At 41.6% G+C, this 265,615-nt stretch overlaps 3 protein-coding genes and 2 long non-coding RNA genes across 5 annotated transcripts; 2 read left to right on the top strand and 3 right to left on the bottom strand.

Moving 5' to 3' along the window:
• Positions 1–12,062: 12,062 nt before the first annotated feature.
• On the bottom strand, positions 12,063–19,318 carry LOC115079698 (melatonin receptor type 1A-like). The gene is made up of 2 exons (XM_029583444.1): positions 19,135–19,318; positions 12,063–12,829 (listed from the first exon to the last, which is right to left on the bottom strand). The coding sequence occupies exons 1-2, from the start codon at positions 19,316–19,318 to the stop codon at positions 12,063–12,065; spliced, it is 951 nt and encodes a 316-aa protein (XP_029439304.1).
• A 4,928-nt stretch (positions 19,319–24,246) lies between these two features.
• Positions 24,247–155,220, bottom strand: FAT2 (FAT atypical cadherin 2). The gene is made up of 24 exons (XM_029583345.1): positions 155,040–155,220; positions 124,841–128,119; positions 115,606–115,920; positions 88,512–88,573; positions 87,435–87,746; positions 84,335–84,545; positions 79,757–79,896; positions 74,864–75,139; positions 73,796–74,006; positions 62,625–66,677; positions 61,606–61,802; positions 57,089–57,242; positions 55,442–55,675; positions 54,043–54,432; positions 53,654–53,868; positions 53,037–53,174; positions 48,677–48,820; positions 45,833–46,030; positions 44,115–44,919; positions 42,844–42,989; positions 37,973–38,414; positions 35,496–35,649; positions 31,167–31,753; positions 24,247–26,995 (listed from the first exon to the last, which is right to left on the bottom strand). The coding sequence occupies exons 2-24, from the start codon at positions 128,094–128,096 to the stop codon at positions 26,487–26,489; spliced, it is 13,149 nt and encodes a 4,382-aa protein (XP_029439205.1). The 5' UTR covers positions 128,097–128,119; positions 155,040–155,220; the 3' UTR covers positions 24,247–26,486.
• LOC115079635 lies at positions 146,153–186,493 on the top strand. The gene is made up of 6 exons (XR_003853348.1): positions 146,153–146,303; positions 150,680–151,048; positions 169,115–169,205; positions 176,256–176,386; positions 176,698–176,744; positions 184,585–186,493. It is a non-coding gene; the product is annotated as an uncharacterized LOC115079635 (long non-coding RNA).
• Positions 177,856–178,540, top strand: LOC115079636. The gene is made up of 3 exons (XR_003853349.1): positions 177,856–177,941; positions 178,267–178,328; positions 178,493–178,540. It is a non-coding gene; the product is annotated as an uncharacterized LOC115079636 (long non-coding RNA).
• Positions 186,494–207,987: 21,494 nt separating the features above from the next.
• Positions 207,988–234,920, bottom strand: SPARC (secreted protein acidic and cysteine rich). Its single transcript, XM_029583582.1, has 10 exons — positions 234,758–234,920; positions 219,328–219,397; positions 216,261–216,314; positions 214,827–214,911; positions 214,113–214,234; positions 213,744–213,864; positions 211,715–211,848; positions 210,938–211,086; positions 209,343–209,491; positions 207,988–208,740 (listed from the first exon to the last, which is right to left on the bottom strand). The coding sequence occupies exons 2-10, from the start codon at positions 219,382–219,384 to the stop codon at positions 208,712–208,714; spliced, it is 900 nt and encodes a 299-aa protein (XP_029439442.1). The 5' UTR covers positions 219,385–219,397; positions 234,758–234,920; the 3' UTR covers positions 207,988–208,711.
• Positions 234,921–265,615: the final 30,695 nt, after the last annotated feature.

A 265,615-nucleotide genomic window follows, 5' to 3' on the forward strand; every position in this document is an offset into this window, starting at 1 on the left:
AACATGGGAGTGGGAAGCCTGTGTGTGTATGCATGAGAGAGATCAGGTGACTGGTGTGTGTGTATGTGGGAGAGAAAGAAAGTGATTATGGGAATGAGAAGCCTGTGCATGTGGAGAGAACAAGCATGGGAGTGAGAGACTGGTGAGTGTATGTGAGAAAGAGAAAGTGATTATGAGAGTGAGAAGCCCATATATGTAAGTGGAACACGGGAGTGGGAAGCCTGTGTGTGTGTGTGTATGGCATGAGAGAAACTGTTCAGGAAGGTGACTGGTGTGTTTGTCAAAGACTGGGAGATGATTGGTGTGTGAGAGACAGAAACTGGTCATGGGGGCATGACTGGTATGGTGTGTGTGTGTGTGAGAGACATGGGCCCTAAGGAAGAGGACCATGAGTATAGAGCTTAGCCACTACTGCTGCTTCTGGTGTTTGCTACAGCCTGCATGGAAGAGGAGTAGGAAAGCTGCTGGAGGGGGTAAGTAAAGGTGGCTTTTTAAGTTTATTTTTCTTGATTGACTGCTATTTTAATTATTTAATATTATGTGATGTGTCTGCTTTTTTTGAAATATTTTATTGGTGTTTGGAGAATTTTTAATAGTTTTTATGAGTTTTTAATTGTTGGATGTTATTCTGTTCATAGTTGTTGTGAAACATTTATTCTGCTTATTAGTATAGTTTTACAATTATTTCTGTGTGGGGATCTATAGCTGCTTGCTAGTTCTGTTTTCCTAATAAGAGGTGTATTGGTTTTTAGGGCCTGATTTAATATTTGTAGTGTTGCCTTTTCATAGATAGGGTTGCTCCTGTTTGAGCGTATTCCATAATACAGGTGTAACTGTGTGTGGATTAGTTTATGTGCATTACTACAGATCCTGGGAGTATGTTAGGTCGGTTCTGTGTCTGTTACAGAGATATTTTACTAGCATGTAAGTGTTTTATCAGTCTTATTTGTTGCGTTTTCTCAAGAGGACATGCATTGGTGGTAAACTGCTGTCTTTTCATAAGTAGGGCTATTGGGCCTGAAAGTAGAAGGAGTTTGAGTTGCTGTTACTGAGATGACACCAGAACCAGAATATCTTTTTTGTAGAGTGAGTTGAACGGGGAATGTCATAATTCTGCTTTACATCCATTATTGTGGATCAGGGGGGTTCCCGTGGATGCAAACTGTACATTTACATCTAGCCCTGTGACGATCATGGGTCAGTGTGTCACGCATGTGAGAACCATCTGTCAGGTGTGTCCCGACAGAAAAAAGGTTGAGAACCACTGAGTTAGGGGATTGCTCTTCATGCATCCCCTGGTGCTCTTTGAGCCTCCCTAATCAAATATGTAATTATGTCATCCCTGAATGTGCTTTCCATATATATATATAATTTATCTACTTATTTATTTTTTATTTTTTAATAAGGTGATTCTTATGCTGCCATTTTTCAGTTAATACATATCAATGTAACATTTAAATAAGATCCCTCTTTCAAAATATTAGGTGAAGAAGGTACTAGGCTCTTTGAAAAGCACTTGCTTTTATAGTCTTTGTGCAGGCGTGACAGTAAACTTTTTTTTTCAGCTGCTTTTCCCCTCTGCTTAATGGGTGTTGGCCTGTCATACTGTTCTGGTCACTGGTGCATGCTTGATTTGGTGCTTAAGCCCAGTCGTGCCTTTGAATGGAGGATAAGAAGTGATGCCCCAGTAACCAAACCAGAACAGGAAGGAAAAGATCCTGGGAGCTGAGGGAGGACATCTTTGGAAGCTGTTGCTGAAGGAGAAGAATATTTTGTAATTGTTCCTTCCTATTTCTTTGAAAATACCCACTTTTACTTTAGAAGGGCGTTTTTTACACTGGAACGTTTAGGTTGGTTTTAAGTAATTTCACATAAGAGGAAACCAGAATCCCGTAGCATTAATGCTGCTGCATCTCATGTTTGTACATCTGAAGGAAAGAGCTGTACCTGTAGTCGAGGCGTGGCAGCCCTGTTGCGCGTCACTGCATCGCATTGAGACCATCGATAACGTAATGTACGCGTGCCTGCTCTGTGATTGCCTGCCCAGGTATGCGTGTTATGATACATTCTCGGCTTCCACGTAGTGAAAATGGCGTGAAAATCAAACTGTGTGTCCCTTCTCCCAGCACCATGAAACAGTGTTCAGTAGGCTATGGCTGCCTTTAAAGTAGAAAAATGGAAAAGATGGTAATTGATTATAGAGCAGCTGCTACACAGGGTCCCGAAGATATCATTACACAATGGCTTTTATGTGCCCAGAAACCCATGAATCTCACCTGTCAGTACAGGAAACCAGGCCACTTTATTAGTTTGCCTGCAGAATGTGGGATGCAGTGTCGCGCATCTGAGCATCATCTGTCAGGTGAGTCATGACGGAAAATAACCTTGAACCACTGTTTTATCTGACAAACTTATTTGTGAGCAGCTTTTGAGAGTTAAACTCCCATCATCATGTCAGTGCCAAATGTTTGTTGCCCTCTATTTATATTCCTGCCTCCAGTCTTCCATCAGTAATAAGAATAATTGGATTTTATATTTCATAGATCAATACCAGAAGCATAATGCAGGATGGGCCTGTTAAATAAAATAAAGGCGGATCCATTTCCTAAATTACAAAAAAACTGTAGGAAGGCACAGTTTGTGAGACCTTCCCTTTAAATGCTTCTTGGAAGGTTATTTTTAATGGGTTTTTTCGGGGGGAGGTAGGATGTGGACAAGCAAGGTAACTGCCTGGAGCCCCGTTAGTAAAACTGAGTGATGTCACTGAGGCAGCCTGGCAATGGATGGACCCACTCTTTAGCTTCTTCCTTGAGCCCCTGTGTGTCTGTCAGCCCTGTTGAGACATTCCTAACATCATGTTTTTTATAGGTATTGACTGTATATATGGTATTCGGTAAATATTGTCCAGTGTAGATATAATGAAAATGTTTGTGGCTTATATAATATGTATAGAAATGTGTATGGTGGAAGTATTGGTATGCAGGATGCTTACTCTTTTCTTATATAGATGGCATTCTTTCTCAGTTATTTTATTACAGGCTGATTAGTAACTGATCTGTTTTTTTACTTCATTAAAGGTTACTTGTGTTACTTCATTCTTTTGTTATAATTATCACTTGATTTTACTAATTTATCTATTAAAAAGGTGTTCTCTTTAACTGTTGCACTGCTCTGTTTATACGGCCTGGTAGAGTTGTGCAGTTGGCCATGGGCAGTCCGGTCGTGGTCTCCCAGAGGGGGCTGTTCTAGGTTTCCTGTGCTTGTTTATCTCTGCCAGGGCTTGAGGGACCTCACAGTTGCAAAACGACAATCCTTGAAGCACAAGTATAATACCTCTCACTAGATAGACACTGCCTCCTCATGTTTCTCTCTGGCTAGAGCAGGAGGTCCATATTCATATTAGTTTAATATCCCAAAGCAGCAGTTATTCATAAAATGAATTTTTAAAAAGGTTTTATAGCAATATATTTTTTAAAAAGCCAGATTTTAGATTATGTTGCCATTTGTCTGGCAGTGCAATGTAATGGTTAGAACAGTGTCTCCCAATTCAGTCTTGGAGATGCACCTAACCAGCTGGGTTTTCAGGATATCCATACTGAATATGCATGAGAGCTTTGCATACACTGAGTCTCCAATGTATGTAAATATATCTCATATATATTCATTACAGCTATTCTAAAAGCCAGACCAGTTTGGTGTGCATCCCAGACAGGGTTGGAAACCACCGCGTGTGAAGTGACGTGTAAACATGAACCAGGCGAACCAAATCCAACATCCTGTCCACTCCCTGTGCTGAAACTCAGACAGTAAGAGTTTGGGGGCAAATAATTGAGGGCTAAATTTCTCATGCAACACTGTGGTACTGTGTAAAAAGAATAATTATCAAAGCCAGCTGTCATTTTCATCGATGAGTTGGTTTACCACAGGTTCAGAATGAAGAGAATTGGGGCAGCGTTCTCTTTTCTAGTAAAAGTTCTGAAATGGAATTATGAAATTTGATTATTCTGATGACTTTCTGTATAGCTGTAACACTACATGTCTGCAACGTCCTAGAATTGATTGTAGCTGCGCCGCCATGGAGCGGGGACGTCTTTAAAGCTCTTTAGAATTGAGGCCCTAGAAAGAGATCAAAGATCCTTTTCATAATATCAACTGATAGGTCATGGCTCTGTAGTGTTGGTAGCCAGCATAAACTATCATAGTGTTGTTAAATCAACTTTTTTTTTTTTTCAAGGGCAGCCATCTGAAAAAAAAAAGCACAATGCAATTTTGTTATTTATTCAAAACATTTTTATTCCACCTTGTACATATGTAATTTGCCTAGTACAACATAAAACAGCAATTGAGACAGACAAACATAAATGGACAAAACAAACAACAATCATAAAAAAAAAAATCTGACTTGCAAAAGATGAGATAAAACCCAATCAACTCATGTGGGAAAAAGTATGAATAAAAAGGTATAAGCTTTCAACTTTTTCCTTAAAAAAAATCTGATTCAAGTTATACCATAACTGTGGACCAGCAAATGAAAATACTTGGGTCCAGGTTGCTTGAAATCAGCAGTGCTTGAGAACTAGAACAGCCAATGTAGTTCATGTTTTGGATGCAAAACACCACAAATGATATGGAAAATATGGTTTGCCATGAAAGCACTTGCTTTCCAGAGGCTGACAACTTCAGGTTTCCGTAATGCACTGTAGCTGAGGATGTCACTCTGCTATTGCACAGAGCAAAAGCACTTGTAACAGGAAAAGCTTTGTTGTAGTAATTTATACAGAAAAGGTTGCAGTCTTGGAAATGGATGGCGCTATTAAGAGAGGCAATGTTTTGCATGGCATGGATATACTGTGATACTGGAAGTAAGAGTTGCTATCTCAACCCAAATCAATTGAAGAGGCTGATCCAGTTCTGGTTTTTGATCCACTGCATGCCTGTAAGTGTAATTCTGATTTTTTTTGTGATAGTCAATGGGAAAAATCAGAACTACAAATCCAGGCATGACATTGGGCCAAACCAGACCTGCATCAGTCTGTTCGATAGGTTTGCTAAACAAAGCTCATGTCATTATGAGATGCTTATCCAGTGTTATTTTTCAATCTGATGCAGCCTGGTTCTGGTTGCCAATGAGGAGGCATTGGAATTGATGCTGGAAAACTGGAATTGATTTGAAAATTTGTATCCAAACTATTTTTGTGCCATTGCATCTGTTTAATTTTTATTTTCTTAATGAATAAAATGTTTTCAAGAAAACCAGAATTGGATCATCATAATCACAAGGCATTAGATTTAACAATGCATCAAATGTCTCAAGAGCTGTGACCTCCTCGGTGCTCTGGGGCATAACAGGATCACCGCCTGAAATGGGTCATTAGAGGACGGAAATGGAGGTTAGGAACTGCCTTCCTTCCCCCTTTCCCCCCAAAACGTCCATTCTAGATGCTATGCAAGGGTCGTGAAATTTTAAAAAGGAAATAGTAATTGTGCCTCCACTTGAAAGCGGAGTGATCGGGGGAGGAGATGTCCATTCCTTAGCAGAATGAATTGCAAGCTCGGAGGTCTCCTGGAACTTAGGGCTTCAAATTCCACAGGCAACCTCCAGCCTACCAAACCAACCATGGCCCTTCTCATAAAATCCAACCTTCACTGGTGTCAGGCCTGTGCCCGACTGAAAAAAAAACCAAACCTGACAATCCATGAGCAGGCAGGGAGAAAAGAGAAGAGGAGATGGCTGGGGAAGGTTTGATATGTTTTAGAATAGGCGTAATTCGTAATTATTCCAAACTGTTCCTTCATGTACTAATGTGCATCTTCTACATTTCTTCTGTCACTTAATTAAACTTGGCAAATGATGAGAAAGCGTTCACAATGTGGTAGAGATGCCAGCAAACACATAATTACAGCAGACCTGCCACTCTAATAAACATTCTGCAGTACCTTCATTTTAAATTGACTGCATTTGCTGCAGCCCTTTGATACTGGGATTTAAAAATGTTTAAAACCTTTTAGCCATTTTAAGATATGTGACACAGTCGTGTCCTTATCTATAAAAGAAATTCGGCAAAAATTTAAAATGATGCAGTTTTCCCCAAAATTAGCAGTAATCAAATTAAGAACACAAACAAATTCAGTTCTTGCCAAGATCAAACAATTCAGACGCAGCCTGAAACAGTACTAATTGTCAATCGGTAAGGCGAAGAGAATGAATGATGTCCGCTTAATTCTATAAGAGGGTTCATGTTATTTCGAGCCCTGTGTTGATGGGTATTTTTTTTGCTCCGAGTCTGCGCAATGTTCAGCCTTTTTCATGGGGTGGAAAGTACAGGCCAGGTTTGCTATAAATCAGATGGGAGAGTAGAATTTTTGAAATGCAAAACAGCTGCATCAAAGGCTTTTAAGGGCCACATATGGCTCTTTAGTCATAGGTTGCAGAACACTGAGCTATACATTTAATGGTGAATTTTAAAAGCCTGGTGCACGCCAAAATTAGGGGATGCATGAAGAAATCGGGCTCATACACATGGACCATATTTTAAAAAGCGCCCATATATGCATGTAACAGCCATCCCGCCCCAAAAAGGGGCGGGGCGTGGGTGTTTCAGGGCCTGGGCAAGAGATGTGCACGTAAATACTTAGGCGCCCTGGCACGTGCTGAGGTCTCCTGCTGTGTAACTTAACTTCTGCTATGGATGACTTGTAACTTACAAAATAAAAAGATTGAGCCATTTTTGAGGGGTTTAAAGAGTGTATGGTTTTAACCCCAGTATAGCAGACGTAAGAGCTATTTTAGAAATTTAGTAAAATGTTTATTATGGTAAATAAATGATTGCCAATCACAATATGAGTGTTTTGGGAAGGAGGAATGCATAAGATCCCTTCTTGCTTATGTAACAATCTTACAAGGTTTATATACATTTTTTTCTGGTTTCCTTTGCCAAGTATTGATCATTTCTAAATGTGTGACTCTGGCCTGGCTTCCTTTCCCTAGACCACATGTAACTCAACATCTATTCTCCTTCTTTCTCATTGTTCATCTCTTATCAATGTCTGCATTTTCCTTTGTAGTTGGTTTCCACGCAGATCACACATTTGCCTATGTGGCCCATTCTTATGTCCTTCACTTTCGGCCCACATCCTGCAACTGCATGTACTATCACATATTTGCACACAAGCTTAGTAGGACACAGTTCAGTAAGCAGTTTTATACATTGGTCTGGGGTAAGTGGGGGGAGTGTAGGCTATCAAATCATGAGGGTTTGGAACTTAACTGGGTGAAATGGTAGATGAACTGTTAAACTGGGAATGGCTTGGGCATGCAGCCCTTTTAAAATCGCCCAAAATTACATGGTAGAAGCGGGATTTGCATGTCCATGTGTGAGTCCATTTAAAATTAGGCATACATGTGCGCAGCCATGCTATTTATGTCAAAAACAATATTTCAAGCTACTGAATGGCAAGGAATGTGGGGTAGGGAAGAAGAATTATGGGCAGTCCTAAAAAAAAAAAAAAAGGATGGTGCATCCATTTTTACTGGCATGGTTTACAGGTCTCAGACTCAAATGGAAGAACTAGACAGAGATCTGGTAAGAAAGAAGGGAGAAGTTTTGATTGTTAGAGACTTTAATATGCCAGACATAGACTGGAAAATCCCTTCTGCGAAATCGACCAGAAGTAGAGAGAGAGTGGATGCCCTGCAAGCTCTCTTCAAACAAATGGTATTGGAAACCATGAGGGGAGGGAGTTATACTCGACCTAGTGCTCACTAATGCGGATAATGTCTCAAATGTCCGGGTAGGTGCCCACCTCAGCACCAGTGATCTTCAAACAGTATGAGTTGACTTTCAAGAATACAGACTTTGTCGAAATGGGGACGTACCTGGAGGTAGAACTAGAAGCTGGGAGAAAATGGGAGATGTGAAACAAAAGTGGACCAAACTAAAGGGAGCAATCATAAAAGCAACAAATCTATATGTTAGAAAAGTAAACAAAAGTAAGAGAAATAAGAAACCAATCTGGTTCTCAAAGGAGTCATATATTTTCAGGCAACGTATCTCCCAGGAGTAGTGAACACACAGGCAGACAAGCTCAGCAGAGTGTTTCATCCACACGAGTAGTCCTTCAATCAAAATATGGCAGACAGGCTCTTCGGTGAGTGGGGAGCACCTTCCATATACCTATTTGCAACCTAGTACAATGCAAAAGTGGAAACCTTCTGCTCTATCCTTCCCTTCCCAAACAGGATGCCCTTCTCTCATGGTCCGAGGGTCTTCTCTATGCTTTCCTGCCAATCCCACTCATAACCCACCCAGTTCAGAAGTGCATTCTCAACAAGGGGACATGATTCTTGTGGCCCCAACATGGCCAAGACAACCATAGTATGCATATCTGCACAATTATCAGCACGACCGCCCAGACCTCTAGATTATCAACTGACACTTCTGACGCAATAAAGGGGAAACCCATCTACACCTCCTTCTCTCATTTCTTCACCTCACCATTTGGAGATTGAGCACCAAGTCTTAGAACCCTTGGACCTCCGAACAGTGGTTCAGGATGTTCTGCTTTCATCTTGGAAGGCCTCCATTCATTGTAACTATTCCTTCAAATGGTCCCTTTACATACTTTGGTGCCAGGAACAATCTCTTAACCCATTTAATTGTTCCCTTAAACTCACACTCAATTACCTGTATCACTTGTCTCAGACAGGTCTCCAAACTTCCTTGGTTAGAGTCCATTTGAGTGCTATCGCAGCATATCATTATCCAGTGGCTGGGAACTCCATCACAATGCATTCCCTAATGTCTCACTTCATGAAAGGTCTTTAACACATTTGCCCACTGATACAAAAACCTCTGATTCCGTGGGATATGAACATAGTGTTAAATGCCCTCATGTCCAATCCGTTTGAGTCCCTGGCTATAGCTGAACTGAAGTTCCTTACTTGGAAGGTACTATTCCTAGTGGCAATTACATCCACCCAACAAATCAATGAACTGCAAGCATTGGTACATTTTCCACCTTATCTTCAGTTCTTCCATGAGAAAGTGCTATTGCGGCCTCACCCTAAGTTTATGCCAAAAGTGGTTGGCCTTCCATTTAAATGAATCTATTGCTCTCCCAATGTTCTTTCCAAAGCCCCATGCTTCACAAAGGGAAAAAAAACTTTGCATACATTGGATTGTAAACTAGCCCTGGCTTTTTACATAGCAAGAATGCAGGCTCACTGGAGATCTCAGCAACTATTCATCTTCTACAGTCCTAACAATCTAGGAGTGGCTGTTTCCAAAAGAACCATGCCAACTGGTTGACAAGCTACATCTGTTACTGCCACACCACATCTGCTACTCCTCTTCCTGGAAAAATGAAGGCACAACAAATAAGGACTTCGGCAACCTCATTGGCACACTTGAGGGACATTCTCATTGCAGACATCTGCAGAGCTGCAACATGGTCATCCATCCATATCTTCACAGCACGCTACTGTCTGGATAGAATTTCTGAATCTGACAGTTGGGAGAGCTGTCTTAGCTGGCATTCCAAGTGTGCAGAGCCTGCCACCTAGGTGATCAGGTTGCAAATTATAACTTTGGCATCACCATTCTCCATAAGTAGCAACCCTCAGCTTGGGACTCCCCAGTCAGCATGGCTCATTCACTCGCTTATCAACGGAAAGAAAGCAAGTTTGCTTATTGTAAACGGTGTTTGCTTACCGTAAACAGGTGTTTCCCTTGCAGACTCTATAAACTTGAGTAAGTATCATCCATTAATGACGACTGAGGTTCACACGGGAACTCCTGAGCATGAGCAGAGCAAAGCTCTGCTATTGGAGAAGATTCCGATCCTCGCCGCTGGAGGATGTCGCACCCATTCAGCATGGCTCATTCACTATCTATGGAAAACACCATTTACGGTAAGAAAGCTTGCTTATCCTTGGTCTTTTGATATGAAAATGACATTAATTTCCTTCTGCTGGCTATTTAATGGATTTTTCACGCAATGCTAGTATATTATTGGAAACGGTAAAATATTTTCATTGTTGCATGCTGATCTTGTAAATATACACATTTTGCATTATACGCCTGAAATGCTCATACAGACATAGATCCAATTGCAGAGAAAAAAGTAAATAATGACCAGGAGGATGGGGCCCCAGGTTGTGTTGCATATCAGAAGTAAAGACTTATTGTAGTTTGGATGGAAAGTCAATCTCTGTATCTCATGTGCAAGAGACAGAACAGAACCTCTGGAATATACATGTGTCATAATCTTACTTTGGAAAATAAGCCATACAGTTCAGTTCTAGAAGGAAGTAGCGCAATCAGAAGCAAGTTCTGGTTTCCAAGCTAAAATATAGGAACCAAAGAGTTTACATTTGTATAACAACATCTTGTTCATTTATTTCAAGTTCTATTGAGAACAACAGGCAGCAGAACTGTTCAGTTGCTTGAAAGCCATTTCTTCAAAGCCCAGTCTCATGCAGTAAGTGGTTTCTGCCAGTAGAGGGCATCTAGAGACCCCTGTTGGGAAGGTTCCAGTTCTTCAGGTTTGAGGAGAGGTAGAGAGAGTTGAAAGCTCTCTGGTGGAAGAAGAATGTGCAAAAGTTCTGAAGGTGGCTTCCACCACTAGGCATCCTATTTAAGGGTAGCTTTGAATATTCTGCAGCTCTGCAGTGGACCAGTCTCCTCCAACTCCTAGACTAGCAAGACATAGCAGCAGTGATTCAAACGTAGCTGGGGAAATACTAGGGCAGATTTTAAAACCTGCGCGCGAGGCCTACCCAGCGTGCACAAGTGTACGCGTGGCCTACCCAGTGCGCACAAATGTATGCCCGATTTTATAACATGCGCGCATATTATAAAATCCGGGGTCGGTGCACGCAAGGGGGTGCACACTAGTGCACCTTACACGGGCCGAGCCCTAGGGGAGCCCCAATGGCTTTCCGCGTACCCTCCGCCCCCCCCCCCCCACCTTCCCCCTTTCTAACCTGCCCCCCAGCCCTACCTAAATCCCAGCCCTACCTTTATTTTTATTTTATTTACGCCTGCCTCTGGTAGGCGTAACTTGCGCGATCCCCCGGCATGGCCGCTGTGCCGGAGGCCTCTGTCCAGCCCCTGCCCCTTTCACAAAGCCCCAGGACATATGCGCGTCACTGGGCCTATGCAAAATAGGCTCGGCGCGTGTAATCCTTTTAAAATCCGCCCCACTATGCCTATGGCTTTAGAGTCAGGAATAAAAAAATCCCTTCCCTGGGCTTCCTCCCTGCATCTTATCAGCTAAGGGGTGTGTATGGGGGGGAGGGGGTTGGGGAATAGAGGGATTGGGGCAAGGCCAGGGTGTGTTAAAAGAAAACCTAATGAATTTTTGTTTCTATTTTGTTTACAAAACAAAAGACAAAATGTTGCTGACATTTCCTGTTTTGTTTTAAACAAAAGCACATTCCTAGAAACTATTTGCAACCGTTTACCTTAAACTAAAAGCCAACTATCTAGGGTGTGTTGTATTGTCGATATCAACTGGAATTAAATCTTCCTCCATTAGTGGGCTCTTGAGTTTATTTTTCCATCCCCTAAATGGACAAAGACTCCTGCGTCCTTCTCATATTGAGTGAGTGATCTTTCTCTGAGAAGCATTTATTGTATCATTTTCTACCATACTATAAAAAAAAAAAATGTAAATGAAAGTATTTTCTTAGCTGGTGGCTCTATGATGATTCCTTCTTGATGGGACAGGGAAGTCTTTACCAGTGCATAAAATCACAGAGCACCAAGGGGATACTGTTTTAATCATGTCATACTCAGCTTTAGTGAAATGATAGCAGAAATTTCTACCTCATTTCTTGTTGCTGACAACTTTTCAAGGAAATGGACATGTTTTAATTGCAGTGGAATATGTTTCTGATGCATTAGAATCCACAGTAAAACCATTTCCTAAATGCCCTGGTTACAGACTTCACACTTCTTAAAAGCCGGACTGAAGATCTAACCTACATACGGAATGTGATTCTGGGAAAACCATTATTATAATCACTGTTCTGTCCCATCTTGACTCATTCCCAAAAGCCTTTAACCTAACTGAAAAATAATCAGAATGATTCTTTTATACTCCTTCCTGAAGTTATGGTTCAGCATACCATAAATCATAACATTTAGGCAGCTGTTGAAGTAGGCCATAAAATAGCTGGCAGTGAACAACCACTCTGGTATGGACACATTAAGAGCTGGGTTCACTGCCACAGCAAATCCAATGAAGTTCAAGGGTGCCCAACAAACTGCAAAAAGCACAAATACTACAAACGTGGTCAAAAAGTTCCGCAAATCATGGGACTTGATTTTGGGTTGGGCGTCTGGTTTGACCCTCTGCCTCACTTGAATGACCAGCATCCAGATCCTCAGATAGCAATAGGTCACGATAGTGATGGGCAAGAAAAAATGCACCATCACCACTGTAATGGTGTAGAGAGAGCTAACAGATTGGGCAAAAGTGCAGGAATACACCCGCGGGTCATATTGTAAAGATCCAACAAACAAATTGGGTGCGATAGCTAGTAAGGTCAAGAGCCAAACCAGTGCCACATAGCCCAAGGTGTTGGTGTTGGAGAAAAACCTTTCATATTTGAGGTTATGGCAGATGTAACAGTAGCGGTTAATGGCTATGCCGGTAATGTTAAAGATGGAGCCAATGACACTAAGGCCCATCAGGAAACCGCTGATCTGGCAATGGAGGTAACCCATTATCCAACCATCATGGAAAATAGCCATCAGGACCAGTGGATAGGGATAAAAAGCAACCAGTAAATCTGCAATTGCCAAACTCACCACAAAGGCATTACCTATGGAAAAGAAAACAAAAAAGATAGTTAGAATCAAAGTATTGCTGTATTAAAAACAACCAGCTCAACCAGTCTGCCCAGCTATTCCTACCCGCACTGGAAAGATATAGCCCTGCCACAGAGTGTGGCTGCTTATAAGATTTTGCCAAATTTAAAACATTGTTTGTCATCTTTCTCATTTCTACTCCACCATCCTGGGCAGAGTAGCATATCTAGTATCCCCTCGCTTTCCTTCTCATGTCTAACCACAAAGTTTGGTAATATTCTAAGTAGCTGTCAATACTAGTGTGACTATTGCCCAAACAGCCAACCTCCTACGTGCCCTATGGAGCCTGCGAGGCAGACCCTGCTACATGACTGCATTTCCGCTAGGACTTAAAAGTTGTTACTGTTCTTGCAGTCTGCTGGACAAACTCAGCTGCTGGTTTAGTTCTGTCATTTGCAGCCTAATATAAATAAGCTACCAATCCTAACATTGCTGTTGCATGAACATTCACGTTACCAGACGCCCTGTGCACAGCCTGCCAAACAGACCCACTGCTAGTTAATTCTAGCACAGACCACTATAGGAGATAGGATTTCTGTTAGGACTTCTAAAACATTTCACCTTACCCACTTTACCAATCATTTTAACAGCTCCAACATTTGTTGAATCATTTGAATAGGTCATGCTTCCACTATTTTTTTTTACCGAGGAGGGTGCCGAGGAGAAATGATTTAAGGATGATTATTCAGAGGAGATGAGCCAGGCAGATGTAATAGAACAAATCAATAAACAAGAGAAAAGATCACAGAATGGTATACATCCCAACGTTCTGAATTAAAAAATGAAATTGTAAACGTAGTAACGTACTACTAGTAATCTCTAACTTCTCACTCAAATCGGCTACGGTACCTAATGATTGGAGGGTGGCCAATGCAATACTCATGTTTAAAAAGGGCTCCAGGGATGATTCGGGAAACTACATGCCGGTGAGCCTGACTTTAGGTAGAAGCTATTCTGAAGAACAATGTTACTGGCCATCTGGATAGACACAGGCCAGTGGGTCAAAGCCAATATTGATTTAGTAAAGGGAAATCTTGCTTTGCAAATCTGTTCTTTGAATGGGTTAACAAACATGAAGCTATTGTTGATTATAGTATATCTGGATTTTCAGGTGGTGTTCCACAAAGTCCTTCATGAGAAACTCATCAGAAAATTAAAGTGTCATGGGAGAGGAGGCAATGACCTTTTGTGGATTAGAAACTTGCTAAGCGATAGGAGAGAGCGAAGGACTGAATGGTGATTTTTCTCAAGAGAAAAGTAAATAGTGGTGTATCCCATGAATCTGTACAGGAAATGATGCTTTTTAATACATTTTTAACAGGCCGATAAGAAAAATGCACGGGAGAGACGGCGAGTGCCCAGGCCACTCTCCTGGGCGTGCGATTCAGGAAGCAACAATATGCAAATTAGGGCCCACGGTAAAAAGGAGGCGCTAGGGACACTAGCGCATCCCTAGCGCCTCCTTTTTGACAGAAGCGGCGGCTGTCAGTGGGTTTGACAGCCGATGCTCAATTTTACTGGCGTCAGTTGTCGAACCCACTGACAGTCATGGGTTCAGAAAATGGACACCGGCAAAATTGAGCGTCCAACTTCCAGGCCACGGGCAGTTTTTTTTTCTTTTAGATTTTTTTTTTTTTTAATCTTTGGGGCCTCCTACTTAATATCACTATGATATTAAGTCGTAGGGTGTACAGAAAAACAGTTTTTTCTGCTTTTCTGTACACATTTCCAGTGCCAGCCGAAATTAAAATGTGCGGCTTGGCTGCACATTTTACTTTCCGTATCGAGCAGGACTGACTAATAAGCTCATCAACATGCATTTGCAAGGTCATGTGTTTCCCGCTCAAGCTATTACCCCTTACTGTATAAGGAGTAAAAATAGCGCATCGAAAACACGCGGCCAAATGGGGGATAACAGTGCGCTCTGCCTGAGTGCACTTTACAGTATCTGCCCGTAAATGATCTGGAAAAGGGAGTGAAAAGTGTAATGATCAGCTGACACAAAATTATTCAAAGTTGTTAAATCAGAGCTGATAGGATTTTGTGAGCCTTGAGGACTGGGCATCTAAATAGTAGATAAAATTTAATGTGACAAATGCAAATTGGATTACTTTTCCTTGTATGCATCAAAACTATAGGTACACGATGCTGGCTTCCATATTAGGTGTCACCACAGGAAAAGGATCTTAGAATCATTGTGGACTATACTTTGAAATAGTGAGTCCAGTGCACACTGGTAAAAAGAAAAGAATGTTAGATATTATTGGAAAAGGAATGGAAAATAAAAAGCTTCTGTATTGATCCATGGTGTGATTTTGTGTAGTATTTTGTGTAGTTCTGGTCAGCCCCATCTCAAATAAGATAGAGTGGAACTGGAAAAGATACAGAGAAGGGACAGTTCCCCTATGAGGAAACGCTAAAGATATTAGGGCTCTTCAGCCTGGAGAAGAGATGACAGATATCTTTAAAATCTTGAGTGGAATGGGTAAACAGGGAATGGTTATTTATCCTTTCAGAGAGTACTAGGACTAAGGGACACTCCATGAAGTTAATAGGTAGCACATTAAAAACAAATCAAAAAAATTATATTTTCACTCTGTGCATAAATGGTGGAATTTGTTGCCAGAGGATGTGGTAAAAGCACTTGGTGTAGCTAGGTTTGAAACTGGTTTAGGCAAGTTCCTGGATGAAAAGTCCATACTATGAGCCATTTAGACATGGGAAAGCCACTGGTTTTATGACCAAGAAGGACTTGACGCATTCTTTGGGATCCTGCTGGGTTCTTGTGATCTAGATTGACCACTGTCAGAGACAGGATTCTGGGCTTGATGGACCTTTGGCCTGACCCAGTATGGCATTTCTTATATTAAAGTTTGTGTTTTTTACTACTGTGAGAGCGCTCATCTGATGATATATGTCAGGGTTATTCATATGACGTTATGGTATTTTATCTTCCTGATCATTTGTTTTAAAAAGACATTTCTTTCCTACTATCATAACTTTACAAAGTAATCTTTTATAACTTGCTCAGTACAAATAGTAATCTACGGCTTACTGCTTTTGGAGTTGAAAATTAGGATGCAAACATTTGCATATAAGTATGCAGTTTACGTCAATTTGCAGTTATTTGGAAGAATACTGTGAAATCATTATAAAAGCAAACAGAATAGATCAGATAAAAGATAACACTAAAGGAGTCATGCACTGATGCTTCTTTCTGGTACTTATCGCTGTTTAACAGCAACCGAAGCATTAAGCCTCATGTAGATTTATTTCAGCAAAACATAACATGTGAGTGCTTATCCATGCTAAACTGTGTGACCTCAACCCAGGGATGGTGAACTGTGGTCCTCAGCTCCCACAAACAGATGTGGCTTTCAGGATTCCCACAATGAGCATTCGTGGAGCTATATTTGCGCTGCCATTTATCCAAGATAGATTGATTTGCATAGTCCGGCTATCCAGAAATCCAGACCTGTTGGCTGCGCTCGAGGACTAGAGTTCGCCATCACTGGTCCAGCCTCATTGGGAGGGCTGCTACTTTCTGATGTGTCTACCATTTCTGCGTACTGGAAAGTGTGTTAAAAGCTTAAGAAATGTGCAATGCTACATAAGGGGGAAACACATGACCTTGCTAATCTATAACAGTAAGGCAAGGTTGTTTTAATGATACCAGGCTATTATGCCTTAGTGTTCAAACTCATAGCATTTTCTCTCATTATAGTCCTAGATGGAGTGTCAGAGCCTCCTATATCATCAATAGTCAAACATAGAATTGATTTTGTAAGCGTAGCTGTGTTTTCCCCAGGCTGGTTTAAATCACAGTCACAGAAATTTCTGCTCTGTCCTACAGGCAGTAAAAAGTTAGACCTCGGATCCTAAGAGGGGGAGGGGAGCAGTGCAATAATTAAAAAAAAAAAAAATAATAATAATAAGTAACATAAGGCTGGCTGTTTCCCAGGAGCTTGTTTTATTTTGAAAGAGAATTAACAAGCAATAGGGTAATGAACCAGGCTGACACAAGGGGTCCATTGAGGCAAGCATCCTATCGCGGGCCGTGGCCAGTCTATGTCAGTGGTAGAACCCAGCAGATCCTAGAAGGAAAGTTCATTGCTAACTCCTAGAAGTGAAGATACCTAAATCTATCTGGATATTTTTTCATAGATCTGTCCTCTAGAAACATGTCCAGACCTTGTTTAAACTCACCTATGCTACTAAGCCTTCACCACATTCTCTGGAAGCAAATGCCATAGCCTAACTGCTCGCTGACATGAAAAAAATACTTTTTAAAATTTGATTTAAATCTGCTATTGGTTAGTTTCGTGGAATGTCTTCTAATCTTAGTATCACTTGATAGAGTAAAAAAAACCAAAAACCGTTTACTTTATTAACATGTTCTACACTACTCATGATTGTGTTAACCTGTATCCAGCCCTGGATTTGTCAAAAGGCACCCGTTATGCCCATGCCCAGGGCAGCAAAGATTTAGGGACAGCAGGCTGCCTAAGATTTGCTGCCTTCCAGCTCTGCTGAATCTAATTCAGCAGAGAACAGCCTTATAAACCTTTGGAAAGGAAAAAAATCTCCCCACCCCCCAGAAATAGAGGAAACAAATCTTTGTGCAAAAAAAGCATTGTGGGAGTTTCACCCGATTTCTAAATTTAGCACTTTCAAGGAAAAGTCCCATATACCTTTTGCAGATACATCTTCTTACCCAATTATTGCTGTAGATATTTTATGCCTTTCTGCTGCAAATGAAATCCTATCTCAGAGTTGTGCAAGCAGATAGACCTGCAGATTTAGTTTTACGTATTCCTGTCTGTTCTACTTTAACCCAAACTTAAATCTGTCCCTATGTCTTGAAAGCAGAAGGGGAGTACTGACAGGCCGCCCATCTCAAATAAAACGTGTTAAAAGCAAACCAATAAATGAGTTGGGTTACAAAGCTAGCAAATAGTTAGCCCACATGGGCACTGGCAGGCTAAGGTCCCAGATATCAACCGTACAAGACTTCACCTAGGCCTCTGGTTGCACTCTGAGAAACCTACAGCAATGGTAGGGAATTTGGGCAAAACCGTGTGACTATACTAATAACAATAATGTGAATTTTGCACATTATGGTTAGTTAGCCCTATGGTTTGGATTTGCAAAGCTGTGCAGTTTTGGATACAATAGTAATTGCAAGCTCTCTTGGGCAGGAAGTCCTTGTACCTGTATACAGTTTCTTGTAAAGTACCTTGATTTAGGGCACTGTATGTATATATGTTGATATAATCACACTGTGATTTCCTACCTAATGCTGTTAGGCAATTATTAACAGACTGTAATAATCTCCAAAACGCAGGTAGGACAGAAACTGAGCTTCACAAGCCCATTTCCCTGCCTCGTGAAGCAATATTTGAAAGGTTGGTGAAATACAGACTAAGAAATTACACAGGATGCACACGTGAAACTCAAAATTCAAAGATTTACAGCAGCTTATAGACACTTCATGACAACAAGCATGTATATTGATCTAGAGGCAGGGGTATATTTTCAAAGATGTAGGCACCTATTCTAGGTAGGGTAAAAATAGAGTTTACCTCCACAAATCAATCATAGCCATGAGTAAGCAGATTTTCAATAACCTAACCCTACATGCATACGTTCATAATGCACACAAACTTGTCTGCATTAAAAAAAAAAGGTGGTTAGGGATGGAGAGGGGTGTCTGTATGCAATGTGCATGCTTATCTTACAAAGTCAAAGGGTACATATATTGACAGCATGCTTCTTACACACCTAACTTTTCACACTCAATGTACACAAGTACCTTGTGCTGTATGGGCTTTCAGTTAAATATGTACCTGTGCAGTGAGGTGCCTTTCTGAAAAATGTACCCCCAAAATGTTTGGGGGGCATGAATAATATGGCTCACAAGCACTTACATTGCCAAACTTACAGAGTTGATCTTTTATTAATATAGGAGTTTGGTAGCTAGCTTCCTTTACTGAGCTTTTTCAAAAGAACCCATCAAGGCTTCAAGCAATTATAAGCATATACCTCAAAGTTCAATATAATATTTATGATGAGACTTTATAAGAACCAAAAAGTTCAACTTTGATAGCTTTTGAGGTGCATTATGTGTGAGACATTTAATAAGCAATAACCCAATGTCTGTTAAGACATTTTTGGTGCTCCTGCTTGGGCCATGAAGTCAGAAAGCTGTGAACAAATACTGGAAATGCAAGATAAAATGCCCTAAGCCGTTACCTATTACCTGCTTTCCTCAGTCTCTTGCTCTTGAACACAGACACAATGACCAGCAGGTTGCCCAAGATATCCACTACAATGGTGATGATGAGGATAGCAGCCAGTGTGCTGGTCACCCAAGTAGGATAGAGAGAAAAGTCATTTTCCAAGCCTGCAGAGATATTTTTTAAGTAGGAATGTTTTTCATCCATGTTAGTCTCATGTAATATTAATTAGCACAAATATTTTGAAGAAAAATTGGAAAGAGTTAAAGAATGCCCGTCAACTCAAAGCTGCTGAGAAGTTCACAATTCAGCATCCCGGAAAAGGACAAGCTTGTACTACATGGTCCCAACTGGTCAAAAACCAACTTTGGTGAAAACCTCTAGATTCCACACTTCCTTATCCAGTGCAGAATATTTAGGGCTCTCTTTTCACTTAGCAGATTTTACCTCTCTCCGTTCAGTGTCTTTGCTTTATCCGTCATTGTTTATTTTCTCTTAGTGGTCTCAAATTGGATTTCTAACCAGGATCTGTCTGTTTTAATTAACGTCTTTCCAGATTGTTTCATTCTTCGAGTCCGTAGAGGCTTGGATATTTCCTTTTTATTCCTCTTCACATGAAAATGCGAAAAAAGCTTTTCTTGTTCTTTTTTTTTTTTCTTCAGTGATTCTGACAGCGAAGCGATCTCGTAAGCCATAAAAAGTTCAGTCCTCTATGTGTCTACATTTCCAGGAAGATGACTTGTGCATTCCTTCAATGCAAAGTTATTTTGGTTTACTTAAGACCTTTCCAGTTTTCTCATTCTATCCACAGGTTGAATGGGTGCAGGGAGTCACAGAAATGGAGTTTCTTGACTGTAAAATTAAGTTCAAAGAAGACCCGCTGTAAGCTACTTTGCTTGAACTTCAATAATGTAAAGGATTGATCTGATGAAAATTTCATTTTACGCTCCCAGGGTTCTGTAGCCAGCAGCAGGAGCACAGCAGAGGGTCCAGACTAAACTTGCACTTTTCCATTCCCATGGTCTTCCCATCTCCGAAATCATTCATCTCATCTTGTTTCCTCCACCGCCCTCCTCTTCTGCTGCTGAGATCCTTGTTACAGTTCATCATTAGTCAGGAGAAATACTACAGCCAAGTTTTCACCAATCTCCCAGCCTGGGCTAAACTTTCCCTGCATGATTCTTAATCCCACAGATCTCCTGCAGCAGGATCTTGCCATACTGTTTTCTACCTTTTTGCTTCCCCTTCTGTTTTCAAGGTTAATTCAGGCTTCGGTCACAGATTAAAATGTTTATTTCTCCTTTTTTTTTTTTTTTTTTTTTTTAAATCTTAGATTTTAGGAAGCAAGCCTGGCTTCCAGTTTCTCTCTCGCTCTTGATTGCCCCCTCCTCTCTGTATTTATCTAAATGTGATTTTCCATGCTTTGGGACATGCTTTCACAGCATCAGTGTCATTACTAGGTCACTGGAATAGCGTCTGATGCTCGGCAGCTGCCTATGTTTTCATTTGTATTCTAACCTGCGGCAAATACAGTGCAAAGCTGTGCATTAACCCATTCCCTTCCAGAAGCTGGGCAATATTAAAATTATTCCATACCCATATTTCCCTAGCTCTGCACTCCCAAGAATGTTAGGGACTCTCCTTCCCCCTTCAGCTGCCTGCTCTCTTCAGATCTTTTGATACAAATGTTTAAAAATGAAACACTTAAAATATTATAAGGTCTCAAGAACAGTGAAATGTGTGTGTGGTGGGGGTTCATTGACTATAGAGATGTGAATCGTTTATTGTGTTCGTTGTGTTCTTCGTTTTTCGGCCGCCACAGGAAATGTCTATTTTTTGCGGTTTGGGTTTATGGCACCGAACAATAACTATTGGTTTGCTTTATTGCCATTTTGCAAACTGCTTAGTGTGATGACAGAAGCACATGCCAGTACATACCCATGGCAGAGAGCTGTTGTCCTTTGTGATGACAATGTGTTCTTCAGGGGATAAGGAAATGGCATGAGATTATGGTAAAAAACCACAGAGCCTCTGCAGTGGTGACTGGTGGATCCTTCCGGTTCTATTGGTGACATTTCCTATATCTCTCTTCAGAGTTGCAAATCTTTCCCAGCTCAGATTAAAATAACATTTAGCAACTTGTGACTCAAAATCAATAATCTCAAGAGGATTCAAGATGGTGCTCAAAAAGTAGCACCTGATTCCTGATCTCCTTAGGCAAAGTTACCTTTTGTTGTTTAGAAGGTACCCAGCAGAGATCTATTATAGCATTGGTAGTTTGCAGCTCAAGTCCAAGATCTTTCTTGAATGTCCCCCTTGTTGAAGAGCAGGGATTGGCTTCACGACTGGATACAGAGATGTCCCTCAGTCTTGAGGAATCTGTACTGCCCCCTTGCCCAGGAACGGTGATGCGTGCTAAGCTCATCAGCCTAGTGGCTATCTCACAATGTGAGATTTATGCCGTGCCTGCAGGAGGTACTAACTACTTCTATTTGGGACTTGGCTGTTTCCATCGATGTCTATTCTAATGTCAGGATACTACCCCTTCAGGAACATACTGATGATGTTTCAGTGACTGCGGAGCAGTGATGGGGTCCACCTCACAAAGAAGGAGCACAGCATCTTCCAACACAGACTGACAAACTTACTGAGGAGGGCTTTAAGATAGCCAGGAATGGGTGAGCAAAATCCTAAGGTAAGTAAAAGATTAAATACTTGTATAAAAACTGGAAAAAAAGGGTAACATCTGGAAAGATACCTACACCAACGCTCGCAGTATGGGAAATAAAGTCCCCAATCTAGAGGCAATTATGGAAGAAGCTGATTTGGATGGAATGGATATTATGGTTACGAGGTACATGAAAAACATGACTGAGATATAGTTATATTGGGCTACAATGTAGTAAAAAAGGACGGAGTAGGAAAGAAAGAAGGAAGCGGGATATAAAAAGAATATTAAAGCAACAGAGGTGCAGGGCTTATGAGGTAAGGAGGAGAATACTGTGGCTTAATCTGGAAAGAGGGAATGGTAGAGACCTCCATCACAGACAGAAGAAATGGATAGAAATTTAACGGAGGATATTCACAAAATTGCTATGAAAGGGCGGAGGTGTTATTTCTAGGGGATTCCAATCTGCTGGGTGTTGATTGGGACACCCTGGCTACAGTGTCTTCTAGAAGCAGGGAGATCCTGGTCATGGAACGCACAGGGAAGAGGGCGATACTGACCCTGCTGCTGACCAGTGGGGACAGTATCTCTGATGGTGTAATGGATGATCATCTGGGATTCAGTGATCTCTGGAGGGTGTGGTTCACAGAGTGCAGGAGATGAAGGTTCATTCAAAGGCGAGGGTCTTAAACTTCAGGAAATCTAACTTTGTTAAAGGGGGGGGGGGATACCTCTAGGAGTCATTAGCTGGATGGGAAGGTCCTAGGGAAAGTAGATCAGTGGACAAAACTAAATGAAGAAATAAGGGCCAACTGATCTTTCTAAAGAAGCAGCTGAAAAGGTAAAGGAGAAAAGGTTAGCGTTCATTAAGTTCAAGAGGTGACGTCTGGCAAAGGTAAAAGAAGCTGGGAAGGCAGTCAGCAATGCAACAATTCAAATGGAAGAAAAAATAGCAAATCTGTTAAAAAGAGGGGGGGGCAAGACGTTTCTTTTTTTTTTTTTTTACACGTGTTAGTCATAGGAGAAAGGGTAAAGGCATTGTGAGACTCTGAGGTGACGGGGAGAAACAAGCAAAATTACTTAAATACTGAATTTCTTCTGCATTCATCTGAAGTCAAAGCGTAGACAAATGTTTTTGTTTCATTTCCAACAAAAATAAGAAACGATTTTGTGAACCTTGCATTTTTGGGAAATAAAGTGCACTATTAACGTATAAGTGCACCCTATATGTAAATGGAATGCACTCTTTCCGAATAGTGTTCCCTAATTGCAAATAGGGCATAATATTTACTAATGGTGGATCCCCCAAACAAAAATAACCCTGAACATGAAAAACAAAAAAAAAAGAACCAAGACGAAAAGAAATTTGGGTTCCCATACCTAATATTTCTCTTTGGTGTTCATGGTACACAATGAATGTAATAAGATAACACAGTAAATGTGATTTTTTTTTTTGACCTGTAAAAGTACCTTCTAGGTACACCTGGCCAGAACCTACATCACTAAACATTTGTATGTATTTTTATGATTTAATGTAACCGAAACTTAATGGCACCGGTTAGAATGTTCTATAGTACGCTTACTCCAAACTTACTTATGTGCCTACATGTAAACCGTTGCGATGGTATATAACTTAGCGACGGCATAGAAAAGACTTTAAATAAATAAATAAAATAAATTAAATTAAATTAAATTAAATTAAATTGTGGAAGGGCCAGGAGCAGGATCACATAAAACTAACACAAGATTGGAAGCAAGGATGTCGTTAGCTCTGGGCCCATGGATCCCATGGTCGGACCCATGTGCCGGATTTATGCGCGCAGGGCTTTTAAAATCCGGCCCAGTGCGCGCACATGAACACCCGATTTTATAACTTGCGCAGGCGCACGCAAGTTATAAAATCAGAGGTCGGCGTGCGCAAAGGGGTGCACAGTTGTGCACCTTGCGCGTGCCGACCTGCGCTGCCTTCCCCGTTCCCTCCCTCTAACCTGACCTTCCCCCCCCCCCAAAATGTTTATCTTACCTTTTGCACCTGCCAGCAGCCCGCCGGCACACGATCCTCCCACAGAGCAGCAATGGCCGCTCTGTCAGAGGCCTCTGGACCGCCCTGTCCACACCCCGCCCCTTTTTGCAAGGCCGGGGCTTTACGTGCTTTGCCGGGCCTTTTTAAAATAGGCTCAGCACGCGTAACCCTTTTAAAATCCGGCCCTTATCTATTCATAATTTATTTTTTTTTTTTTTTTACAAAGTTATAATTAGTCTTATATTCATACAGTTATTATGTTATATTGTAAAGCTCTTTGCTGAATTAATGTTTGAATGTAAACCGAGGTGATGTTTCTTACGGACCCCGGTATATAAAAATCCTTAAATAAATAAATAAATTCATTCATTTATCTGTTTATATATATATATATGCCCATCCCTGTTTTAAAGTATGTAATGATAGAAAAAAGAGGCAAGGAACTGAGATAAAAATTCTTTATTGCTTACCAAAAATAAAAAATGGCTGAACTCTCATAGAGAAACAATACTTTCAAATGCTCAAGGAAAATGCATATTACCCATATTAAAAAAAAAAAAAGTCACAGCATCCACATGAAGGCAAGTGATGCAAAGGATGGCAGGTAGACCAATGCACCCCATCACGTGTACATGCACACGCACCAACCCACATACACAGATGAAGACCACCCGACTCATCCAGCCTGCCCATCCACATCTCCTGCTCAGCTATTTATAGCCCATGCCTTTCCCTCAGTGCCGATACTGTCCTTGTCTCCTGCAGGAGGCTGTTCCATGTATCTACTGCCCTTTCTGTATAGAAATATTTCCTAAGATTATTCCTAAGCCTCATCCTTGACCCTCCCCCCCCCCTTCCTTCCAAAGCCTCCTTGCTGTTGAATCATCATTCCTTGGGTGTATTTAAGTTTCTCTATTATATCTCCCCTTTCCTCCAGAGGATGCATGTTTAGTTGCTCACAAATTCAAGAGTGACACCACAGGACTGCATTGCACGCTGTACCGCAGGTGGATCTCTTCATTGTGATGTAGGTCGAGCTGGGAGTTAAGTGAGACAGGGTAGGTGCTGCAGACTTTTGCCTTGGCATTTTATCAACACAGTAATATTTATTATTTATAAAATAAAATATTGTCAATGTTCATGGCTGTGCAAGATAAACCACATCAGTACTTCAGCAGGTTTGCCTTGTATTGCCCCCAAGCTGGAACCCAAAGAGCTTATGTATCTTACTGAAACCCATGCAGTGCCCTCGCTGGTGGTGTACCTTGCCCAAACCAATGGTGCCCCTTTACGTATTTACAATAATTCTTGCAGTCTAACACACAAAACATTGGCTTTTCACTTTCTGAAGAACCATTGCAGGCTTTGCCTTTATCAGTGAGCCGAGCTGGTGCGATTTCAACTTGGCTGTCCCTTCTGAATATAATCCTGTGGACAAACACTATAAAAAATGGCAGTCTCCAGTCCACAGTGACAAATTTCTCCTCTCCACCCTCCCAGGAAATCCTGAGGCCCGCTCGCCCTCACAGCTGTCCATCGTTCCTTTAGTTTAATGTAACTGGTTAAAATATGCGCTAGTACTCAATACCCAAAGAGACTGACCCAGGAGGTCCCAAAAGCTCACATACTACATGTTGTTGTTAGGTTAAGCTTTGGCCCTTACTTGGCCAGTTAACAAAGCTGGGTTTAATTAAAGCATGCTGGTTCCGTTAGAGTAATTTTATACTGCTTGCATTCCAACAAGAAAGAAACTCAATCCATCATTTCACTCTTGCCCTCTATGTGATGCCTCCCATTTTGGGTGTCCATCCCACAATTTCAAGATCACATCTGATGGTGGCTGCAAGCCATGTCGAAAACTGCCATGCGATTCTGGGTTTTCTATTTCTAGCCTCATTAAAAACATGATTATGGACCCTGCGGGACAGTGCTGTGAGGATGCCGCACTTTTCCATTCACAGCCTGTAACCATTCAATTGGCACGGAGAGGGGCAAGCAGTTAACGGGTTTCTCCCTACTTGTCTGTCATAAAAAGTGTGGAATAGCTAATCAGATGTGCTTTACCAAAGGCTGGTAAAGTGATAGTCTGCATTTTCCGGCAACAAGACAGACCAAGTAGATAAGGACACATGAGTGCAGAATTTTGACCCTTTAAATGATGCATGATCTGCTCTGAAAATCTTCCACTTCTCCTTGGGTAACAAACCATTTCTGTGGTCTGGGTAGCAAGATGGCACATTAGAGTCTGAATTCCTAGACTAATCCTAAGTGTAATCCTTGTAATAATATAGTAAGGTTATAGCATGAACAGTATGAGAGGCGCAGATATTCAGCAAAAGGAGATCTTGCTTTAGTTCTGGAACCTTAGCAACATGAACGTTCCATGTCCCTTATTTTTCCGGTCCTCACGCTCCACTTTAAGGTTCTCCCAGCAGATTTCTACGTCTCGGTTGTAGAAACGCTTTGAAAGAACATGTTGCAGATACTCAAGGGACAGCCGAGACGAGCTTTACGATACAGCTGCCATTGTAGAAAACATCAGTGCTTTCCCATTGTGAATAGCTGGGAAGGGGATGCGTGGGCAAACAAAGTTACCCTCGGCTGAACGTTTACAACTTTTCCCCCCCCTCAGTACCTTGCCTTCACTGGCTAAGTTTCCACCACTCCCAAGTGCCATTTTCCATTTAAAACATCACTTCCTCGCTACTTCCATAATCACTTTCCACCAAATCAGAGCCCTCGGGGGTTGGAGGCGATAGTGGAAGAGTTCTGATGGCCGAGGTCACCATCTCGCCGTGCGCGTAGGAAGGGTGAGCCACACTGAGGCGCACGTTAACCCGTTTGTAGCTGGCATCAGGGTGGTAATGAGGGCCCTGACTCTCCAGGAGCTGGGAGGGGTAGTAACTGATGGCGGTGTACTCGTTCTGACAGTGAGAAGCCGGAGACTCCAGGGGACTGGAGGACATTAGGTCCTCCAGGCTCTGGTTACTGTAGTGAGGGGAGATGGGGGCTCGCTTGTTGCTGTGGTCCAAGGGGAAAGGGAATCCACCGTAAAGTACTACATCCGAGTCTCTGGGAGGAGGAGGGATGGGAGGAGGACGATCAGGGTTCTGCATAATCTCATAGCGAGGATAATCCTGTAGGGTTGATGGATGGTAGCCAGATGACCAGTAGGCAGTTTCTCCTGGGTATGCTGTAATCAAAGCAGAAATTAAAATGTTAGAATTATTACTGAGAAATATGTTATTACAATTATTTGATGTTTTTATAACTTCATCAAGAATTACAGATTTTATTTTTTTTTAAAAATGTATATTTTGCTACATACAACAAAACATCAACATTTAAGTAAAACATAACCATCACATAATACAATAATTACTAACCTACGTTTAAAAAATCAAACTTGTTAACTTTGTCTAAAATAAATTTAAAATGAATGCCTGTTTATACCATCTCTTCAACAAATGAGTTAGAGGTGATGCCTTTTTGTTGGACTAACTTAATTCATTTGTGACTTCTGAGAGTTATGCCCTCCTCATCAGGCCAGTACAAAACAAGCTAAGGAAGAGATTGTCCTAATGTACAAATAAACTGGAATCCAACCTTTAATTAACTTGAATTATATTTACACAACCTCTTCCATAGCTCAGTTTGTATTAACATGAGGGATGGAGAAGAGATCTCAAGAGTTAGGCAGAAAAGTCTTGTAAGTCCAATAAAAAGCATCACATAATATATTTTGTAGTTATTCATTTTAATGTGTATTATAGTTTTTTAAAGATCTATTTCTTCACAGCCTGTTCTGTTAATGTATTCATTCAGGCTGATTAAAAATAACAACGCATTTTGTTGTTTGGATATTTGGCATTTAAATAGTATTTGTGTTATCTATTATATTGATTTGCTGTCCATGCGTAAATTTCCATCTCCTCCTGTGCATAGGCTTTCGTTTATCTCTCTAAAAAAAATTAAGACTGCATTTGACCTACTAAGCCTTGCTTTTCCTTAGTGGTTAAAAATATCTGAGCAATGACCTTGAAGAATGACATAGCAGTCAGATCTAGCCAAGCTCTGAAGGTGAGCTAAAATGACTTCTTTTTATTGATGGGTTTGGTTTACAAAATACTAAGTGCAGGTTAATAACTCTTTGGTTTCATCTATTAAGTTTCTGCAACCTTATGGTCAGAGATTTGAAGAGGTTCAGTGGGGTAGAGCAGTTTTCGAAAGATTTTACTCTGATAACTAAGCAGTAAAATCAGGGGCTGAAAATTGCGCCCTGCCCTTTTTGTAGATAAAAATACTTGCACCAAAAAAGGGGCAAGGGCCAGTGTGAGAAGGGGTGGAGCCAGCAGAAAGCATGTGGGGGTTTCGTTTTGAATCACGGTGCCAAATTTGCAAAGCAGGTGCAAAGTCTGTAGATAGTAAAGTGCCTGTGGCAGCAACTGGCCTGCTTATTTCCAGAGAAAAACTATACAGGGAGCTTCCCTTTCAAAATACGCTTGCAGTCCTGCTGGTCCAGTGTAGCAGTGGCCTTCCAAACACAAGAGGAGGACAGTGGACTTTCAGGAGCCTATTTGCTCAGAAATGAAATAACTTAGTCTCAGGTCAGACCCAATGAATGCTCTATACCCCAAGCTCCTCCAAGGAGATATTTATCCATTTCTTATGTTAAATCATGTCTGCAAGCCTCTGCTCTGAAGTGGTTTGCTACCAGAATAGTACGGAAAGATGGAGGGAATATTGGCAGAACCATATGAGACCTTGACATGATGACGATTGCGGGTGAAAGAGGGGGGTGCTGTTCAAGGATTATGCCTGAAATTGCTTGGGTACTGCAGATTAGAAGTGCATGGGCAAAGGTCTGTGGGACGGTGAAAGAACTGCAAAGGTTGGGGTTTAAGAAGTTGATATTAGGGATGGGCCAGCCCCAACATTTTCGGTTTGCTTTGTTTCTTAGTTGTGGGGATTTTTTTTTTCATATTAGCTTCAGATCTTTTAATTTTTTATTTAGGTTTGTTTTGTTTTCAAACCAGGAAAAAAAAAACCAAAACATTAAATTAGAAAAGCCCTGAAACAAAAAATAACTAAAATAAAAAAACTGAACGACTAAAAATGAATAAATAAATAAATAAATTTAAATGGGCCTCCGGCAGACTCAGATGGGTAGTCCTGGGTCAGAAAACTGTCTGGGTTGGGACTGGCCCAGTTCTGCTGCTGAAATAATGAGACCGGCTGCTTGGAGTGACATCACAGGTGTCTTCCACCAGTGCAGTTGGCCAAATTTTGCTATCCATCCGTACATTTCCATTTGGAAAAAATCCAAAATGGCCTTGTTCATTCCATTTGTTAAAAAGGAATGCATGCCCCCAAGTTGATATTTAGCAAGCTGGTGAGAGAGGATAATTATTACCCGGATAGTCAGTGAAATGTAACTGGGTAAGTGCTCTGCTGAATAAACCCAGATGCAGTTATTCAGATAACTTTGGGACAGGCACTTTTCCAACCGGCCTTACCTTAGCTGGGCAGTGATGCCCCCAGAACCCCTCTCCTTAACGGGCTACATTTTTAGCCAGTTAATGGGTGGAAATCTTCATATGGCAGGTTTTGTCCGGGTAACTCAAAATGTTACCTGGAAAAAGCCTTTGAATGTTGGCCTCGAAGTGAATGGAGAGCCATGCGAAGTGCTCTGGGGTTTCAAAGGGGGTAAATTGCCAGAGTTGTCTGGCACCTGAAATAATGGCAGACACTGAAGTGCTGACTTTTTTTGAAACTACCACAGCCTCAGGATGATTTCATTGATGATTTTATCGTAACTGCTTGGGGTGTTAATGAGGCTTAGGGATACTTTGTTTTTACTTTAGCAAATGGAAAAATAAAAAAATCTAACTAAATATTAGGGATGGGCAAGTCAGTTGACTCTCTCAGACACCAGTCACTAGCAACTCTCTGTCATCTGAGGGAGCCTTTTAGGCCACCTCCATGGTGGGAATGGCTTGCCTCTGGGGTGAGTCACTCCTTTGGGAGTGACTGGGGTTTGGGACTCGCTGATATTTCTAGGCAATGGGATATTTTAGTGTACAAATTACAGTATTTTAGTGTATTTACTCTGCTGCTAATTGCTTTATTATGTATATTTTTATATTATGCTTTGTAGTTGTAGGCTGTGGTTTATATTTATCGTAATGAAATATGAAAGGAGTGATGTGTCCCCATTGGGGGATGGGGAGGGCTGCTTTTGGGATTGTTTTCATTATTTGGTATGTGTTAAAATACATCAGTGCGGCATCGGATATCTTAAAGGACGAAATCCCCTTTGGGTCCTCCTGTGGGAGAACAGCATGGTATATAAGCCTGCAGAAGGTCTGACAACCCGGTAGACTTTATCTATGTGCAAAGTGCCGTATGTCTGTCCAGTTTACTACTCAGTCATTAGTCTCAGAACACAGAGCCAGACTTGCAAACAAAAACCCATCTAGCTTCTTTCTGCTGTATCACCAATACTTAGAATCTCCTTCTCCTCTGATGATGATGACGACGATGGACAACACAATGGCAAGATTAGTTTTTGTGGGGGGGGGGGGGGCAATTTTTAAAAACGATGCGAAAGTGTTGCAAAGTCAAGGGGGAAAATACCCATGGCCTGTGCACCAATTTTCAAAAGAAAAAAGTAGGTGCGTACTTTCCCTTTGAAAATGTCTTAGGGGAAAAATTACCCAGGGAGATAATGTGCCTCTATTCCGTGGATACTTTTTCCCTGAAAAACAACATCTTGCAAAGCCCTGCGTGCTATTACTACCTCTGACCTAACCCCACGCTTCGGATCCCATCTACTTTTACTGTGGGTAAAAGTATACCAGTCGTTGATCCACGTGCAGGCTTTTATCCACATACAGGGGAAGCAATTCTCAAACAGCTTTTTCTTTTATAATCCAGGTAAATGGTAAAAAGCATTTTACCTGCGGACATCAAGGCTTTAAAAATTGCTCCTTCTGTTTAACAGGTAAAAATACATGCGCTGTTCAACTACGCGCATACTTGTACCCATAACGGTGGTTCTGAGGGCAGTGTACGGTGGAGAATTTAACAATACGTGAAGTTTTGATTATGTAAAACTATGCATGAATGTTTGTGCCGAAAAAATAAGCTGCAAAGAAAGCAGACACAAATTTCTGTGAGTACTTTTTCGTTGAGCAATTACAGTAAAAAAGTACACGCAGAGTTTGTTCGTAGGTGCCCAGTATCCAACATTAGCAAAAAAATCTTTTTTCTGTCTGGCAAACTGAGTAAATATAAGTTAAAAGGAATGAAGAATTTTTATGTTTATAGAATTGGGCGACATTGATTTATTAGAAGAAACTGACCGAATTCTTCACCCTCCCAGGTGTTCTTGATGATGGATTCATTGTCAGAGCTGGAGGGTGGTGCAGGCGGGAGGTTGGGGGCCACACTACACACTACTGTCACTCTCTGTTTCTGAGCCTTGCCTGAACCAAAGGTGATGAACTCCGGTCCATCCGGCTGTTTGTGGTGACTGGCCATGTCCAGATCATTCTGTGACCTCCCGCTTAAAATGTTCAGTTCAATGGGTGGCACGGCCGTCTGAGTGTCCACCCCAACGTTCTTAGACAATTCATTTTTGGCGACAACGTCAGGATCCTCCTTGGCAACAGGCTTGTGGGTCTTGATTTGGCGGCAGATGCGTTTGCGTAGTAAGACGAATACTGCCACTAATATAAGGATACCCACAATGCCGACTAAAATTTCTGCTATTTCTTGGGGTCCAGACACCAAGCTGGAGACTTTGTCGCCCGATGTTATCACTACTTCACAAAAATGACCCTTGTAACCTTCGGTGCAGTTACAGTACAAGGCATTGGTACCGGTCTTCATGCAGCGGCCAGCATTCAAGCAGGGTTTCTGCAGGCATCCCGTAGCATCTTCCTCACACCTGTAGAAGGAAGCAAGAGTCAATAAGTCCTAAAGAAGCTTCATAAATACAATGGAATCTTCTTGTGTATACACTTGGGAAAAAATATGCATAGATCCCATACTACATGTATTGAGAAAACATTTCATTATAACAAATGGAGAAACTGTCGGAAAGTAAAGATTTGATGTTAAGGCTTCATACATTTTCACCAGCCCACTATGAAGTTATGGACAGTGACCTAATTGTAGCTAAGGAAATCATTGATGCTGGAATCAGGATTTCTACTTATTGACTACTACTTGTAGTACAGCACCGTTTCTCAGCTAACTGTCATGGCTGCTCCAATCTAACTTAGATTTATTTCTCAAATTTAGTATAACTGCCCAGTAGTTGCTGCTGATATGGGAGTAAATAGCTTCTATTCAGGGTTGGCCCATGCAAGAGACATTCATTCATTCTTGTACACTAGAGCAAACAGGCGTTATCAATTAATATTATAAGAAGTATTAGATTATGTCATACAGTTTGAAGATTTGTTTGTTTTACACAAGTTGAGCAGACATTCAGGCCGATGAACTGTTGGTGCACGTTAAATGGGTGCTCACAATTGAGCACCCGCTCTCTTAACACGCGGGGATCCACCTCTCCCGGGCACCTGATTTAATAATTAAACTGACTGCCACAGTAAAAAAAAAAAAAAAAAGGAGGCGCTAGGGAAAATTTTGTGTCCCTAGCACCTCCTCGGCTCCAATCGGCCCACTGCACCCAGGAGAGGTGGCTGGCAGTGGATTAGGAAAATGGCGCTCAATTTTATGAGCATTCAATTCCCTAACCTGTGCACAGCCATGGGTTAGGAAAATGTTTGTCCATTATTTGAGTGTCCCTTTTCCTAACCTGACTGCTGGCCCACTTTAAAAAAAAAAAAAAATTTTTTTATAGGGTTCTCCTTTTTCAGTTCCTCCGACTTATTGCCATGATATTAAGTCTGAGGAACTACAGAAAAGCACTGGGGGTGATGGATGACCGTCCAATCGCATGTTGAGCTGTGCACTACGGCCAGCCCATGGTATTGCATCAGCCTGAGAAAATGATTTGCAATCAACTGGGGTTAAGCAACAGTTCTTTGACTTGATGGTACATGGGAGAGCAGCATTTTATCTAAGTTCTATAATATATGCTATCAATTAGATATTAGAGACCACTGTTCAGCACCTTTTATAAATATAATCAACAATTATTGGCAAAACAAAAGAAAATACTGTGGGTGATAGCCAAAAAAACCTTTAACACGGAAGATGTGAACCTAAAGTAAAAACCCAGTTATCCAGCATGCATGGAAAATGGGCTCTGCAAGTTAATGAAATACCCCAGTCATCTGAGAGGCTGCTTCTCCAGCTGGCAGCAGCCTGGGAACAGGAAGGGGAGGGAGTGAGGCCGGAGTTACTATTCTTCCTGAATCAACCTTCCCCCTTCCTCTAATTCCTGGATGAGATGCCCTGAGCCTTCCAGATTGCTACGTGTGGGATAATGGGGCTTTCACTGTACATCCAAAGTACAGAGAAGTAAACCATTTTTACAGCTGGTAGTAGCAAATTTCTCACTGTTTATTCCCTTCTTATTTATTTAGCAAGATGTGTTATTCCTCCTTTTCCTTTTGAAGTTAAAATGATCAGACATTTTGGAACTAACCAAAAAAAATAAAGGACTCAGAGACCTAGGTTTCCTATCAAATTATGAGCCATAATATTATATTTCTTGTTACTTTCTGATCACACATCAATCCCCAACGCATCCCCTTTCCCCCTATCGTTGGAATGACTTTCATGAGTCACTTATTGCAGTCACACTGTTATACAGAGTTTCTGGTAGTATTACTTTCTGCTCACTTTAAATTCTGACCTGAGGAAGAGAGGTTTAGTCAAGAAATGTAGTGTTAGTCTAATAAAAAGGTATCATCTTCTATATATATTTGTAGAGATCTCCTGGGTCTCCAGTAGATGTCCCTAGCTCAGGCTTTGAGTAGGACATGAGGATGGGAGCCTAAACCATTCCAAATCTGCACCTCCTCTAAGGATTGCTGAGGGGGGGGGGGGGGTCTCCTACCTGCTTAATTGCATTTTGGTTTAGTCTTGGTGTGGCTACCAATTTCAGGCCCCCACAGCTAGACAGCTGGGAGGAAGGGAAAGGCCGGTCCTTGGCCCAGTATCCAACCAGTCTGCCAGGGTTTGTCTCAGGTGTTGTGAGAAATGGATTTTGCAAGGGTGGATCCCTGGTCCTGCCTTTGGAAGAATTTTTCCCCCCTTCATGGAGAAAGTCAGGAAAAAAGAAGAAGATCTACGGCTCCCATCCTACAGAATGGAGGGGGTGGGGAAGCAGTGGAAGATTTTTGTGGGGGGTTAGAGAAGCTTTTTGTTACTTTTGTGTTAGGAGGAAGTTTTGCCACCCTTCTTGTCCAAGAGAGGGAGCAAGGATTTCATCTGTTGCTGCAGTTCGGGATTTTCTAACCGAAAGATCCAGTAAAAAAACCAGGGGAGAACAGGAGAAGCCCCAGTCCTGTACTGGGAACCTGGATTCCACCACCTGGAGGGAGAAGGTGTTCCTAATGCCTGCCACCCTGAAGGTCACTCGCTCAAAGGAGCAGGACTTGAGATCAAGTTTGCAACGGGAAGTTTAGAGTGCCAGATGATTGAAGATTTATGTTACAGTAAAGTTTGATTTGGAACATCCCACTTGAGTGTCCGGCGCATTTTGGGGCATCGACACAGAATACAGAAGGTTGCATTGGTTATTTACACTCAAGAAGGGAAGAAAGTGAGCATAATAAACATTCCCCCTGTATGCATTGGGCTCTGGAGGTTTATCCTCTCCCCACTCAAAAAAAGCCAAGCCTGGGGTGAAAGGACTAAGGATGTGCAGAGTCAAAAAAAAGTTGGTTTGGTTCATAGTCATTCATTAGGTTCATTTGAAACATTCAATGAGAGAATGCTCTATTGACTTCACTGTAAGGAAAACACAGGCCTCGTCATTTACTAACAGTATTTCTAACTTGCAGTCACAGAGGTAAATGCTACAGCCACCAAAAATGAGCATTCAGTTTTATAATATATCTTGAAAAATCACACCGTATTCACTCAGCAAAAATCTTATTTCATAAGGGGACCATCACAAACCCACGCTAAGGTTACTTAATAATGATTTTTCTCCTTCATAGCATAATTGGGACCGTTTTAAGCACTGATCTATTATGCTTATGTTCTATATACTCTTGTGCAATGTTTTATACATTTTTATCTTGCACATAAAAGTAAAATGCACGTGAAAACTTCCCTGTATCTTTTTAGGGAAAAGACCGATTTTCTTTGAAAAATGAGCATGCCCCCAAAGAAAATTGGTCTTCTCCCTACAAAAAAAATTAAAATGTTTGATTTTTTTTTCAACTATTGCACAGCAAAATAATAAATGAAACAAAAAGCAAACCGAAAAACATATAGATAAAACTTGTAAAAGAACTTAAAATGTTTTATTGAATTTCTTTTGCAGATTTTTGTAGGCATGATTTGCTCTTATAACCAAAACAACATTCCCATCTGCTGGAAAATCAAGGAAGTACAAGAGGGGCCTATTCATAGGATTTTGGTTGCAACAGGACCCCATTCCCACTCTCTCCGAGTATTCTAGCTTGGACTGGGGTACCAGGTCCTCCTCCTCTCTGTCCCTCCCTTCCCGACTGCCCCACCTGTCTTCCTCCCTCTCTTATTACCTTTCTCCCTGATACTGGAGTGGGCAGCTACAGGCGTAACCTTTGGGTGTGGAAACGCAGGTCCCTCCATGGAAGCAAGGCTGGGAGTCACATGGCTCGTCCCCGAGTTCACAATGCTGGCCTGCAAAGGAGGGGGGGCACATGCAGGTGTAACCTAGAGAGACAAGAGCGAGAGAGAGCACGAGAGCTTAATACAACACAGCAAGAAGCTTCGGTTACCCATAACGAAGGGACGCAGGCTCGCATACCCTAGAACCGGGAGCGTTGTTTCCAAAAAAAAAAAAAGGTAAACTGCAACTGAGATTGGGTTTTGAAATCTCCAAGAAATAGGTGCAGAATTTTTTTTTTTTTTTTACCTCCCTGAAAGCTTAAGGTGAACCACAACGGTTGGAGTTATCTTTTCTACGATACTGACCAATTGCAAGAATTTTTGAAGTGTTATTTCAAGCGATCCGTACAAACGCATGGCTAGGGATGCTGTGGAAGGTATGGGGGGTGGATGTTCCAGAACTGAGTCATCAAAACCTTTCTTGTCCACCACAATGGTTCCAGCTTTCATCAAGCTCATTTAGCTAAGTTATTGCTCCCTTAAATGAACATTTTGCTAACCCCCCTTCCCATATGGGATTACAGCCTATAAGTCACTATGGGTATAAATGATTTAGTCTCCAGATAGTTTGCATTCTTTTGATTGAGTTTAACAAGATTTGTCTATTATTACTTTTATCCTGCTTCCTCATTTTTTGGATGGGTCTGCTTTTTTTTTTTGTCCTATTTGATATCAGTAATATGAATAAACATATGTAAAGAGCTTCTTAGTATACAGGTTTACTGAATATTGTTATGTTATTTATGCATCCATTAATTTGCTTGCTATGTTTTGTGAATATTTTTTTCAAAGGTGTCAATGGGATTACAATTCCAACTGTATTTAATCAAAATTTGGAAAATTAACCATTAAAAACGGTAAAGCAAGCAAACCCAGGGCTCACATACCCTTAAATCTACAAATTATGCACCATGACTTTATAATTACTGAAGTAAACCCAAATGCTTTCACTACTGGTCTCAAGCAGTGCCCCCTGGCGCCTATGATTCTGCATTTAGGGAAACAGTGCATAATTTACAATCTGACAGAGAGTCAACAAACATGAAGCTTATTCAGCCATCTGAAGGACGCTACAGTGCTACGGAGCTGATTTAACAGGCTTCTGTCTCAGCCCTTGCAAATTATCTCTCTGCGTCATGTTCCAGCCTCTCCCTTCCAAGGCAGTTTGAGGAGAAAGAGAGGGGCAGGGTGAGGCTGAGGATGGAGCAGACACGACCCAAGCCACATGCACGTTCTCCTGTGCCCACTCTTCTTGCCTATGTCCCTGTCACCTGCCCTCCACCTCAATGGCATTTAGCATTCACCCCCTCCATGCTTCCAGCATTCACTTGCTCCTCAAATTTGTCCACAGCATGCAACTCTTTCCTCATCACTCCTCCAGAATTCACTCCCTCTTTATCACTCTCCCAGCATTGCTCCCTCCCTATGACTTAGCACACCCCAGCATTCACCTTCTCATCACTCCTATTCCTTTTCATGCTTCCTCCAGCTTTTTCCTGTTCCTCACCAAGCTCCAGCATGCATTTTTGTCATCTCCCTTTCCCAGCATTCACCTCCTCTCTCACCTTCCATTCCTCCTTTACCCCTCCCCTGTATTCATCGCTTCTTCATCACTCCTCCACCAGCATTCACCCTTTTTCAACATCATCCTACTCCAGTATTCAGCCTCTTGCCAGCCTTCTCAATGACCATTCACCTTCTCCTCTCTATTAGCATTCACCGCCTCCTCACCTCCCCACTAATTACTCACAGCTGGCCCAGTGACTTCCTCCTCTCTTCACCAGTAGTGAGCCTGGAGTTCAGTTCCTGAAGCAGAGAGTAGGTGTTGGGTGTCGGCTGCATTATCTTCCCCCTCCTATCCCCACAGCAACAGGCAGCACATGCGAAGACAGGGGGAAAGGCCGGAAGCAAATAGCAGAAGAACTGTCCAGTGCTCCCTTTATCATGACTGGGGAGGAAGAGGAGAGGTAGCAGAATTGGCAGCTTCCTCCCATCTTACATCCAGCTCTGCCCCTTTTGAACACAACTGGTGAGCAGCGAGAGGGGGCAGTTCAAAAATTGGCCACATAAAAATTTTCCAGGCCGGCTGAACACAGGCCAGTTGACATTTCTAGTTCTGCTGTGGTAACCTATATATACTTATCCCACTATACCACAGGAAGAGGAGGAAAATTCCAGCGTTGGAAGGTTTAGGGGGAGTAGTGGCCACTTAAAAGGGACAGGTGTTTGATGATTAAGTTTTGGTTACTTTAAGAGTTTGTTTTTATGGTATCATTATTCTTTTATAAATTTGCTTTTATATGCCTTTTTTATTTTATGGTATTGTACTGCTGTTTTATCTATCATTTGATTTAGGATATACACTTACCTCCTCCATGAAGCTCAACACAGAAGCCTCCATTTTGGCAGGGGTCACCCATACAGGCACCACCATGGGAACAGCACTGCTTTATGCCCACCTCCTCTATCGCTCCGCCAGCTTTCATCTCCCTGAGCTCTAGGACATCCTGCCCATTGATGCTGATATCATCCAGGCAGCCTCTGAATGCCTGTGATACCCTCTGAAGGTGATGATGGTGGACAAGACCTCCGATGGTCATCTCTTCTTTTGGATGAGGGAGTTCACAGGAAAGGGGCTGGGGCAGGGATATTCTTTCTCCTAAGCCATCAATACAAAGATGAAAGGAGGAACCCTTCACTTCCAGCAGGACTGAGTGCCATGCACCATCGTTCACAAAATGCTGGGAAGAATAGTTCCAATTGGTGCTGCCATTACATTTGGACCTGAAGTAGGGTGCTCCATTAACCAACTGCAAAAAAAGATAAATTAACCACAAATCACTTACATTCTCTTCAGAGAGACTGTGGGAAAAACAGATCTAAATTTACAGAAATCAATATTCTACATTTTTTGTCTGGCTAAGTCTCAGACTTAGCTGGACAAACCTAAGGTTTAAATAAAGTCCCAGCACGGGCCGGCCAAGGTTTAGCTGGATAAGTCATTATCTGGATTAAAAAAAAGGAGGTAGTACGGGTCCATTCTGAAATAGAGCTATGTTATCCGGTTGACTTAGTTGATATTCAGACTTATCCAGATAAGTTAGCTGTTTAACTCAAAGACAGTGCAGTCCTGGGGTGCATGTACCTGACAGTAGTTTTACCAGCTATATTCAGAATTCTTAAAGGTACAGTGGGCTAGCACCTGATCCCCTCCTAACCCTCTAAATTAAAAAAAGATGAGTCGTAGTAAACCCGAGGCCAGCCCCCCCCCCTTCCGTTCACTATATAACATACAAATTCATCGAGCCCCCTCTTACCCCTCCACACCCACTCGCAATCTCAACGGCACCCTCCCCAGCCTCCTCATAATTGCAGACCCCCTCCAAATCCCAATGAAAAGCATGGTACTTTTGTTCTCCTTCCCACACGTAGCATATGCAAACAACGTGTGATTGGTGAATCTATTTGTTATATCAAGGAGGGCGATGACCTTCAACTTTTTTTTAAATATTTTGTTGGAATTAATTTTTTAATCGTAAGATTCTATCAGATCTATATTCAGCAAGCCGGTGAGAGGATAAGTCTTCTGTCCAAGTTATCTGTGACCAGATAACTTGTCACAGATATTCAGCGGAACAAGTCTAAATTTAACCAGATATATTCTGAATATAGCCAAGTAGGTTTAAAAGTATCCAGGTAAGTTTAACCCTAGCCTGCTATTTTCCAAATATAGCTGAGACCCTTAAAACAAACAAAAAAAAACAAACAAACCCATTTCTAGGCATTCAGACTAGTGGGAGGGGGGATCAGTCACTAACACACAGTAAATATTTTGAGAACGTGAAGGAGTGAGGGATTAGATCTGAATGCCCAGGAAGTTTTTTTTGGTTGGTTTTTTTTTTTTAAGGGTCCCAGCTATATTTGGAAAATAGTAAGCTAGAGTTACTGCTTACTATTCTGAATATATCTGGTTAGATTTAAAGTTATCCAGTTAAAGTTAGACTTGTCCTGCTGAATATCTGTGACATTAGCCAGATGCCTTGTCCGCTCATCGGCTTTTGCTGAATTTAGATCTGACTGGAATTTTACGATTAAAACTTAATTCCCTAAGGGAATGGCGAGATCATGTGGCCAGTGTTGATTCCAGCCTTTTATTCCTCTGGAATTTCCATTGTAAAAGGAGGTCTGTCAAAAGTTAGTTTAGCTCATTCAGGAATCTCCAAGCTTTTGATCCATTTCTTCCAAAAATAAAACAACATGGTTAACATGTGTCAGATTCTGAAATGTTCAGTCAAGATACCATTGTGAAAATGCTCCCAGTTCAGGGGAGCACCTCCAGAATTAAGTAATAAGGGCATCTTGGCTTATTATCCAAACATCTGCATGCAACTGCTACCTGCTCCACAACTCTTTCTGATATTAAAAAGCTGTTATTTAATTGTGCCGAATTCCTGAGATCCCCTTTTCCTTTCCTTCCAAAGCCCTGACCCTCACTGTACAATCAGTAAGATGCATCAGAGGGAGGGGTATATAGTGCTTTCTTTTATGACTATCCCAAACTGATTGTACAGCTTGCGGGTGGAGAGACAGAGAGGAGGTATTTGTGAATTCTCCTCCTTCTTCCACAACCTGAATAGCAGAGAAATTTCTGGTGCATTGCTAAATCTGTTACAAACAGTTGTAAAGTTACCAGAGGTCACCCAGTTCAAAATCAATTGAGAGAGGGTTTTTCAGGTCAAAAGTTAAGTTTGCACAGCACTCTAGGGCAATGTAATCATGTTCTCAAAACATTGCATAAACCTTTAAAAGGAAAAAATAACACTGGCAAAATTCCACTTGTTCTACCCATAAACCAATGCGTAATTATTCACATAGCAGCACGAAGATGTTTAGATTGTTCTAGTACCTTACTGAAATATAAAATACAATCTGTGCTGTCATTAAAGGAATGTATCGAAGCACAAAATGACAGACGGGGAGAGGGTAGATCAGGAGGAGAGGACAGGTCATGTTGGTATGGCTGAGTGTGAGTGTGCACAGGTGATCGTGGGGGGAGGGGGAATGACAGGGAATGTGCACAAGACTTTAGCAATTCATAAGACGCCGAATGCTATAGCTCAGCATTCAAACGTCAGTGTTTGGGTTGGCACTGAAATCTTTAAACCTAGCAAGTGCTGTACTTCCACTATTCAGTTTCATTTCAGATTCCTTTCAATCGGGCCGATTCAGTAAAATTTGCGGGAGAAGCGGCGATTGCCTTTCAGCTACAGTACTGTGTGGTCAGAGAGCAGCCCCTATAATGTTTGGGAGATCAAAACAACTGTTGAAGGACAAATGACTAGTTCAGGTCCATTCAACTTGAGGAATATAGCAAAACAACAAAAACCCCCTCCCACCATACCCTTCTGGAGAATAGACAAATATATATTTGACATGACACAGAAGTGATTTTTTTTTTAAGTGTTATGTATTCCTTTAAATAGAACCATGTGGACTGGAGTTTTCTGATGAACGAGAACTTGAATGGAATTACTGAATACACACAGCTGCCATCTGTAAATAGCTGGATAATGTTTGGGATTAAAGTACTGAAAGGCAGGTTATGACGCCTCTATACTCTGCAGCGAAGCGTAAGTGCTTACTGGCACTTTGAAGGCTGATGGATTCTTCTCACTGTCACACTATCCTTGAGAATCAAATACCAAAGTTCAGAACATGTTACAAAAAGCTTGTTGAAGATAGAAAACCTGCAACATGTCTGCATGGGAGGGATAAGAGTCACAGTGAGTTGGTGCAAATGAAATCATTTTTCAAAACTTCCATGCCCCATCCAAATCAGCTGTGAGTTTCAGTGGGGCCCAATCTAACGAGAGCTCACACTGATTGGTTGATTATAAACTCTCAACTGAAGGAAAGAATAAAAAAAAGATAATTATTATGTTTTGTGTTATTTTCAAATTCCCTTTTCTAAATGTAATAGTCTTGTGAGTGGGCTTTGTCGACCAGAAGCCTTTGATTTATTTGTCAACCTCTTTGGCTTGGGACGCTATCTTTTTTTGTCCCGTCGGCAGTATAAAAGCAGATCTACTTGACGGCCTATTCAAGCTGGGGATCCATAGCGATCTGCTTTATTCTCTGTGCTTTTTAAACAGCCATCTCTAACCCTCTTGTCAGGTGATGTGAAATCTGGGTCTGCATTATAAGGTTTCTGCAGGTGATACACAACTGCAATTTCCTGTAACTGGTAATTTTATGGTAACTATTGGATCTATTTTACAACCATTTCAGGTCATTAGCTTATGGATGAAGGCTAAGAGATTGAGGTTGAACGTTGCTGAGGTGGTTTGGGTGAGTTGTGCGCCTCGTCCAGATAGTTGTGCTGCTTTAAGATTCGAAGGGATCCTCACTGATTTCTCAGTTTTCCCTAAAGACCCAGGTACAGGCAGTGTTAAAATCAGTTTTTTTTAAAGTTATGATTATTTTGTCAGCTCAGATATATTTTGGCAGTGGAGGATTTTGTATAACTGTTCATGCGCTTCTGTTTTCCTCTCTAGATTATAAGTCACTTCAAAATGTTGCGGCTCAGTTGATCTTGAGGGGGCTACAATGTGGAACTCTTACTTATAGCTTGTAGCTTCATTGACAATGTTACATTTAGGAAACGTTAAAGGCTGTATTGTTTCACGGAGCATTTCTAAAGGGTTCAATTATAACTGAGGGTTTTTTTATTATTATTATTTTATTTTTGTTAACTGAGGGGGTTTTATTAGTTTATTGGAGCACAACTGTAGATGTTTGAGTTGTATCTGTGATTATTGTTTGTCATAAACTAGTAAATGTGATTCTTGGGTGAAGTACTTCTGAGCTGAGCCAGCTCCATTAAGACATTGTTCCAGGACATGGCAACACATCTGGGTCATCTCAATGTCCAGGAATTCTTTTTCAGAATTCTAAAAGGTGAAACTGGGCCATCCCCATGACCCGGAAGACTTGCATTTGAGTTTCCATTCTGCAAGACCTGTTGAGGTTGGGTTGTACTACTATTGGCAGTGAAGCAGCCTTGAGGGATTGCCTTGTAAGAGAGGTCTCTCCAGGCCTCATGGGCAGTGAGGTTTCCTTGAACTGATTTTGATAGGCAGTCTAGACATTTTTCAAATAAATAAAACTGTCTGAGGTGTGCCGTCTATAAAATGAGGGGGGGGGGGGGGGAGGAAAGAAAGAAGCAAACTTAAAACCTACCTCTAGCATACCAGGTGTGGTCCCATTAACAAAGACAAGAACAGCGTGTGACTGGTGTGTTTTCAAGAGAAACCGTACCATCCAGTCTTTCACTCTTTCCTTGTGGTATCGCATAAAGCTTTGGCCGCTGAACTTTACAGCTGTACCTGAGGGAACATAAGAGAAATAATTGACTTCAAGGTGATATTGAATAACATGTGGGCACTATTATAAGAAAAATGAAGAAACTAGAGGTTGTGCAGTATGGCATTCCCAGAAGTCCTTGAGAAGGAATTTACATTAGACATTAACACAGTGACTTCTGCACATGTTAATTAAGGAAACTCTCCATGTTGTATTTCAGACTGTGTTTTGCTGGGATGGTTCCGGCAGGACCTTGCTAATACTAGAGTTTATATCAGGGGTGGCCAACTCCGGCCCTCCACAACAGGCCAGTTTTTCAGGATATCCACAATCAATATGCATAAGAAAAATGTGCATGCATTGTCTCTATTGTATGCAAATCTGTCTCATGCATAATCATTAGAGATATCCCAGAAACCAGACCTGTTTGTGGCTCTTGAGGACCAGAGTTGGCCACCCCTGCTTTATGGTATTAGAACAGGGACTGTCCCCTATAGGAAGTTATTACTTTGGTGTGGGGGGAATTCCCCACCACATCAAAGTCGTTACTCCAAGAAGGTCCCCTTTGACAAAATCAGCACCGATCAAAAGCTGGCCCATCGCTGCACAGCCACGCTCTTGTCCAGCACGCTTCTTCCTGGCATCGCCTTCAAAACTCGCAGACAAGCTGTGATAACCTCATGCAACTTGAGATTACTACAAACAGCCTGCAAATTCTGATAAAGATCATGGGTGCTGGCAGGAAGGGTTTCAAGTGCCATCATCTAGCAACAAATTCTCACTGTGAGCCCCAGAGACATCCAACATCTACGTTAATGAAAATGCATTATTACATTTTCCGTGTACTAATTAGCAATGTTCCCTTTCAATTTAACCTTTATAGTGCTGACACTTGTCCTTGATCATCAGAACATGTTTTGAAACATTCAAGCTTGCTACTGACAGCTGCAATGGAATGGTCTTATTATTGTAGGAGCACGCCACTGCATGAAGCTGTCTACTCTATACATGCAGAATTAGATACATGAACTGTGCAATCAATCAACTATAATATTTTAGAAGCAATGTTGCAGAATGTTTTGTTGGTCATGCGATTTGATTGCCTGATATGGAACTAGATGCTTTATAATAATTATAGGATTTCTTACCATTGCAAGAACACTCTTGCTCCAGGCTATGCTGTGGTGTGATAACACTGAGCCTTGCCGTACTATAGGTGGACAATATATTTGGATCCAGTTGAACACTCTCCTTGCAAATGCGTTTGGCACAATTTGGTCCATGACAAGGCAGGTGAATTGTCTTTTTAAGCTGTAATCCAACTGATTGCTCCAACTCATGGGCTGATGCAGAAACCTTATCTGCTATGAGGTGTGGCTGAAATGGACCATGGGACTCTCCCACAACTAGGAGTAGATCCACAGAATTAGAGGCCTCTACACACTGCAGGCTGGCCATGTGGATCTGCTGGCGGTTTATGCTCAGGATGTTTCCCAAAAACCTTTGCAAGTTTCGCCAGTGATCACCAATAAACTCCTCAGGGGAAACATGGCTGAAACGCAGCACCAGTGCTCGCTCCAGTGCCTCCTGACTGAAGCACCACACATGGACTTGGACACTCATGAAAATGGTGAATGTGTGGTCACTTATAGAGACATTCAGAGAGTAGTGACCACAAGGGAGCCCCTTGCTAGCAATAATCTTGCCATCCAGGTTGCTGACAGAGAAAGGTGTTTCTTCCTGTTGCTCTGAAACTAAGTTGTACAGCAGGCTGTCATGCGGGTCTCGATCTGTGGCATGGATTTTTCCCAGGACGCCACCTCGGAATACTTTCTCATTGGTGGTGATGAAGATGTCCAAGGGGAGGGCAGACGGAGGGTACTGGCTTCTTTCGATGACGTGTACGTTCACAAACGCAAATGAGGAAAGAGGGGGGACGCCACTGTCTGAAACCTAAGCAAGAGATGAAAAAGGTCACACGCATTTCACCATGGATTCAGCAGAGCAGACTGACCTTATTAGGTTTAGATTAGACTGGAAAGCTTTGCCTCTAGCGAACCCAGACTTGACAGCTGTGTCTGGGCTGCTTCTCGCTGATTATAACAGAGAAATTCTTTAAAAAGTAAGGCAAGGATCCATTCTATCAGGGCTTCCCAAACCTGTCTTGGGGACTCTACAGCCAGCTGGGTTTTCAGGATGTTCACAATGAATATGCATGAGATACATTTGCATACACAGAGTATTGGATAGCTGTTCAGTCCCCAGGACAGGTTTGGGAAGCCCTGCATTATATTGTAGGGCACAACATTTTAAGAATACATTTGAGAAACTAATTTTGCATCGCTTGACATTCTTGATTCACTGATTTGGCAATTATTGTCTACAATATAGAAAATTGCTTTATAATTATTTCATTCAATTCAAACTTATTACTAAGTTTAAATACATTGTGACATATATTCTCATTAATTTGAGATGAGAAGTTATTTGTCTTACAACCTATCCAAAACATAGGCATTAAAACTGGCACGAAATATTTATCATCTTGCACTCATTTGGGAAATGAAGAAAATTGTTTGGGGGGGTCTTTTGGTGAGGAGGACCTTATTGGTGGGGGGACATATGTGTCGTTTGTGGATCTTCAGTGAGTGAGTGTGTTGGGAGGATGCAGCACAATTCAGAAAGATCTTGAGGAGTACGTTTCCCTCAAGCGACTGCCATCGGCAGCTTCAGAAGAATGGAGGGCATGGCCATTCTCCAATGTTAACACATATAATACCTGGCCTGAGACATTTGTTAGGTTTTCAACTTCATTGGGCATCTGCAACATCGCACTCCTCCACTAAAACCAAGATGGGTGTCATACCTGGACCTGGAGTAAGTACCGATCCTTTGCTTTTCTATTCAGAACAGAAGATGTCTCCAGTAACCCATTATGGTCAACCTGAAAAGTTTTCTCATCATTTCCTGTTGTAATCCGGAACAGGTATGGTGGTCCATTCTCTGGAGAGTCCCTGTCTGTCATAACCAGCTCCAAGATGCTTGTACCAACAGGAGTATCTTCCTGATGGATTAAGGAAACAAAAAAGAAAACAGAGGGCTAGGAGAATTATACAGCGCAAATGTGACAGAAGTTTGACTGTATCGATACAGAGATAGATAAATCACTTGTTTGATTTGCATTTAGGACTTGCCTGTCCTCAAAGGTCCAAGGTGAGAATGCATAACCTAAAACACGTTCCCAAAGTATAACACAATGCCAGATACATAAAATATATAAACCTAATCACCCAGGACACCATCCAGGTAAGAAAGAAATCAACAAGCATTAACCGAGCAAACATAACCAAATAAAAAACTTATATAAGCCCATCCAAGACAATCATAACCCAAATCCAACCTAATCTAAAACAATCTGATCAGCAACACTATTTAAACACTGCGGTAATCAGTTAGAAGACAGTAATCAACAGCAAAGTTTTAACACATTCCTTAATTGTCAGATAATCTTTCAGGAGTAAACTCTGTAAGTAGAGAATTCCATAAAGTGACCAGCATATGAAACTGCTTTTTCCTATGTAACCACATATTTAATTTCACTAGCTCAGTTTCCCAACCCTCTCTAAATCAGTTGGGTTTTCAGGATTGCCACAATGAATATGAACATAAGAACATAAGATTTGCCATATTGGGTCAAACCAAGGGCCCATCAAGCCCAGTATCCTGTTTCTAACTGTGGCCAATCCAGGTCACAAGTACCTGGCAGGATCCCAAGAGGTAGGTAGATTCCAAGCTGCTTATACCAGGGATAAGCAGTAGATTTCTGCAACTACACCTTAATAATGGTTTATAGACTTTGCCTCCAGGAACTTGTCCAAAACATTTTTTAAACACAGCTACACTAAACTTTCACCACATCCTCTGGCAATGAATTCCAGAGTTTAATTATGCATTGAGTAAAAAATATTTTATTATTAGTTTTAAATGTGTTACTTAGTAACTTCATTGTGTGTCCCCTAACCTTTGTGCTTTTTGAAAGAGTAAACTGATTAACATTTACTCGTTCCACTCCACTCTTTATTTTATAGACCTCTATCATATTTCACCTCAGCTGTCTCTTCTCTAGTCTTTACTCATAGAAGAATCATTCCATCCCCTTTAGCATTTTGGTTGCCCTTCTCTGTACCTTTTCTAATTCTGCTATTTCTTTTTTGAGATGTGAACAGAAATGCACACAGTACTCAAGATGAGGTTGCACCATGAAGCGATGCACAAGCATTATGATATTCTCTGTTTTATTCTCCATTCTTTTCCTAATAATCCCTAGCATTCTGTTTGCTTTCTTGGCAGCCGCTGCTGCACACTGAGCAGAAGATTTCAACATATTATCAACGATGATGCTTAGATCCTTGTCATATGCATGAAATAGATGTGCATACATTGCAGACCCAGGATATGCAAATCTATCTCATGCATATTCATTATGGCAATCCTTAAAACCTAACTGGTTAAGTGTGCCTCCAGGACAGGATTGGGAATCAGTGCTCTAGCTGACAGTAGCATCAAAAGAGCCTCCAGCAGACTGCAATGATCTCAAAGATATATAAGGAGAGAACTGATCGCACAGGTACTGTGGACCTGTATCATTGACTGATCTAAAAATCAGAGTCAGAATTTTAAACTGACATTGAAAACTGATAGGCAAGCAATGCAGGCTACATATTGCTGATGTAATGTGATCATGAAAGTGTCAATTCAAAAGCTCTGAATTGATTCTAATCTCTCGACAGTGCTTTCTTTGGTAAGCCTTGCTAGAATGTGTTACAATCAGTGGCAGGCATTTATTTACACCATAACTATTTACTAAAAGGGCAATTTTCATACTCCCATAGAGCTTAAAGTGCCATGGCACCAGAAGCTCATGTTCAAAGGAAAACATGCAGCTGGCACGTACGGAAATGCCCCCGCAATTTGCACCTGCAAGGGACAGTGCACAGTGCACAGAGATCTGAACATGATCTGCCACGCCTACGTCCTACTCCCGCAACCTGCCCCTACTCCTTCTTTATGGGGTTAAAAGTAACCTGTGCTGCAGACCAGCTCGCAGACTTCTGCTCACACTGTGGGAAGGAAGGAGGGCAATATTCAAAATGCATTTTTTGCATGAGTAAATGTGCATTTTCCCACAAAAAGCTCTGATGATTGTCCCCTCAGAGATCAGGATGTCACAGATATGGGATTGGGATGTCTATGAATGTTTTCAGCAAAAAATAGACAGGAAACAATGTGGGAAGTGTGGCAGTAAAATATTTAAGTTTTGGCATAAATTCTTTGTTTTATATATATGGTATATCTATATATGTATTATGCACACACAAAAAGTATGTGTGTATTTATATATCTTTATCTATCTACATATATATATATATATAATAACCATGGGCTAGCTATAGCTCTGGTTCTTGGTAACATTTTTATGAGGAGAATTTAGTCAGATTTGCATGTTCTGCATAATCAGTTCCCAGCTCTCATAACTAATCAGACTACACACACACCCCATTTCATCAGGCACTGGAGGACGTAACACACGCCACTTTACAAAAGTTTTGTTCTACCATATGGAACAACCGAACCATCAGAAATGACCGAGGGTATCAGAAGAGCATGTTGTCGAGGGGGGGGGGGGGGGGGGGGAAGAGATTTCACATACCTGAATCACAAGGCTGTAGTTGAGATGGAAGAATGTTGGAGGATTATCATTGACGTCTGACACTTGAATGTTCACTGCTCCATCACTAAACAGCACAGGATAGCCGTTGTCTTCAGCTCGGACTTTCAGAGAATAACGGGAGATCTAAAATATTTACAAATAATATCAGATGCCAATACTGGGTCTTTAACCAACTGACAGCAGACAGCAAGGCTTTTCATCTCAAAGAGAACAGTCCTCTCCAAAATTTCCCCCATTGTAGTGCGCAGGGCACACCCAACCTACCCCAGTCCACATCTGGAGAACTTTAAGGGCTGCCTAGTGCTGCTGTTTCTGGGAACAGAAGGGCACCTTAGGATCCCCCCTTGTGCATACAGCAGGTCACTGATTGTGACAAATGCGCTAAAAGGATTTCCCCATGGGGAAGGGAATGTTTCAGTCAAACCAGTTTTATCCAGATAAATAGATATTTGCTAAAGATGTGTACAGCACTAAAAGATTTATCTGTCTGGGACCAATCCAAGGATAGATATTTACCCGGGTAACATGGCTTGGCTGAAACATTTTCCTCATCAAATATGACTCAAAGTACACGAGGTTTACGTAGCGCGTGCACCTTTGACATGAAAAGGAAGCGTTCCTGCGAGTGTGTTTAGGTTGGGGAGGAATACTGCATTCGTATATTCCATTTTAAAATGTACGTGTGCTCATCCTCCGTCACCCACACAAAATGACAGGTACAAAGTGCACGGACTCTTTCAATGTGCACTCTTCGCCCTTGCCTATTTTCAAAGAGAAAATCTAAAATCTATGTAAAGGAGGTGAGGTGAATCCAGCTGTGTAATTTCCAGCTATGTTGACGGGTTGAAAATTGCTTTCCTGCCCCCACGTGTGTCTATGGGGGGGGGGGGGGGAAATGCTCACTACACAGGCCTTAAACAGGATATTCCTGAGTCTGGATCACTTGTTCCCGGGCTAGGCTAATGCAATGTTACAAACTCCTCTTTATTTAATTGTCATTCTAGGTTGGCTTTTCTTGTGTGTGTCCGGGTATGAACCATATACCATCAAAGCTTGATTTCATAATAAACTTATGTTGCTGGCTCAGCAAAATGAAAAACAATGGGACTGATAAAGTGAGGAATGCTGTCATTAGCACAGGTTTCTGAACCCTGGTATGTAACAGGGTTTTTTGGGTTTTTTTGGCCTGGAAAATAAAATGCAGGATAAACCTACTCTAGGAATAGCGAGCTTGCATGCAAATCCCATGTTAATGAGCCCCTAGGGGCACAGCCATCGAGGTCTTCTGAGAACCCCAGGCGGGAGCACCCGGACCGATGAAATGCCTGAAAAGCGGAATTTGAATCAAATAAAAATAAGATGCCCGTTCTCAAATCTACCTCAGCGATCTAAAATGGGAGAAGACGACCCGTTTCGTAAGTCCATGGCTTCTCTGTCCCCGTGAAATCGGAAGAGCCAATCGCCTGCTTCTCTGCGCTGCCTTGCAGCATCGCAACCACAGCCAAATAAAAAGTTTGTTCTCGGAGGCTTTTTATGAGAAAGCTGTCAGGCATGACATCATAGGATGGTATATAAAATGTCTAAATGAATAAATAAATCTTAAAGCTCCTCTGACCATTATGCCCCTTTTTACTCTGATTTTAGTGTACATTTTGGTTTAGTGTGGGGTTTGTTTTTTTTTAACTCATGGTCCATTTGCATGTTGTTAGCTTATTGCATCCCATGGTAATGCACTTTTACTTCATAAGTAAATGAAAACCTACACGCACAGATTTTAGCACCTGGTTATATCAGCCCCAGCACGGTGATTCTCTTCCACTTAGAATCAATATTCCTGCTTGTTTGTATAGATCATCGCTTTTATTGCATGACCCCTCTCTATTTTCCTAGGTTAATTAAATTGAATAGAAAAGGTCTAGACGTTTATCAGCCCAGTATACTCAATGTAGTTCCAAAAATCCAGGCTTTCTTCGGTCAAGATTTAAAAAATGGTTTTTGGAAAACACACAGTGTTGAATTGGGAGCTGCTGTGCTCTTCACTGGATCATCCACTGTGAGGCACTGCAGCTTACACTTCTAACGAGTACTGTTTAATTTGGCTTGAAGATACCTTTTGTTCCTTTTTTTTTTTTTTTTTTTTAAACAGCTAGGGTCTTGATTTTGTTAGTTCTCCTTTGGGAGGCCATTTTTGGTTTTCATCGAGTTCATACACTCTTCTGGCACTAAGCAAAAATGCGTGTGAAAATGAAAAGACGCGCTGAAGCCAAGCGGGTTCAGTTTGTTGTGGTCGTGTACAGCAGATGTCCTGAGGGCAGAAGTGCAGTGATGCAGGGAGGAATTTTTTATTTTTTTTTTTTAAACCAGTGGAACAAACTGAATTCAGTTCCCCAGTGCCTTCCTGCAGGTCACTGGAACCAAATCTTTTGCTCATCTGTAGCTAAGTCGCAGAAGACTGAACTCGATGGTCTGGATTCGTCTCTCAGCCAAACTAACTGCAGTATGCACACAGGCTTAACAGGCTGGCACCACAGGCAAATACGGGATTAACGCATCTATTTATTCTACGCAACTGAAACATAAAACCGGATAAGCATTCCAAAGAGGCTTTTTTTTTTTTTTTGCCACAGCACTGTACATTGGTGATAAGTATTCAGGTAGGTAAGTCCTTTCTCAAAAAAAAAAAGCTTACAATCTAAGATGGTACCTTTGATACTGGTGCACTGGCATGAAGGTACACGCGTATGACGGCTTGCACCAAAAGATGCGGCCATTTTATAACGAACGTGCATACGGTATAAAATAGGATGTACGTGCGTACATGTGAACACAATTTTATATGGACGCATGCATGTATGCGAAAAATGACGCCTCTACCGCGTAAGTGGGGGAATTTTATAAGGGATGTATGCCGACGCCATAGGGAGTTTTTCCAGTTTGCCCAGTTAAGGGATAGGACATCCCAACCCCCCCTAGTCGCCTTTCCCCCTGTTATCCACAACCCTTAAAACCCCGCTACCTAGCCTAGATTTTTTTTTTATTACTTACACACCAACCAGTAAAGAAGTTACGCATCAGGGTATCCCGGGCTTGGCGTGTGCCGGCCAAACATACTCGTGTATCTCCTGGTTTTGGTGCATGCTGAGCTTTTAAAATTCATCCCTGAGTGCATATAAACCCTAATGCGCATTTCACGTCATCCAAGAAGAAAAAAATATATCCTTCTCTCCTTTAGTTGAGCAAAAGCCAATTTATGCAATGCTGCTTAATGGTATGTGAAGCAGACAGCAAAGCGTATGGGAATAACTGCCACATGCTATAGTGACCACTCCATTTTCATAAAATGATGAGTTCTGATAACCATATTGGCCTGCAGAAAAATGGCACTTTGCAGGCCTTGAGACTGCTGCTACTACTAAACGTTTATATAGGCCTACGAGGCGTACCTTTCATTGGACCAATTTAAGAATAATTCAAAGATGTACTATAGCAGTTTTTGAGGTCACAGGAAAATCCTTCTTCAGAGCCACATCTGAAGATATCTCAAATGTTGAAACATTTGTAAAGTTAAAGATACCCTCCAACTTAGCATTCACCAACGTTGGCCAAGTTGAAATGCTTTCCTCCCTCACGGGCAAATAAAAGCTAAAACAGATCAACCTTTTTGATAAAAGCTACTTCCTCTATGGTTTGGTATGCGGTGATTGCCTCCTTGTGGGGCTTCAGTACCCCAAGTGAGCCTATCAGACAAACGTATATTCCCACTGCAGATCTCTGCTGGACCAATGGACAGAATACTGTAATGTTCATCTAGAGGCAGTTAATGCTATACACCATAGGAAGAAATTTAGCTTGGCTTCTAATACAGTCAGCCTAGTTGCCATGCCTATTGAGTGATAAGTTATACCATCAAACCAATGGATTAAAGGCTTACAAACTATAGGGGCTATCATACCCCATGGGGAATTTGCAGTTCATGGGACCCCTGAGTTTCCCTTTGAAACTTCTGGACTGGCAGGGACTGTGAGTACTTTTGTACACATGGACTTTGTGCCTGCTATAAACATACACAATAAAGCAGTGCGGGGATTTCCAAATGAAATCCCTTTGTGTATTTTACATCCCCCTGCTCTTAGCCCCACCCTTTTTTATACTGCAGCAAAATGTATGTGTGCTGTTACATTTGGATGCTGTGGTGGTGGGGGGGAAGAGGGCAAGATTCAGTCCAGGGAGTTTACCTAGGTATCTCCGTAATTATCTGTGCAAATTCCTTTGACTATTACCCTCCCTATGACCATAACACACGATGCTGAGAACCAGCTCTATCAGACAAGTGGCTCACCTCCTCCCTGTCCAGGTGTTTGGCTACACGAACCTCACCACGATTGGGGTGGACAGAAAAGTGGCCACCGGGATCCCCTCCTATTAAGGAGTACGTGATCTGGTTGTTCATTGGTCCATCTTTGTCATCAGCAAGCACCTGCAGAAAAAGCAGCTGTGATGAACCAAGGCAGTATGTCCAAAAGTTAAGGGATGTTACTTTAAGTTTTGTTCTTAAAATTCTACTTTAGCAATTGTTTTCACAATGAATAATGCACACTACCTATAGGAATATGGCTTGCTGTTAAACAGAAGATGCATGTTTAGATTTTCTTTCATGAAGTACTGAAATATGTTCTCACAATAAAATAGTTTATCATTCAGAACAGCTGTCACCTGTATGATATGTGCACCATATACTGATAGTCAGACTTTAGGTTCCAGATTATTACAGGTTAATTCTCATCGTCAATCAGATTACTTGGTCTTACATTTTATTGAGTAGTGAACTATCAGAATTCAGGGTAGCACTTTAAGAACAGCTGAGTTCTACTTATACGAGTATTTCTCATGTTCAGTGCATCATTTATTTTATCTTTGGGCTCAATCAGAACTAGACCCTGCTTTGCTATGTCTTACCGTAAGGATGATGTCTCCAACCGCCACATCCTCACTGACGTCTATGTTGTAGTATTCTTGGGAAAATCTTGGCTCATGGTCATTGATATCAGTGATATTGACCACCACCATGATGACATCACTGAGAGAAGCAGCACTTCCTCTTGTGCCCTCTACTGAGAGGTAATATTCATGGCACACATCAAAATCCAAACTTCCATTTACATACAAAATACCTGGATGTGGGCATATAAAGGAATCAGAAATACAGCACACTTTAAAGTATTCCATTAAAACCTTTTTGTATGCTATCCATAAGCCATGACTTTTTAAGAGTCGAGCTTTGCTGAGTTGTGAATTCAGAACCCAGCAGTCCGTGACACATTTATAACAAACTGCATAATTTTTACCTGTTCTCCCATTGAGTTGGAACTTTCTGTGCTCATTTCCATTCACAATTTCATATTTTATCTCCACATTTTCAGCATTCTCTCTTGTCAATTCAGCCAAATTTAGGACCTCTGTACCAACAGCTTCACCTTCCATTACTGTGACGACATATTCGGTGCTCCAGAACACTGGCAGGTAGTCATTCAGGTCTACCACCGAGATGGTAATGGTGGCAAGAGCAGACAACTGGTGCAGGATGCCGCGATCAGTGGCACAGACAGTCAATTCAATTACCGAGTGTTTTGCTTCTTGGAGGGATTTCTCCAAATGGATTACCCCGGTGGTTTCCTCAATGGAAAACTGCCCATTAGCAGAGTCTGTGAGAAAATATGCAACCTCTGCATTGTACCCTGGAAGATAACACAACACGTGTACAATGAAACCTCTCTCTGATATCCTAGTCTTCTGTAGTCACCACCGAGACACATCCATGTTTTTAGTTGTCACTGAGGGAATTTAAAATGATTATACGTGCATGCTTGCCATCATAATTTATTAATATTATATATATATATATATGAATTTATTTAAGGTGCAAAAGCAAACATGCTTCTTGATGTGATTCTGCTGCTATGTGAAGAACCAGCACTGTAATTAAAGAAACAGAAACTACAATTATTTTCCATTACTCTTCCATCTCCCCATGCTAACACATATCTTACTGTTTGGAAAATAGCATTGTCACACGTTTCAAGGCAAAAATGTTGGCTTCAGAAACTGTATTTTTCAAAAGTCACACTGATGCCTTTGAGTGAGCTCAAATTATACCTGGAGCTCTATATCATTTCCTTGCTATTATTATGATGCAGATAGAACCCTTAGAGCTATATGGATGTACAACAAAAACAGACGTAACAGAAGTTTAATAATCTAATTCTGGATAACAGAATCTTTGGAAGGAACATCCTTCTTATGCTATTTTTACTCAGGCATAACACTTTTGTTGCTAATTGTTGCTGGACAAGCAGTTAGCAGCCTTCCAATATCCAACTGTGTACCTAATTCATTATTCCGTGATTTTGTTACTTGTAGCCCTTGTACCCTCAGTGGTCTCCGCCGTCCCGTCCCTCCTCAGATAGCCCTGCCTGGAAAGCACAGAAACCCCTTCTATGCCTCAGACTGGAGGAGCTTCTGCTCTGTGACACACCCTCAACATTGCTGGTCGACTGGTAGGAGCCAACAGTAGTGGAAGGCATCTTCCCGTCTTTCCCAAAACTGAGTGCACCACTCATGCAGCAGGCCCTGGACTAACCCAGATGCTGCATTTTATCGTCATAGTTTGAAAACTGATTTTCCATATCAAGTAAGAAAACACATGAATTACAGTCCTGAACGTGAAGATGATCCAACCAAACTTACCTTCATCTGGATCCTTTGCGAACACTACTGCAATGGGTGTCTTCACTTTAGTGTTATGAAAGACAGCCACTGTGTAATGAGCCATGGAAAATCTTGGAGCATTATCATTCACATCTTCAATAGCTAGGGTTACATCTGCCTGGCAGGACCGACCACCTCCATCTGTTGCTTTGGCGAGGAGATGGTACGCAGCTTTCTGCTCCCTGTCTAGAGGTAGAAGGGTGGTCAGCTCTCCTACAGGAAAGTAATAGTGACAGTGAGGTTACTTCAGTCAACAGAAAAGAACAGAGCAGAACTTTATTTTTACTACCTTATGCAGTTTTCAAAAGTGCTACATTTTAAAAGAGTTAATTGTCCACAACTCTGAATATAATTCAGCTATGGAGTGGATAGACAAATTGTATTTAACAGGAAGGTCTCAGATTATTTTCTATTAAGTAGCACATAAAAGGGATTTCCTTGTTTCTGAAGCTCAGGCTTGCAGCAGACTTGGTTTTGAGTCTCCTGTCCACCATTTTGTCTTTTGGCCCTGATCAGTCCCTGGTAGGGAGGAAAGTGGCAGCTGCCACTGGGCTGTTCCCTTCCTATCCTAAAGAGAGATGCCAAAAGATCATCTTGGAGGAGATATCCTGCTATGCTTAGAACCTCCAAGAGTTCCTGGGTTTAAACAAAGAAAAATGGTGTCTGTGGGAGTAGTAGCATGGGGAAGACAAAAAAATATCTTTTTTTTCCTCAATATTTGCTAGGCATTTCCTGCATTTGCTGTTCTATTTTTATTTTCTCTTCAATTATGCTTGATTCAATTTCAGGTAGAACTGTTAAGTTCTAGGGCAGGGTTTTCCCAAACTTTTGGCTAGTGTGATCCCATTTTAGCATTTGAAAATTCACATGAACTTAGAGAATGACCAAATTAGCAGGGGTGCAGTCCCCCTCCAAAAATCACTTCACACTCATCCTCCATGTACTCTAAATGATCCCCTCTCTCAATCTCCACTTGTTCAGTTTGTCCTCTCTCTCTCAGTCTCCATTCCCTTTAGAGGATCTCATCTCAAACTTCTCCTTTATCAGAACCCCCTCTCCTTCCTTCTGCCCCACTAGCTGATGCCCCCTTACATCACCCTCTCATCCTCAGGTCTTTCTTGTAACCCCCAACTAATCCTGTCATACCCTCCCCCTCTCTCAACTCTAGCCTTATTGCCTCCTCTCCAACCCTATCACATCTCCCAACTGATACTGATACTATGTGTACAGAACTTAATAATGAGTTATTTCATTACCAATACTTATGAGGAATTACACTAGTAAATACAATAGTTAAGCTTCATATATTTGTGGCTAATGTGAGGAACGATGACAGTGCTTATACTGTGGAAAGAAGCTCTGCTCATCCTCTCGTGACATGAGCATTGTTCATGACATATACAACAATGCCAACTTGAATATGAGTTTATTTTAAAATCATTTTTCTTTATAATGCAAGAAGATATACAACAGAAATTGAGGGTGTTTCTTGTTCATTCAAGGAGTCACGCAGGACAAACTGGCTGCATTCCTGCTTCAATGATCTCCAGCCATGATAAGGAAAAGACATTAAGTCAATGACACAAAAAAAAAAGCAACCTGCTTTATGGGAGATCTTGATCTTACCTGTATGGGGGTCTAGTCGGAACTCACTGGCTCCGGGGCCATGGACCGTGTATGTTATCTGAGCATTGCTGCCAACATCAGGGTCCTGGGCTGATATTCTCAAAATAAATAACCCGGGCAAGGCATCTTCAGGAATCTTTCCAACATAGAGCATCTGATAAGAAGAATATATATCTTATCTGTCATTTCAGCCACTGGTCCATAACAAAAGAATGAATACACCTGGTTCCAGCCACAGCTGGAGCGTGACTGTTTACGAAATGATTTATGATTCTTTGCCATAAAAGAAGAGATAAAAGGGGACCTATTTTAGTCATAGTTGAAAAGTAACAAAAAACAATTCATTATTTCTGTCTCCTTTCACCTTCTTTTTCCACTGCATTGCTCATTCTTTTTTTGTTTTGTGTTAATGGAAATTGTTTTGCCCCAGCAAGTGAGATGTCATTGGCAATGGGCTAAGTTGAGCACAGAATAATGTGCGCAGGGGTTAATCAAGCTTCCCCATATAACTGTCAGTTCATAGTGCTCCTCAATATTCCAGCATGGAGAACTCAACCCTGTTTGGTTCAAACATATTTTTACCTCATGAAAGCACTCATCCAGCACCACAGGAAAAGGGCACCACTTATTTTTCTACTACTGTCTTAACTCTCCCTTCGTCCATCACCTCTGGTGATGTTCAAACCCAGTGCCTGTAACACCATGACTTCCAGGTCTATCAGGGCACTAGGTCTATCGGGGCACCTAATTATGGGATTAATTAATCCCATACTGCTTGTGTTGTAAGGTTTTAGTAATTTATGGAGGTGCTTTATATCAGGATCCCATCTATCTGTAAAATATTATTCACTGTTAGGTCTCAGATTCTATTCAACACTGGGGGAAAAAAACCCAGGATAAGTCTGAATGTTTCTGTTACATTTCAAGGATCTCATAATCGGCAATGATAGGCAAGGCAATGAAGAAGAAGTCAGCTTTGGGGTAAAGAATTATACATTTAAGGGTACATTTTCATAGGCTTAGTCAACACCTACATGGGTAAAAACAAGGATTGCATGGTCAGGATGGCTGAATTCCCCTTTCAGCTTCCGTAGCACAGGCATGCTTTCAACTGCATTAAAAATGGGGCATTCCAGGGGGTGTGATTTGGTCAGGGGACAAAAAAACATATGCGTGTGCGTGGGTTGCTAATGTGCATACTTTGTTCCCTAATTCGAGAAGATGTACAGCAAGTGCAACTTTTCGATCACCTAAAAAGTCAGCCTTCGAACGCAAACTTGAGTTTGAAGATCAGGGTGATTTGTGTGGGTTGCAAAGTATGCACCTACTTGGTTTGTTGGGCAACTTGTTGAAGATTTTAACCATTGATATTTTAGTTTGCTGAAGTATAAGAACTCTTTAAATAAGAAAAGTAGAATCTAAAATCGATTAAGTAAGGCAGCTATCTAACAGACCACTGTCCAAGTTTTAGGAGTTTTTAAAAATGTGCTTTGAATTATTTTTTATATTCTGTGACTTCCAATTAATTTTTCGATGCAGATTACACAGGAACATTCATAAAAATTAAAACAAACAAAAACATACACAATCACATCTTCGATCACATTACACAACATATTACACATAAAAGAGCAGCAACTGATATTACAATAAAATTAGCCTAGTTCCCAAATTATTTATACACTTGCATAAAAAGGAAAGCTTTTAGCTTTTTTTTTTTCTAAAACTCAGATAATCAGCCTCTTCTATAATAGAATTGTATAATGAGTTCAAACTCATTAGACCTACAAATGAAAGAGCTCTTGACTGAGATTTTCCTGCAGCTTAAAACCAGAAAGAGCAAGAACAAGAATGTAGTAGCCATGGCAAGTTGCGCAAAGCTAATATCTCTGGGAGACAATGTGAACTTTCAAGATTATAGACAATCATGGATAATAGTAAACAATTTGAATTGCATCTGTTGTTGAATCAGTAACCAAAGCCTTCACCTCCCAGTTGGCTGTCAAACATGGAATTTAGTAATTATTGTGGACTCGCTTTAGCACTCTGTCCACACATTAAATCTGTGGTTAAAATCTCCTTTTTTTTTTTTAAGTTGTGCCTTTTACACAACCTGAAACCGTTTCTCAACAATTATGATCTTCAAAATATTTGTTCAAGCATTAGCAATCTCTTCTATCAATTATTGTAATGCCCTATTATCTGGGACTTCCTCAAACCATCATCAGGGCACTTAAGCTAGTCTGAAATGCAGCTGCCCACACTGCAACTAGGGTTTTTCATTGAACATATTACATTAATACTATTTAGACTTCATTGGTTTCCAATGTTGTGGAGGGTCAAGTTCAAAATTTAAATATTGATCTATAAAACAATCAGTGGCCTAGCACCATGATGCCTTAATTCTGTCTTTAAAATCTACCATCCTTCTCACCCATTATGATCTTCATTTCGCAGCCTACTAGATGTACTCTCTTTTAAGCTCATCAGATTGGTTGAACCCTGAAAGCATATTTTTGGCATTGCTGGCCTACCTCTTTGGAACGTACTTCCAGAGAAGCTCAATTCTGAAATGTCTCTAATTCGTTTCAGGAAATTGCTCAAGGCCCATTTGTAATTACTTTTAATGATTAACCTTAGGCTGCCTACTTCTCACTGGAGGGTTTTGCAAGTGGTATGGATGGCTCACCATTGTATCTTTCATACAGGCCCTTGGAATTATTAACCTCAAGGCTTTGTTACAATATGAAGCAAGACTGCTCGTAGATTGTGAGCAATATTATATCATGATGGTCTGTCGTGCCACTTCTAAGTTTCTGCAGTCTGTTTCTTATGGGTTGTCATGATTTAATAGGGGTTTTTTTTGTGTGTTTTATCATTTATTTGGGGTCTTTTTTGTATGTGTGATTGTTTCATGAAAATAATATTGTTCCCCACCTAAAACTGGTGATAGTGTGGGATACAAGTTTTTCTAAATCAATCAATCTTTAAATATTGCTGTAATGTCATCTCTAATACCAGCACAAGTAAATCAATCTGGCAGCTGCATTCTGTGCTGTTTGTAAAGCCCGAAGCTAGGTTTTGGGCAACCCAAAATACTGGAGGTAATTTTCAAAGACTTATGTTCAGAAAACTTAGCATTAATGTACGTAAGTAGCCTGTAGTCACGTAATCACTATTTTATAAAAGTTGAAAGTGCATGTGTGCTATATGCTTTGTGTGCACAAATTTGCATGTAAAAAATGGGTGGTCTAGAGGCATTCTTGGGCAGGGTCAATAGTTATGTGCGTAGGTTGCTATTTTAAAAGACACATATGCATGTATATTTAGAAATTTGCATAATTTTACACCTGATAATTATCTTGCATAATTGATATCAGACTTGTTTATTGTTTACTATTGGCTGGGTAAGCAGTCTGAGTGAACGAGGTGGGGGGGGGGGGGAGTTTAGGTTGAAGAGCCAGGAGGGACTCGACCTGGAGAAGAGGTGGGTGAACTGTGGAGTAACTGGTAAACTGGTTAATTTCAGTTATGTGTGCATGTTTTAAAACATGCCAGCTTACCTGTCTAAATTGGGTTTTATGCAAGTAAGTCCTACTTTATTTTCGCAAGTAAAATATATGCAGGTATCTTTTTAAAACAGGTAGGAAAGGTTTGGGTGTTCAATGCATTGAAATACTTTTAATAGGTGTTCAATGCATTGAAATACTTTTAATACTCGTATGTATGCCTAAGCATACATACAAGTATGTTCCAGGGTAAAGATATGCATATTTTATGACACATACATTTATGATATGTGCGGGTTATAAAATACTATCGTGGAACTACCCATGTTCATATATGTGAGTATACGCTGCCGCGCATAGTTGTTTGACAGTTATCTTCTGTGTGAATTGCAATAGTCTAATTTCGATAAGGCTAGTGATTTGTATAACTGAACTAAAATCACCACTAGATATATAGTACTTTAAAGGTCTATATAAACATAACATAAAAGAACGCAGCTCTGGCTACAGTCCTTATAATGGGATCTAAAATTTAATTTAGAGACAAGCATTACACCCAAATTCCTAGCTTCAGCAACAGGTAAGTGCACTCCATCTGCAACAAAATGAGTCAAGTTAGGTGGTGGTAATGATCTAGGCCCAAAACACTACAGCCTAATGCTTATTTAAGATCAAACTTTTTGCTGTCACTGATTGTTTTGCCTCTCTTGGACTTCAGGTAAGCAATTCCCCCGAAGGACTACCATTTGCATCACAGGGAACCAAAAAAACAAACAAACCCCAAACTGTATATCATCAGTAAATACACAAAGACTGGAGGTACAATTAAATAGTAATGATGTCACAGCAGACCCTTGAGGGATGCTATAGTCCAGCAGTCTCCAAGTGGAGGTTTCTTCCCCTAGACAGACAAACATGTTGCTATCAAATAGTATTTTAAACCCAAAACAAATCCCATCACACCATCCTTTTTTTCCCTTAACCTCCAGATCAGTGAAGACCATTTACCTGTTGGCACTGTGGACTGTTATCATTGATGTCAAGGACAACAATCTCAATATCAGTGGCTGCCTGAAACTTTCCATTGGATGCTGTTACTTTAAGGTGGTATTTCTCGATGTCCTCCCTGTCCAGTGTCTTCTTGGAAGAAATTATCCATTCTTCTCCAATCTGATTAATACTAAACTGCCCTAAAGAGTCTCCCTCTATAAACAAATAGAAAACATAGTTAGGGACTGTGACGGGTATGAGGAAATACGATGGGTACTCCTACTTTATGTTACCTTTTAAAAATGCAACTTTTTAACTTTTGAGTCTACATGCAGGGCCTTTCTTCTGGTTAGACCATGCCAGAAGAGGGGCCTGCTACAGAAGTCAGCGTCAATGTACTGAAACATAGACGGTAAAGTAATAAGTACCACAAACTTTTGTCACCATAGTATTGTTGAAAAGTGAACTAATTTATCACACTTGAATGGGAAAAGGCCTAGAAGAGTATATTTGATGATGGTGGTTCTAATTTTGCATCTAGTTTTCACCTGTTTAATGACTTCAGCAAAATAATCAGGTGATGACCTGATAAATAAACTTTCAGATCCATTGCTAGCAAAATCTTTTGTCATATTTTTTTAAGTAACCAGGCCTATTGTTTATAAAGGTAATGTCTATAATATACATTGCCAACTACTTAAAAGGGTAGAACAGGTGCAGACAACCCTGCAGGAAAACTATGGAAAGTATTATTGTTTTCAACAAAGTTGAGTGTGGGTGAATGTGACTTCTGAGGTATCAATATTGTACTATATTGGTAGATGTTTCATGTGATATATTGCAATAGTGTATGTCCTGATAAATGGAAAACATAGCTGGTCACATGTACATAGCATTGTGTGTGTTACTTGTAAGTAGGCTGATAAAATACAGGTGATGGTTGAAGTTAATTAAATAAAAGTCTAAAATTAGTGCATCAACACACTACTTTGTTTACATTTGATAATTCAAGAGCAATTTTTTTAAATCAAACTTACCAGTAATATAACATGTAGCTCTTCTGTTTTGCTCTGAGATATCAGCATCTGTAGTCCTGAGCATGATAATGGATTCCCCTGGGTGGCTGTTTTCGGTAACTGAACCTTTGTAAAGTTCTGAGGTGAATTGTGGAGGGTTATCATTTTCATCAATAATTGTCACTTCTACCAATGTTTGGGAGGTCAGCTGGACCTTTCTTCCATGGTCTGTAGCCACCACATAAAACCTATAGGTTTCTAGAGTCTCACTATCAAGTTCTTTTAATGTTGTGATCCACCCAGTTTCCTTGTCAATGGTGAAGAGCCCTAGAATGGCAGGTTCAGTTTCTAGGCTGTAGGTTACTTGTCCATCACTCCCAGTGTCTTGGTCATTGGCAGTAACCTGAATAACTGTAGTTCCAGTTGGCATATTCTCCATAAGGAAAGCTTTGTAAGGATTTGCCTCAAAAATGGGTTGGTTATCATTGACGTCTTTCACTTGGATACTCACTGAACCTAAAGAAATCAGTTCAGTCTCTGAGTGAGAGCATTTAGCTAAGACATCAATTTGATACCATTTGGTTTTCTCATGATCTACAATTTTCGCAACCTTCAGAGCTCCTGTTTGCTTATCCACTGTGAAGACTCCATCTTTATTGCTCTCAGCTCTGGTTCCCTCAACTAGACTGTATACGACAGGTTCCTCTGCAACAGCTTTGATCAGTCCTACTTCAGACCCCACTGGGAGGTCTTCAAATACTGAAAAAGTATACAAGGGGTCTGAAAATTTTGGCAATGGCATTTCTTTTGCTACTACCTGAATATGCACAGGGATTGAGGAATTCCAGTGAGGAGGCCCACTATTCTGGGCTTTGACATGAAAGGTAAACACTTTATTTTCTAATCCAACAAGACTTCCCTTGATAGTGACTACTCCAGTAGAAGGGCTGACTTCAATAAGCTCTTCCGAGATGCTGTCAGCTGAATAAAGAGAGTAAGCCACATCTGCATTTACTCCTTCATCAGCATCATAGGCCAATAGCTGAATAATGGGAGACCCTTTACTGATATTAGATGGAATGGATAATGTATACTCAGTTGATTTAAATTGAGGTGGGTTGTCATTCTCATCAGTAAGGATGATCTTTATGGTGCAGAAAGCAACTTTCCCACCTCCATCCCTTGCCATTACTTTAATATCAATCACCCTTTCTGTTGAGTTCTCCCGATCTAACTTTTGCAAGGTAGCAACATGACCTGCATTGTCTATGGAAAATGTTTCAGATGCCAACTTGTTTATGACTGTGTAATTAATTGTACCATATGGACCATCATCTGGATCAACAGCTAAAACTTCCATCACTTTGGTCCCCAACTCAGCATTTTCAGCCAGTTCTACTTCATACATGTTCTGTTGAAAAACTGGGCTGTATTTATTTGCATATGTGATGTTTATGTAAACAGGCACATCTGTCCTATAAACACCATCTGAAACAGAGACTCTGAGATTGTATGAAGGATGTAAATTGTTCCTACATAGTTTGGATATTGAGATGATTCCAGATGTATCATCGATGTTAAAATGTCTGTGGTTATTACCAGATAGTATCAAGTATCTCAGCTTGGCAATGTCCCCACTATCTGAATCTAGAGCCTGTACTTTGATTACAATATAGCCACAGGTAGCCAGTTCACTCACATTGGCTTCATATTGGGGCTGCCTAAACTTAGGGGGGTTGTCGTTAATGTCTGAAAGATTAACAGTTACTAGTGCTTCACTAGCCAGAGGCTGAAGTCCATTATCCACAGCTCTTATTTTGACAATGAACTGTTCCCTTTTTTCATAATCCAGTTCCTGTGCAGTCAATATTTCCCCTGTGCTTGAATCAATCTGAAAAAACTTGGAACTATTTTCTGAACCATTATCCAAGATGCTGTATGAAATTATTTTGTTACGTCCAGAATCTTCATCAGAAGCAAAGACTTGAACCACAGGAGTGTGGGATGGTAAACCCTCTAGAACAACTGCGGTATAAACTAACTGGGAAAATACTGGAGGATTATCATTAATATCTTCCACCTTCACTTCAACTACAGCATCTGAGAAAGACCCCAATGCTGTGTCTGTGGCTCTAACAGTAAGTCTATGTTTTGCTTTGGATTCATAATCCAGCTGACCAATAACGCTAAGTACACCAGTCTTAAAGTCAATGTTGAACACTTTCAGTGACTCTTCTTCTACAAGGTTATAAATCACACGTAATCCTTGGGGACTACGAGCCTGAATGTGAAGAATGGATGTGTAGGCAGGAATATTTTCAGGTAACTTAACTGTGTAATACAGACTTTGGAATACAGGATTAGATTTATTTCTCACAATGATTAATACTTGCTCTTCAGTGCGCAATGGAGGTTCACCACCATCTTGAGCTATAATTTTCAGAATGTATTTGTTTAAAGTCTCATAATCAAATGGTTTTTTGACTGAGATGTCTCCCAAATAGGAGTCAATCCAAAAATATTTGTAGTCCTCTGCAAATGAGAAAGTTACAGCACCATAATTTCCAGTATCCCTGTCAGTGGCCGTCACTTGAAAAATGACATCACCTGGTTCTGCATCTTCCCGGACTGATGCATAATATGGCAAATTCTCAAATTCTGGCGAATTGTCATTGACATCTTCCACATGTATCTTGATTTTACTTTGAGCTATCCTTTGTGGATTCCTATTGTCCTTTACTTCAACAGCAATCTCATATAAATCTTGCTTTTCACGGTCAAATTCCACACCCCTAGTCTGTAGCACTCCAGAAGATGAGATAATCCTGAACTTTTCATCGTCATTCAGAACTGAATAGGACAGTGGCTCATTAAGTTGATACCCTAAGACTCCAAGGACAATTAAAGTCTTAATATCTGTAGAATTCTCTGTCACTGTTGCTGTATACAAGGCATGGTCAAATCTTAACATCATTTCCTGTGCTTCCATGACATTGATTTTAACTAATGTAGTGCTCTTGTATAAGCCATCAGATGCTCTGATCGTAAGCTCATGGTATGTTCTCAAAAGGGTAGCATTAAACAGTGAGATAAGACCAGTGAGTGGATGGATGAAAAAGGCACCATCAAGATTACCCTCTACAATGCTATATGTCACTTCAGAAGAATCAGCATCTTTTGCTTGCACTGTAATAACCTTCATACTTTGAGTAGGTAGCCAGATTGTAACCTCATAAGTATCTTGCAAGAATACTGGAGGAGAATCGTTAACATCTTTCACATAAATGGTGATCTTGGCAGGCTTGGATGCAAACAAACTTGGTGTCCCACTATCACGGACATGTACGCTGAAATGGAAAACAGGGGATAATTCATAATCAAGTTCAGCAGCAGCGGTCAGAGTCCCCATGCCGGAGTCTAGTTTAAAATACTTAGGCACCTCTGGTTCCAAAATTTCATAGACCAGCAAAGCATTAGAATCCTTATCCACATCTACAGCTTGTATGACTAATGGTGAATTGTTTTCATCCACCACCATGTCTTTTATCCTAGCAGACTCACTGATGAGTCCAACATAGGCAGATTTAACAAACGTTGGTGCATTGTCATTCTCATCAATAACATAAACAAACACTGTTACATCTGCTGATGTCCCCAGCATATTGGTAGCACGAACTTTCAGCTGGTAAGCTGAGATCTTCTCAAAATCTAAGTTCTTCTGGGTGGAAATAAGACCAGAAAAAGAGTTAATGGCAAATGCTGTATCTTGGTTTCCTTCTTTAATTTCATAGATGACAGCTGATGAGCTTGTTGCTGAAATCAGGGTAACAAATGAGCCAACAATACTAGATTCACTGATCTCTGCAAAGTATTCCACAGCTGAAAATTTGGGCGATCCACTTTCAGAAAGTTTAACTTTAACATGGGCAGAAGTGGAGTCTCTGAGCTGAGGGAATCCCTGGTCTGTTGCACTCACTGTAAGAGTGAAGTATTCCTGCTTAGTGTGTTCTAGTTTTTTCTCCAGTATTATGACACCAGAAAGCAGATCAATACTAAAGAAATCCTCGCCATTTCCTGCAAAGAAAACACAAGAAGATAAAGGGAATTAACTAAACCTAGCAGATATTCCACTGTATCTCATAGGTTTTTAAATATTAACATGCTATGTTTATACTTCTCAAACCTCTTCGTTTAATCAATGCGTGTGTATATACTTCATTACAGTGGATAAAGAATTTAGAAAATAATCCACTTAAAAATTGATGCCTGTACAGATCTATCTATTACGGGTGATGACTAATCCAGGTAACCTAAAATCAACTTTGTGCATTCCTTACTCAATTCTGCCATCCCACATAGTTCCCTAGATAACACCAAGGATTTGTTGTAAGTGGGTGAATCACTATTTTTTTTTTTTTTAGCTCCAATGAATCACATTCAGAAAAGATCCCGGAGTGCTGGAAGGGCTGTGTGTGGAATCCCATAGACCAGCTAAGTCTGCTCTCCTAGGTTTGCATGGTTTTACAGCAGTGGGTCTCAACCCAGCTCTCAGCAGCCCTGTAAGACAGTCTGAGGCCCAGACTCAGCTGACGGCCACCAGCTAAAGGTCTGGGGGATTACATTGCCCAGTGAACTTTATCTGGATATTCAGCCTGAATCCACATCCAGTCTAACGTTATCCAGATAAAGTTTACTCAGACAGAGTTGCTCATGTAACTGTCTGGTCACTGCTGAATATCAGCACTGCCAGGACAAAAGTAAAACTGCCCCCAGGAACACTCCCAGGCTGCCTCTTTTTGTCTGGGCAAATTTTACACCTTGTGACAATGTTTTATTATATTACTATTAATTCTAAAATGTTTATTTGGCACAGTTTATATTAGGCCCTGAGGAGAGCGTATTAGCTTTTTATTGTAACTGTAGATCGCACTGATTTACAATTGTAAGACATTGCAATTAAGAAAATAAACAGCAATGATTTTTCATGGTCAACAATTTGCCCGTACAAAATATTGACAGAGTGGGGAGGGAGGGATTTAACACACTAGGGTTAGCCTGGATAACACCAAAACGTACTTGGCTTTTCAGTCTCTTTATAACAAGTATGCATAAAATGTATTTACGTGCACTGAGTTTGAGACCCAGGTTGAGGCATGCAAATATATCTTATGCATCTTCATTATAGATAGTCTGAAAACTCAGGTTGTCTAGGGTGCTCCTGAGAATCAGGTTGAGCACTACTGGCTTACAATAATAACCAGTCTCAATAACCCAATGAAAAACGGAATGGAAGGATTTCCCTCATCCATGCAGAGTCAAGGTTGGGACTTGCTCAGAGTTTTTACGAAGTTCTGTAATTTCCAGGGGCCCCTGCTGGGTTGTGGGTGAACAGAGTTGGACATAGAGAAGACTTGAATAGCCCCGCTCTCAGGCAGCTTTATTATGTGATCCCTCAAAAAAATAAAAATAAAAATAGGATTTTCAATAGTAGCTCAAAACAACCAAACGAATACAGTATAACTTCAACAGGTTACAAAGAATGATTTAAAAGCATCAGTGATTCCCAAAACGATTTCAGAAAGAGCAAAGTTAGCTTCCCCTTCAATTTCTCCCTCTCCAGCTTCATACCTCCCTCAGGTTGTTGCCTATTCAGACGACTAACCATAGGAGCCAGGTAGTTAGAAACAGCCTACGAGCTGAAAAACCTGGACTGGACTCAGAATTAAGTTGTTTTTATCAGTCTTCTGTATCTATAAAATGTTGGATTGGATGACAGGTCACAGTAGCAGTCTCCTTACTCCCATTACAGAAGAGTTGCTCTTAAGACTGATAGTTCTATACTGAAATTAGTAGTGACCTAAATTCCTTTAAATAATTGTATTCCTTTCCTTGCCATGGGTTATTAATTTTAAATAACTGAAGGGACTTCAAACACTGGAAAACCATTGAAAACTAGAGGCAACCTTCCAGCCATCCCAACGGATACTCTGCCAAAAGGAAATTATCACACTGGGTGGGAAATGGGCAGCATTTTGATTTTTTTAATTATCTTTAAACACAGATTTTCCATTGCACACACACCTGATGCACAGCAGCAGAATTAAAAATCCATATTGATATTCAGTTACTAAACACTAGCACTTGCTAAAATTCTAGTATGTATACTAAAACGCTGCTTAGCACGCGATGCACAAAATGTTTTGTGCATGTCCAATACAATGCCTCCGTTATAGTCAGCACACAAAAACAGCAGGCATGCTCACCCGTAAAGCGTAGTGTGTGCACATACCACGTCTCAAAATCCCCCATGCTATCCAGCCCAAAGTCAGCATGGGGGATTTCATGCTTCCCCCACACACCCAACGTAAGCAGTAAGGACCCTAGATGGCCCCAAATACCCGTCCAATCCTCTTCCCTGGACACAAGATAAAAAGAGGGCCATGATCAGCCCAAACTCATGCCCCACCAGACACGAGATCAGGGGGACCTTAGCAGCCCCAAATCCTTCCCCTCCCTCAGACACAAGATGACTTGGCCCCTTTCACCAATGCCCTTTGGATGAGGACCTCAAAAGGTTTGGGGCAAGAGTGAGCACACCTAGGCCTCTAAATGAAACGGGTGATAAAAGTGTTATTATTGCCTCAAAAGATTGTACTTTTTAATGTTCTTTTTCATGTAAAATTGATATAAAAGCATAATTTGTGTGTCTAAAGAATGTGGGAGTCTGGGGGTGAGGGGCGGGGGGTGTTATGTGCAAGGCTGTAAGGTTTGCCTAGGGTACCTCATACCCTTCCCTATCCATGGGCTCTGAGGTGGGGGTATCAGTTTTTTAAATTATAGATTGCAGGACGGAGCTGGGCTTTATTTGATGGGCCCGGGACAGACACTGAATGAATTGGGGAGGGGGGGGAATAGCTCAGTAATTTTTCATACAGGGCAGCAATAAAGCTAGCACTGGCCTTGTGGATAAGCTCTTGAAGGAGAAGTCCATTAACTGCTATTAATCAAGTTGACTTAGGGAACAATCACTGCTTATTACTGGCGTTAGTAGCATGGGATCTGTTTAATGTTTAGGTACTCGCCAGGTACTTGTAACCTGGATTGGCCACTGTTGGAAACAAGATACTGGGCTTGATGGACCCTCGGTCTGACCTTGTATGGCAACTTCTTATGTTATTAAAATATATATATATTGCTGGGAAATTCCTCTCTACCTCTAGAATTCAGCATTTTCCTAAAATCAGAAGTACATGATGGTTGAAAGAGTAAAATTAATCAAAATACTTTGGGGCCGATGTAATAAAGTGCCTAGCGCACAGCTTAATGAGTAGTTGGACAGGCGACCATAACCCCTGATGCAATAATGGGATCAGCACATCCAATCAAAGGCGTAGCTAATAGCGCTCATGACATGTAAATGCCATGTAGGCGAGGCCATTAGCTACTACCCCCCCACAATGCAAAAAACTGCTGTATGCCCAAGGCGCTCTTTTTAACCTGTCAAATTTTACGCCTGCCCCGGAGCAGACATGAAGTCTGGCCACACGTCAAGGGGTCCACTTAAAAACAAAAAATACTTTTCTGAGGTTCCTCCCACCTAGTGTCATCGCGATACAAGTCGGAGGAACCACAGAAGGTGGCATCCTGAAAAAAATAAAAGGGCTTGATGGAAAATATAAAATTTCTGGGCATATAATAAACACGCACATAATTCACGCTCCAGGCCATGTATAGTGTGCCGGTACATTCGCTGCCATGGGATAAAATGGACGCTCGTAAATTGGTAACCCGGACTCAGCCACAACTCCTGGGTGCCGATGCCAGGGACACACTAGGGATGCACAATTTATCCCTAAGGCATCCAATTTAGCGCGATCTGCTGCTACCTAGCTGGATAAGTTGGAAAATATCCAGGTAACTGCCACTACTTATCCGATGAGACGGGATCTAAGGAAACTGGAGGAGTGGTCGAAGATATGGCAGCTGAGATTCAATGCCAAGAAGTGCAAAGTCATGCATATGGGGAGTGGAAACCCGAATGAACTGTATTCGATGGGGGGGGAAAGGCTGATGTGCACGGAGCAGGAGAGGGACCTTGGGGTGATAGTGTCAAATGATATGAAGTCTGTGAAACAATGCGACAAGGCTATAGCAAAAGCCAGAAGAATGCTGGGCTGCATAGAGAGAGGAATATCGAGTAAGAAAAGGGAAGTGATTATTCCCTTGTACAGGTCCTTGGTGAGGCCTCACCTGGAGTACTGTGTTCAGTTCTGGAGACCGTATCTACAAAAAGACAAAGACAAGATGGAAGCGGTACAGAGAAGGGCGACCAGGAAGGTGGAGGATCTTCATCGGATGACGTACGAGGAGAGATTGAAGAATCTAAATATGTACACCCTGGAGGAAAGGAGGAGCAGAGGCGATATGATACAGACTTTCAGATACTTGAAAGGTTTTAATGATCCAAAGATAACGACAAACCTTTTCCGTAGGAAAAAAATCAGCAGAACCAGGGGTCACGATTTGAAGCTCCAGGGAGGAAGATTCAGAACCAATGTTAGGAAGTATTTCTTCACGGAAAGGGTGGTGGATGCCTGGAATGCCCTTCCGGAGGATGTGGTGAAGACCAGAACTGTGAAGGACTTCAAAGGGGCGTGGGATAAACACTGTGGATCCATAAAGTCAAGAGGCCGCCAATGAAGAGTGGGTGACTCGCCAGAATGATGGCTAATGCCTGGAGACAATACCCTTATTCAATAAACGTACACATGCTTACTGTGACTCCAACATCATTCTAGCTTCAACAGCAAGAGGAAATGTGGAATAAAGGATCTGCACTCACAAAGGGGGGAGTAGCTGGCTTGTTACGGCGGTTACTACCCCAAACCAAATAAGCCTGTTACTTCAATTTCTATGCAAATACAGCATAGTTCTCTGCTTCAACGGCAGGGGAGAAGAAAAAACTGATACTACACACATCCAGCAGAGCTCTCTGCTTCAACGGCAGGGGAGAAGAAAAAAGGGTTCGCACTCACAAAACGGGGAGTAGCTGGCTTGTTACGGCGGTTACTACCCCAAACCAAATGTGCCTGATACTTCACTTTCGATGCATATCCAGCATGGCTCTCTGCTTCAACAGCATGGGAGAAGAATAAACTGATACTTCAAGCATATCCAGCATAGCTCCCTGATTCAACAGCAGGGGAGAAGAAAAACAACCAATAAGGGCTGTATAACATAGTCTGGGTAAAACAAATAAGCATGGGTGTAGCTTGCTTATTGCGGCGGTTACTACCCCTACTACCCCTAACTTATCAGCTAGATATTCACTTGGATGCAGCTCCATCACTGCTTTCTACATTAATGGTGGGGGTGGAAGGGAAATAGAACCAAGAGCTAAGAGAAACAGATAAGTATGAGAGAAAAAAGTGTGTGAAGCTTGCTGGGCAGACTGGATGGGCCATTTGGTCTTCTTCTGCCGTCATTTCTATGTTTCTATGATTAAGTTCAAATTTGTCTGTCTAAGTAGCTGGAAAGGCACTTTTTAAGCGCATAAGTTAGAAATTAGCCAGATAAGTGTGTGCAACTCATATACCCGCGTATTTGTACTTCCAGGTTTACAAGGATATGTGCGTAGATTTTTATTGACACTTTAACCCCCCCCCCCCCCCCCCCCCCCGCGTAAGTTGGCTTTTACACGAATAAATCAGGGTATTTTATAACATGCATGCGGCAATGAAATAAACCAGTTTTCCCATAGTCTCCCAGTTCACCCAGTCCCTCTGCAGCTCATGAAGACCCTCCTGGCTTTTCAGCCTGAAGTCCCCGTCCCCCCCGCCATTGCTCCCAGACTCCTTCCAGTCATTTGTTTTTTAACTTTTAAGATGTTTACGACCTCTTATATTGAGCAAAAGTAAATAAACACATCATTTTGGCAGGTTTTAAAATAGCAACTTATGTGGGTAAATGTGGCCCCCACCCCGAATGCAAAGTTACCTGTGGACCCTGACTTATACATGGAAACTGGAGTTTTGAAAATAGCATGTATTCACGTGTGTGCTATTTTATGCACGCAGGTGCTAATTTTTGTGTGTGCAGCAACATTAGAAAATTCACCTTTTGGTTTTCAGATTTCTATTTGTGATATTTTGGTTGTGCTTCCAAGTGAGGACTTAATGCATTGTCCTTCGCCTTAGACCTAAAGCAAAACAAAGCTATTTTCAGAAGTTCTTTTTTTTTTTTTTTTTTTTACACTAGCGTCCGTCACCATCCCACACCTTATTGCGCACCATGAATCAACATGATGATCGTCTGCCTCCCCGCCACAAAGGCCGAGTCCATTTAGTCTACGTGCCAAGGTGCATTATTCTGCCTATATGCAATATTACCTGAAGTGGTGCTGGACTGGGCTCTGTGAGCAATTTGTTTTTTAAATCCAAATTATTGATCACATTCTTAAAAACATGCAAACACAGCATGCGAGGTGGCATGCTGGGAAAGACCAATAGCCCACTGAGCCCAGCATCATATATCTGATAGTGGCCTATATGGTTCACACCTGGAAGAATCCAGCAGATCCTAATAGGAAAGTTCATTCTCTATTGCTCACTCCCAAAAGTATGAAGGGGAGCATCCCTAGACATTGAGAAGCATTTATTGTGAATTAATAACTGGATTTTCAAAAAAAAACTGGAATACAAGAATTTTTTGTTTCTGAATAGGGCAGGACCTTCCCAAACCTATCCTGGTGAGCCCTCAGCTAGTCAGGTTATCCATAATGAATAACAAGAGATAAATCTGCATGCACAGTATATCTGCACCCAGTATCTGCAAACTTATATCATGCATATGCATTGTGGATGTACTGAGGGGTAAGATCACCGGGAGAGGTTTGGGCAGCCCTGGAATAAGGCCATTGTTGAGATATCAAGGCAAAAAGATTCCATCTTAATGACTGTTAAATAAAACATTTACTTCTTCTATCCAGTCAAGTAGAGGAGTAGCCTAGTGGTTAGAGCAGTGGGCTCTAAACCAGAGAGACCTTGTGACCTTGGCAAAGTCACTTTACCCTCCATTGCCTCAGGTACAAACTTAAATTGTGAATCTGTGTTGAAAAGTGTTTATTTTTTCCTCTCTCTACCATCAGCTTCCTTACACAGGATAAGTCTCTCATGGCATCTCCTGCCTCTTACCAGCAGAAAGGGCGTAACGGATGTCAGCATTGGTCCCTTGGTCCCTGTCTAGCGCTCTGACTTGTAGGACTTCGCTGCCCACGGCTGCTGAGCTGAGGACCTCCCCTTCATAGCGTGGTCTGGTGAACTGAGGTGGGCTATCATTGCAGTCTTTCACGTTGATCACAACCCTCACAAAGTTTCGTTTAATGGGCACTTCCTGGTCTCGCACCTGGGGGCAAACAAGAAGATTAACAGGAAATTACATTTCAGACCCCTGAGTGCACATAGTTTTAGAAAAAGTCAAAAGAGGTAGGTGACCAAGCCCATCTTGTCTGGAGTGCTTCTGTCCCTTGCACTGCTTAGAGGGATTAAGGAAAACTGCAGCTCACTTCAACCTTACAAAGATGCATGCTTGATGGGTCTCCCATGACACTAAGTCAGAGGGAAGTTTAATATTTTCTTTCGGGCACTCTTTCATTAACTGTATACGTTAGTTATTTGCATCACTTACTTTCTTTTAAGCTATTTTCTTTCCTTATTTTTTTATTTTTTTATTTTAGGTAAAGCTGTTCAGTGACTTTGCTTCCTTCCGTAATTTCTTCGTCTAGTGTGAATTATTGACTCTGAAGGTAAAGCACAAGGTGCTTATTATTATTTAGGATTGTCCTGAGGCATTCAATTGCACCTCCAGTCACGAGAGAGGAGGTATTACAACTTGTTTTATAGGCCCATGGAGAGATGAGCGCTGACGTTTGTCTCACCCCTTACAGACGAAGAAGCCCAAGTCCTTCACTTCGGAGAACAATGCTCTTGGTGAGAGGCAGTATTCTTGCCGGTATTTTATACACTGGTGTGTTTCAGAAAGGTGCTAAGGAAATAGAAGCAGTGCCAGATTTAGGGATAGACAACATAGGCACCAAGTTCCCCATAAACTGGGACTCACCCTGCTGCTCTCTTATTTCCAGGGGGGAGAAACTTCCCATCCCCAGTCCTCTGCCTATGGGCACCATATCCCTAAATCTGGCCATGAATATAAATATAGGTCTTAAAATTTAGCCCCACCGGCCTCTGGCACAGAAAGCTCACCATCACTGTTAAAGTATGAAGTGGCATGGCTTCGTAATCCAGCGTTTCCGTCGTAGCAAGAGTCCCCCTGTTCGGGTCCATGTGGAAGAGGCTCGTGCTTCTGGGATCCGTGCTGCTTTGAATGGTGTAAATCAGCCCGTTCTCACTGTCATTGTCTGTTGCGCTGACCTGGACTATTTCTGTTTCGGGAACAGTGTCCTCGGGGACTGTCACTTCGTAGAGCTTTTCTAGGAACTGAGGGCGATGCTGGTTTACGTTGATGACATGGATGTAGGCCTGAAAAAGAATGTAAACCACAGTCCATTCTTACAGTCAATCTTCCATCTTCTACCCAGATTCAATTTTTCATGAAAAGTTTTCAAAAATATATTTTTAATTTTAACAACTCTTATAATGCATTGTTACCGTGCTTTTAATTAATGTTAATGTTTGCTGCTCAAGAGGTTTGAGATTGCCAATTTGTCACATTTTCCAAAACAATTAATATATTAAAAAAAAACCATACAGCACAGTATGGTGGATTCCTTCCAACCTCAAAATTCCCGTTTAGTTATCGCTGATCTGCGAGATGCTTCCTATTCCGACCCCTAGCTAGGTCCTTTTTTTTTTTTTTTTTATAGTGATGCCACCGTCTGCTTACTTATGCAAAAAGTAACGTACAATGCACCACGATACTTCGCAACAAGTCATTCGACAAGGCTCAGCATCCATCAGTAAGCACTGGAATTCTTGTCAAAGCAAACTGATAATGGGAATCCAGGGAAGGGAACTGGAATGCTGCCCACATTGCCAGCTCTGCCTTTTCGTTTCCTTTCTGGAAGTGAGCCAGTGGGGTATTATAATAATAGTGCATTCATCCCTGTGCCTAATTACTAGAATGAATATTTCAGAATGGCATCTGTAGGAATAACCACCAGTGAGTTCCTGATGGATGATTAATATTACAGTGACTACATGGAGAAAAGGTAATCATTATCAAAGGGCTGCAAATGGGGCCACCTGGTTGGCCTATGATTGTTTAACCGCCGTATCACTAATTACAGGAGAATGCATGAGGACTGACATCATCATCTTTATTTACATATAAAACTATTGGGTGACCTGAAATACTGCTGACTATACCAACTCAGCAGTATCCCAAACTCTTCTAAGAGAAATCTCCCCCACCAAAGAGCGTTGTCTGTTGTGTCTATAATAAGCAGTGTAAAGTGTGACAAAACCTTAGTCATTATTGTGCTGTGCTTTGAACATCCTTTACATGTTATACATTTCTTAAATAATCAAAAAACAAAGAAGCAGAACACCTCTCTAATGTAATCAAAAACTGACAAAGAGAGGGAAAAGGATCAAAGTCCAATCAATGAATCTCAAGCCCAATTAATGGCAAATGACAATATCATAAAAAATCTTTGCTTTGGAATTTCAATCTGCAGCCTCTCGCCTCGCAATGGGCCGCAAGCTTCAATCAGCTTACAAAGCAGAATGTAATATTTAATCATTTATTGTCATTTTGCAACAAAATTAGTGGTAAGAAAGTAATTTGTTTGAATAAAGTTAAAAACTGGGATGAGCAAAATGACAATAAATGATTAAATATTACATTCTGCTTTGTAAGCTGATTGAAGCTTGCGGCCCATTGCGAGGCGAGAGGCTGCAGATTGAAATTCCAAAGCAAAGATTTTTTATGATATTGTCATTTGCCATTAATTGGGCTTGAGATTCATTGATTGGACTTTGATCCTTTTCCCTCTCTTTGTCAGTTTTGGATACATTTCTTAAATACATAAGGAGGGTAATTTTTCTCACAACTCGTGCCTGGTTAAAGTCTGCATGGTAGAAAGAGTAAATGTAAAAATCTGAAGTATGCCCCTAAATGGTTTCCCCACCCCCAACTCCTCTCTCCAGTGTGCATAAAAGTGTTTGTGAAATTGCTTCTGCATGCGCTTTTATGCACACCCCCCCGGGCTATTTTCAAAAGCCCATTTATGTGCATAAATTCAGCAGGGTCGGTGCTACCTGTTTTGCTGCCCTGTGCAAAAAACACTTTTACTGTTCACCACCAAACCTTCGCGGATTCTAAGGGCGTCAGCCATGGGCTTCTCTTTTTTTCTGCCTAACAATAACTTTGTGTGTCTGAACATCGTTTGCATGTGCGGTGAGTTAGAGTAAGGTGAGCAGATCTCAGATGGGCAAATTGGGACACTTGTTCCCTGTAGTGCCAACAGTGGCCCAAGTAGTTCATTTGCAGGCTAAAAATAGTTATCTGGTGTACCGTCCTGTGGAAGATTGCAGTAATATACCACTAAATTATTTCAACCCCAATACAAAGCCTCAGGGCTGACGGGTATGTCCTACATACAAGAGAATTATGCGCCAGAAAAATTCAGCTCAGCCAAAACTTCTAGCTGTTATTAACATGAAAAAAAATAAATTATTCAAGAATAAGTAACCTAAAAAAAATTACGTAAATTCTGCGTGGAAGAATTTGAACTGGGTCCCAGGATATTTTACACAAGGTCCAATACAAAGGTGCCCTAGGTGAACCTTACAGTCTTGTGCCCTTACCATCCTCTCTCACAGCCCTCTCCCCACACAAATAAAAATTGTGCATTTATAACAGATTTTACATGAAAAAGGATATTCCAAAGTACAGTCTTCTAAGGTAAAACTATCACTTAAAATATGCTGAGGTGCCAAGCAGCAAAAAAGGCACTTGGAGCTCATATAGAATTAGGCCTAATGTAATGTGTGTTGGATGTGAGCGTGGTCCTCGGAAAATGATGAGTAAACAATTACAATGTAGTAAACCTCCCATGCCAAAACAGCATTTACTGCCAACATCAAACAGTAATAATCCTACAAATGAGAAAGTAACATTGCAAATGTTACACCAGGCCTTTAAAACACCAATACACCTATTAGGAAAACAGAACAAGCCAGGCTGCTATAGATCCCTACACAGAAAATACATTCTAGCAAAATACTTCACCTTGGTCATACATGCAGAACACACACAGACCCTCACCAAATACGGATAAGGAGACCATAAAGTATAATTAGAAACATGCAAACAAAACTGAAGTGGAAACTGCAAGAAGCCAGACTCCATATGCAATGCAACAATGGAAAAACAGATACATCATCTTTCCTCATAAAACATCAAACTATAAAATCAAGGAATAGAAAACATCAATCACAATAGTAAAGCTATTCCAATAAAAAGAAGATATATTTCAAAACTGCTAATAGAAAATCCAATAATTAAAAACTCATAAAAATTTTTAAAAATTTCCCAAATAACAATAAAATATCTTAAAACAGCAGACACATCAAATAACACCCAATAATTAAAACTAAAAAGGATTTTAAAATTCCCTGGTCACTTTACCTGAGAATTCTTGATTTCTAGTCACCCTGAGATTGGGGGTGTGCAAATTTTCTCCTCTCTCCTATATACACAGATTCTCTAAAATACATGTTGATTCTTACACACACATGCTCCCTCTCTCTCTCTCATTCACTTTCTCATCCCTGCACACATTCCCACACTCCCTCTCTCCCTGTTCTTACCATCGCTCTCCATATCGACCCTGAGCAGGTTTAATTTCTGCTGGTAGCTTTTGCTGTCTTCCTCTTTGATTATTATAATACCCATACTTAATCCAACACCCAGGACTTCTCCAATGTCTTACCACCAAGCCACCATTAACAATGAGAAAATTGTCCAAAGCGCCTGGATACCTACATATATATGTAACATGGAGATTTATTTTGCACTCATTTTTCTTCCATTTTATTAAATTTCAAAACCACTCAGTTTTGCTTCATGGTTCACATGACCAAAGAATGTTTGTAAAACCTTTACCACAAGGAAAAAAGTACTTCTCCATGCTCCTGCAACATGCACTAGCAGGCACTTCGACATGATTAAATGCTTTTTTCCACGTTAGAACAGGGAGGGTAAGGAGGGTTCTTTCCAATAACAGTGCTCTTTCGAGCTGCAGAATCCAGGAAGCAAAAAGGGATCAAGATAACTCATGAAAACATGCATTTTGTAGAACTAGAAGCCTATTAAGACATGCAGGGTCTGTTAAGTAAAAATGATAGGTGCCTCCTATTCACATTCCCATGCCAAAATAAACTGGTCATGTTTCAAAAGTTATTTTGCAGAATATTTGGAATTTGGTGGTATCATATAATTCCACAGAGATGCATAAGAACAGATGAATTGTTTCGCAGAAAGCAGGAAACTGCAGATTTTTAATAAAAACATCTGGGACTGAGGGCTGGAGGTGCAGAAGAACTGGGCGTGAGTCTCCTGCCTGACAGTGCCAGCTGGGGTTACTCTATTTATGTATTTAAAATCTTTTCTATACTGCCGCTAAGTTAAATACCATCGCAACGGTTTACATGTTGCGATGGTGTTTAACATGGAGCCAACAAGCTTGATCCCAGAAGGAGCCAACACAGAGCCAACAAGCTTGATCCCAGAAGGAAGGAAGGATGACTGCTACTGCCATGGCAGCCCCTGCTAACATCAGATTGACATGGAAGAATTATTTTGTAGGCGAGATATATCTCTAGTTCTTGGGGCTGACAAAGATTACTAGTGCTACTCAGGTATGGTGGCCGAGTTGGAGGGTCTGTAAATTAAGGGAAAGGCAGAAACAAATTATACGACGTATCTTCCAAATGTGGAATGCATTACAAGTAATTTTCAAGAAAACAAGAAAAAAAAAGAATCATCATCACTACAATATTCTCTCTGCCCCTTATCTCTGAAATAAAAAGTACCAAACCCCAGCTTGGATCGCAGTTCTCCTTTCTTTCTTCTTCTTATAGCGCTTGACAATTTTCATAAGTAGGTTTCCTTTTAGAAAGGTAAGTGTGTACCTGGGTTGTGATGGTATTGGATCCATCTGTGACCTGTATAGTCAGGTTGTAGTTTGGTCTCTTACTTGCATCTAGGGCTCTGGCAATAACCATCCCGCCGGAACTCTTGTCAATATCGAAATCCAGGTCATCATCACCGCCTAGGGATAGAAATTTAAACAAGCTGTTATCGGAGACAGAACAAATGCTGTCTCTATCCTATACTGCAGCAAAAATGATTATTTCAGGAACTCAAATGCTAAGCCGCCTTGCTTTAAATTTTGGATTGAAACCGAGAAATGAAGAATCTGAAACTATACTTTGATTGTTCAAGATATTAGGCAAGTTGGGAGATGTTTTTTTCCTTTAAGAGTTACACTCAAACTGCAGGAAGCTCTAGTAATAGGATTAATTTCCAAAGGTACAAGTTGTAAGGGGGCTGAACTTTAACTTGTAGGATGTGCATTCATTTAGAATGAATATATGAGATACAATGAATGAGACAAAATGTATGACCTTGTGGCAAAATAGCGCTAGCCGCATTAGAGGCAAGCGCCAAAGTTACATCACCTTCCGGGTGGATAGTGCCATTTTTAAATTACCTAGGACTGGAGCAGGAGCAAGAGGGCTTTAACTCCAGCCCCTAAGGACTTCCAGGACCATGAGGAGGAGGTGACTGGGGGCTCGAGAGGGAGCTTCCTGGTCCTGGCAGTTTTTAATGGGGGCGAGTGGGGGAGGGGGGGAAGAGGTCTGGGGAGGCCTCGGCTGGTCCTGGGTGCCGGGATGGGATAGATTTGTAGTGGAAGTAGGAGACAGAGGGGCCCAGCTGAGCAGGCCTAGACCCAGGTTAAATTGTGGAAGGGTGAGAAGCAAGTTTTTTTTGTTTTTAAATGTTTCGTTTATTTTTGTACTTTTTCTTCTTGCAGCTTAATGTTTCTTTTTCAGTTCAGCAAATGAACCAAACAAACAAAAACAAAATTAAACAAATTTAAAAACATCTTCCTCCCTCCCACAATGAAATGTTTGGTTCATTTCGGGGTCCAGTGCAAGGGTGGCTGGCATCCTTCTAGGTATCCCTGGGAAAGGGGAAATCTGTCCACTGTGTGTGGAGTGCCCGAATAAACACACTGGAGTCACTGGATGAGGGTCGAAACTTAATCTTCAAAAATAACTTCTTCTTCTGGTCTCCAAAAGGAAACACCACCAGAGTTGTCCCTTTGTGATGGGTCACTACCTTGAGGGCAGGTCTTACCTATCCCTGAGTATCCCGAACGCAGGGCTCCCCCTTCCCTGAATCCAGGAAAGGCCCAGGTGTCCAGCAAGGCTCCTACCACTTAAAAGTCCAAACGCCAAAATATTCCCAGGACAGCCGCTCTGCACCTTGGGAGAAGGAGAACAGCAGCAGAGCCCTCGACCTGTACCAAGGAGACCCAGGCAGGATGGAGCCCAGCCCCAGGTAGCCCAAAATTACAACGGAGGAAAAAATCTACAACCTTCCTCCTGAACTGCAAACGTAGCCCCCAGAGCCCTTGGCGGAGCTCTGCTATAAAACCTCTGACTGGGACGTCCATTCCAGCACCCTCAAGGGGAGGGGCTTCAATGAATGCATCCTCCCTTAATGATTTCTTTGCCAGGGCTTACTGGCAACCTGATAGGGTGTCTGGGTTACAATAAATTAAAAAAATACTCTTCTGTGGAACATAGGTCTTCCAAAAATGATTGGAAAATGATCTTCTTACAGGTAAGGATTTTTTTTTTTTTTTAATCAAGTAACTAAATATTTGACCTCCATATCTTAGTCTATGGAAGCGTCTTTACATAGTGGGTTTTTTTTTTTCACATTTACCACTCATTTGGGTTTATCATTTAAACATCAGCCATTAAAATAGGTAAAGGAAATCTGTCCCCTATTAGTATAACTTTTTGAAAGTACACGTACAGTAGAAACGAATTATACTCTCCTACTACCAATTAAATCCGATACTAAAAAAACCTTTTTTTTTATTATTATTATTATTATTTAAACTGCTCCTCTTAGCAACACCAAGTCTGGGGCAGTGTCACACACACCTCAGACAGAATGAATTCCGATTGATTCATGCAGTGTCTGATGCCCTTTGTGACATCACGGACAGTATGGACCAATCTGATTCCACGAGTAGAAGGCGACGGGTGTCCCTCCCATCTATGTGGCTGATCTCATCAGTTCAGTGCAACTGAAGGGAAGTACAGAGCAAGGTTTTTTGCTCGTGCTCCTGTGAAACCCTACAAAGCACGCAGCATTATATTAAAGTCCTAAAGTTGATTCTTTGCAAACATAATATCACTGGCAGGCCTCCTTTTAGCGATAATTATATTTACAGGATTATTAGATGGCAAAGCAAAAGCTAACATTGAAAAGCTACAAAAATGCAGGGAAAATATTTTTGGCAGCCAAAAATGCTCCCAAGCAATGGTAATGTAAGATAAATATTTCCTTGGCAGGCCACAGCATCCATGAAAATGACTGGCTCTGCATTCCTCTTATTTGCCTTTATTTGTTTTTCATTATTCTTGCGACGTTGCCCTAGAGTTATAAAAGTATACACAAATGGATGGCTGTGCCTGCTAAAAATTTCCAAAAAGCAAACAAGGGATAGAGCTGTGTCTTTTCTTTTCTCTGTCTAAGCTTGGCACCTCACTGGACTAAGAGTCAAGTCAGTGAAAGGCATGCTGGTAACTGTAGTCCTGCTTTCCCTGATGTAGTCAGTATATCAGATGGAATCTGGAAAAAGCACAGCGAGGTAGTTATTTGTTAATTGCTACAACAGTGGACTGTGATAGCCAGAAGTGCCAGGAATATTTTTCACTTGCCTGTCTGGAAAAACTGGCTCATGACATGACAGAACTCAACAGCATGGCATTTTACTTATGCTACCAGCACACTGGACGTCAAACTCTGATAATCCTGCATGGGGGGGGGGGGGGGGGAACTCACTGAACATGAGGGGAGAAATGAGACAAAAGGAACTATCACTGGTGGAGCCAATCTCTTGGGCTGAAAAGGAAACCAGCCCAGGTATGTCCCCACCAGAGAAATCACAGTGATAGCTGATACATGGGAAAAGAAAGGAAGAACAGGGGAAGGTGGGGAAGAGAATGAAGGAGACACCTTGTTTTCCCATTCCTCATCCAGTTCCTCCTCCCCTTGCTCAGAAACCTCCTGCAAAATGCGTTCCATCAACCATTTCTGAAATGCTGGGCATGTGAAGTACTTTGAAATTTTGTTTGATGTCAGTACCAAATGTCAGACTACGTTATTGCTCAGAATACCGTTATTCCTACAGAATGGAGTGTCGCCAAAATGGTTCCTTGCTAGTGACCTCAGTATCTTCAATAACATTGGTATATGAGGTGAGAGAGAGAGTAGGAGTGGAGAAGGGTGTCTGACACACCGTGAGAAGAGGTGTCTTATCTGCTGTCTTTGACAAAACTCATGAGCCCACTTGGCAATGGGATCTTTCTTTGGGTCTGGGTTCTCTCGAGAACGTTTTCTCCTGTCCTGAGAAGGTGGCTGATAGATCCAATGGTGGGTTTCCCAGATCCTAAGGATGAGGGAGATTTGTCTGGGTGTGCAAGAGTGGAGTCCTGAGAGATCCTAAAGACCCAAAAGGAGAGGTCTCTGAGAAGAAGGGATTTAAGCTCGCACTACTTAACCTTCTTACGAGAGAATTTTTCAGTGCTTGGAGAAAGTGGACTTTCTCTGTGGCGAGTCTGCCTGCCTTGAAGGAAGAAAGCTCTCCCAGTGTTGCTGCCTAAAGCAAAGCATCAGCTTAGGATTTTCTGAAGCGTCTACAGGAAGTCCAGTGCGCCCGACCACAATGGAGTCTGCATCCAGTTTGCAGGTAACATGAGGGAAGTGTCCAGTGAGGGTCCCTTGTGAGGAGCACCTTCAGCCAGGGAGTGCAGGCTTCATTGAATCTGTGAAGTTTTTTTCTGGAACTTTATAACCTGTTGGGTTTTCAACAGTGTAATATTTGTGATTTTTCATCTTTAATCAAGTCTATAGTAAAAGTATTATTTCTGAACAAGCGCTGGCAGTATGCTTGTGCAGTGCGCAAAAAAAAGAAAGAAAACCCTCTAAAGAAAGCCTAAGACCTTGAAAGACTTGGCTTTGTCTCCCTGTTCAGGAAGGAAGCCAGGAGCACAGGTCACAATGGTTAGCCCCCGAGACCTTAACAGGACAGGGACTAGGGACTACATATAGAATTGTATACCACACATCTTTGTAAACAAATTTCTCCATATTTTTCATGCATAATATCCATTAAAGAGGTTGGCCCCTTGCCCCCTCTTCTGTATATAGTATTTATTCTATTTTATTTCACTTTATATATTTATTGCTCCGTTCACCCCTTCTTTATTTTCCTACTCCAAGTTAAGGCTTCCTTGTTATAATGTAACTGTATGCTCCGTATCTCTTGTTGATTGGTTAATTTTATATTCTGCTTAGTTCATTGTAAACCGAGTTGATTTGATTTGTATCAAGAAAGTCAGTATATAAAAGCCTCAATAAATAAATAAATAAATATATTTTTATTATTAAAATAGATGACTTACCGGTGATATCAAACCAAAGCTGACCGCTGCTCATCTCCGTGCTAATCACGCCAACCATGTGATTCACAGGGTCCGTTTCCATGACTGTAAAATTAAAATGGGGCTCATCCAAAGCTAGAGGTTCACCGGAGGGGGCCGGCTTGGGAATCCACTGGATGTGGAGCCGCACAATGGAGGACTGCGGGGGGCTTCCGCTGTCTGTGGCCCTGATCTGCAATGAAAATCATCATCATATCAGACTTTTCCCTACCAAAGGCGAAAATGGTACTGGCAACATTTAATGGCAGCTCTAAATAAATAAACAAACAAACAAACCAGTCTCAGAATTGTGACAACTGTACCAGGGTTAATACAGCTGTACACGATGGCCTACCGTTGGCTCAAGGAACTCATGAAACAAACATTTATTTATTTATTTATTTATTTATTTATTTAACATTTTTATATATCGCAATTCATGTAGCAAAGTTACATATCATTTTGGTTTACATTACAACAATAACAAGCATATAAGAATGCAATTACATTAAAACAGGGGAGTTAACTAGGATAAGAGTGAACAGGGTAAAAACCATAACTTATAAAATCATAGATATGTTGTGAGTCTTTTGAGCGATTGGCTATAGCTCTGGGTGAGAAATTAGGTTAATAAGAATTATGGGCTATGGATCCCATATTTTGGTCACGCCTCTCCAGACATTCTGATGATCCCTTCTGAGCTACACTCTTGCATTTGGTTGAGAATTTACCCATTCAAGCCTGCATTTCCTGAACTTCTGCATGTAGTGATCATCTTTCCCTCAGTTTTGCTCGTTCGCAGTTTCCTTATCTTCTCCTTTCACAAATTCCATATCATTTAGGGCCCTATTTACTATGGTTTTTTCTCCTCTTAAACACAAAATGGAAGAATTCCTTTTAGTAAACAGGTCCTTAGTTTGTAAAATATTGTTTTGTAAGAGACCCTGGTTTAGGGTGGCATATGAATTCCTAAATAAAAATGTATAAGAATCTGGGGGAGGAGGCATTCTCAGCGATTATAGTTGTAATTCTTTTGTCATGATATGAAAATTAATTGCAAAAGAAAAAATAATATCATAAAATTCTAACTCGTAACTACAGTCCATTTTGAACTTGCTACCGGTAGATCTCAAAGTTATAGATCAGGCGTAGGAAGCTCTGGTTCTTGAGTGCCACAACCAGATCTGATTTTCAGGATATCCATAATGAATATGCATTTGATATATATATAGACAGAGATAGATAGATATTTATCATGCATATTCATTGTGGATATCTTGAAAACTAAACCTGCCTGCTGAACCTGAACACGGGAGTTGCCCATCCCTGGTCTAGATAATGATCCTCCTATTTTGCCCTTAAGGTAGTATTCCCCAATTATCACGGTTATTAAGTAAGTTGGTGTCTGTTCTTAAACTTATCTTTGTGATAAATCAAGGGTGGGGGGGGGGGAAGGTAGTACTGGAAACTGTTTACTGAGTAGAGCCATTTTGTGACAGCTTAGCTGCAAAGTAAATGCATACAAAAATGTGTATGTACCTTGCATCTAGAAAGTCTCCAAGTATGCCAACAATATCAATCTGGTTTCAGAATGCTTGGGATATAAATCCAGTATGGAGAATTGATGTGCATTTGTTTGAGATGAAAGTATAAAACATGACAATAGGGCACACTATTATCATTATTTTTTATGTAATTGTATCTCATGTTGAGAATGGAAGAGTGGTTGTGGATCTCTTTTATTTATTTATTTTTAAAGAACATGTCTCCCTTACCAATGTGAAATTAAAATTTTATTTCTTTTTGTTTTAATTGCAATATATTATGTGTTTTGATGAATCATTTATTTGCCTATCTTGCGGCAAGTTAATTGCTGGAGATACATTTTAATGTTTGTTCTTTTCATGGGACTGATTGTTAAAATAAGATCTTTCATGATGCTTTGCAATCATTGTATCACTCTAAACTTTCAGCGAAATAAGAGTCATTATCAAGTACAGTAAACAGCTACAGTTTCCATAAAATATTACAGGAACATGCAGTATTGTGTTAGCCATGTCAAACATTCTATATGTTTACTTAAGAATTAACTGTATCAGAAATATAATGACATCTGGTGCATAACCTCCTTTGCAGAAATTTTACATCAGCACAACAAAATTCTCTGCTGGGTGGACCTCTCAACTCTTAGGCTAATTGTAAGTGCAGAGGAGTCAGAAGGGATCATAGGAATGATTAATTTCTTATTCCATGACCTTTTAATGCACCCAAAGTTAGGGCAAAAAGAAAGGTGGTACTGGCACTAACATTTAATATGCATAATTATTAAATAAGATCGCATAGTATAACATGTTCTATTCACTTTAATGCCAAAAAAAAAACAAACCAGGTCATCATGACTATTGTTCTTTCTACTAAATACCCAGGCAATTAAACATAGATGCTTTTGCCCTGTTCTAATAGCAGAGGGGTATCCACATTTTATAATTTATCTTAGATATTACTCTTTTTGCCCTTGAAGCCTTTGACGCTATCAAAATCTTTAGTTTAGAGCAGGGCTTCCCAAACCTTTCCTGGGGACCCCACTACCAGTCAGGGTTTCAGGATATCCACAATGAATATGCATGAGATAAATAAATATGCATACTGTGAGGTCCCCAGGACAGGCCCAGGAAGCCCATCCTATAATCCAGTTTTCCATTTAAATTCTTCTCTCTCTTTCGTTCTTTGTCTGCTTTTTTGCTCTGTTTATCCCTTTCATCTTTAACAGCTTCTCTGCAGAAATCTGTACTTTTCTTTCGCCATACATTATCATCTTATTTCTCTTTCACCCCCTTCTTGTCCCTCTCATATTCCTGGGCCGCCATACACATATAAACACCTACTTCTTTCCTCATCTCCTCATTCTATAATCATATCTAAAACGATGCCAGTAGCATGTGGGAATGGGGGTTGGTTGGTTGCTCCTTTCAGCAGTTTATATGGTTTTACATTTCTGGATTATTTACACATAGCTGGCAATTGTTTCTGTCTTTTTCTATTTTCTTTCATCCCTTCTTCCTTTTTGTTCACTATTACTCACGGTCAGTATGTTGTACTCCCCAGCAGGAAAGGCGCTCCTGGAGGACACAACTCCAGTGGTAGGATGGATGATGAATAAATCCTCAGGATTGTCTTGAATACTATAGGTGACCTGCGAGTTCTGCCACTCGTCCCCATCCATGGCAACCAGCCTGTAGATGGGCCTGAGGTCCATGGAGTCGTTATACTCTGGGAGGCTGACCATGTAGCGTTTGTGGGGGAAAGTTGGTTCATTGTCATTAACATCCAAGACAGAAATTATGACTCTGGAGCTGGACTGCAGGGATGGGTTTCCATTGTCTGAAACAGCAACCTGCAGACAAGAATAGGTGAGTCAAGTAATAGAGCAAGATAACAACCTATTAAAGTAGGCCTAGGACCTCAGTTAGAGATGGACATTCAAAATCACGAGATTATATTACTGTGGTAAACTGGTGCACTATTTTAATGTATTAAAATTTGACTTTTTCTTCCATAGAAGGAAAGGTCCTTTGACCAGACCTCAGTCAAGGAGCCACAAGTCAAATGATATATGCTATAATCTTCTGCACCACCAGGGTGCTGTCTTTTTAAAGTGGCAAATGGATATTTTTAAGTATTTGGAAGAAATATATATATATATTTTTTTTAATTCAAGAGAATGACATGTCAGCTGCACTAACAGAAGAGCAAAGCCCAGGCCTGCTGCTGATGTAGTGTAACTGCCAAAAAATGTCAAAGTCCTAACTTCAACCACAAGGACAAAAAAAAAAAAAATAGAAAAAAGTCAGATTTTGATAAAAAAAAAATTGTAGCCTCAAGTTTTAACCACAATAATTATGCATTGGCATTGTGGTTAGAATGGGTTTATTCTAGTTTTCCAAATCTATAATACAAGTTTTTTTGAGTAGTGATACACTTTCCAACTATTTGGCTTGCAGCACTGAGGATGACACAATACAGAACATTTAATTACTGTTCCCAGTGAGTACGGATGGTGTACGTGAGGGAAGCTACTGCTGTGTCCCAACTTGCAGTGTTCCTCAGCTATTCATAAACAGTATGCAAGTCAGTAATATAATTACCCCTCCTTACCCACCTCTAGGATATGCTCCGCTTTGAATTCACGGTCCAGCTGTTGAGAGGTAGTGGAGATCAAACCTGCCATGGAAGAGAACAGCCTATTAATGACACCCCAGGAATTCAGAAATAGGGGTCCCCAGGTTTCTTTTAGAGGGAGACACGATGCAAGGGGGAACTACTACAAGCAGAATTTGTTATCCAAAATGTAGATATTTTCTACTTTCAAAAGCTTGAGGATTTAAAAAGGGTGGAAGAAATGGATCTCTAAAAGCATTACTTTTATGAGATTTTGAAGCTCATGAAATAACTTTAATGTATAATTTAAGGTTCTCTTGACCATGCTAAAAACAGCATATTAGGCAGGAAGGCCTTAACATGAACATTAAAGCAGTTTGTAAAAATATTAGCATAAACATACTAAGGAACTGAATGTCTACCAATTTCATACCATATTACATGATAATTATCTAGTTAATTTCTATCGCTCCTACTCCTACTTCACTTATTCCTAGCTACTCTAGCTCCCAAGTTTTAATACCCCTGTTTTATTGTAACTTTGATTGTTTCGACCTTTCTTATTTATAGTTACTTGGTTTTTCCCTTGTTTCATGTAAACCGGCCTGATATGAATCCCATTCATGAAGGCCGGTATAGAAATATTTTAAATAAATAAATAAATAAAATGAGTGTCTCCTCAAATGTAAATGAAGAAATATCACATGCAAATAAGGGCTTACTGTACCCATGATACATAACATGGTATGATCTCTCTCTCTCTTCACATTATTTACTGAGCTCTCGCTATAGCCCAAGACTTTAACACAATTTCTGTTTGCTACCATGCAAAGTACTGACAGGGCTCTGCGCTAGCACTGCGGCTTAAAGAAGAAAAGAGCATGCACAAGAAATGACAACGGTAAACCGATTCTTGAAGCTAAATGTATCTTACATGCTGCTCTTTACAAACAAAAAAGACAGATAGCACCACACAAGGAGGATAAGTAAAACATGCATGAGCACTTCCATATATGTAGCTCTATGGATGTGCGCATACATGCACAAGTATTTTATATTGTGCACACGAATGTGTATACTCTACATAAAATGTGTAAATCTACCCAACAACATTTGCGGCATATATTTTAAACATAGCTGGATAAGTTTTGAAAAATCTAAAAAAATTTACTTATCCAGCTAAGTAGCGCTGTTTAAGACTTATCGGGCTAAGTAAGATAGCTGGGTAAGTAAAAATGTATCCAGATAAGTGTGCATATCTGCTATGCACACATATTTGTGCTTCTAATTTTAATCATTTATACAAGAAAATTTAACATGTATTTTTCTTAGCACTTGTCGGCTTTTTTGTGTGTAAATTATCAAATTTTATAACATGCACGCATGAAGGAAATTCAGTTTTACCAATTAGTCCACAGTTTGTCCATCCTATCACTAGGTCATAATAATTTTGGTTTGGGTGCAGAGTTATTTTCTGTCATCTTTGAGGCCCTTGAAGACTGTGTGGTCTAGCCATTCCAGTGCCTATACTGCAGGGTGGTTATAGGAGGAGAAGGGTTTTATATACCAGTGCCCTTCAGAGTCAGAATGGTCAGATTCCTCTCCTCTGTATTCCCTTGTTCATCCTGCTTTCTCATTCCAACCACATCACACCATTCTTTGAAGATCCTTACTGACACAGAAGATAGAGGATTATAAACACACATTCACGTCAGTTTTCTGCTCTCTTGGAATTCTCTCTCCTTTTACCTCCTCTTTTGGTGTCTGGTAGCTTTTCTTCTTCTCACAGCACTGACAAACAATCCCCAATATGCAAGGCTTACTTCTATAGCCTCTGGAAACAAGCTCGTTAAATGGCATGTTAAATCTTTACCATCTTTCACACTAAACTTTTTTTTTTAATGTGAGTTTATTGCATAGGCTCCTTTGCAGAGCACTAAATATAGTGCTGATGTTTCATGCATACCCCAGAGCCACTGAAAAACTTTAGATCAGGGTTGTAACAAGGGTTGGATGGGAGAGGCAGCTGCTCAGGATGCAAAGCCCCTGAGGGGCAGAGCAATGCCTGAAATGCAAGAATGAATGAGAAGCCAAGAGTGCCCCTCTCTTCCTGGTATCTGGGTTGGGAGCGAAAAGAGGAAAATGGCACTGGAGATCAGAGCAGAGAGAGAAAGGAGCAAAGATCACAACTGGATAGGGATGTGAATCGTTTTTCGACGATTAAAATTATCGTCCGATAATTTTAATATCATCTTAAACCGTTATGGAACACAATACAATAGAGATTCTAACGATTTATCGTTATAAATCGTTAGAATCGTGAGCCGGCACACTAAAACCCCCTAAAACCCACCCCCAACCCTTTAAATTAAATCTCCCACCCTCCCGAACCCCCCCCCAAATGACTTAAATAACCTGGGTGTCCAGCGGCGGTCCGGAACGGCGGCGGTCCGGAACGGGCTCCTGCTATTGAATCTTGTTGTCTTCAGCCGGCACCATTTTCCAAAATGGCGCCGAAAAATGGCGGCGGCCATAGAACAACACGATTCTACTGCAGGAGGTCCTTCCGGACCCCCGCTGGACTTTTGGCAAGTCTTGTGGGGGTCAGGAGGCCCCCCCCCAAGCTGGCCAAAAGTTCCTGGAGGTCCAGCGGGGGTCAGGGAGCGATTTCCCACCGCGAATCGTTTTCCGTACGGAAAATGGCGCCGGCAGGAGATCGACTGCAGGAGGTCGTTCAGCGAGGCGCCGGAACCCTCGCTGAACGACCTCCTGCAGTCGATCTCCTGCCGGCGCCATTTTCCGTACGGAAAACGATTCGCGGCGGGAAATCGCTCCCTGACCCCTGCTGGACCTCCAGGAACTTTTGGCCAGCTTGGGGGGGGCCTCCTGACCCCCACAAGACTTGCCAAAAGTCCAGCGGGGGTCCGGAAGGACCTCCTGCCGTGGAATCGTGTTGTTCTATGGCCGCCGCCATTTTTCGGCGCCATTTTGGAAAATGGCGCCGGCTGAAGACAACAAGATTCAATAGCAGGAGCCCGTTCCGGACCGCTGCCGTTCCGGACCGCCGCTGGACACCCAGGTTATTTAAGTCATTTGGGGGGGGGGTTCGGGAGGGTGGGAGATTTAATTTAAAGGGTCGGGGGTGGGTTTTAGGGGGTTTTAGTGTGCCGGCTCACGATTTTACGATTTTTCACAATATTTTACCCCCCCAAACGGCAACAATACGATTCCCTCCCCCTCCCAGCCGAAATCGATCGTTAAGACGATCGAGGACACGATTCACATCTCTACAACTGGAGCAGTGTGTGTGTTAGAGGAAATACAATTTCCTGCTCCAGGCACTAAAATGCCTAGTTACAGCTCTGCAATAGATGAACCCCCTACCCCCCCCCCCCCCCAATACAGAAATGTATAGAATGCAAACAAAACACATTTCTGGGCTTCAAGCATTCTGTTTTTTTAATTTGAAATAAACCAGATTGCATCAGTATCTTATAAAAACTCTTGTCATGACTTTAAGAGTTGATTTCATAAACAAGGACACTGGATCAGTAATCTCTCTGTAACTCGTGGGTGGAGAAACGATGCATTGGTTTGTTACAAGAATGACAGTGGTTACAGCAGAGTTAGATGGCTAAAACAGATAACGCACAAAAATACTTGGTTGGGTGGTGTGGGGAGCAGATGAGATTCTAGTTTTGTTTTTTAAGATTGCTTATTAAAGGGAAGGGGGTATAGATTACAGATATAGAAATATTCCTAGGGTGAAATCAAACCAGGCAAAATGTTGTCTTATAGAAAATATCTACATCCGCAACAATTATTCACCCTGGAACTTAATGGATTTTATTTTATTTTTTTAATGAAGCAGTTGGAAGGTGAATTTCACTGCAGAACATTTGCAGAGTCCTGCAGACCAGGCAAACTTTTATTTTTTCTTTACAGCCCATACTGGAATGTATCCCTTGAAGGTAGAACCCCCTGGGCTGTGGCAGAGGCTGAGGAAAAGCCAGCTGCAGCTCCAGATAAGGATGCTTCCATGGGGGAGGGCAGCAAAGCTGTAAGACCCAAGGGGATCAAGCACACGATCTCTCCCAAAATACCATTGGGCGCAGCTGGGTGGATTTCCCAAACCAGAGGAACGTTTTCTGAGCATAAAAGCAAACATTGGACAGTACAAAAATAGAAAACCATGTGCAGCTGGTTGCATGGTTCCCCAGCACAAATAAAGCTGGCTTTCCCACGCAGAGCCCTCTTCCCACCCCCGCCCCCCTCAGAAACAGAAGAATCCTCCTTGTGGGTGAAAACTGCAGCAAAGACAAAGTTCTGTCCCAGACGCCCGTGAACTCTCACCTTCCTAAGCACTGCTCTCTAAACCCAAATTCCTACCCCCCCCCCCAATGAGCAGAGGGGGTGCGCCAGCTTCCTCCCCGGAGCCCCCTTTCTCCGGACTGCCTTGAACATTGGATGCATCATGCACAGAATTGTTCAGTTCCTTCTTTTTTTTTAGCCCAGTTATGCCGTTTGCATCTAGATAGTGCGATGCCCTGTGGGAAAGAGCTTCACAGGCCACCCAAACATTGCTTGACTAAGTGTTTCCACCTATCAAATGCTGGAGTGCTCTCCTACAAGAGTAAAGAGTACAGTTTGCAGGTACACAGCAAAAACATGAGTGCTGGAAAGTGGAAGGACAGGACACGGTCTTGCTTGCTAATAGAGACATGTGTAGGGCAGGAGGGCACTGGATCGAGTATGGGATCTTCTTGCCCATCTACCCAGAATGGTAGGAAACCACAGAGGAAGAAAACAACATTTGACTTGGAGGACAATATCCCTCAAGCAGTCTTTGTTTCTATGGCTGGCAACCGGGATATACCCCTGCACTGTGAATGAGAACAACAGGGCAGAGTGGATGGGGGGGGGGGGGGTGTCAATTGGTCTTTTGTTTTTGCTGTCATCTATTTATGTTACTGAGGCAGAGAGCAATTCAGACTGGGTAAGAACGGGGGTAAGATACAAACCGAAAAACCTAAAAAACAAACAACTCCCAGTTTGCCACCATGCTAACTTACAGCAGAGAGAGTGACTCGTGAATGAGCCATGGTGAAATGTGACCCTAATGTTTGTAAGCAAGCTGTCTGAAGTTTCTGAATATGATTTACTAAGACCAGTTTCATGGACTGGAATCTGCAGCTCCAAATTGCAATAGGACTGAATTTTTTTAATGTTCGGTGTCCACTTTCTTTTGCTATACTTGGAACTGTGGACTTGGAACTGCTGTCATTAGTTACCACTGTCTGAGCCTGGGCAAGATGGAATTTTGGTCTGACCCAGTTTGCCAGTTCTTGTTAGCCAGTATGCAGAGTACCTACTAAATACCTTCTAAAGCTTAAAACAAATAAAGAAGAAGAAATCTTTAGTGCAATAAAATATAAAATAGAACAGAGAGGTACTCTAATATATAACCTCTTAATCTCTTCATTGAAAATGCATTTTATATATTAAACTGAAACCTGCTTGCTACAAGAATGATTGAAGTATGTAGTCACTATGCTAATTCACTTGGATATCTAGAAATAAAGAAAAACAAACATGTTATAGGCGATACCTTTTTATGGGACTAACTTGACCTGATAATCAGGCCAATACAGAACGCTGTGCTCAGCTGAGCGCACCGTCAGCCCCGTCTGGACGTGCGTTTTCGACACGCTATTATTACCCCTTATACAGTAAGGTGTAATAATAGCACGAGGAAAACGCGTGTCCAACCCCCCAAAAATGAATAGCGCCCGCAACATGCAAATGCATGTTGATGAGCCTATTAGTTATTCCTGCGCCATACAGAAAGTAAAATGTGCAGCCAAATCGCACATTTTATTCTCAGAAATTAATGCCTGCCCAAAGGTAGGCGTTAATTTCGACCGGCACCAGGAAAGTGTACAGAAAAGGAGAAAAAACTGCTTTTCTGTACACCCTCTGACTTAATATCATGGTGATATTAAGTCAGAGGCCCCATAAAAAAAAAAAAAAAAAAATCAGCCCGCGGGTTGGAAGACGGACGCTCAATTTTGCCTGCATCCATTTTCCAAACCCATGGCTGTCAGCGGGTTCGACAACCGACGCCAGTAAAATTAAGCGTCGGCTGTCAAACCCGCTGACAGCCTCCTTATTACCGCGGGCCCTCATTAGCATAGAGAATTGCGCACCCAGGAGAGTGGGCGCTTCCTCAGAGCGCCAGCTCTCCCGCGCATTTTACTGTATCGCCCCGTTTGGGAGTATGACTCTCAAAAGCTGGTTAAAATTTCATTAAATTGGTCCAATTAAAATGGCATGATCCAGAACAGGGATGGCGAACTCAAGTGCCAAAAACAGGCTAGGTTTTCAGAATATCCACAATGAATATACAAGATATTGATTTGCATACAATGGAGGCAATGCATGCAAATCTCTCTCATTCATATTCATTGTGGATATCCTTAAAATCTGGCCTGTTTGTGGCACTCGAGGTCTGGATAGTTCTCCATCCTCTGATCTAGAACTTGGATGTTGACCCTTTTTGCACAATAATGGAATCATCTTCCACAAATACCTGTGAAAGATTACACTGCACTGCACTTTAATGTAAAATACAACTGAAACTGTCCTTTCAAATGCAGAAAACCAATAAAACAATATATGTCCTTTGTACCTTGGCCCTAGCATTTTATTCAGGATGTCCAATCTTTTCCCATTCATTTTCAGCTTCTGTGATAAATAATGTTCTACTAAAATCTCTTTCTAAATCAAGGAGAGGAGATCCCAGTTTTATGTCATTATGGATAGAGCTCCTAGCTATGCTGATACCTTTAACGGTGTTCTGCTTGTCTAATCACATTGAAGCACGGTCTCTAGGGATGTGCTGTCATTTTTAAAGGACAGGGAAAATCGCAACATTTTTGTTTCTTTCTTGTTGTTTCCCATTTGTAACATGCACACACACTCAAAACAAATCTGTTTTTCACAAGGGGGCCTTAGTGCTACTCCAACACTCTTTCAAAATTAAGCCTGTGTATTCGTGGAAGTATCTGTTAAGCACTGGCCAGGTCCACCTGCACCTGTGTACATGCCCCACACACTGTCCCACCCCACTGACCGAGCTGCCACTTGCTTCTGAGCAAGACCCCCAGTTGCAAGCTATCCCCCCTGGTGGTTTCTAGGGACACTGAGTCCCCACACAACCAAAGGCTCACACAGTTTCTAGAAATGCACCTAGGGACGAAACTCAAAAAAATGCTGGGATCATCAATGAGTAAAGTCTTAACAGAGTTAACAAACTAAAGAATTTATTAACAAATAGCAAGAACAGTGAATAGAAAAAAGATGTAATTTGCAAACAGCAACCAGAAAAATAAGGATTCATATAGTTAACTAGGCAATTTTCTATATACTTAGCCAGTGCCTGGGGAATTTCAGAACAAGCTGTCCTCATATGGGTGTGTAGAGCTGGGACACAGCCTTGGCACAAATCTGGTTCCTCTGCACTCCCAGCCAAGACTGAGATTACTTTTTTTTTAACAATATTTATTAAGTCAATGGATTTTACAAATGCAAACAATATCACAAAACAGTCATATCATGGAATACAACATCTGCTTAAACATCACAAAATCAATGCTGCACAAAAAGAGTATCAGAGTATCAACATTTTTCTTTAATAGTAAAACAAAAAATTCCCGCGCCATCCATACACACATCCATACTAACACATCCACAACACACACAAAAAAAATAGACCACAGTAGTTACCACCGCAGCAAATCAGTAGGGCCAATACTTGAGTGTCTCATAGAACAAGTAGGGCCTTACTCCTAAGAGCATAGTACCCCTTTCTAGAAGAAAAGGACCATAACGCGGTTATGTCTTTCTTCCAAAGCATTTCCAGTTGCACATATTGACGCATGGAGGCTGTCCATTGGGTAAGCAATGGGGGTTTCTTCTGAGCTCCAACAGAACAATATAGATTTTTTGGCCAGAAGGAAATCTGCTGCGATGAAGGTTTTTGCGCCTGAAGGCAAAGCAGGTTGGCAACTCTGAAGGGGATACTGTATAACCAATGAAAGTCCAAGGCACTGGTTTCTTCGCCAATAGCAAGATAGAATGTTGCAACATTATGCCGTATTGTGAAACTGGGGAAATATGATTGCCGGGCCTCATTTTGGGTTACTGGCTAGTTAACCTGTTTTGACCTAACTGCCAGGAACCGCAGAGTGCAGCAGGAATTAGGCTGCTACCTGTCTGTCAATCCAAGGACTGCAAGGGAAAGGAGGTCTTGCTAGAGAAACGAAGAGGAAAAATTTAAGAAATCTCATAAAGCACAAAGATCCCCATTTCACCACAGTTTCGTTTCTGCCATTTAACATGCTAAAAATTTAGAAATGAAACAGAAAAAAAAAAAATAGAAAACAAAATGAAAGTATTTCCCATATACTCTTCTGTCTCTGCTGGAGTTCCAGGACTAGAATAAAGTAAGAACATAAGAGACCCTATCCTGGGACGCACATATTCCAGGGTTACTCCAAAGCTCTCAGTGCAGACTTCACTATGCACATCATTGGTTTATTCTACTGCTCTTCTTTAGAGGGCAGTTTTTAAAGGGACTTCTGCAGGCAAAGTAGGACTTTGCTCACAGAAATGGCCCTTAAGAAAAAAAAAAGAAAAAAAAACCTGTGTGACCGATACGTGTATAAAATTACACGCTTACACACCGTATTTGCGGAATTTTATGCGTACTGGCAAGAGGCATTCCAGGGGATGAAGTTGGTGTAGGATATGTACATACTTTTTGATTTGAAAAAGTTGTGTGTGTCAGTTAACCTGCACAAGTTACAACCTCCGAAGAACGGGTATTGCTTTGTACGACTTAATCTGTGTGCACAGCGGGCTGATTACCCACAAATTTTCAAAGCAAGCTTATTTATCTAAGTTCGCAGAGAAAATTTGGGGTAAAGTGTGTGCCTAAAGAGTATGCGCAGAATTTACCTGAATGCTCACACTTATAAAAAAACAAAAACCAACAACCACCCTTAAAGGACTATCATTATGCAGTACAGTTCTAATCTACCTTTGTACCCAAATAATCTGGAAACCAAAAAACGTTTTTTCCCCTTTTTAACAGGAAAATGAATTGAATCCCACCACCAATGATTTAAAACTGCACTGAAATTGCTTATCTACGGAAGATTAATGAGAAACAGCAGTTCATTATTGTATGTTACTATCTTTGGTCTGAAATCCCTAGACATCAGTCACATTAGTATATTGGTAGTGGTTAATTGGGTGCTATCCAAAGGGTTTTTAGATGCAAAATGCCCTGGTGCTTTTGAAGATTTAATCTGGCTCAAAAGAGAATTGTAGAGTTGAAGGTAAATAAGATCTGCTGCTAGGAGCCCCCAGATGCTGTTCATGGCCTTTCATCTCTTGGTTTATGGCCCCATGGAAAGGTTTGTAGATGACAGGAAGCATTTCTTTTGCCTTGGATGCCCCCTACCCTTGTCCCCCAGTGGTATTCTGCTATCTGAAGCGTGTTGGAGTTTTGGTCTTCTCAGTCCTTTAATGTTTACCTTCACCAGTTTTTTCCCTTCTATTGCCCTCATGCAATCTTCTGACTCTTATGCAAACAGATCATGTCTTAGGGCTTGATTCACTCAGAGGAAGAATCTAAGCTGGGTAAGTATGGCTGAAGGTAACCTGGTAAGTTTACCTAATTATCTTTAGCTGGATATTGAGTTGGACTTACCCGGCTAAAAGTACGACTCAATATCTGGCTAAATGACTGAAGAAAATGTGTGCATTCAGATTTACAGTAGTCCTACTTTTTACATGGCTGACTTACTACCGACATATAGCTGGGCAGAGCTGAATACTGTGCCATTCAGCTAAAAACCCATGCGCCCCCCTTTTTTTTTTTTTAAACCATTTAAGTGGGCAGTGATTTTAGCTGCACAAATTTAGCGAGTTAAAGGGAGGGGGGATTTTTAAATAAGTAAGATTTCCCGGCTACAGCCCAGTTTTAGCTGGGTAAAACTTAAAAAATATATATATATATATTGATCCCTAATTTCTTTTTCCCCCCAGAATGAAAGAAAAGCCTCGGAGAGTCAGGCCCTTAATGCACAAAGGGTGCCACAAGCACATATAGCCCCACATCAAACTCCAGTGCCCAAACTCAACATGCAAGCCTCACTTACTGCTCATTTCCAGGCAAAAAAAATAAAGTTAGCGGTATGTTTAATACTAAGCCCAGTACATATGAAACCCAGGACATATACAAACGACAATATACAAATTTCACTCCTTGCTCACAGTCCAAAAGATACACATACATACACCAAACCAGACTAAACAAAAACACGCACACACAAGCTAGCAACCTCATTGTTTGTTCTGAACCAAGAGCACACGGTACGTTCAGTGGAGGGGCAGAAGCGGAAAGAACTGACAGCTGCTGTCCCTGAAAGCTTTCACGGAAATTTCAAAGCACCACCTCTCCCCAGACCCAAAACTGAAACGCATCTCTTCCAGAAAGTAGAACCTCTGACCCATTGTCACGAGAAGAGAATTTAGTGCCCATCCCTGCCCTCATCGTCAAAAGGATGGCAACAAGAACTCTGCTTCCATATGCCATTTTTTTTGCCTGCCACCTATGCCCCTCTCAGAGACGTGCTCTGTGCCATCCGTACCCACTAGCCACGGCCCTGCTGACTGAATGGTCACCGCATGGAACAGCGCCTCATTTGTGTATTTATCCGTGTGTGTTACAGCCGTATGCGCCCGAGACCCTCGAAAATGTTCAAACATCCGGAATTGTTGCTGTGGTTCTCACAGTCTCAAAGAACCCAGGCGGTTTAGTACTTGCTGTATTGTAGAAATTGTTTATGGAGTACAAGAGCAATTACTGTACTTCAGGAACCACAAAAGTACTGTAACTGCTGATTTTCACGCTTGACATCACTGGCAGGTGTGTTCCCTTTAGTATAATAACCAGTTCTTGCACTCAAAGTGATGAATTAATCCGATTGGCTGATTCTTTCATTATAATCTGCAAGGGTATGTAACTGCAGTATAGGTTTTGATGAGTTCCTTAGTCTCTCTCATACTTTACAATCTCCCGTGAGCAGGTCACACCTGATGTCCTGCTAGTACAGAGATGAAAGAGATGAGTGATTCAGAAGGCAGGAGGTAGCATTTTGCATGATACTGCGGTAGGGAGTTAATTTTACTGCTAAGTTACTCTTCGAGTGATGCCAATTAGCTTTTGCAGATCATGATTTAACTGATTTTGTACTGGGTAGAACTAAAATCTGTGCATACATATAAAGTTCGCTCTAAAGCACGAGACTGGGAAAAGCCATAAAAAGCTTGTATATTTCCTGTTATTCTAGTCTTACATTTTAACCTATAGCAGAGATCAGCCATGAGCTGGAGCACTGCCAAGTCACTCCAAGGCAGCTGAGCTTCTCTCTTTATGACAAAGCTTATGTATTTGTCAGAAGGAAAAAGCAATGAATTCTGTGCAACTAAATACTAGAGAAGCATTTAGGGTGCCTGGTGCATGCATTAACTTCAGTATGTGAGGAGTTGCCTCTATTGCCACCTATGACAAACTGCACTTATTACCACTTCTCACCAGGGGAGGCAACCTCCAGTCCCCTTGTGGACACCAATTGGCTTGGGTTTTCAGGATAACCCTAATGAGAATGCATGAGATAGATTTGCATGCTTACTGATTCACATATATGCAAATCTATCTCATGCATATTCTTGAAAATCCAAGCAGACGGGTGTCCACACGAATTGAAGGTTGCCTGTCCTTGCTTGTTGCAGTTTTCACACTTGAGGTGAGGGCTGGACAGAAGTATGTGGGATATAATCCTCCATCATATATTACATGCGCACAGGAAGGACCGCTGTGGTTTCACTACTCAAAATTCTGCTGCAAATACTATTTGGATGGCATTGACAGGACCAGCCTCATCTATGTGCACACAAGACTACAGGATCTAACTTTGATCTCAAAAGCTTTTCAGAGGCATAGTGGAAAGGTGAACACTCCTTGGCAGATGGAATGCACACAGCTCCTTCCCAGGCATACGGCAAACAGGTCTGAAACAGAACATTTGCTAATAGCAGAGGGAGCAAACCATTCCACCTGAGGCAACACAGAATAACTTCAATTATTGTCAAAGAGAGGCAAATCATGTTTGAACAAGAACAGCACAATCAACCTCACATTGTTCGCTGGAGGAAAATAAACCTTTCTTTGTGGTTGGAGAGCTGGGTAGTGGGTACTTGGGTAATAGTGAGCTGCACATGCAGAGACTCAGGGAGAAAGAAAGCTCCGAAGAGTCACAAATAGAAGTACTCAAAGGTAGAATTTGGTTCATGACTTCCTGCTCACTCTAAGCATGTTTAAATTGGCAAAAAGTTAGCTGGGTTCTAAGGTTACCAGAAAGTTTATACCAATAACATATAGGAGCCTGTTCATTAAAACTCGTGCTAAGATTTTTTTGCATGCAAATCCTAGAACACAACATGAACGGTAAAATTTTACTTAATATGCAATACATATCTTTAATGCACATGCTATTAGAAAATAACCTTTATAGTGCAAGAATACTATTAATGTGTATGCTAACCCATAAAATGGTAGTTTCTAGGCATTAATAGTGTCTGTGAACTAAACAGTGTTAGGTCATGTTAAACTGAGCTGCCACAATCTTCTTTTCCTCATGGCTCAGCCTGCAAACCTGTGTAAAGGTGCCTAGAGGGTTGACCCAGCGGCCAATTGGTAGCGCTGGGCTTCCACTCCCCAGGTACGATTCCTGGCTCAGGGATTCCACTCCCCTGGGTCAACCAGAGCTTGGGATGCTGCAGAGGCTGCATTATCAGATTCTGGGGAGTGGGGGGGGGGGAATGGGACCACCATGTGCTCCCTCCACACACCCCCCCCCCCCAAAGTTACTCCCATCCTTTCTATGTCAACCTCTCGATCCATCCCATGAAGGAGAGCCATCTCAGATGGCCATTAACCAGAGGTGGAAAAGATGGAGAAGGGCATCCAAACTTGTGAGCATCTCCCTCCTAATTTCCCCATTCAGTGCATTCTGACAGGGACTTTTGGTCCAATTTCTACTGCAACACCTGTTCTGCTGACTGTTTGTATCCTCTAAAACCATGCAGACCTTAGACCAATATTCAGTGCCACTTAACTGGATAAGTTTGGATTTATCTGGCTAAGTGGTACCATTTCAATATTCGGCCATGTTCAGTAGCCATCACATATCTGATTAATTTTTTATCCAGCTAACATTTATCTGGATAAGTAGTGAGTGGCATAGGGCAATTCAGGGTGGAGCTACTTATTCAGTTAACTTAGACAGATATGTGTCGACATTCAACCATATCCAGGTAAGGCCTAGATTCATCATTTTGCTATAATTTTTGTATGAATACTTTGGATAGCACCTGCAATAACAAAACAGGCATTTTTCATGTTTTCCAATGTGTGTGTGTGTGTGAGTGTGTGTGTGAGTGTGAGAGAGAACGAGAACATGAGAGACTCTTTATAAGATTCTCATATTAGTCAACTATTTATACCACTATAGGAGGGTCGTCTAGTAACTCACAGTGAGGTTTTGGTGGTGGTCTAGGGTTTGGAGAACAGTTTTACATGCACAATCAGACATACATACACCACAGTACACATCAGTATCAGGATAGTTCCCATGTTTTCTATGACCCCCCCCCCCCCCCCAGCAACTGACAATTTTTGAGTCAAAAAACTGCTATTTTTGGATCCTCCGGAACATCTCAGTTCTCAATTTTCCATAACTAGCCCTCTATTATGTAGTAGTGCTGCTTAAATAATGATCTATTTTTCCTTTACATTATATTATATTATTTCCTTGGATTGTGTACTGGGTCCCCTATTATTTGAGGACTTAGATTGGAAACTGAATGATTGTATTGTAGTAATTATGGATTATTTTTTTTCCCTTTTTGTATACTTGTGCTCTCAATTTCCTTTTTTTTTCCCTTCAAGATTTGTGTCTTGAACTTATTTTTGTAAATGCATAAATAAATAAAAAAAACAACATTCAGAGGACTTTTAAAAACCTATTTAAGCTGGCATACATGTGACATTTTAATTTTCTATATCTAATTCTTTTTAGCGCCTGTTTGTTCATTTTAACTATTTAATGCATTATGCTGTTAATTTTTATTTTGTATGTTTAGTTTTTGATTTTATTATGTATGTTTTATTGTATATTGCTTAGACCTATTGTAGAGTTAAGCAATTATCAAATATTAATACATTTAATGTATATATAAGGGCCTTGAAAAGACCTTTTTCCCATTTGTGCAGAACACCAGGATGTCATGAGACCTTGCCAGGTCTGTAACCCTCCCCCATGAGCTCCTGTGCCCAAGAGCTGACCAGAATGGGGTTTACACATGCACACTAAAAGAGTTAACAGCTGGTCCAAGGCAGGGGTTAAATTGTAGACATTAGCAAATGAGTGCAGGGAGAAAAGCAGAAGGGAGAATTGGTGAAAGCAGAGTAGAAAGCACAAATAGGAGGTGGAGAAAGAAAGAAAAAAAGCCAAAGGGGACAGAAAAAGAAAGGAAGAGAAAGTGATAAAGTATCCACTGCGGAAGGAAAGATAGAGAAGGAAGAAGAGCTACAAGAGAAACAAAGGAAAAAGGGAGAAAGAATACCTGAGAAAGAAAACAAAGAAAGGAAGAGAGATAAGGACAGAGCATGAATTAAAAAAAAAAAAAACCCAAACAAACAAGCCAGAGACAGCAAAAGATGGAAACTATTTTAGTTAAGAAGAAAGTAGTTCCCTGGAGTAGGAGGAGGAGGGGTGGAGGAAACCCACCCCCTCCCCTAATCTCAGAGTGAGCAGAACTGGGAAGTTCAGAGGTATGTCTATATACAGGGTACGCGGCGCTTACCCGCTAACATTCTTAGGGGAACTCTTTAGAATGCACACCACAGCCCAATGAGAATATTTTCAAAGGAGTTCCATGCAGGAAAATAGCCTATAAGTATGTAGGTAGCATGCATTCATGTACATGCTATTTTATAACCATCAAAGGTCCGCATGTATTTTCAGTTTAATGCGCACATTTTATCAGCACAAAAAAGGGTGTCTAGGAATGTTCCGGAGCAAGAAATATGCACTCTAGCTTACAAGAGATATATGCATATCAATTATCAAACTTATTTGTATCATTTTACACTCCCGATTGGCTAGCACAAGTGAAAATCAGACTTGTCTACAATTTTTGGGTGGGAGGCCTGAAAGAACTGGTGGCAGTTCAGGGTGAAGTGCTAGAGGGTTTAGGTGAACTGGAGATGACCAGGGTGAAATGGTGGAGGTATTGGGAAAACCGGTGATTTCCAGTTTGCGTGTAAGTATTTTCAAAACGGTATATGCGCATACTTTATATATTACCTACCTCCATGTATAAATCAAGGTTATTACACATTATATGTTGTTTTGCACCTAAAATATGTGCATGTTTGTAAAGTAAAGTAGCGAAAGTAAGTGCTTTCTTTGCATGGGAAACATTTGCATGGGAAACATTTGTGTGTACTGAAACACAGGCCTGCACTTTCAGAAGAGAACTGAGCAGCTCTACATGTCCACCTTCATGTGCAAATGCAATACCTTGGCACCTCTTGTTTTAATATGTAGATTTTAACTATTGTACTATTTTTATTTTTATTGAATTTTTACTGTATTTATTCCTTTCTAATTGTTTATTGAATTTTATCATGTAAACTGTAAAGATAGAATTTTGTATTCTGTAATACAGTATATAAAAGTTGCATAAATAATAAATAAAATAATAAAAAAAATATTCTATATGAATATGACAATCTATTCTGAATATGCGTTTACTTTTGAATTTCTCTGCAATAATAGGAGAAAAAGGCCATATTTTTTTTTTTAATAAAGGGATTTCCAAAAATAGTTTCAACTTTCAAGAAAAGAAACAGAATAGTCTTCCTCTTATAATCCATGTGACAAATCTCTTTCTGTTTTATGTTCTACATTATCATTCCTCGTGTTCTCTAGGGTCACTGCAGTATTAATGCATTACTATTTCAGTGTGCCCTAATTATGCAAATCAACACTGGCAAAACTAGTGCTATAGAATTAACTGATTGGAAGCTGTATCTGCTGACCATGCTCTGTTTTCTTCTGGAATTTAATCACAAAGGGAAAAAAAAAAACTTTGTCGACTTCATTATTTAAAAAAAAAAAAAAAAAAAAAATCATTTTTCTTCTAGATCCCCATTTCATTACTCTGAGGGTGATGAAATCATTATAATAGTGACACCCAAACCTGATCTCATATTATAAAAGTAGATTTTTTTAATAGTGTGTTTCTTCTATGTCTGATGCCGCAGACAAGAGCAGGAATATGATATTTGGTTTAGAAAGTCAAAGGATCCAGGTGAAGGAACAAACTTTCGACGACGACCAGAGGCATGTTCTGGGAGTGTACAGATTACATTCAGGGAGAATAAAACCTGGCCTGTCACATTAAGCAGAAGGGAGGGGCAAAATTTCAAACAGAAGATCAGAGAATCCTTGCTAAATAATGGGACTCCATAACTTTAGGGAAGAAATATAAACTTCTCAAATTCAAGCAGTATCTGCCAGTGACAAATTATCTGTTATAGCCAATTAAAGATCTGCTCAGTGCATATTAATGACTATGACACTTCCACCGAAAACACTGAAGCTAAAGACCTTTTGCCAATATTTTTGTAGTGTAGCTCAATGCTCGAGCTGGCCTGTAAAAGCTATATTCATTTAAGTCAGATGGATGATTAAGTACAAAAAAAAAGTAGGGATATGCATTAGTTTTAACAAATATGCAAAATGCAATGAATAAGGAAAATTTGTTTCATTCGGGCCCCCTGAAGGAAACAAACCTCCTACAATCTATTCTCATGTTCAAGTTTCCTGCTTCCTATCTTTTTCCCAGTTCAATTTTTGTCAGTCTCTCTTTGTTTCTTTACAATTAATTTTTACTTAATAACAGTTGCAAAATCAGAATGAAAGCAGTAAGTGCCTTTGGGTTTTATTCATCATAAGAATTAACATTAGGCCTGTGATAATCTGCAGATTAGTTTCATTGAATGAAAGTCACTCTGCAATAATACCAATCTAAATATCTGGTTTAGTGAAAAAGCCGGAAGAAAAGCAAGTGGGGTCTTATCTACTCAAAGAGAGGAAAAAAACTCTGTTCCCTCATTGTATCACAGGCCTCACCTAAAAAGAGCATAAGACCACACCTAACTAGCATGACTATAATTACAGAGGTGCAGATGACACATTGGTACTGAGTATATCTCTGAAAGGGTGCAGATCTGATGGTCAGAGATAGTTCACAGTAACAGAAATCTTAACACCCCCTTGGCAAAAGAAAAAAACAAAACACTTTAGATAGAGCAAAGAATATTATCACATATGAAAGAATCTTACAAACACCTTGACCATCTGTTGCCTTCCTTCCCCGTTCCCCTTTTCTCCTCCTGTTCCATACCTAGATGTAGATGAGATACTGATTGTCCCCAAAAGTTTTATCAATGCACAAATGCACACCCCTAGTTCCTAATGCTCACACAAATCCTTCTCATGAGTGTCTTGCATTGCCAGTCTTCTATAAACAGATCCCCTCCCATATTCTTCAGTTTCATGCACACTATCTTCCTTTCTGGTCCAGGTATAGGGAAGGTGGAGAAGAAAGATGCCGATCTGGAGATCTGTGGATGGCAACCTGCCTGAGAGTAGGCACTTTGAGAGTGCTCGGGCAGTGTTTAGAAGTATTAAGAGATCATAACAATTTGTGACTGCGTCAGAGAAATAAACAGGCATTTGGATTGTGTTTTGGAAGTTGCAAGGAGATTATAGCAAACTGCTCCTTTGACTCTGAGAGTAAAACAGTCATAATTGTGGGTTTTTGGGGGTTTTTTTATTTTTTGAATATAATTCCAAGAACAATTGTGTTGAGAAAATTGTTTAAAGCAGAAAGACCCAGAAGAACAACAGAAAATAAACTTTACAAGATAACACAAAATACTCTCCTCACACAAAAGTCTACTAGTGGGAAGATAGAGACATCAGCTTAAACCGAAATTAACAGCAAATTTTTAAAAAAAGACAGAACATGAATCCTAGCAACCATGATGTCATTCCTAATTAAGGAGAAGAAAGAATAAAAAGAGTGATTATTATTAAGGATGTATAGTTATTTTATTTATATTCCACCTTTCCTTTCAATCAAATAAGGAATTTGAACCAACTATGCTTATCTTCAGTTTGTTTCATTTCAAATGAAAGAAATCCCTGCAGGCCCTGAAAAAAAAATTGGGGGGTCTATTCATTTCATCAAATAATTCATGCTATTTGCACAGTGCGCACTACTTGCCAAAAATGAGTACAATAAACAAACCCACCCACAAAATGAAACTTTATAGGATCTGTCAGGTACTTGCAAACTGGATTGGCCACTGTTGGAGACAGGATGCTGGGCTTGGCATGGCATTTTAATTCAGGCCAAAAAACGAAAATGTAACCTACCAAACTGAAAATTTTTGACGTGCACATCACTGGTTATTAAGCCTCTCGATCTAAAATGTCAATGTATGGAGAAACCGGTGTGGATCCTTAGACTGGCTTGTCACTACAGAAATAAAATCATACATATTTCAAATTATGATATTTATCATCACACTGACATGGAAATTTCAAGAAAAATAAAGCTCCAATTTGCAGCAATCTAAGATGAGGCAATACAAATTGCTGCCTTTCCTTTTGAATGGCTTTAGCCATATCTGGAAAAACTCTTGATCTTCAAATTCTCAAATAAATCTACCCTGTGCTTAAAAAATAGCCTCAGAATCCAGTCTAGCTGGCTCCAACACAAATTTCACAATTAGGCATTGAAGAGAACTGGATTTCTCCTGAACTATCCCAAAAATGGTTCGGGCTATTAGATGAAATCTGAGAGAGTTCAAGTTTATCTTCACACTTGTACTCTTTCTTAGGCAGAAGCAGATCGAAGGCCCTAGAAACTGGAGGCATAGCTTCAGTTGTAATCTTCAAAATTTCCAACAAATATTTTTGGAACATCTCACTGGCAGAAATTTTTATCTGATTTAGGTAATTTATCAAGGGCAAGTTCTTATGCTAGAGAATATTTTCTTAATTTTCCAGATTATTATGGAGATAAGTATTATTAACCAGAAAAAGTCCTTCTGGATGAAAGTTTTTCACTTTGGCTTCTAAAATATCCAAACAGCCCAACTTCATTGGCCGACACCTTGAATGTGAGATAATAACTGGGTTGTCATCTGAGCAATATTGACCAGAAAGACTTGACCAACCTTTCAATAGCAAACCAGATTGCTTCTAAAGAAAATTCCTTTGGTTTGGTTAAGGAAAACTTCAAATGATCTGGCTCTGCCATATCTGTGCTTCCTGACCCAAACTGAGTCCGCATCCACTTTCCTGCTTCAACATTATTCTTCACCAGGACAAGAGTTAAGATCCCCGCAGCCTGCTAGACTCAACAATCACTGCTCCAGTAGAAACTCCATCTGGGCCTGCAGATAACCACTGCTGCAACTCATGGTCTGATGCTCCCACAGCTGGATCCACTGGTGCCCTCCTATCTTCTAGGATCAAGGAATCATCCATGGCCTGAGAAATCTGTGACTCTCCTGACCCCGTTTCAACTTCCAGAGGCTTCGCTCTGGAGGTCTGAGACATTCTTCTTCCCTGGTACATAAACTGGTCTTTCAGATCAGAAGCAGGAACGGACCCAGAATCTGCAGGAATAACCTTGGTTTTGCCCACTCTTTTCACTATTGGTAAAGACATGAAATAACAAGAAATAAAAATTCCAAGAGTATTCCGGGACCTACACTAGAACATGCATCTGATGAAGTGGACTCTGCCCTCAAAAGCTCAAGGCTCAATAAACTGGTTAGTCTATAAGGTGCCATTCACCTCTTGTCATTTAGACTAGGACGTGTCCGCCATTTTGTTTCACTCTATTAGACTGTTTGATAGTGTAGAGGAACCATAGCAAATTTTGCCTGTTCCTGTGAGAGTAAATAGACATTTGAGTGGTGTTTAAAGGCAAAAAGGGACCAAAGCAAACTCTGTCTGTCCTGTGGAACTAAATGGATACCTGAACCACAGTTGTGCCTGTGAAAATCTACAGACATCCAAATTGGCATGAAGTGGCTTCAGGGAATCGCGCCTGGCATCTAAGAGAACCTAAATTGTGTTAGGCCATGCACAGACCTAATTGTTTGCTTCTGACAAAACCATGTGAGTTCACAGTCTGATCTTGCCAGAAAAACTCAGCTCAGCAGGAGAATCAAGTCGAGAACTGAGGATATTCATCACAGTTTGCTAAAGTCGTAGAATTGCTTTTGTGATTCCAGAATATGGTATCTATAATCCACAGCATTACCATAGAAACACTGTACTATAGTATATCAAATCCAAGCATTAGCAAAGAAATTCCACCCATAATTTACTAAATCTATAGCATTAGCTTAGGAATACCACCTATAATTAACTAAATCTTTATGCATTACTGTATGATTGCGACACTATATTGTTCCAAATCCTTCTTATTATCACAAGTACAACACACTGGCCTATGATTTATTTATTCCTTAGCATGACCATAGGAATACTTCAGTGCTAAAAGTTATAATTATTACCACTGAAATATCACACTACTGATCCAAAATCTATAGGATTATCATAGGCAGGGCTGGTTCAAGGGTATTAGACACCCTGTATGAACCTTCAGCTTTGTGATACTCCCTCCCATTAACTTTCAGGCCCATAGGCCTCACCCACCTGCCTCCCGAGATTGTTTAGTTTAATTATCAATCATTAGAAGTTGCTTTGTTCATTCTTATGAAGAGTGACAGTCTAATGATCTTGAAAGGGAATGACGATTACATGAGATAGTCCCCGAAGAAGCATTCTATGTGAAACATCAGCTATGTTGGACTTGGGCTTGATTTTTGAAGTAAAGACTATGTTTACACACACATTTTGTTTTTTTAATATACATTCACCCAAAAAAAAACTCTGAAAAAAACAGGTCTTGTTTTGTCATAAGCTGGATGATCGAATCGACCGGGTGGCCCATGCACTGGTGGGCACAATGACAAACAGGCTTGCCACCACTTCATGTTACAATTTGTTTTTGAAATTCTGGTTTTTTGATTCCCTCCTTTTTTGATGTGATTCATCATTCTGGGTTTCAACAGCTCTTCTTGGTTGTTTCCTCTTGAAAACTGCCTGTCCTAAAAGCAGACCCAGTTTAAAGAGAAAGTATGATCATACTTTCCCCTTTGAGAATTGGCACAAAATCTGTAGGTAAAAGTACCTGTGGATTTAGCAACAAAATAAAATTATAGATAGATAGATGTAGACAGATATAGATACACACACACACACAGCACTGTTGTTGGGGGTGGGAAATAAACACTGAAAACCAACTGCCAGCAACAGAAAATTACTTAATCTTTTATTAAAAGATATCTCATAATAGGCGCAGTACTGCTTAGCAGACAATGCAGAGTAAACCCCTAGCTCAGTTCTTCTGCACACATCACCACCTCTAAACTTGCACACCAGTGGGATAGTTTGTTTGAATAACAACATTCTCCAACTGGTTGGCATTATATATGTTAATTAGACTGGATTCTTGTAAGTTATATTTTTTCTTGTAAACTGAGCCCAGAAAACAGAAACAAAAAACTTAATGCTGACCTTTAACATTCTGGTCAACCTTTAACATACTTTTTAGCATTTCAAAAGCCTTGACTATTTCTACAAGGCTGATCAGTGACTTCTCATTGTGCTGTAATTATTTATTTCTTCATGTCTACTGAACTAATCTGGCTTCATAGACAACCTTCTCAGAGTAAGCTTACACTATCTTTCCTGGAAAAAAAATGTGCCAGTACTCACGTGCAGTATGTATTTATTTATTTATTTATTTATAAGGGGCCCACAAGGTAAATCAAGCAAGTAGAGCAAAAAAGGTGCTGGTACTCAGTATTAGCAAGTACCGCCTGAAAAAAAAATCTGAATATATGTATCTGTGTATATATACAGTATGTATTATTGTATGTATATATACACAAACATACACACATATACATACATAATATAAATGTGTTTCAGAAATCATGTCACGGTGTATGCTGAATGTGTCCTCTGTGATTTTTTAAGTTAGACTGCAAAAATAAATAAAAAAAGAAGAAATACATAAAATATAAAAATTAAAAGAAATGCATACCTCATTAGCTGAAGATAATCACTGAAATGATTAGCTTTCTAAGCTGAACTAGAATATCTCCCCTTACTACTCACCATACAAACAAATTTCAAATTATGCTTGTTACTTTAGTAACAGTAATACACACTAGGAATGTTGTGATGAAATACAACCCTGCAAAAAAAGTCAAACAAACTACATAGCAAACCTGCCACACCAAAACAGCACGGACTCCCAGAACTCATTCCTACCTATGAAAAAGGCAGCAATTTTACACCAGGCCCTGGAATAGCCTTAGTGTTCTTCCCAGCAGGCAAAAGGAGTAGTGTAGTGGTTAAAGCAATGGGCTGAGAACCAGGGAAACCACTTCTCCCACTGACATTCCTTGTGGCCTTGAGTTAGTTGCTTTATCTCGTTGCCTCAGGTACCCACGTAGATTGCAAGCTCTTTGGGACAGGGACTTGTACATTAAATTCTAAACATGCTGTAAGCTACCTTGAGCTTTATTTGTAAAGGTAGGCTAAAAAAAATCCAAATTTATTATTAGCAATATACCTTCTATTGGAAAAACAGAATAAGCTGGAGTACACAGAAACTGCACATCAGCAGAATACGTCATGCTGGTCTAACAGAACACAGAATAATCCTCACTTAAGGGACCACAAATTATAAACCAAAATATGCAGACAAAACTGTTGTCCACTCCAACCTCAGCTTTCTCCAGGGGTGATTTTCTTAAGAAATAAAAAAGTATTAGGGTGGAGCCAGTGGAATCCTCCACCTTCTACTTTTTTTCTCCAATGAGAAGTTCAAAAAGATTCTAGGTTGGTGACCTGGCATGACCGGGCAGAAAATTACCACTGACCTTCTCCCCTCCTGTTCCCTGCAGGACAGGGGGAAGGGGGAAACAGAAGAGAAGGGGATGGATTAGGGAGAGAGCGGCACTTCTTTGATTTGCTCTGCTCACTTTATCCTCACCGCCTCCCCTTCCTGTTCCCTAGGAGGGGAGGGGCTGAAGTGGCTCTTTCTTGCTATGCTCTGTTTGCTCCAGACTCACCCGGTCCTCCTCCGTGGCTCCTTGTACTCCGCCTGGAAGGACAGGGTCTGCATCAGGAAGCAGAGGGCTACTCTCTGCTGCCTAAGATTCAGGGCACCGTCCAACAGAGTCATCAGGGCAGAGCTGTGCGTGCTCATGCACAGCCAAGAAGCCCTTGGTGCCGCCACCCTAAAATGCAATGCTCTAGGCCAGTGGTTCTCAATCAGTCCCTTAGGACACACCTAGGCAGTCGGGATGTCAGGATGTCCAGAGGAAAAAGAAGATGGAGATCTACTTTATGGGATCTACCGGGTAACTTGCAATCCAGACTGGCCAATGTCAAAGACAGGATTGCTGGCTTTGATAGACCTTGGTCTGATCCAGCACAGCACATTTTTTTTATGTTCATATGCCAAGAATCCAACCGGTTGGGTGTGTCCCGAGGACAGGATGGAGAACCAATGCTCTCTAGGCAATCACCTGAGTCTGCCAGAGGGAAGAGCTGGCTCCAAGTAAAGGCACAGGACACTAAAGGAGACCCGACTTGTCATAGAAATACCACAAGATAATGTGCCAGAGCCTCAGCAATCGCGGAGTAGAGGCGAATATGTCAATTCCACAGCGTTAATACAGGAACAGCACATTATGGGAACAATTTTCTAATCGTCCTCATAGTTGAAAACTACACTCTGGCGGTGCTTTTAACGTACGCATGTTGCGCACGTTTTCAAAAGGGAAAAACTACCTGTGTTGTTTTTCTTTGAAAGTTTACAAGTGCCCGTGAATCTGTCCACCTGTCTGCGCCGGCAGCAGAGGGGAAGCAAAACAGTGCGCGTACAGTTCAGAATCAAGGGCAGGCGATGTATGTACGAAAGCTGAATGCCCCCTGACCTACGCGCAGCCACGGCAACGCCTCTTTTTCTCCGTTGCTGAAAGCGCATGCGCTGTGGGACCTGCATGCACTTTGAATGGTATTTGAGGAAGGAAATTTTCCGTCAGGCCATTTTTATCTGGGCCTAAACCGGTTGAAATGGGGAAAAGGCCTTTGAAGTTTGCCCTCCCCAGATAGCAGTACAATCCTTCCTGCTGCAGGAATATCATATTGTGGGATCCCAAATTCCTAGCATAAGGAAGGTATAGCAGACCTCAATGTCCCAAATTCCATAGTAATGCAGGGTCCCTGGAATATTACACTGTAATGCACTAAATACTTAGCTTTATACCAGAGAAAAAGCATAAAATACTCGAGAACTAACTGAAAGCATAAACTTGAGCTCCTGCAAAAAAATATGACGTTACTAGATCATGTGTCCAGACTCGTTCCCTACCATTGACAAAAGGTTTACATCACCATGCAAATCACCCCAATGTTGCAGGGCCCTCTTCTTCCTGTACAAAGCTCTGCCCTAAAAATAAACATCCTCTTCCCCCCCCCCCCCCACCCCTCGCCCCCATCCCAGTGCATTTGAATAGATTCGGCAGGAGTGCAGTTTCTGTTTAGACTTGCCAGAGATGGGGGAACCGATGCCCAGCAAAACAAAATCAATTTATGCCAGGAGAGCACACCGGGGCACCTGGGTCTGCACAGAAGTTTCTTCTAAATTAACATCTGGCACTGCGCCGAAAAACCTTGTCAGATCTTGTCTTTGAATCAGTATGCAAAATGCCTTCCTCTATTGACTTTTGTCTCAATAGTCTCTCATATATATATATATATATATATATATACACACACACACACACATACACACAAAGACACACACATACCTACACACATATTCCCTCTTTTCCCATTTCTCTTCTCTCTCTTGGCTCTGCTGTATTTTGCATTCCTCCTCCTCCTCTAAATTACCACATTCTCTTCCAGTCATTTCTCTCTCATCTTTTGCCCGTCATTCATCTTTTCTTCACTCTCTCCTCTATTCCTTTTCCTGGTTCAGAGTATCATTTTCTCTTCTTGCCCCCTCATCCCCTTGCTCCCTAAACTCATCGCACACAGAGAGGATCACTGACTGACCCCAGGCTACGTGTGGTTACTGAGGGGGAAGCAGCCACACAAATTCAGAATAAAACAAGAGAGCACATTTACAGTCCTTGATTTTCAGCAAGAACAGAGTACCAGCTTGTCTGTCCTATTTAGCTTTATTTATTGCAGTCTTTTGCTGAATGAAGCCTATATTTAAAATAAAAAGGGTTGTAAGCAGGCTCAAAAAAAAGCTTTTTAAATAGAAATTCTCAACCTACCGCATAGAGAGCAGAGTAACATTTTATTCTGATCACACAGAAATGCCATACTTCTCCTGGTCCTACAGAGCACATAATGGGTAGTACGATGCATGCTAAGTACTGTTCTGGACCCATATTTATTTTAGTTGTACAGATTTAAGAGTCTATGCTAAAAGGTTAACACCTGGTCTAAGGCAGATATTACATTTTAAGCCTTAGCGAGCACACGCTAAATAGTGATGAAAGAGCATACCAAGTTATTTCCAAAAGCCCGCCAAGTCCTAATATGTATCTGGCATTTGCAAATATACAAATGGAAATAAATTAATGTCTTTCTGGGACTGGTTTAGTGTATATGCTAGGCCCTTGGTGCATAGCATACCATATTGCATGCATGCTAAGTTTTAGTGAGAAGGCTCCATGCTGTTCAATAGCTGATTGCAATGTAGTTATGCTGCAATTGATCAGTATTTATTATGTAGTATACAGTAGCCTTTCCTTCTTTCTCATTCTTCTGTTCTCAGATTCCTTCTCTTTTTCTTTTACACTAACTAGTTAGTGTTGTATTTTGTATAATGACTTTTACAACATGGAGTATTTGGTTTGGTTACTGAAAAAGGTGTGGGCAACCTGTTCGATGACTTGATTAATGGAGGCAGTTCATCCATTTAGGTCTCATCCATACTGCCAGGAGGAGTCTCATAACTGATTTGGCTAAACCTTTTCATTGCATAGGCATTAAAATGTAAAAGCTAGTAAATGAACTACTGTGTTGCCACTTCCATCTTCTCCACATATTAGACATTCTGGCTGGGTCAGCCCCTTCCCAGTTCCATCTGCTAAGCATCCCAACACAGACAGCAGTAGGGCTTGCCTGCTTGGGTTAACAAGTTAGACTCATTACTGGCGAGTTGGCGAGTCTTGGGGGAAGGGGAAAGTAGATTTTTTTTTTGGCACTTATCTCAGGCCAGAAATACTTCTCCCTAAACTGAAACAATGAGTAGTAAGTAGGCAAGCAGATGCTAGAGTTGGCTCTACCCTTCCCTCCAAAACCTCTACATGCTGTAAACATTCCCTCCACAGTGCTTTCAGCTCCAGCTGGTCCAAGGTTTAAGTATGGCGCCAAGTTCAGACTATAAACCAAGATTTCCTGCACAAGTATCATCAGGCTCCACACACTTGTACCAGCTTAATATTAACTCACTTGAATTATATTTTTTAGTTGAAAATAGGCAAGCCAGTAATCATAGCTCTCGACTAGAACAAGTAATTTCCAGAGAATTGGGTTTCTGTGTGATAACATTTCAGCCTCTCCACTTAATTTCTAATTCAACATTATCCATCTATCGTCCAACACCACTTTATAATAAAATGGTCCCTTTTTGTGCTCTTAGCAGTTGAGCATTTGAAGACAAGCTGGAATTCAGATTTCAAGGAAATAAAATATTTTTACCTGTATCCAGATTTATGGCAAAGAATCCCAGTGCATTCCCAGTCAAGATATGGAAGGTTAATTTTCCATTGGAGCTTGTATCTGCATCCCAGGCTTCCAGCTGAAGGACAGAGATTTTCGGAGGAGAATTCTCAGCAATGGAAGCATAGAAGATGGGCTGCGACAGTTGAGGTGTATTGTCATTGATATCCGTGACTTCAATATAAACCTCAGTGACAGAAAAGAGGGGATCTGACCCCAAATCTGTGCCATACACAGTCAGCCAGTAGTGGGACACTGCTTCGCGGTCCAAGGGAGCCGTGGTCCTTATGATGCCTGTAAGTCATGGAAAGTTTCATATTTTAAATCACTTTTGGACCACTTAACATTCCGCGCTATTTATGCAATATATTCACTTTGGCAAAGTCTTACGGCCGTCAAATCAATTATCAAATAACTTGCTTGGTTTCACTATGTGAGGCTGTGGGATTCTTTTTTTTTTTTGTAATATTTGTTTTTTGTAATAAATTAAAATATTATAAAGAATTTATAACAGGGGTGGCTAACTCCGGTCCTCAAGAGCCACAAACAGGCCTGGTTTTCAGGATATCCACAATGAATATGCATGAGATAGATTTGCATACAGTGGTAGTAGTGCAACAGAAAGCTCAACTCTTTTTACTGCTTCAGTTACCACAGTTGATATTTTGAGACAATGATTGTCCGGCGATCTGATGACATCAAGAAGAAAGAGAATAAATCTTGAGCTCTGCATTCCATTGTATTAAATATTTCTAAGTATTTGTTTTGCCAGTGTTAGAATGGTGAGTTTGCAAAAGTCACTTGATCTGAGAAGCTGAGAGTAAATGTTCCTGGAAAACTAATCATTCACTCCAGTCACATTTTTTAAAAATATATAAATTATCCCCACTATAAGAAAATTCTTCAAAATAAGAGCCAATTAGTGATTAAGAATAACATTCAATTAAATGCTGATTTTAATGATTAACTAATTCTAGTCCTATTGCTGGTTATCACTAACAAACATTTGTCACCTAGTAATCAAATTTAAAACCATAGATTTAATAGACACTTAATAAATACATTTTAAAAACCAATCACATTTAACAACCTTTAAATTGAAACATGCCTACACCTTTTTAGCAACTCAACAAAGTTGCAGTGAGAAGCCCAGCAGCAAGATGGGGGCATATCTAATGTTTTGCACAGAGTGTCATATGTATAATTATCTACCTGTTGGTAAGAAGTTGTATATGTGCATCTGGTGCAAAGACAACCTGGCTTTCAGAGAATGAGTCCAATTTCTGAAGGACAGAGTGCCAGACTTGAAGGATCTGAGACCAACAGAAGTATACAGAAGAGACCTTGAGGGATATAGCTGAGCAGTCCCAACTTCAGTCTAGAAGCCCTTGTGCTACTTTGGAGAAGCAGGGTCACGGTATGGCAGGAAATGATCCTGTCCTCCAGATGATGCACTGAGGATGTCTCCAGGGGTCCATGCCCAGGAAGGAAGGGTTAGATTTTTGCACTGAGTGATTAGGACAGTAGATATCTGGGTGGTTGGGAGGCATGAGGATCACTTGGCAACTAGCCTGCCTGGTGTGACACTAGTAGACCTCACATACCATCTAGATAAGATTTTAGAGAGTGCTGGAAGGAGCCAGCTGTCATGGTACATGTGGGTTCCAATGACATACGAAGGTGCAGAAGGGAGGTTCTGAAGGCTAAATGCAGGCTCTCAGTAGGAAATTAAAATCCAAAACCTCCAGGATTGTATTCTAAGAAATGCTCCCCATTCCATGTGCAGGACCCTAAAGGCAGACTGAGCTCCAGAGTCTCAATGCGTAGAAGAGATGATGGTGCAAGGAAGAGAATATTAGATTTGTTAGGACCTGATAAACATTCTGGGGAAGGAGAAGTCTATTCTGATGGGAGGGTTCCACCTTAACCAGAGTGGAACCAGGCCGCTGGTGCTAACTTTTAAAAAGGAGATAGAGCAGCTTTTAAACTGGGGGAAAGCCAACAGCCACTCAGCATTGCATGATTTTAAGGGAAGTATTTTCAAAGGATACTGGCAAACCAAGCTAGAATATCCAGATAGAGAGGTGGCTGTAAAAGCTGAAAAAGCTCCATTGCATTTAAATATAGACTAGAGCATGCAGAAATAATGACTTCAAACTGCCCGTATCACATTAATAAACAGGTTGTGGGTACATATGAAAATATAAATACAAATAAAACACACTTTGCTGTATATGAATGCTAGAAGTCTGAAAAAAACTGGAGTGTTAAATTGTATGGTGCTAAAGGAAGATGTAGTCATAATAATCATCTCAGAGACCTGGTGGAAGGAGGATAACCAATGGGGCACTGTGATGTAAGGGTACAAATTATTAGGATGTGCATTCATTTTCAAAATTAAACAATAGGAAAAAACCCACAAAATTTTACGTTTTTCTTCTACTGCTTTTAGTGCTCACTTTCGGAATAGTGTGCACAATTTAATGTGCACTATTTTGAAAATAGTACACACTATTTCTTAAACCTAAACAAACTGAAACAAATTGGGGAATAATCCTAAACATGGAAATTTGCCTCAAACACAAACACCATAAAATGTTTTGGCCTGTACACTGCTACAAAGTATATTAGCATGACAGGGCAGATACAATTGGTGGAAGGGCGGCACTATATGTTAAGCATGGCATAGAGTCAAGTAGGATAAGAGTTTTGCAGGAATCCTTATAGAAAGAAATCAAGTGTAAAAGGGAAGAATATAATTATGGGGGGATATGTTACTGCCTACCTGGTCAGGATGAGGAAACAGATTATCAAAGGGCTAACAGAGATTAGATTGGCTAGTAAAATGGACTTCAATTATTCAAGTATTGATGGGGTAAGTGTTGTATCAGGACAGGCAGGGGAGGTAAAGCTCCTGGATGCCATCAATGGCTGCTTCGTACAGCAGCTTGTTATAGAATCAACGAGAGGGGAAGTATATTAGATCTAGTTCTCAGTGGAACGGAGGTCCAGGTGCAACAGATAAAGGTAGTGGATCTGTTTGGCAACAGTGATCAGAATGTAATAAAATCTGACAAAGTTGCTTGAGGGAGAGTACTAAAAAAAAACTAATGCAGTAGCATATAACTATAAAAAAAGGGAGCCTATGATAGAATAAGGAAATTTGTTATTAAAAAAATAAATAAATAAAAGAAGCAATTCACAAGGTTAAAAACTTGCAGGAAGCATGGAAACTGTTTAAAATTACCCATCCTTGAGGCCCAGACAAAATGTATTCCATGCATTAAAAAAGGCTGAAGGAAAACCAAATGATTGCTGAGGTGGTTTAATAGTGAGATGAAAGAGGCAATTAAAGCCAAAAGAGCATTATTCGAAAAAATGGAAAGGAGCCCCAAATGAAGAGAATAGGGAAGAGCAAAAGCACTGTAAGTTAGATGTAAAAGGTTGTTAAAATAGCAGCAGATTGTGAGGAACTGCAGAAGAAGCTTGAGAGACCAAGAGACTGGGCATTTAATGGTAGATTCTGTTTAAGGTGTCCAAATGCAAAGGAATGAACGTAGGGAAAAATAATCCCAGCTACAGGTACGCAATTGTGGGGTCTGTGTTAGGAGTCACCACCCAGGAAAAAGACCTCAGGGTACTTCTGGACAATCCCAGTCAATGTGCGCTGGCAGTCAGGAAGGTAAATAGGATGTTCGGAATTATTTTGGAAGGAACAGACAACAAAACTGAGAATACCAGAATGCTTTTGTAAAGATGCATAATGCAACTACACCTTGAGTACTGGTCACCCCCATCTCAAGGAAGACATAACGGACATAGAAAAAGTACAGAGGATGGTAGCAAAAATGATAAAGGGGATAGAAAAGCTCCCTTATGGAGAAAAGCTAAACAGATTCGCTTGGAAAAGAGATGACAGAGGGGACGTGATTGAGATTTATGAAATCATGAGTGGGGTGGAACAGGTAAATAGGGATCAGTTATTTACTCTTTCAAATACCACTAGGACTAGGGAACATTCCATGAAACTAGCATCTCGGTGCACAATCAAGTTATAGAATTTGCTGCCAGAGGATTGGTCAAAGCAACTAACACAGTGGGGGTTCAAAAGAAGACTCGACAAGTTCCTTAAGAAAAAGTCCATAAATAGTTATTAGCCAGGCAGACTTGGGAAAGCCAAGTGATACAAGAAACGTATCAAGTATTGGGGATGGGCCAGGTACCTGTGACCCAGACTGACCATTATGGAGTTGGGATGCTGGACTCAATGGACCTTGGTCTCATCCAGTATGGCAGTATGGTTTTTATTCTTAATTATTAATTTATATAAACACTGTCCATACATGATGCAAAGAAATTATCTCACCTCTTGTACTCTGAGGAGGCCCCACAATAAATCATCCCCTCCCCCACATAAAACTAAAGCCTACCCACCTAGCTTTAATCATCAGAGGAACAACTGTAGCACTATCAAGGTTAGAGAATGGTAAGGTGAAGCAGACACCTAAGTTTGTACCAATTGCCAAGCCTTCAAATCTATTGGCATGGCTTAAAATGTTGAATTAGCTCAAGTTTGAAACTTGTATCTGTGTGTGTTACCACGCGTTCAATTTAAACAGCATTTATTTTTCTGTCATAACCAAGGGAAACACACAAGTTCATGCCTTATTTAAGAACACCCAAAACACTGTCAATTTAGTTTTGGAGCAATTTAACTGACAGGAAGGGAATAGAATATTTTTAGTAATCATCATAACACGTAATTTCAGCAGCCCTCTACATATATCACATATAATACATGGACCAGAAATTGATTTTAAGCTTTTCCCTGTGTGGATAATTTTCCTTTCATTCCTGCATCACTAGAAGTGGATAATCTCTAACAGGAATAACTCGCCTGTGGCAGAAAAGGCAGCATTTGATTTTTACTTAGATTATCAGCGAGTTCTCTTTTCTGCTATCTTTGCAATGGTGGAAGCAACTGACTATGCATATGCACCATGAAATATTAGGGGTGTGCAAAAAAAATAAATATTCAATTTGGTTTGGACTTTCAGTTTGGTTTCCTGTTTTGTCCAGATCCGAAGCTCATTTCCCTGAAAGTCAATGGGGGAAGTGATGAATCCCATTTTTGACTCTAACTTTGGGGTTTCCCATTCAGGTTTTATGAAACTTGCTGGCAAGTATCAGCAGCAGAAACCACAGCAGCCCATAACATCCTGTGTGACACGAACATTCCATGACATCAAAAGAGGGGCAAAGGGCAAACCCAGCAGCATGAAGAGACCAAGCCATTGTGAGGGGGTCAAAGCTGCACAAATAGTGCCATGAAGATCCCAAGAACCAAAAGAGGAACAAAACAGCACAAACAGTGCAATGAACACCTCACAGCATCAAAAGAGGAGCAAGGGTTACCAACTGTGGCATGATCACCCCAAGGCATAGAGTGAGGGGGCATGATGTCAAGCACAGTAGCATGAAGACCCAAAGGCATACAGAGAGGTTAGCGGGTTTTAGTGTTACAATCAATGTAAACCCTAGCAGCTAGCATATAGGCAGTTACTTTTGCTACAAACAGAGCATAGTGCACTGCTGATGCTTGCTGACTATACTAACCGAGTGCAAGAGTCAGTCACACCAAAGAATTAGTACTGTGTCACAGATTATTTTTTTTACAGAGAAAGTAGGCTGGCCCCTGTCATGTCAGTCAGTGGCTACTCTGCACATGCTACAGGAGAAAATCCCTCTCTCCCTCCCCCTCCCCCTCTCTCTCTCTCTCTCTATATATATATATATATATATATAAATAAAGATACACATTGTTTGCTGTAGAAAAGAAATGCAGTCTTACCTGCTGATATACAATTACTCTGTAACCCTCTGACAGAGAGATTATAGTTTCCCCAGTTGCTAGCAGCACAGCTAGGACACAATGACAGTGACTGTAAAAGCAGATCTTGCTTTCTTCTCTAAATATAAAGCTTGTTTCTAATCTTTTAACTCTGGAACTTTGAAGCAAGGAGCTTCATAATTCTGCCTCCTCTCTCAGAGATCCAACAGAGGAATGACTGAGAACAAACTGGTCACTGGCTGCTCAATGTGCTCTGTTTCACTTTCACCTAAAAATGACATCATGACATGCATCTCATTGGTCCTGTGCCTTTCTTATTCCATCCCCAACCAACTCCGCTGTATCTGGCTTTGCTTCCCAAGGAAGATTCTAATGGAACCAAACCAAATAATTGCAAAGGATTTGGATTTTTTTCAGCGACTTAGCCCATTAGGTTTGGAATTGAGCCAAAAATTGACTCATTTGGATCAAATGTCACATTTGGATAATTGAATGCACATCCCCATTAAATAATATTGAAGGGCGAGTTAGGTTCAACTTTGCAATTAAAAATATAAAATAATTGTATTTATTTATTTATTTCAGGCTTTTCTTTACCGACATTCGTCAGGGACATCATGCCGGTTTACATTGAACAAGGGGGAACAACATGGAGAAATCAGTTACAAAAAACAGGGAGAAGCATAAAGGTGAATTTTAAAAAGGATGCGTGCACTGAAATTGCACTGAAATTGGGAGATGTGCCCGCATGTAGGACATGTGCGCGTCCACCCTATTTTAAAAGGCACCTATATGCATGCACACCTTCTGATATGCAAAGATCTCACATGTAACAAAAAAAGGAGTGTGGTTTGGGTGGGGCATGGGCATACTGGGGCATTGGCAGAAGATGTGCACATAAGAACCTATGCAACTGGGTGCGTGCCCAGGTCCACTGCCACATAACTTTACTTCTTCTATGGAGGAGAGGTGAAAGTTTAAAAGAAAAAGAAAAACCCAAGCATCTCCGAGAGGTTTAAGGGGTTGGGGTGCAAGTTAAAGAACCAGGAGAATTTGGAGGACCTAGTTCAATACTAAACGAACTGGTGAAACTGGTCATGGCGTGGACATGCACCTGTTATTAAATTACCCCACTTGCGTGGCACATACCCGGATATACGCGGCTGTGTGCATCCACTTGCAAAACTGGGCACACACGTATGCGTGCCTGGGCTATTTTATAGCATACATGTGTATGTGCACGCATGTATTAAAATTACCGTGTCCCTGGGCTCGCACAGACGCACATGTGTACATGTGTGCCTACACGCCCATTTGAAAGATACCGTCATACTGTAAATATATGACATTGCATATATAATACTCTCTCTCTGCATATAAAGGCAATAATGCGCAAAAGAATGTGTGGCAAAGGATTGTAGGGTCAAGGCCCGAGTGCTTTCAACTGGTGAAGCTTGCCAAAAAATTACAGCACCACATGGACTGTATTAATTGTAGGCTTATAAAATATCCTAGGATAAAAAATGTAGCTTTTTTTTTTTGTGATCCTTTTTCTACCATATGTTCATCTATTGCATTTGAGATTTCATCAAGGCTTGTGCACATTGTGATGTCATTAGACATAATTAAAGCTGTCCTGCCATTGATTAATATCTTATTTATGCTGCTCTGTTTGACAATGGATTTAAGTGAATGTGACTTATCAAACAGCATTATGTAACTAATGCTGGATTGAATTTAATGTATATATCTATATCTATGTAAAGGAAAAAAAATAATCAGCTGTGATTGATCTGATAAAAAAAAAAAAAGCCTGTGGCAGAGGAGAGGCACCATAAAGCCATCATGACTCTCTTAGCTTGGATTCAATTCACCATGGGACTGGAACATTACATTACATGCTAACAGATATTAGCAAGCTGATATTAACAGCTGATTCAAGAAGCTAATGAGATGCAGAGTGTGCACATAACCAGTCAAAGTGCAAGGGCCCGTTAGCAAGGGAGAGGTCACTTGTGATACCTCAAACACAAGAGAAGACGACTTCCCCAGCCCTAAACCTCCCATTATAACTATCCCCTCAATGCAGCAGAAGGTCCCCCTCGGCCTCTGATAACCTATTACTGAATATAACAGAAGTCTCGGTCTCTGATCTTCTCCTTCTGGGAACCCTTCAGTCTTCTAAATTCCCAACTTAGTCTTCATCAGCAGAAGGGAATGCTTGCATCTCCTGTGGAATATCTAATGGCACTGCATCACTGATGCCATTTTGTATTTCTCAGCAGTGCAAGCAGGAAGTATAGGCATTTCATCTTGCTGATGAAGGCTTGCAGGGTTCGGGCCATGGGATGAGTTGGGAGTCAAGAGGGGTAGGAAACGAAATTGAAGGTTGGGGAACTTTTGTACTATTAGGATGATGGGTGGGAGAGAAGACACTGGAATCGAGAGAGTTTTGTTTGGGTTGGGGGGGGGGGGGCAGTAGGAATAAAATATGAGGTCAGGAATCTAAAGCCCTGTATTAAACGTTAGCTGGCTGGCTGTGCTGGCATCTTGGAGCAGGTGCTAAATTTACCAGGGCCCCAATAGCCTTTATAAATTTAGCAAATTCTGATGACTAGGGTGGTAACAATGAACTCATTATCAACCCATTTCAGTATTTTGCATGTACCTGAATACTAATTTTTCATGCTTGCACATATTCTCATTTCAGCACAGGTTTTCATCCATGCTAAATTGTTTGTGACTATTCTGCTATTTAGCATGCATGCTAAAAGCCTTTAGCATACACAATGGATCAGCCTCTACATCAATAAAATTATTAGGGAAGTTTCTTTAAATGTCATTGGTACAATATATAATAATTATTTGCTACAACAGAGTTGCGTTTTCTAATACAGAGTGCATGTAAATTAATAGCTATTTTGACAAGAAAAGATATGGATTAGTCAAGTCCATTTACAATATACATACTATATAGAATCACCAAATTGTGGACTCAGAATTAATCATTTACTCTGCATTCTCCTATCCATCCATACACATTCTATATTCAAATCAATTTTATGTACTTATATATGCTAGAGATGAGCAAAGTAGTCATCAAATGTGGTTGTAAATCATGAACTTTAATATGTGTATGCAGCAGTGGGAAGGTTTTATTAGATCATGATCACTAACCATAACAGTACAAATTAATCAGAAAAAAAGTGGTAAATTCTGTGGGATTTCTATTTTTTACCATGATTTCTTAAGTATGAATTTTTGAACAGGGCAGCCTGGAGGTGCATGCCCATGATCAGATTATCTCTCTGATCTATGATATTTACAAAAATGCACATGCTCAGCAAATCAAGCTTTAATTACCTGTATCTTCTTCAATACTGAAGACTGTAAGACCAGTGCCATCCCGGATGGAATATATAATTTCTCCGTCTTTTCCCTTGTCATCATCCTGAGCAGTCACCATTATCACAGATGTTCCAACAGGCAAGTTTTCTTGGACCCAACCTCTGAAGACAAAGGAGGGAAAGTACGGTGGGTGCAAGTTCTCATTGACGTCAAGAACATCAACTTCCACATAACACATTGAAGATCGAGAGAAGGGATGTCCACCATCACTGGCTATCACAGTTAGATTGTAAAAGCTCTTCTTCTCAAAATCCAGTTCTCTTTCCAATGTAAGAGCTCCTGTGAACTTTTCCATACTAAATATTCCTCGTTCATCACTACTAAGGCTGTAAGTGATCTCTCCTCTAGGTCCAGAATCAGCATCAATAGCTTCCATAAAGAACAAAATAGTCCCCAGAGGTACATCCTCAGGCACTTTCACTTTTCCAAGCTCTGGTATGCAGTGAGGGGTGTTGTCATTTATGTCTTCTAAAACCAAAATCAGGTCAGTAACTGAAAAAAGCTGGTGACCCACTTTAGGCTGGTCCCTGGCTTCTACTTTAAGCATGTACTGAGGCCAAGATTCTCTATCTAGAAAACCAGTTACTGTTATCTGTCCTGTAATTTCATCAATGACAAATTTGTCTGTGGGAGTTAGAAGAGAGTATTTTATTCTCCCATTGTCTTCTATGTCAGCATCTTCAGCTTTCAACTGAATTATACTACTGCCTATATTGGCATCTTCTGGTATAGTCATCTGATATTCACCTGGTAGGAATCTAGGTGCATTATCATTGGCATCTAGTATGTTCACTGCCAGCAACTTCCAAGATGACATCTGAGGAGTACCAAGATCATACACTGTAATGTTAAGAATGTAGAAGCTTGTTGTTTCACGATCTAAGGGTGACAAGACTTTGAGAAGACCCATTTCTGTGTCAATAGTAAAGCAACTGTCCTCATTCTTATCAGAAATCACATAGACCAGTTTGCCATTAAATCCAGTATCAGGATCAATGGCTACAAGGTGAACAATAGTAGAGTTGACAGCAATGTCTTCCATGACATCAATTGATCCGGGAAACCTGTTATCAAACTGAGGTGCATGACTGTTTATTAGATGAATGTTCAAAGAAGTATCTTCCTCTTGAGTTTGGTCTTCAGACTGAGATAGAACTGAGTCAATGATAGTTTCAGTCAGCTTCTTTAACACTCCAGTTTCCTCACACTCCACAGAGATTGGAATGCCAGGGATTGTTATAGTAATGTTAATGGTTGTAGGCAAAGCATAATTTTCTCTGTCTGTTGCAGTTATTTTTAAAGAGTAGAAGGAAGGTATAACATTTGAAAGATATTGGAAAGATTCTTTGAGGGAAATAATTCCAAATATGGGATCTACTTCAAACTTTTGCAGTTCATTGCCAGATAAAATCTCATATTTAATGTGATTGAGTTCATCTATATCAACTGCAGACATGGTAACAACTCGTTCCCCTATAGGTAGGTCTCTTGGAATGCTTACATTACAGTTTACTTTCTCAAATACTGGTATGTTGTCATTTAGATTGTTTAGGATGAGAGAGACATAGACTTCAGTCTCACGCCGAAAAGGAGAACCCCAGTCTGATGCCCAAACACGCAAATTGTACAATCTTCGTGTTAATTCATAGTCCAATAACTTAGAAGTTGAGATGATACCTGAAAATGTATCTATAGTGAACGGAACTGATTTCTGATTAGACAGTGCATATGTTACAAATCCATTTTCTTCTTGGTCAGCATCTGTAGCACTTACCTGTAAAACACTAGTTCCAATTGGGACATTTTCATTAAAGGTACTATGATATGAGGTTTGTCTGAAACTTGGAGCATGGTTGTTGCAATCAATTATATCAATGGAAACTATAGTAGAAACCTGAATTGTAGTGGTTGTAACTTCCAGTTCAAAGTGGAACTGACCTTGGATATCTATAAATCTGCTGGTAGTTATCAGTCCAGTGTGATGGTTGATTTTAAATATTGTGCTATCGGGAGTGGGTTTTAAGAGATATTTCAGATTTGGAAAGCTTGGAGTAACCTTAACCATAACAACTTGACTACCAGGTGGAGCACATTCACTGAGGTGGACTCTATATATAGCCTTTGGAAATCTTGCTGAAACATATCTTGGAGGGATATGAATTATTTTTATTTGTGAATAGAGAGGTGGAATACTATTATCTTTGGCTTGTAGACTAAGATTGAAACCAAGTGGATAATCCAACCAGTTGATCCTTTTAGTTGACATGACCATAAACTCATCACTTATTATATAGGATTTCACAACCTTGAAAAAGTTGTTAGGATCTCCAGATATGATGTCTAAAGACTGTACTCCAATTTTGGAGGTATCCACAATCAAGGTAGCACAGAGGAAATTCTCAGCTGAGTCACATGTTGTCACTTGTACTTTGTAAATGTCTGGTGGCTTTCTGATAATTGGTTCTACCTGAACCACAAAACTGGCCAAGTTTCCAAAGCCATTGCCTTCAGAAATCTTCTTCATTCTGTCTACAGCAAGAACCTGAAGCTCATGGTTGTTTCTCTGGGTGGCATTTAATTTTCCAGTTAAGATCACAGCTCCAGTAGTAGGATGGACAGCAAACAAAGTATTCCTGGGATTGAAGGTGTAATAAAACATAGCATTCTGACCCAAGTCAGCATCAGTGGCACTTACTCTGCCAATGGTCGTCTTTACAGATGTATCATCTTTGACAGAAATCCTATATGAAGGAGGGGAAAAGAGAGGCTTCAAGTCATTTCGATCTAAAATATGAATTGTCACTTTGGTAAATGCTTCATAATTAAATGTTTTCTCTGATGCTTGAATAGTTAGCATGTAATTGTCTTTTACTTCTCTGTTTAACAAGGCTGTGTTACCACTTTTAGTTCTTATCCTTAAGAAGCAGAAATTTCCAACCACCTGCTCCTCAGTTTTAAAGAAGCCCATGCTGTCCCCCATTGTTATTCGGTACTTAATGGCCCAATGTGGTTCTTTCATGTAGATACCCATTTTGATGCGACTCTCCACATAAGTCTTTGGGGCAGAGTTCTCGTAGACTGTAGCATTGTAAAGATTATGGGTAAAGTGCAAGGATAATGTTTTGCCTTTCTCTTGGTCCCCTTTACAAACCATGTAGTGCATCAGGTAAATTAAGAAGCCAATGATTCGCTTCCTTGAAATGGGTTTCATGATGAGGACTTCTCTTTTTTGTCCTGATTAAAGATAAAAAGAGAGTTATCAGTAAGGCAAAATAAATATGGAAAAGTAATAGAAAGAGATTGCTGAGAGCTAAGAAATATTTACTGGACACTAATCTACTTTCCCAATCTCCATATGCCACGTCCTGTATCCTCCAACCTAACATAGGCCCCCCACTACAACACACAAACATAAAGCACAAAGAAATGTGCAGGACAGGGAGTGGAGTAGGCTTTGGGATATGAATTCAAAGATATCAGAGCTGGGAATTAAAATATCTCAACAAAACCTTATGGTCAGACTGCTAAGCACATGGACATTTTATGTATATAAGATATAGATACACACACATACAAACATCCAGTATACGACCCCAGATTCTTTTTAAACAGTGCAGTGTAGAAGGTACTTCATGTGATATTTTATATATTTATTTGGATTTGATTAGGTTGAATAGCTGCACTAACCCCTCTCAACATCTGCTTGACATTCTGCCATGCAAAGGCTGCTTAAGAAATTTTTTGTTTCAGTTCTTTTTCTTTTTTGAGGGGGGGGGGGAGGTTAATTCAGGTTTCGATTCATTTGTGGGAACTGAAATAAAAATGAAATTAAAAACAAAACAGAATAAATAAACCACCATAGAGCCTCTCCTTCCATTCTGAGGGCTGATGCTCTAAAATAGAAATGGAAGGTTTTAAAGTAGCTTTACTGGCTAAAATCCTTATTTTGCAGCAACATTACATTTCTTCCAGTGTTGCGGGATTTGGTTGGTTTTACTAAGCCGCCAGTAATTTTTTGACATTTTAACTTATTTCCAGCAACATTAAATGTTTTGCAGAGCCATAACCTGTGGCATTAGTGAACACTGTATGTTTTGAGAGAAACACTGCAATGAAGATGACATGACTTATACAGCACAGATATTTTTTATAGTATAAAGACAGGATTAGAATACTTAATGCAGACAAGGAATAGGAAGAATGGGGTTTAGAGAGAGAAAGCTATTCTTTCTTTACCTTCAAGTACTTTTATAACCATCAAAATGCAGAACTAGAATTTAAGCACCCAACAGATAAATGGATTTAAAACACTTTTGTTACTTGATATGACACTTTGTCTTGAATGCCATATGGATGTACAAGTAGAAATATTGGAAAAAAAAAAAAAAGAACTACATTTTATGTTGCAGATTCAGCAATTAATGAACTGTGTTTAGTAAATACCTAAATAAATGTCTACTTGTCAGACTACCTCATGCGTTTGGTGGGACTGTCCCAAATTCAGCAAACTTGTCTTACCATCCCTCATAGTCATAAAAATTCCCCAGTTTGAGAGTTCAGGTAAAACAGGAAACACGAGTGATCTTCAAATATGCATGTTTTCTGCGATTTATCACAGATGGTTTAGAAAACAAAAAAAAAATCACAGTTTACTAAGAATATTTCCTCTGGATGCAAAGTAACAAGAAGTTCCATGTAGAAATAATGGTGCCTGCTTCCCAGGGCATGCGTGCACACGCACATGTCAGCGCATAAAGGTGCTGCCAAAAATCTACTCCGTATGGATCCCCTTGAATCCCCTGACACGTACTGCAAATCTGGTGTAGATGGGACACTAAACACAAAAGTTATTGGGGATGTGTATCTGTGTGTGTGAGTGGGGGTGGGAGAGACACACACACACACAAATTCATAAACTTTCTTCCCCTTTGGAAAAGTAAGCTCAAAGAAAGTTTTAGGGAACAGGGTCTACCAGTGCCTCTGTCTGCACTCTGTGCTATACATTTTCAGCCTTTGTGCTTTGTAAAGATGTTAAGCTGTGTCTTTTTTTTTTGACATTTTAAATATTAATAGCTTCTTGCTATTTTTAGTTATCTGTAAACCGAGATGATGTTCCCAACGTATTTCGGTATATATAATGCTTTAAATAAATAAATAAATAAATAAATAAATGTTTAACAAAAAGGGTTGCCAACAATTCCATGTTACGAGGGCTTGGCTAGTTCTGGTTTGACATCATGGCATGCATATGCAGCTCACAAATATTCACTGTGGATAGCTTGAAAACCCATCCGACTTGTGGCACTCGAGGACTTGGAGTTGTCTACCCTGGCCTAAATATTGGGTCACCTGACAGCTCAAGCTCATCCAGAAATAATCATAAAATTAGTTCTATGTCAAAGTGGAACCCCCAGATCTACTGCTCTGAAAGTTAGAAGGGCGACTGCAGCAAGTCAGCAGCAATAACTTTAATTTAAAGGCTTTTAATAAAAAGAAAAGCTATTTAAAAGGTGCATGATCACCTTTAAATCTAACAGAATTCAAATATTAAAATTGTAGGGCCAGATTTAAGCTTCAGGCTGAAGTAGAGCAGACAAAAATTCAATAATTTTTTTTTCCCCCATAGACACAGAATTGAAAGAAGTCCTTTTTGAACAAGGCCAAAGTTTTGGGCAAAATCAAATGGCTCCAGGTCATTAGGAACAAACAGTCTGATCCAGTCCTGGTTTTGCCCCGTTGCATGTATGGCAACGTAATCCTGCCTTTCTTAAAGAAATCAGAACTAAAACGTCATGCATGCAATAAAGGAAAAACATCCTGGGTCAACCTGTTGGGACTGATCAGGGTGAGGTGGCAACCCTAAGCACAGGGCATCTAAAAATATAATGCTAAATTCAAGTCACATGAAATCCCTAAAATTGTAAGGAATTGAAGGCATAATTATTTTGAAAGAATCCCACTTAATACTGGCACAAAGAATTGTACAAAAATGTGCAGCACATAAATATTAAAACAAAGCAGGGAGATGTTTTACATGGCACATTGCAAATGGTAATTTTGTGGAACTTTGGCAAGGTTTCCGAGGGTATTTTTTAGAAAACGTTTGTGTGTGTGTGTGTGTGTGTGGGAGGGGGGGGGGAGGGGTTCTAAAATTCTCATCTACCTTTAACTTCTATCAGGACTTTAACCTCTACTCACATTGTACATACCTTCTGGTATGTTCCTTTATGATCTGGGAAGAAAAGGACATGTGCTTAGCGGGGCCGAGGAGCTTGGTATAAATCTGTTTCCCTTTGCAACCTGTGCTAACCAATGCAAGTACCTGGAAGCTTGCATGCACTGTTCTTTTCTTGTTGCTCCTGCACTAATATGTATGTTCCAGAACAAAGAAATCCAGCTCTTATGGGGTTAATCCTCTTCTGAGCTGATGAGGCAACATAGACCACTATGAGCATGCTCCGATTCTGAAGGACCCTGCTGACTCTGTTATCCAATGGGAGCTTGCCTACTGTTTCAGCACCAATAAGATCTTTCCTTCCTGGACCTGTCTCGTGGCTGGCAGGCAGGCAGAGGAGAGGCCTGTGGGAAACAGGAGGAAGCTGTTCCTGCAGGAGGAGCAGGGATTGTTGTGTGTAAAAAACATAAGAGAAATGGTTAAGCCAAGAAAAGCGGAGAGAATAAAAGAGAGGGTGGGCAGGGGAGCAGGCTTTGAGAGACAGTTTGCAGCCGGTGCTGGGGGAGAAAAATTCCCCTATACCCTCTTTGGAGGGAGAGCTGCCGTATCCAGGAAGCAGAGAGTTTGTGCGCCAGCTGAGCTTTTCTTAATCTTTGTGCGCAGAAAGGGAAACTCTTCCAGCTGATCAAGGCCTAGTCTAACGAGGGGATCTTCCCCCCAGATGTCCTCTGCTACGCATCTAAGTGCTGCAAATATAATTCTGCTCACTTCATGGCTATCATGATAATTAGTCTACATGGCCCCCACTGCTGTGCATAACATTTTTCTGGGAAGTTTTCCATTTTTGAGGACTAAAATTTTTGTTTTTGGCAAGGCAATCTTTTATTCCCTTTGGGTAATGGTTGGCAGATCTTGTTCTTTTGATGTAGCAAGTGTTTTTGAGGGTTGTGTTTTGTGTGTGTGTGTGTGTGTGTGAGAGAGAGAGAGAGTGTAAAAAGGTACCAACTTTGGTTGCTGTTTAAGTAAAAATAAAGTAAAGATTTTAACCGGGTTATTGTGTCGGTGAGTTGCATGCAGCTTGGTCTCGTGTGAGGAAGTTGTGAACAGGGACCCAAGAAGAGTCTTTGCCTTGTGAAGTCTGGAGGTCAGCTGGGTGTGGATGGGCATAGTCTTCCCCGTTTTCAGGTAAACAAACCTACACTTCTCTCCCCAGCCAGATTCGTAAGGGTGGAAAGGGGTCAATTCTTTCTTCTAGGGCACCAGTGACATAATTATTCAGGGTGTGCGGGTATATGGGGGGGGGGCGGGGGTTGGGTTACATAGGAGTGGTGGCCTGCACAGGGAGAGTTGTGGGTCACATTTGAGAATTTTTTTGTACCTCACTGTCACCCTCTGTGAGTGCAAACTCTATATAATTGGTACAGAGGTGAGAAGGTGAACTTTGCTATTATTATTTATTACTTGGATTTGTATCCTGCCTTTGTGAATACGGGTTACAACATATTAGAAAATTGAAACTTTAGCATACAATCATGTATAGGTTCACATTACAAGGGAGTAAACAATTTGAAATATGGCTAATGTCTTTCCCAGTCACGATGTCTGCACATTAAGTTAGAAAAGACCACTGATTTGAGCACCGTAAAGGTAACTGGGTGGCTGTTTGTCATGGGAATGAGTGGCCCTTCTGTGGACATGAGGGACTTGCCTGAGGAAACAGTGCCTGCTGCTGGGGCCCCTCCCTGGAAAATTCTAGTCCAGGAAAAGCCCCGATCACTAGGTGGCAGCCCTTTAATGGTAGAGCTTATTGATTTCTTGCAATGAAAGGGAAGACACTCAGAGGTATAAAGGGGGTGTTAACCACTGCGGGGGCAGTCTCTCCAGCTATGGCATTACTCATCCCTAACCGTGGAGAAGGTGGTGGAGACAACATGGAAGTATCTTGTGCAAGAGTCTCAAGACATTCTCAAGAAATATCTTGGTTCCAGCAGGTGAAGAGGACTATGAGACCTGGATGGAGCAAGCTACTAAGATGTTTCCGAGATGAGACTGTGTCTTGCTGGAGAAACAAAGAAGTCTGGGAGAGTGCCCGATAGGCCCCGCTTCGGAAATCTTTGGAGCCCTGAAAGTTGAAAACCCCCAAGCCACTCCTGAAGAGTGCCTCGAAGCACTAGAGAGCACTTTTGGTACCTCTATGTATGGACTCGATTTATACTTCCACTTTAGAAACAGAAGTCAGGAAGAAGGCGAGAAGCTTTCTGATTTCCTGAGATAGTTACAGCCTCTTCTAAGAAAGGTAATCCAGAAAGGAGGAAGACTTGTACCATCTGCAAAGGACTCTCTGCTAAGGTGCCCCTGACTGACAGTCTCATAACACATTTGGGGCTCTGAAAAAAGACAAAACGCCCAGGATTTCTTCAACTATTAAGGGCGATCTGGGATAAAGAGGAATAGGAGGCTTCAAATCAAGCTTTGGTGGGCATATCGAGTATCTGGTTGATCTTCCAAGACAAACCCCTCTCCAGTCCACTGAAGTAAAGTGTTTAACTGCCTTGACAGAAGAGTTACAGGAAGCTACATTGAGAACACTGCTCAGTACCACTCCACCCTGAGCTATGCAGCAGGTATCTGCCCCTGCACCAGAAAACATTTCTGAGGTGGGGAGAACTTTGGTTGCTGAACTGAGCCAGGAAATTGCTTCCTTGAAGATGTCTATTGTCTGACAAGAGACAAGGAAATCCAAGGAGTCTAAGACGTTTAAAAGGAACAGAGTGAACCTTACTACTTGCTGTCCTAGCAGTTCTGTTACAGATGTGGAGAGGAGAGTCAGCCTTCCTTTCACTGGACAACTACAGAGGAGATGCTAAAAGTTGATCCAGGTGTCACAAAGCTACAGAGAAATTTCCGAGGGACCCAATGAACATGACATAAAACTAAAGAGAAGAGGAGACTGTTCACCTTTTATGTAGGTAAAAGTATGCGTGTATGCCAACGACGTGCGTTCTTTTACATGCATATTTTTGTATGCGTTCCCGGGGCACTGTTAGGATGGGGGAGGCAACCTCACACATCGCTTTGAATATTCAAAACCGTGTATGTGTTTTTTGCTTAATAAAAGTACCCACACAAAAAGCAACGGAAAATTTGTGTGGATACTTTTGAGAGGGCAATAATGAAAGCAAAATTACTCATGAAATTTTGCTTTCATCATTGCAGCAAATCCCGCAGGTAAAAAGTACTTGTAAAGTTTGCCAGAAAAAACAAGGGTCGTTTGATTATTGCCTTCTTAGTGCTAATATGCTTTGGAATATTCCACAAAAACATGTAAACATTCAGTATGTTTTTGAGCTTGGCCGCTTGTGCAGTTTTAGAAAAAAAGAGTATCTTTTGATCAAAACATCAATTCCCAGAAAGGGACATGAATGCAAGGAAAAAACAAAAGATGTGCATTAGATGTGCACTGTGGAGATTTTACTCAAGAACTAAATCTACCCCTTAAGATTTTTCAGGTAGGGGTTAAAAGTTACTCCCCTCAATTTGGCTCTCTCAGATTTTTATTTATTTATTTTTTTGACCTGATAGTAAGTAATTTATTGAACCAGGCCTGGCAAGCAAGACCGTAGGGAAATAATCTTGGTACTCTTGAGCTGGAAAGTTAGTCGCATACTTAACAGCCCTAAATGAAGCTGTAATAGAGCTGAAGATGTCAGGTCACGTGTAGGAACATGTTCATAGGTGTCTCCTCTTTTTTTTTTGCCAGTTCATTTCTTCGCTTAGAGAGAGGAGAAGAGGCACGTTTTTGTTGACCCAGGGCTCAGGAAGGACTTCCTTTGTCTTGTAGATAAGACTCTTATCAGGAGACAGAAGAAATTAGATGGAAAAACAAGAGAGGGACCTCTGTCTGTTTTACACATAAGTGATTCAATCTGATAACTCAGTTACAGACTGATAACCCTACCTGGAGCCAAGTATATTGCAGTCAGCAGCTATAAAAACTTTCCTCATCCTGCTCTGTAACAATAATTTAACCTTAACCTGTAGCATTTCCTACTGCTCTGCTTAGGCCCTCATCCAACTCTAGCAGTGCATCTTGGTTTTGATGCGGCCATTAGTCCCTTTGCAATTCTACTCTGCTACTAAATATTTATAATAGTGCTTACAAGGTGTATACAGCACAGACAATCCCTGCTCTGTGTTGCTTAAAATGTAGTCAACATATAGACTTGAAGGACAGATGGACATTGAGGACAGATCTACTTTAGTTGCCAGGGCTCTTTGCCTTCTAAAGGAAAGAATAGTCAGGGGGATGTGTGCGAGTCCAGGGAGTGGATGCACGTAGGACCATTTCCTTCTGCTAGCTGAGGTGCGTTGTATGCAAAAATGGCTCCAATAGCTGGAGTGTAGTCAGCATTTTCTCTCACTGTAGTATTGTGCCATTCAGGTGCTTCTCCTCTACACTGTGTTGCAATGTATAATGGTTTCCTATTGTGAACAGTTTGTCTCCAGTAATTAAAATAAAGTCACATGCACATTTTGCTTGGGTGTTCAAACAGATTGAAACTTAGATTCACAGAAGACTACCTTGCAGATTGAAAAAGGAGAGGATGGTGTTAACTTTTCATGCTTTATCTGCCAAGGTACATGTCTGATCAACCATTTGAGTTTACCCTGCCCTGCATAAAAACCAAAGATATATGCTGAATTCACCTGCAAGTACAGCATATTTAGACAACCATACCCTGCCAGCACCAGACTCTGCCTTGACAAGCTTGTGCCAAGAGTATATCTTCCTTCAAATATTGTAATGTATTTTACCCCATGACCCTAGCTGACAAGACCAGACCGGTTATGAATGCAGATCTCAGATTTTGTCCCTTGTGTAGGTGTGAATGCTTATTAGAAACAAAAGTACCTGATTTTCTGGGGCCTATATGTTTAGCAAAGCTTGAGTTTCCTTGGGAAGCAAATTTGCAGAAATCTTTTTTTCCTTGGATATAAGGGGATCTGGCATATCTAAAAATGTAGTATAATGGTTATGAATTATTTGTTGATAAACTATTACATACCTTTCTAATTGACTAATGAGGGTGATTTTGTACTTTTAAGACATATTTTTGAGGAACTTAATTTTGATTGTGGTGATGCTATTTAAATCTATGAAGGAAAGAATATGAGGTAAAGTGTGGTTACTATTAAAATGAGGGTGTCACCTTTTAAATGATGTTATCGGGTAAGTCTGCCACTGGGCTGCTATTTTCTGTAATTTAGAAAATCCCTACTGCTGTTGGAACAGATGGGGGTTCCAAAATCCTGTTCTTCCAATATTTATTTAGATTTATATTCCACTTTTTCAGTGCTTCAAAGCAGATTACATTCAGGTACTGCAGATATTTCCCTATTCCCAGAAGGCTTACACTCTAAGTTCATACCTGAGGCAATGGAGGGTAAAGTGACTTGCTCAAGTGGGACTTGAACCCTGCTCTCCTGGTTCATAGCCCACTGCTCTAACCACTAGGCTCCAAAGGAGTTCAAAAGCCATTCATGGACAAGGGCTTTCCTCAAGGCTCTGTACTAGCACCCTAGTGATTCAATATATATATTTGTGACCTGTAATAAAATACTTCTTAGTACTATCACCCAAATGAACAAACCACATTAGATGTTTCTAAAACCAAGACAATGCTCACATGATACAGAGTTATTCAAAATTAGACTATCAATACATGATTTTACAAGAATGCCATAATCTCATCATAATTGACCCTTGTGTGCCAAGTTTGCTAGCATTTTTTTTCATGTTTTTCTCTTCTACTTTCTCTTCATTTATACATAAATTTAAGAACAGATCTTTCAAAAGACTTGCAATGGTGTCTTCATCTGCTCAATTACGGTGGTCTAAGATGGGCTGAACTTAATGCTTTTTGATGGCCAAAAATGTCTGAATGTCCAGTAATACTCTCAATCCAAAGCATTATCAGCCTGTCTTAGACCATCATGAATGAGCAGTTGGAGACACCATTGCAAGTCTTTCAAAAGATGTGATTTTAAAGACATGTATAAATGAAGAGAAAGTAGAAGATTAGTTTATATGCACCCATAGCTTAATAGTGAGACTACATGTTCTTTTAAATTTTCTCAACAAATAGTACACACTACTTGCTTATAGCATGTACTATTTACCGAAATGAAAATTCACAAAAATCTGGGGAATTTTCATTGGGACCGTGCATTCGTTTCAGGTAAAACAAACTGTAATGAACAAATACACATCCTTATCTGGCATGTCAGCAAGAGGATGTGAATAGGGACCATGGTGGTTCACCAAAGAAATAGGAGGAAAAAGAGCAAAAAGAGCAGTTAGAAAATATCAGACATAGGAGGAGGAGGAAAGGCAAAATTACCAGGAGAAACAAAGGGCAACAGTAATGGCAGTTAGATTGTTAAAGGCTCAAACAGAGGAGTATGTTGGGAGTATGTCCTGGGAGCCTACCAACCAGTTGGGTTTTCAGGATATCTACAATGAATATGCATGAGAGAAAATTTGCATGTTATGGAAGCAGTGCATGCAAATTTTCTCTCATGCATATTCATTGTGAATATCCTGAAAACCCAACTGGCTGGTGGGCCCCCAGGACAGGGTTGGGGACCACTATGTTGTACAATGAAGAAAGGTAAGGGATACCATTTTCTTTAGATTTATAAGTGAACGAGAGGAAGTCTAAAAAGAGAATAGTAAAAACTGCAGCCACTAGATTTAAAACATGGATTTATGCATGTAAAGTTTGACCTCACCCCACAACACCCTGGACACACCCCAACTCTGCTTTTTTTTTTTTTAGACTCATGCATATGCATATATGCACGTAATTTGCAGCTTTTAAAATATGTGCTGCTCCCACGCAGTCCACATACTCACATATGTAGGCCTTGTAACATGAGCAATGCTTTTAAAATTCACCCCACAAGAAGGAAGAGGTGAGGGACCAAACACAAGACAAAGATGTAAAAGACTGCAGATTGAAAACATTACCATTTTCTGAAGAGGCATGGGCACAAGTGAGAAACAAGACCATGGACCTAATGGGGTACATCCCAGAATACGGAGGTAGCTAAAGGAAGTGCCATCATCCCTTACAGCTATGTACAACAAGAGAGGTTCCAAGAGACTGGGGGAAGAACAGATGTAGGATTGGTAACAAAGAAGAAATAGAAAAGTAGTTTGACATCATTTGTCCACATAGTGATTTGGGTGGACAGAGATTAGCTGGGGGAGGAAAAAGGTGAATTTTTTTAACAAGTTAAATTTATCCAGTTAAAAGCCAATTTTAACCACATAAGTTATTCGAATACTGACCCCCTAGTGAAACTAGATGCCAAACTTTAGGCACTTATACCTAGCCAGTTCTCAAAGGGACTGATTTAGGTAACTAATTCCCAAAGTTAGGCACCTAAACCCTTTGAATATTGACCCCATTATCTCATCGCAAGTTACTGGTGAGATCCTACCTTGAATACTATGGCAATTCTGAAGATCACATCTACCAAAGAATATCAATAAAGTGAAGGCAATTCAAGTGAGGTCCACTATAATGGTGTAAGGCCTGCCCTATATGTAGGGTGACCATATAGGTCCATGTCAAGGGGAATAAGCTGCACCAATCCTGATTTTATCCAATTACATACATGCAGATGTAGTCCTGATTTCTCTACTGAGTTATCAAAGGAAAGCAGGCCTCTTTCCCCTACATGCAGTGGAGTAAAACTTGGACTGATTCATCTTGTACTCCCTTGACATAGAGGTAGGTGGACATAGTACTCTCTAGAAGATCAGGGAAAAGGGGAGATATAATGCAAATGATTAATTATCCTGCAGGCTTCAATAAGGTCCCAGAAAGTAAATTTTTACATAGAAAGATAAGAACTTAATTACAAAGTGTTACCATCTGAAAATAAGAAGTGCATTTCTTCAAAAGAAATGCAAGAAAATATATTTTCACTGAGAAATAGGTGGGTACCTGGAACAGACTTGCAGTGAAGGTAACTGGAGTTAAGAGTGGCACAATTAAAGTATGAATCGGACAGATATAAAGAGATCTAATAGGAAGAGGGAGAAGACAACATCAGAAAAGAGTTGTGACAGCACAGTAGAAAAGCACAAATGGGCAGAGGGGGTGGACAAAAATGTCCTTCCTTAACTGCTGATATCTTCTATATTTCGGTGTTTGTAGTGACAAGGGGAGGGAAAAAGATCACGAACTGGCCCACATAGTAGGCATGCCAAAATGAGTAGATTGCGTGGACCAGGTGATCTTTATCTGTTGACATATTTTGTTTCCGCGAGTCTTCTGAAGATTAAATCAAGGCAATAAGAAGTGAAAGATCTCAGGGTTCTGTTCTTCTACATCTGATTTCCTCAGGGCATTGGGCATAGCACAAATAGGTGCTCATCTAATATTAGCTGTAAAGCTGACTCTCTCCGAATAATGTTTGTGTCACACTGCTGTGGGAAATCAGTGCATGAAGCTTACGTGACTCGGAAGAGCAGGCCAGACTGCTTTTTCTACTCTACTAATGCTGGGTGGGACTGGGAATAAGGCTGTTTCCTGGAATGGACTCCGTATTCTATGTCAGAGAAATCATACAAAGAAAGTTGTTGTTCCTAGAGGATTTTAAGGAGAATACCTTTCCAAACAACAAGCAACTGAAATGAAGGTTTATAGCTAGAGTACAGGCCAAGCGCAGCTTGAATCGAAATGAGTCTAATGCAATGTGAAGTAAGCACCATAGAGTTTGTTTAGGAGCAACTAACAGCATCACTTCAAGCTCTGGAGTTTAAGCATTAGTATAATAAAAGAAAACAACGGAGCATGCAAGCTCAGAGCCCGATTTACTAAGCTTTTTTTTTCTTTCCCATAGATACATTGGGGGTAATTTTTATTACTGCCTGCTTCAGTGGAAAATTGGTGGGAAAGTTTTTGCACTGGTTTTCAAAGCGAGAGTATGTGTACGTTTTCAGTGTGAAAATCATTGTAAGAAAGCTACCTACACACATTTACACCTGCTAAGTCTTGCAAGTAGTTTTTGCGAGAAGACTTACACCTCTACTTTGGAAAATTCAAAGGTGTGTACGCACACAAGTGCAGACCCCTCCCCAGCCCTGCCCTGGGAATGTGAGTAGAGTTCAGTGTGTAGTGGCTCTTTGCACATAAGGCTACCTGCACACTGAGTACAGCACTGCTTTATCCGCATCAAAGGCTGTGTGAAAGACCCTTATAATGGGAGAAAAGCCTTAGTAATTCAGGCCCCTACGAGAAATGGTTTAGATTATTAATATGTAGACTGAAAGGTTGTGATACCTGCTTATTGGTCATGAGAGTTCACCCACTCAATTTAAATAAATCCAATTATTCTAAATATTAGGGATGTGCATTTTCTTTTTAAAACAAATTGTAACTTGAAGAAAAGCAGACATTTTTATTCTGATTTTTTTTTTTACCCTGAAACAAATGCAGTGCCTCCCAAGAATTCCAAAACTTTGAGAGTGCATTCATTTGAGGGGGAAAAAATAGTGCGTACTATTTTCTGAAACAAATAAGAATGAAAAAAATGAATGTAAAAAAAGTCCACAAATTGAAAAAACGATCCAAAAACAAAATAAAAAACCCCAAACAAATGAAAAACATTTCCCTGCACATCTGCAAAACTGATCTAAAAGAAACACCTTTTACTGGACCAATGTAAGAATAACCCAAGTATGTTACAGAGAAGGGATGGCCAACTCTGGTTCGAGAGCCACAAACAGGCCAGGTTTTCAGGCTATCCGTGATGAATGTGCATGAGACAGATGCGCATTCACTGCCTCCATCATATGCCAATCCGTCTCATGCATATTCATGGTGGATAGCCTGAAAACCTGGCCTGTTTGTGGCTCTCGAGGACTGGAGTTGGCCACTCCTGCCGTAGTGCATCAGCTTCTAACACTTCCTGGGTCCCTTCTTCAGATGAAACTCAGCTCTATATTATGTATTACGTTAAGGCAATAAAGAAAATCTGACTGAACTACTAAAACAGCTTATTAGAAAGCATCAAAACAATACTAGCAGAAGTGTATGAGTCCAAATCTGATACCTATACAACTGCTGTTTAATCTCATCAAACAAAAGCTCACAATACATCAGCTTACAATTACAATAAGAGCACCCATCCGTACAGAGCAGAAATCAATGTCCCTGTGGTCCCCAGGCTCCAGATCAGTGAAACATGAGACCGTCTTTTTGTACACATCAACTGCTTCCTTAAAAAAAACAACAAAAAAAAAAAATATCTCTCTGTTCATCTTTCCATTTTATTCCTAACCTCAAAGACATGACCACTTCCACTGGCTCCATATCTCCCAGATGGGAGATCACAGAAGTCTCCAAATTTACAAGATCTAAAGTTCCAGAATGTACCTAACGTTGCTTGTCAGGGTGTCCATGAATGAAACTAGGAAGGCTGAAGGGTTTCATAGCCCCTCAGCATTCACAGGCGAGAACATCAATCAAGTTTTTCCAGGTCTCAGACTGACTCAGGACTACATGTTAACCAATCCAGCTGCTTTTCAATCAAGTAAAGAACAACACTGTTGGCTCAAAACTACAATGCTCCACATTGGTTCTCTTCTGATTTTTTAAATTGTCCCTGAAGCCATTCAGATATTTATAATTCTGCGTACGCCAGGATCCCTTGGGAAAATAGATGTAAAATAAGTTAGGACCAGTGGTGATTTTCTGCCGGGTTAAGGTGGGTCACAAGTTGCGGGCCAGCGTTTCCTGGCTGCTGATCTTGGGCATTGCAAGATAAAAGGGTAGGAAGTACAGAGATGGGGGAGGCTGGCGGAGCTCATCCTGCCAGCCACCAAAGAAGTGTGGAGGCCCCTCACTACATGGGAAGATAGGTTGGGCTAGGTGGCGAGGAGGAGAAACAAGGTCTGTGGGGAAGTAGGAAGGATGCGGGAGGCAGAGAGAAGATTGGCACAGATACCACTCCCCCATACCTGGCACCTATTGGTTTTGTTTTAGAAAATCTCCCCTGGAGAGGACCAACCTAGCCCTAAGGGAAAAGAAGTTATAAGGCTGAAGAACATCTTACCTTCAGTTTGCCGACCTAGTTTCAGTCCATAGAAGTTTACATCTACAAAATCTATAATGCTGTTGTAGTAAACTACAGAGTAATTACAAATTTTTCTGTGTTCAATTTAATGCAAGTAAAATGTTTCAAATGCACATATGAAGATAACTAAAGCCCTGAAAAGCAGGTATAAAATGATTAACAACAGTGGAAGATCACTCAACACTACTTTGCTAGTGCAATATAGTTGTACCTACTTGGGGATGGATTGCCTACATGGGTGTCCAGTTTCCAACACAGATTTTAATTAGTAACAATGATAACAACTTTTATCCTGGAGACATTGATCTGCTAAGAACTGGTCCGAGGCTACCAATTCATTTCATGCAATGTAAATCTTCAAACAGCAATCGGACTGTAAGCTTTTTAAAAGAGGTTTGAGAATCAATGTGATGATGATCTGCAAATTCCTCAGACTGGATCACTGAATCTCTTTGGGAAAAGAACAACCTATTGCTAGTAAATTTTGCTGCAGATGCATGGAAATTTGAAGTGGATCTAAGCAAAATCTAGTACAGAGGATCATATATAATCAGATCACCCTAAAAGACAAAATTTTTCCGCATCGGATCTGTGGATTTTTAATGCTTTCCAACATATGTAAAAAAGGATTAATGTCTGCCCATCCATCTCTCTATAAATAAAAGGAGATGGAAAGTCACCAAATTTGGCACACCTGAAGAATATGGAACATCTCAAGTAAAACTGAAAACTACATATATCAGGATAGTATTTTCAGAAGACAAGCCTCCAAAAAAAAAAAAGTCCAATTGGTTTCTATGGAAAACTGTTAGAAAACTATTTGAACTGTACAATGTTTACCAGTTCTCATCCTACCAAGACTTTTCCACAGAACACCACAAGCAGAGAGAATCAGGGAAAAAGTCACCAGGAAAGAATGGCACAAAAAAGCATTTGCAAAACACATATCCTCCTCACACCCCCTTACAATCCTCACATGCACTTACCATACACATGAATACACAACTCCACCCCAACACATACCCATCACCCCACACATCTCTCCCCCATAAACACCTCTCTACAGATATCCACACACATTGCATACATTCCTATACCCCCAACACATGCACACATCTCTTTCTCTCTCTCTCTCACACACACACACACACACACACATTCCCAGCACATCCACCCTATACCCCCTCATAGACAGGGAAAATAAATGATGCAGCTTCTCATTCCCCCCCCCCCCACACACACACACACCCCAGATTTATGCAATAACTACATACCCTCCCAACTACACACACAGCCATACCTCCAAAAAAGGTCAAACCTACACACCCAATCCTGCCACACATTACCTTCTCATAGAGCCTCCTTATAAACAAACCTACCCAAAACACCCACACATACTCCCCTACACAGACACACACCCCTATACCTCAGGCATGCCCATGCACACAATCCCTTCACCCACATTCAACTTATATAAACCCCACCCACACACTCCCTCAGAACCACATCCACTATCTACAAACAGAGCCATACCCGAAACACATCCACCCCACAGCCCCTTTACACACACACACACACACACAATCCCTCCACAAACCCCTCTCACCCACACAACCTCCTATCCAAAAACCACACCTCATCCATCCATCCCTTCACCCCACTCACCCTATGTCCCCCTCGTATACCCACAACGTCCATTTCCTTCACCACTGAAGTGTTGAATCTGCATGCTTTCCCTATTTGTTTAAAGTAACAAGGCTGAAGTAACCTTTTCTGAATGTAACTTCTGAAAGTTCACAAAATCATAATGTGGAATTTTTACCCAGAAGCTGCTCAGTATAACAGTCAGATACAGAAGTGCAATGTGCACGTTTTTGCTCAAATAACTTTCCTGTGGATTGCTTCCTCTTTCTTAAGTCGCCAGAGGTTAAATCCTTAGGCAAAGTGTAACGCTGGTCCCAACTTATCAGTACCTAAACTATACCTGAAAATGACTTAACATCTGTCCATAGAGAATGATAGTCTGTCCGTTCAGGCAGTAAAGTGAGAATTGGAGACTTGCACCTTTAAGTCTTGATGATGTCAGCAATGACATTTGCCAGGTACAAAGAGTGATACGTGCAGTGAGCGAGGACCCATTTGGTCTGTGTTTTTTTGTTCTCAGCTTGAAGTTGAGCTGTTTGCTCATGGAGGGACTAGCTTCTTCTTGGAAGGGTCCCTGGAAGGAATGATGAGGAAACCGAAGAAGGAACAGCTTGCCATCATTTATCTCAACTGTAAGGACTGAGTGAGTGATTTGTGCTGTTGCTGAGTACTGGATTTTACCATGAATGAGTTCTGGGTATTTTACAAGGATTTTTGCTATTGTCTGTCTTTCTGAACTTTTACTGGAAGCCTGTGGATTGTGGAAGACATCCTATGTTTTGTTTTGTTGCATAAATTTGACAAGATTGGAACTACCAGTCCTAGTTATTCAAGGATTTGGATTCACCTGAGATGGAAGTTGCCAATGAATTGTTACTGCTCAGAAGAAGCCATTCACTTAGGGCCTGATCCTGAAAAGCATTTACACACTTTAAAATGTGTTTTACACATGTAATTGCAGTTTCCCTGTGTAAGTGGGCTTTTGAAAATTGCTACAATATAGGCCATTGAATTGTCCATAGGATTCATCTACGCACATGCACTTTGCTGAAGTAAATGGACTTTTCAACATTGCTGCGATAGTATGTTACATTTACAAGTGTAACTCCTTTGAAAATTACCTCCTAGGGAATATTTGTTCCACCCAGAGGGGAAGTGTGTCCAGTAAATAAATTCATTTTGGAATGCCCTGAGCACGGCCCACTATGCCATCTGTTTCACTATATTTCAAGAACTCTAGTGACCAACAACATGTTTGCACTCCCAGCCACTGTCTATGTTTGAGAGCCTAAACTGGAGCTACAAAAGGATGCATATTTCATAACTACGCAAGCAAATTCACTTCTAGGATTTTTTAGGCATGTTATTCACCTGAAACTTAAGTCAATCTAGCTCTTTGCCTGCTCAGCCCCCACATCTCTCTGGAATATGCATGGGTTTCTTATTTCCATTTCTTCAATTTATGCATTCAAGACCGATCTGCAAGCCACCTTTTCTCTTGCCGCTCATGAATGGTTTGATTCAATTTGAGTCACTTGAAAGGGTGGACTAGCTAGCTGCCTTGTTTCCTACATCAAACCTGTTAAAAAGATTGTTTTAAGAGTCTGTTCTACCATCCCTGCCCTCCCCTCAGTTGCAACTCAGCAGAGATTCTTGGGACAAAGCTGTTCCTCAGCAGATCTCACAGACAGACCTGTAGGCACACGCCTGCTGCTTTGTTGAGTGTTTAAGGGGAAAAAAAAAATCAAACTCCTGCCTGCTCAGATTACAAATGACAAAACAAAACCTGTTTTTTATTGCAATTATTCAGTGGAGGGGTTAGGAGTAAAAAAAAAGACAGGAGGCAGTGAAGCAAGCAGGAGTGCACCCAAAATTAATCCACCGCATGAGCAAAGCTCTTTATTCAACAGAAAGGACAGAGCTGTACAACAGGCACATGACCCATGGCTTCCTGCTTTATTCCCATACCATTAAAACTACTCAACTGAACAACCTGAAGCAATACAGCTGCTGAATTTTAAAAAATGATGCAAAGTCCTCGATGACTGAGTTTCATTACTCTAAAAAAACAAAAAAACAAACAAACCAAAAACTTTAGAGCTTTGTATTAGCATATCCTTATTCTGGTGAAAGGGCAGCTTGCTGTTAATGGAGCCTGGGGGTGGCAGCTTTGTTTCCTGTCAAGCGTTGGAGACTAAAAATTTGAGCTGGAAAATCTGTTTCGGTTGTGCCTCCCTGCCGGCTCTTGCCTATTAAGCCGGTTTCTAAGACTTTTTTTCTCTCAGTTTGAATTTCAGGAACACCAGAAAGTCTGTCCCAGTGCAATCGTAGCACCGCAGCTTAGGGCTGTGCTCACCATGCTGTGCAGGTTACTCTAGTGCCCTACTTCCGTGCATAGCACAGTCATAGCACTGCTGTTTTTGGCTGAATCACCACTGGACATGAAAGGTGAGTCAGTGCGAAGTGATACTATACAGGAGAAACAAGTCTTTCTCCTCCCTTCCTTGCAAGGGATGCTATAGAAAGGTTATGGTTGGGTCTTCTTCACATGTGTGGCTAAAGCAGCAAGATTTCCTTTATTCAGATGCAGTAGCAGCGGCTGAAAAATACTGGCATTGCTTGCTTAGGCTCCAGTATTCTGCAGTGCCAGTCAGCCACAAACCAGCAGATATACCATTTATTTTCCAAAATTTTGAGAACCAGTTGTTTGTGTTCACTGGAAGTGAGTAGTTAATTCCATTACCGGTGTACTTTGATAATAGGCTTCCATTGTTCTGCTCAGTTCCCTGTTACAAGCATCTCCCAATTCCTCTGCCAATGTACCTTAGGCCTGACTTACAGCATCTCATCAGAGAATCCTAACGGGTAACAGAAGAGGACTGGAAAGCTCATCTGCATATCCTATGCAGCAGCCCCTGGGAGAGGACTCCAGAGGTCACCACGATGGAATTCAGGCTCCACAGTCCCAGCTTCCAGGGAACCCGCACCCCTTGCGACAGGAGAGGACCAGAAGGCTCATCTGTTTATCCTACCCAGCAGCCCCTGGGAGAGGACTCCAGAGGTCACCACGATGGAATTCAGGCTTCACAGTCCCAGCTTCCAAAGGCCCTGGATCTCTTGCAGCAGAAGAAGACTGGAAGGCTCATCTGTATGTCCTACCTTACAGAGATAGGGCCCCAAAACACCATCAGTACCTAGGACAGGCAAAATCCTGTATCCATCAAGGGCTGTAGATCAATTTGTTGTTCTCTACAATATACATTTTCCTTTTCTGAATATTATACCTATATGTTAACAACTTGGAGGCTTCCAGAGGCCCCACACCCCTTGCAGTAGAAGAGACCGGGAAGGCTCATCTGCATATCCTACCCTCACAACTCCAGGTTTTATTCAGAAGGAACTTAATTCAAAACAAAAGTCAATAAGGTGAGTGCCCAGGTAGATATAAGTAGACTAATTGTAGTATTTTGAAGGTCATAGAGACACAAATATAAAATAAACCAATAGACTAAACGTGCTTTAGATTAGCTTTATATCTCTACCTCCTTACAAATGTAAACTGTAGGACAAATCAACAAAATTAAGATGCAGATAGCAATCCAGCAATGAGGGGGAGGCTTTCCAGTCTTTTGCACTGAGTGGCACATGTATATCTCCCAGCTGGTGAGAGGTTGTATGTGTGCACTAGGCACAAAGAGCTCCTGGTTCTCAGAGAATGAATCTGATATCTGGCAGACCTGGAAGAGCCAAAGGAGGCCTTCAGGGACATAGTAGAGAAGTCCCACCTCCAATCTGATAGCCCTATGTGCTTTGGAGAAGAAAGGTCACCCGGAAGGAGAGCATCGCCTGGGTGAGGCAGGAAGCAATCCTGTAACTAGGATCTGCCCTCAAGGTGATGTTGTATCCTCTCACACTGAATTTAAAAAGAAGCTTGCTGTGAAAGCAAAAAACACATAATAAAAGCATTTTCAGGTACATTCAAAGAAAAAAGCCTGTAAGGGAGTTAACTGGACCATTAGATGATCAATGAGTAAAAGGGGCTTTTGGAATGGCAAAGCCATAGCAGATAGACTAAATTAATTCTTTGCTTGAGTCTTCACTGAGGAAGATAAGAGATACCCATGCCAGAAATAATTTTCAAAGGTCAAGATTCTGCATAACTGAAACAAATCTCAGTAAACCTGGAATATGTACTAGGGCAAATTGACAAACTAAAGAGTAGCAAATCACCTGGACCAGATGGTTTATATCCCAAAGTGCTGAAAGAACTGAGAAATGACATTGCAGACCTGCTATTAGTAATTTGAAAACTTACATTAAAATATTCTGTGGTACCTGAAGGCTGGAGGGTTGCCCACGTAGTGACAATTTTAAAAAAGGGATCAAGGGGTTATCCAGGAGACTACAGACCAGTGAGTCTGACATCTGTACAAAGCAAAATGGTAGAAACTATCATTAAAGAACAAAATTGCTAAACATATAGAGATAGGCATAGTTTAATGAGACAAATCCAACATGGATTTAGAAAATGGAAGTTTTGCTTCACCAGAATGCTACGTTGTTTTGAGAGAATAAACAAACATGTGGATAAAGCTGAACCAGTTGATACAGTGTATCTGGATTTCCAGAAAGCATTTGACAAAGTCCCTCATGAGAGGCTTTTTAGGAAATGTAAAAGTAATGGGATAAGGGGTAGGGTCCTACTGTGGATTGAGAACTGTTTAAAAAATAGAAAACAGAGAGTATGGCTAAATGAAAAATATTCCCCATGGAGATAGGTGAATAATGGAGTGCCCCTGGGATCTGTTCTGGGACCATTGCTTTTTAATATATTTATTAACGATTTGGAAATGGGAACAATGAGTGAGGTAATCAAATATGACAATGACACAAAATTATTCAAAATTGTTAAATCACAAGAGGATTGTGAGAAATTGAAGAGGACCTTGACTAGGCATGTAAATGACAAATGAAGTTTAATGTGGACAAGTGCAAAGTGTTGCCCTTAGGGCAGAGTAACCCGTAACCCAAATTATAGCTACTTAATGCAAAGACCACATTAGGAGTCACCGTTCAGGAAAAGGATCTAGGCTTCATCGTAGATATGTTGAAATTTTCTGTTCGGTGTGCAGCAGCATCCAGGAAAGCAAATAAAATGCTAAGAATTATTAGGAAGGAATGGAGAATATCATAATGTCTCTGTATCACTTCATGGTGTGACCTCACCTTGAATACTGTGTACAGTTCTGGTCACATCTCAAAAAAGATATAGCAGAATTAGAAAAGGTACAGAGAAGGGTGACCAAAATGATAAAGAGGATGGAACAATTCCCCTATGAAGAAACTCTAAAGAGGTTAGGACTCTTCAGCCTGGAGAAGAGGTGGCTGAGGGGAGATATGAAAGAGGTCTATAAAATAATGAATGGAATGGAATGAGTAAACATTAATCAGTTGTTTACTCTTTTGAAAACTACATGAGACCAGGGGTCACACAATGATGTTACTAGGTGAAAACTAATAAGAGAAAATATGTTTTACTCAACATATAATTAAGCTCTGGAATTCATTGCCAGAGCATGTGGTGAAAGCTATTAGTGTAGCGGTGTTTAAAAAAAAGATTTGGACATGTTTCTTGAGGAAAAGACCATAAACATTAAGGTGGACTTAGAGAAATCCACTGATTATCTCTGGGATAAGCAGCTTGGAATTTATCTACCCTTTGGGATCCTGCCAGGTACTTGTGACCTGGATGGGCCACTATTGGAAACAGGATCCTGGGCTTGATGGACCTTTGGTCAGACCCAGTATGGCAAGTCTAATGTTCTTATTGTCAGTGCGTTTCAGTCCTGCCCCTCCATATCCCATCACCATTCCATGAAGAAGGTGAAATGAAAATCCTGTGTTCTCCTTAACTCTGGTTGGCAGTTGCTCCTTCATTTTTGGAATTATATAGTAACATAGGTAGAAAAAGACCAAATAGTCCATCTAGTCTGCCCATCAAGTTTCTTAAGGTAGTAACTGCCGCTCTGTGCAAGTTACCTCTAAGCCTTATGTTAATGGTAGTAGTATTAACAACTGAAATCAAGCAACTGTCAAACAAATAACAAAAATTACTGCTAGCAACATTTTTACAAGGTGAGTAGCCTCCTTGATGATTCATACAATGCTGCTTGAATGTGCTTTGCTTTCGGAGTTGGCCATGGAAGCAGTCCTGTGCTTTTTTCTTAATGCCTGTGTATCAATACACTGAAGCGTAAAAGTCAGGGCCCAGTGTTGGCCATCATCTAAATCCAATTTCCATTTTCCCCCCTCATTGTCAAAGTAGAGAGCAATGCTACCATGTAGCAGGAGCAATTTCTGCACTTCCAGACTTGCAGAAAAGCTAGGGCCTTGCTCAGCCAGTTCAATACCCCAGATACCTCGATATTGCACATGCAAGAATCTGATGAAACTAAGTATGTCTCTGTGCTATGTGATGAGCATCTATCTACTTTGTATATCAAATATTTATTTCACTCTCTCTACATTGTGACTAAGACTAATCCTTTCCATGTAATTGTCATCTATGTATCATTTATCTTTACTGGTTAGTGTAAACATATTTATATGATCTCTCATCCATAATTACCTCACATCCACAGTATCTCTTATCTATAGCTCTGAATATAGAAAAAGAGACACTTCCTAAAATGGATAGCTATCCATTTCCGATAAAAATAAAAAAAAACAAAACGTGGAGTCAAGAAAAAAATAAATAGGAATCTGTGTCTCTATTGCTGTAGCTTTCTCTTTTCAAAATTTTTTTTTGTTTTGTTTTCAAACAGGCAAATTCTTGCCGCCAATGATTCCAGGGGTTTAAGGAAAAAACAGAAGCCGGTCATGAATGGTGAAAGATTTTTTTGCGGCAGGAGACGTGAAAGGACAGAGCACCGTTCTGTGAAGAAGCCTCCACTTACATTTTTGTCACCATTTGCCTTGTGTACAGCCAAAGCAATAATAATTTTCATTAAAAATATTTATCCACGGGGATGATACTGTTGACTACACTAAGAACTGGAACGAGCACACACGCAGAGAACAAAAGCCACCTTGCAAGAATGCCATTTCCCCCCCCCCCCCCAAAGAACTGGCATGAAGAGTCCTGTTCCTTGTGAACTGGAGCCCGCAGATGCTGCTGGATTTTATTATTAGAGGTGAGGACATGAATATTTACACAAAAGCTTATATACCCCTTAGGTGTTTCTCCAACTGGTATTTCTCTTTCCAGCATGCACAGTTTGTAACGTTAGCTCCAGAAGCCAGGATCTTGTTCAGATTTCCATGGGGGTAAGTATTTGCACTGGGTGGGGGCTACATTTCAGGAGGGCCTGACTTTATCAGATACGCTCAATGGAGACAACTCAGCAAATTAGTGTAAGTCTGAAGCCTGTGTTGTGGCTTGTTGTGCAACTGCGGAACATGAACTTGCCTGGTGTCAGATTTAACGTTTCAGGTAAAAAAAGAAAAGGGTTAAACACTGTGCGCAAGGCACTTTTCCTGCAGTTCATGAACTGGCACAGCTTTAGCCTAAGGATTTGATTTCCCGCCACCGCAAGAAGGTGGGAAAAAAAATATCATGCAAGAAAAAAAAAACGAGTGTAAAGGGATTTGGGGGCCGCCCAAAAGCATTAACTTAAAAAAAATTGGGCAAAGGTTCTGCTGCCTTAAAAAAAAAAAAAAAAAAAAAAAAAGAGCGCACTCCAGGCTATCCTCCCAATTCCTTTCCCCTCCCCTAATCAAACCCACTTACCATGCTGATGTTCTTCACGGGGCAGGAGACATTTACATGGAAAAAATGCAAAATGGCACCAGCCTTGGTCCTCTGATGCCATTTTTAATCACCGTTACCCCTCCAGTCATCCCCTCGTGAGAAACTTCAATGTGGTAAGAGGGTTTGAGAGGGAGGGCCCGGGAGTGGATGCCTTTTTGGGGGAACAGGACCAACACCATAGCTCTCTCTAAGCTGAGCCTGTGAGCAATTGCCCATCCATTTCAGAGCATCGCTCACAGGTTTTACGTGGCTGCTCACAGACATTTTTCTTTGTGCTATATTCAGAAAGGCAATGCTAATACTGGCATTCAAAAAAATTGTTGGTTTCAAAAAATTGTTGCTCACATGAAAAAAAAAAACAATCTGCATACATCCAGTTACTCCTTGGAGGGAGCATTGATCAACACTTGTTTTATTCTGAGTTTTTGAAGGGTTTGTTTTTTTTTTTGGTTGACTTTAAATAAGAAATGGAACAAATAAAAAACAAGCAACACGAAACAGAAACAAAGACAAAAAAAAAAAGATATCTGTGCTGCATCCCTACAAGAAATGAAATCCTTGGGCCAAAATTGCATTATCATTAACTTGTGCTTGCAAACTAACTTACAGAATTTTTATACTTTTATTGCACTCTAGTGGGACCTGACACTTAAATCTGTCCCAAGATCTATGGATCTTCAGGTATAGAAAGGGCAGCATGAGTCACCAGCTTGGTCCTGGAGAACAGTGCACTGTGAGGGTCTCAAAATTTTGCGCAATAGGAAGTGTGCATAGAAAAGAAAGTAGTTTCAGGCTGATAGATCATTTCATTTTGGACATGTTATTTTATAGTTCTGTTTTACCACTGTTTTCTTTGGTACATTTTAGCATACTATGTTTTTACCATGTGCATATATGCAGGCCGATACTGTAAAGTGCGCTCAGCTGTTTAACCTGGGTTGGACGCGCGTTTTGGACGTGTATCCACAACCCCTTATACAATAAGGGGTATAGCACATTTATTTATTTATTTAGAACTTTTCTATACCGACTTTCCAGTAACAGAATTACTGATCAATTCGGTTTACAATTTGAACAATAACAACAGTGACAAGTAAATGTCTTACAAGGAACAGGAAGAAAATAACTTGGAAATAAATATGTGGGTTGATTACATAAAAAGTACTATATACAAATAGTACTATATACAAATATATACAAAGCCTAAATGTGGGTAGAGGCACTAAACAATGGCGTTGGACTGTCAAGAGGGTGGGTATTGGGATTTGGACATCCATAACGCACATCCAAACCCCCCTGAAACTAATAGTACTCATCCCATGCAAATGCATATTGATGAGGCTATTAGTCATTCACCCCAAAAACAGTAAAAAAAAAAAAAAAAAAAAGAGGGCACCCAATCTGCACATTTTACACTCAGAAACTAACACCTGCCCATGGGCAGACTATTTCTGAGCAGCCTGAAAAAAAGTGTACAGAAAAGCAGAAAATACTGCTTTTCTGTACATCCTCCGACTTAATATCGTGGCGATATTAAGTCGGAGGAACCAAAGGTTAAAAATAAAATTTAGAAAAGTGCATCGGCGGGTCAGGTTAGGAAAACGGATGCTTGTAAAATTGAGCGTCCGTTTTCCTAACCTGCTGACAGTCATCTCTCCTGAGCCAAGGAGGTGCCAGGGGCGCGCAGTTGTCCTTAGCGCATCTTTTAGCGTGACTCCCTCATTTGCATGCTGTTATGCGTGCCCAGGAGAGGGGGCTGTGCACACATTTCAAGAGCAGCGCAAAAAAACGGATGCGCTTTTTTAGCGTGTCCACATTGTATCGGCCTGTTAATGCTTACAGCCTGTATACATTTGTTTTTGGTTTTTTTTACAACAGTCATCCTTTTACTACTTGTTGCAAACAGCATGTGCATTAATATATATTAATTTTAGCACCATTTCGAATGGGAAACAACAGAAAACACTATAACAAATATTGGTGCTTTCCTGCCATTTTAAAATGCCAGCACATCCCTTTCTGGATCATTCTTACATGGATCCAAATTCAGACAGATGTACTCCAGGTCTTCTGAAGGACTCACTGTGCTCTCTCTTTTTTAATTACAGTTCTAATCTCCTACTGTTTGGGTTTACTGAAATTTATTCTGTACTGCAGCATGAGCATATGATTACTTGGCTTCCAATTTGAAAGCTGTAAATAGATATTGAACAATGCACGAGGGCCTACAGATAGAAAAAATACAAAGCCATCCTGGAGAAAAAAAATGGGCCATGAAACATGGGATGAGAGTGAGGTTTCAAATGGCTATCCCATTCTTACAAATGTCTACTCCAGAAAGTGTTCCTCCTAGGAGGATACTGCAGTTAAGTTAGCCGTGGCATTTGCAATAACCATGCACCAGATACTAAACTGTAAAAGTAAAACCGAGATTACACAAAGTACAGTACCGCAGAGCACACTGAAAAATCACATTCACAATACGCAGCATCCAAACTGCACAAAATGTGCTGCACACAACACACAAGGTCCTGAATGCCATATTTAGTATCCAGCTGCTACACACTGCAAAGCATTGCGAGGGCACACATTGCGTAACACACCATACTCTTTCACATCAACTCTGCACGCGGTACGAAATATTTATATTTTATATTGTCCTATCAAGCAGGCTTTAAAATATGCACCATCATTATGGACTAATATATCTAATATTCTGCAAGTACTCTTCCAAGAGCTACTCTTTCAAATGTTACTAAACATCCTCCCATCCATAGCAGTAGTTGAGGGGAGATTTGACATTTATTGGCATTTTCACACTATTGACAGTAATTTGCCAGGATGCATATTTTTTTTTTAGGTAATGCTTGCTGGAAAACAATATATTTCCTAATTAAATTAAATCGGGACTTTAAAGTCCTGAGCAGTGGTTGGGAAGGGACAGAAAAAAAAAAAAAGAGGGGAACAGGGAGTAAGCCAGAGGCTTTACTATGTCAAGGTGTAATGTGCCCAGTTCCTGCTGGATTTCATCAGTTGGTGGGGTGGAGCTGGCCAAGAGAAACGCCTGACCACTGCCGAGATTCACAAGACCTGCTGCTTGCAAAAGGAAAACCCCTGAACAAACTGACATGGGACTGAGACAGGAGGGAGAATCAAATATAGCAAACCCTCCAGTGACGTTCCCTTAGCCTCCTATCCCACATATACCCAGCAGAACTTGTCCCAGATTTCCCAGCCAAGCAGTTTCTTACTGCTATGCTTTATCTTGCGAAGATAAAACGCGTTTATTTTAATAGGAAGGAGCAGTTTTGCTGCCTGTCAATCCCTCTCCTCCTCGCCCCCCCCAAATCCTTCAGCAAGGGCGCCGAGGTTACCTCTCTGGCCGGGAGCAGCCCCTCTCAGCCCGAGGCTTTACTCTCTGTCTGGAGGGCTTCTCTTCGGGTCTGGCCTGAGCTCCATAGCCGCTGAGGAGGTCACCCCGGGAGAGTCCTCCGGCCCGAGGACCTAGGCTGGGCGCCCGGCAGCTCAGGTGGAAGGCACCGGTGAGAAAGTTGCAGGGAGGAAGGGGGGGCGTGGCCTGCCCTTCTCTGCAGGACTGGAATCAAAGGGGAGGGAAGGAGAGAATCTGGGCCGCAGCCAAAACCACAAAGCCCTATAATAATTACCCCGGTTTACGAATCTGATTATTCAGCACTCCATAACTTCAACAATGAAAAAAAAAAAACCAACCAACCTATAGAAAATGTATGCACAGGTAAACTTGAAAAAATAGGGGATTTTTTTTTTTTTAACTTTTAGTTACCTTGGACACTCAGGTAAATTTTTTAAAGTGCTACATGTAACCCCTGCCTTACGTACATAAAGTATGGATTGTTCTCTCCAATTTTGGGGCCGTTCTTTATTTTCGACCTTGAAATTATTTTCCTGAAAATTGTACTTGGTTGCATTGGGAACAATTTGGAATAGGTTAAGCGTCACAATAGGGAAGAGAAACAGAAAATGTGAAAGAAGAAGGAAGAGGGAAAAGCAAAACCAGGCAGAAGATTCTGTTGGTCACAGGGGTCTCCTGATAGGCCCTGCGCTGTGGATCCGTAGCCGATCTCTTCTCAAGGGGGCCGATGCAAGAAAGGTGTGCAGAAAACAGGCGTTCAGTGTTGAGCTATCAAGGCGGTTGGGAAAATAGATGCTCAATATATGAGCGTCCATTTTCTCCTGCTACCGGCTTATATACGCACAAGATTCATGGCCTGGACCATGTAGCTTGCGTATGTATTGGACGTCCAAATTTTTTTTTTTTTTCAAAAAATTTATTTTTTTAAATAAATACTGCTTTATTTGGTTCCTCCTGCTTAGTATCGCGTCGATACTATTAGGAGGAATCTCAGAAAGCAGGATTTTTCTTTTTTTTTTTTTCAGTGCGCCCTAGAGTGTGGCGCACCTTTAGGCCAGCCCCGGGCTGGCGTAAAATTTTCCGCATTGCAAGGGCGCATTGGCTGCACTGAAAATGTATTAGCTCACAGGGGTTAGCTAACAGCCTCATCTACATGGATTTCCATCTGATGAGTGCTATAAGCTGCGTGGATCTGGATGCGCTAATCCCCATATCGGATCAGGGGTTATGGACGTGCATCCAAAGTGCGTGGCCGATCACATGTTAAGCCATGCGCAGTGGCTAGTGCACAGTATTGAATCAGCCCCAAGGTGTGTAAAGAGCTGCAAACACCTTGTAGTGCGATTATAAATGTTCATTAGTAGTAGCAAGCAATGGGTATTAATAGCTCAATACCCATTATTCAAGGGAACACAGGCTGTCAATGCACGAATAATATACTCAACACAGCAACATGTGTTCCAGAAGAAGATTTTACTGAAAAGAAACTTTAATGATTTGACAGACACAATAAACTGCAATGGGGATGAACCCAAACACGGCATTGCTTAATCCACGGCACCACTCAGGATCATATGTTAGTGTAGCTCCCCGTCGACAGGAGCTCACAGGATGGGCAAGGCCAGCTCTAGGCTAACAAATGCCCTATGTGAAAACTGAAATTGGGGTCCCCTTCCATGATCCACATTGGCTTCACTTGCACCACCATCGCAGCCTCTTACAAGATTTCTCCCTTTGCTTTTTCCCCTCCAACGACAATGATGAACTTAGTTTTTTGCCACCACCGGGCACTGTTGGTGTCATTAAACTACCCCCCCCCCCCCCTCAACTTCAAGAAAGTTGGTCAACACCAATGAAGCTAGGGGGTCCATACAGAATGGGACAGAGCAATATAATTCCTGGACCTCCAGTTCTGTAAATATGTCCACAGAAACACCCCTAATAACAGGTATAGAGCAGAAATAAGAGGTTTCCCTTGTAACTCAAATTACCACCCAAAAAAATTAATTCTGGTGTCACCTCAGTAACAGCAACACAAATACCCTTCACTACCAGGCACTTTAAGTAGAAGAAGAAACGCCTACAAAAATTACTCAGGACGCGTATAGTAAACCTGCCACATGATAAGAGCATGACTTCCAGGACTCAAACTGCAACAATCCTACCTATGAAAAGATAGCACTGCAAATATTATACCAATCACTGCCTACTGGGAAAACAAAACAAGCTGAACTGCTACAGATCCCTTCACAGATGCTACACGTTAGCAGAATACTTCACCTTGGTCATGCAAGCAGAATACAGAGAAACCTTTACCAAATATAAAACAATAAATTAGAAATAGAAATATGCAGAGAAAAATTAGAAACCCCCAAGAAACTAGACTGCACGAAACACAACACTGAAGAAAAAGAAACAAAATTTCATTTTCTCCTGTACTTTGCAGAATACAAAGATGTAAGATAATCATTTACAGAGCTGACATATTCAATCATTAAACTGAAAGTAAAATGCTTTTCTTCCACCTTTTTTGCATGGAGGAAGTGGTGAAGACCAAAACTGTGAAGGATTTCAAACGGGCGTGGGATAAACACTGTGGGTCGATAAAGTCTAGAGGATGTGAATGAAGCGAAGAGGCATGGGGGTGGCTTGTGGGAATGACAGCTACTACCTGGAGATTAATACCCTTATTCAATAAACATACACACGGTTAATGTGACTCCAACATTGCTCTATGCTTCAACGGCAAGAGGAAATGTGGAAAAAAGGATTTGCATTCACAAAAAAGTGGGGGAGTAGCTTGCTTGTTGTGGCGGTTACTACCCCAAACCAAATAAGCCTGATACTTCACTTTCAATGCATATCCAGCATAGCTCTCTGCTTCAATGACAGGGGGGAATGAAGAAAAGAGAATTTATATTCAGATAACAACCAGCACGGACTGAATTACATAGTCTGGGTAAACAAATAAGCATGGGTGTAGCTTGCTTGTTACAGCGGTTACTACCCCGAATCAATTAAGCCTGATACTGCACTTGGAATACATATCCAGCACAGCTCACTGCTTCAGTGGCAGGGGGAATGAAGAAACGAGGATTTATATTCAGACAACAACCAACAAGGACTGAATTGCTGGGTAAACAAACAAGTGTGGGAGTAGCTTGCTTATTGCAGCGGTTACTACTCCTAACCAATTAAGCTAGATACTTCACTTAGATGCAGCTCCAGCACTGGTAACTAGAACCAAAAGGTTACTAATAAGGGCCAAGAGTAATAGAGAAGTATGAGAAAAAAACGTGTGAAAATTTGCTGGGCAGACTGGATGGGCCATTTGGGCTTCTTCTGCTGTCATTTCTATACAGGTCCTGGTCTCTTTTTTCCACTTCCCTTTTGTGAATCTTCTAACTCCTTTTCGGAGTCTTTTCCATTTTCCATTTCATCTCTCTTACTCCCCTAAATCTGTCTCTGACATTGATCTTTCCCTTTGATCTCATTTTTCTCTATTTTTCGTTTGCTTCTCTATCCGCTCATAGCTAGATTTCATCCCTCCTTCTCCCTGTCTCCAACCTTCCACCTTCTACTTCTTCCCATCGCAACCCTTCACCTCCCTAATTCTACATTTCTCCCTCTCAGCACTCCATCTCTGTTGCGTCCGTCGGTCTCAGATGGCTTCGACCATTGTGCCTCACCTTTCTCTCTGCTCTCCTCGCTAGCCTTGGGAAGATGGCCACCGCCACGTCTGCATGCCGCTCTCTCCGGCGTCCCCGGAACGGCAATGGCAAAGCCTTAAGCCATGTTTCTCCTGTGGGCCTCCTAGGGTGCGCGCGTGCACGCCACCCACGTCTTTATCCACGTCATGGCGGGAACCTCGGGAGCGTCCCCCTCCAGGTTCGTCACGCCATGCTAGCTAATCGAGTTAGCAAGGATCGTGAATGGATGGAAAGCCTCCGGTCTGAGCTACTCTGCCGCTTCCTTGCTGCTGCTGGAAGCTCTCTCTGCCCTTCGGGGTATTTCTCTAACCTGGATACCCACTCCTCAGGGGCCCTTTGCTTTCTTTCAGGTGCCTATCTGGGATCAGGTACTCGCTCCTAGAGGGCCTGCTCTCCCTGGCTCGGTGCCTGTATTCAACTACTTCTGCCTGCTGGGATCTCCACCTATACAGCTACCAACTATCTAACATTGTCAGTCTGTCTCATCTACAGCTCTGCTGCATTGGGAACCTACATCCGGAACTCCCTATACTATCTGTGAGACGGGTCTCCTCTGCCGAGGGTCCCTGGACTGCTACCTATGGATCATCTCACTACTGCCACCTCTGGTGGTATCTCTCAGCTGACTAATAAAAGACAAATCTCTGTGTTTGCCTGTCTTGAGTCTAGCCTAGCACTGTGGTTCCTCACGGGGCTCCCCCCCGTGGGAGTGGCTATCACCACAGTACCCAAGAATCCACTCAAACACCTCAAAACCATAAGAACATAAGAACATAAGAAATTGCCATGCTGGGTCAGACCAAGGGTCCATCAAGCCCAGCATCCTGTTTCCAACAGAGGCCAAACCAGGCCACAAGAACCTGGCAAGTACCCAAACACCTAGAAGATCCTGCTCATCCTATCAGTCTCCAGCTATTTGGCTCCCTAGTCCTTATCTCCAATAGCTGTGTCCTTTCTGGTTCTCTCAACCTCTCCCCTTCCCCTAGACACTACCACAAAATCATCTCTATGATGATTGCCTCTTTGTAATAGGCTTTTGTAATTGTCTCCACAGGCCGCACCACCTAAAGCTGGCCCTAATCATGGACCATTGCTACACTCATGATTCTGGGTTCTTCCACCTCGGGGGTGGGGAGAAATAGTCTTTCAGGGCCCCTAGAGTTTCCTGGAGCTACTCTGCAAACAGAATATTAAAAATAACAAACCAGCACTGTAAAAAAAATAAAATCCTATACAGGTGAACTTGATTACAGGAAACAAAAAATCACAGTAGGTACATTTCTGTACAGTACAATGCAGAAAATAAAGTGCTTTAGGAGATCCAGTCTCAGTCAATAGCAATTCTGCACATCCCTGGCAGTAGGTCCTATGGCATGGAGATCCCCTCCCTGCGTACTTTCCTTGATACCTGCCCTTCTGGATGCAGCTTCAACATGCCACCTGCCATGGGGTATTGTACCATGGTCGGCTGCATCTTGTACCTCATAGTCCTGGGTCCAGCGCTGTGACCTGTGACCTCTGAGGCCTCTCAGCATTGCTCCCATTGTCCTACTCCTCTTCCTCCATCCTGTTGCTCTGAGTATGGACCTGTGAAACCTACTCACCGGTTTCATAGGTCCAACTGCCTGGATTTCCTGTGCTGCGGGCTGATGACATCACTGCTAATATAACAGGAAGTTCACTCCTCTGGGTAGATGCCTGAGCAACGGGTTCTGTTCCTTCGTTCCTCTCTGTCTGGCTGCTCCTGATTCTGACTTCCGCTTGAGACCTGGCCTGGCCCCTGCCCTTGCTTCCATCCGCTGCCTACCCCGATCCTCATTTGACTCCTGCTTTTGAATGGACTTTGCCAGCCTCGACCTTGCCTGCCTGTCCACATCTGTACCATGCTTTGGCCCTGTCTGTCAGCAGTCCCAGGGTCACACTCTTCCAAGCCCATGACAGCAGCTCTCTTAAATCCTAGAGGCACAACGCAGATGAGTCTCTGACTTAAGCTTTCCTCAGACAGCAACTTTTGGGACCTTCCCTCTGTTAGACAGTTGTCTTTCTAACTCTCACAATGAATAATCCTCTTTTTCCAGCCTTTGACGAAATCCCACTCAGACAGAGCGAGCTTAACCCCTTTTCTTAGAGAGCGTTCTGTACCTACTGTGATTTTTGGTTTCCTTTCTACATTGGGAGACCCCCAAACACATGGCCATACAGCAAAATAGCGATAGCCAAGCCCTGAAACCGGCGTCATGATGATGTCACTGTGGCGGAGGTGCCATGGTTGGCTGGTGCCATTTGACAAGGACAACCGAGAGGCAGGAGGCAAGAGGACATCATTCCCGCACCTTGTACTGCACAGAACCCCATGGACGGCGAAAGTAGGGGCTGGGAGGGAGGCTCAGAGGGACCCAGGGAAGGCACTGTTTCATTTTTTTTGTTTGTTTTAGTGGGGTTTTTAAAAAATGTTTATTTTGGTTTGGTATAGGAATCAAACCAAAATAAACATTAAATGACACAAAACCTGGAAAATAAACCCTCAAAAAACAAACAAAATCAAAACAACAACAACAACAACAAAAAAGAAACACAATTTGTGGGGCTGCACATCCTTTCTAGAGCATATGAAAGTGATTTCATTGCTCTGGGTGAGAGGGTAAACCTTATAGGTGGACAGGTGATAGTCTCCTCAAAGGTACAGGCCCTGGCAGGGAAGCTCGTATTCTGGAAATGAATGAATGGCTGCATAGATGCTGTCAATGAAATGCTGTTCAGCTTCCTGGGCCATGGGATGATATTTCAAAGATCGCTGAGCAGAGATGGAGTCCACTTATTGAGGAAAAGGCACAGAGTCTTCCAACACAGACCGGTAAACCTATGGAGAAAGGGTTTAAACAAGCCTTGCTGGGGATGGATGAACAAAGCATTGAAGTAAGTAAAAGTACTCTTTAAACACATGTAGAGAAATGGGATAAAAGGATAACATCTGGAAAGCTCTGTACACTACTGCTCCCAGTATGGGAAATAAAGTTCCATATCTAGAAGCAGTCGTGGAAGAGGCTGACTTGGATGTAGTGACTGCCACAGAGACATGATGCATGGAAAACCATGACTGGGTATAGTTATTCCAGGCTACGGGAAGGACGGGGTAGGAACAACGGAAGAAGGAGTGGCGCTTTATATAAAAAATTCTATTAATGCAACAAAATTGCAGGATTTATGAGGTAAAGAGGAGGAGGAAATGTAGGTTAATCTGAAAAGAGGGAATGGAACATCTATTCATACTGGCGTGATGTACACGCCTCCATTACAGGCAGAAGTAAAGGACAGATGTATGACGGAGGAGATTCACAAATTGGCTATGAAAGGGGAGGTGCTATTGCGAGGGGGATTTCAATCTGCCAGATGTTGATCAGGAGATCCTGGCTACAGTCTCATCCAGAACAGGGGTTCTCGACCCATTCCTCGGGACACACCTAGCTAGTCACTGTCAGGTTTTCAGGAGATCCAAAATGGGTTCAGCCCTATCGGCCCCATTATTCAATGTTTATATAGCCCCGATCTGCAAGACTTTTGCTGGTCTCAACATTGATTATCATTTATTATATACAGTTCTATCTGCCAGTTAAAAATTCCGTTAAGGATACCCTTGGAAATATTTCATGTTTGAATGGTGCTATAATGTCTGGCTTGCAGATAATAAGCTGTCATTGAATATATGTAAAACAAAGATTTTATATTTAGCAAGATATCCTTCTGACTCTGTTCCAAAGAATATCTCTGTAGATGGTCCCGTTATTCCGACTGTTGAGCAAGCAAGAAACCTTGGGGTAAGCATAGTTCTTTATCATTGCATCCCCAAATTAATCAGGTTGTTCAGCATTCTGTAAGCTCCATATGATTCGGAGGCTGCACCCTTACCTTGCTAAATTTGATTTTAAAACTGTAGTATAGTCACTTGTTTTATCCCCAGAGTCAGCTGGAGCTAGCGTTGCTGCACAGGCAGTGTTCACAGCCCCTGGGGTAGAGAGGGAGTCGGTCATCGACAATGGAAATACCTGATGGCCCCAATATATGTATGGCTTTTGGCCTCAGGTCTGCTGCAGCCATGATCTGACTAGGAAGAGGTAAGTCTATTAAAATAGGGTAAAAAAAAAGTCTGTGGGTAGGCTCGAATGAAGGCTCATGGCACCAGGTACCCAGCATTGATTCTGATGAAATTGGAAGGAGAGGCAAGGAACTATCAAGTAAAAAAAAAAAGATATTAGAATTATCTCAGCTCATTATAAAAATAATTCCTATACTAATCCCCCAGTTTAACTCATCGCTGGATTAGCACAAAGAGTAAAGTAAAATAAACAATCAATTAAATGAGTTAATGATGTGAGTTTTTTGGCTAAAGGAGAGAAATGCTTTTGTTCTAGCACTGAGCTGCTGCTCTCCCTCCAGCAGGAAAGAAGGCAAATGGAGATGTTGAAATACCACTTAAACCAAATAATTTTGGAATACCGGTTCTTTAGCTTGCTTCTTTCTATCAGTTCTCAAAGGGCAAAGCTGCTGCCTTGCTAGTGCTAACATCAGTGTGCAAAGAATTGGATCCCCTAATAGCTTCCATCACTCACTGCCCTGGATCATGTTCCTGCCATCATTTGTAATTAAAAAAAATAAAAATAAATCCAAGAATGGTCATGATTATGGATTTTTTTTATCGTAAACGGCTTAGAAAAGTTGATAAGTGGTCTACAAATTTAAAAAATAAATACATAAATGAGTTTCCAGCCAATGTAAGCTACACACCTGCACCCTGCTGTTTCGGCCCTTCTAGATCTGCTGCCTGACCCTACCTCATCCAGCTACCACCACTGTGCCATTAGGCAGAGGTAGGCAGCTGTAGTATTGGTCTAGATCAGGGGTGGGCAGTTCCGGTCCTCGAGGGCCACAAACCAGTCTGGCTTTCAGGATATCCCTAATGAATATGCATGAGAGAGATTTGCATGCACTCTGCCTCAGTTGTATGCAAATCTATGCCATGCATATTCATTAGGATATCCTAAAACCTCGACGGGTTTGTGGCCCTCGAGGACTGGAATTGCCCACCCCTGGTCCAGATCATGGGTGAAATGAATGCTGCTACTCCCCTCCACCTTGGCCAGCTGTGCGTGCATCCATGCACAGCACTGAGTGTACAGGATGGGGATCGCCTGCCTACTAAATATTGTCCTGGAAGCAAGTTTCAGGCCGATGCAATATAGTGCGCTCAGTTGGGCGCACAGCTTTACAGGTGCTTGGGCGCACGTTATATGGATGCGTGTCCAAAATGCACATCCAAACCAGCCTGAAGCTAATAGCACTTAACATATGCAAATTCATGTTGATGAGGCTATTAGCTGTTACCCCAGATGTAAAAAAGAAATGTGTGCCCGATGCTCACATTTTTACTCTCAAAAATGAACGCCTGAATCGGAGCAGGTGTTCATTCTTGAGGAGCCCCAAAGGTTTATAGAGAAGCAGAAAATACAGCTTTTTTTTCTGTAGTTCCCCCAGCTTAACATTGTGGGGATATTAAATCGGAGGAATCAAAAAATGAAAACTGTAAAAAAAAAAAAAAAGTGTCCCTGGCGGTCAGGTTAGGAAACCGGACGCTCAATTAACGAGCGTCCGTTTTCCTACTCCGTGACTGTGCACAGGTTAGGAAAATGTTCACTTGTAAAATGAAGCTCCCGTTTTCCTAACCCGCTGACAGCCACCTCTCTTGGGTATCCCATGCATTAGAAAAGGTGGAAAGAAGTCTAAATGACTTCCAGCATGGCTGAAAGGAGAGGTGAGAGAGGCTATAATATCTAAAAGAACATCTTTCAAGAAATGGAAGAGGCATCCAAACTGGCAGGCCGATACAGAAAAACCCGCGGGAGAGCCGGCGAGCGCCCGCTCTCCCGACGCGCACCCAGGCCACTCTCCTGGGCGCGCGATTCAGTAAAAAAAAAATAAAAATGTAAATAAGGGCCTGCGGTAAAAGGAGGCGCTAGGGATACTATGGGAAATCAGTATCAGAAAAATTGTGCTCTTTGTAGAATAATCCACAGGCTCTTGCCTGCAATGGGCTTCCACCAGTATCATATACCAGAGCACCCAATTGGGCGTCCGTCTTCCAACCCGCGGGCCGCGGGCAGAGTTTAAATTCTTTTTTTTTTTACTTTTGGGGCCTCCGACTTAATATCGCCATGATATTAAGTCGGAGGGTGTACAGAAAAACAGCTTTTTCTGCTTTTCTGTACACTTCCCTGGTGCCGGCCGAAATTAACGCCTACCTTTGGCAGGCGTTAATTTCTGAAAGTAAAATGTGTGGCTTGGCTGCACATTTTACTTTCTGGATCGCGCAGGAATGACTTTTCCTGCCGCGGTCCCTTTAAATTCACAACAGATGCGCGTGCGCCTAAGGGACAATAGGGAGAGCTGGAGTCAGCGGCATTCAGGCCGCGAAGATCAGGCAGCAGCAGCGGCCCTGCCACAGGAAGCATGGAGGCAGCAGCGTCCGGTCATGCTGAAGCAGGCTGGCAAGGAGGTATCTCGGTGCCGCATGGGAATGGCACAGCATGGCTCGGCGGTAATGGCTGTGTCCGAGGAGGTGAGTGAGCTGCTCGCGGGGTAAGGATTAAAGCCTGTGCCTTTTGTGCTTTGGATCATTCTAAATCTCATTCGGGATGGGGGACTCACTTTTACAGAATAAAATAAATGAGATGAGATGGAACAAGGAATGAAACATGCTGGATCTCTATAGGCTCTATAGGTATATGTCATGATAGCCTCTGAGGAAGCATGAATGAAATATCAGAGGCATGTGATCCCAAAGGTATCAGTCGCTTCTTACAGTTATGTATTACAACAATTCATAGCTTTAAATGTAGTCTTTCAATAAACTGCAGCTTTCTTCCCTTCTCCATTGGATTTAGAGTTATTTCTCTTATACCTGATAATGAGTCCCTAGAGACAGAGTAAGGGGAGTGAGTTAAAACAGCAACCACAAGTAACTCAAGAGTTTCTGTAGTGTGTCTGAGATGTTTTCATCCAATAAGAAATAAAAAAATATTAGGAGCAAATAGGACAGAGGCTTAGGAATCAGACCCAAAGAGAAAACCATCGAGGAAACACTACTACAGTTTGAAGAATGTAATTAATATTGCTACTAATTAGATTTATATAGCCTTTCTCCCTCCTCCAGCATCCCATTCTGCTCCAGTCTGATGAAAAATCAGATCTACTTCCATAAAACAAAACTAAAATAAAATCCTAGTTGAAGCTACATTTCTTTTGAACCATTGTGCTTAGATTTTTTGGGAAAGATAAGTAATGTGTGTTCCTCACCAGAGCTCCCTGCCAGGTGAGAAGAAACCGCTGTGGAACATAACAGCCTAACCTCAAAAGGGCAGTAATGTATAACCAGCTGTGACATGCCACGGCCCCTCAGGTTCATCCAGGTGATTAGGACATGAATGAATCCTTTCTGTCAAGTGAGGGTGATTTTAATTTCCTAAAGACACCAGCAGAAACCACAAAACTGTGAAAAGCAACAGACTTAAAATAGATGATCTCATTCATCATCCAAAGCAAACAGGGTGCTAGTGTTCCAGGCTGGCAGGGAATGTGCCAGCCTTACAGAATGGGTGGAGGAGAGGAAGAATTTAAGAAGCCTCAGACTGAAATCTGTGTAATTTGACTGCACCTGTGGATTTATTGGGCCTTGCTTGCCAAATCTTCCGTCTTTCTAATTTTAGTTTAATACTGATTGATTGATTGATTTAAAATTAATGTTGTAGTTGTTTGCAATAGGATCAAAATAAGTAAAGGTTTCAGGAACTGAGTTATTATTAACCAAACTTAATCTGATGGTTAAAAATCAGGCTAGGGATTTGCCTCTGCAAAAAAAAAAAAAAAATAGACAGCTAGATTCAATTGAACAGATGGTCTTCCCATCCAAAAAACTTGGCCATGCTCTGCTTGAAATTAATGTATAGGCTGGAGAGCAGTGTTTCCTGTCTCATTCTGTATGCCCTTCCTTTAGATATTTGTCATGTTTTCTTGCTTGTGATTTTTATGTTTGAGCATGAGTTCCCTGCAACACGTGGTAAAAGCAAATGCCCTATTTTAACAGGGCATTTCTTATCCCGAGTCTGTCCGAAAATATCCTTCATAATTCTTTTAAGTTTATGTTACATGCCATAAGGTCATGGGCTAAGTTCATGAGCCGTAATGGTGTCAACAAACAAGATAGATGCCAAATGTCCTTTGTGAATATTTATTGAAGTGGAGACGTAAAAATGCCCATTACGGCTTTCATAGATCGCCTCCCTTCTTGTTTTCTAAGTTCATGAGCGCCACAGACTGAGTCCATCGGCTGACAAAGAGGAGAACGAACTTATAATAGCCGCTATGATTTGTCATTACGATCATAATTAAGCTGTAACCAGGAGGATAAAAAAACAGTGGTGATGTTATGACTATTGGAATGAACATGCCTCACTAATCAGTAGCCAGAGATTTGCACATAAATGTCGCAGTATCTGAATACAATGGAACAGACTTTAGGCAAATTCCAGGTAGCAGAAAGTTCTGGATGCAAATGAGCAAGGAAGACATTGACAACATATTCCTATGTTGATTTGTTACTTGGATTCTCAAGTATAAAAATGGGTTTTTAGGAAAAGAACAAACTGAAGCTTTTTACTGTGCAGTGAAAATAACCAAAAAGCAATGTACAACTGGTTTATTTCCTACATACTGAAATGGGCATCAGGCTATAGTAGGGGATGGTGTTCATTCAAAGCAGAGAGAAGTGATAAAGCAAGCACCCTATCCTGCAAGCTTCTGCCTAGTCTAATTCCTCTTATGGTTTTGTAATATTTCACCACTAGGAAAAAATAATCCCTGTAATAACTGATGTAGTCAATATTGGTGAACCTCAGAGCTCCCAGCAGCTGTTGCTACATGGAAGGATTTAAAATGACACCCAGTCCTGGAAGGTGGAGCTACCCACTAACACTTTTATGTTTGTAAAATTCTGACGAAGAACAGACTTCCTAAATACCTAAAGATTAAGGAATGATTATAATTATTTTCAGGTATCAGTCATAGCTTTCGATCCAAACAATTCTAACAATATTTGAACCGGAGGCATCATAGGTCATGACACCTTGCTTAAAAGACCAACCAAAGCCATTTGGTATGCACGAACGTTTGAGAACTTGCAGGAGACACATCTGAAAGAGAGACTTGTGTGGCCTCAAAAGCTCATGTATTTCAACTTTACAAGACCTTTAAAAACTGTCACAACTTACTAAGACACGTTCCAACAATGATATTCCTTGGACTAACTGTCAAATAAATATTTAGCTTTCATCACGGGGGAGGAGGTTTTAGTGGCGTCCCAGAGCTGCCATACTCTGGTAAAAAAAAAAAAAATGGTTCTGCAGATGATATTGATATCGTTAAAAACAATTGTATCTGAAGTTATTTGGCGCCCACATTGTAAAGGTTAAAACATCTGGACAGGAAGTGAGCCTTGCTTTGCATTATAGCAGGGGTGCTCATCAACCCCCCCCCCCCCCCCGCCCCTAGCTAGTTGGGGTTTCAGGATAGCTCTAATGAATATGCATGAGATGCACTGTATTTGCATACAATGTCTGCAATCAATGCAAATATAGCTCACAATTATTAATTTGATTGACCACCATTCATTAAGTACACTGTCATGCATATTTGTTAGGGATATCCTGAAATCCCACCTGGTGTCGGGATCAATGGGCCTTGAACTGGCTGGCACTCCTAAAAATCAGAGGCTGGGAAGCTACAGGAGGCAGAGCAAAGGCCAACAGATACTTACCCTCTAGTTGCCAGGTAGTTAGACATGCCCTTGGAAGGCCCCATTGGTTCAGCATAGGGTGTGTTTTGATTGGTGATAGTATACAAGGAGAGCAACAGACCCACCTTTGCTGGTACAACATATGTCCTCTGCGGGGATACAGGATCTCTGGATCCTCGGATTGTCTGGCCTTGTCCCTGTTCTGCATCCAGCTCTGCAGTTCCGTTCCAGTGCCCCTGCTCCACACCCTACTCCTGAGTCCCCGATCCTAAGCCTATTCCAGTGCACTAAGATGCCTCCCAAGTTGGGCCTAGCCTCCATCTTCATGTGGCCATTCAGCTTCATTAGGGGCAGTATAGGAGCATTCTGGAGTGGGTTTCGGAAGTACGTGCATGAGTTGCTGTTTTGTTAGCGGTATACGTGCATTCATTACCGAACTTGTCTGTACGCTTTTACACCTGCTAATTGAGTAGGGGAAGTGAAATTGCATTTGCCTTTTGTCTGCAGTTTTTGGCTGGGAGGTCTGGCTGATGTGCTGGAGGGTCTGGGTGAACTGGTGGAGGTGCTGGTGAACTGGTGCTTGTAAGTACATGCGCATGTAAGTATTTTCAGAAGTGGAGTGTGCACAGTCCCTTTTAAGTACATGCCTCCATGTGTAGCACGTGCACACGTTATAATTACTATGCTCGTAAAATATATGCATGTAATTTTATAAAACTAGAGAAAGAAGGCATTTTCCTGTATTACAAGTATACGCATAGTACAACATATGCAATTATTTTCAGGGCAGAAATATGTGGGATTTTACAAACTGCGGCTTCCGCCACACCGTTTTTAAAATAGCAGCATAAATCTCTGTGCGTCCACTTATGCAAACCGTTGGAAGCTGGCCTCTTTATTCGCAATATTTTGGCAACATGAAACTGACTGCAAAAGTTGTCATGGATTCCTGGAGCTTGGTGCTCAAGCTTGAGTCACAGTGACTAAATGTTATAAATGGACTGAGAGGTAAACTCTGCTTCCTGCCCACATCGTCCTGTAGACTCATGAGAAGAACTGTTATGCTCCTAGGCTACAAGCTGTAAGCCAAATGGTAAGGGGGAATCAGGGTGATGCGGGATCCATGGAGGCACTGCTGTTCAGGATTTTCTACGCATCGTCTGCTGCAGAAACCTTTCGGTAGACGGGGATAGGTTAGCTTCTCCCTGTTTTGACTTCAGTGCAGGGCCTGCGGGTTTCGGTTTGCACTCATGGCTTTTAATTGCCCTGGGTTTCCTGCAAAATTTAATGTAGAACCCTAGAGTATTATGGCAGATAAGGACCGTGAGTTTTGTCTCGACTGCACAAATGAATTCCTGGTGGATTGTCATCAGGGGTATGCACAGACTTTTTTTTTTTTTTTCCATTTTCTTCAATTTAAAATGACAAAAGAAACAGCAAATAAAATTTAAAAAAAATATATAAAAATGAAAGTAAAAAAAAAATTGGCCCCATCCAAAAAAGAAAAAAAAAGCAATCCCAGGACCCTCTTCCCCCTCCCAATTATCCATCCCTCAGACCTTCTTATGATGTTGAGGATCTTCACGGTGAAGGAACGATCCCTGCTTGTCAGTGCCAGTGCTATGATTAAAACTCCTGCCAGTGGGCTGAGGCTGGCACTGTTTTTAATTGCATTCATACAAATTGGTATCAGCCTAGCCCTGGGCCTGGCCGGCACCATTTTGTAAGGCAAAATTAACAATGACTCCGACAGACCAAGACCAGCACCACGGTTCATTTTTCCATACAAAATGGCACTGCCCGGGCCCAGGCTTGCACCCCCCTTTTTTTTTTTTTTTAATGGAAGACATTTAAAAATGGTGCTGACCTCAGTCCAGTCTGCCAGCAGGGTTTTTAATTGCACTGTGGTGGGGCAGGAGCGGCTGGAGGTCACGCCTGTCATGTGAAGAGCATCAACTCAATATGAGGATTTGGTGGGGGGGGGGGGCGGGAATTGAGAGGAGGGCTTGGGATTTTTATTTTTTTTTAAATGACAGGAATGGAAATGAACAAAATGTAATTTTTTTTTTTCACTTTAAAAACGATTTGGAACCAAAGGGGAAATTTCATTAAAGTTTTTCATTTTGTTTCAAATAAATGCATATTGCTATAGATTCCAGTTCATCTCTACTTTTCTTCTCATTGCATCACAAGGAGGGATCCTCTGTGCTTATCCCAGGCTTCCTTGAATTCCATCATTGATGATTTTCTAATGAAAAGGTATCAGGCTGTGGCCAGGGGGTGGTCTCTGCCTTCCACTCCAGCTGCAGTGGGGAAAAGGTTCAAAAAAAGGTTTAATGCTGGTGACCTGGCAGAAAATTAGCTCTGAACTCCATTAATGTCTTTGCCTCTGCCGCACTGGGAGGTTCTCCCACGCACCCACAACTCTGCTGCCTGCACCACCGCAGCCCAGTGAATCATGCAGCTAGGCTGTGGTTCTTCTGTGGTGCAAATGACCTGCCACCTAGAGCTCCGACCTTACCCCCTGCTCGAGAAGGGCCAAGCCCTCCGGAATGGCACAACCTCATTCTGAAGGTCCGAGAGAGAGAAGGGGAAATCAGGGTGGGGGTGGTCGGAGAGGGCTTAGGGGGGGTCGGATGTTCCTTTGAGGCTTGTGTGGTAGGATCTGATGGGAATGGAAGGGGTTGTGTGATGCTACTTGGGAGGGGTACTTAATACTACTCAGGGGGATGCAGTGCATGTTGCTGCTTGGGATGAGGGTATCTGATGCTGCTTGGGGGAGGGGGTGGGCTGCGGTTGTCAAGTGAGGAGCAGCTTGTGATCTATGAGGTCCAGAGGAAAGGAAATCCCTTGTGCTAATTGGTCCTTTTATTTTGGGCCAGTTTTCAAGGGAGATTTGGGTTGCTTTGCAATTTTGGTCCTTAGCATGCACAGTAAATTAAACCAATTAAGCCTGATACATCACTTGAATGCATACACACCGTTGCTCTCTGCTTCTACAGCAGGGGGTAATGTGAAAAAGAGGATTAGCATTCAGACAACAACCAAGGACTAAACTTCATAATCTGGGTAAACAAATAAGTGTGGGGGTAGCTTGCTTATTACGGCGTTACTACCCTAAACCAATTAAGCCTGATACATCACTTTGAATACATATACAGTGCTGCTCTCTGCTTCAACTGCAGGGGGAAAAAAGTAGAAAACAGGATTTACATTCAGGCAACAACCAACAAGGACTGAACTTCACAATCTGGGTAAACAATCGTGGGGGAAGCTGCTTATTACAGCAGTTATACCCTAAACCAATTAAGCCTGATACATCACTTTGAAAGCATATACAGCATTGCTATCTGCTTCAACGGTAGGGAGAAGTGAGGAAAACAGAATTTGCATTCAGACATCATCGAACAAGGCATCGATCTGTGCAGTCTGGGTGAACAAGCATCGGGGTAGCTTGCTTGATGTGGTGGTTACAACCCTTAACCATAAGCCTTATGCTCACCTTTGATGCAATTCCAACATTACTCTCTGCATCAATGACAGGAGATGGCAGGAAATTTGAATCAGTTACCAACAAGAGCCCTGAAGTTGGTGGTTGGTGAAACAGAAAAGTATGGGAAAATAAGAGTCAAAGCTTGCTGGGCAAACTAGATGGGCCGATTGGTCTTTTTCTGCCATCATTTCTACGTTTCTATGTAAAAATGTAACATCTGATTGAAAAAAGTATTACAATTTAGGCTTTCCTGAGTGCTCATTAAATAGGTAAAGAAGAGTACACCATGCTATTTACAACGCACATATTAAAACCTCATTTGCATGTGAAGTTCCTTCATTTATATACATGAAGATGCTAATTAATAATACCTACATTATCTAAATTCAACCCGCATTGAACTGTCCGAAAAAGTGGAATACAAACTAAATCAATCAATAAATAAAAATACAAAATAGAAATAGATATAATGTCTTCTAAGGTTTTTACCATGCATGCTAACATTAAGTGCATAGGCTCCTGAGTCTCCGAATGTTCCATGCATTTTCTTTCAGTGGCATGTACGGAACATAACTTTCAGAATAGCATTAGAATGCAATTAATAACAGGCATCCACTTTTCCAAAGCAATAATGCTCATTTTTATCTTAGAAGACAAATCACACTCATTTTATTGCTTTTCATCCTAGATTTGCCTTCATGTCTTGCTCATAGGCAATTGGAAAGGAAACCTCAAATTTAACCCGGAATTCTAGAAAAGCAGTGAATTTAACGATGTTCCTTAATTTTCCAGTCTGCTTTGTCTGTCACTGCTTTCCATGCTCTCTTTTGACTTTTGACTTCTTTGCTTTGTCCATCTTATTCTGGAGCTCAGAGAGGTTGTTGGCACAATCTTTTTATTTTTTTTTTTTCTATTCCATACCACTTCGTCTCGGGATTCTTACTTACCTGCCGGAATAACCTTGCAGTGACCTTTCCTGGAGCTATGTCCCTACATGAAAGAGATTTGTGGAGGACAGATTAATCATAGTAAACTTGTTCCCACAGTTCTGTCATTTAATGCTGCTGCTGCGGCGGCTCTCGTTAACATAACTCTTGCTTCTCTCTGTACCCACCGGGCTATGAATCACACAGGAGTGGCCGCATTGTATGTTTGTAGATGCAACTGTTTCTCTTTCACCCAAAACCTCCTGAGACGTTGCTGAATATTTATTTTTCATCTGATGTGTTAAAATTGAGTTGATGCACTTCCTGCTTCTAATGCCAGAATTCTCAGTGAAATATGAAACATACATTTTATATTGCTGGTAGATTAATGGAAGCCATGCTAGACTGAGAATAACCAGTGTTAAGCTGACTGTTACCTGTGGATCCAGGGGGCTCAGCAAAGTGGTTTTGTTAATATTTTGCATGTGTACTCATTTTTGTATTATTTATGAACATTTGATATTCTGCCATTTCCAGATCTTGAAAAGCCAAAAGGGCTTCTTAGTGTCATTTTTAAAAAGTTCTGAGAGACACGCACTGCCATGCGGAAGGTCATTGGTCCGATCCCTGAGCTGGGTCTCCTGCAGGTCCACAGCCTTCCTTGTGGCCTGCTCCAGAGCTTGTCCCAGGGGCCTCCTTTGATTCCTTCCTTCCCCCCTTCCCTGAAAGCAACTGGGGCCAGGAGACACCCTGACCCCACTTACCCCTCTTGTGGGATCAACTGCAAAGTAAAAGGGACAGGAGAGATTTTAAAATGGCACCAGTCTGACGGCCAACCATTGCCATTCAAGAAAACAGTACCTGCCAGTCTTGAGATCATCAACATTTGACGTCATTATGGTGCCAATCGGTAATAGTTGGAAGACAACATTGTGGGGCAGTAGGTGAAAGGGCATCTGTCCTACCCCTTTAACTTTGCAGTTGACCTATGGGGGATGTAAGTGGGGGCCAGGTGATTCCCAGCCCCGGCATTAATCAGTGGCAGGGTGGGGGGGGGGGTTCCTAGCATTATTTTTGGGAGGGGGGGTTTGGCTTTTTTGCTAAAGGTACCAAAACAAAATAAACATAGGAAGAAGATATTTTCAGATTAAAAAACCCTCCAAAAATGAAAAAAAAAACCAAACCCTAAAACAAAATCTTTGTGGCCACATTTTCCTAGAAAATTCCTGTTATCCCTTGACTATTGGAACTTGTTCATGAGACCTTAGCATCATCCTCTGTCGATATTTCTTAGTTAATGTCACTCCCTCCCTTCGTGTTAGGATTCTGCGCCCCCCTTTACCATCGTATTATGGTACCTTTCACATACCCTGACTCCCAATCCATCCTGTTCCTCTACTCCCCTAAATTACCAATTTATGCCATCCATCTATATTGTAAACTCTTCATTATTGTATGTTTGTAATCCACCTTGACACCATCTTGGTGCAGATGGAATATTAAATGTTTATAAATACGTAACGAAGGGACCATAGGTCCCTTTCCATGTGGTTTACATTCTGATTGGAAGAACTTTACTTAAACATTTGCTAGAATGAACCAAAACTTCCAAGTCAAACTTGTTAAGTCTTTAGAGTCTGATTCACAAAGCCTCAATGTGGCAACATGCATTAAAGAGCCAAATTTGATGCTTAACGCGCGTTAACACGATGTTGACGTGTAATATCGGTAGCACTCATGCACACATTACCAATATCGCAGAAAGAAATCAGGTGCAAGAAAAATATTAATGAGCTGCCTCACATAGAAATGAATGCAAAGCAGTTCGTCAATATTAAAATGGCTTAATGCAGATTGTGATAAACCTCGCAATCCAGGTTAAGCCAGGAAGGTTAACTGTATCTCAGGAGCTGTAGGGGCAAAGGGGAGCTTGGGTCAGCCAGCACTATTTTGAATTATGGCAATGGTGAGGAAGGAGCGATTGGGGACTCACCCCTGCTCAAGGAAAGACCTGGTGGACTCACATGGGGAACTTACTATTTGGGTTGAGTCGCAGGACTTATAGCTGGGGTGGGGCTACTGGGGGGTTATGTTGGCAAGTGTTAGGGGATCTCAGCGGGGGGATAGGTGCTGCGTGGTGTGAGGGGGCAAGTGGTTTTGGCAGGGGATTGGGCCATGGGAGGGATCAGTGTAACTTGAGGCTTGTTGCCCCTTTATAAAGCACAAACGAGCTGGGGGTGGGAAAGAAGGCTGGAAACTCAAGGACACTACCGCCCTGGTAATGCCCACATGTTCCTGGCCACAGGATTGTGGGTACTCACGCAGGATTTAATAAATAAAATGTGTTAAAATGGCATTTGAAGTGCTATGTTAGTAAACAGGCCCCAGAATGGGAGTTAATCTGATCCTAGAATGGGCTTTTGATCGTGTCACCCAATTAATAGAATTACAAATGATATAAATAGCATGGTTTTATGTAGCAGGCTTTGCTCAAACAGAAGAACAATGAGCTTTACAATTTACAATTTCAGAAACACAGAGCATATGCAACTGCCTCTAAGGCCAATGACCTAAGAGTGCCATGTTGATCTCTAGAGTAGATAGACTTCAAATGAGACTGTTCCGAGAGTTCTGTACCTTACCTGCGCATTTTTGTGGTCACTTCAAACAGGTTATCATATAACAGTGAAGGTGTTCTGAGGTATAGCTGAATGTATTTGCAATATTGTGTGCTTTCTCAGAAGTTTTCGGCAAAGCTAAGCAGTTCTCCCAGTTACGCTAAACCACAAATAGAAACTCTCTTTTTTTTTTTTTTTGCCCTACCCCTCATACAGTGCAAAATAATCAAGCTTGTTTTCATTTTCTTTTTTTCAATTCACAGTTTAAAAAAAGACACACACCGGGCATTTCCAGTGATATGGAATAGTCGCGTTCCAATCTCACTGCACGAGGCAACTTTAGGTTAACGTGCATGCTCTTCCAAAGGGCTGCAGAATGATTATTTTATATCCTATGGTCCGCCACTAGAATTGTCCCCAGGATACTTGAGAAGGGATCAGATTTGATGGTGGCCTTTGACTGGTTTGGGATGAACCCATTTAGCCAGCAAAATTTCCCCTTGAAACCTGGCTTCCATGCTGGATTAACGCTGTGCCCTCCACTTCATGTCCCATCCTGTTGTTGTGCCTGTATAACCACATCCATACTCTGAGGTCAAATTATTCTTCAGCAGGAGCACATGCGGCACTTGACAGTAGTGCTCGGCCACTCCTCTGCTGTCCCTGGGTGCTGGGATCCAGTCCAGCACATGAAGATATGCTGTCATTGTACCTGATGTCCTGGGAGCCGTGCCCTTATCCGGTAGGCACATGCTGTCATTTAAAAATGACATGAAAACATCAACAAGATCTATTATATCAGTTTGTGTCATTTCCTATCAGAAAACACTAAAGCCTAACATTCATTGATATCGTTTGTCGTTCCATTTCATTGAGCCTTATAGTGTACAGTTTAGTAAGTTACACATAATAATCAAATTTGTAGGCGCGTTGTAAAAGTACAGCGGATGCTGAAACGATAAAATCGATAGACACAGGAAAACTAAATGATATAAACAACATGAAATATTTTTTTTTTCATGTACACCTCCTTTTATCCGGACCCTGGACAAGATTGACTTCCAGCCCAGGAAAGAGATCTGCTGCTGCCAAAAACAGAGGTGAGGTGATAGGAGAGTGTTTGTTCAGTGTAGAGCTGAATGTAAACCGAACCTGGGCAGGTGTGAAGTTGTTTCACGGCGTGATCTTCTGCAGTAAATTCAATTTCAGAAGTAAAAAAATACAATAATTTAAAAATCATGTGGGAATACCTAATAGGGCCATCAAAATGCATTTGCATGTTGCGGGCGCTATTAGGTGGTGGTGGGGGGGGGTTGGACGCGTGTTTTCGATGTGCTAGCTTTACCCCTTATTCAGTAAGGGGTAATAGCACGTCGAAAATGCGCGTCCAACCCCCCCCCCCCACCCCGAACCTAATAGTACCTGCAACATGCAAATGCATTTTGATGGCCCTATTAGGTATTCCCACACAATTCAGAAAGCAAAATGTGCAGCCAAGCCACACATTTTACTTTCAGACATTAGCGCCTACCCAAAGGTAGGCGTTAATTTCTCCGGGCACCGGGAAAGTGCACAGAAAAGCAGTAAAAACTGCTTTTCTGTGCACCCTCTGACTTAATATCATTCTCCTACCCCCAGAAGCAGTAATATCATTCTCCTATCCCCAGAAGCAGTAAAAACTGCTTTTCTGTGCACCCTCCAACTTAATATCATTCTCCTACCCCCAGAAGCAGTAATATCATTCTCCTATCCCCAGAAGCAGTAAAAACTGCTTTTCTGTGCACCCTCCGACGTAATATCAATTCTCCTACCCCCAGAAGGATGCCTGATATAATTCATCTGTAAACACCCCCCCCCCCCCCCCCACTACCACCATCACTGGGGTACATAAAATAGAATCTGCTGCTGGGTTTCAGAACCTCAACTAATTCAATTAATCATGCAAGTGGTTGAACAGGTGTTGTAGTAGTCCTGGCCCAGCTCCTCCCTTTTCCTTCTGTGACCATCTGACTGCACACCATACCAACAATCCTTCACTCTCCAGCCCCTTTGATTTGCCGACTCACACTCTGAACCCATGCCCTGAGACTAGGTAATACAGTATCACTGAAAGGGTATCGTCAACAATCTAAAAAAAAAAAAAAATTCCTTTGTTCTTCTGGGGTTGATAGCAGCCCATAATACAGGAATCCAAAATAACCAAACAAGATTTCGGCACATTTGCAACCCTTGTGTTGTTTACGAAATAAGAAACTGAGGTACCGCTGTCATTGAGAGTTTAACCAGCCTTTCCAATAGTGAGTATATACTCCTATATTGAGTGCAGCTCTCATTTATTGATACATAACATCAACTTTTTTTAAAAAAATTCATCTTTCACACAAATTTTCTTGTCAGTGGAAATCACATTAAGATATGGTGTAAATGTAATTTATTTCATTTTATTTCATTTATTTACTTTTCACTACCTGTTATAATTTTATTATTTTTTTAGTGCTCTATTTTTAATATGGTTAATTTTATCATGCCAGCTTTGATGTTTTTTGAAAGGTCTATAAATATTTTTTAGAATTTTTAAGATTCAATATTGTTTTTCAATGAATTTATACATTTAATTTACAGACCTTTTGTTGCACAGTCTTTTTTAAGACTTGGATTGTCATCATAACACGACTCAAGTAGAGGTAAAGACCAAAATTCAATTGTTGTTCTCTTTTTCACACTCACATGCTGTGTCATAATTAATATCTACACCACATTTTCATGTTACCATTCTAATTGTGTGTTTCAGTTATGTTCTTCTTATTATTTTTTATTATTTACAAGTATGTGTTATTGTATGTTGTAGCCCCTGATGTAGCCCCATTGTAAGAGGGCGAAACTCGGCCAGAGTTGGGCATTGTTCATATATTCGTGTTACCACCCAATAAAGGAAATCATTTGGACATCTGGCTGCTAATCCTGTTTTGTCGCCCTCACGGCTTTGTTAGACAGCCTTCCTTGCTGTTTCTTCAGTCCTGAGACTAGGTAATACAGTATCACTGAAAGGGTATCGTCAACAATCTAAAAAAAAAAAAAATTCCTTTGTTCTTCTGGGGTTGATAGCAGCCCATAATACAGGAATCCAAAATAACCAAAAGGATGACTCACAGGACATCAAACAGCAGAGATAGGCACTTTTACATTTTCTCTTCCTCTATTACAGCCTCGAGATTCTCAAACATCACAAGTGACTTAGTCACTCCTTCAGTAAAACTCTTATCGGTACTCACATCCTCTCACAGGATCCTCTCGCAGCACTGCAGCCTGGCAATGTCCTTGACATCCCCCCAAGGTCCATCAGAACCCCTAGGAGCCCAGTGCTGTGATTCTTGATCCCAAGGTGACCTCGTTCTTTGGGGGCCGGGTCTACCTTCAGACCCACCTGAAATTACTGCTGGAATTAAAGAAAAAAATCCAATCTCAGATCCCCTACCCCCTCCTTATGCTCAACCTTATATCAAAACAGGGCTCGTTCCGCCCCCTCCTCTCTTCCAGAAGTCCACACTCACACATTTACTTAAAAAAAGTCTCACGAGAAACAAGGCTGTCATTTCTGAAACGCACACATTAACCAAAGGTAGAGGTTAAGTAACATTTCTCAAATTAGGTAAAGGGCAGATTTCCAGTGGTAAGCATCTGATCTGGGGCCTGAGCCACACATTTTTCTCCATTTATCTACCTGAATGAGGGAGTGATAATCGTCCACTATGGAAATGGCTCCTCCATTTCTAACCAGGATGTTTTTCCCTTGCTTCTGCCACAAGTTTTCTCCCTTCTTAGAGGTATAAATGCTTTTTGCTTTGGTTCTTCTTATGCTCTCCTTGGTGGGGTGCACTGATAGAAGGGGTGGTCACACAGTTCCCGGGGCTGTCCCTTACCGTCCCGGACCTCCTTTTCACTCAAACGTGCCCCACAGCAGCTCCTGGGAATGCTGGGGGTTCATCCAGCAGGGGGGTTGGCGAGGCTGTAGTGGGGCCCCTGGTGCTGCAGTGCGTAACACAGTCTCTGGCATTAACTCTCACCCCACTGTCTCCTACTGCTCGGTATATACTCACGAGGCTGGTCTTCTCGAAGCACAAAGGCACCAGTGAATGAAGCATAGGGCCCAGTTGTGTTCAACTGAAAAACGTCTGCTTCAACTTAAAAAGAATGATCCTGAATAGAATTGCAAAAATCATGACTAGCAAGATGAAAATCATGACAACAAACGCTGTGGTTTCTGTGTCCATGGTACAACCTTTGCTCCTTCTCTCTTGTCTAACTGAACCAATGTCCTCTTCCAAAATCTCTTTCCTCTCTTGGTAGTTCTCTTCAACAACCAACATCCAAACAAAGATAGGAATGTAAAACCCCTTTGTTCACAAACACATTATCTCAAAGTGATATTCCAAAAAGTCCTTTCCAAAAATCAGCAGCCTCACCCATGTTTCACTGACCGCGAGGTAAAACAGTTAACCTTCACGTAACGCAGCAAGGCGAGACTGGCTTTACTGCAAAATCTTGTCTCAAAAATCTCCAAAACCGCCTCAGAAAACATTATCCCCCCAAATTATCACCCTTTGGTGTTCACTGGGAGTAAAGATGAAAACCAAGAACCCAGCCCTTCAGGGACAGGGGTTTGCCTGTCTGTCAGGAACTGGATCAACAAGGCCACAATAGCAAAAGAGTCTTCACTCCAAAAATCTCATCCAGTTCTCAAAAATACTTCTTCAAAACTCCACCAGGGGAGCAGAAAGACCTCCTGATCAATGCTCTGAAGCAGAAGCTCAAGGGGTAATTTATACCCCTGAGACACATTCCAGAAAGGGGATGGCAAAAAGCAGGGGGGAGGACCCTAAAAGTGCAAAAACCCAAATAGCTTGTAAATAGGGGAACCAGGCCTGCTGGTTCCTAGATTCATCTTTCATTTATCTTATGTCTCAGCTTCTTCCTAGCTGTCTCCCAATACTCCCTTCAGTGTCTCGCCCCGAACCCCTCACGTACCTTCCTAAGTGTTGACCTTAGTGGGCGCGGGACCAGATCCCCCTCAGTCAGTGCGGGGCCTCCTACCCAGCATTCCCTTCTCTCTTTCTTGCACTTTCTTCCCCCTGCCCATGGTCTCGCCACCCTATTTTCCTCACTGCCGTGCTGGTCCAGCCATGGATCAGGCTGTGTGGGTGGCAGCGTTTCACAGCCCCTGCTCCATGGAGCTTGCATTCATGTCAAGACAAACATTCATGACGTACAAGAGTCTATGGGAAGTGTGTACATTGTAAAGAACCAGCACGGTTTCCTGTATAGAGGCACACACTGTTTGCAGCCAAAAGTGAATATTTGCTTTAATGAAATGCCTGCATGTCAGAGACACAGTAATCCTTAACTTACAGCCAATGGTTTTGGTCCAGCGTAAAAACTTGATGAAAAGTTCAGAATTGGCCCTCCGGCAGGGCAGAGGCTTCTCTGCACAGCCCAGCTCCTGTTTCCTGCCGGAGGAGAGAGCCTGAGCATGTTTCTACAGCTCTGCCTTCAGTGCTCTCAAAAATGAATTTCCTGAAAACAAAAGTCAGGCGTGCACAGACCCCCTCCCGCTGTACAAACCAGAGAGACTGGAAGGAAGGTGGGGGGGGGGGGGGGGGGGGAAGGATGGAGAATGGGGAATAATTGACGTGGAGAGAGAAAGATGCATGAGAAGAAAAGATTTCAAAACGAGCGAGTGATACAGTGAGAAACCAATAGGATTATCAGATAGCACCATGTCAAAGTGATTAAGGAAGCTTGAAGAGTGGTCGGAGATTTGGCAGCTGGGCCTCAATGCCATCAAGTGCAGAGTCATGCATCTGGGATGCGGCAATCGAAAACAGCTGTATGTGCTGGGGGTTCGAAAGACTGATGCGCAGAGACTGGGAGAGGGGCCTTGGTGTGGAAGTGTCTGGTGATCTGAAGGTGGTGAAGCAATGTGACAAGGCGATAGCTAAAGCCAGAAGAATGCTGGGCTGCTTAGAGAGAGGAATAACCAGTAAGAAAAAGGAGGTGATAATCCTCTTGTAAAGGTCCTTGGCGAGGACCTGTACAGCTATCCTGTAGCCTGAAACTACTAAAGGGTCAGCCAGCCAGTCCTGCTCTGCCACTACCAGAGCATCTTCCTTGGGCATCTGTGCCCATTCTAAGTACAGAAGAGCAGATAAACCAACTTAAAAATGCCGACAAAGCCTTCACCAGTCTTGGCTGGAAGATTATGAGTACATTTTATTCCACCTCCAGAGCTGGAGTTTATTTCCCACGTTAAAAAATGTGCATTGGGCTCCCAGCGTTTGGGTCCATGTCCCTGCATCAAAAAGCTATAGCTATTATCTTTATTAACATGGAATTTACCTGTGTTGGGAGCTATCCAGTGCACGCCTGTTAGAACACACATTTTAGGCATGTTAATCTTCTTGCTGCATCGGCGGCTACTACTACACGCACGAAACGTGCGCTCAACCACGAGCAAAAAACTGTGCGCTGGGCTGGATGCACCTTATTGCATTGGCCTGTAACAGAAGCAAAAAGGCAGAAAGTGGAATAGGTTGAAAGAGAACGAGTGATAAAAACATAAAAACACCGGGTGGAAGGGATAAGGCCGTGTCGTCAGCTTAGTTTAACCCTTCCACCTCCGCCGTCAGGTAACAATTCATTCACGACAGGGCTAACTCTTTCGTAATGTGCTGTAGAAGTGGGCACCGGGGCACAAAACGAAAGCTGAGACTTGGAGATAGACTTAACGGAAAGTTTATAAATCTTTAATTGACGTTAGGGCTCCCTAGAGTTGCTCTCCAGTCCATACCACACATTTGTGATGCCACCCAGGGTGCGCTGTCTCTTCTTATCCGTCTCAGGATGATTCCCATTCTTAACCACTGGCGTGGCGTCCGCAGCCAACTCTCCTTCTCCCTGTTTCCTGGTCTTCTTTTTCAGACCGCATGCTGCGGGGTAAAGTCTGTGAGTACTTTTCTCCCGCGGACTTAAAGGGACAGTATTCACGTACTTTCACTTTGAAAGCTGCCACAGGTACAAAGTGCCCCCCGTGGGCTCCTGCGCCTGCTATTTGCACAGGTAGATTTTCTGCTGAAAATAACGTGCCACGGACTTGACAAGACAATTCCCGTGCGTTATTTTCCGATCGGGCCCAAAACGACTCCCCCCCCCATCCAAGGCACAGAGCTGGGACCAGCAGTTTTCTGCACCTGGAGACAGATATTCAGAATTACCCTCCCCCCCCATCACCATCGCACTTATTTTAGGAACTGGCCCTCTTTTTCTTCCTCCTCTCCCCCGGGCCAGTATTTATTTATTTGGATTGTTTAGATTTACATTTAATTCCTCCATGCGGGAGTTACATCAGTATTCTCCTCCCCCTCTCTCTCTCTCCACCCATTCCCCTGCCCAGCATCCATCACTCTCTTCCTCCACCTACCCTCTGTCTTCTTCTCTCTTTTTCTCCTCCTGCCAACTCTTTCTCTCCCTTCCCCCTTGCCCGGTGTCCCTCGCTCCATCCATTGGCCCTTCTGATCACCCTAACATTGGGTGGGGGGAGGAGGGAGGGAGGCTGGCTGTGCAGGTTTCCTTTTGTCCATCCCTCCTCCCACTGGGAAACTGTTCTGCCATCGTAGTTTCTGAGCTTCCGTCCTTAATCTGCCTTTTGTTATTTTTCAACAAAATTTGCAAACATGTGGTTCTTATGATGCATAAAAAAATCGGGGTTTTTTTTTCATTTTTATTTTATAGTTATCTGGCCACATTTGGCTGGATAACGTTTGCTTCTGTTCATATGTTTATTTTGATCAGTTGTTACCCTGTTCGATGTAAACTGATCTGATATGGTCATTACCATGAAGTTCGGTATAGAAAAAGTGTTAAATAAATAAATAAATAAATAAATAAATAATTTTAGATGCAAAATAATATAGCTGATTAAGTATTACAGTAAAAATGACGTGTGGGCCTGTGGCCTGATTCCTAGTCCTCCAGGCAATAGAAATGAAATTGGCCCTGAGTATCCCCCCTCCACTCCTCCCTCATCACCCTAAACCCTCCGTTCTTTTAAAATAAGAGGTGTGGGGGGGGGGGAGGTCCACTGACCTGCCCCTGTACTGCTTTCCTCCTCCCTGATTCAACAAAATCTTTAACTAATGTCCCCTACTCCCTCTCCCTCCTTCCCTCCCCTCAACCTCAACTTCAACATAAGACGTAACATTGAGCCCAGCATCCCATCTCCGACAGTGGCCAACCCACAAAAGCAGATTCCATTTTCACTTCCAGTGTCAAGCCATGGGTCTCCCGGAATCACCTGGTTAACAACTATTTATGGACTTCTCTTTCCATGAACTTGTCCGAACACTTTTTATACCCAGCTAAGCTAGCTGCCTTGACCCCCAACCTCCAGCAACACATTTCACAGCTTTGATTGTTCGTTGAGTGAAAAAAAAACCCCCAAAAAACACTTTTTCCAATTGGTTTTAAATCTGCTCCCTGTTAGCTTAAAGGAGTGTCCTCTGGTCCTGGTGTTACTGTTCCTATTATTTATTTATTTTTAATTCTTTTTACAATAGTCATATTGTTCTAATACAAAAATTGAAATGCTTTAATGTCCTGAAATGGCGTGGCTTGGAAGGAAACAAAATGAACTGGAAGATGATGCACTGCTGCCCCTAATATCATTTTGTCACTGGTATTATATGTACTGATTAGTCAGCCTGACAGTCAAACCTCCCCCCTCCCCCACACACAGACCCAGTGAAAACAGTGTTGAAGGAAATATCTCACTGACAATGTACTGGCCCCAGGAGGTGGAGGTTACCTGGCTTTTGAATCATATTTGTCATCATTTGATTCTCTAGATGTTTTGGCAAGCTCTGATTTATTGTCTCCCATCTCTTTCAGATACGCACTGAGCAAGTGTTTCTCCTTTGAACTCCGGCAGTGAATTAATAAACTGGAGTGGTGCCAGCATTCCAAGACGCTGCTAGCTGCTGTAGAAAAGCAAAATAATCCAACAACAGGCGCATCCTGTAGGTAGATTTAGACAACAGAGAACAATAAACCTCACACAAGCAACACATTCTGCAGAAAAATCCTATAATGAAAACATTTTGCACATAGTCTTCCAAAAACTATGATCTGGGCAGAAGTTGTGCAAATGACATGAATCTTTTGCGGAAATCCTGCAAAAGGAATGCAGCCGGGCTAGCCTGGAGGCTCAGTGGCAGTGTGGTACATTGCCACGTGAGTGGCCCTGGGTTCGATTGCTGGTTCAGGTCTCCCACTCCCTGGGCATGGTTCACAGCCTCGTGGAAGAAGGGAATCACAGTCATTGTGCTATGATGACACCTAGTGGTGGGATTTAGGGCCACTGACCCCCCTGACTGAGAAGAAAACTGCCAGGTCTAAAAGAAATGATCTCACAGAATTCCTACAAAAAAATAGCATAACTCATGCATAAAAATCCTACAAGCAACAAAACTCAAATCTGCAGAATTTTGATATTGACAGGCTATCCTCCTCTCATGCATGGACTTTCAGCCTCACGAGGACTTACATTTCTCCCACTCACTGTCAGACTGATGGGGGAGGGGGGGGGGGAATAATGGAACTGAGGATTTCAGTATTGGATTGTCAGAGGTTGCAGCGAATGAGTGAGATGCTCCTTATTTTCAAAACAGCTTTGCACTCTGCATCCGTGAACCATATAGGTTCACCATTAGGTGCTTCTTGAACACGACTTGGATTCTGCTTTCTTGCCAGAGGACTTTTCCCCCTGATCCTATTTCTGGCTGGAACGGTGTCCCAGGATCTCCTGCTTATTGCCACAGTGCAACTGAGCCCCCCCTCCCCCCTCCCCCCAGGCTGGACCTAACCTGCAAAAACTCAAATGGCTGAATATTCCTGGAACCGGTGACAACTCACATAGAGAAGCAAAGCAGTGCAACACAATGCAGGCGATAATGTCATTTTGAGTTAGCTATAGGAATTTGGAAACAAAATGGAATATTGCTCATTTCGTGTGCCAAGTCATACAAAATTCTGACCGCGCTAAACTAAATTCTGATAGCGAGCTAAAATAACAGGATGAAAATACTAAAGCATCGGGTTCTGACAAAAGCTTTAATGAGAGTAACTAATGGCATCCTATACATAAACATTCTGGTGATGGAGACTATTAATTACTGAGCAAATTAACATCTATTAGGAACATCCAATGGATTCACTGATGCAAACTTTCAGTCACATGAAAGATAGTGACAGATGTACAGAGCGACGAAGACACCACATTTTCGTCTCGCCACACAGTGTATGCATGAACAACTTAATTGTTTGGTCCGGGAATTTCCACAGAAATACCTATAAGTAAATCTTAGCAAATCTCTACTTCTTTTTTTTTTTTTAAATAAAAAGCTCAACCTAACAGGCAGGATAAAAAAATATTACTCGCATTAAGGTTGTAATCCAAAATCTAATCCCACGCCAGTACTAAGAGAAACTCCTGTATTTGTGTAGACTTGATCTCCAGACGGAAATTCTTGCAAGCTTCATCCCCTGGTGAAGCGCTTGCCCGAAGACCTATGGGCATTTACTCTCACGCGTGCACTTACAGCAGATGCAGACTTGAAACTAAATGCACTCACACCTCTTTACGTAATTGTGGTCGGTCGCTGAAAGACACTGAAGAAATGGTCGCGTCACCCAACCTCCTTGCATCTGCCCATTCTTTTTCAAATCATTGTCTGTGGCTAAACAGCTTTTTCAGCTGAAAGGCCTTTGTGGTCACTTAATAAATTTATCCTGGATCCATGCTGTACCGTGTGATTTTTATTTATTTATTTATTTATTTTTTGCTGCTACCCTAACATGTTTGTACTTCACTTACTGTGAAGCTGCAGTTAACCTCTGTCTGCTGCTATGCTGTAAACTGCCTTGGGTGAATCTTGTATGAAAAAAAAAAAGTGAGCAATAACTCCAGGCAAATAAATAAATAAACAAATAAATAAATAAATAGTTTATATCTGAAAATTGCAATCCTCTGCTTTAAGTTTTTGAAAGTAAAAATGCAACACGGGCATCAAAAGATCTATGTGTGGACTGGTTCTTGCCAAAGCAGAATATTACAGCAGTGTTCTCCACCAGCAGGGTCTTGAAACCAGATTTCTCCCCATGGACAAGAACCCTGGAGGGCCAGCCTGCCTGAAACCACCTGAGGGCAAAAGGGTCACATACCAAGTGAATTCAGTGCCCACTTCTTCTACTCTGTGAACCTGGCAGATGAAATTTAATGTGGACAAGTGCAAGGTGTTGCATATAGGGAAAAATAACCCTTGCTGTAGTTACACGATGTTAGGTTCCATATTAGGAGCTACCACCCAGGAAAAAGATCTAGGCATCATAATGGATAATACTTTAAAATCGTCGGCTCAGTGTGCTGCAGCAGTCAAAAAAGCAAATAGAATGTTAGGAATTATTAGGAAGGGAATGGTTAATAGAACAGAAAATGTCATAATGCCTCTGTCTCGCTCCATGGTGAGACCGCACCTTGAATACTGTGTACAATTTTGGTTACCGCATCTCAAAAAAGATATAGTTGCGATGGAGAAGGTACAGAGAAGGGCAACCAAAATGATAAAGGGGATGGAACAGCTCCCCTATGAGGAAAGGCTGAAGAGGTTAGGGCTGTTCAGCTTGGAGAAGAGACGGCTGAGGGGGGATATGATAGAGGTCTTTAAGATCATGAGAGGTCTTGAACGAGTAGATGTGACTCAGTTATTTACACTTTCGAATAATAGAAGGACTAGGGGGCATTCCATGAAGTTAGCAAGTAGCACATTTAAGACTAATCGGAGAAAATTCTTTTTTACTCAACGCACAATAAAGCTCTGGAATTTGTTGCCAGAGGATGTGGTTAGTGCAGTTAGTGTAGCTGGGTTCAAAAAAGGTTTGGATAAGTTCTTGGAGGAGAAGTCCATTAATGGCTATTAATCAATTTTGGCATGTGACCTTCTTGTTGAAACGCATGCTTGACCATGCACATTTGTGCAGTTATATTGCAGTTTGGGGAGATTTTTCTCCTAGGTCACCAGATGGGAGCTGATGCTTTAAGTGTAGAGTTACCTCTTTAAATTCCACACACAGATATTGATCACCATTCAGAGGATTACAATTTTCAGGTATAAACATATAGGTGAGTTTTAAAAGCTTGTGCCCGCCAAAACCCGGGAGATGCGCGAGCATGCCCGTCCGGTTTGCCCCAAGCGGATTTTAAAAGCCCCCCCATGTACGCGCATATCTCCCGGTATGCGCACAGTTAAGAAAGCCCAAAAGGTGGTGGTGCACGGGCATGGTCTGGGCCGTGCGAGGGTGGGACATGGGCATCCCAGGACTTTAAAACGAAATGTCCGCGTAAGTATGTGCACGTATTTACGTGCAAAAGTGTGCACCAGGGTCCCCTACTGCGTAACTTTGCTTCTGCTGTGGATGGCGTGTGCATCCTAAAACACAAAATTATAGGCATGTCAGTAGGGTTTTAAGGGTTGGGTTAAGAGGAGAAAAGGGAGGCTATTTAAATAGGAGGGTTAGGAAGGCCAATCCCTTATAGGGGTGAATGGAACAAAGTGGTTTAACTGGTAACTGCATCGGCGTGCGTTTCTATTTAAAGTCCCCCCACTTACACAGTAGAGGTGGCGTTTGCACGCACATGTGCGCATCCGTATAAGACTGTGCACACATGTACGGTGCGTTCAGTCTTTTTTATACCATGCATGCATATACACGCATATGTTATAAAATGGCCGCGTCTCTGGACGCGAGCCGGCAGGCGCGCATACATGTGTGCCCGCGTGTCAGTATTAAAGTTACCATCATGGTAGTCTCTTATATTCCATTCAAAACAGACAAAATCTTCCCAAGCAATCACTTTCCATGGATAATCAGGAAAATACTATAGAGTAGGGCTGTGCATGTAAAACATTTTCAGATCAAATCTCAGGCCTAATTGCCTGCTCTTAGCCTCGTTAACTAACTTTCGTTTCTTTTTAACCATTGTCTTGCTTTACGAAATACCCCAAGTCTCTTGTCCTGTATGTTTGTCTTATTAGATTGTAAGATCTTTTGAGCAGGGACTGTCTTTTTTGAGTGTTTGCACAGTGCTGCATATGTCGTGTAGCGCTATAGAAATGTTAAGTAATAGTAGTAGTAGTAGTAGGTCCTCTAACATTTCAAATTATCCACTTTATCATTCACTCTAGCAGCCCCAATACTAATTGTTGAATTGTTTTAGAAAGGCACTAGGTTGTGTTTCTGCTATCTCTTCACTATTTTATCTTATTCCATGCCTTCCTCTGCTTATCCTTGTGCCCCTCACCTGTCTGAGAAGCAGCTCAGCAGTGCATAACTACATGCGAAAGCTCCTCTTGCGGCATGTTTAAAGTCCCTTGTGCAGAGCTGCTGCAAGTCTGTGGTTTTTTTTATGTTGTTATAGTGAGAGAATTGGAATGAGAAGGGACACAGGGCCTCAGAAACAGGGCAAGAAGAGATGCAGAGGTGGAAAAAGAAATGAGAGGGACAAGGGGGCAGGAGAGTGAATGAGAAGGGGAATGGCCAAGCGTCACAAAAAAAAACAACGAGGCATTAGAGCCCTATCCTTGTCACCCAACCAGGGGCATCAGGTAACCTTGAAGAAGAGGAGAGAGGCTGGAGTTGGGTAAAGCCAAAGAAGAGGATAAAGAGGAATGGAGAAAAAGGGGAATGAGAATGAAAAGGGGAAAGATGATGGTGGAAAAGAGAGGGAGATAAACTGATGTATTAACATGTATACCACTGGCTATTTGATATAAAGTGTAAGATTCGTGGACCCTTGGTGCTGTGGTGGAGTTGGCTCAACCTACAAGGTCTCCATCGACAGCTAGTGTTGCTGACTGAAGAAGAGAGTGGCCTGGAGCTTCACTTATAGCAGCCTCTTTCCCCCTTAGGCTGAGCCCCTCGGGTTCCGGGGGCCAGCAGGCGAAGGTCTCTCATCGAATGGCTAAATTGAAGATCCAGTGACAGGCAAGGGTCAGAGGCAGGCGGAAGACAAGGATAGTCAGGATCCGGGCTGAGATCAGAGGCAGGCAGAAGGCGAGAGTGGTCAGGATCCAGGCTGAGGTAAAGTCCAAGGGTCAGTCCAAAGACAGAAGAGAAGGCAAGGATGGGGCAGGCTGGGCTGGGGAGACCAGGGCAGGTTGGAATGAAGAGACGAGGCAGGCTGAGAAGGCAGGAAGTGGATGCAGAAACCATTGCTGAGGTGAAGAGGGAACGTCCTGGAAGGCCCTTTATAGGGCTGGTGACATCATCAGTGGGTGCTGTGAGCCATTTCCCTCCTCAGGCCCTTTAAGTTGTATGCACACACTTTGGGAGGCCCGAGGAAGGAGCCACAATGGTGGTGTCCACTGTGAAGGTAGGGAACCGGCACCTACCCGTGAACCATGAAACATAACATAAAGGCATTAAGGCAATATATTGAATGAATAAACAAACTAAATTGACTGGGAAGGGAGAAAACATGAATGAGAAAAGAGAGTAAGGACAGTGGTGGCGATGTGAGGGAGAGAGAAGTTGATGTGAGAGAGAGAGAGAGAGGAAGAGGAAAAGCATAGGGAGACTCTCAGCATTTTCTGATACATATAATGCCAGAAGTCATTATGCTAATACTGTTCCTGCATATCTGAAGACAGATGTGATCAGCGAGAAAGGTGAAAGGAAAGAATGGCAGACCCAACAGTACAAGCAAGGTGGGTTTGTGGCAATCTTGAGCCCACTTACCCTTCTAGTGGTGCCCATGTTCAGAAAAGGAGAACCAGTGCCCACCTAATGCTTCCACATCTATCAGAAAATACTGAGTGAAACGCGCTCTCACATCTACCTGACCACTCACTCATTTCAGGATGAGCAAAATACAAGAGCCCCCAAGAATGACTCTCATCTAATAGGAGTTATTCCCAGGGTGAGTATTGCCAGGGCTAGAATAGAACTTTGATCCTAAAACCAGAAGATGGCAAAGCAGGGAATAAATCTTTAGCGCAGTCTAGTTTTGTAGGGTTGCCAACTCTTGCTATATAGGAGGAAAACTCCTTATTGTTATTTATTTTTTTTAACTTTCTCACTCTTACAAGTTCCCTAACTCTGTGTCAACTGGTGATTAATAGATCTCCTTTTCTGTTCCCATTGCTGCTGGCATGTATGTGCTTGGTTGATTACGCAGAAGTGCTATGGATGCTTCTTTGTGGTTCAACAACATTCTTGATGGATAAACAATTTGGTGTTGAATTACAGAAACTTCTATAATCTATCTGTCACCGAAACAAGTCTCTCTGAAGATCATTGGACAAGACATGGTTGAGTTTTTAAGATCTTCAAGGTTTTCCATGCTCTACCTTGTTGGCGTTTCAACAGCCTCAAGGAACCTGAGCTTGGTTTCACACTGACATCTGCTGGTTGCAGAGATTTGTGTTAAGATTCCTGGTGCTCTTTCTCATTTATAGTAAGAGGAGAGAGAAGGAATCTAAGATACAAAACAAATTATGAGCAGGACCCTAGGCTTCCATCACCATGATTAGCTTTTTTTTCCCCCCACTTTAAAATATGCAGAAAAGAATTAACAAAGAAGAGGGTATAAGAAATTGACTTCTGAAAATTATTTTTTGACTTGACGTGAAATTGTAATGAGTGAAAGATTTCTTTAGACTTTCTGAAACTATAAACCTAAGTCTAAGGCTCGGCCTATGACTTAAGACATTGGGGCCCTTTCCAATATTATGCTTTTGGAAACCACTTGAGAGCAGTGACAAAACCTCGAAACTGCCAAAAACTCATATTATCCCTCACTGCAAGTCTTAATAGCTTTTCTTATGGTTTTATTACTCTCTATGACCAGGAAGTACAATTAAATTAGTAGGTATGATATAGTAACATAAGAACATATATCTTTGTAATTACAGCCAGCAGATTGACTTGAACTAAAATTCAGGTAGCAAAGCAGAAATGCTTTGAAAAAGAGCTATGATGATGAAGAAGATCAAGGTGTCCCTGGGCAGAACTTGGGGAGAGGAGGGACCGAGCTCTATACAGGACAATCACGCTCAGCAAGGAATATGAGGTCAAGCGGCTCCAGGAGCAAGCAATCAAAATTCTATATTACTTTTCTGATGGTTCTCTGATATTAGTAAAATGGTCTTTTGTTTTAGTATTAGTTAAATCGTATATTGTAACGGTATTAATCTATTGTTTATCTTACGTTTATTTTATTGATGATTGCTTTGTGATTTTTCACTGGTTAGTCTGTCAGTTCTGTGTTAATGTATCATTATGTATTGACATTAACTGCCTTGCATTCTAGATATGGTGGGTTATAAAAAATGTTAAATAAAATAAATACCAGGTTGGGGCTAGAAATCCAGACTACGCACCTGGAAGGAGAGGCAAACTACCAGAGATACCCACTTCTGGTCAGAAACTTACTAGAGGCCAGTAATTCTCTGAGACCAGATGCCCTGCTAAGCTGAATTAAGATGCTTGGAAAAAGAGATCCACAACTGCATCTGTTACAATTACACAGTAAAGAAAAAGTAAGAGTAATTATACAGATCAAATGTTAGTTTAGTTTATTATATTTAATATATTACCTTTCCATATCACAAATCAAAGCAGCTCGCATAATTATAAATTAGATCAAACAAAAATAAAATCAATTATATCATTATATTTATAACATAAAACATACAGAATAACACTATGCGCTTGATTTTCAAAAGCATTTACATGCTTAAAATTGTGTTTTACACATGTAAACACACTTTACCTATGTAAGTGGGCTTTTGGAAATTGCTACAATATATGCTATTGAATTGTCCATAGGATATTCACGTGCAAGTGCACTTTACGTGCATAAATGGGCTTTTGAAAATTGCTTCGATAGTATGTTACATGTACATGTGCAACGCCTTTGAAAATTCACTTGAGTGTCAACAACACAAACATAAATAAAATAATAAATATAAAACAAAAACCCATAAAATCTTAACAATGCCCTAATGCCAATAAAACTACATAAACCCTATTTAGTTGAGATTACTTATAATAAATCCTATAAGTGGAATTGGATAGAATCCTGCTGTACAAAGCAGAGTTTGATGCACTGTATCTTCTTGTTTTCCTTTAAAAAGAAATATAAAAATTATTTTTAAAAAGTTATTGAGATTTATACCCCACAAAGATCATTAAGATCAGCTAATAAAGGACTATTGCAAATTCCATCAGTAAATTCAGCCCATCTCATACTAATACGAGACAGGTCCATTTCTATTGCTGGTCCCTGCATTTGGAACACAATGCCCGCTGAATTACATCTGGAATCAGAGTTTAAAGCCTTTAAGAAAGCATTGAAGACATGGCTCTTCGAACAGGCCTATGCAGACCATCTAGAGAAAAGAAATAACTAGAATGAAAAAGCGATTATTATGTTTTTCTTTTGCTCGTCCTTTTATTAATAATTTTATTTTATTTTTTAATACGTTTTTGTATTTTAATCACCAATAATATTATTGTTGTTTTATTTAGTATTTAATTAATTTAATTTGTATTTTGTCTAACCAGTTATTCTTTCCTATCTCTTCCTTCTTCTCCAAGTTCTGTGACCCTTGTTAATTGTAACTGTTTCCTTCGATCACCACAGTTTTAGTTTGATGTATTTAATGCACCCCGTTTCATGTAAACCAGCAAGATATGTCCTCATGATTGCCGGTATATAAAAACCTTAAATAAATAAATAAATAAATAAATAAATGATGTTTTTTATGATGTGAACTGTTGTGATGTTTCTTGCGAATGATGGTATACAACATTTTTATAAATCTATATAAATAAAAATGTAAATGTTGGTTTGTTCAAAATCTTTGAAATTTTGACACAACGTTGCATTCGAATACGCGCACAGCAAAGATGTAGGAGGAGAGGGGACAAAAATCTCGCCCGTTTTAACGGGTTTAACGGCTTGTACTAAATATTTTACAATTCCATTTCAATGTTTCCGATTGCATTGTTAAATTGAATTTTCATAGATTTCAATTTATTTTCATTTTGATGTAATTATTTCATGTGACATTGTGTTGGAATTGAGCTGTGTCGTTTATCATACTATTCATTTAGTGAGTATAGTTTTTTTTTTCTTTTTTCATTCTTTTTCATTTCTAGAATTATGTGGTTTACATCTAGACACGGATTGCTTCTCACATGGACAATTATATGTTGCATATTCTAGAGTGGGCAAACCCGACAATCTCTATATCTGCACAGACAATGGAACAACAAAAAAAATTGTATACCCACAAGCATTGTGAAATTAAACATATTAGAAACGTGCGCTTTCTCTTTTCTTTCTTTTCCATTTAACCAGACTGAGCCACAGCAACGCCTGACCGGGTACAGCTAGTAAATAAATAAATTTAGCATGCATCAGCAAAGCTGAAATTTCCTCCCTACTAGTTCATCAAACCTGATTAAGCTTATTAAGGAGCAGGGTGCTTTCGCATTATCTTCTTGGTTGGGTGATACGGGTTAAAGGTCATCCAGGGCTCAACATCCAGTGTCTAATTTTTAATAAAAAAAGAAATTAATGACTAGAGAATATGTATTATAGCTTAAAAAATGCAGTAATAAGAAGCCTTTCATTTGACAGCACCATAGGGAAGCAGGAAGAAGACATGATGCAGCTGTGATTAACAGCTGGCTGAGCACAATGCTTCTCTTAAAAATCAATTGAGAGCTGATGTTGTAACATTGCTGGAGCGCCTGAAAGTGGAACATAAATCGAATAAATAAATAACACCTGATGCACAACTGTAACTTACATTCTTGATGTTAAATTCGTGGAAGGTGTGCAGTGCTTTTAAATAAGTGAGTGTTACTAATGACTTTTGCTACACATTTAATGGTTAAAAAGCAATTCTGGTTGCTGAGTTAGTCCCCTTGAATATGTGGAAAAGGATCACCAAGAAAAAATGTAATTGCTACCTTTTTATTGGACTAACTTAATCCATCTGTGTCAAACTTTTGAGAGTTATCCTCTCTTCATCAGTTTAGTGCAGTTAAGCTGGGATTGAATAGTGCAGAAGTCACCTAGGTCTTAGGCTACCTGCGTGTGTCGTATTTCGGTAAAGAAAAGGGGGAAGGGAGAATGCCAAGGTGATGAGACAGAAGCAGCCGATGCAATATCGGCGCGCAGAACACGGGCGCTCATGATGGAGCCCCCGCGCGCTGATCGACCTCTCCGGGGTGCCCGATGCAATATGCAAATGGGTTACCACGGTGAAAGGGAGGCGCTAGGGGAAATTGTGCGCCCCTAGCGCCTCCTCGGCAGTGGGCGCCCGGGAGAGGTGGCCGTCAGCGGGTTAGGAAAAGGGACGCTCAATTAATAACGAGCGCCAGTGCGGCGCACAGGTTAGGAAAATCTGTCGCTCGTAAAATTGAGCGTCCCCTTTTCCTAACCTGACCGCCGGCACACTTTAAAAAAAAATTTATTTTTTTTTTAATCTAACTCCTTTTTCAGTTTCTCTGACTTAATATTGCCATGATATTAAGTTGGAGGAACTACAGAAAAGTCGTTATTTTCTGCTTTTCTGTCAACTTTAGGGGCTCCTCAAAATTTAACATCTACTCCGGGGCAGGCGATAATTTCTGAGGGGAAAAATGTGTGCATCGGACGCTCATTTTTTTTCTGCATCGGGTGGTAATAGCTAATAGCCTCATCATTATGAATTTACATGTGATATGTGCTATTAGCTTCGCAGGGGGTTGGACTCGCATTTTGGATGCGCTAATCCCCTTAGGAGGTAATTTTCAAAGGAGTTACAGGCATAAATGTATCATACTATTATAGCAGTTTTCACAAGACCATTTACTCGAGTAAAGTGCATTTACTGGAGTAAAACCCAGTTTTATGCCTGCAGATTCTTTTCAAAATCAGGCCTTTATTGCATAAGGGGTTGTGGACGCGGGTCCAGGCACGGGTTAACCAGTGCACTCAGCTGAACTCACCGAATTGCACGGGCCGGTTAAATTTTGCAGTTGAAAAGGCCTATATATTGGGTGATGGGCAAGAAAGCCTGTGTCCTTATTATGTCCTTTTGTGTTTCTTTCAAAGTATTTGATCATGCTAATTTCAAATGTTTTCTGTTCTTGTGTCCCCTTTAAGTGCCCCCCCCCCCCGATTGTGAGGTAGTTAAGGGAATGGTCTTCTTTGGAGACGTGATGGCTGGAAGGGAAACACCTAGCTATGCCATCTGCACGGGGGAGGGGAGGGGGGGATGTGACTGCACAACCATTCCAGCACCCACTTCTTACAAAGAGGGTGTCAAAACGATAGCTGCTTGATGTTACAGCAGAAACTGTTGCAAAACCAATGGAAAAGAAACCCGTAAAGTATTATGCTAATTGATCTCTTCCTAATCTACCCGGGCGGCGCGCACTTGACAAACGGGAGTGCGCGTTAAGCAGAGGAAATTCTCCAGATCCCCACCAGGTGGCCCCCTTCCTCCCCCGGCTGGGAGCAGTGAGCGCTTGCTGCTGCTGCGCTGCTGCCCCCGGTTTGGTTTGTTAAGAAGGCTCGGGATGGAAAAAGGGGCCTGAGCCCAACATTTGTGAGGGGGGGGGGGGGTGGAGGACTTTCCTGCCTGCTGCTGCCATGTGGGAGGATCCACAGCTGTCAGCCCAGCCTTTGGGTTTTGGCTCAGTGGGAAAGAATGCCGGAGGCCCGGCCGCTTGCTCTTTTGGCTCTGGTTCCAGCAGCTGCAACCCCCGCTTGCAGGCTTGGAGTTCCTGGCTGAGAGGGCGCAGCTGGATAACAGGGTCCGGGAGAGCCGCCGTGGCTGCTCGCTGCAGCCAGAGGACGGGTTCTGCTGCCCTCGTCCCCCTATTCCAGAGAGCTGGCATGTTAAAGGCTGAGAGAGACACTGGTGGGGGAGGAAGGAGCTGAAGAGCACCCACCCTAACCTTCTGCATACCCTCCAGCTGTTTTTCATCTTTGGAGGCGGCAGAGATGCTTCCTTTCTACATAATATGCAGGAGACAGGTTGCAGGCAGGGCCGGAGCTGGGCTAACCAGTGTTCTATGTGAAAACTGAAACTGCGCCCCCCTTCCTCGCCCCGGCTTCACGTGTGCCCCCATCTGCAGCCTCTTCCGTGATATCTCCCCCTCCCTTTTCCCCCCAGGGCCAGCGACAAACAGGTTTTTTTTTTCTCTAACACTAGACACTATTGGTGCTGTTCTCCCTCCCTCCCACTCCAGAACGTTAGACAATAGCAGTGAAGCCTGGGGTCCATACAGGCCCAAAACCTCAATCTAATTCCTGCAACAACCCTACCCATGAAAAGGCAGCAGCAGGCTCTAGAAACCCAATACAGGGCCTTATTGGGAAAACAGAATGAGATGGACCACTGCAGATCCCCACACAGACGCTTTGCACAAGAAGAACCTCTCACGTTGGTCATTCGTTCAGAACAGAGACAGATCTTCACCAAATACGGAGCAAGGATGTCAGGGCCGAGCAGGCCGGCTGAAGGTAATTCCCCAGCAGGAGCGGTGCAGGACTCCAGAGCTGAGCAGGGCAGGATCTTCTGCCTGGCCGGCCACCTCACCCTTGGGTTGAGCCTGCAGGATGTGGTAGGGAGCGGGGGGGATTCAGACAGAGACAAGACAGGCTGAAGTCAGGGAAGGCAGCGTTCTAGCAGAGGTAATGTCAAAGGTCAGGGAGGACCAGGAACAAGTCAGTCCGAGGGCAAGGAAATGTAGGGGAAGGAGGAACTAGGACAGGCAAGGAGTCAGGCTTGGAGCAAGGTGGGAGAAAAAGGGCAAACAAGGAGACAGGAACTGGAGCAAAGGAGGGACAGAGTACAAGGCAAAGCACATCTGGAACAGGGTGCAAGGCAAAGCAAATCTGGAACAGGGTGCATGGCAAAGCAAATCTGGAACAGGGTGCAAGGCAAAGCACATCTGGAACAGGGTGCATGGCAAAGCAAATCTGGAACAGGGTGCAAGGCAAAGCACATCTGGAACAGGGTGCAAGGCAAAGCAAATCTGGAACAGGGTGCATGGCAAAGCAAATCTGGAACAGGGTGCAAGGCAAAGCACATCTGGAACAGAGTGCAAAGCAAAACAAATCTGGAACAGGGTGCATGGCAAAGCAAATCTGGAACAGGGTGCAAGGCAAAGCACATCTGGAACAGGGTGCATGGCAAAGCAAATCTGGAACAGGGTGCAAGGCAAAGCACATCTGGAACAGGGTGCATGGCAAAGCAAATCTGGAACGGTGCAAGGCAAAGCACATCTGGAACAGGGTGCAAGGCAAAGCAAATCTGGAACAGGGTGCATGGCAAAGCACATCTGCAACAGGGTGCAAGGCAAAGCACATCTGGAACAGAGTGCAAAGCAAAACAAATCTGGAACAGGGTGCAAGGCAAAGCAGGCAGAACAAGAAGACACCAGAAGGCCACTGGGAGGCCAAACAATCAGGAGCTAGGAATAGAAGAAACAAGGCAAGGCGGCACACAAATTAGGAACAAGATAAGGCAGCACATGAACTAGGAATAAGGCAACAAGGCACAAGGGTGGCAACAGCAGGGAGACCCAGTGATGAGGCAGGGAGCTGCTTTACAGGGCTGGTCTCGCTGCGTCACGCAGCCTTCAAGACGGAGGCTAGAACAGGGCTGAGTGCAGCCCGTATCCTTAGAGTAGGACCACAAATTAAAAATGCAGGCAAAAATGAGCTAAGCTGGCAGACAAAAATGAGAAACCCAAGAAGCCGACCGCATGAAATGCGACACTAGAGAAAAAGAAGCTTATTTTTATTTTCTCCAGTACTGGGCAGGATAGAAAGATGTAAGATGCACATTCCCACAGCTGACATGTTCAGTCATTAAACTGAAAATAAAATACTTTATTGTCTGGACATTTTATATTCCTAATTGTGTTGGTCCTGGTCTTTTTTTTTTCTACTTTCCCCTTGCCAGTCTTCTTTTTCAGAATCTTTTTTTCCATTTTCCATTTCTCTCTCTCCCCTACATCTGTCTTTAATACTGATCTTTCCATTTGATCTCTATTTCTCTCCTCTGCCTCTCTACTCATAGCTAGATTTTGTCCCTTCTTCCCCCCCGCCCCCAGTTCTCTGTGTCCCAGCCCTTCTTCTCCCTAATTGCTCCCTCTCAGTCCCCCCGTTTCCTCCTCAGTGCTCTGCTACCTTATCAGTCTCCAGCTATCTGGCCTTCTTGTCCAGACCTCCAATAGCTGCCTCTTTTCTGGTTGTCTCAACTTTCTCCTCCCCCCCTCCCCCCCCCCACACACACCACCACCAAATTATCCCCATGGAAAGATAATCCTCTCTCACCACATCCCCTTTCACTTCTCCCAACCATTTCCTTTTTCTTTCACCTCCTTCCAGTGCCCTCCCATCCCCGTCTCCAAGGCATTAATGCACAGGCCTCGGTCAATGGAAAGGAGGATCTGGAATGGTGGTGAAAGGGGGGGTAGGCAGGAGTAATCTAAGGAAACATTTCTTTGTAGAAAGGCTGGTGGATGGATCTCCGCCAATGGAGGTGGCGGAGATGAGAGCAGCATCGGAATTCAAGAAAAGGCCGTACGTGCACAGAGGATCTCAGAAAGAGTGCTAGGGTTTCTAGAGCTGAGCGGCTGGTGCGAATGGGCAGACTAGATAAGTTGCATGGTCCTCTTCTGCTGCCATGTTTCTCCGTTAAGTGAGCTAAGCTGGCATTAGGTGACTGCAAACCAGGTAAGTCTTGGAACTGTTCTCACACCGCGGGTGATGGCTTGCGCATTGCCCTAAGTTCACATGACAGACCTGAGCACATGTTTCTGCTAAAGTCACAAATGGACAGCAGGCCCGTTTCCCACACTTGCTCATAAGAAAAGCGAATATCAAAATAAAAGAAATACACGTGATAATAAGACTGTGTGTATGAAGAAGATGAAATAAAACACTCAAAAGGGAAAACATATTAAAATGAAAAGCAAAATCTCGAATAGTTGCAAAAGACAGAAAACAAGTCATTTATTAATTTAAAAAATAACTTGGATAAATGCTGCTGTACTTTTGCATTATTTGCTCTAGGCTTCTACAGAAGCTACCCCTACAGTCTCAAAAAGGTCATGCAGTGTAACATCTTTTGGTCCAATTGACCTTTAAAAAAATTAAGATTTCTCTTGGACCAATATGGCGATTAGAACTTCACTACAGACAAATTAATATTTAAGACTGTAGCATGCCAACATACTAACTTGGTTCTGTATCTGCCATTTAAAGACGTTTCCAAGTCAGATTTTACATTAAGAAAAGTGCAATAAAACCCTTAGCAGGTTGGCCTGCCTGCAATTTTTATGCTTTTGGAAACAGTCTTTTATTTTAGATTTTTAGTCCTTCTTTCTGAAGGAGACACCCAAAGCTGATTGCAATATAAATGAACATCAAAGGTTGAGCAACTACATATAATAAGTATGTTCAAATGCATAACAGCATCACATAGAATAAGCAATGGGCTAAGAAAAGCCTAAAAGAGTGGTACCCTTTCCCCATCTACAGCTCTGCCAGGAAGCCATTACCAGCCGCTAATCCACTCTGAACCATGCACAGGGCAGGAATAAATCCTTTTAAATAAATAAAGCTTGGGTATGCAGCCTAGAGATGTGCATTCGGCATGTTTCGGGGAGCCCGAAAAACAATTGGGATTTTCCCGTTTTTTCGCGAAAATTCGTTTTTCGGATTAGTGCGCATTCCCCGTTAACGGGGAGTTCGCGCACGCTAATGGGAGTTAGCGTGCGCTAACTCAAAAAATGATTTTTCCCCGAAAAAGACCCGAACCGCAAACGACATTTCCTGCGGCGGCCGAAAAACGAAGAACGACCAGCTTTAAACTTTCCGCTTAATCCAACCCAGGCTCCCCGCCCCACACCCCGCACAAAAAAAAAAAAAAAACAGCTGGTCTCCTGGTAAATCTCCTTATGCAGCCCATTCAGACCAAATGATGTGTCAGAGGCAGCGGGGCTGTAAGATTTTTAAATAAATAAATCGCCAAGTGTGGGCCCCAGCACAGACAAACATACACTTTCTCATAGTGGCAGACCTAACCTCTGTCACTGAGGGAACCGAGAAGAAGGTGTCACGTGCCAGCCTCAGGGACCTGGTGCGGCAGCACCAGCTAACCGGCTTCTCTTTAGACAGTGGGAAACCCAACCAAAGAAATCATTTTTTTTAAGATCTCACATAAAAGATTCCCAACAAAACAGGAAGTGGACATCAGTCAAACATCTTTGGAAACAATGGCCAGAACAATGGCCAGAACAATGGCCAGAACAAACAGGTGGGCCTGAGGATAATTCAGTTTTCGTCTTCCCGAGGTTTATCCGATCACGCTTTTAAGTTTGTTGCATAAAGGCATGTCTTTTGTTCCGAGTAATTATTATGATTCATGCTCTACCCGGGTTGGTTTATTTAACATTTTTTCGGTACTTTGAAAATTAAAAAAAATTCTTTTTAAATAACACCGCGATGAGGGATTGGGCTCGACTCACATCTTCTCCCCCCATCTCCCACTCTTTTGCCAGCACAGATAAAAATATCCACACTGTACTTTTACCCATGGCGGGGGGAGGGGAAGCTGCTAATTTATCTGAGTAACCGGAGCCGGTGCTTCCATTAGGCAAACCAGCCAGTTGCCTGGAGCATCAAAGATTTGGGGGCAGCAAAACCTGCCAGCATGAGACCTAGAGGGGTGCTGGGCCAGAACTAATACTGCCAAAAAAGGGGAGCAATGCTCTGGAGCCGCCGTCGCCAGTAGGAGGCAGTGTTGTGCTAGAGGTCAGTATGGAGAAGGGGGTGCATGACCGAAGGTTTGCCTAGGAGCACCAAATACTCTTGCACCGGCCCTGCAGGTAACAGCTTAGTTACCCAGGTATAATCATTTGAAAAGCCCTCTCTGTTAGGCCAATTAAAAAAAATCTCACCCAGTTTTAAGTTGATTTCTAAGAAAAGCCTGAGAAGAGTACTCTGGCTCTGTATGCATGTGTCAGTCCATTGCAGACAGAGATAGTTAACAGTAGCAATTATAACAATCTCATTTACACGTCACGTATTTGTTTTAAATTGGGAGAACAAGATGAGCCTTGTGGTCAATATCTATCATTCTATTTTACGTGTATCGCAACATGCTTGCAATTTTAGATTGAATTACTCACCTTTTCCAAATCCGGCTTAAGGCAGGTTATAATTCGGCACCACAGCTAACGGGGGATCGTTCCCCACTTTTCTTTCCTCTTGGGACTAGCCCAGGCATGAGGGGGATGGACCTTGTGGGGGGGTTATCCCAGGACACAGAAGCGTGCAGCCTGAGCCAGAAAATATGTGCCACGTTTGAATGATGACTGGAGTACTCGCTCCTTCTTGGGGGATGTGAAGCTGGCTCTTGCGCTGTCTCTCACTGAAGCCCCCAACCGGTGGAGTGGGAATTGAGTCTGGGCTGTCTGCATAGCAGCGCCCAGCGCTGATACCGAGCTGTGGGGCTGATCCAGAAAAGAGTAAATTTCTTTTTGGCTTCATAACCCTGAATTCCTACAGAAATGTTGGAGAAAAATACAAAATGGTGGTGGCCGAAAGAAAAATTGTGGAGCAGTCTTTGCTCCCAGTGTAGCTGCCCCTACGGTTGTTTCCAAAATTAAAACCAAAGCAAAGTAGTAATTGCTTTGGAAAAGTTTGGTTAGTTTGAAATGCTTCCCCAAATTGTATAGCACTAAAAGAGAGAAATGCAGTGCTACTGAAAAAGAAAATCAGTTTTAAGTGGAAGGGTTCCTCCCTTACTCAGAGCCTGATGCTCAGCAAGTGAATTTGTGCTCCCTGACAGTCAGCGCGCGGAGTCCCCGAGGAGCCTGTCAGGGAGCTGTGGGCACCTGCAGTGGGCACACCTTGTACACACCAAGGTCAGAGGGCAGTTACGTACGCGCAGCCTTGAAGCAAGCCCGGAAATCGAACATAGTTTGTCAATTTAAAAGTTCTTATTTCTTTATATTTTGGTGCTGAATCCACCGCTAGGACGTATTTCAATCTCACCAACTTTAAGAAACGGTAGATTTTTTTTTTTTTTTTTAATGGGGAATCTACTGGAATCTCAGGAATGCTTGCTGCTCAGGTAGCCTTTGGTCATCAGCTCTGGGCTATACATAGTACATTATTATTATTATTATTATTATTATTATTATTATTATTAAGCATTACATTCTCCCTCAGGTGCAAGGGAATGCTGGTTTACAGTTCAGCACAATGTATTTTGCAACACCAGCCCACTGATCTTTGAGAAGGAGACGTACCATATCAATGCTACAAAAGAGCACATTTCAATACAATAGCTGAACATTTTTGGCCACAGAATTCGATTTGTCTTCCCACAGTATCGATTCCCTAACTAGATAATCAGTCCACTGCTTTAGTATTCAAGTCTCTGGGTCTTGCTCATGGTACCTTCTAGGCTATAATGGCACTCTGAGTTGTAGATGTTTCTTTTATTTCCCTCTTGAAATAGGATTGTGAATAGAAACAGATTTTTCTGATTATGTAACTCACTGCAGCCAGTTTGCCAAGATCCCCCCTCCCCTTTCGGAAATGAAGTGGATCCCCCTTGAAAACGTTTTGGACAGAAATCCAGAATGTTGATGAGGCTCTTGAGCAGACCATCCAGGGTGCGCTCTTTCTAGTTTTATAGACGGTGACTTTCAAAGCCCTTCATGCGGGTAAGGAGCTGTTTACCCGAGTAAGATGACTATTCGAAAACTGCCCCGCTGAATCCGGCTGAAAGCATGCCCGGTGCGCCACAGCGTGCGTACGTTTAGCCACATTTGGGGGAGGTGTCCCCGGGGATTGGTTTTTGTACGGGATCAGAAAATATCACATGTAGATCGCATTTTCAAATCTAGGTGTCTAATTCTCCCCGCCCCCCCCCCCCCCCCCCCCCCCCCCCCCCCAAACATTCTCTCTGCACACAAGTGCGAAATTCCCCGGGGTACTTTGCAGTCGTAGCACTTTTCAGAGGAAAAACTCTGTGCATGATCCTTTCCCTCTGAAATTTGGTGCAAAGTCTGCTGATAAAATGTACGCCCTGCCCGAATGAAGACTGAGTTCCAAGGAGAGGTTTGTTTGATTTATTGAACCACTATATCTCTTTGGTTTTCCTCTTCACCCTCTCTTTTCCCCTTTTTTCCTTGTTTTGGGGACAATTGTTAACATTAGATGTGAATCAGTTATTTACACTTTCAGATAATAGGAGGACTAGGGGGCATTCCATGAAGTTAGCAAGTAGCACATTTAAGACTAATCGGAGAAAATTCTTTTTCACTCAACGCACAATTAAGCTCTGGAATTTGTTGCCAGAGGATGTGGTTAGCGCAGTTAGTGTAGCTGGGTTCAAAAAAGGTTTGGATAAGTTCTTGGAGGAGAAGTCCATTAACTGCTATTAATCAATTATACTTAGGGAATAGCCACTGCTATTAATTGCATCAGTAGCATGGGATCTACTTAGTGTTTGGGTAATTGCCAGGTTCTTGTGGCCTGGTTTGGCCTCTGTTGGAAATGGGATGCTGGGCTTTATGGACCCTTGGTCTGACCCAGCATGGCAATTTCTTATGTTCTTATGTTCATTTATGAAGGGCTTCTAGGCCTGGGGGAAATTAGTAACTCATGGGCCCAAAAGTGAATTTTCATTAGGAAATTCTTTGTGGAGTTCCCTTTGAAAATCTGGGCACCGGCAGCAGCAGGGGTATTTAAGTATCTGCGCCTGCTTTACGGCAGGTCTGCACTGTAAATCATGTCTGCTGGCTCCCGCAGGCCCCTGCCCCCCCTCCCCAGCCCAGCCCCATTGCGGCACAGATAAAAATTGCCCCTACCGTTTCAAAGCAGGGGCCGTGTTTCCCCACAGAGGGGGAGGGTTTCTTTGGTAAATCTTTTGGAAATGTCCTCCCCAATGTGGGTAAAAGTGCTCATGTTTTCCCCGATGTTAGGAAAAATTGCATTTTTTTTGTGCTTCCCTATATACAAAGGACTTTCAGGTTGACCAGAAATGTGAAACAGGCTTCACAAGCATTATTCATTTGACCTTTACAAAAGATCTGTTAATGTCTATTTTCTGAGAATTTCCTGTGTTTAATACAGTCCAGAATCCTCAGATAGCAGCACTCTGACTACATACATTGATGACAGGACCCCTGTATGCCCCAAATGCCCCCACGATATACACTTCAGGAACAGTAATCCTCTATAGAAGTAAATTAGGCCTGAGGCTGTATAGAAACAATAATATGCAACTGTTCAAACCTTCCCTCAAAAGAAAGCATTGAAAAGATTAATAGGAAACATTAAGGTTTCCCACCAATATATTGATAATGTAAAAAAAAAAAGTTGTACATGTATTGCATTAAGAGAAATTTGCATTGCTTTTCATTTTTCTGCATTTTTTCTAAGAAACTTCATGAATATTTTGTTGATAAAGTTAGCAAATAGCTCTAAAAACAAATGAACTGTAAACAAATATACTGTTTCTCTACTGTACTGCATTTACAATGCACATTGAATTGCTTTTCCCCTTCAAAATCCATTATAAGAAGTGCAGATGGCAGGATATATCATTTCATCCTAATTGGCTTTCATAAGCTGCATTAAATAATTATGGGTAAATTTGTGATTTGGATGAGCATGCATTCCTCTGCACCTTTCCTGAGCTAGACTGCCCAGTATTATGCTGCCTACAGCTAGCAGTGCATGCTGCCCTAGGAGTGGTACAGTGGAAAGGATGCTTCAGTGCTGTGGAATACAAGGAACTGGTGTCTGGGAAACAAATGCTTGCTGCTGATATGCAATGCTGCTCATAAAGGCAAGGTTAATTAGGCAAAGGGGTTTGAGAGAGGATGTCTTTTTTTTTTTTATCTTCTTTTCACAAATATATATAAGCCCACTTTCACTGGCATGTAGTATTTTCTTTATTTACAACACAGTTTTTCCATCATAAGTGTATGATTTTTTTATTTTTTTCATTTCTTTTTCCCAATTGATTCCAGTGGCGTTGGACTGTACAGGTCTTTCTGAGCATGCGTAAATGAGGGAGTGTGGTGATTGAAGTGTGGGCATGCGATTTTAGCTTCTTATATCATCAAAGTCAGAGCATGCTCAGTAAGTTTCCTCCTTCCTATTCCATCTGTTGTCAGTGTTGGGATGGAGATAAGGAGAGTCATGGGTACTTTACATAATATGATAATATATGCATGAAGATGGTTTATTCAGTTTTCATGAGACACACAAGGCTAACGTTTTGGAACATAGGATGAGTTTTCTTTTGCCAAAACTCGAGCTTAGGTGAATGAAATCCTAAGGTGAGAACATGAAAAGCCTGAAGCTAGGAAATTAAGTGGACAAGGTGCAGATGTCACTGGACGTTCCTGGGAGTCGGACAATGTGAGAATGAAACTCAAGAAATTCGCAGGGCATGCAAGCTCAGCATCTGTCAACGTTTCAAACAATTCTTTTTTTTTTTTATTGTGAATGGTAATTTCATTGCTCACACTGTGACAAAAAAATTTAAATTAAAGGAAAAAAAATATTCCAGAGGGAATATTCAGAGGCAGAAGAACTCCCAGCCTGCGAGATTCAGTCTTCTTTCGCATGGTATAGCAGTCTTATTTTATTAATTATAATAATGAAAGAAACTTTTTGTTGATGCTTGAGACACAAGTTTCAGAGCAGAGAGAAATACAAATAAACAAACTAAAATCTCCCCACCAAAAAACAGGGCTTATCCAGGAAAATACTGATTAATACAGTATATTGTATTCTCAAAACGTCATTGAATTGTCTGTATCTTTTCCGTTTCCTTTCTTCTCATTGCAATAACTATGTGTAAAGCCACTATTTCTGGACGTTCTCTCTGCTTTCTTTGCACTGCTTCACTCTCTGAGGTCGTATTCCTATGTATGTCACATCGGAGTGCCCAGACCTGGCTGGAACATCCTGGATGGTCCATAGGAAAACTTCAGTATGTGGCGTGGGGGCCCCCTGTCTTCCAAGTTCATCAGCTTTACAGCATCCCTGGTTGGTTCACCCTCCAGCCAGGCCTCCAGAAACTTTGGGGTTTTAGATCGCTGTCCTAGTCTGAATCTTTAATTCTTTTTAGCTTCTCGGAGAATGGAAATCTTAACAGAGAAAATTGTCTTGGTAGCAAAGCCTTAACAACTATCTTGGGGAAACTACATATAAAAGTAACCTTAAAATATGCATTCTCCTGCAATAGCAGCAGGAAGCTTAGCAACATAAGAAACCCACAAAGATTCTTGATTATATGGGGCCTTTGAACACTTCTACATTATTTTACCACCTTTTCTCCTCCCATCTCCCCAGCCTTGTTACTCTTCCTACCACTTCCTCACTCTTTCCGTCACACTGCCTCATTTCTCCCTAGCCTCATCTTCCTTCTCCGAGGAAAGGGCTCTCTCTCTAACTCCAGTATTTACCTTGCTTTTGCCCTAACAGGGGGCATGCTGACTAACAAAGGGAGGCATTCAGAAGGCAGAAGTTGGAGCTGCTTGTTGATTTTTGTGGCACTTTTTAATAAATATACTTCCAAAGTCTCCGTTTCTGATGAAGGCATCATGACACAGCAGCTGATGGCCTTCCTTTCTTAATCTTCTGCTCTCCTAGTAGGTAAATACCTGCTATGCCTGTACAGCAGGGCCAGCCTGAATCGCATCACTTAATGAATGAGACCTGTCAGAAAAGGGAAGGCAGAATGATGACACCCAGATGACTTCATGTTCCATGGGGCAAGTAAGACCACTCTTGCTTTCATAACCCTCATCCACAAAGCACTGTGGGGCTTTTTATACAGCGAGTAAACTGGACTGGATCCCGGAATGATTTGGAAATTTAAAAAAAAAACAGGAGTAGACAAAAATGTCTTAGTGAACCTGAAGCCAGCCGGCCATTATACAGGGGAGAGAGTCAGTGGTGCACAGAGATGTCTTAAATAATCAGCATTTGATGGCATAACAGCCAAATGGAGTCAATTTGAGTTATGGTATATGTTAAAGGATGCCCATGGGGTAAGAGCTGTGTAAGGCACAGAAGTGTCTGCAAGTACACAGACATTTAAATACAGCAACGCAGTAATCCACAGTCTATAACACAGAATATGCAACTTAAACTTCAAGGACAAATAGGAAAAGAGTCTGGAGCATTTTTAAAGGTTTATTCTTTGCAGGAAGGTTTACACATTGAATTGTGCTTACTCTTCCTTGTTCCTGTTCCGGATTTGTTAATGTTCAGATCACGGGGACAAAATAAGATACGGTCTGGCCTTTAAGCTTCCGCCCCCCAACTTTCCTGCCTTCTCCAAAGGCAAAGCACTTCATCACCACTGCGAACGATCGCGTGCATTCCTCATTCGATAAACTCCCCAGCTCTGGCACTGATTAGACCCTTCTGCGAAACTGCCTCCTGCCCCCTACCGCACATGCCCTACTCTGCAAACCACGGCACTACGCCTTCATTTTTAATATTAAATATCTACATAGACTGTTCTGGGTTAGTAGGAATGCCACAAAAGCTTACGAAGCAAAAATACAGAGGTTCTAGAAGTTTTAGGATAAAAACAGGTTGATCGTGATCAATCTCATTTAATCCAAACTTTTTTTGTTTTTTTTTTTTTACATTATTTAGCATCAAGGGGCAAAGGATCACACAGATAATGTGAACGAGTGAGTGAAGGCAGGTTCTAGTGGTATAGGCTAATAAGATTGAGTTTCCTTTAATTTGTTCTTGTTTCTAGCACCGTTAATATACTGTTGAGATCTACATTAGCACCTTGTCCCAGAAATTAACATTTAAAAGTTTTGGGAAAAACAAAAGGTCAAAAAAGGAAGAATAAAAAGGAAAAGCAACAGGGAGGAAGTCACTGGCTTAGATCACAAGGTCCTTGTCGATATCCTCTGGAAAAAAAGAGAAAAAAAAATGATTGAATTAATTTCTGAGCTTTGGGATGCAGAACACACAACAGCACATCAGACTGTGAGGGCAATTAAAAATAAGTCATAGTATTGTTATGGAGGATCTGTGATAACCGAGGCCACAAGCAGGAGTTTCCTTGTGAAAATTCGCTTGCAGGCCTACCCAAGCAATGCTCCATAATAGGATGTTTGCTGTGCCTGGCATGAATTAGCAGACAACTGTGTCCCGTATCCTTGCTCGAATAACTTGCCTAGATAGTCTGGTTGGGATTTAGTATTCCAGTTTATTCAGTGCCCACAGCATGTGGCATGGCAATCCCTTATTTGATATGTGGTGGCTCAATGGCAAGTATCTGGTAATGATTAGAGTGCACATTGGTCATTAGGTGACACAAGCTCTGACTTGAGCTATACCTATTAAAATGTTACAACAACTTTTCTTCATATTCTTTTGGGAAGGCTATTTATACGGCACGGATACAGCCTGGCGTTGCTATTGTAAGGAGCGGCTTCTAAAATGTCGGCAAGGGAAGAACCAAATGAATGAATCTGTTGCCGCCTTGCCCTTCGATGTTGATACTTACGCTCCTTGATGCCGAAGCACTTGGCCCATTCATCAAGAGCGATGTACTTGTCATTGTCGGAGTCACACTCCATGAAGAAGCGGGTGGTGCAGTGTTCCATGGGGATGAGTGGAGCCCGGAGAGGGGACAGCTCGGTGTGGGACAGATAGCTGCAAGGAGCACAGAAATACATGGGTATTCGGGCGCAAAGTCATGCTTTCCGCGTGCCGTGTTCCAGAGAACGTGGCTAGGGAACGTTAAATCATAAGCTTGTTCTTCTCTTCCCGCTCCTAGACATCTTCAAATACCGGTCTTGTTTTCTGATCCTGGCTATTTAAAACTCAAAGCAGGCACAATGGTATGCGCATGTGTAGAGAAGGCTCAGAGGGAGAAAAGAGCAATCCAGAATGTTAGAAGCACATCAGGTTTGTGAGGTCCCTATCTCTGCATTCACTTTCTGAGTCTTCTTTTCATTTGTGATTTCCTATCTGAGCACTATTGGCCCTTCTCCCCTTCCAGCTAGCCCCACACACAACATCACCATCGTGCCAGCTTTGGGATTTGGATTGTGAGTTAAACTAAACCAGGACTGAACTTTCGTGATGCACATATCCCGCACATGCTTCAAAATCCCATTTTTTTTTTTTACCTACCCGTCCAACGCTGGCAATATCATCAGGCATTTACATCTCACTGCACAACATTATTAACCTTCAAAGTTGCTTTCTTTCTGGTTTATCATTTTATTTATTTATTTATTTATTTATTTATTTATTTATAACTTTTCTATACTGAAGTTCAAATAACAGAGTTAATTATCACTCCGGTTTACATTGCAACCATAAAAAACAGTGACAAAGTTGTCTTACATAGAACAGGGGGAGAGAAAAACTTGGATACAGCTTAAGCATGGGGAGTAACGTGTCAAAACTGGTAAGAACTGATAAGAGTTGGCTTTTTGGGGTAACAAGGTATTCCGAGGGAGTAAAATGAATCATTTTACTTTGATCTTTGTTGCTAAGGAATAAAGTGGTTTCTTTCTTTGCTTATCTCAAGAATCATTTTTTTTCTCTTCCACATTAAAAGTTTGCCTTCAGCTTTGTGCCTATCCCTTTGCTTCACCACTATGCTTTCTGCCTTTTTCTTAATTTAAATGTTACTGTCCTTTTGTTACCAAATATCAACCCATTCTATTAAGTGCCTTGAACAGTGGCACCATGGGAAATAAGTTAATAATAAAAATATCCGATCGTAAGCCAGAAGTGAAGTGATTTTGGAGCAAGCAATGGTGGCTTAGCCCTAAACTGTCGGATAGGTACCTGAGTAGTGGTTTCCAAAGCTGTCCTCAGAGGACTCCAGTCAGTTGGGTTTTCAGGACGTTCACAATGAACAATGATGAGAATATATTTGCATGCACTGCCTCCGCTGTATGCACAAAATATCTCACGCATGTTCACGGCAGCTACCCTGACTATCTGAAGGCTGGGGGTTCCCTAGGACAGGCGGGAAACCAATGTCCGAGAGCCAACGTGTTCTCCTGGATAACGTTCTCCAGGTGTAACTCTTCGGCCCGGTTAGCAGAGAAGCCATTTTGCACTTTGCACACAATCACTTACCCATCGACTGGGTGCTGATCCAGCTGACCAAACTGCCAGTGCACAGGGAAGATGTACATGTTGTAGTTCTTTTCGAAGTCACGGACCAGCAGCTCCACCGAGTGCTCTCCAGCTTCCAGGCGCTTCTCGTTCTCATGGATCTTTTTCACCTGGAAGAAGCACAGCATAAAATGCTTTCTGGCTTCCTAACGAACCTGATATCGAACCTGAGTTCCTGTTCGTTCGGGTTCAGGCAGGGAGACTGTGTTGGGAGCTTCCTGAATTCTTCGCGAGATACTGTTCTCGGTGAGCACTGAAGCCCTCATGCAGGTGGAGGGATGGGGAGGTGTGGTCACTAACGTGCAGGGGAGAATTCTGTGTGTGGATTAGCACTGGGACAGACTGGTGTACGCACTAATATGTGAGGCTGATCTGGGTCAGTTTGTTTGACGTTAGCAGGGATTTTCTGCTAGGTCAAGCCAGTTGGCCAATCTGGAGCCTATTGTTGCTGACCTGGAACCTTTTTTGAAGTGGAGTGGCAGGTGGAGGCCACAGCTGGTCCCAATCTGATATCTTTCTTTTTCTTTAGAAACTTACCCGAGGTTTGAAATGGCTGCAGTTCCCTGTCTATTCTGGAATACACATGTGCATTTCATGTACACTATGATCCATAGTCAGTCACTCAGTGACTGAGAATAGAGTTGGTATAGCATTGGTCTGATCACTTTTATGGGACGCGGGTGTTGTAGACGAGCAGACTGTTCACTGAGTGTCACCCCCTGTCAGGTTTCTCCTTACCCTGAGCTTCTGTTTCTCATTCAGCAGGTTGTTGCTGTCGTCCCGCTCATACAGGGTGACTAAGACATTCTTCAGCCAGTCTCGCATACGCAGGGGGAATTCTGTCAGCTCAGCATCCAGGCAAGGAGCGATGACTGTAAAACAGTTACAAGGACAAAAACCAAGCCGGTATAAAAATACCAGAAAAATCCTCATGCAGCCTTGTTGTGTACAGTAGCATACAATGCAAAGGTAGTTATCGTACCATTCTATATCTTCTCGTGTGCTATAGTTTCTTGTTAATATCAGGTTTTCCTTTTATTTCCTTTCTGCTCATCCTTTCAGGCGATTCCAGCTCCCTTTCTCCTCTCCCACCTATGGTTATGTTAATGTAAGTGCCGTGATGTTTTTTTAACAGGGAGAGCAGGTTAGGACAGAGCCCTGGCTCAGCATGTTGAAACAAACAAATGGCATAGCTGTAGCAGACTGCTCTTTGCATCCCAAGCTTTGGAAATGCTGAGCCAGTAGAAAAGTTCGACGTGGGTTTTGTTCAGCTATTAATAATCGTAAGGAATCCCGCAGCTGTAATGTGTCTATGACGTAGACACTTGGCCCTCGCTTCTGGAACACCCGTGCCCCATCTCATATCTACCACGTTGCTCATTCTGGCCTACAAGGATCACACTGTTTAGATGGAGAAGTGAGCCATTTGTGTAAGGTCAGGATCCCGGCACCTAGTCATGTGCGATATGAACCACTGGAAGCCCCTGCAGGCATCCCGGGTGTGAAATCGAAGGGGAAACCGATTCTCCTGGTCCATGCAGGAGTCACCCTAACAGTCTGATCTTTCAGACTGCAGATATTTGGAAGGGTACATCCTGAACTAGGATGGATGAAAAACTATTCTGCTTTTAGTCTCACGAAATCACAGGGAGGGCAGTTTTGAAAGCCATTAAAGCAGCGATTCATCCATGTGAAACAACTTGGCTTAAACCTGCTCTCCTCACAGCAGCTTAAAAGTGAGCATGGGCTTCCAGAGAGCCGCTTCTGTGGGCACGTTTGGCTCGGGAGTGTAAAACACACGTGTGCATTCAATTTTCAAATAATGTACATAAAGTACAGGCATTAAATACGCCCACTGCATGAGCTATTTGAAAATTGCCCCTTGAGGTTTTTGCACACTATAGGGAGGGCAATTTTCAAAAAAACATTTACCGGGGTACATGGCTCTTTATCCAGGTCAGTAGGCTTTCTGAAAATTGCCCACTCTCTATGCAAGTAAAATGAATCACAGGGATCAACAATGCAGGGCCGGTGCTTCCATTAAGCAAACTAGGCAGTCGGCTAAAACCCCAACTTTTTTTTGTTTTAGTTAGACTCCACTTTTCAGGCACTTCAAAGTGGATTAATTTCAGATACTGGAGGTATTTCCTTGTCCCCAGAGGACTTACAAACTAAGGGGCAGATTTGCTAAGCATTTTTCCCAGAAACACAAAGTTTGAACCTGAGGCAATGGAGGGTAAAGTGACTTGCCCGTGGTCACAAAGAGTGGGTAGTGGGATTTGAACCCCCGGCTTCCCTGGATTGCAGCCCACTGCTCTAAGCAGCAACAACTTATCAGCACAAGGCCCAAAGGAGTCCTGTGCGAGAGCCAATATTGCCAAAGAAGGGAGCCCTGTGCTGGAGCGACTGCCGCCAGTAGGAGGCAGTGTTGTGCTGGAGGTAAGTAGGGGGAAGAGGGAGCCTGACCGAAAGTTTGCCTAGGGTGCCAAATACTCTTGGCAGGATTTGGTCGGGGAGGCAACAATATGCATAGTTTTTCATTTTCAAACTATTTTCAAGGGGGGGTTGGATGCATACCATATATGCTTTGCCCCCTCCATATGTTTGGCCCATAAAGGTGGGGGGGCTACAGTGTGTTGATGAGTGAAAAACATCTTTCGCATTTAAATGTATGCAAGCCTGATGCACTGGCACAACAAATTGTGAAAAATGTTCAGGTGAGTGTAGACTTTTAGTAGCCAATGCATTTGCTTATAAGAGCACTTACATTTGCAGGGTCCGATGTAATCCAGGTGCAGCTTGTGTCCCTTTTTCGTACCTTCCAGGGTGCATTTGGTGCCAAAGAAGTGGCAAGCAGATACATAGGTCTTGTTGTCAGTGCCACAAACCTGGGAGTAAGAAGTGAGGGGAATGAGCGTTAGAGAAATTTTTATGAAGGCTTGCAAATAGAATGAAGACCAGGACTCCCCGCAATGATGTGTGATGAGAAATGCATGTGCCGGTGTTGCACCAAGCTATGTGTCTTCCTTTGAAAGAGCTGATGGTGAGTAGGTATTACCGCTTTGCTTCCTCTTCTGAGTTTGGTTGCCCAGTCGTTAATAATTTCCAATTCCAGCTTAGGGAGTTATGGACTTACCTTTTCAAACTCGCCAACACTGGCGGGACAGCTGGAAGGGTCCTGGCACACGCACATGGGTGAGTTGCTCTCATCTACCTCACACACCTTTCCATGCTTGCAGTGATGGTTCAGGCAGGGATCTAGGCGAGGTCAGAGAATGAAACTTAGAGATAAAGGGTGGACAGCCTTGATAAGGAAAGCAAAAGGAATTGGCAACAGTGATGTGCTCTGCTTAGTTTGGTACCAACCAAATCTGGCACTGGTATTCCATAGGGAAATGTAGAGGCCAAGCACTCCTCTCTCAAATATGAAAACATTGGAATATAAATAGTATTTTAATTTACAAACAGAAAAGTAAAAATCTTACTTAAACATACACCTATGGGTATGGTTACAACTGTGATATATGGTAGCCATTACAAAAGAGAACTTGAAGACATTGCATCGCTGAAACTATTTTTCTACATGTCCCCACTGGCATTATAATCTCCAAACCGATAGATTCCCAAACTTTAATTCCTGCTCAGACAACAGTGGTTCCCGGTCTTCTGCTGACCACGATGCCAGAATAAATTTCAGGTTTTTAGACTGATTGCAAACAACTGCTGGGTTCTAGTCATCTTAGTCTCTTGGATATCGACAACTTGCACAGGCTGCCTGTGGCCTATTGCATCAGAAGGCATTGCACTAGGTGATAAAAAGGGATGTGTGTGTGACAGGGAAGCTCCTTACTCTCAGGAATGATATCCTCAACGTTTTCAATTGCTTCATCAAACTCTCCGACTTCCACCTGCACAGGGTTTGTCCCCACAGGCTCCTGGAAATAAAACAAGCTCGGTCAGTCATTCCTGTTGTCTTAACTGGTGAGCAGCAAGGCATCTCTAGTCTGCGAGAGGCAGGGGCATAAAGTCCAAACGAAAGCCAACAGTTTTGGAAAGGGCCCCCAGAAGGAAGGGGCAGGGCGAGATCCACCTCAACAGTTCTTCCTTGGGTGCCCTACACTACAGGGGATGCTTGGGCAGAATTTAGGCCACTGGTGGACAAACGTACTCTTGATGTGACAGCATGATACCCCTTATAAATATCCGAGCCAAGGTAGAAAAGAATGGTATATTTAAATCTGCATTTCATCTTGATCCTTGTGTGTTATTCCTGCCAAATTCAACAGAAACGATTTTCAGTGGAAACCTGGTCAGACATCCAAGACTTTCTGAGCATGACTTCACCGAATAAATGCAACAAGTTCAAAGTGCTGAATCTGGAGGCTTGAAAAATCGAACATATAGAGCACAGCACTAAATGCCAAAATACTGTTTGGCCTGAATGCAAAGTGTTATGTTTTATGCAAGCCCAACACAACACATCACCCGCAGAATAGCATCCCTACTGTGAGGCATGGTGGCAGCCTTAATGCAAGGTATGAAAATAAAACTCTGTGAGGACAATAGTCAAAGGGTTTGTCCAGCTAAGTTTGGGCTGAACCTGGCTCAAAGTTACATGGATAGAAAAGAGGTGGTGCATTTAGCTAGGTAAGTCTGGTCAGGAGGGCAGGTCTAAAGTAAGCCAGGTAAATGTATTCAGCTAACTATAACCAGGTACGCTGAACCGGACTTAACTCTTCACTGACTTTCCTGGCCAGAGTTAGTCTCCTGAATTTACATAGCTAATTTGCTGCTCTCCCTGCTGCTCAGTTTTGACCTCTGTATTTCTGGGCTCATGGATGTAGCCATCAACATTCAGAAACTATGAGAAGAGATGGCTGGGAATGGGAGAGTCAGGGATCTGTTATTGATTAAATTAGTGAACTAGAGGCACTGTTTGAAAGGACAGCTGATGAAAGTGGGCAATAAGCAGCAACGCATAGGTAGAGTACGTATGTTATTTCTTTCTGCAATGGTACATTTGTACAGATGAACTCCATTTTTACACACCTTAAGACTAGGCATACGCTGCGGAAGGTAATGCATGTACTAAACCGAGCATCATCGTGTTCTGCTGATGTGATTTTTCTGCTTACATTGGACCACTGATTCCGGAATCAGAATTCCTCTATATGTAGAGTGTAGTCCAAGTCAGTGCCCTCGGCAGGGTTGGCACAAAAGTGAAACTGGGAAGGAGGATTGAAGAAGAAAGAGAGGAAAAGGATGGGCTATCAATACGTCTTACCTCGATTATAGTCTCCTCTACCACCTCAACCTCTTCTGGCAAAGCATCCTGCTGCTGCGGGAGAGAAGAAAGAAAGCAAACTTCCTTCAGACCAAGGAGAGTTCCCAGGGTAAGTATTTTAATGTAACTCACATATCTCATGTGGACGGAAGCTTCCCTTTTTTTTTTTTTTTTCCCCACACCCAAGAGACCAGAGGCCCCCATGATTTCCCTGGTCTTTAGTTTCTGCTGCCCATCCCACTGTAGTCTCGCGTGAATCACGTTGCTTGTTCCATCGAGTAAAAAGGACTCCAAACTTCAGAATAATTTAGCAGAATGCAGTGGGAAAACAATTCCAGCCACTATGCTGACGATATCAGAAAATCTCCTTAAAGGGCTAGCTGCGGGTCGGCGCGTGATTCCGAACAGTGCAGCCACCATTACCAGCCATTCTCCTGTGCAGACTCTTTCTTAAGGATCAGTCGTGTCTCCGAATAGTTGGAGGGGGCTGCCTGCTACCAGCAGATATCTCTCACAATAGAGGGCAATTTTCGAAACAGCTTGCAGAACTGTAAAGCCTGCGGGTACGTTCCCCGTGAAAACTGCCTAGGGAAAGCGTACCCACAGATCCGCCATCTGTTTTTTTGCCTGGATACTTTTTCCCTTCAAGATGACGCACTCAGTTTGTAAAATGCAAAACTACATGTGCTACTGCCTCCTCCAACCTAACCCCGCCTCTGAGCCTGACTATATTTTCTGCACATAAAGGTGGACACGTTGTCAATTCCCCATGTGCACTTTTACCTGCAGAAAGAGCTGGCAAGTTTTAGACAGCCAATTATCCCAGGTGAATGGCTTTAGATAATGGCCCTCATAAGGTGGCGATGAACAAAATTTCAGAATTTTTGGTGAGAACATTGGTTTTCTGAAATCCCTGGCTGATGTAATCATGCCTGTGGACTCGCCTGTTTTCCTTGGGAAGAATGCATAGAACCCCTTAATGCCCCAATGACTAATAAAATTTGAATTCACCGTTTACTGTTTGCAGTACAGAAATCAATATTGCACACTTGGAAGATTGGTCCTCCCTCAGTTCTGGTTTGGAATGTAATAGTGCAGAGTTGGTGGTTTTGCGGCACACGTTCAAGGTGTAAGAACATAAGGAAGATCTGGTCTTCTTTTATGAACACTATGAACTTCCTGCTGCTGACCCAATGTCACCAGCATGAATATATTGTGCTTGGCCTCTGAGGCTGATGTAGATTGTATCTTATTGTTAGTTGTTGGGGCTGTTGGCTGAGGGCATTGCCTTGCTTGAATTATTCTATACTTTTGAATTTTCTTGTTTTTCTTTTTTGCCCTTTGACTCAAATATTAATGTAACTCTCATAGTGGAGCTGCTGGGTTATTACAGCATTACTGCTGTTTTGACATACTGTACCATAGATTATATGTTTTGAAAATTGTAATGAACAGAGTAATAAAAGTAAATCTATTTTCCCAACATTGGAAGTTCTTATTGGGCAACCTCCAGCTGCCAAATAATAACTTATAAAGCAATATCAAACTATATTAAATGTAAAAAAGAGCACTTCAAAATTAAGGGTGAGTTGTAATAGATATTTTAGTGATTTTTTAATACATTAATTTGGTAAAAATAATTTTTAATAAAAATCAAATAGAATAACTGGGGTCGGCTGGGACAGCGCCACTAGATGCAGTCCCGGGGAGGAGAGGGGGAAAGAAAGGCAGAGTAGGAAGGGGTATAGGAAAGTTCCCTCCCATTCCGCTCCTTAATTGGAGTGGATTAGGAGGGAACTGGGAACGGGCCGATCGCGTCACCGCGTGTATTTTTTAAAAATCCCCCCCCCCCAGTCCAGAGGGTGGCTACTAAAATGGTCAGTGGTCTTTATTCTAAAGCATTTGGGGATAGATTTAAAGATCTAAACATGTATACCCTAGAGGAAAGGCGAGATAGGGGAGATATGGTAGAGACATGCAAATATCTGAAAGGTTTCCGTGCGCAGGAACTGAGCCTTTTTCAATGGAAAGGAGGCTCTAGAACGAGGGGTCATGAGATGAGGTTGAAAGGGGGTAGATTCAGGAATGATCTTAGGAAATATTTCTTTACAGAGAGGGTAGTGGATGCATGGAACAGCCTTCCATTGGAGATGGTGGAGACAACAAGAGTGTCTGAATTCAAGAAAGCAAGGGATAAATATAGGGGGATCTCTAAGGAAGTGATGAGAATTACAATGCTAAATTAATTGGATGGATGGGCAGGCTGGATGAGCCATGTGGTCTTTTTCTGCTATCATGTTTCTCTGTTTTTAACTACAGAGCCCACTAAGCTTACCTGAAATCCCTGGGATCTATTGGGGACAGGAATTCCTGCCCCGCTGGCACTATTTTTCAAAATGGCACTGGTGGATCCCAGATGCTTCTTTGCCCCTCCATGCAGGAGGTACCACAGTTTAGTAAATCTCATGAAATGGTTCTTTATTTTTTTACTATGGCTTAGTAAATTTGGAAAAATGAATTGCAGGTCTAAATGTATGACTATGTTTTATTTATTTATTTTTGTATTTATGAAGGTGTTTTATATACTGTCATTCCAAAAGAATATCCCAGTGGTTTACAAAGTCAGTTTTAAAATTCTTGGTCAGCATTCACATCATTGTTGGCTTTCATACTCTAGGTCAACACAACAGCAAAATCTAAATTTAGCTGAAAATTGAGACCATGACTGAAAACCTCCCTAAATTTAGATTCCTAGAGACTTAACTTTAGGCATTGATCATTTTTTGAAAGCTGACCCCTAGCTGCTTCTGAATAAGAAAAACAAGCTGGAGGTAGGCAGAAAAACTGAATTTTTTTTCCACTGCGTTTCGGGAGGCAGTGCCTTGTTTTTCTCATGAAAGGGACAGCATGTTTGTATACCAGAACGTCTCGTGAAATGACGAGGATAAGTTCAGTTCCTTTCCTCGTGCCTGGAGCTGTAAGGAAAATGGCAGCCTGCAACAAAATGCAAGGACCTGCTACAACGGTTCTGGTGCAGTCCCTTCAAAGTGCAATGAATATTACTTACTGGAGCAGCTAGTGCCTTGCCAGCCAGGCAGAGAAGGAAGAAAACCCAGGTCCGCATTTTGCAGTAGAACCTGTTGAAACAAGTAAGGAAAAACCTGGTTAAAAACTGCATTTGTGTGAAAGGGCCTGAAGTGTTCTGTCTTTGAAAATGTGCTTCTGATAGACGGTGACAGAAACATAAAACAATCCTATGTACGTGTACGAGCTGCTGCTTTCATTCCATACTTGTCTTTGTACAGGGGCTCCAGATGCATTTCATTTATCTACCTTGTCCATTTTTTGGTGGGAGAGGGTGGGATTCTGATGTTTGTCCATGTTATTAATGGTCTTCCCTCATTTCATTTCCAAGTCCTTTGACATCAGCTGGTTTTCAGTATTTTGTATGCAGCAGTTTCCCACTTATCCTATGACTTTCAGGGCTGGAAGCTGGCAGCCTTCATTCATAGCTATCTAGAGACTGGTGTTCTCTGTTATACAGTCCCTCCTCCTCCCTGGACCCAGTCTGATCATTGCAGGGCTGGGCCTGCTTTAGGAGCTCATGGAGCAGGGCTCCTTTCAGGACTCTATAATCACAGGGCACTGATTCTGGCTGCTAGGTGTCGTACTTCAGTAATACCTCTGCAGCATCTCCAACCCCAGCTGACCCTGAGAGCTGAAGTGGGGATTGAACTGAGGAACTTCACATAATAATGAACAGTACTAGCCACCTGAGCCATTGGGCCGGCTCTGCAATGAATCTAAAGTCAGTGTTTCTTCAGAGCTGTCAGTGCAGTGTATTGCCAGTTCTTTTTTTTTTTTTACACTGTTGAAGGATCTATCTTTCAGCATTATTCATTAACTATGCATTATTTCAATGCATTCTGTATATGTTAAATAACAGCAGCAAAACTAGTGAATTAATACCAGCTGATGACCCACTGCAGTATGCTGTACACTCAGTCTGGGGAATGTAAAGCACTATTGCATATGTTTGTTAACAAGTTTATTGTAAAGTTTATTGTTTATTGTAAATGTTTATTGTTTATTGTAAAGCACTGTTGCACATGTTCGTTCTATTTGGCACAGCTGCAACGTTTCTGTTAATTGTGAACCGATGTGAGGTTACTAAACAAATGTCGGTATATAAAAACTGCAAATAAATAAATAAATAAATAAATACATTCTCAATATATTATATATACAGCTAGATGCTAATAACTTTGTGTGGGGCTCATCTTGTAAGTCTGCTCCCCAAATCAAAGTAGTATCAGAGCTCAAAGCTTTCCAGATATAGGCATAAAGTGAAATATGTTTGCATAGAAACTTCCTAGGCATTCTATCGTGCTTATCTATTACATTACCCGGGGCAGGCTGGGCACTTCACTCTAAGCACGCCGTAAGTACAATAATACAGTATAAGTAAAACTGTGCAACTGCATTCTATCTGGGCATTGGGACATCTTTTCCTGGCTTTTTATTTCAGAGAATACATTAACTGCTTATAGGCTGCATGTTCCAACACCTGCCTTTTGGTCTAATGACAACTCCAACTGGGGCTAATACAGTTAGAAAATTCTAAGGGTTCCAGGTTTTGAAATAAATTACATTCTATCCAATGTTTTAAATGATCAAGTTTAGCCCTTTGAATGCTTCCCTTATTATTATTCAGAAATCCCTTATCGTCACGGAATAGGTGCGCACAAGATCTCAGTAGGTAAAGGTAAATGCGGTTTTGATCACGTGCATGCAGATTTTCCATGGGGGACAAATAATGCATAATAAGCAAGTAAAATATTTATAAAAACACCCGGTCTTCTTGTGCATGGTTGGGTGAAGGAAATGGATAGATCAAGGGGCCAATCATTGTGGAGGTTTAAAATTAACTCATTGAAAAGAAAGGGTACAACAGTCGCTGGGAAAGGTTTCAATATGGAATACACTTACCCAGTAGTGACAGCTGTAGTGCTCTGTTAACTTTTTTTTTTTAATTAGATTGGGTGAATCTTTAGAGATTCATGATATACCTGGACCATCACACATATTTAAAGTCTGGTTGAAACTTTTAGTACTGATCCAGAAACAGCTGCCTTCTTGGGGTCATGAATGATATTTTCATTTATTTAATAATCTTATATTCTCCGATTATAAAATCATTCAACACAGAGTGTAATAAACATGCATAATTAAAAATGATCAAAGACACAAAACCATACAATAAAACAATACAGTTACAAACCACATGAAATAGAAATCTAAACATAATAATAGAACAGGAAAAACTGTATATAATGCACTTTACAAATCTGAATCAATTATGTCACAATAAGATCAGACTCCTATAAAGCATAGGCCTCAAAAATAAAGACACTTTTGCCTTCTTGTGAAATTGTGTATAATCGCTCTCTTGCCACAATTTTGGTGGTAACTCTTTCCACTGGATAGGACCCATCACTGAGAAAGCTTTTGAGTTAGTTAATTGCTGCTTAAACTCAGTGACTGGTGGCACCATCAATAAATGCGGCGAGGCCGACCTTCTTGTTCTGTCAGTCTGTCAGCGCCTTCTGAATTACCAGAGAAAGCCTCTGAAATCCATTGTAAGGAAGGCAGCCAGGGCTGCCCTGATTCTAACATGATCGATTTGGGTTCCACAGGTTTCCTTTTGCTTTATCTAGGAGCATTACAAACATAATAATAATAATAATCCATTTTGAAGCGCTGAAAAAAAGTATGAAAAGTGGAATATAAATCTAAATAAAATAAAAATAAATAAATAAATTAATTAAATTAAATCATCAGAACCTGGATAATCCAAGAAGATTCCGTTTTGGCACTGATGTTTAATTTCCAGGTGGGACTGAACAGTCCACTCAGTTTATTATATTGTAATTGAACGAACTCAGTCCAAATTTACAGGGTCATTCTTCAATTTGCAATGGGCCATAACCCTCGCGATAATCAGCGCATGGCAAATTACATATGCAAATTTTAAATTTCTTGTGAAGTGGGAGGAGTTAGGGCAGGGTTAAGGTAAATTAGAGGCTGGTAGTGCTGCGAGCGTTGAAGTATCACACATTAGCGCAGGGAATTTCGCTGGAAACAGCTACACCTTTTTAGAGGGCGCCACGGGGGAAAAGGTTAGTAGCACGGCCGATATCGCGAAGGACGATGCCGCAACACCGCATTCCATACTTTGCCGATGCGATGTGGCAGGCTGCAAATTTGCCTAGCCAGGCCCCTTTTCCCAACGCGGTCGCTATCCTTGCTGTAATTTTGGCATTTTGAAGAATCTAGGCCCCTTAGTTCGCAAACCGATTCACACACCGGAAAAATGCGGAAGCTGTGTCAAATTGATTTGATAATTGTTTTTTTTATTGATGCATTCAGATTTCTTTGCAGTTCCTTTGCACTTCTACAGACATTCTTGCATTGGTGGTACAGTGAGCCCTTGCTGGCTCCAGAGCTCTGGGGGTGACTACTCTGAGAAATGCTCAGTACCACTGGTTGACCAGTAGGGGCCACCAGTGGAATGGCAGCTAACTTCCCTCCTGAAGTCCCATTGGATGGGGACCTCAAACTCAGATGCCCTGCGTTGCAGTGCAGAGTGCTGCAGCCTGAGGCATAGCCATAGCCCCAGCAATGAACCTTTTTTTATTTAAGAAAATCTGCATCTGTAGCAAAATCAATTTTAGTTCTGTGAGAAATGCAAAGCAAACTTAAGGAAATCCAGAGCAGATTTCTTTGAAATTTGCCACTGAGGTGGCAGTATACAAAAATGAAAAGCATTACATCTAATGACTTGGCAGTTTCCTTCATTGGGCTTCCAGCTCATTCAGAACCAGGGCTGGAATCTGGTGCCAGTACCTTTCATTATTTGTAATTACCTGGAGGTATTTTTCCCAATCTCCTCCTAAATGGCTTCAGTCCAGACATTGCAGCGATGCTCCCTTGGTGGAGGCCATGCACCAGGACTCCTTGTCAAGCTCTGCAACCATTGGGTCCTTCATTCTGCCACAGGGAGTTGCTACTGCATGATGATTTTGGCATTCTCTCTCTCCCAGAGGCTGTGACTGCTACTTCTGCAGCATCCCCAGCCCTGACCTGAGCCAGGAATTAAACCCAGGTCCCACCATGTGGCTGTGTGCAGCATTGTCAAGGAATCAGCCACTTAAAGATAATATTTTAAATTATTTTTTTCCCTAATTCCATGTTAGAATAGCTATAGATCCTTCAGTAGTGGGCATTATCATATAATTGTCTTATCATTAAGTAGAAAGAAGGGCCAATAATCTAACAGAGAGGACACAGGAGCTCACTGACGCTGAAAGATTGTCTAAACTTGGGCTGTTTACATTAGCAAAGACATCTGAGGAGATTTAAGGATACTATACAGCTATATGACTGTACTCTATAGGAATCCTCGAACATTATGAAGTAGTAGACTTCGCCCAGGTGCAAAGCAGGCAGCCGTCCGTGTTGCCAGGCTGAGAGGGCCACAGTGGCCCATGCTGAGGGTGACAACACAGTGGTGCTTATGCACGCCAAGCCACGAAAGAGAAACGGGACATCGCAGCACTACACGCTGAGCCATTATAGAAAGATCAGCCATGGCAGCCCTGCTCTGTTCCTGCATGCTGCTTCATGAGAGTGGAGCGCCTCCCTCCAATCAGCTGCATCACCTCCTTCCCCACAGGCTGTGACATCTGAGGGGACTCCTCTCTCCCCTTGCTGACACCCAGGGTACTGTTTAGTCTAGCGATCGAAGGTCCTGATTTCACCTCCTTCATAGGAAGGGCTCTTTTCCTAACAAAGTGATGACATTATGGAACATTGTGCCAGCAGAACTAATTATGGCTACGAAACTAAATTGATTTAAAAAAAATGAACTGGACAAGTCTTTAGTAAAAATAAAAGACATTTTGGGGAATCATGATATAGCTATATGCTAGTGAAAAGTGCTAATCCAACAAATGCTGAGCTGATCATCACCTTGGGGCTTAGAAGAAATATTTTTAATTGCTGCAGAATTGATTATAAAGGCACAGGTTTTTAATTTGGAATGTCCCTGGATCACCATTCACCACTAATTTTTCTGGTTTTGTTTGTTATAATAAACACCGATTAATTCCACGGGAAAATAAAATAAAAACTAAAGACAAGGATCCCTACCCATCAAACATAGCTCTCTGTTCCCTACTGAGGTGACTTCTATTTAGCTTCTTTTTCTGAGAAAGGCTGAAGCCTCCCTCCTGCCAAGATCATAGTGGTATGTACAATTCACCCCCATGACAGACCCATATCCGAGCAGGCTAGATCAAGTTGGCCATAGAATGGGTAATTTTCACATAGCGGTAAAGTCTGCATACATTGTACATTATACACACAGACTTTAGCAAAATGAGTTTTATGCACATAAATTCACTTTGAAAATACTCAGGCAAAGTTACAGCTCCTCCTCTTTGGAGGGCGTGGCTTACGCATGTATTTCCTATCATTAAAAGGTCTCTGCAGAAGTGTCTTCCCTGCCCCAGCTCCGCCCCCCTGTCTGCATAAAAGTATGTGTGTTACTTTTACATGCACTCAGTCCCGGGCTATTTTAGGACAGCCATTTATATGCATAAAACCAGGTTCTATGTGCATAAATGGTTTTGAAAATGACTTCCAGTAAGTAGAGTTTTATTGACAGATATGTTTTGGATAGTTTCTTAAAGTCTCTGTTGCACCAATTATACTGCAAAGAAACAGAGGACTGGCTGTTGAGGCTAAAATTCAGGATCTGAAACAGAACTTCTTTGATTCTAGAGCTCTCTTCAATGTCAGGCCCATTTGGAAAGAAAAATCGTTATACTGTAGATAGACATCTACAGGGTCTATGCCCAAGTAACCAGGACTAACCTTTTGCTAGTCTCTTGTCTCTCTTTTGCAATGTATCATTATATCAGATTTCTTTGCCTATAATCAGTAAAGGCTTGCAGGCTCGGCAAATGAGGACATGGGGAGTAGGATCTTTGGTTCACAGGACTTGGGGTCTCATCTGCTCTTTAGCAAAACACACCCAGGTCTCTTCCCTTGCTCTCTCTCTCTTTTCATTGCTCGACAAGCAACGGCAAGCATTTTTCCATTCCTGCACAGACCTGAATCTGAGGTCACTGCCACCGATAGCCCTCTGTGGAAAAGGTCTAGGTAGGAAAGGGAAGCAGGCCCTGGCAAACTCCTCACACATCACCCACCCCTTCCCCTCAACTTGTAAGGGCTTCACTTGTGCTCCTTAAGCATGTGTTGTTTGACTTGGAAGTTGCCCGGCACCTTACTTATATAAAAACTGTGGTAACTTCAGTTTGCTAAGCAAAGAAGCGGAAATAAACAAGGACGCATTTAAAAAATCACTCCTGGATTGCCCTTCGGAACACAAGATCCTGTTTGAAATTTAAAAAAAAAAAACGCATTTATTTTCAAAGGCTGGCATCCTTCCCCTGGGAGCTGAATGAGTTTTCTGAATCAGACACTCGTTGGAAGCCAACAGGATGCTTGTTTTTTTGGGGTATTTTTTGAAGGACCAAAGGGCAAATCAAGCAGGTGGAGGAAAAAGGTGCTGGCACTCAGGACCAGCGCGCATAACCCCTTTGGGGAAAAAAAAAATCCTGAATATCATTCTGACCAACCCAGAGGGTTAACGCTTAGGGAGCAACAATGGTAGGAAGATTCCCATTACGAGAAACTTCATAGGAAGGATAGGAATCCTGACGGAACATGGTCAGTCTGATCTTGATTAGTCCAGTGCCGCAGAGAACTGCAGTGTTTGTTACCTGTCCATTACAACCTATGTTCAGGCCTGGATTTAGGCACAGGCAACACAGGAAACTGCCTCTGGCACCAAAGTTCGATAGGGGCCGGAGCCTTGACGCTGCTGCCGTGCCTCTATCCAGGCCTGCCTATGATTTGCCGCTTGTTCTGTAGAGTGGCGGTGCCCCGACCCTGCAGCAGCAGCACAAACAAGAACTTTCCAAAAGAAAATTTCCATCCCTTCCCCTGCTTCGAGTCTGCATAGTAACAGGAGGTCCTTGTTAGGAGGCCCCGTGCTGAATCTCCTTTTGTTGCTGCTGACTGTGGGGTCGGGGGCACCTCTAATCCCAGCCTATGTTGACTGACCATGTGACATTGGCCAAGTCACTACCTGTCTGGGCTTTCAAATCCCAAATTGTATTTATAATCTGCTTTTCTAAAATAACAAAATTACAATAAAACATAATACTGTAAAATAAGCATAATGCAAATAATATACAAATAATATTTAAAAAAAAACGAGTAAAAGATAGATACACAATGTATATTTGGGAAATGTGCAAGTGTGATGAAATTGATGCCACCTAACCAGAAGTGACTGTACATATGCTTCTAAGCAATCTAATGCACTGTTTGAATGCATGCATGTGATGCAATTGTATATCTAGTAATTTAATCCATAGGTGGGGATCTATGCAATTATGTAGCCTTCTTTTCTTCCACCAAACATCTTTGAGCATGCAACAGTACACTAAACAAATGTACTGATCAATTAGGAGGATTTTTCAATTTATGTTTAGCTTGTGATATCATTGGCATGATCTGGAGTGAGCATGGGCTAGGAAAGTTTGAGTTAAATGCTAAAACTTTAAAGCAGAAAATGCCATAGTTTTTCTGTTCTGCAGAGTGATTTGTTGAATAAGATGTAACATTTCCTATCTCTTACATTTCTCTGACAACAAAGATTTTAAAGAATAAACAGTATTAATCAATCATGTCCTTTTAATCATCCTTTTCAGCAACAGTTTACTCCTGTTCCTTTGGGTTTTCGGCTCACTTAGAACCACTCAGGGATTGTTACCTCCATTTTTTTATTCCACCCCCACTCCCATTGCATTGAGCCCAGTCATCACAGCAGCAGTCTTCAGCCAAGAGCCATGCAGTAGAGCTCCTTTCAGGACCCTATAATCTTAGACCCTTTGTCCAGCCAGTAGGGGATCACCATTGCATGATCACTAGGGTTTCTAACCCTCTGGGGGCTATAAATGCTACCTTTTAGGTATCCCCAGTCCTGGCCATCCTGGGGTTCAGATGCCTGAACCAGAGTCCTTCTGCCTAGCAGTGCATACTGCATAGCACTTGCTACTGAGCCACTAGACTAGCCCACTTCTAATATTTGTAATCAATTAATATTATTAAATCATGAAAAGGCATAAGATCAATAGCTATCAATATCAAAATATAATTATACTGACAGCATTTCACCTTGTCCCAAATTAATAGCATTGTCATACTACTGAAATGCTATAATATTGTATACCATAAGCATTTTAACAAGAATATGATGTTATACTGCCTCAAATCCATAATATGCCAAATCTATTACATAATTTATTTAAATGTTTGGGTACATGTAATACTTTGCAGTCAAACAAAATTACCAAAAATGGGTTAGTTTATCTAGATATTTTTTTAAATCAGAGTTGATCTCCAATTTATTGCAGTTCATCCAACTCATTATCTATTGATAAATTGTAGTTATGATCTGATACTACATATTCTCTCCTCTGCTTCCATCAGTTTTGTATTCTCATTTATAGATAATATGAACACCACAATTGAGACTGCAATAACCTAATTCAAGGTCAGTCAAGAATACTGAACAAAATAATAAAAGTAAACAGGCTGAGACTAATTTAATACTAAGATTTATTTAACAAAAAATGTGGTTTTTTACTGAAAAGTCATTTCAATTTCCAAATTGAAAAAAGGAGAATGTCATGAAAATATTTTATTTATTGAAAAGAATCCACCCACTCACATACTAAGAACACAAAAAATGAAAGATCAGAAATGTGTATGTTTTATGGGCCTTCATAAATCAATACAAACTGGTACAGATTACAGAATGCTTTTCATTGCTGTACTATCTTTGTTATAATCATCAAACTGTTAATAGTCCATTATCCTTTTTAATTTTTTTTTTTTTTTGCATTAAAATCCTCCAGCCAGTCTCATATACAGGTACTTCTCTTGGTCTTTTCAAAATAACCTGACCCAATTTTTCATAATTATTCCCAACTTGCAAAGGTATATCTCAATAAAGCATTTGATGTTATGCATATGAATAAATAGAAAACAAGGAAGATCAAGGGATTTTAGCAGTCCTGAAAACTTGCATCTTTGTCTATGATGGATTCAGGAAGAGAGAGAAAGGTGAGTCTGAGGTGTATCCTCCTGTGTTTCTAATACACAACTCCTTCACGCTGTTGGCAGTGGGGGAATAGCCGAAGGCGACATTGGTATGGAAGACAGGGTTGAGAGACAGTGTTCTGCCATAAAAGAGATTACAGTAGTGGTAGAAGACCCCAGAGGAAGAAACCTTTCATGGGGACTCTATTTTTGGAATAGATTTGGGAGCAGGAAATACTCCCAAATTAAATACTTACTTATTGGGTGCCAGAGGTCAGAAATATAAAGCACGTCATAAGGACTGCTAGGAGGTAATAATAGAATGCCTTTGTTTTTCTGGGTACAAATGACTTGACCAGGGATATAGGGTACTGCAAGAGCAGGTAAAGGAGATAGGGAAGGCTCTTAGGATGTTAGCACATTCAGTGACCTTTCTTGAGGTGGTGCTTGCCTAAAGCATGGGGGAGGGCAGGTGTGCACGGCTGAAAGACTGGTGTGGGGAATAGGGCTTCAGAGCTCTGTCTAGAATTACATGGTAGACTTGGTCTGCATCCATTGGGAAGAGGGTGGGGAGGCCTGAGGGTCTCAGTCAACAATTTACATTTTCACTGACATGATTTTGAGATAATTATGGCGGATGGAAGCAGCAAGAACCATAAGTCCTTCAAGCTGAATCTGTAAGGAAAATGGGCCTGGCAGTTTTTAATCTACTTTCATATTCTGTGTTAGTAGTTTTAATAATAGAAAAGACTCTCTATTCCTTGTCTATGTCAACCTACAAGACTGATACTAGAGAGTTGTTGCTGTGGTGTTCTTTACTATAAAAGACTGGAAAAGTTTTTATGATCTCCCAAGAACTTCTTTAGGGCAAATAAACAGCCTATGCCAGTAAAACTGTGAAATGTATAAATGTTCTGTGCAGCAATTAGCTTAAAGACACTATTCAATAACTGCTTAGTTGTCCACCAAGCAATTGATAAAATTAGTCAGTCTGTCAAAACAAGACCATGGTATTTGCTTAAATATATTTCTGCCATGACTTTCATGTTGTATTTGCTCAGTACACTCAGCAAAAGCACAGCATTATTAGTGTTGGCGACTGAGAAACCAACTTAGCCGAGGAAAATTAAGATGTGTCCTCCATGCTCACCAGTCATCGCCAACAATAAACAGCCCACAGCTAGACTCTTGTTGTCCTGTTTGTAAAAACAGTTCACAGCTGGACTCTTGTTTTCCTGTTTGATGGTGTATGAAGAAAGAGCACAGCTTGCTATGGGCTAGATGTTCTAAATACTTTTTCCTTCATTTTTAATCTACGGGGAAAATGCTTAGTATATCCTCTCCATAGCCCTCGCTAGGTTTACTTGGAAGTAGAGACCTGCAAAACATTCTGGGTCAAATAAACTGCAAACACAACAAGAAAGTCAATGTTAAAAATCGTAATGTACCGTCCATAAGTGCATGATTTTACAAAGAGAAATAACATTTTGCTGGCTGTATATTCTGAGGATACATATGTGACCTATGTGCGAATTTCCATTGTATAACTAATTTTATATAACTTTGTCCAGCCAAAATTGTTTGGGGATTTTCAGTTCAATTTTCAAAATCAGGATATCAACTCTATGACAAAACAATGTTTTGTTTTTAAAAATACCAAATCCCCAATTCTGCAAATTCCTGAGCCATAGAAATGCTTGAATATATGAAAATATTTGACCTTTGCCATTTTTTGTTTTGCTGCAAAAAAAATATATTTGGGCCAGTTCAAAGCAGAGTTGGACTCTTAGAGGTGAATTTTAAAAGTCCTATGTGTGCCAAAGCTGAGAGATACACGCAGAAGTTGGGCCGGCACGCGCCGTACGGATTTTAAAAGGCGCCCGCGTACATGCGTATCTCACGGAACGCGCGCAAATAAGAAGTTGAAAAAAGGGGCGGAGCGAGGGCATGGTCTGGGTGGGGCAGAAATGTGTGCGTAAGTATTTATGTGCACAAGCGTGCATTGGGGTCCCCTGCCGTGTAACTTTATTACTGGTATGGATGGTGTGTAAGTAATAAAATAAAATAAAAAAATAGGCTAGTCAGCGGGGTTTTAAGGGTTGGTGCTATTTAACAAGGGGGTTAGGAAGTCCTGTCCATTACCTGAGCAAACTGGGAATGAACTGAGGAAACTGGTAATTGCAGCTGTGTGTATCCCTTATAAAATTCCTCCCCTTAAGCAGCAGAGGCGGCATTTGTGTGCATATGTGTGTCCGTATAAAATTGTGTGCATATGTATGCACGTTCAGCCTATTTTATACCATGCATGCATATACGCGCTTATGTTATAAAATGGCCGTGTCCTTTAGGGCGAGCTGGCATACGTGCAAAAATGTGAGCCCGTGCGGCTGTTTCAAAGTTACTGTCTTAAGCTTGATTTTATTACACACCAGCAAATTTTGCAGAACAAAGGCCTAAAGCAGATTTGTCCTTTCATGAGATAGATTTCTGGAGGAGGATTTCTAGCCAGTCTTAGTCAATTTATACTTTGATTCAGTTCAGTATCCTTTGCCAATTAGTCCAGCTGTTCCCCAGTTGTTTTGTCAGTGCTCTTTTCCCAGTTGAGAGAAAGAAGCAGGAAACTGAGATTGGATGGCAGCCTACTTAGACGCTGCATCTGGTACACTGGGTTTTGTATGCATAGATAGACATGACTACTTATTAAGACCTGCACGTACTGTAGAAGGGGTCAATTTTCAAAAAAATACTCAGTATTTATGAATTTATTTGATTTATATCCTGCTTTTTCGGGCACTTCAAAGCAGATTAAATTCAGGTACCGTAGGTTCACTCTGGTGTCTAAATGTGGGTCCATTTTAAGCTGAATTTACAGAAATAAGCTTAAAGCTGAAAATTTGCCAGAATATTAGGATCCTAAATTTAGGCATCTAAGTTACGTGTCTAGTGCTGAAAATCAGAGCTCACTGCCTACCTTTTTTACCCTCCCTAACTCCACCCATACCTGCCCACGTTTTAGGCATTTATATTTAGATGACTACTGTCAAACATAGTGTTCAGCTGCCTCTCATTGGGAGGACTTCATAAAATGGGCAACCAAAGTGAGCTCCCTTACCCCTTTGGGGACTTCTTAATTGCAGCTCCTGCTCTCCCTCAACCTGCATCAGAGATAGTAGCTTACCAGAACAAAAACACATTTCAAAATATGCCTCCATATGCCAAATTTACATAACTTACAAAAATTCCAACCCAACACCTGAGCCCCAAGCTTTCCAGTCCCAAAAAGGAAGACAGGGCACCTGTTATCCCCGTGACTAGTGATTCCTGTCCCACCATTCACTATTCCCCTGCTAGTCTGCTCTGTTGGATTAGGTGAAGAGGGCATCAGGCTGGAGCCATGTAATCAGGGCCCTCCTGATTGATCTGGGGGCCAGGCCCCTTTTAAAATTAGCTCACATTTTCTTGCTGTGAAGTGTTGCCCCTGGAAATTCTGCATCATAAAACTGAGCTTATAAAAATAAAGCGCAATTTATTAATTACTTAATAACGAGTAGGAATCCTTAAAGAGCATAGCTTCCTCTTCCAACATTTTTGTTCCGTCCCTTATTATCCCATATTAGAATTTTCTGGTTTCTCACATTTGAGCCTTGTTAGGTTTCAAGATCTGGTAATGAAGAACTGTGGCTGCCATCCTAATCTACCTGGATCTGAAATTAAGGTTAACAAACAAGTTGTCGGTGAATAAAAAGCCAATCAGGCAGCCATTGATAAAGTAGTAGTTTGCCAGCTGTTATCCCAATTTGGGGAGGGATAGAGGAGAGGGGATACAAGCATTTGAACCCATTATGGTTTTTCCTCTAAATGAAAACCTGAATGAGACCAATGGGTTTTAACAGTTTTCCAAGAATGGAAGCTAACTTTCGGAATCACAGAGGTAAACGTTGAAGGAAACAATATCAGTTCCTTGTTGTGAGTGTGTGTATGTGTTGGGGAGGGACTGGGCGAGGAGGAGTCAAAAGCTGCAATTCATCCTCTATAGATTTAGGTCCAGCCTGACTTCTCCTCAGTGAACACGCAATACAGCTCAGCATCAGTAATTCTGAAGTTTCTCCAGCTAGACTTGTAGCTCTTCCCAAACCATGGGGGCCTCATTTCCCAAGCATTTTTCCCATAGACACAAAATTGGGGAAAAATCTTTAGTAAATCAGGCCCCCATGGGTTAGTTACAGACACAATTCCCCCAGCTGTTTCTGAAAAGATCTTTCTGCAGAATGGAAGAAAAGCGGCCAGTGCTTCTTCTAAGTGCCCCTGGACAGTTTTAAATAAACTACATAAAAAAAGGTTTTCTCCTGCTCATCAAGCCCTCTCTAGCTTATTCAAGGTATTAATGTTGTCTCTGGTATCTTGCTCTTTGCCCTGCAGATACGTATTTTGTTTTAGGCAGTGTGAATGCTCATCACCTGTCTTTGAAACCGTAAAACAAAAAAAAAAGGAATAAATAACTGGAGTAAATGAAAAACAGGGCCCTCTTCACTAAAGTCAGTTTGAAGGCACGCCACAGAGGAGCAATTCAGAATGGCAACTGGAGTTGTTCCAGAGAAAGAGAAGCCCCGGAGTTTGTGAGAGCAGAAAAGGCGCGTACAAAAGCCTCCTCCAGCCATCCCTGGGCGGGAGGAGAGGGCCTGCATCCCCGGCCCGAAGCGGGGACCCTGAAAGGGTTTCCATGGCAACCGGCATTCCTCAGGCGCTGAGTAATGTAAGAGGAGCGCTCGCCACTGGTGGGTGGGGCTTGGAGGAGGCCATTCGAATCCCCCCCTCCCGCTCTTTATCCTACCCATCCCCCATTTTCTGCTTATGTGGCAGACAATGGTTTCGTTTTAACTCCTTCACGCTTCGGCCCTCGGAAAAGATGAAGAAGAAGAAGAAGAAAAAAAGAAAGATCCTCCCAGTGAAACAATCCCCCGACCCCCGCGCGCGCCTTTATTCCTCTGGGGCGGATTTTAAAAAGCATTTACTCGAGCAAAACTGGTTTTTGCTCGAGTAAATACACTTTACTCAAGTAAGTGGGCTTTTCAAAATTGCTACAATGTATGCCATTGAATTGTCCATAGGATTTACTCAAGTAAGTGCACTTTACTCGAGTAAATAGCTTTTGAAAATTGCTACGATAGTATGTCACATTTACATGCGTAACTCCTTTGAAAATGACCCCCTAAGTGCCCATCTCCAACAGGAAGGGAGTCAGGCTCAAACCTGCTGTCGGAACGAAATGGGTCTCCTGCTCAAGAAATATTCTTTTTTTTTTTTTTAACTCCCATCTCTTTCTCAGGAATACAGCTGCCTTTGAAGAAAGAAAAAAAAAAAACTGGCACGCATGGAGGTTAAAACAAACCCAGCTGTAAACTTCCAATTCACTTCTGACAACAACTCCTTCTCGTAGACGATACTTCTAGGTCTCTCCTTTAGTGATTTTTTGTTATTCCCTCCGGCTGTCGTCTTTATTCTAAACCCCCTGATAAAAGCATTCTCGGACCCGAGAGAAAAATAGTCTTCTTAGTAGAAATAGACTGCATGGGCTTCATCAATGCATCCCCACTGGAAGATGCAAGTTGGGATTTTGCATACATGTTCTCTTCATAGGAATGCTTACAACTTAGTAGCATCCACTGTACAGCACAAGGAGAACCCACAGCAAACTTTTAGAACTCACAATCTTTACCAGGAGAAATATGTTTTGACATGAAAGTTAAAAATATATATATATATTTCTCAGCTGGCATTATAAAGAAGTAGCCCTGATTAAATTTCATGTAACAGTACTCTGTGTTCTTGCAACAATCCAATACAATAAATAGGAGGATGGTTAAAGATACAAAACGTTTTATATCATCTTAATTCAAGGTTGGAAAAAAAAAAGATTTTTTTTTTTTAAACAGCTATTTTCTAATGAAAACTAGAAACTAGCCCAAAACTTTTAAACAGAAGGTTGCTCCTATGGATGCAATTCAATTCTACATGTAATGCTTTTGCAGTAGTGTTTGGAGATAAATGATGCAGAATTTAGTGTTGAAATATGACCTATGTTACTGCAAGGAACAAGGAAAGGCTATGCCGAGGTAAGACGAGAAAAGAATTCTAGACAGAATTTCTTTTCCCAAAGTTAAACCTAAAAAACAAGTTGGCTGCTTGCGCAGGAACAAAAGAATCACAACAGCGGAAAAGAAAAAGAAAGAAGTGATTTTTTTTTTTTTTGCCTGTCATACCTCAGTGGGGAGGACGAGATGAGAAAGCTTCAGGCTGTCTGAAGGGCTGAAGGAATCTGAAGGTTTTAGAAGTCAACTCTGGACAGGAAACTGATCAGAGTGGGGCTGGGTTTCTGTCTGTCTCGTTTTCCAAATTGGAATCTCTTCTGCCCTTCCTCTCTTCTGTGGGCTGTCCTTACAGCTGTTCCCCCCCCACCCCCCTCCCACCACCACTTTCCTTAAATCTGTTCTGGAGGAAAAAAAGCCAAAACACAGCACCCCCACAGCATCTCGCAGACCAGAGCAATCAAGTGGAGTACTTATAACTGGAGAAGGCCCTTGAGTGCTCTGGAAGGACTACTGTAACTGCTGCCCTAATAGGAATCCCTGTCTTCAGTCCCTGACTGAGCACCATCACTGCTTCCTTTTGACTTACTAGAAACATAGAAATGACGACAGAAGAAGAACAATAGGCCCATCCATCTGCCCAGCAAGCTTTCACACTTATTTTCTCATACTTATCTGTTACTCCGACCGCTGAGGTCAGGGCCCTTATTGGCAGCTTTTTTATTCTAATTTCCTTCCACACCCCCTTCCCCCATCAATGATGCAGAGAGCAGTGTTGGAGCTGTATCAAAGTGAAGTATAAGGCTTAATGTTTGAGGGTAGTTTCCATCGTATCGAGCAAGTTACCCCAATGTTTGTATACTCATACTGTTCAGATCAATGCCTTGTTAAATGTTGGCTGGATGTAAATCCTATTTCTTCATTCCCCCCCTGCTGTTGAAGCAGTGAGCTGCACTGGATATGCATTCAAAGTGAAGTATCAGGCTTAATTTGTTAGGGGTACTAACTGCAGCAATAAGCAAGCTACTCCCATGCTTATTTGTTTATCCAGACTGTGCAATTCAGTCCTTGTTGGTTGTTATCTGAATATAAATCCTATTGTCTTCATTCCCCCTGCCGTTGAAACAGTGAGCTGCACTGGATATGCTTTCCAAGTGAAGTAACAGACTTAATTGGTTTGGGGTAGAAACCGCCGCAATAACCAAGCTACTTCCATGCTTATTTGTTTACCCAGACTGGGCAATTCAGTCCTTGTTGGTTGTTGTCTGAATGTAAATCCTCTTATCTTCATTTCCCCTGCCATTGAAGCAGAGATAACGGTGAAGCAGAGATTTATGCTTGATATGCATTGAAAGTGAAGTATCAGGCTTAATTGGTTTGGGGTAGTAACCGCCGCAACAAGCAAGCTACTCCCACACTTATTTGTTTACCCAGACTGTGCTACCTTGTTGGTTGATGCCTGAATGCAAATCCTCTTTTCCACATTTCCTCATGCTGTTGAAGCATAGAGCAATGTTGGAGTCGCATTAACCGTGTGAACGTTTATTGAATAAGGGTATTAATCACCAGGTAGTAGCCGTCATTCCCGCAAGCCACCCCCATACCTCTTTTCTTCATTCCCATCCTCTGGGCTTTATGGATCCACAGTGTTTATCCCACGCCCCTTTGAAATCCTTCACAGTTTTGGTCTTCATCACTTCTCCAACAGTTATTAATGTAATTGCTTATTTTTTTAAAGCATTGAGCAATTATCTAAATAATAGGTCAGTCAGAACAGGTGACAGAGTATTTTTCTGTAAGTTATCAATTTTTACCTTTTTTTTTTTTACACAGGGAATTTTAGTAGTTCGAGTTGTACAATCTCTTGGAGTAACTACCCTACTCCTGCAAGTACTACAGGTCTAACCACCCCCAGAGAGCAAGCAGGCAGTGCTTACATTTAATGACTTAACCAAAAGCCAAGGCCTTTAGCGTCATAGTGACCTCCAAATGTCCAGTGTTTCCATTCCGTGCTGCTTGGGACGACTAACCCTGAAAAGGCATTTAAAGCTGGGCTACTGAACCCCTGCTGTATGTAGCATTCATGAGTGCTGAAATAAACCATGAAATAGTTTGTCATACTACTTTATTCCTACTATCCCTCTCTTCTACATCAAAACATATTTACCTAGCAATAATGGGATGTCCCAATGGACTTGGCATGCCATATTCCAGTATAAGTATGTTATTGATTAGGCAATAAAGTGTCTGTATTGCAGAAATATAAGGCCTAATAAGATTCTTTAGCTATTGAAACCTGGTCAGGCTTTGGTGCCTTGACAAACTTTTGTGAATGAGAGGGGTCTAGGGCTAGAATAGAGGATTTTTTATTTTTTTTTTAGGAACAGAACTAAACCATAGTAGCAATTTTGAAATAAAATAAGATGTTTAATCATGTCAGATATAACAAGTGTTTTCTAAGTACTTAAAATGCTTTCCTCCTCCAGAGATTTGAGCTTCTCTTCCTCATTTCAGTTGTGGCTTGAGCTGAATTTATGCTCTCGGTGATGGATTAATTTTCCTGCCAAATACTGTAGCAGAAGCACTGAAGTTATTGTATTGCAGCTGCTGTTGATACTTGTCAGGTCAGGGCATAAAACATCTGGAAAAGCTTTATTAAAAAAAAAAAAAAAATCTCTGACAACGTGGCAGCAGCTTGCTCTTCCCAAATCTGGCTGAAAGCCGAACCTCGATTAAACAGAACCAAATGACAGAGCAAGACAGACATAATTACAACTAGCGTGTCTTCGTATACGTGGCAGCTACGTTGGTAGGAAAAAGCCCTTTGCTATGACATTACAGTTTCATCAAAAGTCTGGACGAGCCGACAACCCCTCCTTCTAAGCTCTGCTTCATTTGGACTGAGTATAACAGAGCCCCTCCCATGAGCTAACCTTCACATTTTGCCGACAGTACAGAAAGAAACACCATGAGCATAAAATCTAGAATTGGAGAACACCCTAAACCTGAGAGGGGCCTGCCTTTTGAGGCAGAACATAGGGGATGAGACTAATAAGAGAAAATGGAGAAGCATGCATCTGGGAAGGCCCATAAAACTATTTATTATCTAATATAATGGCCCCCTCATATTTATTAACTAATATAACGGCCCCCTCATCTCTTTTTTTGGCCTATTGAACTAGTTGCAAGGGACAGGGATCATAAAGTAAAGTCATATAGCATTTGTTCCCCCCAAATTTCTGTCTCCTCAACAGTCACTGGGAAGAAGTCTACCAGCTGGAGCGCCGGACCATTTAATTGTAAGCCAACAAGGACTGGGCCACTCTGCACATCTACATTCTCTATAATATAGCAAGATCTTGTTTACAAAGTGAGAGGTAAACGTGGGAGGCTTTCAACAATGGAAAACAGTTCCCTAGAAGTTGTTAAAATTCGATCAGCATAGTAAGTGTTTCTTGCCATAGCTACTGCTTTGTCATAAGGGACAATATCCTTATAGTCTCCTGTCATTTAGAAAGATCAGAACTGTTGCTGCAGTAGTATCTTTTGAGTGTATATTACCATCACCATTCCTGTTCTCATGTCATCTGCTGACTAAATACATATTTCTATTTTATGTTTTGTGATATTAATTCCTGAAAGCGTCTTAGCAGCACAATTTTCAGTAACACTTCAGGGAATTGTATTAACGTGTCGTGTGTCTCTTGGCCCACTTTCTGTTTGGTTTTGGGTTTCCCTGGATAGACCGAAATACTGGATCTAGACAATCCTTTTTGTGCAGGGAACTCCTGCACTGGGGAGGACTTGTGAAACCAGATCAGAAACAAAGTTTGCTCTTTGTTAAGAAGCAGGAGGCGTTGAAGGGAGAATTGAGATCTCTAGAGAGCAAAAGGGATTCTTTGCACCTTTCTGTTCTTCTGCTTTTTATATTCTGTTACGGCCAAATTCAAACCTTTCTAGCCTCTGAATATGGAGGGATTCATGAGTTGGGAATAGCTCAATAGACCATTAATTTGATGTATATCCTTTTCAGGCAACAGACACCTACTAGTCAGGATTTCAGCTTGACCCTATGGTGAACTATTCCTGTAAATATTTCCTGGCAACAAGATCACTGGTTCACCAAGGTTATCGACTAATATGACTATGGTTACATTCAAAGTCAAGCATGGAAGCTAATGCTCTTGTTACTCAGCCAATTCTTTTATGATTTCTTACTAATGGACTACAGTACATACCATGCTATCTGCTGTCAGTCTTTGAACTCACATATGAAACCTTAATCTTTGTCTACCCTGCAACATCAAATCCTTTTACCTTCTGAAGTGTTTTAGTCATTTTGCCCTTACCCTTTCTTTCCTTAAATGACAGCATGCACAATAGAGATGTTGCTTCGGGTGAAAATTTAGTGTCGGGCTAAATTTCGTCGACATTGCCTAATTTGGGAAAAACGATCGTACATCCCTAATGCACAATGCAACAAAGCCTTACTTTGTATAAAACATGTAATCATGTAATTCCCACATATATAGTAGCCCAGATCAATTGGGTTGCAGTGCATTATCGAAATTATGCAACTGCTACCACTTTATTTTGGTATGAAGCTTTTCACCGAACGACAGCAATGAATTGTTACCATGACAAACAAGAGTGGATAATACTTTGCACTAAATGATCATGGTACCAGGGGATTCAGTTCACTGTAGTCCCTGCTACTAAAAATGTTGAATAAGTACCTATCAACATGGCTGTAGTCTTTTTGCAACCACACCCTATAACTTCAACCTGGTAATTTTGGATGACAGAATGGTGAAGCTCAGAAAATAATGTGCAGTGTCTGAGACTGAGATTCAAGTGTATTGACAGCTGCAATTGTACTGGAGCGGGTCCATATTCATTTAAACGGCAGTAATAACGATGATACACATCCTCAACCGAAAGCAGTGTTTGTGAATCTCTACCAGCCTTCCAATATGCACTTAGAAGTGAGGGATTTATTTTTAAACATTTTGGAATTTATTTACTGCCACATTAAAGCTGGCAGGATAACACAAGTATCTGCCAGTTTTAATGCCCAATTTTGGGCCTTGGATTTGAGTGTCAGCGGTGCCATTTTGTTTTTGGTGCCACTGTCAACTGGAGAGCAACTGACTTCCCCCTGCCAGTGAAGATAAAGAAAATGTTTTTGGGAGATGAGGTGGCTCAGAGGTGAGTGGAGGGTGGACCTGAAGCTAGCCAAAATCCACATGCCTCCAGGCATTCTATACCCAAGAGTGTACAGTACCTCTGGCTTTAATACCTAATAGGGCTATTTGCTTTTCAAAATATTTCTAGTCATTCGCATTTATGTATTTATGTATAAAAGTTTGATATTTCACCTTAACCAAGCTGGTCTCAGTGTGGATTTTACAATCAATTGATAGGAGAATTCTTATTCATTGGGATTTACGTTTATATTAAGCATTAGGAAATTCCAGAATGAGGGAGGTAGAAGTTTGAAGAGGTAATAGTAATGGGCATGCAAATGGTGCTTATTAATGCACTTAGTACGTAGATGTAACCGTTTTGAAGTTTAGGGGGTCATTCTCTAACGCGAAAAGGGACTTTTCGCGTGCGATAGGTAGCTGGGGGCGGAGTCAGGGTGGAATCGGCCCCGGAAGAGGAGGAGTCGGGCGGCACCGGGGCCGACGCTGCGGACACATCGCTGGCGGCGAAAGGTAAGATTCCTTATCGCTGCCATTTTCACGCCGAATAACTACACCTTTTATGGTTATTCAGCACGAAAGCTGGCAGCGAGCGCACCACGGAGGTGTGATCGCTGCCGGCTATCGCAGGACTACCCCCCGCTTCGCCCCCCCTATTACTGCCGGATTCCCTAAGGTCTAGAGAATCCAGGCGTTAGAATAAAATTTTAATAGACTACAGAGACCATGACATAGCCAGTTTAGAAAGAGAAATTAAACTACTTTTATACTACCATATTCATTAATTTCGTATTTGTATTTTTATATTTATTAAAATTTATTAAGCGCGTAACACAAAATAGGCCTAAGCGATTTGTTGCATACATGCTTGCAATCTGCTCAGGGACAATAGAAAACTCGCCCATATACATCAGACTATAAACTTTCTGTTGTGCGTTTTCACTATAGCCAGCATCAGTGAATCAGGCAAATCTATCCTGACAGCTTTTTATTCATCCTCTACAATACTTCACCTTCTCTAAGGACATTTCTTTTTTTTTTTTTTTGACCTGATGGTTTTCTCCTGCTTGCAGCTCAATTGAGAACGGACTCTTTTGGGCTATGGCCCATGAGCTTTTGTTGCAACTACCTGGAATGTTTTTATCCATATTTTTATATCTCATAACTTCATTTTCTGAGTCATTGCTGCCAGGGGCCACAGAGGAGGGCTTCCTGCAGAGCACAGTTAATTCAGATCCTGAGTCCGGTTGCTAAGAGTTGCCACTGAGTGATGGCTGGGGTCCTGAGACCTGGCCTGGGAAGTAAACTACCTGTTGTTAAGATCTGAAATTCCAGGATCTGTTGCTGGATATATTTTAGGCTTTCTGATTTGTATATGAGAGTGAGAGAGAAAAAAAATATACATTGTAGGCCTGTATCACTATCTGAATTTTCCTCAGTGCTCAAAAGTAGTATTTATCCTGATTATGAATTTTTTTTGATGTGCTAGCAAGGCAACAACTCTGATAAAACAGGAGAAAACACAAATGAAAAATGCCTAGAAACCCAAGAAATCTACATCATCTTATAATAAATAAATACAAAGCTTGTTAAGAATGGACCTGACACCCTCCATTTACTCCTGGCAGCTGTGAATCTGGAGTGATCACCCCCTCCCCAAATGTCATTGGTATGTGGGGTTGTTAGTCCTGAGTGAAAATATTTCTCACTTTCTTAATTCTTTATTGCAAAGTGCTACATCGCATAACATGTCAGTTGTTCCTCCCTTGCTTTCTGCACATCCCAGAGCAATCTAGGGTTTGTAGTCTTAGGAAAAAATGAGGGCAACTGTGCTGACATACTTAAGATTTGGCAGAGTGTTTTTGCTGATCTGCTGTACCCTAGCTGTCCTTCATTTCTGGAAATAATACTAACCTTTCCTTTACCAGTGCCTCATCGACAATGCTGTGGGGATATGCAGGTTTATGTCAGCTGGAAGTGAAAAACATGAAGGTCCTGTGAGGTCCTGGAGCCCCTTGTCAAGTTATTTTATGATAACAAAGAACGTCCCATCAAGCTGAGAAGAACTGGTGAGAGAGCTGGTTGCTGTTGAAATTAGGAACACATTGTTGCCTTTTACCTGACCTTCCCCGTTTGTCCATCAGCCTCCTCCCTTGGCGGTGCTTGAACAGCTGTTTAAATAAATGTCTCATTTTCCCTGAGTCAAGGAAATGTTCTGCCTTCACCATTCACCCCAGCGAAATTTTCTTAAGACAGGAATACATACTGAAACCAGTTATCAGGAGAACTCTTTACAGGACAGCGATCACTCAGGTGCCAACCAAACCACTCACTGACAAATCTGTTCTTGTATCACCAGGAAAAAAACATTAAGAGTGGACATCATCTAGTAAAGCATCTAATTAACTTTATCAGATTTCAGGATGATCCTGCTCATCTAGCAAGGGAGTGGAGAAGAATCCTTTGTCCTCTGGGTTTAATTGTCTAGCTCTAGATCCAGAGTGGTTACTTGTAGCAGCCATCATGAAGCTACCCAGGACTTAGGTGAAAACTATGGAGTCCTCAAATCTATTCCTATATGGGACTAGGTTTGTACTGCATTCAATAAGCATAAGCATAGTCATCAGCAAGATCTAAATACAATATACATGGGTAAAATCAAGAGCTATGCAGGTAAACTGAATCCATCTAAGCTGATTTTCAGACAGATAAAAGTACACATGTACTTTCACTAAGTGCAAACTTTTGGCTGTAGTGAAAAGGGCCTTCCCAGAAGCGAAATTTGGTTGGGGGAGAATACTCTGAACCTACATTGAAAATTCCAAAATGTGCACATATATACATAAGGTACATTACTTTATGCTCCCATTGGAGACAATTTGGAGGTAATTATCAAAGGAGTTAAAGTATAAAAGTAGCAATTTTTCAAAGCCCATTTACGTGCTTTTGAGTTGGTGACAGAGAAGAAGTAATAAATAACACTAGGGCCTATGAAAATGTCAAGTATGCTAACTATTGCTCTTCTGCCCCAGAACTGCTCCTCCCAAGCTGGCTAAGTAGAAGACTGTGCCTATGTTTAGCCAGCCAAACAGGGAAATTCCTTTTGTCTTTTGTGATTTGAAGTGTATCTCGTAGTTAAGAATTGCTCTTTAAGTTTTCTTGGCTTTTATGGTATTGTTTTATGTTTATTTTATGACACAGTGTAAACCGATGCGATGGAACCTCTCTAAACGACGGTATATACAATTTTATAAATAAATAAATACATTTTTAAACATGTTACCCAGGTAAATAGCTTTGAGATGTGTTTCCCATGCAGCAGGATTTTGGTGCATAGTCCAGAGAGAGGGAGAGAAGGAGCTGCAGTTCCACCGCCTGCCTCTGGTACAGAGGAGGATGGCGTGTCAGGGCGCTGGCTCACAGCCCTTTCTCTCTCTCTCCTGCTATGGAAAACGCATTATCTCAGGGGCAGAAAACAGAAGTGCTTTTTAAAAACTGCACACAGACCGGAAGGGACACCCTCTCTCTCTCACCCTCTGTAAAGCGTCTTTTTAAAGCCTTCCCCTCAGCCTCCATTCTCTGTTATCTCCTTGCCCTCTTCTTTGATTCTTTTTCCTCCACCCATTTCTCTCTTCTTTCTCATTCCCTGGCTGCTTTCATTTTACTTTTCGTCCCTTCTCCTTTATTTTTTCTGTTTCCACATCGAATGCTCATTTTCCATATTACTCTCTGTTTTTTTTTTATCTGGAATTTCAATTTCATTTTAATCATTTACTGCAGTGAACTGTTTAAACAAGGATAAAGCCTTAACTCCCTGAGTTCCAAGTTAGACTGTAAGCTCTTCGGGGCGGGGAGAGAGTGTCAAGATAAACATCTGCATTATCTTTGTAAAGTGATGTGAACATGGAGGGTGTGGAAAGGAGAGAAATGAGAAAAGCGAAATGATAAGCAAACGAGAAGGAGAGGAGAAAGGCATGCAGGAAAAAAAAAAAAAAGAAGAAGAAGAAAAAAATGAAGGTACATAATTTCTCTGCTTCTGTCTCCAGCATTCTCCCTCCTAGCGGAATTTGCATAAGTTCCAGCCACTGACTCACTCCTCTGGGCAGCCCTGCTAGCCCAGCTGAGGGAGTGAGACCAGATTTAAGCTGTTCTGCTCTGCCAGAACGCAGAGCTAAAAGGGCACAGCGGAGCGCGCATCCTGTTTTGATGAATGGCCGGGCCTTTCCATCAAAGTCCTGCCAAACTGGAAAGGAAACGCACGTGGAGCATTTGCCGTGACTCTGGTGGCATGGAAGAGTCACTTTGCCTGCAGTGTTGGCCAGCAAAGCAACCATATGGGAATCCTTCTCTTTCGGTTCTCCCTGATATTTGAATGCTTTTCTTTTTTCTAAAAAAAAAAGAAAATTGAAATTGAGGCAAAATGGACTGAGCTGCTTATACGCCTCACGCCGCATTTGCAGCACTCCATACTATTCCAGTGATGGACAGTCCTGCAAACCAACCTCCATTTCCGACCTGCCACAGCCTTTATTAATAACAGCCCCATACAGCTCTACCAAGGCTGCCCTGCCCTGCCCTCCCTCTTCCAGTCCTAGACCTCTCCTAACAAGTTACTGAGTCTTGCCTTGTTTTGACTAATTGTGTGGTATTCTTTTTTTTTTTTTTTTTTTTGAATGAGGTGAAATGTCCACCCTAATGATATTCACTGGTGACTGACCAACTGGTCCTTATTCATTAATTTTTGACTATTTTAAAGCCCATAAAAATTGTCTGTTGCTCAATAAATGTGCATATTTCCACAGAGAATATGATATATACAAAAAGGTCTAGAAATGATTAGATGTTCAGTAAGAGAATGAAGCATGAATTGCCCAACCAAACTGAAATGATTTTTCTTAAAGAAATGCTTCCCATTCTATGTTTAAATTCAGCTGTAACCACAACCTCTGGCAATGAATTCCAGAGCTTAACTATGAGCTGAGAGAAAAAGAATGTTCTTCGATTTGTTTTAAATGAACTACTTGCTAACTTCATGGAATTCCTCCTACTCCTTCTATTATGTGAGAGAGTAAATAACTGATTTACATTAACTTTTTCAAATCATTTAATGATTTTGTAGACCTCTCTCATATCCCCCTCAGTCGTCTCTTCTCCAAACTGAACAGCCATAACCTCCTTAGCCTTTCCTCATAGGGCAGCCGTTCCATGCCACTTATTTTGGTTGCCCTTCTCTGCACTTTCTCCATTGCAGCTATATCTTTTTTGAGATGAGGCGACCAGAATTGCACATAGTATTCAAGATGCGGTCTCATTATGGAGCATTATGACATCCATCGTTTCATTTGCCATTCCCTTCTTAATAATTCCTAACATTCTGTTTGCTTTTTTGATCGCCACAGCACCCTGAACTGATGATTTCAATGTATACTATGACACCTAGATCTCTTTCCTGGGTGGTAACTTCTTAGATAAAACCTAACATTGTGTAACTACAGCAAGGGTTATGTATTCCTATGTTCATCACTTTGCACTTGTCAATGTTAAATTTCATCTGCCATTTGGAATGCCAATCTTCCAGTCTCACAAGGTCCTCCTGCAATTTATCACAATCCGCTTGAGATTTAACTACTCTGCATAATTTTGTGTCATCCGCAAATTTGATCACCTCATTCATCATACCCCTTTTCCAGATCATTTATAAATATATTAAAAATTAAAAAGCACCGATCCAAGTACAGATCCCTGAGGCACTCCACTGTTTACCTTTTTTCACTGTGAAAACAGACCATTTAATCCTACTCTGTTTCCTGTCTTTTAATCCACAAAAGAACATCGCCTCCTATCCCATGACTTTTTAATTTTCTTAGAAGCCTCTCATGCAGGACTTTGTCGAACGCCTTCTTAAAATCCAAATACACCACATCTACCAGTTCACTTTTGTCCACGTTTATTCACCCCTTCAAAAAAATGTAGGATTTTGTGATTTTATTCTTTATAACAATTTCCATGATTTTTCCTGGCACTGAAGTCAGGCTCACTGATTTATAGTTTCCTGGACCATCCTTGGAGCTTTTTTTAAATATCGGGATTACATTGGCCAACTTGCAATCTTCAGGTACAACAGATGATTTTAATGATAGGTTACAAATTAACTGGAATAGGTCTGGAATTTAGTTTTTTAGTTCTTTCAGAACCCTGGGGTGTATGCCATCCAGTCCAGGTGATTTACTACTCTTTAGTTTGTTAATCTGGCCTACTACATCTTCCAGGATCACCGTGATTTGGTTCAGTTCGTCTGAATCATCACCCTTGAAAACCTTCTCTGGAACTGGTATCTCCCCAACATCCTCTTCAGTAAACACCAAAGCAAAGAAATTGTTTAATCTATGTTCGATGACCTTATCTTCCCTAAGTGCTCTTTAACCCCTCGATCATCTAATGGTCCAATCGACTCCCTCGCAGGCTTTCTGCTTCAGATATAGTTTAAAAAGTTTTTATTGTGAATTTTCGCCTCTACAGCCAATTTATTTTCTAATTCTCTCTTAGCCTTTCTTATCAATGTCTTATATTTAACTTGCCAAAGCTTATGCTTTATCCTATTTTCTTCTGATGAACCCGTCTTCCAATTTTTGAAGATCTTTTGGCAAAATAGCCTCTTTCACCTCACCTTTTAACCATGCTGGCAATCATTTGGCCTTCCTTCCACCTTTCTTAATGCATGGAATACATCCGGGCTGTGCTTCTAGGATGGTATTTCTTTTAACAATGTCCAAGCAGAAATGAAATGGCATACATTTTGTTGCAAGAAGCATCTGGTTTATATTCCATAAATTTTTATCTCAAAGAATGCATTGGTCAATGTTGTGCATCATCTTTAGTTTAGCAAGAGAAGGACTAGTGAGCTCTCAGGTTAGAAACTAGAAGAAAGGAACAGGTGTTACTGCTCTGTCAGCCCTGTGCTTTCTCTTTTCATGCTCTGTTCTCCTGCCAGTCACTGGTCTCCCTTAACTCCTGCCAGAGGTGAACTCTCTGGGGATAGGGAAATACCCACAGTACCTGAATGTAATCTGCTCTGAAGCACTGAAAAAAGTGCAAAAAGCAGAATATAAAAATCTAAATAAATAAATAAACAAACCCTTCCTTCCTGGAGGTGATATAGTATACGGAAACTCAGGAAGCAGAGTATCCTCCTAAAAGGGATAACACCTTATTAACTGAGGAAAGATGCTACAGGCCTGTACTTCTTCTTTATGGTCAGAAAATGACCAACTCTGCCTGCTGCAATACTCTGCGAGTCCTCTCATACAATAAATCTTTATGTCTGCAAAAGGCTGGATAAATGAAATGTTAACTCAGTTTATGATGCTTTTATTTTTGACATAGTAACTTGCTGGGTGTTATCATTCAAGAGATAACACCCTGCAGTAATTCAGGCAGACGTATAAGTAGGATGGCTAGATAGTGATTGAAAAAGACCAGCAGTCCATGGCTACCTTGTAATCCCAGAACCCAAACCTGCTCTTCACTGCCAGCTCACAGAAAGCTGTGCTTTTTCTGTGACACTGGCAAAAATGAAGACAGGTCTTTTTAAAAATTTGCAGCATTCAATGTACTTCAAAGGCGAGAGGTAGCAATGGAGGCTTCAGAAGAAATAGGACAAAAGCTTTTGTAGTTTTCCAGCTGGGAAGTTGCATGTTTTCAAGAAAAGTTGGAAAGTCATACCTGCAGCCTTTCCTTACACTCCAGGTACTTAAGAAAGGGTTATCTGTACTAAGTATGATTTAAGTTTATTAAATACATCGCTCCTTTGCCCATTTATACCTGGAATTGCAGATCAAAGAAACGAGTCTTACTTAGGTCTTTGTAATTTTGTTGGATTCGTGGACCCTTGAGCCGGCTGGGACAGATGAAGACTCACCGTGGGAAGGCCCACAGTGGATGTCGAAGCCGGGAGGTGGCACTGAACAGGAGACTGGATGGATCTTCACCACTGGAAGCCCGAGGTCCCTCCAGGAGGAGCCCGTGAGGACCCGAGCCTCTTGGACTTACATGCGGTCTCCTGTGGGCCAGTGTCTGAAGAGGAGTTCCAGAGGATCGAGAAGAGTAGAGCTGAAGCCAGGAGGTGAACTGGAACTTCACCACTGGTGGCCCGCGGTCTCCCCAAGAGGAGAGGCCTCCTGGGAGAAAGCTGGAGTCAGAAGCCAGTAGTCGGAAGCTGAAGCCAGAAGCCAAAAGCAGCAACTAGTAGCTCTCAGCAGAGCGTGAACCTTGTTGCAAGGCGATGTATAGGCCAAGATGCAGGGTTTAAATACCCCTGCAGCGTCTGACATCATCCGAGGGCTGTCCTTACTTCTTCCCGCGCTGGCCCCTTTAAAACTTGAGCCCCCACGCGCCTAGGGGGCGTGGCCAAGCACGTCGGATCAGCGGCATCTCCCTCGCGGAGGGAGCGCCGCGGCAGAGGCCAGGATTGGGCCTAGTCAAGCGGGGAGGCGCTTCAGCAGCCCGAGGTGAGTGGAGGTACCAGAGCATGGCCCGGGACCGTAATAAATTTATTAGAGGTATATGATAAATCACATTAGAAAATACCTATGGCAAAAAATAAGCTTCAGCTGGACAAGGGATGTCGTCATTGGAGAGAGACGATAAAGGAAATCAACCTAGAAACTCCCAGCTGAGGAACCACAGTCTAAAAGTGTGGAGCTGGACAAAATTTTCCACTGAGCATTGCAGAACCTGAAGACCATTCCTACAGGACCTTCTATGAACCTGAGGACCTGTCTTGCTGGGGCTTATGAGAACTCGACATAAAACACCAATCTGTAGCTAATATCCTTTAAACGAAGTTGGATTTGTACAAAGTCAAAATGAAACATCCCGTGACAGTAACTACGATCTTGATTGTTATTGAGTTTATTCTCTACACTGTGTCACCGCTGGGTCCTAGTTGCCTTATATTTGAAAACGGAATAAAGCGGGCACTTTCTGTGCTGGGTGCTCCACTCTTGGTGATTTTTCCAGCTGCGTCTCTAGTTCAGCCTGGATGGGGGAGAATTTTCTATAAGAAGCAGTCTTGCAAAGCTGATTGCAAAGGATAGTACGGCAGTTTTCCAGCAATGGATTTGCAGCTGGTTTCAAAGATAATTTGAAATGCATTGCATGATGGTTGAAGACAATTTGTTTTTCTCATTTTTAGCCAACCTTAAACTGTTTGGTAAGAAAGTTAAGACCCAATCTTCTCTAAAAACACCCTTTAATACATCAGACCCTGACTGAGGACTGTAAGGGAATATTTGTTTGAGATATGATTTCAGCAACAAGGTTCTTTCAGTCTCATGGAATTTAAAATATATTTGTACCAGGGGCTATCAGCCTACATGGTCCTCTTGCTCTAAAAATCACTTATTTATCCAAAAATCACAGACAAATACAACAAGTTCTTTCAAGCAGGATCTCATTTGTTCACTGTGAAACATTTTTGGTATTTTGCCTTGCTGATGCATGACGTCTGTATAAAGGTGATTTTTATATTGAAGGGATGAGCATCAGCTGATGAGCCTTCATGTACATGTTGCTTGTTTGCCATGCTGGCTGACTTGGGCATGCTTTTTAACATATATTTTAATCAGATATTTATTTGCAGTTTTTAGTTTCATTTTGTACAGTACTTGGGAACAGGTAGTTGAGTTTAAACAATGTACAACTAACAGGGCAAGTAATCTGGAAGCTATTTACTGAACGCATGTTCCTTATTAACATTATTATTTTTACATAATAAAAAGCAACAGCCCCTCACATGAACATTTTGATTTTAGTGGTTGACATTAATTTGCCAAACATGACAGATGAACTTTCAGGGAGCAGCTAAGAAGATGGTGGTTAGATTTTAATAAAGAAAAAAAAAAAGAGAGAGGCTTAAGGAGAAATGAATTAGCCAGACGCATGTGCAAGAGGATAATCATTTTCTGGTATACGTCTGGCTGAAACATCTCTACATGTGCGTGACTGTGCATAAGTGATAACAGAGTCTGCCTGAGCCCATTTTCTCCAGTGATGCCACGGCTATCACATTGTGGCTGGGATGAAGGCAGAGAGAGGGCCTGAGCTATGAGGAGAGTAAACTTTTTTTTTTTTTTGCACGCACTTGCCAGTAACAGCATGAGATCTATCACCAGGCGAGGAGAAAATGACGTTTTGATTCTTGCAACATCTGCTCTCTGTGATTTGTCACAAATTGGGTTCTAGTAGGCTCTAAAAATAACCCAAAAATCTTCAGGGAGGGGGGGGGGGGGAAACAATATAGGAAATGACAACCCAATCCTACAGCATAAGGTTAACTGCAAAGAACCTAAAAAAGGCAAGATCATAGTCAAGAATGCAAATCAAAACTTTTTATACTAATCCATGATAAGACAAAAGAGGAATTGAAACACCACACTGGATATCAATCAAACGTATTCATATTTCACACTAGTTTTCTAAGTATTTGTCTAAGGCTTCAGTTAACCTCAATATGAATACATTTCTAAAAATAAGAGGGTGAGTGTAGTAACATCCAAATTTTTTTTCCCATTAGATTCTAGATATTGCTATTTTAACTTGCAGAAGCAAATGAATACTTCCAAAATTGGATACATGGAATACTTACCTATGTCCCCGGGCCTGCCTTGTGTGCAGCGTTGGGCTTTGTTTCTTAATTTCTTTTATCGTGGGCCAAAAATAAAAATGGATGTTGAACTTCCGCTTTGACAGCACCCTGCCTTCCCTAGGCTACATGTAACATGCTTGTTGATCCTATGCTGTGTATTCCATGCTCAACATCTCCTCTCTGACAAAGAAATCAGGGAACAATAGGGGCTTTGAAGGCAGAGAGGAAGCACAAGGGTGGGGGGGAAATGTAAATAGCAATGATATCTTTTAACCTGAATATCAACATTTACTAATGGAAGGGCAAGGATAGTTCTAATGCTGGGTGGGGGGTGTTGAGGTTCAGTATTCTCCACTGCTTCTGGTGAAATGTTGCACTGATTGTGACCTGCTGAAGACAGCCTAGTTCTGGCAGCCTAGTCATAATTGTATTAAGCAGGCCAATGAAAAGAGCATCTACAACATGGTTGGTGGAGTACTGAAAGTTTCTGTTCAAATTTTTCACAAATGATAAACTGCTCATTGGGAATGCTTCATTTACAGGACCTGGCAGTCTGTCCTGGATGTTCCTTACTGCCTTGCTTTCTTTTGCTTTTCTCATTTTGTTCACAATCAAACCAGCATAATTGGAGGGGGGAAAAAGCAGGTTACTGGATTAGCATTCCACACCATGGCACATAAGTGGTGTAATGCATACTAAAAGGGGAGGGGGAATATATATTCCCCCCTCAGCCAAATGTTAACAGATCTCAACCTAATTCATTATCTGTACGCAGACGACGTACAGATTCTAATCCCCATAACAGAATCAATCTCAAAAGCGCTCACCCATTGGAATAACTGCCTACTATCCATCACCAATCTACTCAACAGCTTAAACTTGGTCCTCAACGCTTCTAAGACAGAGCTTCTTCTCATCTCCTCAAATGATAACAATATCCACCAACCAACACCACTCAACTCTCACATCACATGTAAGCAGGTTAGAGATCTTGGGGTGATTCTAGACAACCGACTAAACCTAAGGAAAATGGTCAATACAACAACGAAAGATTGCTTTTACAGATTACAGGTCCTAAAACGACTTAAACCTCTCTTATTCTTCCAAGACTTCAGGACAGTCCTCCAAGCGCTACTGTTCGCCAAAATAGACTACTGAGGCGCCCTTCTACTAGGACTTCCCAAATCTACTACTAAACCTCTGCAGATGATTCAAAATGCGGCAGCAAGATTGTTAACCAGTACCAGCCGCTACGAACACATATCACAAATTCTCAGGAACCTACACTGGTTACAGGTAAATTACAGAATTCTATTCAAATCAATCACCTTAATCCATAAAACCATCCATCATCATCTTCAACTTGACCTGGAAATACCTTTCAAACTCTACTCCTCTATCAGACCAACTAGAGACATTTACAAAGGCACTCTTAATGTTCCCCCCACTAAAGCCACACGCCTCGCTACGACCAAAGACAGAGCCTTTTCGATAGCAGGCCCATCGATCTGGAATAGTATCCCATCAAACCTCAGACTGGAGCCATGCCTTTTAACTTTCAGAAAAAGACTTAAAACCTGGCTCTTTCAACAAGCCTTCCCTGAACCACCAGACAATCACTAGTCGGCCTTCATTCCTACCCGGTCTGGCACTCCGTTTCTCAAAGAAAAAATAAATGGACTCTGAGACATTCAGGTTAAAGCACCGTCCTTAAGTTTTTAACTTGTACACTCTATGGTAAAATTTCTTTTACCGGCCTATCTTCTTTCCAGCTTGTTGCAAGCTTCCTAGTTCTCTCCCCCTGTTGATTGTAACTTTGACTTATTCCTACTTATTGTTATCTTTTGTTTACGTGAATTTGTTACTCTAGTTTTTTCCCTTTTTTTCCCTTTGTTAAATTGTAAACCGATCCGATATGGTAATTTACTATGAAGGTCGGTATAAAAAAACTGTTAAATAAATAAATAAAATATATAATTTAATTTAAAGGATGTTCCTTTCGCCATAACCCTCTTCCCTATCCAGGGTACTCTGTCTGTCTTCTAGCTTTGTCCCTGTCTTCCAACCCCATCCCCACCCCAGGTACTCCTTCCCTCGGTATCTGATCCCTCTCTCTTTCCTTCTCCCTGCACCATTCTCTTCTAACCATCCTAGTTTTCTTTCCCTCCTGTTAATGCTCTGTCCTATCTCTCTCTCGTTCTCTCTGCCCTCCATCCCAGATTTGATCTTCTGATCTCCAGAAAGCTCTCCCTACATCCCCTCCCATCAACCCAAAGAAAGCTCTTCTTACATTTCCATCCCCACTTGCATCCCAGAAAGGCTCTCCTGAGATCCATTCCCCATAATCTCCAGAAAGCTTCCCCTAAATCACTTCCATCCCTGCAAGGCTTTCCTCACATTCTCTTCTCCTCAAGGATCTTCCTGTATTCTCCTCACCTCCAAAGTTCTCCCTGCCTACCTCTCCCCTTCCCCCACCAAAAAGCTGTGGCCTCATTCACCTCTTTCTCTTCCTTTCTAGAAAGTTCTCCCTACATTCTCCCCCTCTTCCCACAAAGCTGTAGCCACAGTCTCTTCAACCCACCTCCTAAGCTGTTGCCAGAATGGATCCTTGGCTCCCACGATTGTCTGTATGCCACAGGCCCTGTGCAGCCTGCGTTTTGATCCTCCAGGACCAACAGGAAAAGTGAGGCTTTCGGAGCATCAACGTCTTGTGCATTGGGCCAGTCCCGTGATATGAGCTATGCCAGTCTTGTGGCTAATACCATGAGGCTGGCCCCATACACAGGCCCATCCCTGCCGCTCTATTGGCTGGGATGTGGCGGGCAGGTAACCTATAAATAAAAGAACTGATGTCACTGCTGCTCAGCAACACTTGGGGGAGGGGACGGCTGCTCCATGCAGCTGCACTGTTTGCACAGCCAGTAACTGTGGCCCTGTTCCTGCATAGAGGTAAAGTCTGCATGTATAATGTACATACAGACTTTACCAAGGATTTTCAAAGCAAATTTAAGTTCATATATTAACTATGAAAAATCCTTCTTTAATTGGTGGGGAACACGTGTAATTGACCATGAACAAAGTTACTCCTGCAGGAGTAACTTGCATATGGTAACTTACACGCATAGGTTAAAAAATGCAAAAATATGAGCTTAAGTCATATTCCTGCCCCAGATCCTTTCTCCAGACTGCCTACTCCTAGTGTGAGGAAAAGTGTGTGCAAAACTGGATTATACACACATACTTGTATGCATGCTGGCCCTGATACATTTTCAAAGCAGCACTTAAGCACATTAAAGTGGGTTTTATGGGCATAAAGTGCTTTGAAAATCAGGCCCAAAAAGTGACTCAGACTGGTCACTGACAGAGAAAGGAGGCTGGTCTCACTGGACCGTTGTTCTGTCTCAGCATGGTACTGCTTATATTCTAAAACCAGTTTCTGTTTTAAGAAAGAGATATTCATTTTTCATAAGTCAAAAGGAGATTTATATAGGGCAAGGATTTTCAATGCTGTCCCAAGGACAGCCTGTGGGCTTTTTGGGATATGCACAATGAATATGCATGAGATATATTAGAAAACCAGTATATGCTAATGTGCCTCATGCATATTCATTGTGGATATCCCAAAAAGCCCATAGGGTCTGGGATCCCCAGGACTGGTTTGGGAAGCCCTGAGTTCTTAAGTGACAAGTTCCTGATACTAATATATACACTAATATATATATATATATTTATTTTTTTTTTGCTTTTTCCTGTTAAAGATGAACAACTCATACTCTGTGTTTTATTTTTTTTGTTCCAACAGGTTTTTCATGTTTTGATGTTCTTTGTTACATGTAATGCTTTTTCAAGCAAGTTTAAATGTTCAATGTAAACCGATTTGATTTGCATATAATGCAAGAAGACCGGTATATAAAAACCAAAAATAAATAAAATAAATAAATATAAGACCTGAGCCCAGCATACATTATTCTGTCTGATCATGTCAACTCCTGAAAGAATTATTTAGAACTCTGCATTCCATTGTAATTATGCTGGAAGGCGACTGTAATACAGGACATAAGGAACTCTTTGTACATCAGTCTGAGGCTTGGAATAGTGATTTAAAAATGTTAACAAATAAACTCTAAAACTGATGGTTCTCGTTGGTTAATTAATCACCGCCTACAAATACCAGCTGAACTAGAGCCTAATCACGATGAATATTGGCATTCTTTGATCAACCTTTCGCCGGCAGAGCAACTTGCTGGAAGGAGTCATCAAGTCTGTCTTGAATATAGATAAAAACACCCCCAAAACTGGCACAAGTCAAACAAATTTTAATATCCTGGGGAAAAGAAACAAACTTGAGCTGGGAACTGATGAAGCAGCTATAGCTCAGCGACCAGACAAGTAGCTTATTCCCTGACACGCTAAGGCATGCCTCTTTGGTTCTGTTTCGGAAATTCTCACTTTCTTCTTCTTGGATTCTGTTTTGGACCAGAGTCTTGGCTGCCTTCTTCACCAATGCTGACTCAGCTCCAGGTCTCCCATGAAGAACCCTGGCTACATTACGCTCATCTTTGGCTTCACTGTCACCTCCTTCATTGGCCTTACTGAGAAATCTAGTATGAGCTCTGATATTGCCATCAGCCGTGTCAGGAGGAAATCAGATTCCCATGATCAATATCATTACTTCAGATAAAATCAGATGCGTTGCTAGATTTTGCTATTTCCTATCTGTGCAATGTTCGTTTCTTTACCCTTTCACTTTAAATTTCCTTCTCCCAAGTCCTTTCTTTCTTATTTCCCATATCCCTATAGATATAGATCATCTATAGCTATATCTAGTGACGTTGGGCAAGTCAGTTTACCCTCCATTGGCTCAGGAACAAACTTAGGGCTTCATTTTTCCCATAGACACAGAATGGGAGAAAAGCCTCAGTAAATCAAGGCCTCAGATTGTAAAGCCTTTAGGGGTAGGAAAATACCCTGAATGTAATCCACTTTGAAGTGTCAAAAAGTGGAATATAAATCAAATAAATACAAAATAAAATAATTTATTTTCAAAGTGTCATTTATGTGCATTGCATGCAAGTTGCTTTGAAAATCAAGCCCATTATGTAGGAACTGCAGGGAGTGTAGTTCCAACCCTTTGTGAGAGAAGGGGCTTGGGTGGAAGGGTGAGTTATTTGTTTGGGATGGGTGTTATGGATTGATATAGTTTTAAATGTATTTGATTTATGTCTGAATGTTTTTTATGTTGCTATAGTTAATTTGTGATTTATTCTTGTTTTATGAGTGTTGATGTACTTCATGATTTATTGATAAATAATGCTTTTATGATATATTTTGTCTGCAACATGTACTTCTGTTTTTTCCTGAAGAATGGTGTGCCCCAAACCAAACTAAAGTAAACTTTAAGAATCTATTGCACTTCACCTCTGTTCACACCTTAGCTTCAGATTATTTGATTAGCTGAAGTGCATAAACCAGGCAGAAGTGTTTGGGTAAGGAATGCAGCCCTGTTGAAAGCTGCTTACTGTTTTCATCACTTATCTGCTACCTTCCCCCACCCCCTCAGTCCTCCCCAAGGGATGTCTGTCCCTGAAAGCAAAAAAATCCAGATCCCCTAAGAATGAAATTAGAAAAGAAGAAGAAAAAAAGGAAATATGTAATGGAGTCAAGAGACTTCAGTTTTAGACTGAACTGGTGAGACAGAAAAACCAAATGGATGTTAGTATGAACAGGCAGCAGGCAGGCAGCATCCTGCCCTGGCAGGGCATTTGCAGGTGCCATTACTGTTCTATGGCATTCTGCTAGGACCTGCATCGTTCAAGCTAATGCTAGAGATTACAGCAGCAGGGCATAAGGGAGTTTTTATAGGGCAATAATGCTGAGCTCTGGTGAACCATGTTACTGCCAGCACTGCAAGTGTCGGGGCAGAGCCACTGAGAAAATGGAGTCGATGTGGTTAGAACTCACTTCTGGGTCGAATCTCGAGAGCTGCTTTGATTTGCAGCTGGAATCACTCCATCTCTCTGCTCATGTTTGGGCTTGCAGTCTCCCCAAATAACCTGGAGTGTGCTCTAAGCTACACAAATACCCAGACGGTACTATAAAGCTGCTGCCAACAGAAAACTACAATTGAAGTAAAGCCATTTTAGAAAAAAAAAAAGTAAAAACAATTCCCTCATTTGCAGAAAACTCTAGTAATTGCAGAACAGTCTGAAAACTGCAGAGTTAGTAATTTTATGGCACCTGAAGTTTTCCAGTGGCTGTGGGCAAGGAGGTTATTGATTGTGCCACGTCGCTCCTTATTTGTCTCTGTGGGCACTTACTAACCAGAGATAAAAGGATGCCCGAACGTCCGACCTGAAGATGGTGCCATAAAGTTGGAGTTAGTCTACCCTCTTCCACGCAGGACAGGCACTTGAAAGGAATGCAGCTTCCCTGTTGTTAAAAGTGTTACAAAGAGAAACCGATGAATTAAGAGGAGAAAAGAGGAAGCTTCCATAATCGGACATCAAGATTTTCCTAGCTTTCTCTGGGCTGTTTTCCTTTTGGAGGTTTCTGGTTTACTGGGTGGCGTTTGTTTAACCTGAATGGTTCCCTTCAGTTTCAGGGACAGATCTCACGTCACTGGCTTAATTGCAATGCAGAGAAAAGCCCATGTGCATTTATAGCTCTTCTAAAGAGCAGCTGTCCGTGCCGGTTGTAGCTGCCCCCAGTGCCACAATATGTCAGCAGCCCACACCTTTCCCATCGGCCCATCGTGGTCGAAACTGAAGATCCTACTCCAAATATTGTGTGCACACTGGGCCCCCCTCCCTCCATTCTTTAAATAATTCCAGGGAATCTCAAACTGATTCTGTGACCGTCCTTGCTCTGTGAGTGAAGATTGTCCTTGCAATATTTATTCAATCATGCAGTGGTCTCTGGTTTCCTTAAATTAAATTTAGAACTCTCACTGACACCATTGAAGGAACATCAGACTACAGTGGGTTTAGACATCTGGTATGCGGACATGCATTCCTGCAGTTTGACCACAGCTGCATATACTTTTCAGAGGTAAAGAAAATTGATACTTTTACTTATAAATCTATGTGCCATGAGCTTTTAGTACTTCTGCTCTTCCTTGCTGGTGCCCACAAGTGGTACGCACATCTCCAGAAACTATCCTAGAGTAGGGAACGAATATTAGATAATGCATTGATTTCGTGTGCGTGTTCGGAAAGGGGACAGCATGCACACAATACGTGGTGCAGGATCTTTCTTTCATCACGAAGGGTCGATGAGAAAGGTGGGCGCTGCTGGCACTTTGTGGCAGCCACACCAGCACTGACAGCCGGCCTTTAGAAGAGCTATAAATGCACACTGGCTTTTCTTTGCATTGCAATTAAGCCCATTGGGGTGGAGGAGTTGACTAGTGGTAAGAGCCAGCAGGCAGGAAGCTGGGCTCAAATCCCACTGCTGCTCCTTGTGACCTTGGACAAATCATCTTACCCTCCCCTTGCCACAGGTACAAACAAACTGCAAGCCCTCTAGGGGAAAAAGAAATATCTAGTCTACAGCACCGGAATGGAAACTTGCTTTGGTCTAGATATAAAGCTTTGTACAATACTGGCGTTGTTATGAATACTCTTGAAAGATAACCGATGTGTTGGCAGGGGGGTAGCGGAACAACTCACTCCTTGCAAAGTTTCCTAATCTTTCTTGGAATGTCTTGACCACTCTTTAGAAACAGCTTGACCTGGGCCAGCCCACTAACGCAGTGGTAGAGCTTTGCTCTGGAGGACGGTCCAAGTCTTCCACACCCTGCGTGGACCAGACAGGGGGATACAGATGAGAGCTGGAGTTTTGGTCATCATTAAAGGGTGGCAGCTGGGAGCCATCATCAGACCTCACCATGCAGGGGGGACCGGAAGGAGCAACGGTGCGCGGCTCCCGCCCTCAGAACGAATCGCTGCAATGCCCAGACTAGGAAGAGTGGGTCTGCTAAAGAGGAGGAATGAATGCTCATAGCACCAGGATAGCAGCACCGCTTCGATCTGAGCTGGGGGAATTGCAGGGCCAAAAGAAAAGCAGCAGCTTTAATTAGAGGGAAAATGTGGTTCTCTACAGCTGCACGTTTAATAGTTAAGACAACATATCCTCGTAGCCTAGGACCCTGTTTACATAAGTGCATTTTAGATCTGCTCATAGTTTGCAATATTGCTTTTGATATATTAATTTATGCATACCTCATAATTGGTCAAGCAAAAACATTTAGATTAAGGTATGCAAAGATCATTCACTCTCTTGCTATTCAAGTGCAATTTTTTTCATGTTTCCCATTCTTTTCTTGCTTTTTTTTTGCCCTCGGTTCAAAATTTCGGGCAAATTTCCCTCTCACTGCAGGTGTACCTTTCAGTTGAAAACCATACATGCGTAGTAGGTATTCCACTACCACCCCTGCTTTCTGCACTGGTGTGGGCACAGTGGAAGTGCGCGTGCCTATTTCTAGTCGCATAGACCAGGAACCTTGTGTCTGATCCACAGCTGGGCTTGTATGAACCTTTGTCAGGCGACCTACGGAAAACTTACCCCATAAGTCCGTGTGGGGGGAGAATGTAGCCATCATTCATTTATTAGTATTGGGTAACAGTTCACAACTCACCCCCATTAATTAAATACAAACCATCTTTCTTACTCTCTCTTTCTCCATGCAACACCAAGAAACTTCTTTATTAGCAGCTCTCCTAGGTGTCTGTGCAGAGAGTTGAGGTGCAGCATGTGGGGTCTGTAAAGCCCCCTACTATTCACCCAATTTCCTGGCTCTGCTGTTCCTCTGTAATCACTTAACCCAAACCTATCATATACACTGAGCAGGGCTCGAACAAGCAGGAGCTTCGTGGAGGAAGCATTACCGCTACTTATTTTAATTGGTTCGTCTGTCTGCTGGAGGAGATGGTAAAGCCATTCTGTCTCTGCACTTAACTATTAGACTACAAATCTTTAGTGATGTCAGTTTTACTATGAATGCCTCAGACAGTGGCACATATATTGAGAGGGTCTCTCTCTCTAAGCACGTGAAGTGAAAAACAGCGCAGGCGCGATAAATTTCTCTCACCTTGTGGAAACTGCCTATGCAATGAGGGAGCAGGATTATTAGCAGCATCATGATTGCGGCTGCTATTGCCACTATATTTATAGCATTTTGATACATCTAGGGGTTAGAGCCCTATTTGCTAAAGGTTTTCTCCTTTTCTGGGTCTATGGTAAATAACCCCCTTTGATTGTAAGCTCTCTGGGGCAGGAAAATACCTACAGCACACGACTGTAATTTGGTTTGGGAAGGCAAGCCATTCACTCCAAATCTACTTTTTTTTCGCCATCCTCCTAAAAATTAAATCTGGCCCAGAAGGCTCTCCCTAAGCTTGCTTGCTGGATATGAAGAAAAAACCAAAAACATTTCCCAGCCCCCATCAAGCTCTGGCATAAAACGAGCTTGTAAACTCCCCTAGGAGTGAAAGCCGAGGAATTCAGTACCAGGGACTGTGCTGCTGGGTTTCTTTGGAAAGATTTGAACATATGCTTGGAGTTTCTCCTCTGGGCACAATAAAGGTTTTAAAGTAGCTTTTAATATAATTCTTGTAATCTTCTGACTGACGAACAAGCACTAAAAAACGCAGCTATAGGCCCTTTACATCCTAAAGCTCCAAAGACGTTTGATCCTGAGCTATAATATTTACAGCTCTCTCCGACTACAGTGGAGGCCACAGAGAAAATTCGGGCAATAATTTTCTACAGTCCTGCCTGCAGGACGGGGGAGTCTATGAGACAGGAAGTAATTCAGGTCGAGTGCATCCAAACTATTTTCATTACTATCTGCTCTACTCCATCACCTCAAAGTAGCCCTCCGCTGTTAGGCAGTATGTCATCCCTGTCTATTTTATAGCAGAGACCAGGTTCTTGAAGCCATAAAAAGGTCAATAAATTGTTATAGATAAGGGATTGGTAAAACCTGGATGTGTTTTTTTTTTTTATATAAATAAAATGACAAACTAAAGAAATTTTGCTCATTTTTACAAAGCCCTCTTTTCCCAGACTTGCCAAGATTCCCCCCCCCCCCCCCAATGCATGAAACTCCATAGCCCTAGTGGTCCAAAGACAGCAGCAATCCCTAGCGTCTCTTTAACCTGTGTCATATTCCAAAATTGCACTGGCCTTGGGGCAGCCGTGTGTCATTTTGGAATATGGCACCAGCACCACAGCAGGGACTGAGTATCACTCCTGCTGCCTTTGGAGCCCAGGGAGTGGGGATTGTAGCAAACCTAGGTGACTTTTTTTTTTTTTTTTTTTTAATGCAGCAGGTTTAGGCGGCTGGAGGGAGGGAGGGGGGGGGGGGGGGAGGCGAGGGGAGAGAGGATGGGACTTGTGGCCGGGTTATAATATGCACTGCCAAAAGCATACACAAATGTTTGTGTGTGCTACTAGAAAGAAAGAAAAAAAAAACCACAGTACACTAAAAAAACAAACAAAAAAACCCCAAACAAAACAAACCCCCCAAAACGTAAACACTGAAAAAACCCAAAGAAATGAAACAAAAATAAATCTGCACACCCCTACTAAATGCATTTATAACTAGCTGTTAATAGACTCTCTTCATTAGGCTTGCGTGGACATAAAAGTCAAAACACAGTAGATGGATGTCTTCAGCTAATCCAATAAAAAGGTATTTCTTATGGAAAAAAAATTACAGCATATCATAGGGATGCTTTATCCAGGTATGGGAAAATATGGTCACCTTTTGAGGACTGGCTTCTGATTTCCAAATACTAAGCTGGGGATCTGAGAAGGGGATTCAGGGTTTTCTACTCCATATTGCATCACTCTACTAGCTGTTCTCTTCACACGAATGCAGCGGTAATATATGGAAAAAGCAAGTGTTCAGCACTGTATGTATATTACTGTAATTTTACTCTCTTCTGTTAGATACCTTGTAATGTTACAACTATACACACTCAGATGGATGATTGTATTGTTATTCATATGACATGTTTTGGGGGACAGACGGACTGGGATGGGGTTATTCAGAAAAATTTGGAATACGGGATTGTCTCGTAGGGGACACAGCTGTATGATACTTGTTTATGTTCTGTTTATTGATTGTATTCCGAATAAAAAGTTAAATTACAAAAAAAAAAAAGGTATTTCTTGACTAGCTTTAAGAACATTATATTCCCTTCGTCGGATTAAAACATAACGAGAAGGCGAAGGCAAAAACTGGTACCTGTTAGTTATGCGGACCAGTATTATCACCGTGAGGGGATGACTGCAAGCCTATGAGCAGGTATCAGAAGTCCAGAGAGAATCCAATCTCGGCGAATCAAACCCCGAAGGTACCTGTGATACAGTACAATTGAGGCACGCGCGGAAGTATACTATTTTGGGGAAAAAACCCACCACGGAGCACAGATTATCTCGGCGGGGTCACAGCTCCGGAGAAAGCAGAAAAGCATCACCGTGGAAGATCGTTCGGCAAGCATCCCGATGGAGGGAGCGTAACTTCTGAAAACCAGTCAATAAAACACATTAGGTTAGGCCGATAAAAGATCTATTGCCTTAATTTCTGCACATTCAGGTGGACAACAAACAGAGCAGCCACGCTACACCATCACATTTTTACAGCTTTCTGTGAGAACCTCTCTCTTCCCGTCAACCAAGAGAAACCAGAAAGCACTAGGAAAACATCTATTTATTAGAACATAAGAAATTGCCATGCTGGGTCAGACCAAGGGTCCATCAAGCCCAGCATCCTGTTTCCAACAGAGGCCAAAACCAGGCCACACGAACCTAGCAATTACCCAAACACTAAGAAGATCCCATGCTACTGATGCAATTAATAGCAGTGGCTATTCCCTAAGTAAACTTGATTAATAGCTGTTAATGGACTTCTCCTCCAAGAACTTATCCAAACCTTTTTTGAACCCAGCTACACTAACTGCACTAACCACATCCTCTGGCAACAGATTCCAGAGCTTTATTGTGCATTGAGTGAAAAAGAATTTTCTCCGATTAGTCTTAAATGTGCTACTTGCTAACTTCATGGAATGCCCCCTAGTCCTTCTATTATCCGAAAGAGTAAATAACCGATTCACATCTACCCGTTCTAGACCTCTCATGATTTTAAACACCTCTATCATATCCCCCCTCAGCCGTCTCTTCTCCAAGCTGAAAAGTCCTAACCTCTTCAGCCTTTCCTCATAGGGAAGCTGTTCCATCCCCTTTATCATTTTGGTAGCCCTTCTCTATACCTTCTCCATTGCAATTATATCTTTTTTGAGATGCGGCGACCAGAATTGTACACATATTCAAGGTGCAGTCTCACCATTTTTCAATTCAATGCCTCTTAATGGAATGACAGACTGGGAAAAGCAGAAGGCGAGTAGGAGAGTTTGAGATTCAGAATTCGCAGCATCACATTGCAGTCCTCTCGATTCAAAACTTTCTCTCCCTACATCCACTTCCTCCCAAAATCTGGAGGGAGGAGGGAATTTTGCTTGTACGAGAGCACCCTCTACTGGCCATGCCAGAACTAATCTCGCCTGCAGCCAGGCAGCGACTGCATCAAAAGCTGCCACTTGTCCCCATACTAGGAATGGCGCACATCCAGGGGTCCCCGCAGCTAGTTGGGGGTTCAGGATACGTACACTCACTCTGCATGAGAAAATTTACAGATACTGGGTTTCCAATGTATGCAAAATTTCCCTCACGCATATCCTGTGGGGTCCCCAGGATAGGTTTGAGAAGCTTTGAATTAAGGGTGGCAGAGTTGCATTGCTGTTCCGAAGGTCCATCCATAAAAAAAAAAAAAAAAAGAAGATTCAGCTTTACCAACCCCGGTTCCCCCTAACTCGCAAGCATAAAGCAGGTACCTTCTTAGTTTCTTTTATGGTGAACTTTTTTTCCTGTGTACAATTGTCCTTTCCCGTTTGACTGGCACTGCCTGTATAAATTTCATTTTTTTGTTCATGTTGGTTTGGGTCTCATTGAAGATTTTGATGCTATTTCCACTTGCGCTTGGTTACTGCTGAGTAATGCACGCTCTGTCTTTAATGTGGGCTGTGTTTTTCTCTCTTTGCTTGCATCAAGGCTTATGCACGCGTGGTGGGCAATTTTCAACAGCCACTCACCCGGGTAAGAGTGCGCATAGGGTTCCCCGGCAGGTGGAGTTTTAGCCGGGGCAGGGAACCCGGGTGCATGCGCTGTTTCCCCAGACCGATTCAGCCTGCATAAAAAGCGGGCACGGAGGCCATGGGCCACTTTTCAAAGGAAGAGCACCTCCGCTGAAAAGCAAGGTCTTTCAGCTCTGCCGGAGAGAAAGGTTTTTAAATAACTAAATAAGGGAGCGCAGACGTTCCCCCTTTGATAATGTGGACAAAATGCCTGCAGACTTTGCAGTGAAAATTGCCCCCTTGACCCACATTTTACAGTAGTGATGGATATTACTACTGTAAAATGTAAATGTAAAAATGTAAAATGTAAATGTAAATGTAAAAAGCAAAAAGAAATAACCGCCAGTTCTTATTTACTTAACACTATTCTGTAGACAAACGTTTCATGAAGACTGTAATCTGTAAGCATCTGTATTTATTATAAGAATTTGTATTTACTATTTATAATTTAGCTATTAACATTGTTCTGTTACCACTTGGTACTATTTCTCTCCTTTACCTCAAACTCCAAGTTCCTACTAAGTTAGCCATGTTATTTATACCCAATCGTTGGAGGTAATTGTATATTTGTTTAATTGTTCAATCTGTTTGATGTAATTTTCTGATCCTTGTTCTGTGTAAACCGAAGTGGTATGCACTAGTGCATGAACTCCGGTATATAAAAGCCAATAAATAAATAAATAAATAAATATTACTGTGTGACCCCCTTCCCCTTATATAAAGAGGAAAGGAAGCACTACGTATGTCAATTGAGTGTATATTCAGATGCATCTCATTAGATGCTCCCTTTTCCTGCTTTAAAAACTCTGATAGCTTCCAAGGCTGGTAGGTAATCCCTCAGTGACACTGCCTTACCCTCCCCTGGAGCAAGCACCCTCTAACCAACTCCAGTGGACAGCAGAGAGTTCTGCGCTGCACAGATGCGGGGCTCGCCCAAACCTCTTTTTAAACTGTATTGTTACAAATAGCTGTGCAATTTTGGCTAGGAAGGCTTTTTTTTTCTTACTTTTAAAACTCTCTACCATTAAGTAACTTGCCCATCCTTACTTTTTTTTTTTTTTTTTTTAATTAAAAATCTTCCATTTTGAAATAAAAAACATGTGAATGCCTTAAGATTTTTTGGAACTTCCATACCATGAATTTAGCTACAGATCTAGAGACCAGTATTGTTTCCTTACTTTCTATAGAATGAGCAATGCTTATTGCAGGTTTTTCTGAAAGTTCAAATAGAAACTGTTTTTCATATTCTTCCTTTTTTTTTTAATTAATAATTTTGTTGTTGTTCAAAATCAACAATGCAATCAAGTTCGGTACTTATGCATCACTACCAACAATTCAACGACAACTAAGCTGCTATGTTGTTCGTTGCCCTGGCTTTCACCCAGCATTGGTTGGCTTAACCTTTGCATCCCCTAGCACGCAGCCTCTCCTACCAGACTGGAATTCGGATTCCTTCCCTGCCAATCTGCCCCTGTATTTATCCGTAAATGCAATTCCCACAGTACGTTCCACTGTCAAGCGCAGAGGAAAATCTCTTCTCCCGCGCAATACCCTGCCACTGCATTTTCTTTAATGGTTTCGTGTTTTTGTGAATTAGTTTCAAGAGTTAATTTTGTGGCTCTTTTGCTCTGTTTGTAATTGCTCAGCTCATTAGAACCAAATGCACTTAAGTGATTTCCCCACAGACTCAGAATGGGAGAAACCTCTTTGGGTACCAGATCTTGGGATTAGAGGCTGCCTGGTAACTGGCCGAGACTGAGCCACAGCAACGCTTGAAAAGAAGGCAAGACAAAGTAGAAAAGCTTTTAAACAAGAAGGCATAGGGAGCATATAATAAAAAGTGTATTACTCCACTGTTCCTGGCAAGTTTTGCATTCAAAATTAAAACAAGCAACGAAACGTCACAAAAAAAAAAACCCCCACGATCGTCCATCGCTCAAAGAAGCCTGGCGCTGCTGATCTGTCATCTCAAATGCCTGCTGGAAAA

The sequence above is a fragment of the Rhinatrema bivittatum genome, chromosome 18 (assembly GCF_901001135.1).
Source record: "Rhinatrema bivittatum chromosome 18, aRhiBiv1.1, whole genome shotgun sequence".
In the NCBI taxonomy this organism is placed as follows: Eukaryota; Metazoa; Chordata; class Amphibia; order Gymnophiona; family Rhinatrematidae; genus Rhinatrema; species Rhinatrema bivittatum.

Coding starts and splice junctions, on each gene's coding strand:
- FAT2 (XM_029583345.1), bottom strand. CDS start 128,096: ATGAAACCCATTTCAAGGAAGCGAATCATTGGCTTCTTAATTTACCTG. Junction 79,897..84,334: donor GCTTTGGTTTGATATCACCG/GTAAGTCATCTA, acceptor TTCTATCCCTAG/GCGGTGATGATGACCTGGAT. Junction 35,650..37,972: donor TGTTGAGCTTCATGGAGGAG/GTAAGTGTATAT, acceptor TTGTCTCTCTAG/GTTACACCTGCATGTGCCCC.
- SPARC (XM_029583582.1), bottom strand. CDS start 219,384: ATGCGGACCTGGGTTTTCTTCCTTCTCTGCCTGGCTGGCAAGGCACTA. Junction 216,315..219,327: donor GCAAGGCACTAGCTGCTCCA/GTAAGTAATATT, acceptor TCTCTCCCGCAG/CAGCAGGATGCTTTGCCAGA. Junction 208,741..209,342: donor GTGCTTCGGCATCAAGGAGC/GTAAGTATCAAC, acceptor CTTTTTTTCCAG/AGGATATCGACAAGGACCTT.
- LOC115079698 (XM_029583444.1), bottom strand. CDS start 19,318: ATGGATGAAAAACATTCCTACTTAAAAAATATCTCTGCAGGCTTGGAA. Junction 12,830..19,134: donor CAAGAGACTGAGGAAAGCAG/GTAATAGGTAAC, acceptor TCTTTTCCATAG/GTAATGCCTTTGTGGTGAGT.